General features: G+C 41.2%; 3 protein-coding genes and 1 long non-coding RNA gene across 8 annotated transcripts in view; 1 reads left to right on the top strand and 3 right to left on the bottom strand.

The window, feature by feature from the left end:
- Positions 1 to 43,928, bottom strand: part of LOC123017171 (nebulin-like) — a gene marked incomplete at its 3' end in the record, with an annotated part of 76,603 nt that extends 32,675 nt beyond the window's left edge. The window contains exons 1-37 of the mRNA XM_044418326.1: positions 43,846 to 43,928; positions 43,005 to 43,112; positions 40,798 to 40,860; positions 36,815 to 36,859; positions 33,792 to 34,046; positions 31,535 to 31,642; positions 30,273 to 30,377; positions 29,340 to 29,444; positions 29,135 to 29,239; positions 26,167 to 26,271; positions 23,347 to 23,448; positions 23,077 to 23,184; positions 21,842 to 21,958; positions 20,764 to 20,865; positions 20,564 to 20,668; positions 20,375 to 20,479; positions 18,669 to 18,767; positions 17,994 to 18,098; positions 17,577 to 17,684; positions 17,362 to 17,475; positions 16,471 to 16,572; positions 16,271 to 16,375; positions 16,085 to 16,189; positions 14,903 to 15,001; positions 12,973 to 13,077; positions 12,556 to 12,663; positions 12,341 to 12,454; positions 11,329 to 11,430; positions 11,129 to 11,233; positions 10,940 to 11,044; positions 8,524 to 8,622; positions 7,995 to 8,099; positions 6,620 to 6,727; positions 6,407 to 6,520; positions 5,502 to 5,699; positions 4,510 to 4,617; positions 1,288 to 1,386 (exon numbers count right to left, since the gene is read on the bottom strand). Coding sequence (XP_044274261.1) covers positions 1,288 to 1,386; positions 4,510 to 4,617; positions 5,502 to 5,699; positions 6,407 to 6,520; positions 6,620 to 6,727; positions 7,995 to 8,099; positions 8,524 to 8,622; positions 10,940 to 11,044; positions 11,129 to 11,233; positions 11,329 to 11,430; positions 12,341 to 12,454; positions 12,556 to 12,663; positions 12,973 to 13,077; positions 14,903 to 15,001; positions 16,085 to 16,189; positions 16,271 to 16,375; positions 16,471 to 16,572; positions 17,362 to 17,475; positions 17,577 to 17,684; positions 17,994 to 18,098; positions 18,669 to 18,767; positions 20,375 to 20,479; positions 20,564 to 20,668; positions 20,764 to 20,865; positions 21,842 to 21,958; positions 23,077 to 23,184; positions 23,347 to 23,448; positions 26,167 to 26,271; positions 29,135 to 29,239; positions 29,340 to 29,444; positions 30,273 to 30,377; positions 31,535 to 31,642; positions 33,792 to 34,046; positions 36,815 to 36,859; positions 40,798 to 40,833 — 3,810 coding nt within the window. The remainder of the gene's footprint in view (positions 1 to 1,287; positions 1,387 to 4,509; positions 4,618 to 5,501; positions 5,700 to 6,406; positions 6,521 to 6,619; positions 6,728 to 7,994; positions 8,100 to 8,523; positions 8,623 to 10,939; positions 11,045 to 11,128; positions 11,234 to 11,328; positions 11,431 to 12,340; positions 12,455 to 12,555; positions 12,664 to 12,972; positions 13,078 to 14,902; positions 15,002 to 16,084; positions 16,190 to 16,270; positions 16,376 to 16,470; positions 16,573 to 17,361; positions 17,476 to 17,576; positions 17,685 to 17,993; positions 18,099 to 18,668; positions 18,768 to 20,374; positions 20,480 to 20,563; positions 20,669 to 20,763; positions 20,866 to 21,841; positions 21,959 to 23,076; positions 23,185 to 23,346; positions 23,449 to 26,166; positions 26,272 to 29,134; positions 29,240 to 29,339; positions 29,445 to 30,272; positions 30,378 to 31,534; positions 31,643 to 33,791; positions 34,047 to 36,814; positions 36,860 to 40,797; positions 40,861 to 43,004; positions 43,113 to 43,845) is intronic.
- Positions 43,929 to 55,726: 11,798 nt separating this feature from the next.
- Positions 55,727 to 78,420, bottom strand: ARL5A (ADP ribosylation factor like GTPase 5A). 4 transcript variants are annotated; one of them, XM_044417992.1, is made up of 6 exons: positions 77,926 to 78,420; positions 69,232 to 69,292; positions 67,069 to 67,216; positions 64,095 to 64,178; positions 61,967 to 62,118; positions 55,727 to 56,855 (listed from the first exon to the last, which is right to left on the bottom strand). In XM_044417992.1, exons 1-6 carry the CDS (start codon positions 77,969 to 77,971, stop codon positions 56,801 to 56,803), a joined length of 546 nt encoding a protein of 181 aa, XP_044273927.1. In that variant the 5' UTR covers positions 77,972 to 78,420; the 3' UTR covers positions 55,727 to 56,800. The 4 variants fall into 4 exon arrangements, with proteins under 4 accessions (XP_044273927.1, XP_044273928.1, XP_044273925.1 ...); XM_044417993.1 differs by having other exon boundaries at positions 55,727 to 59,704; positions 77,926 to 78,418; XM_044417990.1 differs by lacking the exon at positions 77,926 to 78,420 and adding an exon at positions 75,960 to 77,893.
- A 10,497-nt stretch (positions 78,421 to 88,917) lies between these two features.
- CACNB4 (calcium voltage-gated channel auxiliary subunit beta 4) lies at positions 88,918 to 209,327 on the bottom strand. Of its 2 annotated transcripts, XR_006413566.1 has the most exons (14): positions 208,988 to 209,327; positions 151,204 to 151,323; positions 146,633 to 146,755; positions 136,487 to 136,617; positions 134,130 to 134,206; positions 130,145 to 130,164; positions 129,972 to 130,052; positions 124,486 to 124,544; positions 112,904 to 113,013; positions 111,966 to 112,117; positions 108,375 to 108,470; positions 102,818 to 103,003; positions 101,796 to 101,861; positions 99,663 to 99,795 (listed from the first exon to the last, which is right to left on the bottom strand). XR_006413566.1 is itself a non-coding variant. In XM_044418522.1 (13 exons), exons 1-13 carry the CDS (start codon positions 209,030 to 209,032, stop codon positions 99,535 to 99,537), a joined length of 1,461 nt encoding a protein of 486 aa, XP_044274457.1. In that variant the 5' UTR covers positions 209,033 to 209,327; the 3' UTR covers positions 88,918 to 99,534. The 2 variants fall into 2 exon arrangements, 1 of the variants encoding a protein (XP_044274457.1); XM_044418522.1 differs by lacking the exon at positions 101,796 to 101,861 and having other exon boundaries at positions 88,918 to 99,795.
- Positions 158,521 to 167,418, top strand: LOC123017267. The gene is made up of 2 exons (XR_006413567.1): positions 158,521 to 164,799; positions 167,233 to 167,418. It is a non-coding gene; the product is annotated as an uncharacterized LOC123017267 (long non-coding RNA).
- Positions 209,328 to 272,204: the final 62,877 nt, after the last annotated feature.

Here is a 272,204-nt window from a genome sequence, read left to right as displayed (position 1 = left end):
AAATAGCGCTGCATCCAGCAATTCACATTAAATTACAATAAAAACCAATTAAACATTAAAATAACAGGAAAATGAAAAGGTTTATCATCTATTGACTCTGACAGACAAATCATAAGGATTAGGAGAGGTGGCTTCTAGGCAGTGGGGCAGTACATACAGTTTTAGTGTAAGCTTTTAAGAAGCTATCATGGGTAAGTTTCTTTACATTTTCAACTGAAGCCCAGAATGGATACACTGTCCCACTGGCACTGAAGCCACTAGTCACTGCTGATTGTGGGACATTTATTGCAACCTATGGCTTAGTGAAGGAAATCCAAGGCCAGAGCATTTCCAACAGATGACAGTCCAGCTGAAGACCTCCAGGAAGGGAAAGTCCACCACCTTATAGTTGCTTCCATTGGCAAACTGCTCAGGGTAAGACAAGCCTGGACTGGACTAGAAAGTTGATTTGGGAAAGGAAAAATTAGAACTGAATTGAGAGAATTCCACTTTGGGAACTGGATTGGACCTTTTAGCAGAAAAGATACATTGAGAATAAAATATTTTTATTGCCCCCGTTTTCCCCACCATCTGGTACCTGATCTGTTAAACAGGTGATACTGGGGGTTAAACCTCGGACCGTTCACATATTGAAACTTGCCCTATAAACTATGGACCCTCTTCTGCCTGATAACATAAGTGATGATCATATTCAGTAGCTCCAGTTTGATAAGGAAACAACGTGGAGATAATGGTGCAGGTTATAGAAAGGGAGGTAGCCACATTCACTTGAATAAAGCACAGAGAGCCATTCCAGACTCCTGTGAAAACCCCAGACAGCTTTTCTATGAAACACTTCCAGGTACAGCACTTACTGTCACTGGAGAAACTGATATCTGTGAGCTGAGAGTATAGAAAATATACCTCTGTGGAAATATACCTCTCACTGCTGTGTCTATAACTGTGGAAATATACCTCTCACTGTTGTGTCTATAACTTAGATCATCAAAAGTAACACAGCCAGGTATATTTTATCTATTATTCTTAATGGATGTTAGGTTGCCCAAAACTATGTATTTAGCTTTATATAGGCTGTGGGCCACATTGGCTACACTTTGAATAAAGATGCATATATCTATTCAAGTTGCAAGTCTGCCAGTAGAAGCGCAAAATTACATATATCCCAGTTCAAGGGAAACATATTTTGATACTGAGTGGTAGAAATAGCATTTATTTGAGAATCAACGGGTTCTTAATGGTAACATGGCTCTATGGTGACTCAGAACAACATGCTAAACAAATACTCACATCGCTCCTCTGTGCTTGGTTGATTTTAGCCTGCACTACAAGAGGATCATCTTCAATCTGTGTAAATTTAAGAGTGTCTGGATGCTGACGATATTTTCTCTGTTTAAAAAAATAAAAGAAAAAATATTCTTGTTCCATTGAAAAGATGCAGCAAGCAAAGATTTTAAAAATAACTACACTCAAAAATATTAATTTGGTAATCACTAAAAATTATCACTCAAATTTACTCAAAAGAAAATATTTTGGGGATGGGGATAAAGAATTAATAATTTTTCACAAAGTGGACCAAAATGGTTTTCTCCCTAAAAGACAATCTGAGGACTATTTTGGATATCCTAGAATACTACAAGACATACACGGAATAATCAATGGCTCTACTGTTTTTAGATGCCCAGAAAGTCTTTGATAATGTTAATTGGCAATTCATGATGCAACAGACGGACCAAATGGAGTTTGGGGGAAAATTTATGAATGCGATATCAAGCACCTATCAAAGACAATCGGCCAGGATTTTAATTAATGGAGAACATACAAGGGCTATAGAGATACAAAAGGGTACAAGGCAGGGATGCCCGCTGTCACCCCTGCTGTTCATCCTGACTTTAGAGGTCTTGAATAGAAATATTAGGGATGATGAGGACATTAAAGGTACTAAAATTAGGGATGAAAAATATAAATTGCAAGCATTCACAGATGATTTGGTCTTTATAATAGAGGAACCTTTTGTAACAATCCCTAAACTTTTACAACAGATTGAAGAATATGGTGAAGTAACGCGGATGAAAATAAATAAGGAAAAAATGAAACTTTTAGTTAAAAATCTTACGCAAGATCAGAAAAAAAGACTCCAAGATCAAGTGGACTTGCAGATTGTCAAAAAGGTTAAATTCTTGGGAATCTATCTTACAGCTAAATGCACAACTTGGAAAGAAGACGATTACGATAAATTATTGAAAGATATTAAAGGTGATCTGGAAAAATGGGCCAATTCGCAACTGTCTTTGGTGGGAAGAGTTGCACTGGTTACAATGAACACACTGCCAAAACTTTTGTTTTTGTTCCAAACGATCCCCGTAAAAATTGATAAAAAACATTTTGAGGATTTGAATTTGCAAATTTCGAGATTTATTTGGAGAAAAAAGAAAGCAAGGATTAAACTGAAAATGCTTCAGGAAACCAAAAAGAATGGGGGTTTTGGTTTACCAGATTGGATGTTGTACTATCAAGCGTCTATTTTAACTTTGCTAAAAGAAGGGACAACCTTGCAAAATAAGAGAATTTTGTATCTTGAAGGACATGATTTGCAAGTGGGTTGGCAGGCTTATATGCGGTACGAGAAGGTTAAGTCTCATGGGACTTTTTTAAGTCACTTTATTAGAAGATCATTAATGTCAGTGTGGGAAAAGTTAAAGTTGTATAACAAGTTACTAAGATGGCTTTCACCTATGGAAGCTTTTGTGTATCCAAATGTATTGAATTTTGAAGGGATCATAAGATATGATATTTTGGATAAGGATGGAGGCCTGAACCTAGATCAAGAAATACAAGAACAGGGACTCAATATCTCATGGTGGTATAAGGTGCAGATGCAATCAAGATATGCTAAAGATTGTAAAATATGGGGGTTTTATAAAGACCTAGCAGCCTTTGATCAAGTGATGTTAAAAACAGATGAGAAAATGATTAAAAGAATTTATGAGTTCCTACTTGACAGGAAAATGGAAGGGGAACAGGTTAAGGAAACTACGACCACATGGGCACAACATTTTGGATATAATATTGAATTAGAAAAGTGGCAAAAGTTATGGGAGAGAAATATTAAGGTAACTTTAGCAACTTCGTATAAAGAAAATTTATATAAAATGTTTTATAGATGGTATTTGTCGCCAAATCAGTTAACTAAAATGTTGCCAAATATGTCAAACAGATGTTGGAAATGTAAACATGATGTGGGTACTTTTTACCATATGTGGTGGACTTGTGAATATGTGAAAAAGTATTGGATTAAAATACATAAATGGCTTGAGGAAATGCTACAAGAACCCTTAGTTTTTAAATCTGAAATTTTCTTGTTAGGTATTGTACCAGAAAATATTAGCAAACAAGAAATGTATTTGATACTACATTTAATCACAGCAGCTCAATACTGGGCTGTGCAGAAATGGCCAGATTGACTCTATTATTGAAGGAGAAAGAAGATACTGACTTATATCAAAATTGGGACCTTTTTTACAAGTGGCTGGAGAAACGGGACTTGGCTTAGATTTAAAGATGTCTTTAAATTTTTATAAATTGATTTGAATATGATTATAGAATGTTTAAAAGATATGCTATAGGGGGCTGACCCAGTACGTCCGATGTATTTGATGATTATTTTTTTAGTTTTTAGTTTAAAATCTTTATAAAAAATGTGCAAAAAAATTTTTTTCACAAAGTGCATAGTGATATGATGCACCATTAAAATATGTTTCAACAACACAGAGAAAAGTCATCTTAAAAATGATGTAGTCATTTTTTACATTGGAGAGTTACTGTGCCAATCTTTTCTTTCCTTTCTTTCTCGCTCCACCACTTGCCCCTCTCTCTATAGGCACCAGTAATATATGACTACAGCTTAGGAATGTTAAGTTATTAAACAGTATGATAGTATCAAAAATTAATATGTGCATTAGGCCTGCACATATATTGATTTGCCTGTTTATGTTCTTGAGTGCTGCTCCTGTTGCACGTCTGTCTGCTTGAGCTGCAAGATGCTGGAACTGCACACGCATAGCTCTTCTTTAGAAACTCACATGATTTGGGTATGGGACACAATCCATATAGGTATTTGGCACAGAAAGGGGACAGATGAGTGGGTAGGCCCTACTCAATTTATGCAAAAGGACCTGTGTATAATTGCCAATATTCCCAGGTAGGAGTGGAAAGACAGCTGTCTAAGACCTGGAGAATCACTGGCAACCGCATGGAGTAGATGGACCAGTGATCTGACTTTGTGTAAAGAACATTCTATGCTGCAGAGTGAACTGGATTCAGCCCCCCTTTCTCTTCCAAAGAGCCACTGATCAGGATTTTAGTTTTTCAGAAGAATTATACAGATGCAACCTGAGTGTAGGAGAGGCGTTGGGAATCAATTGTGTAGGCTTTCTTTATCTAGAAATGCTGTGGTATAGCCCCTGGTTAGACTGGGGTGAGTAATCATGCTTCTATTTCAGCTTTATGTACCTCACTGATAATATCTGAAGCTCTTTTAACTTTTTCTGCGTCCAAGGACCCATATGGCACCCAGCCACAGCCTTTCATCCAGCTGTTGTAGTCAGCTTTATATTCATTCTGGAAAAGACACCAAAAATGAGAAATGAATCACTTTTAAAAACGAAATTTCTAGCTTGCATGCTCATGCGACATTTATTTCACCTGTCCACTATGTATACAAACCAGTTGCATGCATGCCTGGAATAAATATAAGATTGTAGCACAGGGCAGAAGCTAACAGGGTTCTCATGCCCCTGCTGGTTGGTTCCTTTCTTAGGTACATAACTGCCCTACTGAGTTCTGTCCAAGACTACAGCAGCTGATAAAAATCAAATTTTGTAATTCTGAAGTAGGTACCCTTAAAATGGGCAAATTTACCTTCTTCAAATTCAAAGAATTTTAGATGTTCAGGTTTTTTTCCAGAAAAAGAATAAGCAAAACATATGAACATAAACCATATATTCTCAAAAGCTAAAGGTCAAGCTTCCTGAGTTCCAGTCTATGCACTACCATTAATCAGGAATGTAGTACAGGACTGCGACAAAATGGATGAGCATAAGCCTTTATTTCAAAGGCAAGCTCTCCGTTTTCAAACCTGGAAAACTGTCTGCTTTTCAAACCACAGAGGGTTTCTTTAACACTTCTCCTATACTAATCAACTGTCTCAGAAAGTTAAGAATGTTACTGAAAACTGAAATGTTAGTCACTATCTATTATTCTTTAAAGACTGTTTTTTGTGTGTGTTGGTCTGCTACATTTCCAGATGGCCTTTGGAATTCCTCATCATTTTCTCTATGAATGCTTTAGCTTTTAGAATAAATACTGTAGTGTAGATAGACCATGTTCAAATGTGGTGTTTCCATGATGTATGGTGCCTGGCAAAAAGTATTTGCATCTCTCTTTGTCAGTAGAAAATCTTCTTTATTGAGCAATCCTAGCCATGCAAGACCATAGCTACTTACATCACTTTGTAGAAGATTTGCCTTCTTGGCAAGCTCCACATTAATGCTGTCAGGAGGATAGGAGTAATTGTGAATGATATGCTTGTAGTCTGCATTGCTGATAATCTCCTGCGCCTTCTTTGCTTGGACAATTGGAACCATGTCCAGAGGTGCTGTGTATCTGGCCTTTGATGCTTCATAGCCCTTTTTGTATTCAAGCTATAAGAGAATTAATGCGTACCTTTAAGAGTGAATGCTTTTTATGTTAAAAAAGCAACAGACTTCACAAAATGCAGGTCAATCTATGCCACAAGATATTACTGTAGGAATAATTTGCATTAGTAAATTCCGGGAATGTGAGATGTGGACAAAAAAAAAAAAATCTACTTATCTTAGAATACACAGTCTGCATATGTCAAGTGAAATTTACTTCTGTATCTGAAACTTTTATCAAAAATATTTTGATCATTTAAGACAATTCATATTACCCATTCTAACATCTAATACGAAGACTGACCCTGCTGTGTTCAAAGGGTCTAGCTCCCTAGAAAGAGTGCTAAGGATTGGTAATTCTATCTTCTGATAAGAGAAAATCTGAAAAGTCAATGGATGTAATGTAGGAAAAAACATGTTCCAATAGTTTCACTCTTCCTGCATGCTACATGCACCTAAAGAGTCAACCTGAATATTTTATGGAACTGCTCTAAGACCTTTTATTCTCCTTTGGTGTTAACGGCAGTATTGAATATGACACTATTATACTTTAAAACACTTCAATAAAAATTATTCTGACAATTATTCTTGCTTGTTGTAACATTCCCAGGATGCAGAGAGATGTTTCTCAATAACTGACCTTCACAAAGAATTTAGCACCCTGCCAGTAAACGAGGAATACTAACCACAAGGCATACTTCAGGAGTACTTACATCACTCTGTTGTTTGGCCACTTTCCGAGAAAGCAGCATTTTGGGATCGTCCTCAATACTCAATGCTCCAATTAGCTTCCCTTTGCTCTGCTCATATCCTTTCTTATACTCCACCTAGACAGGGATAGGTTATTAATGTTTACCTGCATTATGTAGCCATTGTGTGCAAAACCAAGGCAATCCCAAAATGCCCTTCATTTCTGTGCAACTTACATCACTTGCAATTTTTTGTTTGGCTTTGGCAGCAAGAATCGGAATGGCATCTACCTTGATGTCGAATTTCTTAGCTTTTGATTGCTCCCAGTCATATTTATACCAATTCTGACAGATAGAAAAGAAAGAGGTATCATGAAGAAGATATCAAATCCATACATTCATTATATAGAACATACAGAGGACTATCATAATTTATATGTTTGAATATTTATGTTTTATAGACCAGAGTTTAACTACTCATATGTTTGAATGACATCAGTGCTCCTGAATTCAGCATTTTCTAAGCATCCAATCAAGGGAGATAGGATGGTAGCGGTACCTTTCATCTCTCCATGATCTTACTCCACATTTGTTGCTAAATGGGCTATTTCGCTCATTTAGCAACAGCACTTTCAGAGGAAGAGGAGAGGATGCTAGAGAGGCCTCATGTATTCTGGGTTGCCTGGTCTTTTCCCCTCCCTAGCCTTGTAATGCCCTCTTTTCTATCTCTCTGAGGCTGGTTTTCTAACTTCGATGAGTAGTCCATGCAGTTTTCTCTATGCCAGCTATAAGGGGGTGGGGGAAGGGGCAGATGTTTGACGTTGGAAGGGGGAATGGCCCCATCAGACTCTGTCTAGGGGCCGTAGGATGGTGGCTTCAGAAATACAAAGGGTGCTTTGACTAGAGAAAGAATTGGAAGTGTCTTTTTCTATTGTACTTAGCCTGTACAATTAGACTATATTTTGCAAAATGTCAACAGCCTACCTTAAAACTCATTCAACAAATATATATCTCCATATAGTTTTATGCAACTTTCTTCAGGCTAAAAAGCCATGGCCTTTAAATGCATGGCAAAGGGGCTTTCTTAGCCTGAGAGTCAAATTCCTATCTTCATTCTTCACATGGTCATACACAACTCCAGCCCCAGGATCTTCTACCAATTTCTCCTATCCCTCCTATACCATGTCTAGGGCCCACTTAGTTGTCCAGGAATGTTCCCATCACTCTAGCCTCAAATATCCTCCCTGCCATACCCAGACAGCCGCTCCCAAATGTTTGTGATTATGAGGTTTCTCTCTACTCCCTGCCTCCAATCCTTTCTGGAATCCCACTGCTCAATCCAGCATCAGCTCTGCATTTTTTCTTGCCTTGCCCACCTCAAGGCACTCTCTTCTTTAATTCTCCTTTCTCCTAAGCTTTCTGCTTAAGAGGAGAGACTTGCAGCTCCTTAAAGAGTCGTGCATTTATTATGTGTTCATAGTTAAGCTTTCTGCTGACATCCTGCTTTAGTCCATGGAAACTTTTCTTGTCCTATGTACCCTCATAGGCAGTTTACAGCCCAGCTGTCAAGCTGTATCTTCTGGCCATTAAAGAGTCACACATGGCTACTTACATCACTGATGTTGTACGCATTGACTCTGGACTGGAGAAACAACGGGGCATCAGGAGGTATGGAACACTGGGATTTTTCAGCCTCATGTTTGGCTTTGTAGTTCAACTGGAATACAGGATAAACAAAACAACACAAAAAGGGACATCATGAAGGACTTTGGTTAAAATAGTAGTATACCCTGAAAAACAGAGTGGTAAAATCACCCAAAATACAGGTCAATGAAGTATTCCTTCCAGAGACATTTCAGCTCAGGCATCTCTCTTACTGAAGCTTGCTATCACTCATCTCTGCTCCTACAGGCAGAAATCTTTTAACCATTTTTTTCCAAACAGAACTTAATAAGTTAACACTTAATTTAGTACATGCTAAGTAAGTCCATTCTCAGTTGCTCATAACCCTGTTCTGCATCATACTCAACATCATCACAAGGTAAAGCTACAATAGCATGACTGGAAACTATTTGTCAGACAAGGTGCCATGAAACATAAGACCCGGCAGAATTTGTTGTGAGAGTTGCTGGGCTACTTACATCACTCAGCTGCTTGGAATTAGTCTGTGCTTGGACCAAAACAGGTGAGTCTGCCACTTGTGTAAATTTGATCTTATCAGGATGCTTTTTGTAGGTATACTAGAAGGAGGAGGAGGAGAGTGGGAGGTTATTAAATTTCTATTAGCATCAGTACTATGATAGTCCTATATTTCAGTTTTAACTTAAGGTATACTACAGGGAGAAGAAAACAAAAATGTACGCACAATTGCAATTAATTTCCAGGAGCGTCAGTTTTATGGCTCTGTATTTCAGTGCCAGACTTAATAAAAGGTTTATTAAAGCAAGTTCAAATATAGCAGAATGACTTATCAACTGATTTGCCAAAGATTAACTGATTAAGCTAACACTGCCATTTACAGGTTTTAAAAGCCTACATACTCTCAAAAGTATGAAATGTCCAAGAGGTCCCAGATCTATAGCTAGGGGGACAGCAACTGTCCTGGTCAATTATAATGAGAAGCGTGGATGCGACTGCAATTATACCACCCTTGTTATCCATAGGTAGAGTGGTGTCAGGCATTACTTGCACTGCTAAGGATGCAAGAGTGACTGAAACATATAGGTCTTCTTGAGATACTAAGCATGCAGGCAAAACACATTCTGGCTATTGCATGACACAAGAAAGTACATACATTGACACTTTCAGGGATGGGAAAGAAATTATTTCAGGTCATATTTTCATGCAAACATACCTAAGTTTGCCCTTTCAAACCACTATGCAAACTGAAACATGGTTACGCTTCAAAATTTTCTTAATTTTGAAATGGAGTTCTCTCATCAAAAACTTCATAAAAATGTGTACATATATTTAAGAAAGTATGCATTATATTAGGACAATTTGCAAAAATGTGTATATCAGGAAAACTGCATATAATAATATGTCTATTAAAAGAGCTGGGTACCAAATGCTTATTAATTTTAATGAAAAGTTTTAAAAAATAATGTTTGGGTGAACAGAACATAAAATATGTAAAACTGAAAAGTAAGGTAAACCAAAGTGATTCATCCACCCCTACATTCAGCTTTGGGTGAATGATACCAGAGACAGCAAACTACACCTGATATGAAAATGAGAGGGAAGAAGGCTCAGCTGCCTTTTTATAAATGGCAGATTTGAAGGGCTGCATGGGCTGTGGGGTAATGAGGGAAATGGAAAGTTCCATTCACATGTTGGATGGAGCTTGCAGTTTATACTTGGTGAAGCATGTACAGTGGTACCTTGGCTCATGAACTTAATCTGTTCCAGGACTCTGGTCGTGACCCAAAATGGTTGTGAGCAAAGTTAAATTTCCCCATAAAGTCCAATGTAAATAAGGTTAATTCGTTCTGTAACTATTTTTTTTACTCAGAAAAATGTGAAGTAAAGTGACAAAGAGCAACAAAGATTGCGGCCATCTCCCCACCCCCCAGCACAACCGCGATCGCGCCCATCATCCCTGCATGAGCCCATCATCCTGATGTGCTGAGGGAGGAGAGAGGAGCATGAACACGGGTGTGCTGGGGGGGAGAGACAGGCGTGAATGTGGGCACACGGGGGGGGGGGGGAGACAGGCACGATCGTGCTGGGGGGGAGATGGCCAAGATTGCGATTGCGCTCCTGCAGGAAAAAGGCGAGCAATCATGGGTGCACTCATGCAGGAAGGACAGGCATGATCTCGGCCATCTCCTCCCCCCCTCCGTCCCCAGCACGATCGCGGCCATCTCCCCACTTGCGGGGGAGGTGGGGAGACTGCTGCGATCATGGTCGCCATCCAATGTGGAGTTCGCAACCTGAGTTAAAATGTTTCTCAATTTTTGGTTTGCAACTTGATTTGGTCATGAACTGAAGCGTTCGTGAGCCGAGGTACCACTGTACTAACATCCATCCATATCTGCTAATATTTGCATTACCTGCTTCTTGCAGGCTTAGCTTTACAAAATGTTGTTATGGTTTTTGTTGTATTTAAAAGCTTAGTATCTGCATTCTTCATTGCACCATAATTATAAATTGTAAAATATAATCTATATATATATATATGAAAATTTTTAACATAATCAACTGTAGCATAAAAACAAAACAGGAGCAATATGTACAAAGAAACAATCAGAGAATACAAAAGGAGCTTCAGGTATTAACCAGCCAAAGACCTGCAAAAATTTAAAAAAGGTGCTCAGCCAGAACAAAAAGTCATCCAGGCAGATTAGGGGAGGTTGTTTCAGAGCTTAGGCCCAAAAATAGAAAAGAGGTGGTCATGTATGTCACAGGTCACACAAAAGGGCCTTTATATCTACTATTCTTGGGAAAAGATGTGACAATTGTTTTAGAAAGCCCTTGGACACTTTCTGATAACTCCTATGAAGTCATCAACCACAAAGCATAAGATAGAAAGAAAATCACACAGCAGTGACGACTTACATCTTTGCACTGGTCTAGTTTCTTTATGGCTTCATACTCCTGAGTAATGGTCTGTGGGAAGTAGCATCTTGCCTTTTCATCTTCATAGTCTGCTTTGTAGTTTTTCTAGGAAAACAACAAGGGACCAATCATAACCAGGAGCATATCTGAAGAAGGGAGGCTAGAAGAGGAAATGCAGTGCACACTCACATCGCTCTTCAGGGCTTCAATTTTCATGCAGTGTTCTCGATATGGGTCCTCATAACTGCCTATGTACCGGCCCAGGACATTCTGATATCCCTCTTTGTATTTAACCTATGGAAGAACACCGCCATACATTAGAACAAACGCCGCAGGGTGGCAAACGCTTTGCTGGCCCTTAATAACGGAACCACAGCTACAGCACTTACTTCACTGAAGTTCTTCAGAAGGTTGTCCAGCTGATATTTCGGAGTCTCGCAGTAGTTGATGCTTTTTCCTTTGGACTTTTCATATGCTTCCTTATATAACAGCTGCCAAGGGGAAAAAATGGTCAAAGCCATAATACAAAAGGGTCATGGCAAATAGCCTCAGTCCCTGCAGGTATTATTCTGCCATTCGGTTAGCAAACTTATGCTGCCTACAAGTGCTAAAAAGAAAACATTAAACTCTACTGAAAAGTCTGGATTCAAATGTAATGTTTTTCTTCAGTTCAAATGGAAACATAAGAAGAGCGCTACTGGGTCAGCCCAAAACGCTATAGAACTGGAGGTTCACCAAAGGCCAACATGGATCTGTAGAGTAGCTGCAAAGTGTCTCTCATTTTTAACGGAAAGGAGGGTTAAACCAGTACTGCATATGATGAACAGACGATGTTCAATATAATTAGTTAGCTCAATATAATTTATACTGGCAATTATTCTTGCTCTAGTTTAAGAATTCTGGGATGCAGTGTGATAAGTGATATCCAAGGGCACAATCCATTGTGCCTTGTCTTTGATGCATCCAATGCATGAAGCCAGGTTTAGCAGCAGTGAACTTTGCTGTTGGCCTGCACAACACATTTCATCTCGGATGAAGTGGTGCAAAAGGGGAGAAAGAAGGCTAGTGTGCTGTTGAATACAGTGTGCACAAGTTGTACCCTGCTTCTGCCCATTCCTATTGCATGCCCCCTTTCCTTCTCAGGAACAATACGTATGTAAATCTAGAGTGTGCTGGTGTGCTTTCCTCCATGCTAGCCATCAGGCAGGTGGGGCTGGGTCTTGGCCTTAAAAGTCTCAGCACTATCAGTTGGATGTTGGATTGCAAAACAGTCTGTGCCCTCCTCAGATGAAGTGGGGAGGCCACATGATTTTTCCCTTAATAACTGAACCATCACAAAGAATTTAGCACCTTGCCAGTAGAGTAGGAACACTGGCCACTGATGACTTCGGGAGTACTTACATCGCTCTGCTGACGGGTCGCTTTCCGAGAAAGCATCATTTTGGGATCGTCCTCAATACTCAAAGCTCCAATTAGCTTCCCTTTGCTCTGCTCATATCCTTTCTTATACTCCACCTAGATGCAGACAGATCATTAGTGTCCAGCTGCATTTTGTTACCTCTGTGGCAAAACCTAAAACCATCAGAGAGCTGCCTTCATGTTTGTGCAGCACTTACATCGCTTGCAATTTTCTGCTTTGCTTTGGCAGCAATAATCGGAATGGCATCCACCTTGATGTCAAATTTCTTAGCTTTCGATTGCTCCCAGTCATACTTATACCAGTTCTGAGAGAGAGGAAAGAAACAGCTATCATGAGAAAAGGGCAACATAAAAAAGCAGTCCGGTTCCGTACGACAGGGGATATCTGACAGTACAACAACCAGCGCATAGGCTGTCGTAAGGAACTCATACTTGTTGGGATTATTGGGGTGGATCCAGACCTGCAGTGGAGTGCAGGGCAGAAATGGAAGACAACTCCGCCTGGATCCCCCACAGAATTCTGTGCAACGGTTGCACCACAACAGGGTTTGCTGGAAGCAGTTGTGATTTGCTAGCCCAGAAAGCGCGAGAGATAATATAAAGCTCCTACTTACATCACTGGCATTGTAGGCATTGACCCTGGACTGGAGGAATAAGGGGGCATCCGGAGGTATGGAACACCTGAATTTCTCAGCCTCGTGTTTGGCTTTGTAGTTCAGCTGAAACGCAGATGGAAAAGGAAGAAGGCTGACATCAAACGTGATTGTTTGAATGACTTCTGTTAATGAACCACAGGCTGCTAATATCGGGACTGAATAAGAGGAAAGATGTAAGAACAAGCCTTTCAGAGCAAATTCTGTATGTATGTTTTTTCAGGCAGGGTCAAGAACCATGCGCCCACTGATACCTGCAGAATGGATCATGTCATCAGGGGCCTCCAGCACATTGCCTAACTGCTCTGCCATACCCACAAGGCCAGGCTGTGGCATCTGTCAGGCTACTGCAGCCTCTGCAACCAAGTGGAGAGATTCCCCCAAGAAGTGATTCACTTGTATAGGAGGGATGAATGTCCCCCTTGCCAAAAAATGGCTGGACCTGGCAGGAAAGTGTATCCTTCTGCAAGAGCCCTTCTATGAACAGAAGGCTTATCTGAGGTGGCTTCATCCCCACCTCCAGGTGCTATTTAGGAAGGGGGCTTTTCCTCTTTATAGATAAACCAGTGGAACAGTTCTCCATTAACTTTACATTTCTGGTTAAGAGCCCCTCCCTGCTGGAAATTGCTTCAGCCCTCTTCTGGTTCACCATTCCTCATTTAAAATAATAAATTAATGGTCCCATTCAGTTGTATTGGTATGGGGGAAGAGAGTGAGAAGGACAGGCGAGAGACAGAAGGGGAAGGCAGGAAGGAAGGCAGGAAGGGGGAGAAAAGCAGAGCCATGGAAAGAGAGAGAAGGCAAGTGTGAAGAGAGAGAGAGAGAGAAACCGAAGAGGTGCACCACCAGAGTACATGGCCATGCATGCACACGCACCAACACGGTGGACAGTATCAACTCCTTTGCAGCCGCAAAATACTGCTGCTGAATATCAGCCATGGCAAAATACTGAATGTGCCTACATGCCCAAAAATGTCCCATTCCCCTGCTTGCTACATATGAGGATGGAAGGCTTTTTACTTCCAGTGTACAAAAATGAGATGACCATTCGCTAGCTTTCCTGTCATACAACCTCTCCAGTAATGAAACACAAGAGCTTCCAAAAAGCTTTTCATTTGCAAATAGGCACTACAGATTATTTTAATGCCAATTATCTGCACTTTCCAACTGACAGAGTCTACAAAGACATGCATGCATATGTCCCTTGGAAGGCTCTTGCCAGGTTGCACTAGGTGTAATAATCCACATTTTCTCAGTAAGGTGCATTTTTCCAAAGCTCATTAAATGTATGATATGGAATTAATATTGTTGACAAATGGATTTTTAAAATATTTATGGCATTCATGCTTTGTTACTGTTTCTATTGGAACTGTTGTATATTACCTTCCTGACATTTATGAAAAGGTGACATGTAAATGAGATAAATTTATAACACATGTAAAGATATTGTATTATAAAAACATAAATTTATATAAACATATTTTAAATATGATCTATGGTAAAAAATGCAGAAAGTAGAATTTCCTCTTCAGTTAATCACATCATTCTCCACCATAATTGCATGGTCACATAAAGGGACTTCAGATTAGAAAAATAAACCTCCCAGGGAATTCGGAAACTTGAAGCATCTCTTATTAGAAACTAACTAAACAGTTTATTCTTCTTTCTATGTGCATCAATGTACTGAAAAGTGTGTTTGTGTTGTTTTGTTTTTGTTTTTTTTCCCTTTCCCAGTCAAACAACTCTTGAGCATGCACCGAGTTGTTCTTTGCCCCGTTAGGAGTCATACTCAGCATGGTCACAGGGCAAAGACTAGAAACTGTTTGTCAGACTTGGAAGCACAAAACAGAAGAGTAAGACTAGGTGGGATTTTGTTGTCTGAGTTACTTACATCACTCAGCTGCTTGGAATTAATCTGTGCTTGGACCAAAACAGGCGAATCTGGCACTTGTGTAAATTTGATTTTATCGGGATGCTTTTTGTAGGCATGCTAGGAATAGAAGAACACAAAAACACACTGAATGACATTTCATTTCCAGTGGCACCAGTGTTATGGTCCCAGATATCAATACAGGCCTAAGTAAAAAGTTTAATAAACTGAATTCCAATATAGCAGTATGATTAATTGACTGATACAGCAAAAGGTTAACTGGTTAAGTTGACATTGCATTTAGACAAATCCGGAAAGCTCATGCACTATCAAAGGTATGAAACTTCAAAGAGGTTCCTGATGTTCATCTTGGTAAATTTTATCTGAAAACATGATAATGTAGCCATACCACATTTATCACACACCCGTACTAAGAATAAAGGCAGTGACTTGCACTGATATTTATAGATTTGTGACATTCCATACGTTGGCAAAACAAATTCTGGCCACTAGGTGTCAGAAGAATCCTGGCAAAAACATGTGAAGAGATCACCTTTCAGAATGCTGCTATCTGTTAGTGTAAACACCACCTGCCATGAAAATGAGAGGAGGAAGGCCCAAAAGTTTTCTTTTAACGAAGCACTGCCTCTGGAGCTTGCAAAGAGGGTCAGGATGCAAAAAGAAAAGTTTCAGCAGTTCTACCTGCTTAGTGCTTTCCATCTCTTTATAAAAACAAATGGCCAAGGCTTCATTGCAAACATTGGTGATTAAGCTGTGATTTGCCCCTCGTTCAAAATTCAACTGATAGCATTTCAAGAGAGTGAGTGGGTATAATCAACTATATCTATAACTATATTTAAATCCTTGTTCATCTCTATATCCTACAAATGGTGATGATAGAGTGATACACAAAAGGAATCAATAAAAAGCACAAAAGAAACCTCAGGCAGTGACCAGTACAAGGGCTTGAAAAACTTCCCTTTAAAGGATTCAGTGAGCTCAAAAAGCCACTCGGGCAGGAGGAAGATGGGCACTGTTATGGCGGGCTGTTTCTGGGTTTGGGCCTAAGAACAGAAAAGAGGTGCTCATGTATGCCAACAGCAATCCACGCATCCTTGGAGCCCTTGGACTCTTTCCAATAACTCCTATGAAGTTATCGATGAAGCATAAGACATACAAAACGGCACAGCAGTGACGACTTACATCTTTGCACTGGTCTAGTTTCTTCATGACTTCATACTCCTGAGTTATGGTCTGTGGGAAGTAGCATCTTGCCTTTTCATCTTCATAGTCTGCTTTGTAGTTTTTCTAGAAAAACAAGGGACCAGTCACAATCACGAGCATATCTGAAGAAGGGAGGCTAGAAGAGGAAATGCAGTGCACACTTACATCACTCTTTATAGATTCCACTTTCATGCAGTGTTCGAGATATGGGTCTTCAGGGCAGCCTATGTACCGGCCCATGATATTCTGAGATCCCTCTTTATATTTAATCTATGGAAGAACACCAACATATGTTAGAACAAACACAGCAGGGTAGCAAACTCTTTGCTGGCCCTTAATAACAGAATCACGGCTACGGCACTTACATCGCTGAAGTTCTTCAGAACGTTGTCGATCTGGTATTTTGGAGTCTCGCAGTAGTTGATGCTTTTTCCTTTGGACTTTTCATATGCTTCCTTATATAACAGCTGCCAAGGGGGAAAGAATGGTCAAAGCCATAATATAAAAGGGTCATGGCAAATAGCCTCAGTCCCTGCAGGTATTATTTTGCCAGCCACTTAGCAAGTTTGTGCTGCCTACGAGTGCTAAAAAGAAAACATTAAACTCTACTGAAAAGTCTGGATTCAAATGTAATTTTTTTTCTCCACTTCAGATGGAAACATAAGAGCAGCCCTCCTGGGTCACAATCAGTGATGTAGTGGCCCAGCAACCTTTTCGTAACAGTGACTATCTAGATCTTTGAGAGATGCATGATCAGATCACAAAGTATTCCCCTTCTATACTACCGAGCAGCTAACATTGAGACAGATACAACCTGTGATCACTGATGTTCCATACAGCTAATTATGGAATTATGATGTAACAGATGTCCATCAACTTGTCCCTTTTCAGTCCCATCAAAACCAGTCCTACAAACACAGGATCTGGGACTGATACATTGTGTGATATGCCTGTATTGTATCACATTTACTACATATTAATTTAAGATACAGAACTGGAGGTTCAACAAAGTGTGACTTGTATCTCTTTTGGAACCGTTGTTAACATGTTTTATTGGCAAGGAGAGTTGAAGCAGTATTGCTTGCAATAGACAGATATTTTAAGGTAGTTCAACAGATTTCATTCTATTTATATTTTTAAGGTTTCTGGGATGCAGGAAGGTAAAAGGTCTCTGAATCTGTGAACCGTCACAAAAAAATTAGCACCCTGCCAGTAGAGCAGGAACACTGGCCACTGACGACTTCGGGAGTACTTACATCGCTCTGCTGTTGGGTCACTTTCCGAGAAAGCAGCATTTTGGGATCGTCCTCAATACTCAAAGCTCCAATTAGCTTCCCTTTGCTCTGCTCATATCCTTTCTTATACTCCACCTAGATGCAGACAGATCATTAGCGTCCAGCTGCATTTTGTTACTTCTGTGGCAAAACCTAAAACCATCAGAGAGCTGCCTTCATGTTTGTGCAACACTTACATCGCTTGCAATTTTCTGCTTTGCTTTGGCAGCAATAATCGGAATGGCATCCAACTTGATGTCAAATTTCTTAGCTTTCGATTGCTCCCAGTCATACTTATACCAGTTCTGAGAGAGAGGAAAGAAACAGCTATCATGAGAAAAGGGCAACATAAAAAAGCAGTCCGGTTCCGTACGACAGGGGATATCTGACAGTACAACAACCAGCGCATAGGCTGTCGTAAGGAACTCATACTTGTTGGGATTATTGGGGTGGATCCAGACCTGCAGTGGAGTGCAGGGCAGAAATGGAAGACAACTCCGCCTGGATCCCCCACAGAATTCTGTGCAACGGTTGCACCACAACAGGGTTTGCTGGAAGCAGTTGTGATTTGCCAGCCCAGAAAGCGCGAGAGATAATATAAAGCTCCTACTTACATCACTGGCATTGTAGGCATTGACCCTGGACTGGAGGAATAAGGGGGCATCCGGAGGTATGGAACACCTGAATTTCTCAGCCTCGTGTTTGGCTTTGTAGTTCAGCTGAAACGCAGATGGAAAAGGAAGAAGGCTGACATCAAACGTGATTGTTTGAATGACTTCTGTTAATGAACGACAGGCTGCTAATATCGGGACTGAATAAGAGGAAAGATGTAAGAACAAGGCTCTTAGACATTCTCTGTGAATGTTTTTTCAGTGGGAACCATGACCCACTGATATCCACAAAATGGATCACTTTACACTAGGTGTTTGGAACTTTTTTCACCCCAATCCCTGAACTCCATTTTGGAGACGCTCTCAATAGATGCATTCCAGCAGTAGCTTGGGTTAGAAGCAAAAGGGTTGGTTTCAAAAAAAGCGAACTAAATACGTTCATACTTTTGCTGAAGAGCACATTTCTATTTGTTTAGATGTTTAGAAAATGTAGAGTTCTCAGCTTTCCCCTACCAGTTGTTCTCATGCCCATGTGTGAGCTGTTCTTTGCCCTGTTCTGTATCATACTCAACATCATCACAAATAGAAGCTACAACATCATGACTGGAAACATTGTCAGACATGGTGCCATGAACAAGACCTGGCAGAGTTTGTTGAGGGAGTTGCTGGGCTACTTACATCACTCAGCTGCTTGGAATTAATCTGAGCTTGGACCAAAACAGGCGAGTCTGGCACTTGTGTAAATTTGATCTTATCAGGATGCTTTTTGTAGGCATGCTAGAAGGACGATAAAAGACAGGAGAAATGGAATTTGATTTCTGGTAGCATCCTATAATGGTGGTCCTATATTTCAGCTTTAGATTATGCAAACAGTTCATTGTACTATATTTAAATATAGCACTATGGTTGACCAAGCAAATGTTTAGCAGGTTAACCTAAAATGCAGCATTGTCTTCTGCAGATCTTAAAGCCCAAAGCCTATAAAGATACAAGCAGCATTTGATGTTCAGGAGAGATGTCAAATATCCTGATGAATTATTGCTGAAAAGCATGGATAGTTATGCCACCATGCAGCACTTTCATACAGTTGCAATAATGTGGCCCAAGCCAATTACTGGAGTCTCTAGACCATAAAGAATAACTACCAAAGTTATTCATTTAAAAAAAAAATGATTCTATTAGCGGTAGGTTTCTAGGTTTGCAACCATTCATAAAAACAAGAAGCACAAACACAATACAAACATCATATTTATCCAATATGCTCAGTTTAAAGCATATTTAATAACTCAAATCAACTTTAGTATGAATGGGATGGTGTTAAAAACACCTGATCCAAATGCCTGATCATGCCACAGTCTTAACCTGGTGAAGAAATGATGACAGCATTAGTGCCAGGCAGGCCTTGGTGGGGAGAGCATTCTACAAAGGGTAGGGCACCCAGATAAGACCCTCATTGCCATCCTCTGAGCCTCCCTTGGAGGTAGAACTCAGGGGATGTATGACGCATCTGCAGCTCTCAGAAAGCTATAATCCCAGCTTAACTTAATTATCTGACACCATATTCTAAGTTTTCACTTACTACATATAGTTGGCATGCACCATATGTGGTCTAGGCTATTGTTTCCACAGATATGGCAAAAGAGGTTGAATTGCACTGGTATGTAAGGTTTTATTTGAGAAATTCTGCATATAGGCCGAGTACTTTCTGACCACTAGAGGTCCCAAGAATCCTGTAAAATTTACATGAAGATGTTAACACTCTTCATGATGAGACCCGACAGGGGAAAACTACATATTACATGTAAGCCAGTAGAGGAAACTTCGGCAGCTTTATTTTTATGAAAACCACTTCTGCAAGTGGTTGTGGGCAGAGGAGTAGCAGCAGGCAGGCCGGTGGAACAACAGATTTTCTCCACTGGGAAACCCTTCACTTTCTTCACTTGCAAAATCAGCCCCCTCCTCATGCCATTTGTCCACTCAAAACTGCAGCCTCCTAAGGCTGCTTTTCATTAAAAAAAGATCATCAGGGTTCTACTACATGCATTTGTAAGTAATGTGTAACGTGTGCCTGACTCAAAACAGATACTCAGACACGTTATTAGATAGCAGAATAAATATTTCAACAGAAGGTAGATTGGAGAACATTTATTTTCTGTTCTGTGAATTATTAAAGTCCATGATCGATGTAGTTAATTAGGATTTGGTCTTAGATGGCTTTTTGCTTTCATGCGTGATAGCATGATATTCTTACTATTTGACTATGTGCATTTTACTGTTTGAGCATGGCATTGCTTTATGGGTTTCTTTCCTTTAACTCTTTGAAGTTCTGCACCACAGAGCTTCATATAAGATAAGGATGAGTTTCCACTGCAACAGCTACTTACATCTTTGCACTGGTCTAGTTTCTTCATGACTTCATACTCCTGAGTTATGGTCTGTGGGAAGTAGCAATTTGCCTTTTCATCTTCATAGTCTGCTTTGTAGTTTTTCTAGAAAAACAACAAGGGACCAGTCACAATCACGAGCATATCTGAAGAAGGGAGGCTAGAAGAGGAAATGCAGTCCTTGCTTACGTCGCTCTTTATAGATTCCACTTTCATGCAGTGTTCGAGATATGGGTCCTCAGGGCTGCCTATGTACCGGCCCAGGACATTCTGATATCCCTCTTTATATTTAACCTATGGAAGAACACCAACATATGTTAGAACAAACGCAGCAGGGTGGCAAACGCTTTGCTGGCCCTTAATAATGGAACCACAGCTACAGCACTTACATCACTGAAGTTTTTCAGAACGTTGTCGATCTGATATTTTGGAGTCTCGCAGTAGTTGATGCTTTTTCCTTTGGCCTTTTCATACGCTTCCTTATATAATCTCTGTAAAAGAGAAATGTAAAAGCCCATAATATAAAAGGACCATGGCAAATTTTCTCAGTTCTTCCACTCTTCGTGAGGCCACCAGATTAACAAGCTTGTGCTGCCTGCAAATGTGGACAGCAGATATTTGGATGCAAATCGATATTTTTGTTATACCAAGCAAGATGAAAATATAAGTAAAACACTGCTGGCTCATACCACTGGACCCTCTGGACTGGCATCCTGTTTCCAGCAGTGCCTTGCCAGATGTCTCTCTAAAGGCCCACGTCAGGCAGTGAAGGCAAATGGTTCTCCACATGGTTTGCTAAGGAGCATTTAGAGGAATGCTGATATTTAATCGGCATTCCGGGCTGCTCCTCCCACCCTGAAGGGTCTTTTTCTCTATCAAAGCTAAATAGATTTATTTCCTGGGCTTTTTAAAACCCGCCAGTGCCGCTAAAGGGTTGCTGGGAGGAACACACCCAAGTCACTGGTCAGTAACACATATTTTGGTTACGAGTTTCATAATTGTGCACAATTTCCCTGTCGCCAATGTCTAAGTGTGCTCAGAACCCATTCCAGTTTTTTTGCGGACTTGGACAAGTTTTATAAGGATATTTATAATATTTAGCTCCATGTAGGGTGGAAAAGCGTAAATTATTTAATAATTTTCATGCCTTTTTATCCCACTTTACAACCATAGATTCTCAATTAAAAACAAGAGCCCATTTATCAAGTGCAGTTCTCTCATAAAATCAAAGTTAACACAGTGCAGATTAGAAACAGGTATTAAGAGCAACTAACCAAAGCAGTAGGGGGTGGGAAATGGCCTGTATTACAACCTGCTATTATTAGAGTATCATAGGCCTTCTTGAATAGGAATGCCTTGCAACCAGGGACCCCTGGCAGGGCCCAATAGCCTGGCAGGACCCACTGACAGTGATGTGCCCCTGGAAACAGCACCCAACCTGTCCCTGGAGAAATGCAGCATACATACATCATTCACAAGATTTCCAGCAGCTTTTAAGTGCCTCAGCAGAGGGTTCTCTGTAGCTGGAAGCACATTGTAGTCTGCAGCAGCTTTGGATTTTTCATAATCTTCTTTGTATTTCACCTTGAAAAATTAAGAAAAAAACAGGATCATTTCCCCAAGCTTGTTAGTTATTTGAGTGTCTGCTGTTATACTGTCCTTGGCTTGTGTTTGGACATCAGTACTACTGATCCCTGGACTGCTGCCTGACTTGGAATTTGGGCTCTGCTTCTCCTTGATGGATCTCTTGAAGTACAATCTTGATTGTACCTCAGACCTCTCTCTGGAAAAGTCTGATACATTTTGCTTGACCATTTGTTTGTTAAATTAATTTCCTCGCCCCCTCCTTTTGTTTGCCCAGCAAAGGGCCATAGCCAGTTAAAGCAGTACAAAGGCAGGCGTGTCTTCATAAAAGTGTGTCTTCTCCTGTCTGCTGACCTGTCCTAGTTTTGTAATGTGTCTGTCTAGTTTCAGGAAGCACTGGTTTTTGTTGCTCCAGCAGCTGATATCTTGGGCACACAGACTGACTGGAGACACTGCAGCAGTACTGGATATTGCCCAATGTCTCTTTCCTCATAGTCCCTCCTATGCACCCTGAAAAGCTGTTCTGGATCCTTGGAGATCCCTCCAGAAGACATGGGAGATGGAGAGGGGGATGCAGAGGGCACCAGCAAAAGAAAACCTTCTCCCACTTCTTCCAGCCAGAGCCTTTGCTGGGTCAAAGTGACTTCCCACAACAGAAGGTGCCATTCTGTTTCTAGAAGTGCATGCTTCGATTCAATCCAAGCACACTGGCATTGCTGTAAGCCTCCCAGTGTATCAAAGCCTCCCTTAATGGAGCTCAGCATCCGCACCACCTCAACCATAGGGACAGGTTAAGCAACCACCTGGACTGGCATCCTGGAGCCGGCTGTAGCAAAGGGAGATCATTAACCTGGTCTCATGCCTCTCTCCCCATGCTAACAGTGAAAGTATTCCAGAATATCCTGGGATACAGTCTTACTTTATGTAAGAATCCCTTCAACCCTCTTTATGTAGGCCTGTAAAAGATCTCAGACCAGCCCTATGAAAAATGGATGGAATGTTTATTTACTTATGGGATGGAAGTAACAGAAGAGATTTCGTACAACACAGATCAGGCAGTTGCTCCTGTTTCCCAAAGTGTGCCCAGTCCAAATAAACAACCAGAATTTGCAACATACCTTACTGGCAGCAACTCCAGCTCGCTTATTAACAGCATATTCTGGTGTTTCTGTTTGCATAAAGTAGATTTGGTCTTTCTGATTCTCCCATTCTTCCTGGTATTTTCTCTGTGAGCGGCCAAAAAATATAGATTTAGTCAGCTAAGTAAAACATGCATCTAAATAGAGACTGAAGTAGAGAAGAAAGTGGCCTATAGAAAGCAAGAAAAAAAATAAAACTCAAAGGGCAAAACTGGTATTAATCTGCTGAGGTCTGAAATAATTTATTACCGTGTTCAAGTTGTCAGAATTCATCCTGGCAATTGCAACATCATAGCATGGGGTTTGACTCCATTGGCCCTTCTTCTTGTTATAGTCTTCGTGATAGTTATGCTGTAAGAGAAACAAGTATTAAACTCCTCAATAACCACATGCAACTTTCTTCAACTTGATTCCCAATAGATGTTTTGGCAATCAACTCCCATAATCCCCATAACTATCACGCTGGCTGATGAGGGGAGTAGTCCAGAGGACACCAAATAGAAAAGGCTCAACTAGACGTAATTTCCTATTCCTGGATTTCAGTTTTCAGTCTCTCACCTTTAATTTCTTTGAATGTGGAAAGCTTGTATGGGAGAGGAAAGCAACTTTAAAACAGTTCTTACAGTCTATAAACTCCGCATGGTAGATCCCCCATTTTTGGTCTTGGAAAGCAAGCACAATAAATATTTATTATTTTCCCTTATAGGTAAAAAAAAGTATTCCAGAACAAACGTAATTTGAGACAAGGTAATTTGAATGAAGGTCACTAATTCTATCTGTAGACATGTTGATGGATAGGGTTACTCAATTATCTTTTTCCTTCCATCCCACCACAAAAGGCCTTGGCTCCGAAACAGCACTATTAATTTGTCTGTGTCTGTCTTTATCTGTCATCCTTTTCTTCTTTGTTCAGCAGCTGCCTGTCCCTAAACTAAATGGTAAATTGGAGAATCTAGAAAAGCCAGTAGAGAACACCACTTAAGATATCCCAGTAATGAAAGGAACACTGATAAATGAGCAATTGATTACTACTGTAAATGGGAAGGTCAGATTTCATTCCTGTTTTGTTCTGTTTTAATCGGTATCAGCTTTTTTTCCAAGTAAATTTACTGGCTATTGACAACAAATTGCACTGCCACATTAATTCCATTCCTCTTCTTCCCAGCTTTGCTACTAGATTACTCTAATTATATCTAAATATTAACTTTATTGGTCATGCTTCATGGTTGTAGAAGTCATCAGTTGTGCCATTAATTCAATGCATGAAATCAGATACAGACATTCTCTCCCTTGTTACTTACACTGGGCCTGTGAAGCATGGTTTTATATGACTATGGAAAAGAAAATCTAAATATAGAAAGGAGGATTTATCCCATGTTTAGCTCAACTACTTTTCAGGTTTCCTCAGAAAAGTTTCTATAAATGAATTACCATTGCTCACCAAATGAAAAACATATCAATAGGAAGTGAAGGAAACATTTACTATGACCAGTTTATGACGCACAAAGCAGAGCTTTCTCCCAAATAAATAAATCTTAGCTTATGAACTCTCAGATACAACTGAGTAATAAATTGATTGATTAAACCTGTGTAAGTCTACAGACTTTGAAGAAAACTTATATTTTGCTTTCCAAAGTATTTACATACATTTTGCAGTAGGTATCCAGCTTGGAAAAGGTTTTTCCCTCTGTGTGTGAGAAGTAGGGGACTACCTCTTCAAAGTTTGGTAATTTATTGTAGGAAAAACAATGATGAAATTATTTAAAATATGCTCAACTCAGTTAATTCTGGGCACCTTTTAAATGAATCAGTTGTTCACTTTTCATTTAATCTAACTAATAATACACTAAATATGGAAGCCCTAATGGCAAATGTCAGGAAAAATTATGGATGAGAATCAACCCTAAAGAAAATAACTGAAAAGTATGTGCACCTCTTAGGAATTCTAATCAATAACTCGGGGTAAGTCAGGACGGGGCCTTTCCAAAAGTCAAGGTGAGCTTCTTGGCTCAGACAGAGCACTGGGAGAGACAGCAAAGTGCATCACTCATCCAAACTCCCTCACCACTGCCTTCCAAACTGGGGCTTGTGGTCCACGGGTCCAGCCACCACTATCTCACCTCACCACTGGCAGCCAGCTACCTGTCCAAGAGTAAAAAACGGGATCCGTCTTTCTGCTTGCTATGAGCAGCCACTTAGGAGGACCACCATTTCACTGCCACAGCACCAAAACCTGTTGACCTTGAAAACACTGCACAACACGTGCCACTGTAGCAAAGCAGCCAGCAGCACTGCTGCAGGGTTCCCTGGGGCCACCTTGCCCTGTGGCCAAATGCCCACTCCAAGGAAGAGCCCTGTGGAAATGCACAGTCCTTTCTTAGAGCGCAGTGTTGTGGGGCAGGATGTCACCCTGTAGCCTGGACGCACTCTGGGAGGCTTCCAATAGAGGGAGTATTGCACAACAGGCATGCACTTGGATCAGCCACAAGGCCAGCACGATGCCTTTTGCTTCCTTCCACCTGGGACAAGATGGTGCTCCTTCCCATTCTGAATACAAAAGTGGACTGGCCAGCAGCTGAACCTTCCTACAGTGCTGGCGATGGCAACAGGCTGGCTCAGAGGGCACAGAGAAGACCACTGTGGCAAACGCTGCTGTCTCCTCCAACAGCTCACTGCTGCCTCCACGATCTGCTGCCTGAAGCGGCTGCCTCGCTTTACCTGACGGTAGGGCTGGCTCTGGTCAGCCAGCTAGCCTAATCTGATCAAAAGAGTTGGAGAGCCCAGAGGTTTTAAGTGACTGCTATGAAACTGTAATAGCAAACAAACTGTGCTTTGAAGCTTCAAAGGATGAAAGGAAAGGTGGGTGCAGAGCAATGTGCCAGAAGAGACCCAGCAGGGAGCAAGATCATCACCATGGTCGAAGTCTGTTTGATGAGCAGAGGTTCTCCTTGGAGGGCTCTCTCTATTTTCCCCAGCTTCTACATATTAGAAAGACACTTGGCGCACTCAGCTGCTCCCACTAGCTTAGCAGGGATGTTTACCCAAGAAGGGACACGGCGGCATACTCACAGCACTGAGCTGTCTGGTTACTTTCTTGGCGAGCTCCACATCAGGGGGGTCTGGCAGAGGAGTGTATTTAGCTTTGCGTTCATCATGCCCTTTTTTGTAGACAATCTGAAATAAAGGGAAGAGAGAGCAACTGACTGTTTAAAGAAGGAGCACATTTGCTCTTGCTTTCCATTAACACTGCCATTCAGAGGAGCGAGCTTGCACTGAAACAAAATAAATGGAAATAAATTATCATAGCTATTCTAGAATTTGGCACCATTAACCGAACAAGGATCATGAGGAGGCGATCATTTTATTTGCACACTTCAATGGAAAATTCTGAAAGGGGAGGAATTCTTGCCGTGCTCAAGGGTAGCAAACCTTTGCAACAGATAAAAAAGTTTCTACTCTGGAGTTTCTTAGCACACCAGCACATTCATTTCAATGGTTTTGGGTTTAGCGAATGACACTTTCAACAAAATAAAATAAAATGAAGAGTTGTTCAAAGGAGGAACCAGCCTCCTCAACATCCACCCTTCCCAAAAAAACCCTAATCCACACTGCTAGTTTCATGTCTCATATGTACGGCTGGGCATACACTGACATGTGATGGCATTTTCATCCTCCCTGACCTCCAAGGCATTCAGGGTGGCATACCTGGCTCGCCTGTGCTTTTTCCTCCTTGGAGCAGCCCTTTGAGATGGGCCAGACTGGAAGAGAATCACTAGTCCAAGCAAAGATCTAAATGTGGATCTCCCCAGTCCTAGCTCAACAATCCTAGTTCAAAAGTCCAACGACTAGGTTGCCTTATTTGAATACTGTGATATTTTGTGTGCAGAATAATTCAGTGTTTTGGGAGTTTCTGTTTTCACTAACAATGATATTCTAACACTTACTAATGCCAAGATGGGTTTGACATAGTGCTGGTGACAACAGGGGAAATCTCACGTACTTTGCATAGGGAGGGGGCAGAAAATGTGGGTCAGAAGGTACTGGGTATATTCACACATCATGCTAAGCCACCCTGTAAATTATCTACAGTGGGTCGGTTGTTTACTAACAGCCCACAGCATGCGCAACAGACAATCAGCCTTGCCATGGATTGTTCTCCCGCTTCTTCCCCCCGAGTCCTCCTGCTGGCTCCAGCATGTATCTCAGTGTCCGTTGCAGTGCCCATTTTGTCTTCCCTTTCCTGCTCCAACTGCTGCTTCTTTTCAGATGCAGCAAAGAAGGGGGTTTCTGGAGACCCAAAAAAGTGCCATCGAGATCGGTCTTTTTCTTTTCATTATCTTTATTACTGTCAACTTTTCACAAGTGCGAGAGTGAACTCTTGCGGCTTCCCAACACATGCAATCTTGCCAGGTTAATCTTGTCAACTTTCAGATTCCAAAGGGAAGTGCAGTAGGTGACAGACAAGGACACTGACAATGTTTTTGGTGCATTTACTGCTTTGGCTTTTCCTGTTCCATTGTCAGTGCTTTTGCCTTGTGCTACCAGTTCCCTCCTTTTCTACTCTTATTTCTTTCTTGGCTCTTCATTACTGTGGACAAATTAGCCAATAGGCAACTCTATCTTGCTGATATTCATACTGGAATGCTATAAATGTAGATTTGTGAAAGATCTATGAAAAGGTAATTTAAAGAGTACACAAACTGCAGATTTTTGAGGCACCAAAAATTAAAAAAAGAAAGAAAGAAATCCAGGGAACAAGTCAAAGTGATATTGCAGCAACAAGCAAAACAGTATTCCCTGGCAATGTAGCAAAAGTGAGATTCAGGGGTTTTGTTTGCTTTCTTGCTTGTTTGGCACCCATGCTAAGTGAGTCTGTGACCAATTATGGCAATCTGCAATAAATTCAGACTCATGAGTTAGGATGACAACAAGCCATAGGTTCTCTTCATGGCTTGTTCCCCAAAAATGGCCCACCCCATGGAAAATGTGCTGAGTACAGATCATACAACAGCCCATTGTTGCTGGCGGCCCATGGTAGCTTGTGGTCCCACGACACAACAAGCAAAGGTGCAAGTTGGTCTGTATTGTTGTGCTTTTTCAGTGTGGTACATTTGGTTGTCAGAAACCACGAACAGAATCAACTCTCTGTTCTATGGCTTCTTGGTACTACAATAGCTTGTGGCGGCATGCGGACCCAGAAAACACAGTGCGGGAGGAGTGAGAATCAGCTAGGCAGCGTGGCTGACTGGAAGCCGTGTGCCTCAGCAGATTTCTCCTCTGCCACCCAATGCCAATCTTGTCCCACTAGCCAGGTTGGAGCACCTCTCTGGCAAGAGTGGACAAGAAAGAGAAAGCACCGCCCCCCAATTGTCACAGCACCACCTCGCCCTTCATCTGCTTCCCCCTTCGTCCCCCTTCAGCACTCAGGATGGTATCCAGTGCTTCCCATGGGCCAGCAGGAGCCACCACCCATAGAATGGAGAACTAGCAGATGCTACAGCCAAAATGCAAGGGACAGGTCGGCAAAGTTTGCAGGAAAAGCTCAATTGACCTGTCCTGCTCAGGTCAGGAACGTTTCTGCTCATTTCCTGGATTGCTGTCAGAAGTTCTGCCTCCTGTTGCATTTGCACTGGGCCCCACTAGTGCAAGAGACAGAGCAGGAATACAGGAGCATTATCAGATGGTGCCCTGACAGAGATTGGCTTAAGATGGGAGGACATCTCATGAGGGAAGCCCCTGGTACTAGTGAAGGGCCTGATGGGCACACCTAAGCGTGGGTACTCAGATGCAAGCATCGCCGGCTTCTGTGGGCCTTCCTGCCTAGCACGTCCGCTTAGGAGTGCAGCCTGCGAGTGCCTGAGGAAAGGAGAATCATTATGAAGATGTCCACCTCAAGGGAAACAACGTACATCCTGCCGCCCACCAACAGAATCTGGTGCTCCCAAGTTCCCTTTGTCATGAAGACCTCAGGTCAAACATGGCACCTCTTTCCCAATGGCATGGGGAACAGCAGGCAACCAGTTGCCTCGCTACTTACATCGCTGAGGGACTTCTGGGCTTTTGCCACTCTCCGTAGCTCTGGGCTGTCGTCATAAGGATAGTACATCGCTTTGTCAGCTTCCCAGTCTTCAGTGTAGAGTTTCTTAGGGGAAAAGTAACACATTTCAGTGGTGGGACATGATGAAACTGATAGTGAACAAATGAGAGATGATCTGGGCCCTTTGAGCCATGGCCTGGCCTACCTTACTGAACAAGGCTGTATTTTTTATTGCCTGCACAAACTCTGGTGCATCAGGGGGAAGCAGGTATTTTTCCTTATTGTCTTCCCAGTTCTGTTTATATAAAACCTAAGGAAGGACAAAACAACATATAGGTTATATAAACCTTAAGAAAAGTATCTTGTTGTTCACTCAAAGCCTGTGATTAGCCTCTTTTACAGCGAAATAGCCTCTGCAAAAAAATTTAAAACTCCAAAGCTTACTTCCTGGGTAAAGATCTACCAAACCTTCTCTTTCATTCCCTTTAAAAGCATCTGGGGAAGTACTCTTCTGAGATACTTTCTTAAATAATTACTGTGTATTTACCAAACTCTTCCATGTTCAGATCAGTGCAGTTTTTATATTATTATTATTATTATTGCATTGCATTCATATCCTCTTGTGGGGAGCCAAGGCAGCTGGCATTGCTCTATTTTATCCTCACAAAAACCCTGTGAGGTAGGTTGGGCTCAGAGTCTGTTACTAGTCCAAAGTCACCAGTGAGTTTCATGCCCGAGTAAGAACTAGAACCCAGATCTCCCAGGTCCCCAGTGCAATACTCACCACACCATGCTGGCTCTTACTGGTTTGTTTGTTTGTTTCAACTTTAAAATATATTCATGACATTTTAGCTACATTTTAAGCCTCAAGAACCAAGGTGCATTCTTACCTAAGTAAATGAAGGAGCAGTGGCTGGAGTGGCACCTTGTCCCTCGCCATTTCAAACTCTGCAGCTGATTTGATTTACAGAAACCCTTTGCTATTGCTAACTGTGGTAACCAAGCAAATCATGTCCCCAGCCTCCAGACAGATTGAATTTGCCCCAAACTGCAACAGGAATACATGTGAAATGTCTGTGTATTCATGTGGATCATGCCAACTCCCATTAGCTTTGTACCATTCCACAGAATGACTTACTTTGCTAACTTGCTGTGAAACCTTCTTTGCATGTTCAATGTCTCTTGCCTTCTCATCAACATGACAATCAGTTTTAGTCTGATCCCCAGCCATGCGATACTTAACCTACAATAACATATGTACAAAAGTGTTTATTAATTTATTTATAACTGATGAGAACCTTTAGTATACCACAGAAAGAGAGAGAAACAGACAGACTGACAGGTCATGCAACTACTATTTTATGTGGCTACCCTATTTCAACTGATCACAACACTGGTTTGGACCAAAAGAAGCACAAGTGCAGTATGTTCATGCACTGGTGCTGTTCTGTGGATGTTTATACAGCTACATGATGAAGAACCCAGTCTTTGAACATGCAGTGTCTTGTGTGGATATATCATCAAGGATGTGACTATGTAGAATTGCTAATTAGTTGCAATAACTTATTTTATTTCCTGCTGAAATGGTTTACCCATCATAAAGCTGCATTTGTAAGCAACCCACAAGAAATTTCATTGGTGGGTCTTACAAATATACAATGTTTAGTACTAGGCTGTTTATTTAAACTTCCAGTTGCTTTCTTCTGAAATTTGATCTATGTCTCATCTGGGTACACAATAATAACCTGGAATTAGACTAAATCAGATGAAGAGAACTCCTTTTGCTGAGTGAGCAGTCCCAAGGAAACAAAAGAACCAAAGTAGTGAACAAATACAGGATTGGTTGAGACTCATACTTTATCCTGCATTTCCCTATTAGTTTACCACCGATTTTAAACTGAGAATTTAACATTTGGGGGGTTTTTTTTGCCCCAGACTATAATACACTATAACCCAAATACACTATAATCCAAACCTGATATATTGGTGTGCAAAAGCATGTGAGGTATGTGCAAAGAAACATCTTGAGGGATGCATTCAAATCTCTATCACCCTTGCCCAAGCTGTGCTGTAAAGCAGCAAGGGTAAAAGCTGCTTTGATGCCCACATTTCCTCTGACCAATAGGAGCATACACACATACATGCTCAGCTAGTCAAGAATTATTATCCCTCTCCCCTTCACTCACAGGTATCTCGGATTCCAGTCTAAACCCTAGAATTTCTAGCTTGCTGCTGAGTCTGCAGTTTCTTGTGCCAAGAGCCATGATAGCATTTCTCAAGAGGCTCCAGATTAGCTTACTGGTAACATTATCTGTGTGGTTCCTGCCATTCTGACTAAAATTAAAATAGCATCAGAGAGACAGGGCTTCCTGCAGAACACCTAGCAGGCCCGGCACTTACTTCACTCAGCTGGTCTTGCACTTTCTTGATTCTTCGATGTTCCGGAGTGTCAGTTGTGATGGCAACTGGCTTTCCTTTCTGCTTTTCAAACTTCTCTTTGTACTTTTTCTGAGGGGGAAATGCAGCAAAAAGAACAGATATAACATTCAAATCCTGAGCATTTTTATCCTTTTCTTAAAATAAAACGTTTTCTGGAAATCCTAGTACTGTACAAACGCTTTCACTTAAAGTTTTATCATGTTACTTATATAAACATTATCCCCCCCCCTGCTCACACAGACACACACAATTTCCACAATTGTGAAGAAGGAGGCAACCTCTCTTGGACTGGCACTCTATTCTCCAAACAGTAGTTTCAGAGCAGGAAGAGAATGTTGCCTATCAAACCAACTCCTTCACAGCTGGTCAGCAATTGACTGGACATGGTGTCTCAATGCAGAACACCATGCCTTCTATGATTTGTCCTTCTAGCCTGGTTTTGCCCATCGAGTCCCGCAGCAAGCTGCCCGGGGTCTCATGCAGAAGTCCTTCCCAGGTGCCATTTAATTGGATCCTCCTGCATGCGAAACAGGTACTATACCATTTCCGATCCAAAGAAAGATCTGGAAAATCCCTTTTTGCTACAATGCAACTGTGGATAACAATGTTACTACTCTGTGATTAAAGTTTAGTAGGGACATCACATGTGCAATCGAAATTACTTTGGGGCATGCAAGCTGCCAGTCATCCCTTCTGAAATAGAAGATGTCTTTTTTTAAATGATGTAATGATTACATGTCTTCTTTTTATTCATATATACTAATATACGTTATTCATCTATACTAATTTATTCATATATAATAACTAATTTTCCAAGTGCCAATATTTACGCAGTCTTAAATCCAAACAGAATGATCTAGATGCAAGAGGAAATTATCAGCAGATCTGGGAGAAGCCAAAGGCTGGCAGAAGTCCACCCCCACCCTGCCAAAAATCCCCACTTCACAAACCTTTTAAAAAGAAACACAATAAATAGGGGGCATAAGGATAGTCTGATGAGGACTGAGCAGGCACAGTGGTCACAGAATGCTGTGCTGTTGTGTGGGGATTAAAAATCTGGGTAAGGGTGGAATGGACTATTCTGGAAGACTAGCCTGAAGACTGGAGAGCCTAAACAGGAGCACTCCAGAAGGTGTAGCTCACTCTTGTATTGAGCTGGGGCTGGTCTATTATCCAAAGGAGACTTGTTGCAAGGTTCAGAGATATTTAAGCATTAGGTATTCTTCAGCTGGGGCCAACAATAAGCAGAAGCAGGGCTTTTTTTGTCATAGAACGCACCGGAACAGCGTTCCGGCACCTTTTTCTGACGGATTTTTCCAAGTGATTGTGAATCACCCTGTTAGGCGTAATAGATCCATGGCAAAAATTATTAACACAGTGCCTGCGGGCTGCATGTGTGTCAGCACTGATTGTCGGCCTGATTGTGAGGGCGCTGCTCGGCTTATGACGCTGCTCTGCTTGGGATCTGTCGTGCCAGCGGCGGCCATTGTGTAAAAGTGTGACCCCACGACATGAGTTCCAGCACTTTTTTTTTTTTTTTTACAAAAAAAGCACTGAGTGGAAACATTGTTGAGCACCTGACAAAGGTCTACAGATCAGTAGGGACACACTGACAATAGCCCCCAGGACTTGCTTCTTCCCTTCATCATTGCAGCCTACTTATTCACCTGCTTGATCTTCTGCTAATAAGATGGTGAACCAGTAGTGATCAACACCAACCTGGCCTTTTGCCTGCCAGGTAAGCAAGGGGTAGCAATGATTAAGGAAGATAATGAGAAGCAATAGCAACTGAGGGAGGGAGCCCACTGAACATGTCTTGTCCAAAATCCCTCAAAAGCCAGTGCTATCCTGGGACATTCAGTAGGCCACCTAGAAAACCTCCAACTAGAAAATTCCCTGCTTTGTGTTACTATTGAGTAATACAAATAGTAATACAATTGAGTTTAATAGTCATGGAGATAGCTGTGTTATATTTTTGCTACACATATATGCAAATCTACATCAGTTGCTCGATACAGACTTTTGGCTTCCAAATTTCATACAACTACTTGATTTCTCTGACTATGGGGAGCCTACCTTTGTTCTGCTGCATAATCTTTGACTATATAAATAAATCTCTTTTCTAAAGTAATTCTAAAAGTACTAACTTAGCTTTAACTCACTCAAATTGGATTAAATTACTTTGAATTTGAGAGACAACAAACAATGTGCAACTTACATCGCTGAAGAGCTTTTGCATTTTTGAACTGTGGTCCAGGTAAGGTGTCAGAAACTTAGATGTGTCCACTTTTTTCCGAACAACCTTTTTCCTGACAGGAGGGGAAGCTTTTGGTTCAGAAGGAGTGTGCCTAGTTTCCGGAACATGTGTTACACTTTCAGTGCCATGCCTTGACGTTTCTGTAGTACGCTTTGTAGTTACAGTATAGGGAGAGGATCCAGTGGTGTATGTCGTTTCAGTTATCTCAGTAATCACCTAGGAGTGTGGAAATATTGTAGGTTTTAATTATCATCTTAATATTAGAACTTTCTGTCTCCTCTTCACTTTTAGGTTGCTATTGTATAAGCAGATCTGTGTGCATACATCCTTTAAAATCAATCCAATCATGGTTTTATTCAGAGTTAGTCTTGAAGAAGTTATGGACAACTTGGAAAACTAAATTTAGCAATCCCAGGACCCCAGCAACTGACAACTATTTGTACACTTTGTCTGTAACCCATAATTTCATATTTCTGCAGCAGAAAAGAATTATGAAATGTAACATTTGAAATGAGCCTTATAAACAGCTTTCTCCAGCATTTGTGTATTTATTTATAAACAGCTGTTCCTAACATATGCAGTGCTGAGCAGAAAACCCATATAATTGGACCATCTTTTCTGGTTTGTTTGAGAGGTATGCATGTTTGGGATCTGCTGACGAAAAAAGGAATAAAGTGATTTTTTTTGTCTACATGCAGTACTATTTGAGAACCTATTAGCCTATGGAATGACTAATGGCATTCCAATGGCAGCAGTTAGACCTACTACATTTGTAGGGTGAAGCCTTTTCTTGCAAAAGCTGCAAAATGTATCTCTATGATCACAGGCATTGCTAGAAGTGTCAGAGGCATGATCCATTGTACAGGGACAAAACTGCATCAGCCCTGGTGCAGGACAGGCAGGAGAAAGATGACATTAACTTGCCCCCCACCAAAATACACTGCCCTTTGCAAGAGTGCCCTGTGTGCTTTTTATATTAAAATGACACACATCATCCAAGTTGTTTCTATGAGATGAAGATGGCTGACAGTTTTCTAAATAAAGGTATCTGATTATCCACCACTGGGGTTGGATTTCACAAGAGTCTGTCGCACGATCATTCCACACAAAGACCTCCCAATGACATCAGGAGAAGGAAGTCCGAATGTAGCTCAGTGATGGAATAGACCTGAAGGGTAGAAACACTCCCACTGCTGCTTTAGGCTTTATTAAGCATAAATTTGCTTAATTCAGTGAGATAAGACTAGAATCTATGATGAGAGAAGTACTCCACAAGAATGAGTGTCCCAGGAAGAATATGATTCACCAGGCCATCTTTTGAATGAATGTTCAACTGCTTACTTGGCTTCATGATGTAGTACCCGTATATAAACAACTCACTTAAAAGTGGAGCATGTTGATAAACAAAGCTCTGCTTCTTTAATTAATACTGATGCAGATGTCATAAAAATGTTTAACCTCCTAACATTCTAAATAAACTCATTATTAAAAGACATGTTAGAAATACAGTTATTTTAAGGCACAATCCTAGCTCAGGAGTGCTGGGAGTTGGAGAATGCGGGGAATCTTAGGCTAGACAGGGAATGCTAAGGAGTTGTAGGATTTTTCCTGTCTAAACCAGCATAGGATTTCCCCTTACATATGCATTATCTTTTTAATTACTAGAAAACTTAAGCCCACCATGATACACACATATGCTCTATACTGCTAATGTATTTTAAAAAAAACACCACACATCTATATCAGGAAATGTTTTGTCTTCATTTCAAACAGGTGAGGATGAGGATTTTTTTAAAAAAGTGAATAAAGCTTTTGTGCTTAACTATTAGGTATGGATTAAGGATTAGAAGTCATGTATATTGGCTTATTTTGATGTTGTTGCTGTTATTTTGTAGGTTCTATTTCACAGGACAAAACTTTGAGCCCTTAAACCAGAAGGAACATTTCACCTTTAAAACTTGCAAGAGAAGCATATATAAAACCCAATACATCAGAATTTCAGGTTTCTTTAGTAATGTTATGAAGCTGTTATATTTCATAAACCAACAAACAAAAATATAGAAGAATAACATTAGAGCAATCACACTGGAAATGAATGACATCAGACAAACAAATGGACAGAGAGTGAATGTATATGGACATAAAGGATTCCAGGAGGAAAACACAGGCATGTATCTTCATTCTGGTTGTATTTGGTTCTATTCAGCAAATGTTCCCTTCATTTAATAGTCCCTTACTTGCTGTCAACAGAAGCTCAGCTATCAAGATATCAGTATCAGAGGTATGGCCTTATGCACAAATACACAGTGGTGCCTACAACAATCACTCAAGTCACTGCAAGATTAGTCCTTGATGTCATTGGGATGCAGATGACACATTCCATCTGCATCAAGCCATAGGAAAGCAAACCTTGAAAAAACCGAATAGCTTTCAAAGTGCTAAGCAAATAAGCAAGTATAGAAACACTAATGCAATTAGAACCCTTCGTAAATGAATGCCATCAACAAAGCACTGAGAGAAAATAAATCTGGATACTAAGATTTGATCCAGACTTCCTGTGAGTGGAACCCCATTTGTGGGATGCTTCCACTGGAGGAAGGGGTGGGAGATGGGTTTTCACCTCTTCAACCTCCCTCCTGCAATCCCTTAAAACACTGCTCTGGAGGGTTGGGGGACCTTCTGGAAGAGTGTGGAAGGTGCTGAGGGGTTCTGCAGGGAGAATGTAGAATCAGCAAAAACTCAACTCCACCTCTCCTTCCAGTCCCACGGGTCTAGATCTAAACCTATGTCATTGTTGCAATTTTCTGGGATTTTGAGTGATATTAAAGCCCTATTAAATAAGACAGCATATCAAAATTGTTTGATAGCCTATTAGACTATTATAGAAATCCTGTGAGCATATGTGGTAAGCACACATACAATGCTAAAAAAAAGCATTAAAATTCACAAAATAAGAGGCTTGTGCACAAAACAGAGGCTTTTACCTCGCCTGGTTCACCATCTTCAATGACCTCCTCTTCAATATAGTACTATAAACGAAGAAGATACCCATTATTTTTCACAAGATCATTGATATCAAGACACATTTCCCCTTTGACTGAAAGAGCAAGAGGTGAGGCCTTTTGCAGAAATCCTTTGTTGGTGTAGGCCTTTCAAGGTATGGCTGAAAAATATTTGAAGATTCCCAATGGTCCAGAAAAAGATTAAGATTTGCAGACATTTGTTCCATTGCAGCAAAGAGTAATTCATAAACACTAATAGGATTTTGAGTGCTAATTTCCTTCACCACATGCACATCCCGCTGCTACACAGGGAAAATTCTTGCATCCAACGGTTTAGGTTTCTAAACCCTAACCCACTGGATCCTGGGAACTGAAGACTGACTCATAGCCCTATCTTTGATTGTTTTGTTGTGGAAGTTAAATACCATAACATAAAAGAACTAGAAATCTGTTTAATTTACAGACAGATACCTTTTGCCAACTATGCTGTTTTTACAGCAAAGTCCATCCTGCTAGGAATGTACTACATGGGCCTTAGTTCGTGTAAATTGGTATTAGATTTTAGCATCTACTACTATGACATGAAACAAAGAATTTGTGTAGAATACCTGTTTCAATAACATTGGTTGCTTGTGCATCATTAAGCCATATTTTATGTACAGGTCAGTATCAAGACATACTCCTTAGCTTTGCAAGTTCCCTTCCCAGGTGGTTTAGAAAAGCTTGAGTATCTTGTCGAGGCTGGCATTTTTTGACACTGTTGCTGACAATAAGCAGTTTGCATTTCTCAGTGATTGCTATCAGGCCAGGAATTAACTTCAAGAGCTTTATCATCAATTAACTACAGGTGAACTTAACAGTGATTATACTTGGAACAACACAAGCCAAAACTCTGATCTAGCCAGTGATGCTACAAAATTTGTCTAGAACCTACAAACTAGGCCATTTGTATTTGAAGCTCTGGGTATAAATATGATCTTGCAGATATGCAGCCACCACCTACAGAAGGTGTTCAACCAAGCACTTGCTAAGCCCTTTTTTGCTGCTTGCCAGTTTTAGGTGCATGCTAAATATGCTTTGTTTTGCTTTTACTCAGGCTTCTTCCTACCTGTTACTATTAATTAAATATATTGCTAGTTACTGTTTTGGTTATGTGTATGTTAAAATGGATATTTTGTTAAAATTATATCTATTTGTATATGTAACTTTTATTATATACTCCTTTGGTATATCTCTTTTTAAGTTGTATGTAAACTTTTAAATAAATACACCTATCCTCCGGCATACAATTTGGACAGGTGTCACCACCTGCCATTGTCTTAGCTTACTTTAATCTTTGAGATTGTTCAAACTAATGTATTTAACACAGATTGCAAATTATTATTACTACCTGTAGTGACCACCCCCATCTTATGCTGATTTCCACAGATATTTGCATTACCAACATCCCCAAAGTGTGTTCCAATTTTAGACTACACTCATTGTCACAAGAGTGAGAGATCATCAAGGATTATGGAGATACTCACGTCATTAACTACATCATCTACTCTGGAGGCATATATGATGTTACCATAGTTGACACATGAGTGAGTATACTTTATTTTCACATCCCCCTTGTACACTATGATATTATTATCCCCATTTTGCTGATGCAGAGCTGAAGTCAACAGACAGAACCTGCCTAAACCCATTAATTTGTAAATAAGGATTTCATAGGTGAGCCCAGAACCGTATCTGTTGGACTATATATGTTGTCCCTTTTACAGAGTAAAGTATGCCCAATTTAGTAGGACATACAGTAGAGAAGGAAACATCTCGAGCACATGGCCTGATGTTTACTCATTTCCATATCAATGGGGCACATCAAACAAAAGTAAACCCTCAGGAAAAGTTGGCAATCTTCAGGCAGAGTTCTCTATTGTCAACATAAACTGCCATTTTCACAAAGAATTTTGTTGAAGAAGACACTCTTGCTTCCAAGGCTTTACTTGCCATTTCTTGCCTGGATGGGAAGAACACGGGGAGGTATCTTTTCTCACTGGCTGCCAGTGGGGTGTAGGCACGTGCAACGGTGAGAGCACACATGTCTACAAGTGTGCCAGCACAAAAGAGAGCAAAAGAGAAAGTAAGAGGAGGTGTGGAAGAGAGCTTGACTGAGCACGCATGTGTGAAGTGTGCTGTTCATAAATGACCACAGGTACTGTGTGTGTGTGCGCGCGCGCATACACGTGTATCAGAAAGACAGTGAGAAAGAACTCATGTGGCAACAAGAGGGCATGTCACAACAAGTCACTCCTAGCAACAAATGTGATTCCTTGTGGCCTACTGACCAAATTAAAATTGGCACTGCCGCCATGCTCCCTGCAAAACTGGTTGCCTAGCTCTGATCTGCAATGCCCTCACCTACAGGGCAGTGCAAGCAGATGTCCCAAGGTTAAATGTCCAGGCTATTTTTGGGAGTCCTCTATTGAATGTCCCTTAAAGTCCCATTTTGATGCCTTATGAGAAAATAGTTCTTTGCTCAGCAAAACTTTAAATTTGTTTCTGAGCATAAATCTCTCTCATATAGTTAAAACATGAGTGTAATGTATAATTGGCAAGCACTGATCAAAATTAAAGCTATTTTAATGTTTCTGAGCTAAATAGATTTAAACTAATACCAGACGCAACTGTGGCCATTGTGATTATAAATGCAATGACTATCCAATAAAGAAAGAAAAAGAAGACAGACATCTGGAGAAACAACTACACACAGCATTATTCAAAGTCAAACGAAAATGACACTGTGAAATATAAAACAATTATGAATCTAATGAAAAACAGACTGTGATGAGAGAATGGGCATGAATAGTAGACATGGTGGGTATTAATGTATAAAATAGTATGACAGCTCTTGCCACCATGATAAAACAAAAATTTTTGGGTTAGACATTGCAACATTTGTTATCAATACTTTAGACTCCAGTAAAATTGAGCTCTGCTGTCCAAGATTGTCGAATCCTTATGCAACACGCAATCCTGAAGACAATGTGCAGAACTAGGTGTTGCCTTGCACACTGGGCTTGTACACCAGTGATAATCAATCATGGGGGCACAATCCATGATTGGATCCTGCTCATGTGCAAGGCCAGTACAAACTGCACAGGCTGCACAAGTGGCTTTCTGTGGTAGAAGGTTGCCCTGTAAGAAGAAGTACCCATGCTGTGGGCAGTTCATATGTCAAATGTCATTGAGTCAAAGCCACATGGAAGCTTTCTTCTGCTGAGTCAGAACATTGCTCCTTCTAGTGTGAACCGGCAAACTCTAGGGGCAATGGTACTCCAGGGTGTCAAGCAAGGGTCTTTCCCACCTTTACCTGGAAATGCGAGGCATGGAATTGGCAAGCTTTTATACACAAAGCATGGCCTCTACCACTGATGTACATCCTTTTCTCCAAATCCATCCACTGGAGTAGCACCACTGTTTACAGTGGGCTTGCACAAGGACTTTTGAGAACTTCCTGGATGCCATGTTTGAATAGGAATTGGAAAAAACAAACAAAAACCTTCTACCACTACTACAGGCCTTGTTTAAGAGCCAAGACCATAAAGACTGCATTGCTCTTAAGGTCCCCTTTTGTAATAATAATGCAGTTGCATTCTTCATGTTATTTACAGAGCATGTTTAACTGAAGGATGAGGGCAAGTGAGGGAAGAAAGATGAATGTAAGTGCTGCATTGCTTTCATACATTTTGACTACTCAGTGTACTGGGACTTGGCCAAGAATACTCAGCAGCTGCAGGAGGTCAACCATAGAGATGATATCTGTTTCTATAACTAGCCAGTCAGGACATCAAATCTGAGGACACTCACATTTCAGAAGCTCCTGGCTTGCTGTTAGTTGCTGCTATTTCTTCTCAGTCATGAGTAAATCCGTATTGCTCAAGACAAAGGAAGAAGTCAGTGGAATATTTGGGGGGTCTTACCTCCACAACTTCATCATATTCCTCCTCGTCCGCCATCTTTGCAGAGTGCCTGTCACCTACTCACTGGCCACAAAACAGGTGAAAAAAGAACATCAGTCTGATGGACTAACTCTGTACACTATACACAATCAAAGCTGGCCTAAGCATGCATCAGGGCACAGTTTTAATGTATGTGTGAGAGAGTTTTTAAACTGCATGTTCACTTATAGAATCATGTTCACTGGAAATACAGAGAGGGCAGAAATGAAACAATTCACATCATTATAACTATTTACAATATTGCAAAATATTTTACCAGCTCCAATAGTTCCATTTGCCAAACCATAAAACTACCCACAGTCTTTCAAAAAATAAATAGAAGAATATGACCTGTTTTAAAATGTAACTGTCTGTGATTAATCCCTGAGGTGATATAACTTGCCATTTTTCCATTATCAATATATGGCATAGCCTGGACAACCAGTTTAACTGAAGTAATACTACCCTCCTTACATTCTTCAGTCATGCATATTTTTTGCCACTAAGATAAGTTGGATCATGGCATACTGCTTTCACACTGTCTGGATTATAACCCAGCCGCCGCCACCACCACCACCATCATCCTGATATGTTCTTTATGTGTAACATGACAATCTTGCTGTAGTGGTGCTTGGCTCACGTCCCAGTGTTTTAAAACTTTTTGGTTACATTTGGAAATTGGAAAAGGTGCTGCAGCTTCTACCACAAAAAACCCTAATTAGGGACCACTGCTTTGGCATCTACCCATTGCATCTATGGATCTTGGACTTTTTTTCATCAATGTTCATTCAAAACAAGAATGTCTAATTCATACAAAACTGCCAAATCTGGGAAGTTGCTGTCAGCACAATACAGCCATTGCTTCATTCAAGCACATTTTGGTGATTTCCATAGTTTTTTGTTTTTGTTTTTGGAAATGAGGTAATTGCATTGATACATTTGGTTTTAGAACAGTTTTTAACATTCACTGTTATACACAGTCCTTTATTTACCTGCAATGGATTCTCTGTGCCCTTTAACAGCTAACGGGCTGATATTACAATTTTGGAAGGATCAACACTCACTTCCTAGCATGTGGAGAACTGAGGATCATAAAATACCTTCAGTATTTGAACAGGTGGCATACAGATGCTGCCTTCAAATAAATACTTATTTGGGTAGCTGGCCTGGTTTGGTGGAAGTCCATACACAATTGCTACGCATATTCACATGAGTACAAATCATTTACATGTCTGAACAAATGAAAGATAATTATGTTTGGATGCTCACACACATGCTGTTGGGTATGCCCTTGGGGATACAATTGGAGGTGCCAACAGGCACCATGGCACCACAATCAATGTGATAGGGATCTTGCTCTTATCTATTAGGATGCCAGGAAAATGCATATATAAACCAAAAATATCTAAATTATTATATGCACCTATTATCTTTTCCTTAAGATAGCTGCAATGTGCAAAATCAGGAAGATTCTGCTATGAAATAGATTTCTGGAGTGGTCAAACAGGGCATCCCCAGTAACACATATGATTGCACTATGAAAATACACATGAGCTACAACCCAGAAGCATGCATCTTGTGTATTATGCATTGAGCCTTCATGCAAGACCTTCTTAAGAGGAGGGAGAGAACTGAAACCTCTTTCCTGGCAGTGGCTTCCACCACAAGGCCAAACATTTGCAATGCTTAAGCCCTATTAATCTTTCTTGGGTGGAAATATCATATGAAGTTCTGTTCCCAGGAACTGCTGCCAGAATGCTTTGAGCATTCTCACTGGCAACGTGCATGTAAGTGCTTAGGATGTGTTGTGCCAACTGTTGTGCCAATACAATGTCAGACGATGTAATGTTAGAATGGTACCGCAGTCAGAGATTCTTGGTAAATATTTAAAATATGGGCATTAAAAAGTGATGAATTATCTTTTCCAGTTATGCTCCAAAACTGCTTTAAAAAACTTGCCTAGCCACCTCTTGTGAGCAGATTCACCTTTAGGAGACTGACTAGGGAAGCTTTTCTAAATAAGAATTGTTGGTTCTCTCCCTCATCTTTTGGACAATCTACAGAAATTGCTTAAACAAGTTTAATTAGCAGCCAGTAGACTATGAATGTTTGAGGTCTTTGCAAATGTCTTATAACATCATTTGGATACACAGAGAAACACTAAATCACAACAATGCATTTCAAATGACCTTAAGTCAATGAAGTTAACTTCTCTCTTCCCACCATAGGCATGTATGGATGCTCCCTCTGTCTGCGTCAGTAATTCTTTTCTTTGTATATTTGTTTTCAGGTCAGACCTAGAAAATATCAAAACACTTGTATCCGGGGGTGCATAGACAAAATGAATGAACTGGACCAAATTTTGTCCAGGGGCTTCTGCAATGCTCTGGACTTGCTGTGAGAAGTGGCAGCCCATTTCTAATGCAGGCAAAGAGATGAAGGTTTGCGACAGCTGCTTCCTAGTTCAAAGATATTTGCCTTGAAAGCTAATACCTCAGACTGATTGGCTCGATTTGTTTAGCTAGCTAAACTGCAATTCCTTCTGAGGCAAGTGGCAGTCCAGTACTGTGGGTTAAATATAGGCTCTTTAGACTCAGTCTCTTCCTAGAGCCAATTTTGTTCAGACAAGTTGAAATGAAATGAGATTTGAAATGAAAGTGCCCGTTTTATGAACAAAACTGGCCAAAGCTCGAAGGGCAGAGGAGGCCAGAGCCATTTAGACTGGATCACCCAGATTCCACTGATCTTCCTAGTTTCTGCACTAGACATCCTGAAACCACAGATCATTATCTCATTTCCCCTTTGGTAAAAACTTATCGAACTCAGTACAGACACATCTCACTGAGTAGCATAAGCAAGCACTGAAAAACAAAAACAAAAACAAAAGAAATATTCATTAGCTCTTATGCAGCTAGGGGCCCAACAGGTCACAAAGCCCTTGAAGAAACAAACAACTAGTTTGGCCAATATCAGCAACACAGAAAACAAAATATAAAAGTTTTCTTTTAAAAAATGAGTGGGGGGGCTTACCAGCAATATTTAAATAAATTTCTTAGCAGCAAAGCCTCTCCAACTGTCTTCCCTCCTGAGAAACGCTGGGCAAAAGCAGTATTAGTCTGGTGCATCAGCTCCTAGATTATCATGTGGTTGGGGCAGCCAATCAGATTCAGCCTCGATCAAGTTTCAGATACTAAATATACATAGTGACCCTCTGGAAGACCACCTGTTCATACCCCACAAAGGAAAGGAAAGTAGCACATACTCGTCATTAGTTTGGTTTCTAACCAAAACCAAAACTGAGCGCATCAACTCATCTAAAGTTATGATTTGCAGAATGATGTTGTTACTGCAGCTTGTCATGTAGAAAAATAATTTGGGCTGACCTATTGAGCAGTGGGGAAGGGAGGCACTCCACATATTTTCCTAGAGAGAAATCTAGCCTCTCTGCTCTGGCTGGTTTACAGAAGCCTTCTGCCAATGGCTGGGAAGATTCACTGGGCTGGCCCATCAGAATGGGGTTCCCCATTTGGCCTTCCAAATTGGTCCACATCTTGGAGGCAGATGAAACATGGAAATAAAGTGCAGATGCAGAGGGCACAGAACTGTTGCTCTGGTCTACAGCATTCCAGGAGAATTGCCCACTTCTGAAGCATTTTTAAAAATCAAAACTGCATCAGGTGGGTTCTTGGCTCCCTGCCCACCAAGCTGACTTTTTTAAAAATGTAGTTTTTTACTTCTAGACATTTACTTCTAGACTCAGGAAGGAACTGATGCTAGCTGCTGCTTAATAGTGCCAGAAAGAAATTTTATGCACACCTGAGTTAGGTATCTCAGTTTCATACTCACAGAGGTCTTCCAGGATGTCCCAGTCTTACGGTTATTCCAGCATATACAGACCTTCTGCTGCAGCTCCACTGTCACTTGCAGACAGAGATCTGGACACAGATTACAGGAGGCATGACAAAATTACCCTTCATAAAGCAACAGACCCATTCAAGATGAATCCCAGGTTGGCTTCATAAGGGTGGCCAAAGGTTGCCACTATAGTCTGATGATGTAGATCAGTGGTGTAGTTGTGGCATTTTCATTTGGGTTGCACCAGTGAAGCTGTGTGAGTTTATTTCCCATACAGGCCTGTGCATTTTTTTCATGAGAACTGTTGTAATGCAGTGGTAAGGAATGGTGGCAGAACAAAAGCAGAATGTAAACAAAATATTCAGCATAATAGATTCACTCTCATTTCATGGAAAAAAAACTCTAACACTTTATTTCATTTTACCTTTTCATTTTTGCTTTTTTAACTTTTTGAACTTGACAATAAAAATGAATTAAAAAAGAATGCATGCAGAAAGCCAGTAAATCCCCAGCTGAAATCTAATCTGAACATGATTTGCCAAGGCAGACTTCGGCAAGCCTTTTAATGTCAAATAACAGGATCATAGAATACTTCAGTGCAGGTGATTTTTGCCTGGTATAGAGAACAGTCCACCTGAGCACAGCTGATCAGGAAGCTGATGTACATGCACAGAAACCACACAAACAGCAACCATTGCTCAGCATACTGTCCCTTATTTGTTTTAAATCATTCCTGATCATCAATGACTATACCTTTTCTCTGTTGACCTTGCCTTTAAAAATAGCACTTACCTACAGCCTAGAAGCTTGGGGTTAATTGCAGAGATGAGACACACATTTGAGTGACACCACAGTATTTCTACGACACTTTAAGACAGATGCAGAATGGTTCATCCATAGTTTAAGACGGAGTACAAGCATGTGGTGACTTCATAAACATTTGAATGATGAATTCAGTTTCCAAATTTAAGGTGTGGACAGGAGCATTTTAAATTATGCGATATGTTTGGGTCCAAAGTACCTCCCCCCCCCCCTCCACCGAGTATTGACAAAGTGAGGTTGAGCGAGATCAGGAGGATTAAACAAATAAAATGTGCTGGACATGTTTGCAGGCTCTTACTAGGCTGAATCCAGTTTCACCCTCTGTACATAACTAGCAGAGAGCACCATATAAACAAAGGTGTAGGTGGGTGCCCTTCCAACCACACCCTCCAAGGAATAAAGTCTTAACACCTGCACCATGTCATGAAGATCACATGAGTGTGATCTCTGGTGGAATCAAGTATGTGTGTAATGCTGCAAGGGGACAAATTGGGGGGATCTCTGCAGGATTTGATCCCAGCTCAAAACATCAGATGCAATTTGATGTTTATTACAAGTCTAAGAACTGAACTAATGGATGGAATGGCTTGTGAAGTTATGTACCATTTACAAACAAAGCAGGGTATGAAGGCTATCTTTAAAAAAACAAATCCCAGGGCTATTAGAAGATGGGTTCATTTGGGGTATGCAAATTTTGCCCACTGGCATCTAATACCTGCTGCATGAACAGAACCCTTGACCAAGATAGGGTCTGATCCAGCAGGGCTCTTCTTACCACTTTCCATACAGGCACTTTACCTTTCAAATGGTCACCTCCTCATAATTTGTCCTCAACCAGCTTCAGTAGTGGAGTGCATGTGTGTTTGCAGGGAGGACAACATGCCCCATTTGCTCTCCCTGCTCCCATTTAGCTGGACCATGCCCTGGCTTAGGAGGCTGTCACAAAGGTGGCCACCCCCCCACCCCCAGTCTCTTCCCACTCCTGGAATTCAGGCTGGAGCTCAGCCCATTATTGGGAATGCACTTTCCCAGCTGCTGGTGAGCACTGAAAGATACATGGCTCCAATGTGTCATAAAATGCCAGCCCATGGGACTGTGTAGGCTGACTAAAGCTCTGACAATTTTGCTCAGTCATAATTAAAGTTTACAGCCAAAACTTCTTGTTGTTTGCTTTTTAAATTATTTATGTTAAGATAACATCAGTACAACAGTGAAACCATGTGTTACATTCACCAGAGATGCTTTCCAGTGAAAAGAATACAAGATCATATATTGCATTCAGGCACAAGGAACCGACAGTATACTGTGCCCCTAAGAATATCTTGGCCTCCAAAGGTGAGCCTCCCTTCCTTCACTGGGAGTAACCATGCTGCAGGCCTGGCCTGGAGACCCCTGCTAGGAGAATGGATACGTATGTCCCTAACTAATAAACCAGTTAATTACCAATATTTCTGTGGAGTGTGAAACAATCGTTAAGGGAGACTCCATGCTCCTCTTTGCTGATGCTCTTCCCAAACATTGAGGTCTTTAGGTGTTTTTCACAGTGTAAATACAAATGGCAAGGTCATTTGAAAGCCACTATTGATAAAGTGGAGTTCTGTGATGCGCTGCTCTTAGTACAGAATGCAGGGATTATAAGCCACATCACACACCAATTCCTGAACAAAACAGCCAGTATTAGTGTAGGGGTCAGAGTGCTGGGCTGGGACTCAGAACTGAGTTCTAGTCCCCACTTGACCATGAACCTCACTGAGTGACTTTGGGCCAGTCACAGACTCTCAGCCTCGCCTACCTCACAGGGTTGTTGTTGTGCGAATAAAATGCCGAGAAGAAAGATCATGTAGCCAGCTGGATTCCTTGAAAAAGGAAAAGGTGGAATGCAACAGCAACTGATTTGCATTACCTTCACTCACATGCCTGCATGAGTAGAATCTGAACAGAAATGCAAGATAAATTCAACAATGTAGGTGTTGCATTTGTCAAGATCACCTGATCTCACTGGAGTGCTAGAGTCAGATGAATCATCTCTCCATTTTAAGACTAAAGCAGATTATCTTAACGTACTCATGCTGCCTGTATACTAGCAGCCCTACCAGCTCAGCCCAGAAACCAAAAGTCAGAGGCCCAGGGCACTGAATTTCAAAATTCCGTATCACAGAACTATTCATCCTTCTTCAGTTGTGGGCACATTTGGCAATATGAACATTTTTCTTGGGCACCACCACAAAATGGCTTTCAGGGAGAGCACACTTGCCTAAAAGACTGCATACAAGGGATAAGTAGGGACTGATAATTCCTTAAATCCAAACTGTTCAGCACCAACCGAAACTTATTTCACAGCAATGCCAGCCATCAGTAAGCGAATCCATTCTTTATGCAGCAAAAACAGCACCATACATTCACAACAGAAAGATTTCAGAAGGCTTGTGGGTACACTGACGTTTGCAAGACATACCAAACAAACAAACAAACAAACAAACAAATAAAATGGGAACAGAGACCTACCTAAGCGATGGTGGAAATCAGTAAGAGCCCCATGAGCCTGTCCAGTGGCCACAGAAAGCTAGGTTTCTGCTGGATTGGGGCAGGGGGGCAAATGAAATGGAGTATGCTGGATAAGGTCATAGCAGATTGGTGGGAGGCCTGAAGAGAAGTCCTCTGCATTGCAGTTCCAGTTCCAACCCAACTACACAAACAATGAGTTGTAGCAAAGGCCTGAGAAGGGTTAACTCTAAATACAAGTGGTCAACCTGAAACTTCTACTTTCAGGGATGGTGTGTGTGTGTGGCGGGGGGGGGGGTGGGATCTGTAAATTGTTGCTCAGGGCGAGCTTTATTATTTTCCCTCTGTATTATGTGATCAGGATCTGGCTATTGTAATATGCTGACATTTGATACTTTTGCTGCCATGCACTTACTTTTTCCCTTTTCTTTCAGTACCCCAATCCCCTCTCCCCTTCTCGATGCTTTAATGAACTCTCTTCCACCCTAATGTGCTGCTTGGGTGTTAAATCCAGTGCCTTGGCCACAGTGGCCCTTGGACTGGTGCGGCCCAACAATGGTGGGACAGAAAATCGGATTGCTGTTACACCATTATTACTTTTGGGGGCAGTGGGAAAGCCCAAAGTGTTCTCTGTGTTCAGCTGAACATGCTCAGAAGTCTCCCTGCAATAATGTGGGCTCACCGCCAGCTCCATATCACCATTTTTAGACACCAGGCCTGCTTCTTTCAGGCATGCCAGGTGAGGGCAGGAGTCCATCTGGTGGTCTTCACTGAGGCAGAAAAGACAAAATCAATGTCCATCTCAGAACACATTCTCAGAATGCTGCTTTGAGAGCCATCAAGAAGAAAGAGGAGAAGAAAGCTGAGGAAAGAAGGCGATAGAAGGAGTTTGTTGATTTGTTTGTTGTGGGGGGAAAGAGGCATAGAGATATGAGAAAAACTGAGAGGGAAGTTGAGGTAATATGAAGAATAAGGAATCTAGGAATGTAGATATGAGTTAGAAAGCTAGAGGAGTTCTAGAAAGCATCAGTTTTGAGGTGAGAGATGAAGCTAGGAAAGCCAAGGCATGCAAAATGGCAGTCAACGACGACCTGGGGAAAATGGCAGCAGCCCCACCTATTTATACCAGGGCGGGGAGAGGGTGTACCTCCCACCAAAGATACTGAGCTTAGCTAGGAATTTTTTCCTGACTTCAGGCACTGTATAGGCACAGAGCCTCTATATGTGATGCATACAGACCATGAAAAAGAAAATAGGGTTCCTGGCCAAAGGGAAGTTTATAAGCACATCCAGCAGAGAAGCACCCTTCAGACCTACCAGTTCAACACTGGAAGGCCCAAGTGGAGCAGGAAGGGATGGAGACACTGCAGGTAGGGAGTGTGTGTGCTTTCCTGTGTCCTGCATAGGTTGAAATGCCCTTTCTGTGTCTGAATAAGGTTAGGGTCGGTGGCTCTCTGGAAACAGTACTCCAGAGTCATGGCACTACGGCTGAAAAAGCCCTTTCCTCAGTAGCTGCCCTCCCCCTCCCCTGCTGGGAACACATGGACAAGGCTCCTGATATTGACCTGGTAATCTGAGTAGGCACCTTGTGGAGACAGGTAGTCTGCAGTTCCCAAGCTGTGAAGGGATTTAAAAGTCAAAACTACGAGTTTTAATGGAGTCAGAATTGGACCAGGAAGAAACACGTGGCCCAGTGGCCACTTGCGATAACAGTATCTTAGACTTGTCAATGAATTGTGTGTGATTTCAGGCATGCCTCAGAATTTCTTCCAACATCAAAGAGAACGAGCTCAACTGACTGGCAAATCATGTAGGAAAGTTGCACCCAGCCATCTTTGGTGACCTTGGAGTACAGCTCTTGAATTGTGCACTGCAACCCTTTGGGAGGCAAATGTAATGCCCTGAACTTCTGTCCTTTCTTGCACAGAGGTCATATTTTTACTCTATGCTTCATTCAGACCAGTTGTGAGAACTCATGTAATTTTAACAAGTGGTGATACTGGAAGCAAAATAGTAAGAACCAAGTAATCAGCTGGCCTGGAATTAGCTATCGATCTAGTGAAATATGGTAAATCTCTTAAGTAAAAACTGAGCTCCAGCTTATCTAAATCTTCATATTCGAATTTGCATTGTGCATCTACACACTTCTATTCCATTTTCATGTGGTTACCTTATATGCATTACTCCATTTAAGCCAAAATGCTTGGTGATTGGAAGTGCCTCTCATTTTCCTTAGGCAATGTAGTTAAGTGAAGCATACTACAAACCATCAGCTGAAGTTCTGGTCCTCTGGGATATATTCTATAACCTTCATGCAGCCATAATTCCTGTTCCTCATATAATATTGATGTAACCAGGAGTAAACAGCTGAATAAGGCGGTATGGTTTATTGCTGAAATAACTGATAGAGTAACATGATAGATCACAGCTTTGCTCTAATCCACTCATTTGTAAATTATGTGCTTTGTTTTGTTCTTTTGCAGGCTGAAAAGTAAAATTTAACTTTTGTTGTCATGGCTGTTGTTGCACTGCTGTTTCCCATGTCAGTTGTAAACAGGACTGGCAATTTGGGTTCTCCTTCTGTGGAAAAAGGTGTGGCTGTTTTTGTTTTTCATTTCCCCTTGTTCCTTTAGTAATTCCTTCCTCTGACAGCCTTAGGATGACACTGCAAGTTGTAATAACTTTGCATGGTATTAACAGATGTCACGATTGCTCTTGATCTTTCTTTTGTTCCTCTATTACAAATGCATTTGGCTATCAGACATAGAAAACTGATACCACTGTGTGCCCTATTGCAGCATTCTATAGCTTATTCCAGTTTGCTTGAAAGAACCATGAACTGTTACTGTTCAGTTTCTTCACAATTCTTGCACAGACACTGGGGTAGACCACAGATAATACTCTACTCTTTTAATATATATATAATAGTGAATGGACAGGGCCAGGTGCAGAATTTCCCTGTCTGTGGAAAAGATAGCATCAGCACTATACGAGTGAATAGTCCAGCCAGCTTTGTGTTGGGCTGCCTGCCATCTTATGCATAGCAGCAAATTCATGTTTGCTTAGTGCTGTGGCATGCGGAAAATGACCCTCATCCACACGTAGCAAGCATTTGCTTTTAATTAAAAAGGAAGCTTACCTTGAAACCCATTAAATAAATTAGCAGGCCTTTTAAAATTATTATTTTGTATATGCATTTTGAACCTCTCTATTGATTGATGCATTCAATGTTACTGGCTATTTAAGGAGCTACAATTAGATGGTACTATTAAGGAATAAGATTTAATGGTTTAAAATATTTTTAAATCATTGGTAAAACAGCTGCATCATGCTCATTAATGGTTTTTTTAGTGGCTGAATCAAAATTCTGTATTATTTAATAAACACAAATGTCAGCTAGTTTACATTTATGTTCAGAAACATGCTGCAGAATCAAAAATACTTTTGTTGTTGTTGTGATGGTTGCATGAATAAATATCCCTGATCCAGTTCTACCCATATCAAAACACACAGCCATTCACTTCATACATCCTAGATTAGCACTGCAATAGGGATGTGGATGCATATCTCCACCATTTTCCACCAATCTCCCTTGCTAAATTGGGATGACTTGTAAAATCTTTGCCAAAGTCTGATCGATTGCTAGGTCAGATGCAGCAGCAGTTGACTATCTTTCCTGGGACTATAGGAGACTTCTTAAAATAGTACTAGCTGGGCAAAGAAAAGGCCTGGTAAATTCACTATTTTGCATGGCCTTGTTACCATTACAATCTTATCGGTTTTGGATTTCCAGCTCTCATGGATCAAACTGGCAACTTGCAATTATTTTTCTCTATTGAGCCAATGTTTTCCTACTTCCATCCTTCAGCTGTCCCTGGGTCTACAAGGACAAGCAGGTTGGCCTACTGCAGCAAAACAATGACTCTTGAGGCCCCATGACAAACACACTTATTCTGGTTGAAGTTGTTATGGACTATATTCCACTCCATCAGATGCAGGAAGCATTGTCAAATCATTGTTAAGTGTTTCAAGTATATATACTGCTTCTGTATTCCTCCTACAAACACTGCGTGTTTTGCCTAAAGAATAGAGACTGTTCCAAGTAACAGGTGAACATTTTCAAATATATAGAATTAGCATTTGTTTCTTCAACCCAGCACTGCCAGAGATAGTCTGAGATGGAATTTAAAACCATAACTTCACTTGAGAGAGCCTAATTAGAATGCTCCATCCTCCTCCCACACTCCGTCTTAACATTGCGGCTAAATGTAGACTCCAAGGCTTTAGAACATCAGCCACTATCTTCTCTTTCCCCACCCTGTTTCTTTGCTTGTTAACCACCTAGTCTGATGAAGAGTTCAGAGAAAAGAAAACTTGAACTCTTTTTTATAATCTTCAGGTTGGGGGGAAAAAAGACTACCCAAATACAGGTATTGGCATTTTTCTTACGGCTGTCTTCTCCTTTTAATATGCACAATGATGAAGTGCAATGCATATCTCCAGACTAACTTTCTAGGTGAATTAGTTGTTCCATGTTTCCCATGAACCAAAGAGTTTAAAATCAGTGCAAAATGTTCTCAGTGTAGCTTTCAATATTTAAGGAATAAATGAGCAAAGAACATGCAATGCTGTCATTATCTCTTCTCAACCAAGATAAGAGAGCCAGTGTGGTATAGTGTTTAAGAGTACTGGACTGGAATTCAGGAGAGCTGGGTTCTAGTCCCCATTCAGCTGTGAAGCCCAGTGGGTGACTTTGGACCAGTCACTGCCTCTCAGGCTAGCCTACCTCACAGGGTTGTTGTGAGGATAATGGAAAAGAGAACTTTGGAAGCCTCATGGGGTTCCTTGCAAGAGGAAGAAAGGTGGAATAGAAATGAAATGTAATAATAAAAAGTAACTTGTTATTTTACAGCGTATCTTCATTACCCCCTTCTGAACACCAGTATGAATTTAATTATTTTTAACCAGTGTACACATTACCTTGTACAATTAGCCACACAGGCTTATTATTTGCAATGTGTAAATGACAAGTGATGACTTTCTACCTTTATTAGAGTTAGTGAAGTTCTGAATTTTTAAAATGGCAAACACCAATAAAACACACTGGTTTGTCAGCTTTTGGTGATGGTGGTAGCAGTTCTGTACTCTGTCATGTGTTGGAGGCGGTATAATTTCTTTGCCCTGAACTGTTGACACACACATGGGGTACCTACTTGTCAATTACCAAAAAAGAGGATATGTGTCTGCATAAAAATGCACATGCAAATGTATATGTATAGATACAAATTTAGATATTTTTAGAATTTAAATAGAAATCTCACCACAGTGGGGAAGACTTAGACACGGTGAGCCATGAGCTTTGGGCAGACTGCTACCCAGGTTCTTTTGGCGGGATTCCAGAATCCAGCTTTTCCTGCTGAGTCCTTCATCTTTCTATGGGCCTTGGACTGGACAGCCCTTTAGAGAATGCCTTCAAAATAGAGGACTGTCCTCTGGCAGCTCCTCAAATGGAGGATTATCCTCTGAAAAAGGGGGGTGTGGTTGCCCAATGACACACATCTGGCCAAGAGTTTAAAGGTAGCATATGCATGTGCAAATCAAAGGCTGATTTTTAAAAAGTCAGGAAGAAAAAGAGAACACAGGAGACTTCAGGAAATGCATTCATTACATGAAATGCGACAACCGACATTTCAGTCCTAAGTAGATTCATGCTACTGCAACTTCCCCTCTTTCCCTCCATTTATGTATGCTACAAGGTCTCTTGAGAACCATACTTGAAGCTGGGGAAGAGGGATCTACCATAGAAATCCCAATACAACTATTTATAAGTATGTAACTACAATATAACTGCACAGTGTAAAACTACTTCCATCTCCTATTGTTAAACTATAATTCTAATCTTCTCCAATCTATATGTGGACTGAATTACCATGGAAAAGTAGTGCATCAACACTGTATAACTATATGAAGCAGTCACTCCACGTTTTCCCAAAGACAAGTTATTTTTCAACAATGCAAGAAATGTGTGACTCTCCAAATGTTACCAGGCTCCATCTAGCCAGCCCTGAATGATGACAGAAGTGTTTCCACAGGATGTAACACCATGTTTTGGTCATTTTGAATAATCTGACATTTTATGAAATCTTACAGCCAGTGAAATGTCACTGTAACTTCACCTTCCCCCTTACTTTGCTCGTTATACAATCCAAACATTATTATTTATAGCAAAAGTGTCACTGACCATGCAAGCTAAGACAGCTGGTGCAGCTCGTAACACAAAAGGTTTCCATACTCAAAAGCGTTCAGCAGCATCAACAGCTACCAAGCAGCTGCTGTAGAGCCCATTACACAGCATATCATTTTATCTCGTGAGCTCATCCTGCATTTACTAGGAAGTGTGACCTCTTTAATCTTTTGGTTGTAATCCCTGGTGTTTTAAAGTGTTGTTATAACTAGTAAACTATGTGTTATGCCATAACTTCTGTCAAAGCCACATATGAACACATGTGCCACAATCTAGCTATAATTGGTGCACCTAGAATTCCCACTGGAAGCAAATTAACTTGCATTCAACAGGATGGTCATAACTTGCTGGACTGAAGATACTATTTGCACACCAATGTTCAGGTTATGTAACATCTTGCTCATCAGCTTTGAATAAAGTGTGAGCAATTCACAAGGAAATTGTTAGAAGGATCAGCTTACCAAAATTCACCAAAACAAAAACAGTCACACTATATATTTAGGTCTGTTGGCTAGTTCAGTATGGTTTGTATGACCAAGGACTAAGAGGGCTAGAGGAAAGGAATCACTAGAACATTAGATGGGCTAGTTGAGTGAGATTGGGAGCTGCATCATACGGGGTTAAACCTAACATGCTAGTGAACACTGGCAAGCAGGATGGGCTTTTTCTCCTCTCTCTTCTCCCCTACAGCTTTCCATGCCACTCTAAAAACTGCTCCAGAAGGTTTTTCAGCTATCCAAAGCAGATTTTGAGAATGTCAGAGGAAAGGAAATTGGCTTCCACCTGTTTCCTGCTTCCACCAGAAAAACAGCAATGTTATAGTCAAACCATTGGTTCAAACAATTGCCCCACGAAGTCCAAGTCTAGCCATGCTGACAGACAGTGAGATGCCAGAGATCTTCTCGTTCTATCTAACATGCCAAAGCACAATCCTGGAATCTTATACTTGAAAAGTCTTTGTTGTACCACAGGACCATGCTTATTCCTCCCCAAATTATCTCTTAATTTATCATTACAAAGAACGTGATTGTATGAGAGAGTTCTTCAAATATTACAAATAAAGCAAAAACATCTTCTGTCAATTATGTCTGGTCAGATGGCTCTTTACTCTGAAGGTCACCACTGCAGAGGTAACATTTATTAGTTCAACAAGAGTCAGTATTAATTGTATGATTTTTGTTCAGGATATCTGCACAGCTAGTTCCCTTGTGATTCATAATTCACAAACAGATTTTATCAATTTAAATGTGGCAGGGAGAAGTAAAATTTAATGTTTTACTATTTCGTCTATGTATTTTTATATTGCTTTCCCAACAATAAGGCATTCTATAATGTCTATAGAGTAGGCGTGCACTATATTATGTCCTGAAAACCCAAACACATTATGCCCCATTGACTGCTTGTCATTTTTTCCTAGTCTCATTTGACTTGAGCCACAAATTCTGCAGACTCTTCTTGCAGGATAAAGAGAACAGACATGTTTTCCAGTATCTTTGTAATAATCTTTTTATTTACAAATATACACATGGAATAAGAGTTACATACACAGAGAAGCAAGCGTGCAAGTAGGGCTAGTAAAAAAAAACAAATGGAACTTAATGCCAGTCAGTTCTTCCACTAGCCAAACTGTAGAAACCACCCTATTTAAGGTTTCTTTTGGTATATTCTCCAGGCCAGTTTTATGTTCCTACTGTTCTTCAGATTGACATGAACCAAGGTACATTCCAAGGTGGCCTTAGATAAAGAACACATAACTTGTATATTAAATAAAATACCTATGGTCCACTTCAAGCCCATATCCTACAAAAGCATACAGCGGCCTTCATCAGCCTGGTTTTTTCCTAGGTATTTTGTATTTCAACTTTCATGAGCCCCAGCTGGCATAGCCCATGTTCAGGGATGCTGGGAGTTCTAGTCCTGGAGGGCAGCAGGCTGAGGAAGGCTAGAATAGAGCATGCTATCTCTTCACTCCGCAAAACAGAGTGGCATATAGCACTGCATGACATTTATATGAGATAGTAGCATATTCACAGATACATATACCACACAATGGTGTATGTGTTTGCCCCCCCCCCCCACCCGGTACTCAGGTATAAAGTGTTTCTGTGTCAAGCAGCCCTTAATCCATTGTTGTTAGTGCTTTGGATAACTTTGCCTGTCAAGTTAGAACACCCAGAATCCTTCAGCTAAATTTCAAAGGGATGGTGGTAAAACAGCCAGTTATAAATGACTGTACATACCAAGTTTTTCTTGAGCAAAGCTTGCTTCAGACAAATATATATATAAAAATGAAGATGGGTCTTTGCTTCAAACATAACTCAAAATAATTAATTGGTTAACTTCATATGCTTACCCTCAAGTAAAAGTGACTCACTGAAGGATCTATATTAAGCTTTTTCAAGGGTATCTTAACTGGCAAGTGGCAGTGTATATATCCTCTGCTGTCTCATTCCAGTCTGAAATACATGAAGTTGTGCGAGATACCTCTCCTGTTGTCAACATGAGGTCAGCCAGCCAAACCCAGGCACTGCTTGTCTGCAACACATGATGCTTTCCTGAAGTTCATGAAGCACAGTCTTTCTTTGAAAGTTGCAGATGCTTTCCTCCCTCCTTTTGCCTTTGTTTCCCAAGGTTGAAAAGGAGAAGAATCAATTTGCACACTTTTCTTTTAAACTACAGAGACATATTATCAGGAGGCAAAAAAGCTGGCGTACGTCAGGTTCTCTTCCACATTACTCTCATATAGACGTGGAGGTATAGGTTACTTAATTAATTTTATTTGGTAACAGGGATATATTCCAAAGATCTATACAATTTACTTATAGTTTTATTTGGTATGGCTAGAAAACAGATTTTTCAGGTTTTCTCCAAGAATGCACTTGTTTGATTACAACTGCAACTAAAAGGGGAAAAATGCCTATTTAAGATACGAAGAACCATGCAGCTAGCCTGAAAAGGCTTTAGACTTTTCCAGTCTCAAATGGCAATTCCCTTCACCTCAAAGGAAACCACATTTGAATTTAAGGGAGAGATTCAAAAGGCTTAACATAAAAAGTTCAAAGGAAAGTTTTTAAAAAGACATTATCTGGACTAGCACCACTGTCCTGCACCAGCCTATAAATAAAATTCCTTCCCCTTCTTCCCGAAACATTGATATTCCAGTTTAATGGCACCACTGAATATGGACATGCATTTGATAAAACATTGTAAACATACTTAAGTGATTAACTGGTAATCAATAATTATACATGCCCAGTTTGATCTTCCATCAGATTCTAAGAGTCAAACCTGCTATAAGTGGGTCAAAATGTCTTGAAATTAAAACACCACTACATTTTTACAGGATTGGTTTTAATATAAGAGCAAATTGTACTTAATGACCTATATTTTTCAAGAAAAACCTGAATAAGGAAGGCCTTCCTGTTTGCCAGAAGTTAATTATATATTTGTTCCAACATTAAGAGGTGCTAGATATATATTTGTTTCTAAATTACCCTAAAGCCTGGTAAGAATGGTAGGCACAGTGTTCAGAGCACTTTAATACTATTTTCATAAGACTCAAATCCTTTTAACACATGCAGTAATTTTTCTAAGCAATGGCACCTCTTCAAATTACTGCTTTCCACCAACCTTATCATGTTTGTTGCACAAAGTTAAAAATGTATTCACACTGTTTAATACCCTGGAGATTTTACAAACAGGGATGGTTAAAGTTGCAAATTGTATTTCATGTGGATTACAGCAGCGTTTCTACAATCCAGTGAACTACTTCCATGCACTGAGTTTAGATTTCTGTTTAAGAGAAAGTCTACATCAAGTCCGATAGCAAACAACTGAACCACTATAGAGTTTCAAAAGCAGTTTGTTATGTAGCTAATCTAGTTAACATAGCTAGCTATCTAGATTTTAGGTTCTGTCCCCTGTAAAGAAATAATCAATTTGATTCAGACTAAATTAGATGGACTTAGATTCCACTGCAATCAACAGACAACATTAGTCATGAAACATTCTACTGATTTTAATGGGATTTAAGTACAAATTAGTTTAGGTCTGCTCATTTTGGATTATAAATATCTTTAAAGGATACTCTGAGATATAACAACCAATTCCCCTAAAGAGTACTCCAGTCTATAAGAACCAATTTTGTAAAGTTTCTCATTAGTCTACTACTTTATGATAAAGGAGGGAAAAAGGAATTTATTCTCTTTAACACCCTAGTCCAAAATAAATATTAAAAATGGGAATGTCCTACTATAAACCTAGGTGTAACTTTTTAAAAACAGTATTGCATATTTCAGATTTTCCCATCCAACACAATAAAATTATGAATTTTTAAAAGATATATAAGTTCTCCTCCTTTCACCCTCCTAAATGCCGTGCACATTTATTTTGTTTGGTATAGATACATGCCAATATTAAGCAGCATAAAAGGGAAACATAAATTTTCAAGAATTTTTCCATCACCACTAGCATGAAAATAGCAAGCAGGATAGTACAAAATATAAATGACGTGATACTTGTTAGTGCTATTTTTCACAGTCCAATTTAAAAAAACAAGATAGAAGTACTTTTGACCCAATGCTTAACTTTCATGGGGCAACATCTAATGCTGTGCAAGCAGAGTTCAACTCATGCAACTGGACTTTTCTCCCTTCTCTTCCCAGCCATAGGCCCCCACATGCCCCAAAACCTGCTCCAGAGATTTGGGTATGAGGATAGAGAGGGAGCTGGGAAAGGCAGGATTTGTTCCACTAGCTGAATCCATTCTGTTGGCAGACTGACAAAGCTGGATACAAACTAAGCAGTTCAGCTGAACTAAAGTGCTTTAATTCATACACTTCAGTTAGCCATTCTGTGGAACTCAGAATCAGGAATACTGACAGAGTAAATGACATTTACCATTTCTCTGTACAGAACTGAATCAACTTTAACATGAGGTATAAGTATACAAAATGTACAGTACACATACATAGAAAACTGTTGCACTTCTAAAGCACATCTGAATTGCCCTCAATACTAATGTCAATGCCTGTGCCACTTATTTTCTTTTCTGATTTTTCTGGAATAACAAAGTCAACATTTTCAACTGAGTGAGTTAAGACTGGAATAATAAAATGTAAAAGTTAAAATGTTTCTTTCAATCTCATCTCACACATTATTCATTGAACAGTCTCAAATGATCTCTCTTAAAATTAAGATCAGTCACAGTATTTAAACTCCACCCCAGAGAAAGCATCTGGGAAAACAAATTTGTTTTCTTTCCGTTGCAGTTGGCCTTAGTGTGTTAAGTAGCAAGAAAAAACCCCCTAAAATTCAGTTTTGGTTTTATAAATACAGATAAGCCATTAATGCATAGCTGTCAAGGTAACCAAACATCCAGCACTTTTGTTTTGTACAATGTCTGTGCAGAGTAAAAATCATCTGATCTTAAGCCTTGACATCATCCATTCAAGTCCTTGGCACAATCTAGAAATGAAATAGCAAAATTAAGAAAACATTATGGAAATATAACAGCTTCTGCCCACCTAAATATCATTTCATTATATAGTTTTAGATAAGAGACTGTTCCTCAGCATCAGAACCTTCAGAAAATATGGAGATAATATTTAGGTACCTTGCAGAAGTGTGGCAAAGACTGAAATACTTTGAACACTTAAAATGGGGTACAAAATTGCGATGTATTATATAGCAGTAAATTACAATTCATCTGGTTTTTCTGCAAGATAAGATTCAAGATACATAGGAAAGCTTTGGGTAATTTGAAATTGAGAAGTTTTAAAAAAACAGAACAGTTTAAAAATGTTTAGCCTATGAATGTCCAAATGATTAACACATGTGTGGGAGATCAACTCAGCTATTAAACTGTTTTGAGGGCTAATAGTTTTGTGGCTCTTTCTGCAAGGCTTTATTACTACTACAATTAAAAGATGTTTATCAAAATGTCAGCAGCAGCAGCAATTACTGCTTATTTATTTGTAAAGCTAATTAGTTTTTGTTAGCCAGTGCTTGATCACTCCTATGGCTGAAATCCAGAAAACCAGCTGGCACACCATCCAATGTGGCTGTCCATACGCCACCAAATTCAGAGGATAACAGTCATTCAATGAGAGGCCGGAAGACCAAGGAAGCAAGTCACATCCACGGGCTGGTGACACACCCAATGGGATTTGGCACCTTGATACCCCAGGCCATCAGACCATGTGATGTTTTTTAAATCCCCCAGTTTTAGAAGTACTGTATTATGAACTGTCAACAAGAGCAAACCAGAAAAACTACACTTAGGTAATCTCTGTTTTTAGTACAGTTTTGCTTACTTGAAAACATACCGTGTTTTCAGTTAACAGGAATTCACAGAATAAGGAATACAAATATTCCAAATAAACTTTAGAATAACAGCAGGGAACCTCCTCCTCATCCAGCCAGCCCTTTCCTCCTAGTGGTGGCTCACCCCATGGAAAAAGTGTCCCTTTAAAGAAAGTTAGAGGCTTTTTTTCAAGTCTAACTGCACGGAAGAACAAGTTACAGGTGATGATTACAGCTGGAGGGAAAATTTAACCTGCCACCACCCTATGAATGCCCCCAAATTGCCCTTCATCTTTTTATCCCATCTGCCCCCTTCTCCAAAACATGTGGCTGACAGCAAGGAGGTTTGAAAAACAAACTTTAAGTGGCTCCAATGGGAGGCTTTTTTCTAGTCCTTTTGCTACGGAGGGGAAGAGAGAGACTATGGATGCCGATGGAAGGATCCAAGGAGGAGGAGTGGTCTTGCTTGCTGCTTTCCTGTCACCCTCAAAAGGTTAGCCATGAGAGAACAGAGCCCTTGGGTTGAAAAGGTTTCTCCACCCCAGCTTTAAAACTTACTTATTTATATCCTGCCTTTTTCCTACAAAGGGCTCAAGGCAGCTTACATCATTCTCCTCCTCCATCTTATCCCCACAACAACAACCCTGTGAGGTAGGTTGGGCTGAGAGCATGTGACTGGTCCAAAGTCACCCAGTTGGCTCCATGGCTGAGCCCCAGTCCCATGCTCTTAAACACACCACCACACTGGGTCTCTCATCATGCTAATACTGTAATTACAAAATGAACTAGTAATACAATTGTATAAGACGATGGCATTTAACACATTTCTCTATTTAATGTCAGGACTGTTTATTCTTTGGTATAAATAAGTACATAAGCAGGGATATTCTGCTTGAACTCCTGTGTCTCTTCCATTTTCATCTCATTTTTGCCACTGCTGTGCTTGAACAAATTAGGGAAGTGCCTTTTCATTCTCCAATAACAACTATTAAAATTTGTCTGCTGTGTATTCAGGTTTACAATTAGATGAATAGAAGAATTTTAGTAGGCACCTTCAGGATAAGAAGCTTCACTTGTTAGGAGTTCCTTATCTACACAACAATTGAAAATGTAAGTGCTGTAATGTTGGAGGCTGGATCTTTCTTGCTTAATATTCTCCACTTAATATTTCAAGAATGCATTTCTCATCTATCCAAACATACTTTACAAATTACAAATATTAGATCCATGCAAAGTTCTGAATTTTCCTTTTCAATTTTAAGAGGCTGACAAAGGGGGGCTTTTTATATAAAAGGAAAAAATTTAGTGGTTTATACCGATGTAGTCATGTAGGAATAAATAATAAGGAATCAGTATAAGAGGCATACAAAGTATCTCCTTGATTTGTTGCATATGCCAGCCATGAAAAGAATCCATGAACCTTACCCTTCTCCAGTAAGGGCGCAGCATGCCTGAATGTGCCACTGGTGATCTTTAATTGAAGTTAGCTTCAAGAACTGAGAAATTTCAGCTACCGTCATGCAGTCTTTAACATCTTGTTTGTTAGCAAAGATGAGCAAACCTGCTTTCCTTAAGTCCTAGAGAGTGGAGAAAAGCAGCAGATGTTTCTCTCAACTGGGCTTGTATTCTTGTTCTAGGAGTCATCTAGATTTGTTTTTTCTTTCAGTTTCTAACTCTGAGGATCAGCGAGCCATTTAAAATGTAAATATAGAACACAGGAAACCAAAAATAGAATGAATGTATTCAGTGTTCTGTGTAAAGCCATACTACCTAATGAATCAAGGTCAGCTGAAACAAATGGAGACCTTCTAGAAGTTGTAAGAAGTGTTCAGCTCCAGACTTGAATGAGTTTCTAGGGAAAGGAAACAGCACGGCTGTGGCACAGTTCCAATAGTTTTTGCATGCTTTCGCTTTGTACACTGTGCATGGTTGGAGCTGGCAGGAGGATGCTCTGTAAAGAACTCAGGAGACCGCGATGGAATTTAAGGCAGTAACTGACATTTCTATAATGCAAAACCTCAACTCACTAAGGTAATTTTACATTAAAAACAGAATCTTCCATTTTGCCTGGAAGGTAATGGCTATTAAGTTCACCTAGTTCTGGGGACATACATCTGAAACTTGGGCAAGACTGAGAGGAAGAAGGCTGAATTGTCTGGTTTCAGTGAGTGCCTACCATAGTGACAGCTTGTTTATATTTTTAGCCACTTTTTCATGCTGCTGCCTTTGAGGATGATGGAGGCAGGCTTCTTCTCCCCAACTCCTACATTTAAAACCAAAGACATGATGGCCAGAAAAGGTTTGTGGCTGCTACTCCTAGCGTGTGTCTCTAGGAGCATGCTGAGGATGAGGAAACCAGTAGCAACCAAAGCTTTTATTTCAGCTGCTGCTGCTTTCCTTCACAAATGGTGAGTTTTAGAAGTTTAAAGATAAAAAACTAAGGAAGGTCCCACTGTAGCAACAGTAAGCAACCACTCACAAACCAGCTGAATCTGTTCTACCCACCTTATATTTGAAAAATAATTAAAATGGCAGCCCAAAATTATCATCTGTGCTTGCGGGAACAGATTGGGGTGTATTTCATTACAGCCCTGTAAACTGAATTTCTAAATTTTTTTAAAATATATACAGAGACTTAAAAGTGTCAATCACTTCATCAACAGTGTTTATGAATCACACTTCACTTTCAGAAGGAACTTTCTAACATTTTTACAAAACATTTCTCCCTTCCAGCACAGCATAGAGAAAACACTGAGTGGAAGAAATCAAATTAGTGCAATCTAGGGTACAATCCTATGCGTGCTCAGAAAGAAAAAGTTCTCCAGCTGCCAACATCAGAGCTATATGAATTTTTTATCTAAATATGCATAGTACTGGTTTGTTAGGCTACAATCCTACACCAATTTACTTGAGAATAAGCCTCAATGAACTTAATGGGTCTTACTTCTGACTAGACGTGTGTATGTCACTCAATGGTCCTCAATGCCAACTACCTACATTTGACTTTTTCAACTGGAAGTCTAGTTAAATTGGTGTATTTTCACATGCATGGCATTTCAGTTAACATGACCCAGTAGACAGAGGTCTTTTGCACAGGCTGTTCCAGATAAGCTGGAGCAGGAAGTTTCTTTAAAACCATAAATGCACTTTAAAAAGTATTTGCTTAGAAGTTAGCCTTCCAAACTGTAGAGTGGGACTGTGAACAGGCTATGCTCGTACTGTTCTGGCTGAGTAAGAATGAATTTTCTAAGAGATCTGAAGCTGCTGCTCTGGAAACTACAGGAACAGCTTTCTACAATTACGAGAGTTTCACACAAACAGCAGCGAGTAGGCTATAATCAGCCCCATGTGAGACTCTTTTGGGGGACTCTGCTAAAACATAAAGGAGGAGATTAGAACTGGAAAGATTTTGAGCTCTCAGAAAGACAACACAAGCAAGATATTTTAATCAAAATGGAAACATAAATAGGAGGGAGAAACAAAACTTTTAACTTTATAAGGCATAAAGTATAGCCTTTTCAAAACTTAGCTAAAAATTCCAGCAAATACTCACCTCATGTGCTAACATTTTATAAAGTTCTTCTTTAGTTACAGAAATTCTTTCTCTGTCTGTGCTATCCACAACAACTATTACAAACTAAAAGAATAAGAAAAATAAAATATGTATCATATTGTAGAATGTAAAAACATGAAACTCCTCCAATAATCACTTGAGTATTAGTATCAGTACATACAGTTAAAATTATTGAAGCAAAATCAGTTGGTTTCCAATTCCAAAAAAAAAAAAAAATAGCATTAATGAAAATGGTCAAAGTTTGCAAATTAAGACAGCTGACTACTTTCCCATGAACTGCGGCAGTCTCTTACAGTATAACCCTAAGCAAATTTACTAATTCCCACTAATTCAATGGAATTTATTATTTATTAAGTTTGTTTTGAATTGCAGCCTTTTTGCCATACTGTCCTGATGCTACAGGCAGTGATAGTGACTTGGCTATTCCTTGGTGCTCTCCAGATGTTTTGGGCTGTAACTCCCCATCAGTCCAGGCAGCATGGACCAACAGTGAGGGGGTTGTGGTTCAAAGCATCTGGAAGGCAGAAGGGTAAGGAAGTTTGTGTTAGGTCAAAAATTATTTCAGGACCTTTGCTGGCTATATCAAACTTTTGTGCAATTTTGTTCTTCTTAGCCTGAAAAGACTCTATAAGCTCAGGCAATATTCTGCACTGAATAACTTTTTATTGCAGGCTGAGATTCATGCTCCCATACAGAGACCATGTTTTAGCCAAGCCTTTCTTCTCAAACCCTAGTTTTCTACTGGCAGAGATGTTTCAGGTATAGATTTGCATTAAATCATGGGAGCTTCACCTACAGTCTGAAATGGTACGGCACCCAGCTATGAGAAAAGGCAGCCTTGAGCAAAAAGGGCTCTCTCTGTAGAACTCTCTGAAAAATTAGGGTTAAGGTTGAGAACAAGCAGCTTTTAAGGGACTAATGATTTGTAGGAGTCTGCTACTTTTTAATCTGGATTCCATTCATTTTTTTAATCTATTGTTTCGTTCATATCAACCCTTAATGACTTTGTTCCTGAAAGTAGCTAGCCTCTGTGAAATAACTCTTATGTCAGATGTGACAGCAAGGTACCCTTGTATGGCAGGAAGCAGTACCTGGATAGACCTGATGCACAGGAAGTCGAAGCAGGTACACACTGTATCTTATTTTCAAAATCAGTTGCCCCCAGTAAAATTTGTGTGATGTGACAGAGGAGGAGGGAGAAGGGGATGCAAGGTCAGACAGACCTCAAATGAGGTAACTCCTAGCTTCAGCACAGAAAATGCTTTGCTTGCCCTGTGGGATGACCTTTGCCAGGAACAGGGCAGGGGAGTGTGTCCCTGCTCATTTTCCTGGACCTCTCAGTGGTTTTTGATATCAGTGATCACGGTATCCTTCTGGAGAGGCTGGCTGAGTTGGGAGTTGGAGGCACTGCGCTCCAGTGGTTCAGCTCCTACTTAGCCGGTCATTTCCAGAAGGTGGTGCTGGGGAATATGGCTCTGTGCCATAGCTTTTACGCCATAGGATACCACAGAGTTCCATACTTCCACCTCTATCTGCATAGGGAAAGCCTGGCTTCAGTAATCTATGCTCTGATAATCTCCAATTTTGAGTACTACCATGTGCTTATGTGAGGCTCCCCTTGAAAACTGTTCAGAAGCTGCAGTTTCTGTGAAATGGGGCAGCCAGACTTTTAACTTGGAATAGAAAGTCTGAACATGTAAGACTAGCTTTGGTTGCTTACACTAGCTGCATATGTACTTCTGAGCATGATTCAAGCTACTGGTTTTAACCTATACGGTCTTGCATGCACTGCAATAGTTAATAAAGGCCTCTACCAACCACAATGTGAGACACAATTGTCAACGTCTAGTGTCTTCTTCCAAGTACCACCTCTGAAGGAGGCTCAGAAGGTGGCTACAAAGGGGATGGCCTTCTCAGTGGTAATCCAATTACAGAATGGTTTTCCCACTGGATGTCAATTGTGCCATCCTTTCAAGGCCAGGTTAAGACAGCCCTCTTTGCCAGCCTGATGGGGACACTAAAGTGTGGTGTTTTAAATAGGTCTTAACCTATTTAACTGCTATGCCTTTTTCCCTCTACAATGCATCATGATATGTGTATAATTGATTTCTCTTGCAGACTGGTTGACAGCATGTCTCACATCTCGGAATGCCAGATATCATGTTTACATTGGGCCTGTTCACATTACATGCAGCCTGAATCTCTCCCTAGTTGGATCCACACATACAAGTTCCGTGTTTGGACATGTAACATGCCCAAAGAAGAGGTGAATACCATACCAGTAGCCCATTGTGCATATGCTCCATCAGCTGGTGCTGTATCTGAACTGGTCACAAAAGGTGTTTATTTTATCAGGAAGTATTCAATCATAAAGCACAAAATGATTTTATATTTGATTATTGTCCTATGTAGGGAAACTCATCACACAAACATTACTGGCAGTGTGTCAGGGTTACTTATTTTAACACAATACAATTTCTGTCAGTGCTAGTGTCAATTTAAAGATGGTCCATGGTAAGTATTTGTGTTTACATTTTTCTAAGTGGAATATTTCCTAGGTTTATTATGTTGTTGTTCTTGTTGTTGTTAGTTGTGACCTCATGCGACAACATTCCTCCAGGCCTTCCTGTCCTCCACCATCCCCCGGAGTCCACTTAAGCTCATGTCTATAACCATAAAACTATATATGCAGTAACAACATGCAACACAAAAAGGAAGTACCTACCATGGCTACCAAAGTTCCAGTAGTAACCTTATAACTCAGAAACAAATAAGAGTGATATTGCTAAGCAAATTCCTCTGATTTTAATGAAAGAGAATTTTCTCTCCTGCATTTTTTCAAACAGACAAACTGCTAAATTTGGCTGGGTCACACCTTAAACTCCCTATGAAATCATTTACAGCAATATTATGGTGTTTTGTTTTAGAAAAACAATGTAAGACAAAATCTTACTTCCGTGTTTGTATAGTATGTATTCCATGAAGAGCGAAGAGATTCTTGGCCTCCAATATCCCACATAAGAAAACGTGTATTATTGACAACAATCTCTTCTACGTTGCTTCCTATGGTTGGGGAAGTATGAACTACTTCGTTCATGGAACTGGAAAAAGATAGGCAATAAGAGTGATACATTTTTGTTTCTCTCTCCATGTTCTGTGCAAATTAATGGCAAATAATCCATTCATCGCTTGCACCTAAGGTGTGGCTTTAAAAGTGATAATACAAAATCGTCACAGTGCAACCCTATGCCAGTTAATTTGGAAGTCAAATCCACTATACTCAATGGGACCTTCTTCCAGGTAACTGAGCATAGGATCACAACTTCAATGAAATGAAAATCAATCTTTGATTTTTTTGAAACCTTACCTCTCTGGTCAGCAAACACCAATTGTATAAAAAAGACAGTTTTAAAAATAGATACATGTCAAAATGGGAAAAATAGAGTAAGATCTAAATTTCCTTCTCAAAATGGTTGGAGCTGCGTGAGGCCAGTTATTTTTGCAGTTGCTTTGAGTTATAGCCCTAGATGCAGACATACCACTGCAGCAGTACTTCTGCAAAGCTGGCACTACAGCACTACCAAAACAGAAGTTGCCTGATCACGTGTTAAGACCCCATGTGGAGATATCTTTGGGAACAGCTGAACCAATTTTACATTCAGTAGCTTTGAACTATGCAAACCACAGACACAATGGCTGTGTTGACACATTATAGCAAGCCATGGCTTGTTGTTAAGTGTGAATTCAGCAACCATGGTAAAGCATGGCATGTTTGGTTACCTTGAATCTATGCAGAGAATCACTGGTTTGTTGTAAGGTTTCCACGATCCCACACAGTGCTTGTTGTTATGCCTGAATCCAGTTACCATGTTTTTCTATACAGCTATGTTCTGACTGACCTCCTTGCACTCCTTTTTCCCTCTGTCCCTGTGCTACTTTTCCAATGCCCCGCTGCAGCTCTGGAACGCTGGCAACAGCAGGGCATCGCACCATGCCGTTTCAAGCAGTAATCATGGTGGCAGCCATGCTTGATGCACTAGTCTGGTCACTACCCTTTCCTGGAGCCGCACTTTGGAATGGCTGAATGCTTGTTCTGCTTGTGCAGCCAGTGTTCTCCTCTTGTGAACACAGATTTACACAAGAGGAACACACACTGCTTGTGGCCAGCCAGAAAACTTTCCCAGGCAGATGCTCCCTGTCCCTGGCACGGCTTGCTCAAGCAGAAGCCCTCCGTGTGCCTGGTTGCAGTGGGAGACAGCCCCTGGCAGCATTTGTGAGTCTGTGCATGGGTAATGTGTGAAGCAGACATGTGCAGTAAAGGAAGGGGTAGAGGTGGATGTGCAGGAGGGTGTGTGCTCGCACACTGGTGCAGAGCAAGGGAGCATTCCTGCAGTGCTTCTCTACCACAACAGTGCTACTCTAGTGACTAGGCAGCTGCTTCACCGAGTTGCAAGGAAAAATAAAAAAGTAATGGAAAGGCAATATTAATAAGGAAGAGTATTTTTCAGAGAAAATTTTATAAAATAGCACGATTCATAATGCTATTATATAGATGTTGCACAGCCACATTTGGAATGTTATGAATGTGTATAGTTTTGGTTGCTTCGTCTCAAACAGGGTATCACAAATATGGGTGTGGGGAGGCAAGGAAGAAACTTTCCAATTAAGAAAAACTAAGGAATGTGAGCCTTTTGTTAAAGGTTTAGCAAGATCTGAGGGATATGACAAAGGTATATAAAATTATAACTAACTTAGAGAAAGTAAGTAAGGAGAAATGTGTTTCTTTAAACATGAGAAATGTGGTGATGGCTATTAGCTTTGACAGGCTTTTGAAAGAGGTTAGGAACAGTTTTAGATGAAGAGTCTACCAATAGTTGTTATTATTAGCCATGATGATAATAAGTCTTATGCAGAAAGGAGCATACCACTGACTACCAGATGCTGAGGACTACTGTTCCAGGCCAACAGGAATTGGCCATCACCTTCACACCCTCCACTGTGCATGCCAAGCAGGATGTGGCCCACTGGTGCCAAAAACAGATCAGAATTCACTTAGTTCCCTATTCTGCTACAGCAAAACAAGACTAGTCACCTGTTTATGGGACTTCATACTTACAACTGATAAAGAATGGTTGTTTTTCCTGCATTATCAAGGCCAACAATGATCACTTTGTGCTCTGGAGAGAAAAAGCAAACAAGAAACTAGTTAAGCACATGGTCATGTCACACATCCATGCATTACCACCTTAATTGTTTTGCTTCTATATAGATGCTAAGACACATTGAGACTCCTGAAAAGTGGAAAGCCAGACTATCAATAAATTCATTCTGTGTCCTTGACCTTTTCAGTACAGTTGTTGTTCTGACCATACAATATATCCACCCACTCAACTTACTCATTTAAGAATACATTCTGCATCAAATGAAATTTGCAATTCCTTTATTCCTGATCTCAAATGATGATACCATAAGGTTTCCTTTAATATGGATTAGAGGCACAGCCATCAAATAGAACTGAGTGCCTCAAAACAATAGCACACAAGCAGGACAGGTAACTTTCAAAAAGGAATAATGTGTGGTGTTTCAGAGCATTTTTAACCATGGAATGCATTGAAATTTTAGCTACTTGCCAAAGAGCGTAACTGTAAAAATGGCAGGTAAAATGACTTCCCTATAACAGCAGAATCTACTACAATGTTTTCCAGATTATAATATTCCAGGTTATAATGTTGCCAATAGAGTGGATAATGGAAAAACAAGGCAGGGTAGTGGTGGATGCACTTTGATTAACAACAATAATGACTAATGAGCATATTATCTAAGTTTTCTAATAAGGCTACAGATTTACCCAGCCAATGAATAAACAATCAAATAAATAAAAGCTTTCTATTAGAATATGCCACCCAATTCAGCAATTAACAACAGCTAAACTTGAAGGTATGTTAGTTTACTTCTCTAAGCTATCGCTATAGAAATTTCAAACTTTTTGCCTTCAGAAAACCCTTTCCACACTGACTTGGCCCCTAAGGAGCATCATGAGTCTACCACAGAATATTTAGGCATATTTGAAGATCCTGGAATAAGTTTTAGGGTACATGTCCAACATCATGACATTGGCCAAGCCTGTGGAGGTTCAACTCTCACCCCATGATGCCAATTCAAAATGTAATCTAGAAAAAACACACAAAGGACTATGAACTGCTGTAAATAGGATTGGTCATAGCAGCATATATTTCAGAGAACATTCTCTGCCACTATTCAGACATTATGGGGATGAAAATCATATTTTTCTGTGAGAAGAATGAGTCACGGTGAGTATCAGGTTAGAGAAAGCCAGAAGTTTATACCATGGTTTGATCATAGCTTGTTCTTACTAATCAAAGTTTAAACAACCCACAGTTCTCCAAGTTATCTCAAAATCACAGAGAACCCGTAACTCATTTTACAACTCCCACTTTCCATTTTAACCACCTCTTCATGCATGCAAAAGGCAAGGAGAGGTGAGGCAAAGTACTAATCCAAGGCTTGTTGCAGCCTGTCTTTTAGTGAGATGATTTCCCGTAACACATAAGCCAAAAGTTACAAGGACAAGACAGCCACCCAGCCGTTGTGCTATTTTAAATAGAGCAACTATACAGTGCAGTTCCAAAATCTTTTAAAAGGTATGTTGTACCATAACCGTTGGGATAAATCAATGGATGGATGAATAGAAAGAAGCATCCTATTACCTGGGCATTCTTATATCTAATACAGGAGTTCTCATGCTTTGTTAGAGCAATCCTCATTGTGGATCATCAAATACCTTTCTGCACAGATTATTTAGGAAACTCATTTAGCATACCCATTCCTTCCAGGCAATGAGTCACCCATGCAGCCTATTAAGACTATTCATACTACAGATGAAATGACTCAGTGGCAATGCAATCCACTGAAGAAAAATGTGGATCCCCAAAATCCCATGGCAAATCATAACTTCTTCCTGGAGGTACTACTTTCTGCATTTCCAGTTATAGAATAAAATCATGAAATTTGGTGTAGCACTCCAAAACACACATCTGAGAAGAGGCAATAACTTTCTGTGGAGACCACTCTTTTCTTGTGGCATTACATATTGTTGTATAGGTTAATGGATGATTCTGTGTCAAACAAGGAAGGTGGCCTTCTGAGTGCTTCCAATTCGTTTTGCTTACAAATGCCTGACAAACTCTGTGGTAGTGAAAGAAGGAAGTGAGAAGAGCCAAACTGTTTCACCAGCACTGGAACCAACCAGCAATATAAGTGATTAGGCACAAACCTGACTCTGTTAAACTGGCTCACATAGTGAGATGACTGGAGGGTAGGACCACAATCATAACAATGAAGCATCAAGGATTGGTCGAGAAGTAACATGCCCTTACTGGCAGTTTCACAGGCTGTTGTAGTGAGGCTTGAGTCAATCTAAGAGTCATGCCTTTCTGACTTAAGACAACACATTATACCACTGGTTAAAATCAAACCAAAACAAAAAGTGTTGAATCACAGTTGATATTTTTTCCAGTAAAAAAAAAACTTCTGTAGGAGACTAGATCTTATCTTAAGACTACTACATGTTTTGCAGCAAGCTCAGGCTTTCCTTTACCCACCTGAAACAATTTGTGATAAGAGATCTGAAAATACAAGTTCTATGAATGTGAAACAGAAAGCTGTCGAATGAAAGATTACCTCCTTGCTAGATACTACCTCCTCACTAGCAACAACAGTATCAACAGGTGGATAATCTGGCTCCAGTGATCCCTGTCCCAATGACCTCCTCCTTGGATTATTTAATGTGATGCCTTTGAAGGTAGTCTAGAAACATCAGCTAGTAGAAAACATGACTGCAGGAATTATAACTGGGACAAGGCATTATGATTATAGTAGACCCATCCTTTCTTGCTGGCACTGGCTTCCAGTACATTTCCATGTCTAATTCAAAGGCTGGGTTTGACCTGTAAAGTTCTACATGGTACTATGTTGCTACTTGCCACTCAAGATTCTTTATGGAAGTTCTCTGAGTGCCCCCACAGAAGTGTGAAAACTAGCAAAAGAGGACATTTTCAGTGGCATCCTCCCAGCTTGAGAGCACTTCCCCTAGGAAAGCTTTCCTGGGGTCCTCATTATTACCATTTGGGTGTCAGGCTAAGCCCTTTCTATTTCCTCAGACATTTTAAGCATCCCATAGCTACTAATTTAGTCCCTATGGTATATTTTCTTTAGCTTGGTACTTTCAGTTCTGGTACTGTATCAGATTTTACTATGCTGTGATGCTATATGTCTGCTGATTTTAAATTGTGATGGATTTTATTCTATCAAAATTTTGTGATTATTTTATTATGTTATATTCTAATTCCACTATATGATGCCTGTATAATTCATAAAGCATTTAATGAATAAAGAAATAGGGTGCTATTTTAATTCACATTTTAGTCTATCAAAAGAACAGTAACAATGATGCAAAGAGTACACATCTATTCTATGATGCTCATAAGCAACCATAATATTTATTGTGTGACCTATAAGAAATACACAACTACCACTGGGAACAGTAGCTACATTTGTCTCATATAACCAGTGATCTCCTAAGGGGAAGGAAGAATGGCTCATTTGGTGACATTGTTTCATTAATCATTCAACTCTTCATAAATCTCTGAACATTCCTTCTTAAGCTTGAGGATATCTCAGGGACTGCAAAAGGAAGTCACTGATCTAAATAAAATAAAATAACTTAACATAAGCAGTAATGCAGCAAAGCCAACATGATTCCAAACAAGACACAAACAAGCCAGTGGCTTGTAACAACCAAGAGCAGACCAGCAAGTAATATCTGATCTAACATTAAGAGATAATGCAATTCAATACTATTTAAAAGTAGCTCACTGGTACAACACACCCATACAAATTTAACTGCCAGAAAATAACTGGTGAGCAAAATGTGCTCACCATGTGCATAAATTGCAACAGCTTAAATGGAACCCTTATTGCTTCAGTACAAGGTATTGTGCTGTCTATGCACTGGAACACAGAAAAAAGTTGAACTCTTACCTGTCAAATGCCTCAACAAAACCATTGTCAGCTCAGCTCTAATTACAGATGATTTATTATTGATGAAGCCAGTACAACAGAGCTCACGCTTCAGCTATGACAGTTGGTTTCAGGTGACACCTACTCAGAGGGCAGTGCCCAAAACACAGAAGTAGAAAGCAAGATATGCCTCCTTCTGAGATATGGCAGATGAAAACACAGAGCAAAGACACACCAAGTCTAAATTCCACAGCTCTTGCAGGTAAAAGAGATCACAACTTCCAGCTTTCTAACAGACCCTCCTTTTGTGGGGAAGCCTTCCAACATCTGCACTGAAGCTCTCAAAAGAGGTCCCCCATCTGGCAAGCACAATATGCTTATAAACTGGAATCATGTGGAATAACATTTTTAAAAGAATAACAGAGTGTGGAGCAATTCTTATTATCCCAGCTTAAGGAACCATGACTTTACACTTAGATATACCACCAGACTGCATGCCTAACCTATCTCTCCAATTTATTACCAGTTGGGACACCAACTGTAATACCAAAGAAACCAACCAACCAAACAACAAAACAGATTACACGTTACACACTGATGTCCTTCCTCTGACTTCCATTCCATCACACATTCAGACATACTCCCAGTTATTTGTATTTCATAAAACATAGCTTCATTGCTGCTGAATCAGACCAAAGTCTACCTAGCCCAGCATTGTTCTTAGACTGACCAACATGGGAGTTAATATTAGGGCATGAACACTGTCTCAAATTCTGGAGGTAATATATAGTCAACATAACTAGTAGTTATTGATAACCTTATTTTCACGAATTTGTCCAATCTAACTTTAACACCATCTTACAGAAGTAAGATTTATAGGCTAATTCTGTATATATGAAGTATTTTGTCTATTCTGAATCTACCACCAATTAGTTTAATTGCTCGAGCCTAGATTCTAGCACTGCAAGAGGAAAAAAATGTCTCCCTATCCACTTTCTCTACATCATACATAATTTAAGATGAAAGTTTCTGATTGCCCAAATGTAGAAGGGCGGGAAATAGGCCATGTCCATACAGTGAAACATGAGAGTCAGAGAGGCTTAAGTGCTAAAACAGAAGTTGCACATGTCAGAGATGTCTGGTGAGGGATAGCATGTATGGGTGTATGTTGCCTCAGCAATGCAGGTTTGCCTGACAGCTGTGGTTCACCTCCTGCATTTTGCCTGGTCCTTTCCATGTACCTCATCTTGCCTCAAGGTACCTGCACCTCTGTTAAGTCTTCCTGTTCTTGACCCTTAGCTTGTTCATGATCCTGTCCTGCTTTGATACAGATTTTTCGGTCTGACTCTGGCTGTGTCATGACTACAACTTAGACTTGCCATTAAACCTTGCAATTGTACTTTGGACTCACCTCAAGTTCTGTTGCCCAGGTCACAGTGCCTCTGCCTTATCTCTCAATGTCCACATCCCAGCCCTGGATCCTGACATTTAGTATTAGGAACATACTATCATCCTGCAGACCAGAATACTTAGAGTAATTTTGAAATGAAAAACAAAAACTTCCTTATTTTGAAAACAAGTGCTAAGTTTCAAAAAATTCAATGAATAGAAGAAGTGCTGCAAGTGGAACAGATCTGCAAAAGAAGCTATGTGTGAGGAGGGAGGCAAAAGTGGTAAAAATCAAAGTGGAATCTTTAGAGGAAAATACTCTACAAGTTTTCAGATCTTTTTGTGCATAGTCTGAAGTTTATAATGGCAGCAGGCTGTAAGAGAGATCCAGTTTGAAAATAGTTTTGATGAAGTTCCTCTACTGATGGGTAGGACAGACACATGTGCAAAACCAGGATTTAAATCTAGTCTTACCAACTAGTTATTTAAACCAATTTGATTTAAATCAAAGCCACTCTATAGGGAACTAGTAAAAAGAAAGCTGAAAGTGTGAGTCAAGAGGCTTAAATCCTTTCTGAATTCTTGAAATCAGCTCAACGCCGCAACAATAGCAGCTCAGATAGCACGCATACTGCAATTTAGGAAAATCAATCAGCATCAAGTCCAGGTGGACACTGGTATGGGTACAGTGTCAAGGAAACTGTTGGAGAGAAGGTGGCTTCTTTCAGATAGTAGAAGTCTTGCCAAAGGGAGGAAAACAAGAGGGAGCTTGTATATGGGAGATGCAGACAGACAGTAAGAGATGCAAAAACAGCATTTCGGCAGCATATCGCTAATGACATTAAGGCCAACAATAAACAATTATTTCAGTGTATCAGTGGCAAGAAACCAGCTAGGGAGGCATGCAGACCACTGGATCATAATGCAGTTAATGGAGTATTAAAGCAGAATAAGGAAATTGCAGAAAGGCTGTTTGAGTTATTTTCATCTGTCTTCAGTGCAGGGGATACAGGACAGATATTGTACCTGAAGTGCTTTTAGGATCAGTATTTGATGATCTAATCCTAATACTGGTGACAAAAGATGAGGTTCTCAACCTTACTGACAAAGTGAAAATTAATAAATCATTAAGTCCAGATAGTATCCATCCTAGATTTATAAAAGAACTCAAGTATGAAATTGCTGACTTTTTAAACAAAAATATGTAATATGTTGCTAAGATAAGAGGAATACCGAATGGCTAATGAAACACTAATTTTTTAAAGAGATCTGGGGGGAATACAGGAAATTGCAGGCAAGGTAGTTTAACATATGCTCAAAGTTAGTAACAATAAAATCAGTAAGGATATTTAAGGGTAACCCCTGCTGAGTAAGAATCAGCATGACTTCTGCAACACTAAGTTTTGTCTCACTAACCCTTCAGAGTTCTCCAAGTGTGCCAATAAACATGTGGACCGGGATGATGGTATAGGTTTCCTTGGATTTCCAAAAACGTTTTGACAAAGTTCTTCACCTGAGCAAACCTAATAGTCATGGAATAAGAGTAGAGGGCCTCTTCTGGATCAGTAACTGGTGAAGGAATGGAAAGCAAAGAGTAGGAATAAATGCTAAATTCTCACAACGTAGGAATATAAACAGGGTGATCTCACAGAGATTTGTATTGGAACCAGGGCTTTCCAACTTATCCATAATGACATGAAATTAAGAATGAACAGTGAAGTGGACAAGCTTGCTGACACTAAATTAAAACAAGAAGAGACTTTGAGGAACTCTGAAACAATCTCTCTAAACTGGGATAATGGGCATCAAAATGGCAAATGTGGTTCAATGTAAGCTAAAATAATGCATGTTGGAGCAAGAATATCTGACTTCAAGTATGAACTGTTGAGACTCACCAAGAAAGAGATGGTGGACAGCATTACAAACATTTTGACTCAGTTGCCAAGAAAACAACCAATTCCATCTCAGGCATAATATAAATTAAATAAATGCGACTGTTAAACATTAAAATTTAAATTTGTTTTTAAAATAACAATTAAATTAAAAGGTTTTAGTCTGGCGCCTCTCCATATTGAGGGTGTTGGGAAAATTTAGATAAATCCTGGCAGAAAAAGGTTGCTTATGTGCCTTTGTGTTATAAAATGCCTGAACCCCTTTCTCAGGGTGTACCCAAAAATTCCAAGCCAGGTAGCTGTTTAACATTTGCTGTTACTTTAAGAAGTGGGACCTGATGGCTTCCCCAAGAAGCTGCGAGAGCTATCGTTTTTGCTGATCAGTAAGAACAGATATTTAGGAAAGGGATCTTTTGGAGCTCACTATAATCCATTCGTATTTTTAGGGAGGGAGGGATAGAGCACCCTACTGTTTACTTTTATCTGTTGTGAAACCTGGCTATTTCTGCTCTCTGTTCTTTAACCTCTTACTAACAGATAATTGGTTAATTACCAATAGATACTAATAGATTCCTCTCATTCCATGACAATCGAGGTTGCTTTGAACAAAGTTTAAAGGATCATTCCATCTCAATGCTTGGTGATACTACCAAATAATTCACTGGCCTGGACTATATTAAAATTGACCCATTACTACCCCAAGACCATAATAGTAACCATCATCTTAGTGATAAAAAAACAACATTAAAAGCATTTCATAAGCATTCTCAGCATTCGTTACAAGAGTCTTATAAGTTTGGACCAGTATTAAATCTTCTTCTTCCCCAACCATCATATTCACCTAATAGGCTTCAAGCATAACACAAGTGTGCTTAAACACATAAATAGCTATGCAAAGAGAAACAGAAATTACTTCCACATAGGGCTACCTACGTCTTTTTACAACCAGAGTCAACAGAAATGCACAATGACAGTCCTTTTTATCCGCTATGTAGCTTTCATTTAAGTATATGTTCCATCATAGTGTTCCAGACTGCGACTTCCTCCCAACCAGAGTCCAACCACCAGACTCAGTCCTCCTGAGCTTCGGCAAGGTTGTCACATAAACCTGTCTCAAGATGTAACCCAGGAAGCCTCACTGGCCTGGAAGAAAGTCCTAGCGACTTCACTGGCATTTACTTCCAAGATAGTTAGCTTAGGGTTAGGGATCTAGGAAGCTGCCTTATAACTAGCCAGATTGCTGGCCCATCTGGCAGCAGCTAGGCAGCATTTGGGTCGGGGGATTTTTTACAGCCCTACCTAAAAATGCCAAGAACCGAAGGAGGACCCTTTGGCATACAATGCACATACTCTACCACCGAGGGCCGGGATGGAGACTGCCGCTGGCTCCGCGCCACAGAACGTGCGCCCAGCTGGGCCATGCCAGCCGAAATGCCAGCTTCCCCCACCCGAATCAGCCCGCGCGCCTGCCTGCCTGCCTGCCGTCTCACCCTGGTGGTTAAACAGCCTCCATATTCGAGTGAAGAGGATTCCCATGCTCAGACAGCTGGCGCTCCGGCTGCCCCCGGGGAGCGGCACACGCCTCCCGGCCTCAGTCTCGGTGCTCTTCCGCCAGGGCTCAGCCCAGGGTGGCTCAGTCTCGGGCCCACCCCCCCGGCAGAGCCCAGTTGCAAGGAGGAAGAAGAAACCACAGGCGGAGAGGTACGGACGAAGGGAAGTGGTACAGGCCCCGCGCCCCCGAGGCTGTTGTGGTCGTCGTCGTCGTCGCCCGCAGCAACGCCACCGCGCGCCCCTCGCCGCTCCGTACGGACATCGCCGCCGGCCTTGCCGCAACTTTTTTTTTTTAAGGGCCCCTTCTTATGCTTCGCTTTTCCGGGCCTCAAGCGCTCGCAGGAGAGAGGTTGAAAGGACTGGGATGAGTCCTGCCGGACACCGTCCGAAAGAGCAGTCGAGAGCGCGCGTGCGCACTCATTCCTTAGCGCGCCTATGCCCGCACTCTCGCTTTTCCAGTTGAGCGGCTCCGCTCATAGGCGAGTGAGGAAGGAGCAGTGGGCGGGCCCGCCGTGCAAAGATGGGGTCGCTTATTAGCAGGCTAACGCATCGAGCTTATCTAAGTTTTGATTGGCTAAGAGGCTCTGCGTGTCTCTCCATTCCCGCTTTATGATTGGATGGAAAGTGTTCCCGGGTAGAACTTTGCATGAGGTGTTGGCAAGCTGTTCTTCACGTGTTGCTTAGCTAGATCTGAGAGAGGTGCTTGAGCTGCGTCAGGCTTTATGAGTGGCGTCCCTCTTACTGACCAGTGGTGGCGGTTGCCGGTTGTGTTTGGGAATGGGAATTCCAATATAGGAATTCCAGAAATGTGATACATTGACTGTGTGTATGCATGCAGAAATTGTGAAATATTTAATCTTTCTTTACTCTCTCTTAAGTATCACATACAGTATTTAACATGGAATGAACTCTCTCTCTCTCTCTCTCTCTCTCTCTCTCTCTCTCTATATATATATATATATATATATAAATGCAAAGCAGAATCATACTGAAATTTGGAGAATCTGACACTGGAAGACCCCTCCAATTTACATTAAAAAGTAAATGAAATAAATAATAAAGATACAATGTAACGTTCAAACATATGAGCCACATTTCCAGGCAGCAGTTTCTGAAACTGCAGCAATACATCTCACTGTGCAGTCTTGCTTTTCTTTTGTTAGGCTAAAACTTCAAGTTATGTACCATTCAGTTTTGTTTTCTTTAATACAGGAAGAACAAGTACCATTTGAAGGGAGAGTAAGTTTTCCTAACCCTTTTTCATTGCAGCGATATCTTTCTGCCCCACTGCCCCCCGAATACAGGTGTTTATGTATTCTGCTTGCATGGTGTAAAGCAACTGGAAGTGGGGAGAGCAGCACGAGGAAACACATGATTCTCCCCCCTCGTACTTCAAGTGACAGCTTAGAAACAGAAACAAAGTGAGACAGAAGGAACTCTCAGGCTATCTAGTCTGACCCCTGGCTCCAGCCGCTCCACTCATATAAACCCTAATATCAAATCTTTCTGTGAACTCCTTCACTGAGGGGGCCTCAACCCCCTTCCTTGGAAGCCCATTCCATATCCTAGGGGTCCTAACTGTCAGCCAACCTGAAGCCTGTTTCCCTGAGCTTTGCCTGATTGGAACGTGTCCTGCCCTCCACTGCAGGAGGTCACGGCCTTCTTCCACATGATATCCCCTCACATACCTATAAGTGTTAAATGATCCCTTTGAAGTATCCTCTTCTCCAGGGTGAAAAGACCCAGTTCCCTCAATCTCTCCTCATACGTCATCCCTCTCAATCCAGCTACCATTCTTGTGACCTTGTGCTGAACCAATTCTAACCTAGCTATGTCTCTCCTATAATGTGGAGCCCAGAACTGGACGCAGTACTCCAGTTGTGGGTACACCAGATTTGTGTGAGCGGTATCAATACTTCCCTAGATCTGGAAGCCATGCTTCTGGCTATACATCCAAGGGTGGCATTTGCCTTCTTAACTGCCACATCATGCTGCTGGCTCATGTTCAGCCTACTGTCAGCAAGTACCCCGAGATCCTTTTCACAAGTGTTGCTCTCTAGCCACTTGTCCCCCATCCAGCCCCTGTGACCCCTGTGTATTCCTGTGCCCCAGGTGTAACACCTTGCAGTTATCCACCTTGAAAGCCATCCTGTTGTCCCCCACCCATTTCTACAGCCTGTCCAGAACCTTTGGGATCTGGATCACCTGCTCCTCAGTTGCGGCCACTGCCCGCACTTTGGTATCATCCGTGAATTTAGTCAGCAGACTGGTTACCCCATCCTCCAGGTCATTGATAAAAAGGTTGAACAAAATTGGTCTCAGAATTGGGCCCTAGGAGACTGCTCATCACTGGCTGCCATCCTGATGATTCCCCACTGATAGTCACTTTCTACTTGTGGTCCGTCAACCTTGCCCTAATCCATCGGCAGGTGCATTGATTTATCCCAAAACTCAACAATTTCTCAACTAGGATATCAAGTGGCACTTTGTCAAAGGCTTTGCTGAAAACTAGCTCAGTGGTTTTCAACCTTTCCACAGCTGGAGACCAGCAAAAACAGGAAAACTACCTCAGGGACTGCTGAGGAAGAAAGGAAAAGCACCATACACATAATACAGTATTCTGTTTATTAATTTCCAAACACTATATCAAAAAAAAAAAAAAACAACAACAACAACAACAACTCCAAAGCAACCAGAAACTGAACAACAAAAAATGCCAACAAGAGAACAAAATATCAAAATCAGCATGGCATGGCTCCCTACCAGCTCCCACCAAGCCATCTCTCCCCTCCCTGGCACCCCAGGTGGCACCAACGCACCCCCACAAATGCAATGCCAATGATGTGTTGTGAATGCCATAGTGAAAGTGCAGCCATTAGACCTTTCTGGAGCAGCCTCCCACACTTTGTTTTCCTCTGAGCAAGAAACAGAAGGCAGCTGTGCCGGTTGTCTGGAAAGGCACACTGGAATCACTCCAGCCAGTTCCTTTATCCTCCCAGCTTTCCAGACAGCCAGGGCAGTGGTGAAAGTGAGGAAGTGCAGCAATACAGTGTGTAAAACTGTAGACCTTTTTGGGAGGTCTGGGGTTCATTTTTGCTCTCAGGCCTCTACGGGCCACACCCCCACCACATTTGCAGAAAATGGAGGAAAATAAGAATAACATAACTTCCAAATTTTTCCTTTTTCCTTTTCCACCAATCCAGGTGAGGCAGTGTCTGTGCTGAACCGGGGCCTGGCCGAGGTAATGGGCTGGATGAGGGCCAATAAACTGAATCTCAATCCAGACAAGACGGAGGTCCTGTTGGTTGGCGGATCGGGCTTCGGAGAGGGTGAATTGAACCTTGTCCTGAACGGGGTTGCACTCCCTCTTAGGGACAAGGTCTGCAGCTTGGGAGTGCTCCTCGACCGGGAGCTTTCACTGGAAGCTCAGGTAACAGCAGTGGCGAGGAGCGCTTTCCTCCAGCTTCGGCTGATTCATCAGCTGCGCCCCTATCTGGAGAATGACTGCCTTGCGACAGTGACACATGCGTTGGTGACTTCCCGTCTGGACTTCTGTAACGCGCTCTACGTGGGGCTACCCTTGAAGACGGTCCGGATACTTCAGTTGGTCCAAAATAGAGCTGCCAGGCTGCTGACGGGGACTGGGCGTTATGTTCACATGACTCCAGTTCTCTGTCAGCTTCACTGGCTTCCCATTGAAGTCCGGGCCCAATTCAAGGTGTTGGTAATGACCTATAAAGCCCTAAACGGCTTGGGTCCTGGTTACCTGAAGGAGCGCTTACATCCTTATATGCCCAGCCGCCCCCTGAGATCGGCGGGAGAGGCCCTTCTCCGGGAGCCCTCCATGGAAGAAGTTAGGAGGGTGGTTACTCGGAGGAGGGCTTTCTCTGCGGTGGCGCCTAAGTTATGGAATGCGCTCCCCAGAGAGGTCCGCCTGGCGCTGTCGTTATTTGTTTTTCGGCGCCAGGCGAAGACCTTTTTATTTAAGCAGTATTTTAAATGTTAGTATTATTGAATTTTATTTGGCCAGGGCGGCTTGTTTTATATTGTATGTTTTATATTATATATTTGTATTTTATTGTATATATTTTAAAATGTTATTTTAATTTTTTGTTGTAAGCCGCCCCGAGGCTTCGGCGAATGGGGCGGCATAAAAATGTTTTAATAAATAAAATAAATAAATAAATAAATAAATATGCTGCCGAGCCCCCAAAGGATCACAAGTAATTTGCTATTAGCCAGCTTGACCCTCTTGGTATTTCATAGTTGCTCACAATCCCATTTGCACTGTGAGCCACCCAGAGAGCCTTTGGCTATGGGAGGGCATACACATGTGATAAATAAATTTGTTTAGTAAAATGATAAGATTTTTTTTGCCTCTTCCCAGATTTGAAGGGTGCAGGAACCACTTGCATTCAGGATGGTGACAGCTGGACCCCTCCTAAAGTTTGATGAATGAGGCAGATACACCAAAAGCCTCTTCTGGCAGCATCTCTAATATTGGATTGATGGGTTCCCAATTTGAGCCTGGCAGCACTTCATAGGTCTTGAGGGACCAAAGATCACATGTATTCCACCACGGATAACTCCAAAAACATCCCAGTGGAAAGCAGGGATTACAGAGGCATCTGGAGTACTTTCAGACAGAGGGCTTCAAGTGCTAATGCTCACATGACATTGTGCAGTCATTCTGTTGCTTCCATCTATTCTTTTGTAACATATTTTTCCCCTGATAAGAAGGGGAAAATACTGAAGTGGTGGGGAAACATGGAAGTTAACCATTAGAAATGACAGCCTCTGGATCTTTGAACATGCTGAGGTGAACAGGACTCTTCCAGCTTAAATGTAATGGATCCCATTTGTAGTGTGAGGTTTTCTCTGGTTCCTGTGAAGAAACCTGTCATGAGTACAGCAACTCGGATGGAGTTTCTATTCTTTGGCAGACAGAGATCTAATGTCTGCAGCAATTTAATGGAAGAGCTGCACACTGTATTACAAGCAACAGTTTGGAGTAAGGCATGTTATGTGGTATTTTTAACATTTCCTTTTAACTTTGGAAAGTGATTCTGCTTGTTAAGATTAAAGACAGGCATGTAAACATCAGGTCTACATATTTTGTTTAATTTATTGTAGAAAAAACATTATTAATGCAGTTTAACACATCTAAATTCCATAAAACAAACCCATAGAAATTAGGATACTGTAAGCATGCAGTCTGCATTTCTTTCCATTAGAAGTTTTGGCCTCACAAAAATATCAACACTTTTGTTTTCCTTGAAAGCCACTAAAAGCAAATAGATAGCAAAACATGCAACACTGTATACATTTGCATAGTATATTTTATCCAGCATGCCTGCAGAATGCTACACATATGGTATCTACACAAGTAAAATTAGGAAGGGGGAGAACAGCAAAATGAAAACAACTAAATAGAAAGTGATCATTTTGGGAGTTTTGCAAAGCAATCTTTCCTACGTCTTCAAGTGGCTCCCACTAAAAGCCATCATAGATTGTGCAAAGAATTAAGTGGAAAATAAACTGGGATCAATGGTGATACATCTAGTAACAGACTGAGCGGTGAAATTTCTTCAAGGTCAAGTACTATTCTATTCACATCCCATTATTTTTCAGGAACAGATTCTCTTTTCAGATTGCTTGTGTACATGTGAAGCAGCTCAGGCACAGTTTCAGTTCTAAAACATATTGTACTCTGGTGATACATTCCTTGCATTGGCAGCCTCAGTCTATATACCACCCGGTCATGAATTGCAATATCCCACTCCCCCAGTGGGACTACGCTTGGCACAAGGAATATCCAGTGGTTTACTTGCAACTTTGTGCATGTTTGAGTTTTGCGGCCATTGTTATCTTGCAAAGGCAACACTGTTTTTGAATCAGTGTGATGTTCCAATGAGATACATTAATGAATGTGCCGAACATCGAGATATAGATGTGTCACTGTTCTTAGTCCTTGCAAACTGCATTAATATAAGTGCACCCAAGTTCAGAGCTCACTTAGAATTGTATAAAATATGGGGAGCAAAAATAAGTTTCTATCAGCTTACAAGCTACACTTTCCCAGTAAATCAAATTATATATGGAAATCGTATGATTTTGAAATAAAGTCTTGAAGGAATCTTATGAGCAAGTTAAGGTGATAGAAAATGCAATATAACCATTTCTGAAAGTAGAAGCTATCTTTCCAACTCTTGCAGGAATACAATACCAAGTCTAAACAAGTGAATTGTAAATTTGTGCTATTACAAATGTGCTTTTTTTCTTGCTTGTTTTCATATGATTGGTTAAACTATATTTTCTATACTTTGGTACCACGTAGTCTATCTTGCTATTTGACTGAATCTTCCAGTGCCAATATAGAATACAATACATAAAAGGGGGCTATTTTGGCAATTAGATTGTTGTTCTGTAAACAACTTTCAGAAAATGTTAAATAAGGCATGTGATAATATTTGTGAACTCTGTAGGGGCAGACCCTGAGACAACATACTGCTGAACATATCATTTGCTATCAGAAATAGTGCCTTTAATGCAATCATGTTTAGCTGTGTATCTTCAGCAGGCAATAGAGGTTTTCAGGATCAAGCCCCCAAAACAATGCAGATAACTGATAATAAATTCTATGGTTCTTGTGCTAAACAAGGCAGATCTACTGAATAGTATTAATTTAGTGCAAATGTTTTCAACAGTAACATTCTTAATTCCTATTATAATTTCAAAGACAACAGCTACTAAATGCATCTCAAAAAGAAGTATATTTTTCTTTATACATTTTTTTTTCCTAAAAGCATTCCTTTGGTTAAAAGGAACTGAAGTAAAGAGGACATTTTTCAGTGCTAATTATCTGAAAAAATATTCCACAAATTGGAAAAATAGTACCTCTATTATCTATTAACTACATTAATTTCCATCCTAGAATTTACAGCCCCTTGCCCAAATCCACTGATTTACAGAGCAAACCTATGCTTTCCCAAGCAGTTCTCCCAATATCTACTGCTTTGTTGACAGACACCTGGCAAAGCAAAAGAAGAGACAGAGGCACCCTTTACCTTTCTTTTCTGTTGCTTTTCTCATTAGATACACTTTCATCTTGTGGAGTTGTGGTGCTAGGAGCTGGAAGGCACCAGGATAGTACAGATCCTGTGTATCCCCTCTCCCTGGCCCCCTACCTGCCCCTTATTTGCATCATCACCTGAGGTCTGAGCTCCATGATGCTTACGGTAGCGGCTGAAAGAGTGGGGAAAATAACCCCTGTTGAGATTTCCCCTTCTGAGATTGAAGCACTACCTGTGGCTTCAGATGGGGAACCCTAAGACATGTGGGATGCTCTCCAAAACATTACAGGACTGCTCCATTGGGCATTTTCTTGGACAACCTATATTTTGGACCTAAAGACTGAAACAAGCTAGTAGGTGTTTATTGTTGTTTTAAAAATATATACTCTACTACAGTAATAAACTAAGCGATGTTGCATTCATAAAATTTGACCCTAACTTAATATTCCTTTTCCAGTCATTACAGAGCAGAACCTTGGGTCAGTAGTTTGATCGTTTTATGTTGTATTCCTGCTGACATCTTATTTTTCTTTAAGGTAATGAAGGATACCTGACTGTGGGGGTGAGAAAATGAATTCTAGCTGAACAACATTTAGCCAAACTAATTATGCAAATTATACTAAATTAAAATCTGCATTGATGGCATTTTAGTCTTTTCAAATAGGCTCCCAATTCAATGGTCAATATAATGAATACAGTATCAATGTAAATAATTCAACTGTACTATGCCCTGATGGCCATATTTTATGAATGTTGAAAAAGAAAAAAAAAAGAAACCCACACACAAACACACCCAACACCCAGTCACATTCAAGCAAGAGGCATGTTTCATTTAGTTAAAAATGGATCAAATGGACTGAGTCGTTAGTCTGTATTTCACTCATTGCGAACCAAGAGTGCAACAAATAATGGGGGCTGGATGCTTTTACTAGCCCAATCTAAACAACTGTAAGGTGGAGTATATGGATTTAATGCAAAGTTTATGCTTCTTTAGGGTACGATCCTACACATATTTAAATAATGGAGGGGGGAGTCCTAGCATGCCTCTTTCCTATCTAAACATGCATAGGATGGCACTCTAATAAACTGAGGCTGTAAGCATACATACTCTGCTCAGTGGGATTACTTCTGAATAGACATGTAGAGGATTACATTGCAAGCATCTGAGATGCTAAATCTATGGGATTCTCGTTTGGTCTCTGCAACCAACAACTCTAAGAAAGCCTAAGGTTCCTGTTGGTATGTAGGGTAAGCCCAATTTCATTACATGGAATGTTTAATCGGATTTAAAACTGAGGAGCAAGCTGCCTTGGACCTTCTCTGGACTAAGGAGTTTATGGACCATTCAGCAGGACTGTTGCAAAGCAACATTACTAAGGACTTCCAATATATATCAGAAATATATTGACTTTGCTAAGTTTTAGAGTTTGCAGGGCTGTTTTCAAATGTTATGCTTTTCTCACACAGAAATCAAGTAATTGTAGGAAAATACCATGAGCTCTATTGTACATTGCATGTACCTGTGCTGTGCCTGAGAGCAGCTTTATCAACAAAATACTGGTTTTCATATGCCTTTCCAATATGAAAATATTTTGCATATTTTAGAATAACCTATGGAGCCTTAACGAGGGTTTGAGCTGCAACTGTAGGATATAATGAACACCCTAAAGGTATATATTTCACTTTGCATAACTGTCTACTCTTAATTCAGCCGCAGCTGGTTCCAAATACAGCCACTAGACTATTGATTAGACTACCTGTCAACGAGGTATCTTACCAGTACTTAAAGACCTTATGGGGCTTCTGGTCAATTTTTCCATCACAATTCAAAATGCTGGTGCTTTCTTCTTTAAAGATCTATATGGCTTGGAACAGGTTGCTGAGGGAAAGCCTGTTCTGTTAGCTGATGTGCACTGAGGTCATCTTTGGCTTTCTATCAGGTGCCTCCATGTTTGGAAGTAATTTGTAGTGACCAGAGAATGCCCTTTGGGTTTGCTTCCTTTCCCAGAGATGTGCTGTTGGTACCAGCAAGCTCTTGGTTTAAAGCAAAATGATAAATTTATTTAGTCAGGCTTTCAAAAGGTTAAGATAAATTGTTTTTATATGCTACTCTGGTTTTTTAAATTGTATTTATACAAAATACAAAATTTGGGGCATTTTATTCTATTTTCTTTTGGTGAAAACTGACAGAGTTCCTTCTGTATGACAATGCTGTCAGGATTTGGACTGGATTGTTGATTGTAGCAGTCGTAGTCCTCTGCTAATGGAATGGATGCCACAGGCAGAACCATTTCCCACCCTCTCAGGAGTCTCCCAAGGCAGAGAGCATCTGCTATCTGGGAAGCATGTGGGGGTTGCAGGGTAGAAAATAATAAAGGGATGTCTCATTATATGAGCAGATGTCAACTGATATGATATAGGAGAGAGGCTGGTGCATGTATATATTAAAGCAATAGCAGTATGCTTCCCCCTGCAAAAGACCCCCCAACTATTTAGTCATATGTAAATGAATGCAGACTATTAATTTGTACAGATCAAAACTAATCTGATTAAATTATTAAATAATAGGAAAGGGTTATTTAAGTGTGTGACAAGATCCCATTTTACTAATTTATTTTCCTGTAAAAACTGTGTTTTTGCACAGTTATGGTTTTTTTGTTCCAAAAGTCCCAGTTTGCATGATATGGCTTAATTTAACCCATGATGAACCGTAGTGTGTGAGGCTTCTGTTTTCAATATGCGGCTCCTGATTGGGGATTGAGTCACATGATGTGAACTTAACCTAGCCTTCATTCCAGACCTAAACAATCTTCACGTGAATCTTGGTTAGTAATAGGGTTGTGTGAGGATTGTTTTATCCCACTATGGCTGGGTTCACATGATATGGCATAATCCCTGAATGCTTTGTCTCTTAAAAATGACATCAGCTCATCCCATGTCTTATTGTGCTCATTTATCATGAGCACCAGCTCAAAAAACCATAACCCTCTATTATTTCTAAGCAAGAAGGAACAAAATGATGGAGACATTATAGAGTCAGTTCTGAAAGAAACTTTCAAACGAAGGAGGTGCAGGGATAGAAAAGCAACATAACATGAAGCAAAGGTAGTTAATGTAGTTAATTAATTAACTACATTAATTTAGCCATAGTTTAGTGGAAGAGGCCTTAAATCAATATGCTGCACCTGTTCAAGAATCTCACTTGTCCAAATACCTCTGCTTTAAAGGAGTTTTACTGGTGTAAACTAGGGGTGTGGAACCTCTTTCTGCCTAAGAGCCAATTTCTATTTGGAGACTCTCTGGGGAGTGCATTCTAGTGATGGGCAGAATCAAGGTCAGATATGGAAGAATGTTCCAAAAAAAGGTCCAAATGCAAGCATGTTTAGCTAAAAGCCTTGGGAGAAACATTTTAACCTTTCAGAATATGGAGGAGGGATGTGTAAAAGCCAGGAAAGCCACCAATCAATTGCTGGTTGGCAGATAAAGGGGTAGGTCCAGGGTAGATGGTGTGGCCATCTTAGGAAGACCTAAGAGCTAGGTTGTGACCTCAGGAGGACTGAATTTGTCCCCCAGGCTTGAGCTTCTGCATCCCCTGGTGCAAACCCAAAACTGGGAATCAGAATCAGGCCAATTAAAATCTGTGTTGAGGTAGGTAGCACAAATAGCTAGAGATGGGGCACTCACTGCAGAATTTAAAATAGTCATACTGAGTAGATGATGAAATGATTCTAGGTGAAACTCCCTGATGGGTTTCCTGGAGTGGCTAGATCCAGGAGTCATATTGTATTATGTTTTTAACACAGACAACAATTAAGGTGGAGTTTTACTGAGAAGGTTGTATAGGTCCAGTTATCCATATACGTTCTTTTTCTGCAGAGTTTATTTTAATAAACGGTATGGATCCAAAACATTATCCAGTTCTTAAGTGTACATGCCATGAGAAAAACCTTTAACTACACAAGTTGCAAAAGAATCTAACAATCAGTTCTTTAAAATACAATTTGGCAAAGCGATCAAGGCAGAGGGAAACAATCCATGTAACAAAGAAGAGAACTTTTAAATACTCGTTCAGTTATTAGAGTGGCGAGGGTTCTGTTGGATCAAGAGTGCAGCCAATGCACTTCCGACCACTTTAAAAATGTGTGTAGATGTACGCTAAGGCAATAATAACAAGACAGTTTTTATCAAATAATTGATAGCCAACCCCCAAATGTCTTACAAAGGAAACAAAGAGACGCATTCTTAAACATTCTGCAATACTTGTATATAGGCTATACGTAACATTTTAGGAACCCGATCAATATAAGAAGCATAGTAATACTATGGTAATGACTTATATTTATAAGACTAGAAAATCAGTCATGCAGTCCCAATCCTATGCAAGTTTACATGGAAGTAAGCCCTACATTCAATTGGGCTGATTCCCAAGTTAAGTGTGCATAGAATTGCAGTCATAGCCTTATTTATTCAGGGCTACACTAACTTTACAGAAAACCAGTGCCTAACAAAGGATGAGATGGCTGGGCAATGTTGTACAACTAATGTAGGTTTCTAAAGTTTAAATAGGCTGACTCAGTCATAGTTTTATTTTTTTAATATAGTGCATTTTAAAAAGAGGAGGGGGGAAGGCATTCTCTTAATCCAAAACTGTGCTATTACGTACTGTGGACTCACTCTGGTCTACCATGTAGAAGCAGCACACACGGCCAACGCAAGAAATGAGGGGTCTGTGTGTATCTTCTTCATCTCTGACCAGCCATCTCACCTGTGCTCACTCAGGGAACATTGTCTCAGAACTCCTTGACCAAATGAAAAGACTGAGCAAAGATAGAATAAGTGTGGGGTCTTCTGGACCCACAATATACTAAATCAAGCCCAGTGTAAACTTTTTTCTTTTTGGTGTTTTTCCCTGCTATGTATAAAGGAAACTATGAGTTTTATCACTTATTTCTTGTATAGGCATTCGCAGAATATGGACCAGTTGCAGGCACTAGCAAATAAAACTGAAATTGGCACTGTTCAAATCGCGCCTGCCCAGAAGAGGACAAGAGGACTCCATTAAAAGATAATTATCTTAAGACCAGTATGTAAGAATACATTTGCCACTTGAAACAATAATGACGTTATGAGGATTCTTAGTGTGGATCTTTCCCTTTTATTGATTGTCAAGGAAGACTTAAAAAAAATAATGTTCCAAAAGGCTTTAGAACTAATTATTTTCCTTATGAAATGCTAAAAGCATAGTCTTATTTGCAAAGGCAATATGTGGAGGGCTATTGTTGCTATCCACCATAAAATGCAAATACCTTCAAGCAGATAAATGATCTGGTCAATAGTGCTACCAGAGAATAAAGATAAAGAACTTTCTAGTCTAGATTTATAGATTTTAGTGCATTCACGGTAATTAATACGCTAATGAGGATAGAAAAGGAACTTGTAAAACTCGTAAGAAATGTTTTTCCTAATGCCTTCTCTTTCATGCAGATGAATATGTAGCACACAGAATCAAGACATAAAGAGTATCATAAAATGCTTTCTTGGGATATAGCATAAAATATATGTAGAAATGGCAGGTCATGCTGCCATTCTAGTGCCCAGTCCTGCAGCAGCCACTCAGGCAAAACTCACTGAAGCTGCAATGATGTCCACACTTATTTGGTGTGCTCCAGTTACAGTGTGTAACTAACTTATGGAGTTCATGGCCACCGGTTCTGTGGGTGGTAGCAGCCACTAGGCTAGATGGCTTCTTAAAGAGAATGAGACAAATTCACAGAGTACATGTTTATGAATGGCTATTGACCGTGACAAAGAAAAAGAACCTCTGTGATCAGGGGCAGTGTACCTCCGAATACATAGGTGCTTCTGAGTGCCTCCGAGCTCTGCTGGAAACAGATTGCTGGATTAGTGGGACTTTGGTCTGATCCAGCCAGGCGGTGCCTTGACAGCATCTAGTGCAGCCTATGTGGCGAAATGAGCCAACATAATCATTGCTGGAATAAAACAGGCCACCAGGATTAGAAGGAGGGAGCACCTCTGACATGCCCCACTCTGGAAACAAATAGATCAGCATGTTTTTCAGGTTGCTCCAGGAAACATTAGTTTCCTAATGGTGTTAATGCGTGTTAATGGTGGATTCAGCTGTATACCCCACCATCTTTTTTCCTATAGTGTTCTGCACTTTAAATATCTGAGTATCTGCTATATGCTGATTTCTGAGCATGTTTTAGACTGCATTCTGGAAAGTGACAACTTCACTGCAGCTTTAAAGTTATATTCTTTAGATACAGGGTTCTCAGACTTGTATACGCCAGAAATACTAAAATTTGGGTTCTACAGAAAACTGGATGATTTCTATTTCTAGTCTCTCTCACCAAGAAATTACTCAAGGGGGACAAACATCAAAAATGTGTTTGTTAATTGGTTCCAAACTCTGAGGACAAGTTAATCATTTTTTGTAAAACCTATCTACCAGAAATTCATAGGAATTAAATAGAAAGAAAATTAGTACTTTGAGTTTCAGAAGTTAGTTCTAAAGATCAGTCCTGCAAGATTTTTCTTTTAAAGAAATAATTATTTATCAAACCAGTTTGCAATGATAGACCAAGTTTATTCAATGGTGTAGTGGTAAATGCCAGAGTGCAAGTTTCATTGCAACTGGCATAGACACATATCTTCTAATATTACAACAATGAACTTGAGATTAGTGCATACTTTATGGCTGCAATACCAATAAAGCCTTTTTCCTAAACCCTTTACCATCTGTTTTGCTTAGCATTCAGCTTAATGAATAATTTTGGAGAACTCAAAATCTTGCTCATTGTTTTGTAACTTTTTGGTTGTTACCCATAAAAATATGCAAGAAAAATCAGGGTTGGTAATGGGAGTGGCTCAGAATCAAAATTTACAAAACACTCTCTACTTCAATTTTACAAATATTACACAGGAATCCTATGTGCTGATACTATTCGAATTTGAATAAATATAACACAAATAATACTTTTCCCTGGCTTGAAATTCTTTCTCTGGTTTAAAAACTGATGAACAAAATATTGAAATTCAGAAGTTGATCAGTTTCATGTTCATATTTAGCATAAGCATGACCATAATTTGACAGAATAACTACACTGTGGCCTAGTTCAGATTAGTCATAATCATGACTTCAAAAATTAACATACGCACAAGTCTTTTGTTTGGTTTAAGTTCTTAGCTTGTTCTCAACTTAGTAACCATAATTGCCCTGCTTGGATGAAACGGGGAACTATAGTTAATTGGAGGCTTGTGGATTTAATTGCTGTATACCACAAAAGGACGAAAGAATAAGCTATATTTGTGATCAAAAGGATCATGCATATACCAGTGTATTAAGATAAAACATGATAATCTTAAATGGGCCATTCGTAAGAGTGCTGTTTTCTAATGAGTAAGGTGGGGTAGGGAGATTTGAAAGTGCTACTGTAAGAAATCCTTTTTAAAAGTTCTAGCATGTAGTCTATAATAATAAATAAATTGTTACAGCCACAACCTTAATTTAGTCATCCTGGATAAAAGGCATGCTAATGTAATACTTAAGTTTGATTGCAAACATGTGCCGTTTAAAATAAATAAATAAATAAATAAATAAAGCAGGTTTCTAATTTTCAGAAAATGGAAAAGGCAGTCATTAGACATAAGGCAGCAATATATCCTAAGTACTGAAATCACCAGTTTTATCCTTTTAAATCCTATAGGCACAACTACTAGATTCATATCAGGACTGCTGTGCGTTGTTGTTTTCTACTAGCGTTTTCTCCTAGCAGTTAAGGGTGTTATCACCAGTAAGCACGTATTTCACAAAGGGCCATTCCAGAAAATATTTTTTGTACAGTAAATGCAGAGTTGCTCAATTGCTACAAGGGATCCAGATATCTTGCATAACAAAAGCACCTTCGTTGAGCACATCTCTCATTTGCCCAACATTCAAACAACAGTATTTTTTGAAGGCGAAAATAAGATTCTTTGCCCAGCTAGCCCATCAAATACAGTAATGAGTGCATTATAGAATGTGGTAACATAAGGTTAAAAGATCTGTATTTGACAGCAACTGTAATACGAAGTAGCAACTGCCCATCTTCCAAGTCCACATCAATTTATAGATTTTTTTTAAATGCATATCTTGCTTGCTTTCTCTTTTTAGATACTTTGAACTTTGCAATCCTATATGCTGTTAACTCCACACATGACCTACTATTGGGATTTCTACCTAGTAAATGTGTTTAGGACTGTTGCATCAACAGTACTTTAAAAAGCAAACTACACAAAACCTATCTCAAAGAGGAACAAGGAGTTAAAACTAAGTCAGTTCTAAGTCAAGCTTCTTGGACTAAACAGTACATCCCCAACCTGAGATTTTTTCCTCTTAGAACCAGGTTTTTAAAAATACCTTTTATTGGTGCATAAAATTGCAGGCTTGAGGCCCATGGATAGCGCAAGAAAAACCTCACCCGGAAGGACCATGTAGATTACAGAGCATCCTATAGTCATAACTGCCTTTGGACTATTGAGTGGTATAAAAATGAAATAAACTGCCTAAATTAAAAATACCCTCTGAATGTGCTCACTGTGAATAATGCTTTCATAATATAATTTCACAGTTCAAACTTTAGAATCTCCAGTGGTTCCAGGGTAATGCAGCCTATATGTCTTGGGAAGCCCCTCTTTTCAGTTGGCAAACAGGGTTCTAGCATGAAACACTAGAGGGGCTTCTCCTCACAGCTCTTGCCTGGCCAGCAGGTAACAAGAGCTTTTGTAACACTATTTGAAATGCATTTCAGCAACTTACTAACCTGTAGAAAAAATCCCCCCTTTTAGGTAGGGGCTTGGCTGTGCTTGGATCCCCAAAGTCTGAGCAGAGAGTCCCATTGAGGAAAGCACATTGCCGAACAGAGAGGGCCTTCTGTTCCTGGCACACTCCTTGGTTTCTCCTCCTCTCAAGCAGAGCAGGAAAGCCGCCAGTGCCCAACCAAGGGAAGCTGCATATTTCTTTCACCTCCCCACCACCTGATCTGGCTGGGAATGGGGCAAAGCGGTTGCTCGGCCACCATGACCTACCACCATGTGCATCCCATGGCGTTCCACGGTGCCTCACAGCAGTGGGGCACCAATGTGAAGGTGGTGGAAGAGCCCAGTCCCCATGATCACTCTCCTCAATCGTAACTTGGGGGCCACCACTCCACTCCATGTTCGTCAGCTTGCGACAGCCATAAAATGGCACCTAGCAGCAGCTACAGCCCATGGAAACCAAGATAGCAGTGAAGGAGCTGTGAGTAATATCCAAAAAGTCACTTCCTAGAGCCTATCCTAGTTTTCTTACTGTTCTCCCTCTTGGCAATGTTACTAGGAGTTGCTCCAGCCTTCTGTTTCCCCACTCAGAGAGCCAGTCAGGCATGCAGTTGTCAGTTCTTCCTCCCGAAGTGGCAACAGCCTTCCCTCCTCTTACAAATGTGGGAAGAGCACTGAGGCTCTGTAAGTTTGGTAAACTGGGGCTGGTGATTTGAGGGTTCATACTTCAAGGAGGGACTTCCTGCGTCCCAGCAGAGAGGGGAGTCAGAGGCAGCAGCAGCCTGTTCTGGTAGTACTTAAGATGGATGTTACTCATAAGTGGAGGCAACGGGCCTTGGTTGCATTCACCTCTAGAATAAGGAGCCGTTTTCCTTCCTAAGAGGCTGATGTCTCTTCTTTCGTGGCAAGAAGCTACAGAACACCTCCAAAACCCTACTGCAGTGTTACATGGAGTATAGGCAGCTCTCTCTCCATTTTTTCCTGAGAGAAAGCGACTCTTTGTCTGTCTTCATGGAGTGAAACCATGAAGTGTGGCAAAAGACAAATGACAGCACACTATTGCCCAGCAGTTCAAGTACAACAGAATGAAAAAGGACAACCCTGTCTCTATCCGATCCTTAAAAAACAAAACAAAAACAAGCAAGAGGAAAGCTGCAACTACTACTTCCCTTCCTGTCAAGAGGTGCTGGATTCGCAAGCAGCAAGGAGCAACCGGCAGCGCTGAAGCCTGGCCTTTGAGGTAGTCAAAATGGAGATGGTTGGTGGCTCCCCTCCCTTCAGCTACCCATCCCTCTCCCTCTAGTGTTCAGCACTAGACTGCCACCCAGGAGCTGAAACCCATGCTGGAAACAGATGCTTAGTTTTCTCAGGGAGCCAGAAAGTTTAAATCTTGTTCTTATCTGCTGGAAATCTTAGCTGAATTCTGGGGTTTCTGTGACTATATGGATAGGAAACTTTAGACTGATTGATCTGTCCCAGAATCATTTCCTACTGAAAGGCATTACACTTAATTCCTTGAAAATTTCTGCACCTTCCAGATGCAAGAACTTGCCTTGAGTTGGTTGGTAAATAGGAAAGCCATTGCAGGCCATGAAGTAGGCACTATTGTATCAATACATTTACCTTCTTTAATGCAGCAGTTAATTGATGTATCTTCCCAATGGTTGTGTTTAGTATATCAGAGAATATAATCCCACCACAAGGCTGTACTGTTTCTCTGAAACTAATAGACTGTTCTACCCTGGGACCACTGGGGAAAGGGGGAAAAAAGAACTTAACAGTGAATATATATATTCTCAGGAGTTCCCACCCCTTAAAAATAAAGTAAGAATGAGATTGAAAGGAAGTAAAAATCTGAATGTGAACATCAGAGACAGATGCTTGAGTCAGGAGCCTCTGCTTTGCTTTTGCTGGACATCTCAGCATCCAATGCTGAGGTTGAGTCCAGTAGGATTTCCCAGCATTTCCCCTTTAATGTGTGTCAGTTAGGGCACTTATACCTCATGGCTTTTTTGTGATTTTTGTATGTGCTTTTCACATGAGGGCTAAAGCTGCATCTTCTATGCCTCTCCCACTTTGTGTTGCTTATATCTGGAGCCCTGCCTGCCAATCAGGAGGCTGCTCCCAAACTTACAGACAGCCCCACCTTAGAACCCGAGAATGGAAATTCACAGCAAGTTCAAATGTTCCTTTATAGTTCATATTCTATGGGATGAATTTGCTCTACTTCACAGATTCAGTTCATACATAAAAGTGCCACAACTATCCACGCAGAAGCAGGTCAGCAAACGCTCATATAAATATAGCATCTCCAGACATTCCAGCCAGGTTACAAGCCATATGCAATACCATAGGTAAACTCAATTGCAGTAGCTACAACAATCATTTTTTAGAAAGAGTTCTTGGCTGCTACTAAAATCCACTCCATTCTCCCAAGACTGATGCGAGACAATGCATTTCCACCAGTTATACTGTGCCCATATGTGAGTTTGTGTTGGAGCGCTGGTCTCCACTCTGAAGTAAGCATCATGTCCTCAGCCTTGATGGACATATATAAGAACGTCCTTTTCAGACTTTTCTAGTAACCAGGGTACCTAGGGTAACATGCAGCTCATTGGATTCTGCCCATCTGTAACAGCTTTTAATGTTCTGTGAGTGAACATGTCAGGGCAGTATATATTTCTTTTATATCGCACAGACTAGCAAATGAAACTGGTATATGCATGTACATGTGGATGTTCCTTGTTGATATTGGAAACTCTTCCTCTCCCAAATCAAAATCTAATAGAGCTTCCACAACTCAGCCTGCACCACAATGTGCAGTGGGGCACTTTGTTAAAACAAAACAGGAATCTTCTTCGAAGTCTCTGTTATGAGACAGATGTTGTGCCCTACATTTCAATAATTAAATATGAAAATGTCAATTATTAGTCATCTGAATGGCTTGGATTATGTATCAGTTTTCTCATGCCTCAATGTGACTTTATAATTGGAGGTATACTTGTAGTCCTTTCCCCATCCCATTTGTAGGGATAAATGTATAAATGTCTTCTTCATGGTCTCTGTATCTAGTAATCAGCACGCCTCACCATATGTATGTGCCAAATGTCAGTGGTATTGAAATATCTTGATCATGGTGGCACCTCCCATTTTTAGAGATATGTTTAAATTTTTTACATTCAGACTTTTCCCCGCTACCAATCAGGGAAATTTGAACTACATGTGTACCACATTTTAGGACTGTATCTCACTGGGAAGTACTCCAAACTTCTTGATACACTCATGAGTGCCTGAGAGATGGAAGGTGGGGTTTGTTTTTAAGAAATTGAATAATCCTCTCTAGCAATTTATGTTATTTTATTATTAGGTGTCCTGAAGAACTATTCCCAATGGTAAAGTATGATCTTGGAAATTATTTCAGCTTAATCCATCAAATAAACTAAACTACACATCAACAAATATGCCCAGTCTTTCCCAAGATAGTGGTTCTTTTTGATATAGCTTGTTTTCTAGTTGTTTTCTATATCAAGGTATATATAGTGATTTCTATAAGGAATTTTTACATTTCTTCTAGATGCAGGTGTGTTGCACCTTTCCTTGTAACAATGCCCCTTTGCTTCAATAAATTTTGCATATTTATTTTAGAATCTGCATGTTTCTGCTTTTCGTTTTCTAGCACTGCAGTAGACATTTCTCCTACATCTTTAAAAACAAGGGTGGTGGGTGAGCATCCATCTCCTCAAGCAGCTTCCCTCACATGGAAGAGGGATTTCTGGTACTGAACTGAAGCTACTACAAGTACTGCACTTCAGGAGGAAGAGGAGACCTGTCCATGCAAAGGGCAGTGTGTACTGAGCTATGCTTAACACTGATGTGCACGAGGACACCAACATAAGCAGGAATTTTGTATATGTAACATAGTACAAAGGGATTTGAATCAGGAAGAAAAAACAAAAGACATGACTTCCATGTATACAATTTTGAAGTATTTTTGCTGTACGTGAGAGGTGATGCATTCAGACTAGAAGAACAGTACATTGTATTTTGTAACACAATAAAGAAAATCATTTGCCATGTGTAGGCACTGCATGGGAAGGCAAGCACTCACAACCAAGAGGCATCCTCACCAAAACATCTCACCTCATGTACATCTTCTTGCAGTGCTTCAACTGGCTGGAATAGCTCTGCTGCCAAGTCCATAGAGTCCATTTCCCTTTTAATATGGAACAGGCTACCATGACTTTTTGATAAATCTTTTTGATAAATTACCATGTGATAAGCTCTTTGGTAGGAACAATGATACAATACTACTTCTGGAGATATTAGTGCACAGGATTAAATTCTAGCATGAATGCATCTTAAAAATAGTACAAGGCCAATCTTTCTTTGACAAAATAGAACATTAAGAAAAGTATGAGCCTTGTGGCTGATAGAGGATAGTACTGCTAGTGAAAGAAAAGATAATGTTATTTGCAAACTTTTGCAAATCCAGTTGAACTGGAATCTCTGGAATCTTCCTGCTGCTAAAGTGAAGACAAAAGTTCTGTTTACACCTTCAAAATCCATTCAGGAGTACAGGGTGGAGCTGAGGAAATAGCCAGGGAAAGGGATGAACAGAGTTCTACCGTGCGTGCCATTCAGGCTTTCTAACTGTGCAGAAGAGCCTTCCTGCATGAAATTGCATGCACCTACAGCACAGTTTGCACCTTCCACAGAACATGTGAAAGGTGGGGAGTAAGGCACCAGGCAGAATCCTGCGCAACCACCCCCATGAATTCTGAAGGCGCAAATTGTGACGACAAGCATCTTTTCAAGGCAGGGAGTGTGGGCCACTTCAGCCTTTTAAAAAATGCTGTGTTTGTCTTCATTCCGACTTTATTTCAAGTTGATAAAATAATTTTATATCGTCATTAAATTAGCAAATGAAAGAAGTATCAACACAATACAGTTTTTCCATGACATATATGCTGGGAGAAAAAAAAACACTGATATTTAAACTGGAAAGTGTTCTGACTGCTCCATTCATTTGTTTTTTGTTTTATTTTTTGGCACTATTAACTGTTTTGTGTTTGGTTAGTCTGAAATAAATACATTAAAATTACTTATTCTAACCATATCTATATATAAATTCACCTTCCAGTAGACAAGAACTAGCTTTTATTTTTATTTTTGCTTATAATGATTTTGTAATTTTCTTCTTCATTTTAAATTATTTTTTAACTGACTGCAACATGCTCAGCTTGACTTTCCAGTCAATTTCTCCCAAATTCCAACAGGAATTGGTTTATAAATTGGTTCCAACTGGAACTGGTCATTTGGAATTTCCAGTGCAGGAAATTATTTTATATGCGCCTCAACAGGTATCCTAAGTTACAAATTGATGTGTCTAATAATACCTAATGAAAAGCAAAGATACTGTTTGAAATCAAATGCTACACTGGAAAGAAAACACACCTAAGTGACTGAGCAAACGCATTTCTTCCTAAGCATAAAGGGCATGATCTCTATGTTTTGCCCCATTTATAGCATTAAATGGCAGCAGCCTGTAAGCACAGTAAAACCATGCCCCATCTGCCAAATCAAGGTGATTGGTTTGGCCTAACTATGTTATGGCAAGTTGGCAAATAATGAATACCATTTCCCCCTAGGTCCTTGTACTCAAAGCCTATGTCGGGAATCATGGCTATATCCTCCAGGGGATCCTCGGTTTCTATGGGGTTTGTATGAGTCCTGGTATGAGTCGGAGTACTCTTCTTCGACAAGCGGATAATGATCTCGGCTGTGTTGGGAACTGGAAGACAATCGGTTCCTGCTCTTCCGAGCCCTTTCATTGTGGTAGTTTTCATCAGAGGTCATTAGACTTCGCCGTTCAATTGGAGAATTCTCCGAAGAATGGTTGCTATGCCTCATACGTTGGCTCTAAAAATAGCAAACAATTGAAGCATTAAAATGGGGGGGGGGCAAATAAATTAATTTTGATCCTTTTGAATAAGTCGTGATCTTGTGAGGGCCTTCAGAATCCATATGCTGCCATCATTCATTTAAAAGGCATTTGACTTCTATTTAGACTTAGGATCACTGTCTTGTTTCAAGCTGATGTGAGAAAATGATGGAATGTGGTATCTTTCTATATTATATTATTTTAAAATATTTGGCAGCAAGAAGGACTTTTCAACACAAAGTTCAGGATTAAGGTTATGGATCTATTTTAGTCCAAAGTTCAGAATAAGAACTTCCCTAAAGGCGGGTCTTGAAATATTCTTGTGTTTCTGAGAATTCTAAATTAATCTGCTTTCTCCCCATCACCTTAACCATTATTTTAAATGTTCTTTGTGTGTCCCTTCCCTGAAGCTGCTAAATAAAATTGAACATGCCCTTCCTCCTCTTGAAATTTTTGTCTTATTCTTTACTGGATGTATCAGCAGTTTTCCGTCACTGAGGTAAATTTATTATGTAGTTGTTTCACTATCTCTGAACTCATCAAATGAAAATCAAGCTAAACAAATGGAGATCAGAATATAGAATGAGCTGCTGCTTCACCCCCTATTTTGCTCTCTCACTGAATCTATATGGTTAAAACAGCTAAAAAGAAGAAGAAAAGCCCCCTTTATTTTTGTACTCATTGCATCTGCTTGTAGCAGCTCATAGACATACGTCAGGCAAATCCAGAAGAATATAGTCAGATTCAGGAACTACAGGTATAAAACCAAGGGGATAAACTCAAATAACAGGGTAAAAATCAGGGATATTTGAGAGGTATGTATATGATTACATCCATTCAACAGAATGGTTTTTACTTTTGCTATGTGGGTAACATTATGGTTGATTTATGATATGAGGTAAGAACAAATATCCGTGGCAAGTTCCATGTACTTTAAGGAATCTGACAAACATGAACTATATGACACTGAGACTTCTTTCTTTGTAAAAATCATTACTCTCCTCAGAACTCTTAGTTGAGAGTTCCCAAGGCCCTGTGACAGAGAATTCTATCAGTTAAATGTATAGAAACTTATTTAAATATGTAGGGCACACCTACAGTTATACTGGGCTGCTCAGACTTCAGCCTTAGCCTCATATATTAATACTGTGGCAACTTACCCTGTTAGCCACTCAGAAGACATTCACTTGGTCTATGCTAGCATATCATTTACAGTGCCTGTAGCTGGCCCAAAACAAGGTGGGCCACCAACTGGGACCCTTACAAGTAACTGTGTCTCAACGAGATTCTATCAGTGGTCCCTAGAAGAGGTCTCAGCCTGAGACATATTTAGTTAATGCTACATGAAAACAGACTTTCTAAGCTGGTCAGAACCTGGCATTCTTCACTTGTGACAACACATCAGCAATGGATGGAAACATTGGGGTACAGGGAATTCCGTGTGTGTATATACAGAGTTGTCTAAATGAATTTGCTCCACCAACACGCTTTTCACTTTGCATAGAGTCAAAGTTCAAGAAAAAGGATATGCCAACACAAACAAGCTGAAAAATGAACATTGTCACATAAAAACAAGCATGTATCCACAGAACTCAAATTGTTGCTTGCACAGTTAACCAGTCACTAAGCAGAAACAATACCATGTGATGAAGCTGGCCTAACAAAATCAAACATATATTGGAAATTTAAATACTGGCTTCTGCATACATGCAGTGAAGAAAAAGCAACAGTGAACTTTTATCGTGAATGAGTATATTAAGGAATAGGATCTCCTGCATTTTTTGTTATCAGTAGACAGAGTTACGAATTTGCTCAGCTCTCTAGATGACATACAGTGGAAAGTGTACACATATCAAAAGCCACACAGACATGCGGAGCTCTTTGGTGAAATTGGTCTGTGTACTCTTGATGTTACACTTACAAACATACAGAACTTGTACTGAAAAGACATTTTTCCCAAACTTAGTAAAACACGTACTTCTCATTAAGGACTATTTACATGCCACGTTTGAAGTTTCAAAGGCCAGCCGTTTTTGAGCTATCCCTGTGGAAAAAAATGGTCAGAATCTTTTTATAATGGGAATAATAGTCTATTCAGCATTTTAAAAAAATCAGAACAGATGAATGGGTTTTTGCCAAAGTATTACCTCTGGGAAGAAACAAAGTAAATTAGAAAGGAGAGGGACTAGCATGATATTATAACTTTTGTGAACTGGTCAACATGTGAAAAAGGAAGAAGGAAAATTACTTTGCAAGTCTACCTACAGCAGTACTTAGCAGCATATATTAGTCACCCACTTATCTTCTAACGGCATCCTGGACAGCATATTTTTCTTTGCAAAAAGGTAAGAGGTGTTATTCTTCAGTCTTGGCACAACAGTATTAATGTGTATCAAAGCACAGCAAAACCTATATGAATTGGCTCTTGTGGGGAGGGTGTTGCTTTTTCAGCTAAGGCCAGTTCTCACATCCCTGCTTATTACTTGTTGGTTGTAACATTTCAGTGATTTGTATTTGGGAACAAACTATCCCAAATTAATAATTAAACAAAAATCCATATTACATGAACATTGTTTTGTACATACAAGTGGAAGTTCTCAAGTGTTGAAACATGAAAGATACAGCACTTATAGGCTGACTTGGGAGTAAATCACACTGAACCCAAAACTGCACATAGGAATTCAGATGATGCACGTGCATTCATGGGCCAGCCCAAATGGGCCTTTGCTAGTGAAATGAATATTTTCTAGTACATAGACTGAACATTTTCATTGATTACACCCCGAAACACTACGGGGTTAAATGTACACATGTGCATGAAAGGAATTCCACATTATGATTTTTATTATTTATGCCAACATTTTTTTTGGCATGAATTAGTGTAAATTTTCTATGAGAAAATGGGTCAACAGCTGTACAGAGGAATTTATACAAGTGCCATTAGCTCTGATCTAAATCATGGAGCGGTTGCATATCAGTGATGAAAGCATGGACTCATACCTGTAATCCAGAGATTGCAGTAGGGTAAGGGGATAGTGCAGTGGAGCCTAGGTTTCTTCCAAGCAAAGGTGTCATGGGTGTGCTACTGGTAGTGTGTGTGGCACGCCAGTAGGCCTCAAGATATTCTGCCAAGTGTTCACACGCATCTTCAAGCTGATTTTCATCCAGAATGACATCAAACATTTCCTGTTCAGAAGAGAGTTGAGAGCAGCTGGGAAACAGAAGTCTTTGTGTAACCCTGGATCAACCCTTGACAATTTTCTCTTATTCATCCTGGCTCGCTTTCTCTCTCCTCTGCCACTACAAGTATCTTCCGCACAACCATTTTCAATAGCCTCAGACACTTTGCCATTAGCTTGCCACATTGCCGAGCTTTAGCATTCTTTCAACACCTTTCTTTTCCCAACTATTATGTGTAAATAGTTGAAGATAACTATTCACAACAGAAGTTATGAAAGCGTAGCTAGATTTTTGAAAAAAGGAGGCTGAGAAAAGATTTCAGCTGGAAAGAATGGCATATAATACTAAAGCACAAATTACTGTTATATGCATGACCAGAAAGGCCCCTGTCTGAATTGCCAGGCTTCAACCTCCCCTCTCCTACATGGCTAGAGAAAGGAATAAATGAAGTTTCTGTTTCACTTTAGTAGATTCACATTTTACTGTTACATGCAAACTAGAAATTAAAGTCTAATAGAAGCAGTAGTTTGTTTAACAAGGCAGAAAGACAATCCACAGTTTGTTATTTGTTGATTCAGCAAATGACTAGAATTTCTTTCAAATCACAATGTCTGGTTCCTGTGTAACAAGTCAAAAATTGCTCCAGTGAAAGTGAAGCCTGGTTCACCCTCCAGCCAGTCTGTCAATGATCTCCTTCCTGCTTGAGCCCATAACACTAAATCCTGGCTGAGCAAGTAATGCAAACTCTCCCAGAACGCCTGAGGGGGGCGGGACCAGCCTTATTTGGGTTACAGAGTGCTGGCATGAAGGGTATACATACAGGTGACAATAACAAAAGCAAACTCGTGATCAAAAGAGCGCTTGTGCAGTTAAAAAATTCTGGAACTCTTTCCCTAGAACAGAGAAGTTGTCATATTTTACTTGGGTGTGTGTTGTGTGGGGGAAGGACAGGAAGAAGGAACATGCTCAGCAAGCTTTAAAATAGCATGGAAGAGGAGAGTAATATTAATAGCAGTGTAAAAGAAAGCATTGCACCTTTTTTAAAGGCTCATCGCATGCTTAATGTCTGACAGATTTCATGTCTGCAATGGGTCCAGATTAATTCAGAATCTGAAATTCTTGGTGAGGTCTTCGGGAGCAACATGATACTTGTTCCTATACACACTAGCAGCAAACAAGGATTTAGAATAGAACGTCATGATTCCATTGAATACAGAGAGTATTTCTGGTCAGCTGCCTGAGATAAGGACCACACGCTGCTGGTCAGAGGCAGTTCGGACTGGGCCTTCAGCTGCTGCCTCCTGGGCAGCCCCTACCTGTTCCTGGCAATGCGCTTCTTTTCAGGGTCAGCAAGGCTTTCCTAAACATGTTCCTTTTGGACTGACAACAGCCCACATAGCAGCACTTCAAACTTACTGACATCTGCATGCCACACAAATAACAGTTCTCTTGTCAAACACCAGAGGAATGCCAGACATCCAGTTCCTGTGACTCAATGGCTTCCAAACAGGGTAGCATGTCCTGCAGCCAGCACTTTCACAGGATGTTCCAGTAGTCATTTGGTGCTATACCAACAACTCCACAATTGCAAGGCTGCAACAAGCATTCAAAGCCCAGTTTTCTCTTTGAAAATAGAGATTGCCTGAAAGATCTGCACACATGGCTTTCTGGTGAATTTCTAGTATTTAATGGTCATTGCCAGGTCCCCTTAGGGTGGGGTGGATGGTGGAAACACCTGCATATGCATTTACTGGCTTTTTGGTTCATCTTACAAAGAAAACATCCGAGAAAGGCTAGCATTATGGTGCAATCTAGAAATGTAAACATTTCTTCATACCAAAGTAATACAATTGTACAACTTGCTTCCATGATCTGTAAGACATACAGGAGAGGTATCTATTGGTAGGGAAGGCATGATAGAAAGTAATCTTCCAACAATGAGAGTGGGATCTTTATTCCAATGTCATGGACAGGGTCAATAGCAACAAAAAAGTTGCCACACACACAGCTGACCGGGTGCTTAAAAGCTAGTTGGTGGAGCAACACTATTGCGCCATCACATAAAAGCATAACTATAGGGAATCACTTTTGAAGACATAGGCCTCATCTTTCAGTCTCCACCTAAAATTTCAATGTTCTTGATTTTATTTATTTTAAACATTTTATACCATTTCTATTGGCCTAATGGCTCTCTAGATGGTTTACAAGATTAAAATATAACAAGTCAACATATCAGCAATAAACAAAAACAAATGACAGTAATAAACGGCTTGGGTCCTGGTTACCTGAAGGAGCGCTTACATCCATATACGCCTGCCCGCCCCTTGAGATCTGCGGGAGAGGCCCTTCTCCAGGAACCCTCCGTGAAAGAAATCAGGAGGGTGGGGACTCGGAGGAGGGCTTTCTCTGCGGTGGCGCCTAATCTATGGAATGCGCTCCCCAGAGAGGTCTGCCTGGCACCGTCGTTATTTGTTTTTCGGTGCCAGGCGAAGACCTTTTTATTTAAGCATCATTTTAATTGTTAATATTATTGGATTTTAGCTGGCCAGGGCGACTTATTTTATATTGTTATGTTCTGTAGTTTAACTTAATGTTTGCATTTTACAAACATTTTAACTTAATGTTATAACTTAATGTTTGTATTTTAACTTAATGTTGTGAGCTGCCCCGAGGCTTCGGCGAATGGGGCGGCATAGAAATGCTTTAATAAATAAATAAATAAATAAATAAATCATTAAAGATATTCAAGAATAATGAAAAAATAAGAAATAAAAACAATAAGACTAGATAAATAGTAATTAAATAATCAAATAATTCACATTTATAATAAAATATAAATTAACAATAAAAATTTCAACAGATAAAATATTGGGAAAATCAAAAGGTTTTATTTACCCTGGTGCCTAAAAGTATAAAAGGGCACCAGGCACACCTATCTGGGGAGCTGGTTCCACAAATAGGACATCACAGGTGAAAAGGCCTTCTCCTAGTGGCTATCATCCTTACATCTTTTAGCAGTGACTCCCAGAGAAGGGCCTCTGATGATTATCTTAAGGTCCGGAGAGGTGTATATAGCAGAAGACATTCCATCAGATATTCAGGTTCTAAACCAATTAGGGTTTTATATGGAAGCACCTTAAAGTGGGCCTGGACTTCAATTAGCAACCAGTGCAGATGGTGTAACACTGGGGTTATATGTTCGTGCCTTGGAGTTCTTGTTAAGAGGTGGGGTGCAAATATTTTGATTCAATTGACATTTCCAGACCATTTTAAAGGTTTAAGCCAGCCCCACATAAAGCACATTACAGTAGTCCAAATGAGAGGTTACCAGGGCTTCGTCACTGTTGCCAGGTTCCACCTGTCCAGATAGGGAAGGAGCTGATAAATCAACTGAAGGTGATAAAAGGTGCTCTTGGCCACCAAGCTCATCCGATGGACAGGAAGCAGAGAGAGGTAACATGCTCCTATAGACTACACCCATTCTCTCTCCTTGATTCCCAAGGTGAGGTTGGTGTTGCACTAAGTACCCAGGCAGAGCATAAATGGGCATTTCCCCCACCCAGGTCTCAGTGATCTTGATGCAACATTTTGATGAAAATAGACCAAGGCACCAAGGGGATGGGGAGTATGGTAAAGAAATCTAAAGATTAATGGAAATTGAACTTGTCTTCCAAACTGGGCTTCACTGGATGTTACAGCCTCATTTTATGCAGAGGAAGAAATGCCTACATCCACCGATTTTAACAGATGAAGGCACACCTAACTCCTTGTAGGATCAGACTACTAGTTTCAGGCTAATTCAGCAGATGGTAAGCAGGCTAACTGTGTTCCAATATAACCACATAAGATGCATGGTGGGAAATAGGAGGGGTTGGGGGTGTCAGTACTGATCAGCCATGAAGGGATGCCTTGGACATACACTCTGGATATGTCCAGTTATTTGAAGCTTCTAGGAGGAGGTGACAATGGACATTAATTCAGTTTTGCTAATATGTTGCTCTTCTAAATTTCATTTTCCCATCCTGGCTTCTACAACACAAAGCTGTGTTCCTCTCCAACCATATGAAAACTATATTGGGCAGCACTTATAGCTAGGTAATGAGTCTTGCAGTGATAGGTGTGTCATTAATATGATCATTAATAGGATATTAGGCAGCAGATCTTTCTGATCAGGAAGTGTGAAAGCATACATCAGTTCTCCACAATATGTACCCTCCAAATATCTTGCACCAACTCCTATCAGCTCCACCTAGCCCATACAAGTATCTGCAATACTGGGAGTTGTAGTCTAAAACATCTGGAAAGATGGCATACACCATCTGCAGGTGTTTTGTTTTCTTACCAGGGGACAAAGTATATCCACTTTCTTGTTTGCCCTACTGTAAGAAAGGAAAAGGGGCAAAATAAAGGGATAGGTTAACAAACTCCCCTTTCTCATTATTCCAAGGCAAGTTCTAGAGTACAATCCATATAAATGCCATTTCCACAAGAAGCTGGAAAGGGTTCTAAGAGCATAGACAGTATTTTAGACATCTAAAAATGAAATGAGAATAATGTGTGGGCTTACAGACCCTTCTCAAACACAGTTAATTCACTTTGCTTCAGCTTCTCAACTGGAAGATAAGTTCACAGTCTGCATAGATTGCAGAATGGAGTCAAGGATGCACAGCAATTTCATTTACTTTGCCTGTGTTTGCCTATCACTCTGCCTTCACTGGTACTAACCAGAGTGGGAGAAGAATATACTGGAAGCAGCTTTCAAATGAAAAGCTTTCATTTATATGAAATCAATGGGGAACAATTCCATTAATTCAAATGTTTTGATTGCAACTGGATTGTTTCAAGAATGTTCACTGAATTGCACAGCATTATATTGAAGTGTATGGAACATAACACTTTATATCTTCATTTTACTTTCTGCTGAGTATTATCTGAGCAGCAGGCACTGTGTTTTCCTTTCCCTTCACTATCACAAGTACAAATCAGTGGAAAATTACTGAGTGACAGAAAGGCAATACACTGGACCTTGCAATTTGAGAGGGCTTTCACTTTCTCTGGTGCTGTGGGTGGAAAAGAACTGAGATGACAAAGAAAGGAACACTAGATTTCATTGCTACTGTAACCTTTGAGATCTCAGCACAACACTACCATGAACATTGGGAGGAGGTGGAAAGATGAGTGTTTCCCTTTGTGAGACTTGTGGCCCATTTTCCAACACATTGGAGGACTGATCGGCTGATATTTATAGCCCAGCCAGTAAGGGGGGACCCTGACATTAAAATGGGTGTTACATCTGCATGAGACCTTCTGTTAATGTGTGAATCTGCATGACCCCTCCAAAGATGCACAGAATGAAAATCTGTCCCAGTCTACTTACTGGTGGACATTGTGCAAGTTTATCTGCTGCAACCAACTGAACATTCAAGTGTTTGCTTTGTGACTTTCCTCTTGATTTGATCAGTCTCTGCAAGACCTGCACGAAGAGAAGATGGACATGATGGTAAGATTATTTCCAGAATGCATAACAAATCAGTACATTGTTGATGCAGCTCAAGCCTCACAAATCTAAATTCAGTTCCTGGATATCAACAAGACGGACAGGTTTTCTCTCCATTATTTATACCAGCCTTCCACAACCTAGTCTCCTCCAGATGTTTTTTCAGATTCCATCAGGCTCAGTCAACATGGCCAATGGTTTAGGATGATCAAGAATTCTACTTACATAAATTTGGTTCAGCGCTTCTCAGAAGTAAAGCACTCTTTTGCCAGAACTTTCTCATCTCCCTTCCAGAACAACCTAAATGACTCGTGTTGCATCCATCTGGGTACTAGGAGTAATTCAAGGACTAAGCAGCACAGCAGCCTGCTTACTATAGCCACTCTTCCTGTGCTTAGTCTTTTAAAATCATAATCACAACTGCTCCTGGTGTAGTGACACTAGTAAGATATAGTATGTGGTATACTGTACAACAGTTCAATACAGAGATTTTAGTTTGGGTTAGGGGTGTAATTAAATACATATGGATCTTAATTAACTCATTATATGCTTATTACCCAAAGTTCATAATTAGAAGTGTTGCAGTACCTCTCTATGTACTATAATTTAATTTCATTGTTTAAAGTGTTTTGTTCTAGGTCCTTTGGGCAGAAAGAACAGCTTCCCCCTCCTGCTTGCCTCGCCTCCACCTTGCATACCATTTCCTGTGTTACAAAAGAACAGGTTACACAGTACAATAATTAACACCACAGGGATGTTTGATAACATATCAGCAGGTAAGTACTAATAAATAAGCCGCTGGTATAGTAACAGTAGATTATACACTTTAAACTTCAGTCTGGGAGTAAAAATCTGATTCAATCATAAGTCAAACCACATATACAGTGGAAGTTCACCTATGAGAGTTGGTCCTGAGAGTCTGATGAAAGCTGGAATTCCTGATACCTGTTTATTTTATAAAAAGCAGTTGTGATGTCAGTGCGAGTGAACAACATTTGGATCAGGGACTGTGCTGAAGTCCATATCTAAACTGCTTCCTTCTTCAAAATTGTTGCAGAAGGCAAAAATGATGGGCTGACAGTGCAATTCTATGCAGGTCAATTCAATTCAGAATTGTCTCATTGGCGACCAGTGGGATTTACTCCCAGGTAAATATATACAAGATTAGAGCATCGTTCCTCAACCTGGTTACCTTGAAATGTATTAGACTAAAACGCTAGTCATTCTCAGATAGTGTGGCCTTTCAGAGTGATAGGAATTATAGTCTGGAGGGAACCAAATTAGAACTTTAAATTGAAAGCTGTACATTTCCAGTCTGAGCCTAATCACAGCTTTATTTGGTGTGTATATGTAAGTGTGTAGCAGGGGAGTTCAGGGAACTGGTATGGGACAATTGGTCAATCACCCTGTGCCATGGTTCTAATCCAAATAACCATCCCTCACAGCTGCTTTTAGTTTAAAAAAAAAAAAAAAGACTTCAGAACACCCACTTCTCTGCATCTGCTTGACACCTTGGATGTAGTTTTCTTCTCCAATATGAAGGAATGTTTAGCTTTTAATATTATTTAAAATCTTAAGAATAGTATCATAGTTGTTCATTACAAAGTGTTTTTCCAGATTAGAGTTCTACCCAGGAAGGTTGCTGTTGTACAACAAGCACAGACAAGTCAGGGACCAACTCCTAATCTTTAGAAGTATTTGTTAGCTACTACCTATCTATTTGTTCTACATGTGCACACAAACACACTGGGACTGCATGACACACTAAGTCCAGTGGTGAGTTAACATCCTGTGTGGTCATGGGTTGACTTAAAATTACATCTGAGAAATAATGACTTATCTAAGGAAAACTCAGATTTTCTACACTAAGAGAAATGGGATCTATGAACTGATAGTATATATCCTCAACCAACATGGCTATACCAGCAGCTATAGTAAGTTTACATGCTAACCTTACAGAGAACTTTACAAAGTGTATCTTTGAAAAGCTGATACCTCCACACAAAGAAAAGTGGGAAGACAGAAGTTAGACAAAGATGTAGAGGGGAAGAAACAGAGGGTTTACCAGGGAAAGGAAAACACCCACACCAGCAAAGATGAGAAGACTGTTTCCTGCCTTGGTAAGTATCAGAGAGTGTCTGGGGATTCTTGAACGTTACGTGGGTTCTGCTCTATCAAGCAAACTTAAGAGGAATGTCTTCTTCCACTTTTGAACAAACATCTGCAAAGTGTCCATTTATCGATCTTAATCACTGGCAGATGTACACACGCAGTATGTAATACATGAATTGACTTGGTTTACTAAATAAAATGTATATGCACACATACAAATTCTGGCATAATATATATCATATATACCAGCCTTCCCCAACCTGGTGGCCTTCAGAGGTATTTAGACCACAACTCCCAGAATTTCCATCCAGCAGGGCCATTCACGGTGTTGCAGTCCAAACATGTCTGGAAGGCACACAGTTGGGGAAGGTTGATATACACTATACTGAATGAAGCCCGGAAATAGGTGGTTCTGCTGGAAGGCTAAACTTAAGTTCAAGTGTAATGGGGGACATGCTATCTTGTGTGGGGTAAAAGAACACTTCCATAAGACAACAGTGCCAAATAGTGGTACAAGTGTCATGTTACTTTTTGGATCACCTGAATTGCATGGGTAGCTGCCTTGCCTGCAGCCTTTCAGGATCAAAACAGAGATTACTTTAAATCTGTGTCTAGCAGCTACAGTTTTTGTTCATTTTTACTCTAATGTCAGTGCAGGGCCCTCCTATATGCTATGGTCTGGATCTTAATTGGGCTTAAGCCTATTCTAGAGTACAAAAAGGAAAAAGGGAAGAGACAGATTTAAACACAGACCTGCTAGACACAGATTTAAAATAATTTCTATTTTGGCCCTAAGGATAGACTACACAGGCAAGTATCTTACAAATATTCTGATTTGAGTGTACAGTCAGATGTATTTTTCAGTGCTCTCTATATTAGGAACTATAGCACTGAATGGATCAAAGTTTTTGTCCTAAAAAAACAGAATGAGGACGCATGGGAGAGAAAAAGCACTGTCCCAACAACCAAAGCCAAAGCACAACATGCTCAATTCATTGCTTTAGGCTGGTTAGAAGGAATCACTGTGAAGCTCACACCTCCCTGTGTATCTCGCAAGGCCACTTCACATATTGATCATCATGGCTCTGCCACGGCTGTGCAAATTTGAGCAGAACACTGGTGCAACTGAGGCATTTTGGTAGGACCTGAGGAGAGATGAATTGCCAAAGATACTCACTGCTACACATGATCAACAGCAATGTTCTGACTCTGGACATGTCTATTCAGAAGGAAAATAACATCAAAAAGAAGGGTTGTCCCACCGCCCCCGCCGCTGCTGTTTGGTGGGAATCGGAAGCTTACAAAGGTGGCCTATGTACTGTTCCCAAAGCAAATTACAAACACACAGGCTAATCTTACCTTTGGAGATGACACTTTAACATGGACAATAATCGGAGCTAAGGATGTCTTAATAAGTTGTGCTGGGTGATTGATTGTATCTGCATCTAAAACAACCAGTTGTAAGGACCGTGCCAATTCAAAAATTCGCTCAATCTCACTCTGTACTTCCGCTGAAAAGGAAGAAATAATAAGAAATAACGATTTCTATATTCCAATAAGCCAAAATAATTACACTGCCATTTCAAAACCTGCAGTCTCTCACCATTATATGTAAAGGCACTATTCCATTTTAGCTTATCTTGCAACTGCTCATGTTGATGCTTATTATACATTAACATTTACATAGTGCATGTAGAATTTTGTTCGCTAGCACTAGAAATTGAATAATATGCTCTTAACCGCACATGCATAGCTTCAGATAACTTTTTTTAAATAGCACTCAACCTGCAGCAGCAGCAAACAAGATCTGTGGCACGTGATGGAAGTAGCAAGAGGTCCACAGCCTGTGTGTCCAATCATCAACTTCTTTGTTCACTTCCAGTAAAGAGATGATTCATACATCATAGATAAAAGCCCCTTTCATCATCCCACTGTTTGATCTGTGGCAACACAAAGTTGCACCGAACAGGAGGAGAAATGGGAAGACAGTATCTGTAATGTGCTTATATATACTGTACATAATATACGCCAAGCCGTCTTGTGGAACTTCTTGCTGGAGGCCTATGAAGAAATTGTTTCATTGGACAAAAGGAGAAGATCGGCTGTGATAAGTTCACTGATGGGTTTGGGAAGGAATGGATGAGAAATATCTGGAGGAAAAAACTGATGTAGAGTGAAGACTGAGAAGGAACTAAGCAACCCAATCTCATGTGTTGGTCCCACAAATTTATTCTTACCAACAAATGTCAACCATCAGCACACAAAAATGTCACTATATGCTTCTATTAACACCTTACCTAAACTGGACCTTGTGTTTGACCGCTCAATTATTGCCCTCTTGCTTGGATTATTTAGAACAGACCTCTTAGCAAGAGAAATGTCAGCTGTCACTCTAGTTATTGATATCCTACAAAGAGAAACATAGGACAGAACAAAAGAACTTCAGTCAAGATTTTTGTGTAACAGGAATTGTATACTGCCATTTACAACACTGCATTCATAAGGAAGCATGTGACTTATCGATGAGATAAAGCATACTGAAAACAAATGAACCTGGCCGATTGATGAGTTATATTATAGGACATATTTATGGAAGAGCAAGCAGAATGCCACACAGAATCAGTCAACAACAATGATCGCTAACCTTTGCAGCAAGCAAACAAGATTTGTGGCACACCAAAAAACACAGCTGTTCATGGTTTCTGTTCCGTAGCACTTCTGTTTTATTCTGCACACATTACTTGGATGTATATTCCATTAAAATCATTTGGATTAAGATGCATCTAAAATGTCTAGCCTTCAGATGCCAGTCCTAAGTGTCTCTATTCTACAGGTTTATACTAAAAGATCCCATACCACCCTCGACAGCCTGCTGTGACAACTTTGCCCAGCACTTCAAGGAGAAAGTCGCTCAGATTCGTCATGAGCTGGACTCCACTAGTGACTCAGATTCCGTAGGGGAGGTGCCAATGTTACCGTCTGGTCACACATTGTTGGATGAGTTTCAGTTATTGCAGCCTGATGACGTGGACAAGGTGCTTGGACAAGTACGTACCACCACCTGTGTACTGGACCCCTGCCCATCGTGGCTACTATCCAAAGCCAAACATGGGATTGGTTCCTGGATCCAGGAGGTCATCAGCGCCTCTTTGAAGGACGGCCGGGTGCCTGCCCCTCTAAAGGAGGCGGTGGTCAGGCTGGTCCTAAAGAAGGCGTCCCTGGATCCAGAGATGGCTGCCAATTATAGACCGGTGGCCAACATCCCGTTTTTGGGCAAGGTGCTGGAGTGGGTGGTGGTGGGACAACTCCAAGCTCTCTTGGATGAGACTGATTATCTGGATCCATTTCAGTCCGGCTTCAGACCTGGGTATGGTACTGAATCTGCCTTGGTCGCCCTGTAGGATGACCTGTGCAGGGAGAGAGACGGGGGAGTGCGTCCCTGTTGGTCCTCCTGGACCTCTCAGTGACTTTCGATACCATCGACCATGGTATCCTTCTGGATAGGCTAAGGGGGCTGGGAGTAGGAGGCACTGCTTGGCAGTGGTTCCGCTCCTACCTCGACGGCCGATTCCAGAAGGTGGTGCTGGGGAACTTTACCTCAGCGCCATGGCAGTTATGCCATGGAGTTCTGCAGGGGTCTATTCTGTCCCCCTTGCTCTTCAACATCTACATGAAACCGCTGGGAGAGGTCATCCGGAGGTGTGGGCTGTGGAATCACCAGTACGCGGATTTTACCCAGCTCTACCTCTCTTTTTCAACCGATCCAGGTGAGGCAGTGGCTGTACTGAACTGGTGCCTGCCTGAGGTAATGGGCTGGATGAGGGCCAATAAACTGAAGCTCAATCCGGACAAGACGGAGGTCCTGCTGGTGGGTGTTCGAACTCCTGGGTAGGTGACTTGGATCTTGTCCTGAATGGGGTTGCACTCCCTCTAAAGGACAGGGTTCACAGCTTGGGAGTGCTCCTCGACCCGGAGCTGACTTTGGAAGCTCAAGTGTTGGCGGTGGTGAGAAGCGCTTTCCATCAGCTTCAGCTAATCCATCAGCTGCGTCCCTACCTGGAGGACGACTGCCTAGCGACAGTGACACATGCATTGGTTACTTCCTGGTTGGACTCCTGCAACGCACTCTACGTGGGGTGCCCTTGAAGACATTCTGGATACTTCAGATGGTGCAAAATAGAGCAGCCAGGTTGCTGACAAGGACTGGGCATTATTCTCATATAACCCCAGTCCTCTACCAGCTTCACTGGCTACCCATCGAAGTCCGGGTGCAATTCAAGGTGTTGGTAATGACTTATAAAGCCCTTAACGGATTGGGACCTGGATACCTAAAGGAATGCCTGTGGCCATATTTGCCCTCCTGCCCCTTGAGATCGGAGGCAGAGGCTCTCCTCCGGGAGCCTTCTGTGAGACATATCAAGAAGCAAAGTACCCGGAGGAGGGCTTTCTCTGCGGTGGCGCCCCATCTGTGGAATTCGCTCCCCAGAGAGGTCCACCTGGTGCCGTCGTTATTTGATTTTCAGCACCAGGCCAAACCTTTTTATTCAAACAGTATTTTAAAGTTTAATATTTATAGAGTTTAATCGTGCAGCCAGTGTGTCTCCGGGTTTTAATTGTAATTGTTATTATGCTGTATTTATTTATTTCTGTAAGCCGTCCCGAGGCTGTGTAGCAGGGGACGGCATATACAAACTTTAAATAAATAAATAAATAAATAAATAAATAAATAAATAAATAAATAAATAAATGGTGTGTTACTGGTTCCTTCTATTCAATCAAAGGAGGAAGAGTGATGCTTGCAACTGCTGACCTAGCACTGCTGACTACTTTCTGACTCTTTTCATCATGCAAATCCATGTACCTCACTAAAGAGGTAGTCATAATGCTGTGACGTGAATTTATAATGCTAAGCCAGCAGTTCCATTCTGTTGAAAAATTGGAAAGGTTCCATAGTAGAGCGCGCGCACTCTCTCTCTCTCTTGCAGCATCAAAATTGCTTCACAGAATAAGAACTCTGCTGTGTCATTATCTCCTCCATCCTTTTGCTGGCACACCAGGTTTACAGTTCCTCTGTTGGCTGTGCAGTGGGATCTATAAACTGTTCTCCATAAAGCCTGCATGCCAATGCTCTCCTGCCCTGTGATAAGGGAACTGTCATTGTGTTCTGAGTTACAGGAAAAGTCCACTGCTTTTCACACCGGAGAATGTTCCACCACACTGTATGAAAATCTTCAATTGGGCAGAAGTGCTACTCGGGCAAGCCAAAAGGCAAACTCAGTTCCACTTAGGATGACCTCTTGTTTCTTCTGTCATGCCAAACAGCGATGGCTGATACTTGCTGGTTATGAATCTGCTCAGTAGTTCCCATGCATGATACAAAAATATACTCCACAAAACGTTTATTCATAGCAACCCTTGACTTGCCATTGACAGTTGCCATGGTTTCCTATAGGAAAACAATGACGTCCAGTTCCCATAGTCATATGCTGTACTGAAAGACATCTGACAGCAGCAGTCATGGAACACCTGTTCTGTGCTCCACATTTAATATAACTGTTTGTTTTGAAAGCCTTAAAACAAGCTGCAGGGAAATAAAATTATTCACAACGTTGGGAGAGGGGAGAGTGAGGGTGCTGAGGGGAAACAACACCTCGACCCATAACTCAGCTCAAAGGAATGACGCATTTCACTACAGAGATGTTTCATCCAACCAATTTCTGCACAATAATGATTACCTCTGAAGGGCTTGCTCATGCCCCCTTAGCTGTGCATACAGAGAAACTGAAGCACTTCTCATCTTGCATGCAAGAGTATTCTGTTACATATCTATTTGCTCTGCTTTGCCACTAAGCACGGGGCAGCAGCGGCCTTCCCAAGAGCCTCTCTGTTCCAGCCACTCGTCACAAATTTATTTGCTATTCCAGTCACCCTCTAATCTGGTGCCTGGCTACCACTCCCAGCAGCAGCACAGCTGGCTGGGGGATGCCTTGAGTTGCAGTCCAGCATATGTGGAGGCAGCAGGCTGGGAGTGGCCAGTCTAATCTAATTTCACACACCCTGTTAAATATGATGCTTTGGCCTGAAGAAGGCAGCACACAGGCCTGGTTCACATCTAATGCTAAGGCAAGGTTTAATATGATGTGCATAAGTTGGACTGAGCCTGAGCCTGAACAAAACCTGTGGCTCATGTGCTCCCCTGTCCTCCTCCTGGACATCTATAAGAAGTTTAGTTTCACTTTTCAGGAAAGCTGGCTTGTCATTAGGCTCAAAGTACAGATTATGGTTAAAAACAAATTATAACCAGTTCTAAAGAAGCCATTTATAAACCTGGGGTTATTTTGATGGTTTGATTAACTAGACTTTGTTTTAAACAACCATCTCTGGTTCAGATATAACAACCAACCAGCTTTTCTTTGTTCTTTGTAAGTCGCCCAGAGGCTTTTGGTAATAAAATAAATAAATAAAGTGAAAGTAAAACTCAGCTGAGGTCCTCTGCCCAGCCATATGGCAGATTGAGAGAAGAGGCAGTGTGCAAACCTGCGGTTTTGCACAGGCTCATTCCAGTTTGTGAATGCAACATTACATCCTGGCTTAGTGTTACATGCAAACTCTCCTACTGAGTCTGCTATGCATGGACATACACAAATTACATAACAGAAAAGGAGGGTTGAACTCAGTAGGGCTTGGCCAATACTAATATTCTTTAAAAGAAATCAAGAGCCAACAATTCTTAGATGCTTCTTTGACCACAGGCCACCAGCTTTTGACTTTATTGTTTATTTCTATCCTTTTATAAACTGTTCCTTAGTAACAAGAGGGTAGAAATTTTAACATATAAACAAAATCACTTAAGAACATGCTACTGTAAAACCTTTCCACTTAAAGATAGCTTCTAGCTCCAAATTAAAAATGGTAATAAAATAGCAAAGGAATTAACAAAATCCTGAGAATAAAATAAGGAATATATACAAAAGCAGGATATATGCAACAAACCTAGTTAATTGTTCTTTTTTAAAAAGCCTGGCAAACAGGACATGACAGCAATTGATGGCTTCCAAGGGGATAACCCAGGGAAGGGAATCAAGGCCAGGGTGCCACTAAACAGAAAGCCATTTCTCCAGGACCACCGAAGGTGGGGGCACCAGATGAGCACCTCAGATGATCATCTTGAACTGACAGGCAGATTCATGTCGGCAAGACCATCTTCCCAACAGCCAAGTCTTGGATCACTGGAGATTTTAAGTTACAATGGGCACTCTGGATTGTGTCTAGAAACAAACTAGGTAGCAACAAAGATCTTTAAGAATTGATGAAACAGCATCACCATGGTGAGTCCCAATTAATAGCATGGCCACCAAAAGCCTTTGGTCTTGAAGCTTTCAAACACGTAATCAAGGGCTACATCATGTATTGTTGTTGTTGTTAGTCGCGAAGTCGTGTCCGACCCATTGCGACCCCATGGACAACATTCCTCCAGGCCTTCCTGTCCTCCACCATCCCCTGGAGTCCACTCAAGCTCACACCAACTCCTTCAGCGACTCCATCCAGCCACCTCATCCTCTGCCGTCCCCTCCTTCTTTTGCCATCTATTGGTCCCAGCATTAGGCTCTTCTCCAGGGAGTCCTTCCTTCTCATTAGGTGGCCACAGTATTTGAGTTTCATCTTCAGGATCTGGCCTTCTAAAGAGCAGTCAGGGTTGATCTCCTCTAGGACTGACCGGTTTGATCACCTTGCAGTCCAAGGGACTTGCAGGAGTCTCCTCCAGCACCACAATTCAAAGGCCTCAATCCTTTTGCGCTCAGCCTTCCTTATAGTCCAGCTTTCACAGCCATACCTTGCAACTGGGAAAAACATAGCCTTGACTATACGCACTTTTGTTGGCAGGGTGATGTCTCTGCTTTTTAGTATGCTGTCTAGATTTGCCAAAGCTTTCCTCCCCAGGAGCAAGTGTCTTTTAATTTCTTGGCTGCAGTCCCCATCTGCGGTGATCTTGGAGCCCAGGAAAATAAAATCTGTCACTACCTCCATTTCTTCCCCATCTATTTGCCAGGAAGTGAGAGGACCGGATGCCATGATCTTACTTTTCTTAATGTTGAGTTTCAAGCCAACTTTTGCACTCTCCTCCTTTACCCGCATCAAGAGGCTCTTTAGTTCCTCTTCACTTTCTGCCATGAGAGTGGTATCATCTGCATATCTGAGGTTGTTGATATTTCTCCCAGCAATCTTAATTCCAACTGGTGATTCATCTAGTCCCGCCTTTCTCATGATGTGCTCTGCATATAAGTTAAATAGGCAGGGCGACAGTATACAGCCTTGCCAAACTCCTTTCTCAATTTTGAACCAATCAGCGGTTCCGTGCCCAGTTCTCACTGTTGCTGCTTGACCCATATATAGGTTTCTCAAGAGACAAATAAGATGGTCTGGTACTCCCATCTCTTTAAGAACTTGCCACAATTTGTTGTGATCCACATAATCAAAGGCTTTAGCATAGTCAATGAAGCAGAAGTAGATGTTTTTCTGGAACTCCCTAGCTTTCTCCATGATCCAGCGTATGTTGGCAATTTGATCTCTAGTTCCTCTCCCTCTTCGAAATCCTGCCTGTACTTCTGGTAGTTCTCGGTCCACATACAGCTGGAACCTAGCTTGTAGGATTTTGAGCGTAACTTTGCTAGCATGTGAAATGAGTGCAATGACATGGTAGTTTGAACAATCTTTGGCATTGCCCTTCTTTGGGATCGGAATGTAAACTGACCTTTTCCAATCCTGTGGCCACTGTTGAGTTTTCCAAATTTGCTGGCCTATTGAGTGTAGCACTTTTACTGCATCGTCTTTTAGGATTTTGAATAGCTCAACTGGAATACTGTCGCCACCATGGCAATTATCCAGCCTTGATGTTACCAAGCCATGAATAATCATGTCTAGATTCTGTCTTTCCAGAATGAGACAGAGCTTGTGTCAACTAACCTACCTTTTTTTTATTATGGCATTTATATCCTTTATTTTTTTCTTCCAAAGAATTAAAAGGGGCTTACATGATCCTCTTCCCATTTTATCTTCACAACAACCCTGTGAGGTAGTCTAGGCTGAGTGTCAGTGACTGACCCAAAGTCATCAAGTGAGTTAGATATCTGAATGGAAACCAGAACCTAGACTTCACAAATTCCAGTACAACACTCAAACCATGACAGCCATACTGGCTTCCATATATATCTCCTCGATACTTGAAGTCTTCTCTAGTATTCATCTCGTAACTATGCAATTGGTGTATTTTCTGTAGGTGCAGAATTTGGCATCTGTCCCTATTAAAGTTCATTCTTTTGATTACAGCCCAGCATTCCAATTTATTAAGATCACTTTGAATTCTGTATCTGTCTTCTAGGATATTCGCTCTCCTACCCACTTTTGTATCGTCTGCAAATATGAGAAGCATTCCCTGAACCTCCTCATCCAAATCATTAATCAGAATGTGGAAGAGCACTGGGCCCAGGACTGAAGCTTTCAGTACCCCACCCATTACCTCTCCTCAGTTTGAGAAAATACCACTGATAAGCACTGTTTGAATCCAGTTCAGTAGCTAGCTAAAGATCCACCTTCTTGTTCCATCTAGTCTATTTTCAACTAATTTGCTAATCAGGGGAAACTTTGTCAAAAGATTTGTTGAAGAAAAGATATACAGTATTACGTGCCCAGCATTCCTGCAGTCCACAAGAGAGATTTGTTGTTGTTGCTAGTTGCAAAGTCGTGTCCGACCCATCATGACCCCATGAACAACATTCCTCCAGGCCTTCCTGTCCTCCACCATCTCCCGGAGTCCACCCAAGCTCGCACCAACTGCTTCAGTGACTCCATCTAGCCAGCTCATTCTCTGTTGTCCCCTTCTTCTTTTGCCCTCTATTGTTCCCAGCATTAGACTCTTCTCCAGGGACTCCTTCCTTCTCATTAGGTGGCCAAAGTATTTGAGTTTCATGATAAAAAAAAAAAATGAGATCAGCCTCAGTAACTCTGAAGGAGCTGGAGAGATCCACAGCTGAGAGGGAGAAACCATCCATGGGACAACAGCCACCCTGATTTTCCACAGAGCTGGGCTTTATAGAGTCGTGAGAAGAAACCCACTGCTGAAACAAACTCATATCAGAGCCCATTTGGTGTTTGCAAAAAGGTGTGTGGGAGACACAGCAAACATGTGGAAATAGATTCTCTAGCCTGATGAGCCCCAAACCTGAACTTTAGGAATTGCTGCAAAGCACTTTGTGCGCCACAGTCAACAGTGCATACTGCCCTGACAACACCATCCCCACAGTGAAGCATGGTAGCAGCAGGACACCTTGCCTCATCAGGGACTGGGAAACTGGTCTGGTTTGAGGATGAATTAGATGGAGCCAAATATAGGGCAATTCTAGAGGAAAACCCAACTCAGTCTGCAAGGGGCCTAGGGCAGAGGTTCAGATGTCAGCAGGATATGGACCCCAAACACACAAAGTAACACTGGAGCAGTTTAAGAATGAGATGATTCATATCTTGGAAAGGCCCAGTCAAAGCACAGAGACTTTATTTAAGAGCATCTGCTGCTCTCATGGCAGAGATGAAATTCAGAACCATCCCGCCGGAGTGGCCCAGTTAAAGGGCACACTAAAGTTTATTCCAAAAATACTCATTTTGGAAGCAAACATTTTTCATTCTTTTCTTAAATCCAAAGCCATCTAAGTGTCACTCCTCCAGTATTAAGAAAAATGGCTCTCAATCACTTAAACACACATATGGGACTGCTAGAAAAAGTTACAATGTGTCTAGGGAGCCAGTGGTGCCCTCCTTCAGAATATTTTATTTCATCCCCTGACCCAGTATTCCTTCAGAATCAGTCAGCATTTCATGTCCACTCTGTATGTTCTTTTTGAGCCCCCATGCTTGAATCTATTTTACAGGGTTTTGTTTGTCTTTGTTTTGCTTTGCTTTGTTTCCAAAACCTTGGGGTTACTTTGAGCCTGCTGTTATGTCAGTCTCGTGTACTGGTAGTGCTATTACGGTTACATAAGGATCCCCAAAGAATGAGCTCTTTATTAGAATATAGGAAAAGACTACCCTTCTAAAATGGTTTCAACTGAGTACACATCAATTAAAATGCATCTAGCTTTGGGGGAAATATAAATTTTCTGTTTGCTTGGATGGTTGTCTATTCAGTGCTTGGATGCATACCATTTTGAAGCAAACTGAGGTCAAATTTAATTTTCTGGGCATTATCTTCTCCAAACTGCAGTTTCACTTCTCACTACTGAAAACATACTGATTCCTTCAGCACTATATTTTGCATACTGTTTCTATTCTCTCTATTCTGAACAGATATACAAGTGCTAGATTACAATTAGCTCATTTTGAATGTCATATTCAGTTTTGGAAGTGCATTAAACATAACAAGAATGCCTTGACTGAAATTAATCTAACAAATGGCAGCTTGGGAATGAAATAAACAGGTGTCTCCATCTGAAGACTTATGGTTTCCAAAGTTTGCCTTTAATATTTTTTCAATTAAACACAAGCATTAACTTGCTTCTAACACTGAAAAATACGCACACACACATCTGCAAAGCATGCAGGAGTGTATATTGTAGCTGCTACTTGCTAGCTTTTTCTCTTCTGTGATAGCTGCAGAGGGCTCTGTGCATGAGGGGTGGGGAGGAGGGGGCAATCAGGTACTGGTAAAGCCACTTGCATGCTTTCTTTCCCTGGCTATGCTGAGACACATGCCTGAATCCCATTCCTTGAAGCACAGCTTTTTACATCTATAGGTTAAAACTAGAGAAATGCATTCAGGAACTCATGTTCTTGAGTTCCCACTGAAGCGCTGTGGGTATCGCCTATACTCAGCTGACTTCAACAGAACTGGCAGATATCCCATTGAGGAAAGAGGAGGCATGGGCACATTAGTGTCTCTTTCCTTGGGAATTGCCTCCACCCGAGTTTTTAACTGGAAGATAGGTAAGGATGAACGGAAGGTGTTGCTTCTCCACTTCACATATTGAAGGCCTCCTCAAGACTCAGGCCTTCTTTGTAGCTACTTGGTCCTGCAGTATACCTTCCTCAAAGCTGCTTCTTGTTTCCTTCCTAGTGCATCTTTACTGTGTGAAAAAGGAGCTGCATCACTACCCCCCTCACAGGTCCTAATAACGCATGCCATCTCTGTTGTGAACTCTTATACTGTACAATTTTAAATGCCACCAAACAATAGTGTGATTAAAGGGCAGCTTCAAAAGCTAATGATGGATTACCACATAGATGGCAAAACATACACATCAGCCTCCCATAGGTACACAAAAAGCTGTCTTTTGACAGGTTAGACTATCGGTCCATCTAGTCCAGAAATGCCTACTTTGACTGGAAACAACTCTGCAGGACAGCAGTCTTTTCCATAATTTGTGAACATTGCATCATGCTATATTGTGCATACTGGTATATTGTAAAAACTGCTAAATATTATGATTATATTTGGATCAGCTGTGATTTTCAGGAAACATTTTATCCCATATTTCAAACATTAACCTGAAGTTCTGGGGAATTGTGGTCAATGCATAGAAAATTTACAAGCACAGAAAATAGCACATTTCAGACCAGTGATTCTGTATTGCACAACACTGATTCATCTCAGCCAAGCTTCGTATTTTTCTTGGAGGAAAAATAACTATATTCAACCAATCCCCACTTTCAGCTTCGATTTATGAAGGCTGAAGATTCATTTCTGTTGTTAAATCCCTACACCATACAAAGTAATGGAACATTGTTACATTGTTCTAAAATAATGGAAATGGCTATATTTTAAAATTAAGTGAAAGAATATACCAAGAGCTAGAGAACTGTACTGAAACCAGTGGTGGAGTGGAGGGGCAAGCACAGGGAAGCAAGCACAGCTCTAGGAAATTTTCAGCGTAGGAATATTGGTATCCCTTCCCAGAGTTCTTGGGTAATTAATAAACTCTCCTTGCTCTGTGATAACAAGACTTTCAGGTTTACTGTTTGTGAGAGAACAGAGAACTGGGAAAATCATCAAGCCACTCTGGATAATCTTTTCACTTCTTTGAGAAGTGTCCTCCATCACAGGAGCAGTTTAAATGGTAACACTTCTTTGCAAGATTGTTTGCTTTTGTAATTCAAAGCTAAAGTGGGCTGAAGATCTTTTGTTAAAGATCAGTGTCTATAACAAGTTGAACTCAAACTGTCACAAATATGCCTTGACTGGGTTTGTGTGGCAGTGGCTTATTTTCCCTACCTGTGTGAGCCAGTTGTGAGCTGCCTAATAGCTCTTGCTACACACACACACACACACACACACACACACGGCTATTGGGGGCGGGGGGGCGTGTTGTGATGAGTACCTGCACTGTAAAATTAACCAAGGGTGTGTAGGCTTCAGGTTTGTGAAATCTAGTATCTATATAAAGATATAGCTAAATCCATAAATATATGCACACTTACACATACTGAATCCATGAGGTCCATCAGCTGGGGTTGATTTCAAATTAGTGGTTCAGGCAGGTCGACATGCAGAAGAATTAAGGAACAGGGTGCCTCTGAGCATGTGCTCATCACATAAATCTGATCAGTACCAGAACCAAACTCACAAATTCTTTCACACAAAACCCACTCGAGTTTACCACCCTCCACAAGTGCTCCTTTTCAATAAGCTAATTTGACGGAGGGGTGGTGGTGGTTAGTTATTTCTGCTGAGAGTCAGAAATACCTGCTGAGTTATTGCAGTAAATCCCAGTATGCCTTCTGCCCACGCATATACTACATCACCGAAACATACATTAGAAGCCATCTAGACAGAAGTACCAGATAGAATAATTAATATGGGGGCAGAGACAAGAAAAAGAACCTTTTTCCTCACCTCCCATCAAACCTGTGCTTCAGGAAGTCAAACAGGGCTTTCTGCATCATGTCTGTCACCTTGGAGGGATGAGGAAGATTGTGGAAAGAAGAATAACAACAGAAAGAAAGAAGCCCAAGGTAAGAAAAGAGGTGGAAAGTGAGGGCATTGCAAACAGTCAATTCCCTTTACATTTCAACAGTGCTGTATCTTATCAGATCTCCTTTAACTGATAAATCCAGTGTTAATTATGCAGATGGAATTAAATACATAATGTCAAATGCTCAAAAGTTTTCTGACTCATTCCAAGAACTTGCACATGGGAGACCACAAGATGTTACTTGTTCTTCTTCTCTCATTAAACAAGAATATCCTTAAAACTCTCCAAATGATGTTAGCCATACTCTGTTTCATTCCTATCCAACACCTATCAAAAACTAACAGAAGCAGGGGTTCCACTCTCCATTTCTGAGCAATGCATGATTCTGTCTGGCTGGGATATAAATTCTCATCCTCCCTCCCTCCCTCCCTCCCTCCGTTTGTGTGTGTGTGTGTGTGTGTGTGTGTGTGTGCGCGCACCCGTGTGGATGTGGAGAAGACTTAACAAAAGGAAAACCCTTAAAGAGAACTTGAGCAGCCTAGTCTTACAAAATGTGCTCTCACTTTGCCCAAGATTTTTAGAAGAAAGAATATCTGCTGTTCCCAGATTTCTGCAGGCACTTAGTTGGGTTGTACTTGAATATTGCGACTTTCCATTTTCTGGCATTGAAGCATTACAAAATTTATGTATTAATTGATTAGATGCTTTCCCCTGTGTTCTGTATGAAGGGTGCCTTAAATATTATCCAAATAAATGAAATGCTTGTATCCTATGTGTACACTCTGTCTGTTGTTGTGTGTCTATGAATCATTGTGGCATACATGAGGCAAAACACTTAATTCTCACAACAACCTTGTAAGCAAGATTAAGCCATGAGCAAAGTGAGCTTAAACTGTTGTTTTATCCTGTTTTTAAGAACTTAATCATTGAATTTTATTTTGAGAAACTATTCTGCAAATGTCAATGTGGCGTGAGGATGCAAGTTCTAAAAAGCAACATTCTATCCACTACAAAGTTGTCAGCAGGCCTTTTATCTTGCTAAAAGCAGTTCTTTCGCTGTTCACATACAGGTTTCCTTGGAAATATTATTATTCTGTTTTTTAAAAAAATGTGTATGTAATATTCTTCTTCTCCTGGTAGAAGACAGAGCATGTCATTCTCTTGCTCTCTTTTGCTTACACACCCATACAACTATTATTTATTTTTGCATTTATATGCCACCCTCCTACTCCTAATGAAGTCTTCTAAAGCAACCAATCTATGCTTTGTTGTCAAATTATCTGGACAAAATTAAGCATCTCAGACTTGCTTCGTTCCCAATACCATTTTAATACTGTCTTTAAAAAAAATGAGATCATCTTTTAACTAAAAAGCTACATGTTTGTAAAACAGTGCCCCTGGGCTCAGCAAGTGTTCATAGCATATATTTTATCTCTAAACAAAAGCATCATGTAAGTTTTTTAAAAATAGATACTAGCCCAGATCATATCATAATCCAGAACTGTGCTGGCACACACCATCCATACGCTCTTGCTACAATACTGCTGGCTACACAAACTATAGGTTCTGTGCCCATGCTTTGGTTAACTTCAAATGCAAACCAGGATCTCTAACAAGCCAGGGTCAAGAGCATGTTGTTTTGAGGTTTTTTGAAGGAGAGACAAGCCACATTATCTGGTTTGCACATAAGGCTAATTAAATACCGGGCCTATGCATGATCAACACAGTCCACTGTGGCCTAGTCAAGCCATGGCAGTCATTTTGAATATTCAGCTACCTAGTGCAGGATTGTCATAGTCAGCTGTGTTATCTGAACACAAACCCTCAAGTGACCCATGGTCTGTTGCACAACTTAATTAATTAAGCCATGGTGGGCTGTGGTGATTATGCAATTCAGGTTGCTGCATGGGTGATCCATGGTTTGTCCAGCTTCTTCCAGATGGCATGAGGCTACACGCTGCCTCAGTCACAATAACAAAGAATTGAAGGGGGGGGGGAAGAGGAGTTACTGTGCCATGTGAAATGACCACTGCAAACTTTGGTAATTTTCATTTTGCAGAACTGCAAATACCATACTTTTCAGTCATATATTTCATTATTTTCTCTGCGTCTTATTGGTCTATTCTGATTATGAGCCATGTGGATAGGAAATACCTCTATAGTAGATAGTTCTCCAGATTTTTTGGACTCACCTTCCAGCATTCCTGACCACTGGCTATGCTGGCAGGTGGGCTTCTGTGATTTGAAGTCTAAAATGCCCAGATATCTACCTTCTGCCCACTCCTGCTCTATACTGTAATATCTACAATATAGATCAAAGTTGAGAGATTCAAAAAGTAACACTGGGATGGAGAGAGATTCCTCAGGGCTTTTCCAAATGAACAACATGTGCATACACACATACATCAACATCACATCAGTATCTCATCCCTAGATAATTTTGTAGTATGTTTTTATTTAAATAAAAAATTTCAACCTAAAAAGAAAAAAATCAACCTAGATAATGGATGTGAGGGGAAAGAATAAGCCCTGCTGTTAGGGGAACAGCTATGTTGCTATAAATTTGAAAAAACAGGGTTGTAAGAGTGTTTGCCAAGTGAGGGAATATAAACTTGTAAGGAAAATAAAGAGAGAGAGAGAGAGAGAGAGAGAGAGAGAGAGAGAGAGAGAGAGAGATTGAGATTTTATCCCCCTGCTTAAACCCTTCCCAACATTTTTTTTCCAGAAAAGTATATGAGAATGATGTATTTGTACTCCGATCCTATGAATTTCCCTTAGGAAGTTCTGATCCCTTATGTTTCCTGTAATGCTAATGTGCAGGGGGACAGTTGCAGGGGGAAATTGCTAACTGAGCTGGGAAAGACATAACAATTCTTTGCCTTTTAGTTCTCTCTTCCACATGCTAACTCTGGAGTTTTAACTGCTTATTCCCAAACAGGAGCCTCTGAAATAGAAAAAGATAGGCCCAGCCTGGCAAGAGCAGCAGTATATCATAGAATCATAATAGACTAATAGAGCTGGAAGGGGCCTATAAGGCCATTGAGTTGAATCCCCTGCTCAATCCAGGACAATATTTTCGATTTGGAATCCTGCACATATTAAAATGTTTAGTACTTGTCTTACATTAAAAATTACATTTTCACAATGCATAGGTAATGGTCTATCCCTTTCTCCCCAGCTCCCTACTCTCTTTTTAATTTGCTCTAGTGTTTGGGTATGCATGCAATTCATCCTGTGTAAATATAATCTGTGGTGTAACAGATCAGATTATTAAATAACTTTTTTAAGGCAATGAGGATGTACTTGCTGTATGGAAGAGAGAAAGAGAGTTAGCTCTGGGTCATGGTCCCCCAGTGTGTGAACAAGCAATGAAAGCACAAATAAGCCCATATGGTGGCTCTTGGGCCAAAGCATCTGTTCCCACTGAGCATGACGGCCAGCTTAGAGATTCTGAGTCATTGAGGGGCAAGCAACCCAGGCTTGTAATCCAAGAATTAACAATATAATGCTTTCAAAAAGCCAGAACACACTAGGGCTTGATAACATTAAGTTATGAAAATGCTGAGTTTATGTGAGTAAGAGATGTTTTACTTAACACTGGATGGTCACAAGCAACATGTAACAGATTCAGTTATTTCTCATTTAGAGGTTGCAATGAAAATTGGATGGTCTGATAGGAAATGAATGACATTTTTGCAGTGACAGAATAATCCTGCTGCTCACGTGTGATAAACATGCAAGATCACCACAATGTTAGTGTATCCTGGGAAAGAGCAGTTTGGTCTTATGTAACAAATAAGTAAAATACCAGAAACTGGTCATCTAGAAAGGAGAGAAATTGGTCTGGAGAGGCAGAGAAATGCATTTCGATGTTACACTTGTAATATTTTATTCTATCCATCCACCCATCCATCCAATTTTTATCTCACCCCATTAGCCATAAGGCTCCCTGAGCAGGTTTTTGCATTATGTGAATGAGCCTTGAGCTCATGGGAAAAGTGATATGGTGAGAGGGGAAACCTTTGTTCTATCTTTAAAAATTGGGGTCTGATAGTGTTAAGTAAGACTGGAAAGCAAGCGTAATATGACTCAATGCTTTGCAATCCTGGCTTGTTTCCCTGAAGCAGGAGTAGTCAATCTTTTGGAAATTTCCCTTGGATGAAAATGGGTGAGGGTTGACATAAACACCATAGATCGAGCCAAACCCAAAAGTAGGTGGGGCAAAACCCAAATGTGGATGGGACCAAAATCCAAAACCCACCCTTTGCTCCCTCCAGCATCATCATCTTTCTTCCTCTCTTTCTTTCTCAAAGCACCCATCTGTTCACACAGACACACTCAAACATCCACCGCACACTCTGTCCCTCATAGGTACTTTCTTACACACAAATCAGTTTTTTCCTAAACCACAGGAAACAGGGGAGGGGAGCAGGGCATGAATCTAAGGCTTGTGCACACGAACAAAGTTTAATTTGCATCCAGACCAGATGGTTGTGTGTGAAGGAAATGTACATTAAGTTAAAACAGAAGCTTTAATCTGATGATTGGAACTTCTGCAGAGACCGTCTCCATTTTCTGTGTTTGTAGCACATACTGACAGCATGTTTTTGGTCTTTAGGTCGCAATCCAAAGTGATTCATGTATTGTTTGGATAAATCAGTTTATGCTGTATACTGCCCTGTTAATTGGGAACTTGGCAAATCATTACAATAATCTAAAGTTATTATCAATTTATTTGTAGGGAATCCAGAGGATTCCCCATGCCAAAAAATAAATAAATAAATAAATAAAAATGCTGCATGTCTCTTGCAGGGCTATTAAGTTTTTGCAGCACTTGAAACTGTTCTATTGCATTGCTTGAAAAATGCCATTCTTCCTGTACATGTACTTCCCTTGTCATTACCATGTGAACATCATAAGCAACAACTGGGAATTCTCCTCCATGCTGGGTTAGTTTGTGACGCGACTAGTCACTTTTGTGTGTGTGTTTTTAAGTAACAAAAATATGAAAAGGTACTCCCTTCTCCCAGAAGCAATGCACTGAATTTCTTACTTTAAAAGAAAAAAAAAGTTGTTAAAGGATAACTGCTCCCCTGTGCAGTGTGAAAGTACAAACCTGTCTTTATTTTTAAAAAGCAAAATGAAAAAAATCATCCTGACCACAACGAGGCCACTATTTCTGCAGCGAGGGTCTCTGTTCCCCCACATCCATTATACAGCTTCTGGACATTAAAAGGTCCAATGGCCAGGACCATTCCACAAAGCCTGGCACACTGTCTTGAAGAAGCCTATGGGGCAGCTTCCATTGTTCTACTCAAATCTCAGAAATTATTACATTTGCCCCAGGTGTTTTGGAAGTGGGTCAGAAGTGTCTGTTATTACTACTAAACAGAATGAGAATCCTTACCTCGTAACCTTTTAGGGAGGGGCCAACTAGCACGACAGGCCTCATGGATGGTACTACGTCATAGGGAGGCACGTGCTCTGTCTGGAAGAGAAACAATATGCCTCGTAAATGTGCACTATCGATACCATACTCTCAACAGGCAATTGCTAGTGGATTTAAGAGGGTACACTTACCACTTTCTGTTTCTGTTTTGCTGGAAGACAAAAAGCAAACATTACTTTGCTTAACCATGGAACAATCACATGGTGTGCAAACTAAACGTGCACAATATTATTTAATCTGATGATAGCCCAAATAACCTGGAAACAGAAAGTACTGACATTTGAATTTGCAATTGGACTCTATTCCAAATGAGCAGTGTTGTTTCGATTACTGCTGAATGAGTGTCTTCATTCTTTTGACAGGAATGTGATCAACATTCCAAGATTTCTTCCCTAAACTTCAAGCACTTCTTCAAAAATGACATCAGTTTAGAACCAAATGATCCTTTTTCTGATGACAGTGTTACTGTCTAAACCTTCTCGTAGCCATGCAGGAGCTGGTCCTATGCTGCAAGATTGGCAACTGTAGGTCCAACTTGGCTGGGAAGGGAGTGATCACATGGGTCTTCCCCCAAAGAACCAGACTTCTGTGGGAAATGCAATCAAGCAATTCAGCTGCAGCAACTTAGCCACATGGTACCCACTTACATTGGTTGCTGTGTGGCTGGCAAAAGGTCTAAAGCAGAGATGAGGAATACGTGGCCTTCCAAATGTTGGTGTACTGCAGCTCCCATCAGCCCAAGCTAGCATACCCAATAGTGAGGCATGATGAAACTGCAGTTGAACAATATGTCCTCACTCCATTTTCAAAGGGAACCAGCATATTTATGTATTTTGAAGCAAACTTAACTGCATTATTACTTGTGGCTTTTTAAGAGTTAGTAAAAGCATATTCATTGGTCCCAAATTCACAAGGACAGTTTCTTCAATCCCCATCTATTCTAATAGAGCTTGTACACAAACCCAAAAATATGAGTTCAAAAACTGCTGCATCCAACACAGAAAGTTTGAACAGTTGCATAAAGTTGCTAAATGCCTTTGTGCACATATACATCCAAACTTGCATGTTTATGCATGTGTCTGATGAACCCAGAACTACTGGGAACTTGTGCAGAGGTGGGAGATGCACAGTCTACTTTCACAGAAGAACAGAGATGTTATTTTAATGTAAGTTTTTACTGAAAGAAGATTGACTGGTACACTACCTCTTGATACTGAGATGGCAGTGCATTCCTAATGGAAGTGATAGAGGGAAAAGCAGGGAATTGGGGGATTAAGATCTGCCAAATAAGAAGAAAGTGTGCTTTGGAAAGGATGACTAAGTATTTAGAGGCTTGCGCCTTGAGTTTCAATGGCGTGGAGTTGGCTATGTACAGGAGTGAAAGGGAGAAATAACATCAAAGCAAGTACATTTAACTTTTTTCAGAAGATTTCAGTTTCAGGTTACTTGGAAACTCACTGTGGATACAAGAGACCCTGGCATGGGTTGGCCTTTGGATCACAGAGTGTGATAAATCACATCATGCCACAAAATGCCATGCTCTTTAGTCCCATTCAGTTGAAATTGATATAGGAGATGATGGGGAGACTCAATCATTGTGCATAAAGTCAACAACTGACATAATGCTTTCTTCCACTAAGAATGCTTTGTGGGATCCTGAGAATGCCACAGAAAGTCAACAGCTCTAGTAATGTACCCAACGGAGAAGGGCCCTGAAGTATCCCAGGCAGACCCATACCATAGAGCCATGTGCAGGGGAGCTAGGCCCACAGATAGCTATACACTGCAGGTTGGGAGCACAAAGGGCCATTGATGGTGGGCATGAACAAAGGTATAATAGCTTTGTGGCTCTGGAAAATTAGTAGAAGTTTTCCAGATCATTGCAGTGACTTGATTGCATCTGGCTGGTGTTACAAAAGCAACCCTTCCGAGGTGTTGCTGTTTTGTTTTTATTATGTATAATGCCCTGACACTTCCAGCTCCAGTATATCTCAGTGAATAAATGAATGAATGAAACAAAAAGCTAGAGGGGTTAGAACAAAAGGGCATCAACAGCAAGTGTCAGGTGGTGCTTTACCTACTAGACTACCTTGAGGTGAGAAAGATTCAAGATCGGCTGATATTTCCTGCCAAAGCTTTAGACAAGCCAAATGAAGTTAGGTCCCTTGACTTAAAGGTCACATTCATCCAGAGTTTCCACACTACAGAAGAGCTATGCATATTTATTTGTTATGTTTATTTATTTGTATTATTTTATTAGCTAAAAATCCCTAAGCAGTTCCATGTAATATTAAAAGCACAATTAAAATCACAAGTGAAATATAATTTTAAAAACACAACAAAGCAACAACACACTAAAATGGAACAGCACAGGTTATTTAATTATGAGCAGGAAAAGCCAGGGGGTCAGGTACATTTTCAGGAAGCATTTGAAACATGCCAAATTTTGTATCTCCTGAACTGCATGAGGGCATTTTTTCTGATGCAGGGCTTCTGCTGTGTGCCCTTACTGAAAAGGCCCACCATCAAGGTATTACATGGCAACATTCTGATAATTTTAGAATGACCAGCAGGGCCTCCTCCAACAATCTTCAGCCAGCTGGGATGACTGTTAAGAGAAGGAGAACTGTGAGATGCCCTGGTCCTAACCTGTTTAGCATAACCTCAAACATGGCTAGGTCATGAATAGTCAGCCAGTTTAATTCTTTCAGCACTGTTCTTATTTGAGCATGGTTGTGTGTGAGTGTAGTGCAAGGTGCGTGCACCCTAGCAGCTGCATCCTGAACTATGGATTCTCAACCAAGCCCTGCAGCAGCCCCACAAAGAGTGCATTACAATAGTCTGATAATGGCATTACCAGTTCATAGGTCACCATGGTTAGCTTATCTCAATCCAGGAATGGGCATAGTTGTTTTACCAGCCAAAGCTGATAGTGGGTACTCCTGGGACCACCTGGGCCTCCAGTGACAAAGATCTAAGATCACTCCAAACTACCTATTCTCCTTCAGAGCAAATGCAACTGCAGCCTAACACACAGACATTCCAACTCCCAGATGGGAGAAATGCCAGACAATACCGTCTCTGTCCTATTGGGATTCAGTTGCCATTAATCAGCCTGCATCCAGGCCCTGGTTCAGAGTGTGCATGGTCTTTCCTAACTGAGAAGTCACCGAGAGATAGAGCTGGGTACCATCCGCATATCGGTGACACCTTGACTGAAATCTCCTGAGGACCATGCTCAGCAACTTCATAGATAAGAAAGAACATCAGAGACAAGATGGTACCCTGTGGCACTCCACCATTCAACTGCCATGGGGCTACAGTGCAGTCACCCAATGCTGTTCTCTGGAACTGAGCCACAAGTACTAGTCAGACCACTACAGAACAGTGCTTTCAACTACCAACTCATGGAGGAAGTCCAGGAGGATACCGTGGTCAACAGTACCAAAAGATGCTGAGAGAGCCAGAAAAAGTAATGGGGTTGAGCTCCTGCTTTCTCAAGAAAGGCCATTCATCAGGGTGACCAAGCCAATTCCATCTCAAAACTGTGCCTGAATCCAGAGTGGAACTGAGTTGAAGAAAAGGCACCTAGAACACTGTAGGTGCTATTTAGTAAGTGTTACCCTTGTCTCAGTCAGGGCCGTGGACATGGAAATAGTGATCTTCCATACAGGAAAGACAGATACCCTAGCCCAGCATCAGGATCCTTTTGCTTCTAGCAGCTGTGGGTACCTTGCTCATGCAGCCTTTCCCAGAACAAGAAACATATTAGACAAGGTGCTAATCTGGCAACTGATGGCAACAAAACGACAAACTACATGTGCACAGGCCACCATGGCTGAGCCTTTCCATAACCATGGACTGATCTTTATTCCCAATCATTTCAGTATTTTGCTAGAAGAACACTCGTAAAAAAGAAGTAAAACCTGTTCAAAATTCCTCTATAGCTGCTGCTAAACTCAGCAACGAATCTATGCAGCTTTCCCCCCATTTTTGGCTTTCTACAAGAATTCCAAACCATGAATGCAGGTTTCTACTATAACCATCTAGTAAATTGCCCTACCTCACAATTCAAAATTATTTTTAAAGGTGACATTAAGAGACATGAAAACTCACCAGTGGTGGTGGGTGTAGCTCGAAATGTGCCAGACACCATTTCTCCCAGGCTTGAAGAAGAATTTCCACTTGATTTCCTATGATGAAAAGAATTCCCATTTCACACTTAGAGCAAGCAGAAGATGAAAGTCAACAGGTCTTCAATACTATTTAAATTTAATCAAAGGGCAAAGCATTATTGATCAGATGGGATAAAAAATGCTTATTGGACAAGCTAAGAGGAAGATCATGAAGACATCCTATACCTGAAGGATAACTATACAGGCAGAAAATGAAACATGCCAATGCTAGATCTGGAAATGCTACATCACAGTTCCAAAGCTGCCAAGTAGTTGGTGGCTTTTACATGCACGTTATCATTATTTCGTTGCTTTCGGTTATTCAACAGCAAACACCACCTTTCCAGTCCAATTTATTTTGTCCTACTATGGAGTGACCTAGCAACTGGCTTTGCTAATTTTCCTCATTGCTCTTAAAAGACTGTCCTTTTTTTTGCTGCATGGTTTGTATGGAGGAGAGGCTTACCATGGTTTTCTCCTCCTTCAGTGCCTAAAACATTCTAGGTATAACCCAGCAAGTGCTCTGGAAAAGAGTTGAGAATGCTACTAGTGCTGATTGATAGACTTCGCCCTACAACTATAAACATCTCACTATTATTGCCGCCTGTGGTATCTGAAGACGCATAAGATTTGTTTCCTCCTCTGTACTGATTTTCTTTCTCCATCCAAGAACTATATAGGCCTTTCCTTCCAGCAACTCCAACACAATTCAGTAAGCAAGAAAATAGTTTTTAAAGCCCTTAGTATCCTAAATGGCAACTGGAAGACCAACATGCTTCTTTAAGGTTGTAATCCTGTAGCCTCAGATGAGAATAAGCCCTGCTGAACTTGGTGGGACTTACAACTAAACAGACATCAATAATACAATAAGTCCCAACATATGAACCTTCAAGTTGTGAACTTTCAAAGATGCAAATATGCTTTTGTGTACTTTACTGTAATAATTGAGAGAGTGAGCCCAGCAAAGCATAACACCAGTAGCACCAACCTAATGGTAACGCCATATGAGGAAGAACCTATCAGACAAACAACACGAGTGCATTTCTGCACTGCCACGTACCCAGAAGTATAACTTCCAGAAGTCCTCCAGTAGTGTTCTGAACCTATTACAGTACAATACTATATAGTGAATTGTGTTAATTGGGTATATAGGTAACTTGGTTGGACTTACAAACAGACTGGACTTATGAATGCGCTCTTGGACTGGAACTCATTCATATGTAGGGGACAGGACAGTATGACTACACACCCTAATGTTGTATGTCCACTGGAACAAATTAAATGCAACCATAGATTTCTAGATTATTTATAGATAACGGATTCAGATTTTTAAATGTTATTCTATTCATAGCCAATCCTGTAAAAGAATTCTCAGGTTGGCCATTAAAGACATCTATTTCCTGCATTACACATAATACTTAGGAAAATATTCACAAGTTGTTCTGTTGCATTTTTAAAGGACGCACACATGATACAAAAACAGTATCAGCTGCATGAGCTACAAAGACAACTTTTACAACCAGTTACATGGCCAAAAAAGGGGAAATGTATCACCAGCAAAAGCAAAAAAGGATATGAATTTGCAAAAAGGAAAAAGCCACATGCTAATGCATATGTATAGAAGCATCTTTAAAAATAATTCCTATTAATTAAAGAGAAATAGCATGTATCTCACCATGGTTGGGATCAAGTGACCTGTTCAGGTGCCAACTCTTGATGCAGAGCTTCGAGGACCCTGCTTTCCCTTCCTAGGATTCCTTACCTTTAAACTGGATTGGGACTGGCCAGCCTTTCAAACAGAGGACCGGCCTCTGTAAAATAATGGGACATGCAGCCATCCTAATTCTTTGTTAAAAGATGAACTTGTCAGCATCTGGCTAATACTGACCACTCAGACTCCTCAAAGCCAGAGCTTAAGAAAATTTTGAAATGAAAAGCCTTGAGATTCCAGAAGGAAGGAGTCTATTCATATGAATGCAACAATCACACTTGTGTATGCCAAAGAAAAGCAGAGAGGGTCCATCAGTACAAAATGAAGCTTCAGGATCCATGGGCGATTCATTTCTAAGATCTATGGACAATTACTGGATTGATCTAATCCTACATGAAGACCAGGCAAAAAACATTGATTTATTAACTTACCAGACTCTCTTTCATTATTTTCTTAATTTTTCGATGTGTCAGAAAAGAAACACCACATTTAAAGGCATAAATGAGTTAAACTAATGAGTAAAATAAGCCAACGACACAAAATCAGCACCAAAACATGGTTATGATAAAACAAGTGCTCTCCCTTACCCTCCGTGAAAACGCCCTCTCTTCTGCTCCTGCTGGATCCGAATATTCTCCAGCCTTAGTGGGCTTGGGATGAAGCCAATCTCACAGCCTTCTTTCACTAATCTTCCTATCCACCAGTCATTGTTATATTTCTGTAATAAAGAAGTTATTTATTTGAATATGTCATCCTCACTTACTCCCACTTCATATGCACTTGGCTTCTCCTGCTAACTCCCTGCACTATCACCCTATACCCATCAAGGCACTTGCCTACTCCTTGTACAGACCCTTATGAACTATCTGTCAAGCATGACACACGATATCAAGAAGTGACCAGGGAGCAAGTTGGGGCAGTTTCTGCTAAGGTGGATGGGGGGAACAGGTTGAAATGTGATGTCACAGACACCCCCCCCCACACACACACACATTTCTCCCTTCAATATAAATCATATAGCCTAAGTGCAAAAAATTGTTAGTGTTAATTTTCCATATATAGTAAGAGTTTTATGTGAGGGCAGGCTAAATGTTTCTTTTTCATATCCATTTTGAGGTGGTACAGTGCTATTAGGATTGTTTGAACAAACAACTAATATATATTTAACAAAAGCAAATAAAGATGCATATGGATGAATATACATTTTACTAGTGAGTCACACTTGCTACATTTTCAGCACCTAGACCATCTTCTCCCAGAGATTGAGCTTGGAAGAAACCTCTTCTCCTGGCAAAGTTAGATTTGTGCAGTTTTGATTGGCTCGTGGCTGTCACAAAACCCCCATCCCACACTTCCTGGATAGGTGTTTAAAAAGTAAATAGCCCGTACAGGCAGTTAAACAGCATGGTGCTTGAAAAGAAACAAATAAAACCATAGCAGACAGCCCTTCAGAACAGATGGTGGGGAAGGAGAGGAAATTGGTTCTAGAAAAGCAGGTTGCTTACCTGTAACTGATGTTCTTCGAGTGGCCATCTGTGCATTTACACATATGGGTTGCTGCGCCTGCGCAGTTCCTAGGCCGGAAGATTAGAAAGCTAATGGTTTTTGGCGGGAAAACTCCGCTCCCCTCCCACTTCATGGTATAAATAGAGCGGAGTGTCCGCCATTTTACTCAGTCTTGAAGACCGCACGTTTGCCCTCTAGAGGTTAAGAATAAAAGTAATGAGAAAACACAATTATATCCGAACAGTACTGATGTGAATTATAGCACAGTACCGAGAACAATATCTAGTCAGCGATATAACCCAACGGTACCGATGCTATTTATAGTATGGTACCGAGAAAAACAAGATCCACTCACCGACACCGAGTAGGGCTGGCGGGTGGTTTGTGTGAATGCACAGATGACCACTCGAAGAACATCAGTTACAGGTAAGCAACCTGCTTTTCTTCATCGTGGCCTCTGTGCATCACACATATGGGTGATATGCAAGCTTACCACAGTCGGAGGAGGGAGGTGACGTCAGCAAAGAACAGATCAGAGAACAGCTCTACCAAAAGAGCAGTCTTGTCTGGCATGTATATCAAGCCGATAGTGCTTGGCAAAAGTACATGGACCAGCCCAGATTGCAGCTCTGCAGATGTCTTGCACCGAAACCCCTGCGGCAAAAGCGGACGAGGTCGCTACTGCTTGTGTAGGGTGGCCACTTGGAAAGACAGAAAAGTCTATTTTCGATAGCTGATAAGCCAGGACAATAGTCTGGACGATCCAATTAGAGAGTCTCTGAGATGATATCGGTGATCCCTTTTTATGCTCGGAGTATTTAACAAAAAGTCTATTAGTAGTACGAAAAGATTCAGTGCGGGATCTGTAAAAGGCCAAGCAACGGTGAACATCAAGCGTGTGTAGAGCACGTATTTATCGGGGTCAACGGCGATGGAAAGAATGCCAGCAGAATGATGTCCTGATTCAGGTGGAACGGTGTGGCCACCTTGGGTAAAAAGGAGAAATCCATCCGAAGGACGACTTTTTCCTTATGGAAGTTCAGAAATGGTGGGTCTATGCAGAGAGCACAAATTTCGCTAGCTCTCCGTGCTGATATAGATGCTACGAGAAAGGCAGTTATCCATGACACCAGGCGTAAGTCCACAGTTGCTAAAGGCTCGAACGGTGGTTTGGTAAGTGCTTGGAGCACTACGGAAAGACTCCACGTTGGCATGGCAGGGCGAATAGATGGATGTAAATTTTGTAGTCCCTTACTGAAACGCCGAACCAGCGGTTGAGAGAAGACTGATAATCCGTGGATCGTGCCACAATAGTAGGATATAGCGGCTGCATAAACTTTGATGGATGATGGTTTAAGTCCCTCATGATGCAAATGCAAGAGAAATTGTAAAATATTGGTGACTGAAGCCGTTCCAGGGGAAAAGGAATGGCACTCTGCAAAAGAAGAGAATCTTCTCCATTTAGCCGTATAGGAACGATGAGTGGACGGTCTCAATGCAGATTTGAGAATCGCCTGAATTTCTCTGTCCGTAGGCATCGGTACCGTGGCAGTTGCTGTCGAATCCGAAGTTGGGGCCGCATACACCATCTATTGAGTAAGGTCACCCGTAGGGTGAGGTGCCCCCAGTACCGACTCAGTGGCATGAATCAGGTGATCCGCCATGCCGTCAGCTTCAGAGAGAGTATATCCGGGTGATGGATTGCTCCTCCTTGTGTTAACACATGCGGAAGAGTTGGTAGATGAAGGAACGTTCTTCTGGACAGCAGCAAAAGAGTGGCAAACCATGGTTGTCTCGGCCACCATGGAGTCACTAGTATCCCCGTGGCTTTGTCCTGGGCTATTTTCGCAACCACTCTTGTCAGGAGTGGGATTGGGGGAAACGCATAAAAAGTCATGTTGCTCCAAGGGACCATAAGAGCGTCCCCCATCGATCCCGGCCCGACGCCCGCTCTGGAACAGTAAAGGGCACACAGGCTGTTCTGTCGCGTGGCGAACAGGTCCACGTCCGGATAACCCCACAAGTGGAAGAGTTTCTCGCAAATTTGTTTGTCCAACTCCCATTTGTGGATTGTTGACATCTGTCTGCTTAATGTATCTGCTTTGATGTCGTTGGTTCCAGCCAGATGAACTGCCATAAGCACGATGCTCCTCAGTATGCACCAGTTCCAAATGTCCATCGATAGGCGTGCTAAGGCTGGGGATTTTGTGCCCCCCTGCTTGTTGATGTAGAAAACTGCCGCTATGTTGTCTGATGCAATTTGGACAACTTGACAGCATAACACAGTCTCGAAAGCCTTGAAGGCGTTGAAAATCGCCAGAAGTTCCAGAAAGTTGATGTTTCCTCACCTCTCGTCGGTTCCAACTACCTTGGACCCGAAGTCCCGAACATGCCGCACCCCATCCAAGGAGGGATGCGTCGGTATACAGAGTTGTCGTTGGCCAAGGTGGTCGAAACGGAGCGCTGATCGACAGGTTGTCTGTGATTGTCCACCACGTTAAAGTGTGAAGGATTGCAGATGGAATCCGAATCGGCTTGGTGGCAGGATCTTGTTGCGGTTGAAAAGCAGCGTTGAAAAACAGTTGTATGGGTCGCATACGTAGTCTGGCATATGGGACAATGGCAATTGCAGCAGCCATATGCCCCAGTAGTCTCTGAACGGATAAGGCTGGGACCGTTCCGTGTAGCCGAATCCGATGAATATGGCTGCATAAGGCACTCTGACGTTCCGGTGGGAGGAAGGCTTTTTCCTGCGTCGAATCGAGTTGTGCCCCGATGAAATCGATGACCTGCATTGGAATAAGGGACGATTTGTCACGGTTAATGCAGAGACCGAGAGCATCGAGTAGAGCGCAGGTCATTTGTATATCAGACAGGAGAGCTTGCTTGGATTGCGAGACGATTAGCCAGTCGTCTAAGTATGGGTATATCTGTATTCCCCATGTCCTCAAGTGTGCGCATACCGGCGCCATACACTTCGTAAAGACTCGAGGCGCTGTGGCCAAGCCAAAAGGTAGGACGTTAAACTCGAACAGGTCGGATCTGACAGTAAAACGTAGAAAGCGTCTGTGTGAAGGATGTATGGAAATATGAAAATAAGCATCCTTCAAATCCAGTGAGGCGAACCAATCCTCTCTTTTCAATAACGGAAGGATATTTTGCAAAGTGGTCATCCGGAACGTCCTCGGTTTAATGTACTTATTAAGAGTTCGTAAATCCAGGATCGGACGAAGATCACCGTCCCTTTTTGGGACCGTAAAATATCTGGAATAGAATCCATGCAATCCTTCCGAGCAGGACAATTGTCAAATCGCTCCCTTGAGAAGTAGCCGGGAGACCTCATCGCGTAGCACAAATGAAGAAGTGTAAAGCGGATCGGGCTCGAAGGAGGGATAACATCAAATTCTATCCTATATCCGAACTGGATGATAGATAACACCCACCTATCAGATGTAATGGACACCCAAATGGGGAGTTGGCCCTGGAGCCGGTTCCCAAAAGGGAGAAGGGAAGGTGGTGTTGGGAAAGAGAGGATGGTTCGCCCAAGCCATCAACGTGGGCATTTATCGGTATCGAATTGCCGACGGCCTTGGGAAAAACGCTGTTGTGTTTGCTGTCTCCGATGCTGCTGTTGTTGATATTGCTGGCGAGGGTAGTTTTGCTGGTGCGGATAGTATGGTTGGTTCTGATAGGAAGACCAAGGTCACTGCCACTTACGTTTTTGCAGGAGCTCCATGCAGCGTGCAGTTAGGTGTGATTCGTGAATCGCCTTTAATTTGCGGTTGGTCTTCTGGTGGAACAGACCGGTACCGTCAAATGGCATTTCCTCAATTCTGCGCTTCATCTCATTGGGGAAATTACAATTGCGCAGCCACGCATATTGGTGTAACGAGATGGCATTGATGAGGGCCCTTGAATCGGTGTCTACATGATGACGAGCAGTAGACAACTGTTGCACCACCACCTGCATCACCTCCTTAATGAAAACCCTGGCAAGGTCCGCTTGGTGGTCTGGAAGGGAGGAAGCAACATTATCCAGCTTCTGCATGGTAAAGTACTGGTAACGTGCCAGTGTCGCTTCGTAGTTTGATATGCGCACGCTGAGTCCAGAGGCCGCATAGACTCGGCACGCAAGCATATCGATTTTCCTCCCTTCCTTGTCCCGAGGAGCGGTATGTCCCCTGGACTCCCTGCCCTGGGAGGATTCAACCACAAGAGAGTTCAGTTTCGGGTGACGGAGCAGGAAGGGAATGGCATCGTCACGAACTCTATACATAGCCTCATATCTGCGGGAGATAGCTTGTGGTTGGGCCGGTTGGTCCCAGGGCTGGACCATAGCCTGGCGCAGTGTAGTTATAAGCGGCAGAGCTATGGATGAGGACTGCTCTCCCCGAACGACATCATAAAACCGATCTGTGGAGGGGCCTGGCTGTTGATGAGCTTCGATTTCAAGCGAACAAACTAAGCGGGACATGAGCTCTGTGAAAGAGACATGCAGTTTGTCGGGTGAAGCAAGCCCTTGGTATGCGACAGCCACATCAGGGGATGTGGAGTCGACCTCCGAATCCTCGGAGTCTTCCACGTAACGCAGCCGGTTTTTGCTTGAGGAGGAGGTTTCAGAGGAGGTTGGGCGCCTCGTCTCCGTACGCCTGGAGGTGGATGGTACGTCCCTTGGGACCGATGGTGATCTATGATCCTGAGGAAAATAGGGATATGGTTGGTAACCACCCCAGCCGGGGGGAGCACCATATCCTGGGATCAACCAACTCTCATCTCGATGTTCGGATGAAAGGCTGCGACATCTGGGAGGTAATGGTGAGGCCACATGAGGTTCAGTCGGTGGCATAGGTGTTAGCAAGCGGTCCCTCAACAGGGAGTCTCTTCGGGAGTCTCTCACCATCAGAGATGGACTCCCGAAGTGGTTCCTCCTGTTGCTGGGGATGCACGCTCTCAGGCCGAGTGGTTGGCCTGGGGGATCCCGGTGGAATCACCTGCATAACAAGTTGCAGGGCGGTCCCAAGGGGGGTCGGTACCATGGTGGCCGTCGGTACCGAAAAGCCCGATGAACCTGAGCCCCGGTGTTTTGGGCAGTCAGGTTTCTCGCTCTTGCGAGTGGGCTTATCCACCTTCTCCTTCCTCAACTTCTTATGGGTGGAAGGTTTATCCAGACCGGTATGCTTGTGCTTCTCCTGTTTCTTAGCTGGGGGAGAAGGCAGTGACTGAGCCTCCATAGAAGCGGCGCCTTCATCCGAAGGACGCTGTGGAGGATAGGCAGAAGTCGAGGAAGGACGCTTCTCCGGAGCACTCATGGTGGAGGAAGAGCACTGAGGAGGTGCGAACGAAGAGGAACCAGGCCGTAGGAGCAGTTGGTCAGACTGCATTAATGCCTGATCCCATAGGAGCTTCCTGAGATGATTCTCCGTTTTTCCATGCCTGCTTGGTAAACGCCAAGCAATGACCACATTTGTCGGTCCTATGCCCCTCGCCGAGGCAGAGGAGGCATAGATCATGTGGATCAACTGGCGACATTTTAGATCCACATTCAATACATTTGCGGAATGCCGCCCGATGTGCCTTCGCGGAAAAATGAAGAAAAGAGGACAGTATAGAGGGTAAGATAATATTTTTGTTTGTTTGTTTGTTTGCTTTTTTATATATAGAGAGAAGAGAATTTAAGAAGAAAATGGACGGAATTGGGAAGAAGAACAAACTTGGAGCAAGAGGAGTTTAAGGTTTTTGAGAAAAAAACAACGAAGAGGCACAGATCTATAGCGAGAGACAAATAGGCATGAGGCACAGCGAACAGCAGTCGCAAAGACTGAGGAAAATGGCGGACACTCCGCTCTATTTATACCACGAAGGGGGAGGGGAGCAGAGTTTTCCCGCCAAAAACCGTTAGCTTTCTAATCTTCCAGCCTAGGCACTGCGCAGGCGCAGCAACCCATATGTGTGATGCACAGAGGCCACGAAGAAGAAGCTATATGTAGCAGAGTATGTGTGTGTATGTGGGGTGGAAGGGGGCTGGAAGCACAGCTGATCCTACAGCAGAAAATCCTGCATCTGTGGGTATTGCACGCAGGTGTAGACATTTATTTATGTACTGTACTTTTAAATTGCCCAGTAACCAACGTTCTTTGGGAAATGTATCACACATTTAAAATATAAAAGTCAGACATTAAAAGGAACAAAACAAAAAACCCTAACACAGAATAAAACTAAGGGAAAGATGACAGTAAAGAATATAAAATGTTTAAAGTTGTAAAGGCAGTCCTTAAGATGCCTGGGAGAATAAACGGTTCTTCACTCAGCGCTGGAAAGACACCAATGCTGGTATCAGAAGAGCCTCTGTGGGGAAAGGGTTTCACAAATGGGGCACCAGACCCCCACAGAAAAGGCCCCTCACTGGTAGCCATCAACTCACTTCTTTTGGTAGGAGCAAAGGGTCTCCTGAGGGCCTCCAAGGATGCTTTAAGGTAGATATTTGTGAAATGCTTTCCCCACTGCCACAAAACATTTCTGGTTTGCCCAAAATATATAAGCATGTGCTTCAGGAGAGATCGAAATATAAGCCCACCAGGACTTTTTCTCTTGCTCCACATCTAGGCTTCTCCAAGCTCCAGCTCCACCTAACAATGCAGCATACTGCCCTGACAGTATTTTTCCTCCTTTCTTTCCCCCACCCACGGAAAACAAATTTACATTATGAGTAATGCATAATGCAAACAAACAAAGGGCCAGTTTTTCATGTTACTCATTTCCTAACAAAAATAAAAAAATATGAAGAAGATATATGGGTAAAGACGGGGCAAATTAGAGCTGTGACATCAACAGCTTTGTCTTCTGACAAAGAATGGGTGAAGACTATCAGCACCAAAAACAGAGACATAAGAGACTTTTGCAAGGTTCAATAGGTAAGTGGGATTGGGTTGGAGCTGTTGTCAAGAGAACAATTCATATATTCATTAGTCAATAGGGTGGGTGTTTATGAAGGTGTTTCATAGCATCTGGAAAGTGGGCTACTAGACTGCTTTAGAAAGACAGTAAAAATGCCTATCCTATTTCCAGAGTTAAGTTGCAAAGATGCAGCACACGTAGCAAGGTTACTCTCATTACAAAGCACCTTCCATATGCTCTTCAAAGCATATTTGAATCTTCAATGTAGGTGGAAGAAGCACATTTCCCCCCTATCGGTTGCCAAGCTTGAGATGTTAATACATTGCTGATAATTGTTGTCACTTAATCTGTTTTAAAAGTGCACAATATATAGTCGGACGGGTGACAGATGAGACGTCTTGAATACAGAGTCATCTATTCTTGCTGACATTTCGGCTTGTCACCAAAGTGACCTTGCCTGAGGCTCAGACTAGATCTGAAATACAGTTGAGTGCATCTTCCCCCTAAGGGATTGTGTTAGTTTTGTTTAATCAAAAGCAGTCCTGGAGGCTGTGAATTTAAGCAGTGGGAAAAGATGGGGAGGGACAGCTAACCATTTTTCCATCTCCCTCACTCGGACCTTATTTCACCCATGAGAAGAAAAATATGGGCACATACTACTCTGCACAAAAGAAATTTGCAGCTCAATGTCAGACATCAAATTGTTCTGGTATAACTGATACCCCATTAAAAGCAGTCATGCATACTTCTATCGAACTTGGGATTCTTTCTATAACTGGCTGGAGAAACGGGACTTGGCGTAAACTTAGAGATGTTTTCAAATTATTATAAATTGATTTGAATTTGACTTTAGAATGTTAAAAAATATGTAGTAGGGGGTTGACCCAGTAAATCTGATGTATGTGATGTTTGATGTTTTTAGTGTTAGTTTAACATTTTAATAATTTTTTTTAAAAGCAGTCATGCATATAGACCCTCTACTGCAGGTTTCTGAGCTGAATACACAAGATAAATCCTTTGTTTAAGTGAACCCATGACTGTCACAGGAAACTCAAGTGAGCAGGACAGGGGCAGATGGGGCGAGATAAAGGGACAAGAGTCATCCTAAGCATGGTAAGTTTCCCCCTACCTACCTCAACTGCTGGATCCTTTTGGTTATTTGAAGAAAAGGCTCTTCTCACATGCAAAGCAATCATAAACTAATATATATATAATTCTGCAATCCTAAGCATGTTTACTTGAAACCCAATTCCATCAAAAAACAGCATGATACATTTCAAAGAAAGTGTTTAGGATGGGAGTGTTAATGAGGAATGTATCATTATTTCTTTTTCTGAAATCTAAACCCAGGGACAAAACTTGGTTCCCTGGTTCTGAAACAGACATTGCCCCATTCCACCCTGTACTTCTCCTGAATGATGGCAATGAATACAAATGTCCTGCTTCATTCCAAGATTATAAATTGGTAATAGGTCGTGACTCTACATGCACTTCTGGGGAATAAATCTCATTGGTATCAAGTCAACATGCATTTATTCATGGTATGAATGATATAGATTTGTATTCTGGGAAACGCATGTAATACTTGTCAGGGGAAATAGGGAAGAGATAGAGTCAGACATCTTAGCTAGTAAAGGATGGGCAAGGAAATGGTCTTCAGTCACACAGATAAGGCCAATTCTACCCTATAATGAGTGATAATTAAATAGAAGAAATGATACATGATGCTGGCAAAATACACTCAACAGCAATATATGTGGAGATCAGTACAACCAAAGTGTGGCTTGCACATTGCAAGTAGCAGACAATTAAACTACCTTAGAAGAAAATTCTCAGGTACCACTTGAGTACCAAGAAAAACATGGCACCAAAGCCCAACTCCTAGGTTAACCTTTGTGGCATGATAGCAGCCAGAAGTGAAAGACCATGGATGCTATTCTGTAAAGGAAGCTGTTTCTGTTATTTGATTTCCTATGAAATTCTACCTGTCATAACCAGGCTACGGGGTCTGTTCTGTTCATTTAACTGCTGTTTAAGGTATGAACACACACACACACATCTAACAAGTATGAATGAGTTTCAGCCGCACTGGATTCTCTAGCATTGCTTCACTGGTTTGGAATCTCAAGTTGTCCAGTATTAAGCCTAAGTGCTGTTTAAAACAGTGATCAGGATGAATCATCCTGGATATCATTTTCCAATCAAATGCTATGCTTTGTGCAACACTGATTGCTTTTCAGCTTCAGTTGTGTATCTTGCAGGCTTCAGAGCTAACTGCTCAGGCTCAAGCTATTGGGAGATATGAAGAAGAATTATACTGTGTAGTTACTTACCTCTTTAATGTGTAGAAAATCCTTAGCATCAAAAGAGATGGCAGTGCTTGGTACAGGAACATCTTCATCCAGTGCCCCACAGTAACTGACGTTCGTCTTCACAGCAAATGCGACTGGTTTTGACTGGGAGCAGAAATACATCTCTGTTATACAGGAGCAGGCATGGGTCGTAACCAGTCATATAAAGCAGAAGGAAACAAGGGAAAGGGGACAACTTGATGGCAAGTAATCACAATGCAGAGGTCCCCATCCTTCTTGTGTGTCAGAAGTGGCACTCTTTTTCAGCCCAAGGTCTGAATTGTATGTCAGAGGACGACTCCAGGGCCACATTCCAATGGTGTGCAGAGCCAATGATACAAGGGGTGGTGTCAACATTACCAGCAACTTTTAGCCTCAAGCTTCTACTGCCCATGATTAAGCCTTAGGAGAGGCATTTCAACCTTTTAGAATGGACCCCTCCACCAACACAAAAGATGAGGAACTACCAAATGATTGATGGTCAGGGGTAGGGGTTGTGACTTTCTCAGCAGCCCAAGAAGAGCTGGATTGAGACCCAGGGCCTGACAGTGTGCATTCCAGTTCTGGGTGATGCTAGTTCAGCACCCAAAGTCCACATTCGGAAAATACCAACACCACATTCTTACATCAAATTAGCAAAGTTTTATCCTAATCATTGAGTAAGTGGTTAGTATACCACAGTCCTTATATAAAATTAGCACAATATTAGCCTAACTCAAAGAAGCTAAGTTGGCCATTGTACCCCACAATACACAATACTTCAGAGAAACACTAGAAAGCTAGCACATGGGCTTAGTAAAGACAGGATACTTTTGAAGGCTCCTGCCGCTTCCCTACATTTTCTCTTAGGACTTGCCCAGAGTTCTGTCACCTAAATGCTCAACACACAACCACATGTGTGAACCAACTCAACAGAAATGCAGTGTGTTCTGATGGTCTTACAGAAACCTGTGAGAACCACCACTGCTCCCAAATTCTAATTTGTCAGAGCTACTTTAGTGTTACTTAAGTGAGTAGAAGGCATTTGCCTCTTACCCTGAACCTAGTGAAATATATGCCACTGTTTTTAAAACAAGTCATTAAATTCCAGGGAACACACTGGATACCAAGATCCATGACAAGAGTTCTACTCACAGAATGCAGTGTTCTTGCAAACTGAATGTGCTGGAGGTGACTCCCCATCCCTCTGTCAAAAATCTCAACAAGACGGAAAGGCCTTCTACACACAGGAGGAAACCTTCTCTTCATGGAAGGGATGTGGCAGGAAATGAAATTTATGAATATCACTTCCCACTCCTTCCTTTGTGCAACACTTCACTTGTTCTAAGCTCCCTCAATCAATGGAAGGGCTCCTTCCATACACATAAGGGCTCTTCTAGATCCAACCAAATATGTTTAAGGGTCAGGTGTAAGCCTTATCAATGACTTACCTAACACAGTTTTCTCTAGTATATGAACCACAACAAGTGGCATCACTCACTTTGGTATGCTCCTCCATCTAACGTTTAGCAGCCCAGAAGGAAGAATCTTTGGGAGCTTTTTGTCCCAAAAGCTACAATTATAACTATTTTCTATCAATTTACGGGGGTGTTTTCTTGAACGGATTTGTGTTAATGACCATGCCTCAATGAGGGACCCAGACTCTGACAAACCCACCTACCATGTGCCATAGGCACGGCCTAAAAAGGGCTGGGGAACTTGTGGCCCAGCAGCTGTCATGGACTCACTACCACTCTGAGGTTGTCTCTGTGCTGTTTTTAGAAGTAATAATGTAAGTTTCTGTTTTAGGACCACTACAGCAAGCAATCTCCCTCAGCAATCCTTATTGCAGCAGCAGGCAATGGATGACTCTCCAGACTTTTGTTCTGCAATTCCCATCATCCCTGACCATTGGCCATGATGGCTAGGCTGACATGACCTGGAGTCCAATAGCAACTGGAAGGTGGCTGGCTCACCACCTCTGCTTTCAAACCTGGCACTAGGAAGATCTTTCAAGTTCTCTATTCCCAGGATCCACACCTTACACAGCTGATTGGAAAGAACAGTTCTTAGAAAATTCAACAGGTAAAGCATGTACTTTTCCACATATATACCCTATCATTCAGCCTGCTGTGCATGTACAGGATTTCCCTATTGCATGCACATGACTATTTCATGTAGGGTATTATAGATCGTTGACTGAAAAGGGGTGGCTGTATTCCCCACAGAGTGGGGAACCAGCCCATCTGGGTTGCCTGGCACTACATAGTGCTAGTCTCCAACAAAGCACAAAGCTGTATCATTTTTTCTAATCTCTGAAGTCCTTCTTAAAACAAGCTGATGGCAGTGATTTATATAATATGCCACATAGCAACGAGGTTACTCTTAAATGTATTTTACATTCTAGTACTGACATCCTACTGGTAGAAAATGTCACATTCAAAACATTCCACAAATGTTCTTGCCACTCAATATCATATCTCTCAAAATCCCTACAAAGTGGTGTTTTTTCCTCCATGTCCCAATGCTGAAAATGAAAATATTTTCCATGAATTGCTGTGTTTCCTAAGGGCACACAAAGATGTACTTACGTTACTGAGCTCCTCTGTGGGACCACAGTCACCCACAATGGTCAGCTGCAAACTTTGAAACTTAATCAGGAAGTGCAGCCAGTAGATCCCATTTCCAGGAGAATCTGGCTGTGCACAGATTGGCTGGCCTATGTTTTAAGTTACAAAGCCATCTTCCTGCTGGCTGTGCAGAGTGCTGATTGAAGAGTCCTTATGAGAACAAAAAACCCACTGTCCCCTCTTCTCTACCAAAAGCAATATTTCAAGTGGCTTTTGTTTCTGTTCTTTTAAACAGCTTGTTTCAGTTTGTTTGTTTGCATATATTTTTATCATTTAACTTTATAAAATTGTTAGATACCAGAAGACAAAAGGATGAAAAAATGCAAAATATGAGGACTAGCAGGGGAAAAATCTGTGCAAGACTTCAAGCCTTACACATGTTTGCCTGGCAGCAGATTAATCCAGAGAAGGGCATATTTCAGACTCACGGGATCTACTTTATACTATAACCCTGAAACTCAGCCATTGGCGCCTATGGCAAAATAAAATAAAATCAAAATCAATTTTAAAAAATCAGAATTAATGAATTCTGAGCCACAGAATTTGCTTACTCCAATAGGACTTTATGCAGCCCACAATCCTTGTGCACAAAATTTCACTCCTAGTTATTCCAAACTTTCATTATTTCAGCAGTTATAATTTAGGATGGCAGAGAGCGGGGAGTTGATTTGTTGCTGCTTTGGGAAGTCAGAAATCCTTGCTGATCTACAAATCAGTCAAGATATCCACCATTATGATACAGCTATGTTCTGTCGACTTCTGGGTTAAGCATTACTGGCCCCTAGAGATACTTTTTCAGTCCTGAATCCAAGTGCCTGTCAAAATGACCAAGAAACTGACATTGGTCTGGAACACAGAATGAGTTAAGAGTGAGCCCACCATTCACTGAAGACATTTCTGAACCTAGCTGTTACCCTCCTGTGTTTGCTGCACTTGCTAACTTTCATCACCAAGGAAGCAAACTCTTAAATCACGCAAAAATTAATTTTTAGTCATTAGAGCCACCATACCAATAACATATTGGTTTCGCCTGATGTTCTTTTTTTAGTTTCATTTACAGTCTAAATGGAGAAAAAGGCAAGTGTATAGGTGTGAGGTATGTTTTGACAAATTGTTTTTTTTCCCTTTAAAAATTCTTAACACATTTTGGCATCTGGCATCTTCCTTAGGGGGAGAGCACAGATGTTAGCAATGTGAATTTGAAAAACAGCTTGTCAAAAATAAAAATCTTGAATCACTGCATTTTTTTCATTTCCCCCCTACTGTCCTCTGGTTGCAGTTAATTTAAAATAGGCTCTATCATTGAGGGGAGGGGAAAACTGATATGCAAATTGCAAACATATATTTCAGTTTTCTTTTGTTTGTAAAATAATGCTTCAACTTCCCCCACATTTCTACGTGCCAGAAACTCTCTGTAAAAGAGTAACTACTTGTGCTAGGCTATTGCAAATTAGAAGGTAGAGGCAGAGCAAAATTAACCCCTCATCACGAAAACAAAACAAAACAAAACAAAACAACCCTGGAGTAATCTTTGGAAGGTAGATGAATTCTACTAATTTTTGCAGGAATATATGTCTTACTTTTGATTATACAGTAACTATGAGGGTTTGCCTTTCTTTTTTATGTTAAAAAGTTTCTTGTCACTATTTCCTACAGTCCATTCATATTAATGGGACAGAATGCCCCATGTCATGATGTTGCTTTCTGGGACAGTCACTCCCAGGAGCAGAAAAAATGGCTAGCCCCTTCTGGAACAAGTATGTATGCACACGTATATAAATACATGTTTGGTAAATACAAGGAAACTTCTGACTAAAAGGGGTAATGATTAGTTCAGTGTTCCAAATCACAGTTTTCCCCAAGAAATGGACAAACCTGCAATTGGCTACCCCACCCCATTAGCATCTCCTTTCTAAGAGGGAGGAAGAAAGGTGAGGAAAAGACCTTTGCTCTTTCAAGCTGAATAGCTGCTTGCTGTTCTCTTTCCTGGCGGATTGCTTCCCTGTCCTCTTCCAGAGAGACATCAGAATCCGATGGTCTACTTGTGTATGAATCTGCTGATCCCTAGAAAGAAAAGGGCATTATTAACAAAAAGGATGCATAGAGCACTGAAAGAAGCCAAATACGCAGAAAAATTACCCAAGGTCATGGATTTATTTTTAACCACATTTCATCATTATGTTTTATTTATTATTTCAACCAAGATGCATGTGTGCGGGTTCCTCCCTCCATGCCTCCCTACTTTTAGGGCTTTTAAAGATTGTTTTAGAGAAACATGGATTTTTTCCCAGATAATGATTATCTTGTTGTGTTGTGCCTTTTATGCATGCATCACAAAATTAGCAGCATTAAATATAGCCTGGCAACCTATTACAAGATTAAAATCTTGTTAGAATAAAGTTCATTCGGCTATCAAAATGTTACATAATGTCAGATTTAACCAAAGCATAACCTAGCTGAGTAAAAATCACTTGTCTCAAGAAATTACATTGTTTGTATACACATTGTTTCACATGTTGTACAATCCTAGCCATGCTTATTCCTCCTAGTAGGTGCACTTAGAATTGTATTCTCCCAGCAAGAACAGGAAAGGCACCCAATATCTAGCCTGCATTCACATTTGTGTATATTAGTTTAAAAAGGAAGAATTTATATATTTGCTTTCCTTTCCCCACAATCCCTGGCAAACCAGACCACCGCTTCCACCAATCCCAAGCTGGGTTGCTGAGGCGAGGTGTTTAAATGAATAGCTTAATTCTCCAAAATTAAGGTTTAAGAATAAGATCCCTCTCTCTGACCAAAGCGAGTGTTGCTAAGGAGCCGCACCAGGACTTGATCTATTTGCAAGGAATCCCATGGAAAGCCAATGTGTCTACGGAAGAGGTCTCTGTTGGGTGGCAAACAGAAGATGAATACAGCCAGCGAGATGCTGAGTCTTTGCTGCCCTCCAGTGTGCTTGACTGTAGGGACGCACCAGCCATTCATATCATTCATTTGCATCAACCAGGACGTTTTGTTCAGCTATACTCAAGCTGTTCCTTGTTTGTTTTGTCACCCGCAGCTCCATGGAGCCGTACAAGCTTTGTCGCAAAAGAGGGCACTCAAGCAATTATGTCGACTTGCTTGGGTCATCTCTGTGTTTTACAGCTCAACCAGGACATTGACAGGAGCATCAGCCAGCAAACCTCATATTATCCTCTGGGGTCGCATTGCCTTAATAGGTTCTTTGCAGAGAAGGAAAACCCCTGTTGGTGATCCAAACTTGACTACATTGAAGTCTCCCACCCAGATCGCTATCCTCACATCTGCGCAAAGCATCCAAGCCTAGGCTGTGTCCTGCTAGAGTCCCATGGTTGCTGCAGAGGACATGAAATCTTGAGCTGCCCAGACCAGGTGCCCTCGGCATGAATACTGACATCCCCCCAAACCAATGGCCTGGATAACTCCAAGATCACACATAGGACCACCTTGGTCAGCTCAAGTCGGAAAACTGATGGTTCACAGTGTGGGTGGAGTAACAGCAGAATCTCCTATGTGTCCCCTGGCACAATACAGGCTAGTGATCAGGTGGGCAGAAAGCCCGGAGAGAAAAAGAAAGGCTCACAGCAAGCCTCCTCCCCAGCTCTCTGCCCTGATACTGCCCTAGCTGGGAGAGACGGACTCCTTGTTTGCCCAGCCAGGTCCTGGTTGTGCATGTCAGAGCAGCTGCCCCATCTACCATTAAATTATAATGAATCCTGCTTTAGAAAAACACATATGCATTACACAAAATATCAAAGGTAAAAGTCAGAGCTACATAGACCAGCAGCAGGACATCTGTGGTGCCAGACCCTATTTCCTATTTTAGATGGCAAGTTCTCTAGATCTGAGACTTGCTCTCTTGTCCTCTTTACACAGGCAGCCATCAAGGCAGCCATAAGTCCACCTAGCTTAGTTCTGTCTGCAGGCACTGGCAGTGGGTATCAGTGGTTTCAGACAGGATTCTTCCCCAGTCCTACCTAGAGATGCCAGGGATTCAAGGCATCTAGAATCCAAGCAACATCTGCACTGGCAAAAACTGCACTGGAGATGGTTGGGAGGGAACGGGTGAGAGAACTTCCATACGATGGTACTTTAGTTCTTTCTGTGAGGCCTCAGAATTGAGCTGCTCATCCTAATCAAGTGTTGCTACTCACCAAGGATAGTGCATATTGAGGATGACAGAAGTGTTATCATCCATAAAGCCTCCACAGTGTTCCTGCCAAGACAGTTCTACTGGTAAGGTGGGCTTTCTTACCTTCAATCACCAGTTTAGCCTTTTACTTGAAATCAGTGCAGCTAATACCTTGGCAGCATATTAGTTCTCTTATAATACAGCAGGTGTTGCAGTGCGATCACATTACCTGGTAACTGTTAATGTCAAAGATGCATTGCATTCTATAGCAAAAAGTTTAATGAGAATTAGAATCCAAAATGGTGTTTGGAAAAGAACTTGGGAAAATGGCAGGAGCCCCTCCTTAAGATACAAGGGGGAGAGGAGGGTAGGCTCCCACCAAAATTAATTTAGCTAGGAAAATCTTCCAGACAACAGCTCCCACCACCACAGCTGCAGTACCCATGTGTGTGATGCACAGAGACCATGAAGAAGAATATTAATTCTTTTATAATACAGTAGGTGTTGCAATGCAATCACATTATCTAGCATCTGCTAATGCCAAAAAGCATTACAATTTTGAGCAAATTTGAGAAGCAAAGTTGGACAGAAAAGAAAGGGGAAATGCCAAGTAACAAAGAAAAAAGAAAATCACTCAGCAAAATCTATTTTAAAGAAGCCCATTTAGAACACTTCTCACTGTGGTGATAAGCAGTGGTCAGAGGTTTATCTGTCGGTGAAACAACCAAAGTGCTTTTTAAAGCATGAAGCTGGGTTCTGTGAAGGTACACAAATCAGAGAAGCTAGAAAAGAATCAATTGCAGTAAACAGAATGTTCCATAGTCAAATCCAAACCCCATTTAAGCAGGGTTGAAAAGGAACTTTGTTGCATCCTAAGAATCCTGAACACAGCAATGTAGAATTCAGAGTCACTCTTTCATCTACCCTTGGAGTTGCTGGCATACGATGGTGCTTCTAGAGCATGGCTTGGAGCCCTACATCTAGCTCACATTTGATTTCTTTTCTAATCAGTTTTATTATACTCAACTCCAGGCACATTGGAAGTGCTACAGAATGAGGCATGTCAACAGCAATTTCGACAATCAAAACTGATAGGGGTGGGATGTATGTAGGGTTTGAGTTCAACATATTACATGGTTGGATGCACTGGGAACTGTTGTGTTATGGATGATCCTTGCTCGGGGTATGTTCCAGTGTCATTCTCAAAAGGTCTGGAGGGAATCTGATTTAAAAATGCACATCAGTGGGTTTAACCACCAACAGATTAAAATAATTTACTTACCTCTGATAAGATGTGAGATCAATATTGGTTGAATGTTACATGAACTTCAAAGGGTTCCCACCCCTCTGTGAAACTGCTGAATTGCAGCTTAGCAGGCAGTTCAATTCTATCACCTCTAGCTTTAATCAATGGCTTCTTTTTCAGATATGGGTGTTAAATGATTTAACAACACTAGGATGGTTGTTTGCTAATCAGTTACTCCTGTTGTGAATGGCTACTGTGCTTATTTTGTACAGACGATTAGCTGTACTTCATTTTGCATACCACCGTTTTACTTATTTTCTTCACTCTCCTACACCAATTATTTTTCTTAAACGTGCCCATTTAACACCAGAGTTAAGGCAATGACATGTTGGCTCAAGCTCCATCAAGTCACCAAGCCATAAGGCTTAGGGTGATGCTTTAACAGACGGGCCCTGTGATGATACTGCATAATGCTAAAAACTGTGCTCACGTATAACTTGTCTTCTGCACACGCACACTTTCAGGTCTATGTCCAAAGGGGGAAGATGGAGCACCTGGGACCAGCAAAGATACCCTACATTGTCCTGGCCATATATTATGAAGCAGACGAGCCTCCTTGTTTTGCTAGAGGAATCCTCAGCACAAGTTGCAACATTGCATAATATCATTATGTCTGTTAAGTTCATCAGCCTGAGTGTCCAGCTTTATGGAACTCATGCCAACATGGGGGAGTCTTAATTCTGGTCTTAAGGTAGCAGTTTTTTGACAATGTATTTCCCTGTTTTTGAAAATAAAAAAACAGGGAAAAGATATGTGTTAGTGTAACACTCTCCTAAAAGCCTCACAGAGAGCCCAGATATGGGCTAGTGTAGCGGCGTACAAATTGAAAGAATAAATATTAATAAATAAAATAAATAAAAGTACATGCATGAAAACACACACAGACATACAACACAAGCAGCAACAAGCCATTAATTGAGGATGTTCCTACATGGTCAAAAAGGCTTACTTGAGTAAGTCTGCATGGGATTCTAAGATACTTTGTCCCTTTCCCTCTCTAGCTCCTCATCACCAGTGATCAGCGATAGTGATTTCCTCAGCCTTCAAAATCAGCTAGTTCTTATCTCAGCTGATGATTCCCTGCTACCTTCCCTCATCATTTGACACTAATAGGAATAAAAGAATTCAAAACTGTACTGGACTGGTTTAAAAATTTGCACATTTGTTGAACTCATTGGGTAAATTACGAATGGCCAAGTTCCAATTTATGGGCACTACAGACACAATTTTCATAAGCAGTTAGAATTCAGAGCTTATAATTGTGGATCTGCTTTTTTGTTTTATTCTCTTTCTTCCATTTTGTTCTTGTGGCTCACCATAACTTAAAGGGCAAGCCCTTGTCCCTTTAATACCAGTCAGTGGAGGGCAACACTTCATGCATTTGATGAAGTCTTGTATATGAAAACATATGCCATTGTTAATCTTTGAGTCTTCAAAATAAGGGGAAGTATAGAAGAGAGCTACTAAACCAAGAAGGTGCTCTCCTATGAGGAAAGGTGGCTATGTGCAAAGACAGCAATGTCTGTAATTATATAGTTTGGGGAAAAGGTTAGGGTTAAGGAGAGACATGGGAGCAGTGTGCAAAAATTATGCATGGTGAAAGGAAACTGAATAGGGAAGCATTTTATCCCCATCCTACAATACTAAAATATGGGGTTATCCCATGTCAGTTGATTGGCAGGAGATTAAGTACAAGTAAAAGGAAGTGCCTCTTCCCTCAGTGTACAGTTAAACTAAAGAATTCACTTCCACAAAATTTAATGATGACCATCAAACTGAGTGCCTTTAAAAGTAGATTGGAAAATTAAGGGAGGAGAAAGTTATGAATGGTTACTAGTCCCGATGGCTATATACTGCCTCTAATATTAGAGGCAATATGTGGGGGCTGCCTATGGGCAGCAAGTTGACCAACATGTGACAAGAACACTAGAAGAAGTTTGCTCCAGCATGGCTCTTCTTAGAGCATTAAAGTGCTATAAGATCCTTCGTTGTTTTTACTGTAAGAAACCTGTCCCTCTCAAAATTGTTGGAACTGTTAGGTACTTCCATAAAAACAAAACATTGTCTATCGTTTGTACCTATTATTCTGGAAATTATTGTACCATGGGTAACAAAGCTGTGGCCCAAGAAAGTTGAAGTACTCCCATTTTTCACCTCCAGAAGTTGCATTCATGAAGATTCCAAAGACAACCAACTTCATGTGGAATTACAAGTTTTCTGTCATTTGAAAATTATGTGAACCTGTCATGCCCCCAGGCTCAGAGCCACTGGTTGCTGCCCTTCAGGGAGAACTGTGGACACCATACACCATTCAGAGTTCAGGATGCAGCCCTCTGCTCAAGCTTTCCCATAGACTGTGGATATGACCCTCAACCGCACTTCAGCAAGAACCTAAAAATAACCGCAGGCCCTCTGTGGGCTACTGCTCACATCCTGCAGGGTTAGGAGTCACTGGACGTTCTGGACCTGCCCTTTTAAAAAAAGGCTCTGTTATTTATAGTCCCTTGCTGGGACAACAGCTCTGCTTGTAAGGAGACAGTCCAGCCAGTATCTGGGCAGTACGCTGGGTGGAATCAGACGTCACACATGGGAACACTGAAGGGACCACATAACATGCAGCACTGTGCAACAGTAAATGCAACAGTCTGTGTTCCAACAATGCTTGAAAAAGCTGCCTGTCTCGTTAAACCACACTAAAAAGGTATAGATGCTTTTATAAGCCACACAACTGCAATTCATTAAGTACGTCCTACCAACCATCTAAACTAAAGCAAGAGCATCATGCTAGAAAATACACATGCTCCTGACAAGGGCTTCCGAGGGATAGAGCAGAAGTCTGTGCGTAACTAGCTGAGCTCTGGAATTTTGAAGATGGGTCTGAATGGGCTCCAAAGATAACAGCTGATTAATTAATGTCCATAAAGTACTTGGAAGATGTAAAGGCCTATAAAAATGCCAGAGATTATTGCTACTCTTTTACTGGCTAATGGCAGGTGAAAGAAATATTATGACCCAAAGATAATAAATCAAAGGCATACTAAACACTACAATATAGAGTGTAAGAATGCTGGCTTTCTTCCTAGCTATTGCTCCGCCATGTACACAATAATGCATCTAGAGCATACAGGAAGATCCCCAAGCCCACTGTTGCCCCCAGGCCTCACCACTCCTAAATGCAGAGATTCTAGCTCACAAGAGAAGGGTATGGAGCTGCATGTCCAGTTATGGGTCAAGTGATTTTGTCTTTTTGATTCACCCTTTTTCATAGAGAAAGAGAACCTACTAGACAATATGACATCTTGCTTGCTTGCCTGCTTGCTTTCTTATTCTCCCAGACATTACAAAATTGCTAAAGGCACTTCATTTCCCTTTCTAGGAAGAGTCAGGCCACCCCAATCAGAGCATTAAAAAATATCTGCAAGCTGCTAAAATGTAAGTCTGGGGCTTTACTTTAAAAAACAAAACCAGATCTAGGGAGATAAAACCGCTGCTTCCATAAATAACTGGCTTCTGTGATCCTTGAGATTTTTCTAAAGGAGTAATTCCATCTTTGAAAAGCCACATGCCAACATTTCCTCATAAATAGAATTTATTATTAAGGCAACATATGGGTCTATATTTTTTGAGATGCACTTGGCATCCAGCAATTCCCTTTGTGGCACTTATTGTACAACATACTTTACTTCTCTGAAGCTGAGCTGCCTGCCTCCGGGTAGCAAATTACTGCATAGAAATTATTTGGAGTCTCTGCCTGATCAGATTCTTGATGCAAGAAGAATCTGGGACACTTTTAAAGGCACTCATTGCTGCCTGCATCAACCCTTGTGAGCTGCGGTTGCAAGTTTGATTTTGTCAGGCATTTCACACTTATTTCCCATAATATCATCAACTCTCAAGACAGACAATCTGGTTTTCCTCTTGCTGTGTTTAATCTCACCATCTGTGAGGAACAAGTTTGAAAGTATGGCACCATCGTTAAACAAAATGTGCAGAACTCTGTATCAACAATATATAAGGATATGGCAGTAACACAAAGCTCTCACTGTTGCATGGACTGAGAAAGGGAAAAATGTGTTTTCTATTTTCCTGACAATGAAAAAAAACCCGACATGGTTTAGGAGTGTGGAACCTCCATCTCTTAAGTGAACTGTTTGTAATCCCTGTTTTAATAAAATAATGACATGTATACTTATAAGTATCATAACTATACCAATATAGTAGTATTGTAGGGGCTGGTGATATGTTTCTTCAATCTATAGTGTGTAAGTTTCAATTTAATTATAGTAAGTAATGTATATATTTGTAAGCCGTCCCGAGGCTTTTTGCGAAGGGGGCGGCACAAAAACGCTTTAAATAAATAAATAAATAAATAAAATATTTCCATTTTTCTCCAAACTTCCTGTTTTGCTCAGAAAAAGAATTTTGAAAAGATTTTTGTTAGCCCCTTTCAATAGCTACAAAATTTTAGGATGTTTCCCAATAAATGGATTCACTGCATTAAATTATACAAGAACATATTTTCCATCACAAAATCTTAAAATAGCAGAATTGGAAAGGGCCAAAGTGGCCACTGGATCCAACCCCCTGCTGTTGCAGGTCACCGATTTACACCATCCCACTCAGATGACTGATCAGTTTCATCACTGCTATGCTGCAGAGATTGGGTATACAGTAAGACTCTTGGTGAAGCTGTGTCAAATCCTTCTCTAGAAAACAGTGACAGCTATGAGTACATTACATATTCCAGGTGGCTGCCACCAGGGGTGGGGAAAGCCAGAGGCTTCTAGCTCAGTCAATCTGAAGTGCAGTAGTTTTGATTTCTAAATTTCTATGCAGTCTTGTTTATTTCTATTACATGTCATGTGCTTGGATATCTATGAAGCATGAAATTCAAGAAGACTCATATGTGGGCATCAAACCAGGCAAGCATTATTTTGTTTGGTTCTTCCTTTAAAGTTATACAAAGACCTCTGGGTGTTTGCAGCTCAGCCTTGCTTTTGTTCAGGAAGGTTCATCAACCAAGCTCAACTGGAAGCAATAAACGCTGAATAACTCATTATGTTCATCATGAATTTATGGCAGTGTTTAGTAACAACAGCAAAGCATCATTTCTCCTCTTGCAATCTGATTCAGAGTGGAAGACAAAGGGGCAAACAAATTGTTCCAAAAGCTATCCGTGTTGCAAAGCAATGAAAATATAGTTCCAAATGTGTTGTCTTTTGTACAACAGCCAGCAAGCAGTTACTGCTTAGAAATCCTGTTATCAGCTAGGTTCAGATCAGGTGGAAACCAAAGTGCGGAGGGAGAGGAGGGAATGAGGTCAAAGAGAAAAGGACCTCAAAGTAAAGAGAGAAAGTGGTCATAGAAATGGAATTGGCCCATGTAAGGATCTTTCCTCCTAAAGTCCAGATCATTTGCATAGACTGCTGCAGAGACAATATTAGAGCAGCCAAGCATCTCTCTGTAAACAAATCTTATCATGTGGAGTAACAATGAACACATGTAGAGGGAAGTAGCACTGTGGCAGCAGAATCAACCCCTGACATCTTGCCAGGCCTAGTTCCAGTGCTGCTGTGAGCACTACAGTTTCGGAATCAGAATCTGATGCAGAAAGGTCTGGCGCCCAGGGCAGTCATGAGATGCTTGGAAACTGAGAGCTGGAGTATGCCTGACTTCCCATCTGATTGCAGGTGGAAGAAGGGTGCTACTCCCTATCAGCCACAGCTACAAGATTGAACCATGAGTCAGAGATCCGATTTACAGTCTGAGAAATCTTGTGTGGGAATGGAGAATTAGGAAAAATCTGCAGGGGAAAAGGCCAGCAATGTGTGTGTGTGGGGGGGGGGGGCACCTAGTTGAGGCATCAAATGAACAGGGCATAATGTTATGCATCCTGCTAATAGGGTGGCTTTTATACAAATCTAATAACTAAATCAATGGGCAGCGCAGAGATGCTTTAAATACAGTGCTTGCTTATGCACCTGATTCCTGTTATGATAGACTACCAGAAGGGAGTTTTTAGTAGCCCCTCCCCTGCAGTCAAACTGATGCAGAAATATGGAGTTGTTGCTGAAATCAACTTCTTAAGTGCCAAAAATTTTTTTTTGCCTGACTTACTGTGCATCTCACAATTCTGTCTGCTTCAAACCATGTACCATTAAGACTCTATGCACTGCTGGACATTGGACTCTGTGAGCTTCCTCGCCTAGGGACCTTCCTTTGAAGGAAGCAACACACCTTTTACTTATGCCACCTGATTTATCAGGACAGTAACAGGAAATCATTGCCATGAACCCTGCAAGGCTGGTCTCTGCTACCTCATCTGCTGTAATAGAGTTTCACTGTTCTTAGTAAGCCGTGCCAACACGCCAGAAAGCTGGAACTAATACAGATTCATTAGAACAATTCAGCAGAGCCGTCACACATAGCTGCATGCTGAAAGGCTGTCTACATGTAACTGGGAATACTGGGGTTGGGGGTCCCTTGAGATAATAAATGTATCTGTATGTGTGTGTGTATGTGTGTGTGTATATATATAAATATATATTGGGGACCTACTGCCACAAGACCACTTACCTACTCTGTGAGAGTTTTTATCCCAATGTGAATATATGAAAAAGACTTGTTATCTGAACCCAGATGGGAAGTTAAACATGATCACTGGTTTTCTTATATGAATGATGTTAAAAATTCAGAGATAGAATATTCTCTCAGTCCTCTCAGTTGTGGGGTAGAAATAACCTCTGTCACTAGGTCTGAGGCAAAAGATGATCTTTTATTTTATACTAATAATTAGATAAACTATAATAGAGTTCATAAATTTTGTGAAAATTATAATTTTACCCTGATCCATAACACAGACAAACATGGGGTCACATCTGCATTTGCCTGGCAGCACAACACTTTGCCTTATCTGAAGGGGGAATCGTTCCAAGCAGCTCCCTCCATCGAACCTCAATAGCCTTTCATGAGAGACCAGCTGGAGTTGGCTCCCCCAACTCTCAGGAGCATCAGGATTGCCACAACAAAAGGCAGGGTTGTAGATTTGTGCCCCGGTGAAATTTCCATGGAATGACACCAGGAATGTTTTCTCACAACATCTGCAGCTTAAAAGTGATTCTATTGACGTGTGCTTGTTACAATTCATTTCTGAGTAATGGGGACTTTTCTTCCAATTGGAATTGCATGTGGAGGTTTTATTTATTAGATTTGAATCAAGCACATGGGGATCTTAAATTTTTTTAAATCAAGCTAAGAATCCTCCCACTACACTAAACCTCTCTAACATACACACACCCCTCTTAACAGGCCCTATCTTGTCTTTGGCCCATACTTCCTTAATCCATCTCCCACATAAACAATGTCTCTTTCATCAGAAATATATTCAACACTTGATATAAAACCACTAGCCCCAACAGATCCACTAACATTGCCCAGTAAAACAATGTAAACTCATCGACCAGTGGCTCAGTACCAGGACAGATGCTTCAGTGATTACTAGTGAAGACACCAAAGAGTATCAGAATTTAATCATCTAAACGTGTTATGAAAGGCTTTCCTAGCAGGATAATGAAAATAGACTGTTTATGCTGAAATACTCAAAAGCCAACATTCTCATTAGCACAAGAGTTTAAAAAAATCATTTTAGGAATAATACACAATCATGAAAAGATCGCTATTATTAGCATTCACTGTCAACACAAAGTGGGTTTATTTCATGGGAGTGTCCTTTGAGGGGGAAGAGAATTCAGGCAAAAAAAGTGCTTCCTGTTGAAATGTTTTCATTCGTGATTAAATTGGGCAACTTAAATGAATGCTGGGCGGTGAATTGGGCAGTCAATGTTCCCACTGTCAGCTGACAAGTCTTAAATGTTACGTAACCAGGGAAGCGACTCAGGAATGAAACATGACTTGTAGAATCCACAGGGGCTCTGTGGTCAGGGCCAGATTTGCCATGCAACAGGATGCAGTCAACTGCTTCAGGTGGCACCATGAGGGGGTATAGATGAAATCAGATGAACTGACATATGACTGGTAATGCAAGATTTTTTAAAGTGTTGATTCTAGCAGGGTGTTACCATGAGTTCTGCTGTAATTTTTAATTCATTGTTTAATGAAGGATGTCTTCTTAGAAATTTTGCCTTTCACGGGTTTGTTCTGTATATCTGTTCAATATTGTTAAAAATGTACAGTTTCTAACAACAATAACCACCTGATTCACACAACACAAAACCTGCTGTGCATAACCAGCCTTGGTGGGTTATTGTGTTGTCCAAACCCAGCACAGGTTCTGCCAGGTGGCTACTTTTTCATCGATCAGGTCACTTTGAGAGTCCACACCTTGTTTATGGTTGTTCTTGCACACATTAGGTTGTTGGGAACAGATGCAGAGCCATTTGGCAGGAGCAGCAGACCCTCCTGCCACTCCCTTTTGTGATCTTGCCAGCGACCGGCCTTCCACAGACGCTGAAATGGCATTTTGGAAAGACAGTCATTTGTTCCTTGGCTTCTTTTTCATTTCTCAGTGCCTCAAAAATACACAAGAGTGCATAGTAAAATTCTTATAACTGTGTGTGTGATAGATTGTTTTTGCAAGTGCACACTTACAGCTATTCCATATGTACAGTTGTTGCTGGTCATCTTTCTTGTCTGGTTCAGCTGTCAAAGAGAGGAGACTGCTTATGTGCAAATTTCTGCACAGGAGGAAGGTGGAGGAGAACAAGTCATATTACTGTGGGCTGTTCAGTGACTTACTGGTTTCTTCACTGTGGCTTGTTCATATGGTGGCTTAGCATGAAGTGCAAAGTCATGCAACCTCTGAAGCTACAGGTTAAGATGTTGCTTTTTATTTTACTGCAAACAATTGGAAATTCTTTTAATACTATGCAGCAAGAGAATATATTGCAATTGTTTGTGTTCAAGTGCATTTTTATTTTTCTATTCTGTATTCAGTGATGTTAATTAGTGCCCATGAGGGAGGACATGTTGAGCCTATAAATCTTCTGGATGTGGAGTTCCTCTTGCCTTTTCCTAAAAGTCTTGTGTTCGCACTATTATGTGTTGTAGGCATGCACAAACTGGCCCTCAGGTGTCTTGGCATGCAGCTCCCCATCTGCCATAGTCAGCATAGTCAATTATGAGGATTTCTGGGGGTCTAGAACAAAACATCTGGAGGGGTACAAGTTGCCCATCTGTGATCCACAGCTATAGAAGAACTGACACATTTTGGCTTACCTAACCATTATAGCTAGTTATCGGAGCTTCCCTTGTCTTTCTTCTCCACCAGTGATCCATAATATTCAGGAAAAAGGTATAAGCTTTTCACCCCATACAGCCTGGGATGTGGCTTCAAAGACACTTGTCTCCCAGCCTTATTCTATCTTATCTTATCTTATCTTATCTCCAAGTCCTTTGGAAGGAGAGAGACATTCACTCACCTCAGGCTGTGCTGAGATACTTTCAGAAGTGATGAGGATGAAGATCTCTTGTCACCTCTAGCTGCCTGACAGCCCAACATGAGTGAACTGCCAGTCCTTTGGGAGGATGTAGGAGGAAAACCATCACCTCCTCACCCTGGAAGCACCCAGCATCTCTTGCCACTCCCAAGTCCAGAGCAATTGCTTCTCTATAAGAAGCCATTACAAAGCTACCCAATAATATATTTGGTATTACATTTCATTCCAATTACAGGCCAAGGTGATTTCTGTAGCCCCTTCACCCCAAGCTGGACAATATCACCAGACACACTCTCTGAGCGTGTTGCTGCTGCTCAAGTTCGCACAGAGAGAGACAGACACAAGCACAGTCACTCTTTAATCTCTCAGTGTTTTCACCATCACATGGTTGAGCTTACATAAACCACGTTCTAGTCATTTCAGATAAAGTCGTTCTCTTCTCGACCAGCACTGTTTCAAAGTACTTATTCTTTTGCCCCTGTTGTTCCAGCGATCTGAACTTTTATCTCTACAAACAAAATGAAAGAACTTCGAAAATAGTAACTCTGATAGCCCAACTTGTCTAAGATTCCCTGCACTAAATATGCTTACTTGGCTGGCAGTTTCTTCACTGGAATTCGTTTCCCGTGAGTATGAATGCAAGGTTTGTTTTTAAAATCTAATATTGATATATAGCTGCTATACAATATACCAAAATTTAGCTTTTTAAGTTATTGTAATTTGTATATGTGTTTTAAATTTGGTTTTAAATTTTGTATGGCAACCTCTTTGATGTTTTATAATGTGGTGTATTTTATACAGTTTTTTTAATGTGTTGGTGTAAACTGCCAGAGAGCTTTGGCTATTGGGAAGTATGGAAATGAAATAAATAAATTTGCCACAATATCAGTGAATGGTAAATACTCTGAGCAACAGTGATGTTGTGATACATAAGGCAGGCACAATCTGAGAAGTATTATTCCATAGAGCAGTCATGCCCAAAACAGATCATAAAAGTCTATTTAATATGTCTCATTCAGTTTCAAGTGAAATGCTCTCAAGTCCTAACATAATGCAGTATCTAGCACCTCAGATCTTTATAGTATACAACATTGTGAGCCACAACAGACCTTACTTGACATGTATGTCAAGCAGTCTTCTTTTTTAGAGTAGGCACAGGAGGCCCAATTCAGACCTTAAAAGTCCCCATGCCCCAATATGCTAAGGTTCTAATCCAGATCAGAGGCTCTGCACCTCCCATACTGTAAAAAAAAGAAGGCATTTTTATTTTATTGCATTAATTTGTTGTAAAACATTCCGAGATGTCTGTGATGGGACGGTATAGAAAAGTTTTAAATAAATAAAATAAATAAATAGCTGCTGCCAGGCTATAATAACTGGCCCTGAGATAAGGAGAGGTAATTTGGCCCCTTGCCCATGCTGGCAGTTGAAATTAAGCATGCTTGGTGTGTGAGAGGATGGGAGAGAGACAACAAAGGCATGTGAGGGGCAGGAGGGCAGCCTCATCTTTAAAGGGGAATGAACCGGATATGGAGAAAGGAGGAGAGAAGATGAAGGAATGGCAGGATAGAGAAAGACTACAATGAGAAGCCCTAGAGAAGGAGGTGAGGAAATTTGAAGGATGCTGGAATGGATGGTCCCCCATCTTACCCGATGATGTGCAAGGGCTCTAGGTCAAAGAATGAAGCCTGTCTGAGCCCTTGCCTCAGTGAGAGTGTAGCATACTCCGAGGGGTCTGGACCTTGTGGAAAGGCCCAGATATACCCTATACTTGGTGACAAAACCTCTAGAGGTCCTGTAACTCACCATTTGGGAATGTCTGTATCAGGAAACAGAACTGCTTCACAGAGCTGCCTGTTACCCAATCCACAAAAGAGTTGAGTGATCTCATGGCTTTCCCTTATCTTTTATAAGTCTTATACTTCAGGTTCTGTATCGCCTGAAGTGCCTGATCCTATCTAATCTTGGAAGCTAAGCAGGGTTGGGCTTGATTGAAATCTGGATGGTGATTTAAAATGTTGTGAACCACCCAGACAGCTTCCCGTATAGAAATGTAACATGACAATAGTGGTGGTGGTGGTGGTGATGGTGGTACTAGTAATGTCATACATCTTTCCTTCCAGCACATTCCCACATATCTTAAACTTTGGAGGGAAAAATTATCATTCAGTTCTGAAGGTCTATTTTCCCCTTCCGCAAATTAAAATCCTTTTAAAAAATCTGGCATTCAAAACATAATTAAACATTATAAGAACACAGAAAGGAAAGCATACCTGATCACAGAAAAAAAATCATTTTCACCAAGAAAGTAAATGTCTGTTTTGGACAATATTCACTTTCTGTGAAGTGGGAAATCATCTCATTTATTCAGTTATTCCCTGGTGCCACATAACTGAGGAGGTTCATATAATTACTTTCTTTTGTGTTGTTAATTATTTACAGCTTCTGTATCAGAAGTGCAGAACCTCAGGCATGGGGGCTAAATCTGGGTCTCCCAAAATCTTTGTCCAACCCAACCTCTTTTCCCAAACCCCTTTTCACCAGACTGATTGTTTGGTGGTTTCCTGAACTTTCTGCATTCTGAAAGGTGGGAATGCCTCTTTTCAGGCTTAATTATTGGCAGCAAGAGCTTTCAACAAAAAGATGCTGGCATTAAAAAATGCCACTGCCCCTTTTGCTTTCAACTCTGGAACAAAGCCTCTCAAGAGCATATCCAAAATGGAATTTAGTCCTCAGGCTAAAAGAGGTTCAGCACGCCAGTTCCCCATAATCTAAGACTCAATGTTGTCAGGTTGTGTTGTCAGACTTGAGTAGCTGCTTGAGTAGAAATGCATCCATTTTACCATTCAGCCTTGGCTCTGTGGTTTAAAGTAAACACCAATCTCTCGCTTTCTTTATGCCCATTCATTTATCTGACCAATCACCCAGGAAGCAGAAAGGAAGAGACAAGGTAATTAAGGGTATGCATGCTAAGCTGAAAGTTAGCAAGACTTCCTTCAGAGTAAACATGCACAGAATTGCACGGTAAGGATTATATCTAATTTGGTCTGTTTCATCAGGGAATGGAAACTGCTGAAAGAATGAATCTCCACATCACCCCATTACAGTCTGTAAATCAAGGATCTGGAGTTACACAGGTGGAATGAGAGCAAGATCTCCTGTTGTTTGAGTGGACGTCTACTTGCACGATGTTAGATTCGTCTGTCTACAAATGCATAAACTACAGTAGTAAAGTACTGACTGCCCTTTTGTGGTCAGGGATTCTATAAATTCAAGCAGCATACTGTCAGCAGCAAGCAATAAATTGAACTCTTGACCAAATAACAACAGAGACCAGGCCCAGCATCAGCTGTTGGCATGTCTCAACAGCTGCTGAGGGCCCCAGGTTCAGAAGGATCCCTTCTGCTCCAGCTGTCACTGTCATCCTCCTTTCATTCCTGGCCAACTCTGCTGATGAAATGAAGCACCATGGCCAAGTCCGCAGGCTCTGCAGTGCCCCATTTTAAAAGAAAAAAATGTTTATCATTCGAGTGGCATTGCTCTAACCAATAAGACACGGCTGGGGTGTGTGTGGGGGTGTTAAACAGCCAATGAGGACACAAAGTGGTCTTTACATCATTGCTGTGCTCTCATTCATCTTCCATGAATGCAGTATCTTACTGGTTCAGAAGTTTGCCACTCAAAAGAGAAATAAAAGAAATACGCTTTTAAAAGTACATGCAACACGGACCTGAAGGCTTGACGGGAGGAAAAACTAGAGCCACCACTGCCAACCCCTTGGCTTAAAAAAAAGGTGGAGTAATGGATGGAAGAAGGGAGGGAAGGAGGGAAGACAGGTCGGCAGCTGGGGATTTTGGTGATGCCTTTGTCCAGGCAGTTTGCCAGCAGTCCTTTCATGAGCGGGGGAATGGTGAGCAGGGGACAGATGGGAAGCTTTAGCAATGAGGGACAGAGTGGGAGTAGAGGCCCATCAGCAGCACTATGCCAAAGGCCCAGTGGAGTCTGGCACTAGCCCTGCCGGAGTTGGCCAACTTATGATAGTTAAGGTGCAGCTGGGACACAGGGCAGGAGTGGTGGTCAGGCAAAAGCAAGTGGCCTGCTGCGTGCAAAAAGGAGGAAGCCCAGCAAGCAGACTGGGTGGCGGCGGCTGGTGATGCCCCTAGCAGGCTGCTTTAAAAAGCAGGCCAGTTGCTCTCTTGCTGCAGAAAGTGCCTCAGGGTAGGGCACCTGGTAGAGCGCTCCAGAACACCTCTTGGAAGAGGAAGGTAAACAGCAGCAGGCCCTCCTGGCAGAGGTGAGAGTGGGGAAACAGGGGCAGATCCCTGATTTTCCTACTCCACTCCCTGTTGAGGATGCATCACCTTAGAATCATAAAATCATGGAATAGTGGAAGGGGCCAAGAAGACCATCAGGTCCAACCACCACCACCCTGCCACATGCAGGATTGCAAGTTAAACCATTTCTCTCAGATGGCTGTCCAGCTGTTTGTAACTGCCCATTCAAGAGCAATTCACCTCCAAATACTTTGTATTACCACAGGGATAGGTCACAGTAATATAACATTGCTTTAAAAAAAGCTATTCACCACCCCCACAAGCTAGGGTGAAGCTTGCAGCCAAGCTCAGAGGGAAGAAGAAAATCTGTGGGATTGACAGATGATGTCATCATTCCTACTAATAAAAAAAAGTCCTGGTTCTTTGACCCTGTGAGTCCTGGCTCCATTACAGCATTACTTGCACCCCAAGATTTTGCTAATTAATTATGCTGCAGATTTCCTGTAAGAGATTTGATATTTAGAAACACGAAGCAAGAAAACATGACACTTCATCTTGGAACAGTGAGTAAGAAGTCCTCAGATGGCCTTTAAAATATTATTGTACGTGTTTTTTGAGGTAAGCAAGTGAATCTACAGGAACACTGCATATACCTAGGGGGGGAAGCATTAAGAACCATGAAGGGAAAAAAATCCAAGAGCTGCTTAGTATGGAAAAAAATGCAGGAGTTGGAAGAGCAAAAGAGATATTTTTAATTCCGTCACTCAGACAACAGATACTGGTATGGTAGGTAGGGAAAGAAATGTGAAAAAAAAAATCTCAAAACCATGAGGGTATGACAAAAGGGAGTAAGGATCTTATTTGTTAAAAGATTTAAGATTGTACAATGTTCTTCTGTGTTTAAAAAAGTCCAGAGATAGCGACTATTTAAATACATAAAAGAAGTCCATACAGTTGCTCACACACCCCTGCTTTTGTTATGTTCATTTAACTTTTCATCAGTTCAAGTTTCAAATGAACAGAAATTTGTATGCCACTTTTTAAAGCTTTCCCAAGGTAGTTCACAGAAAGTAGTTGACAGAAAGTTTTCCAAGGTCATTTTTAATAACCAAAAATACAATATTAATAACTAAAATACTAAATATTAATGAAAATTTAAAAAACAAAAAGCAGCACAAAATACATGGGTTTCAGCCATAATTTATTCAGCAATAAAGCCAATGTAGAATCAATAACAGCACAATTTCAAACAGATGAAAAAGAGCAGTATGAAATTAAAAGCAGCCCAACTTCTGTATCCAAAGTCAGATTAAAATTATTAAAATGTCTTTATGGGACTGCCTTCATTTCTCCTGACCTTCTCAAGCACAGAATGACCCACTGAGCTGGTGCTCTTTCTTTTCTGCTATTATTATACTGATTATCATTATTACTGTTATTAGTATCATCACTTATGTACTAACACCAACTTCTTTTGTGTCTGGAAGAGACATTTTTCCAGGAAGCATGTTGTTCTCAGCAATAACACAGGTATACCTACTATAGCAGAAAGCTGCTCAGATCAGACTCGCTTCCCAATACTTATGCCTCCACAAACCACAGCCAATGCATTGTATATTCTAGCCTGCCAGGTGCGAAGAAGCTTTTTGCGGGTGGGAACTGTCAGATTCCCTAGCTTCAGCTCCCCAGACTAGCACTCCCACAGCATTCATGGGGGACTTGTCAGGAATCAAGCCCCAAGTGCTATGCAAACAGTGCAAGCCTGGAGTTGCACCAGGCAGGGAAAAAGGTTTGTCACTGGGAAATGCTGCCTGGCACAACCACTTGCAGTGCCCCTCTTCTGCATACTGCGGCTCTTCTTTGGGCAGCTGTACCTGATGGGAAGGCTGAGCAACTGGGGGTCTACAAGCCTTTGTGTACTTTCTCTTGGCTCAGCTCACTTTACAGGACTGGGCCCAAGCAGGACAGGAAGTCCACGGATGCTAGGGGGACAGATTCTGAATGGGTTTGTCTGAACCCTGCTTCCAGGTGCCTAGCAATGACCTCCTGCCTTATTACATACATATTTGGCAGCTCTCAGTTTGGTGGTTTGCTCTGAATAATACTATATATTACAGAAGCTAGCAAAATGTTGTTAGGTAATTATTATATACTGGAGGAGGATAAGATGGAGGAGGAGACGTAAGCTGCCTTCAGCCCTTTATAGGAAAAAGGCAGGATATAAATCAATCAATCAATAAATAAAATATACTTGTGTTTTTTAAAAAGCAAGGGATTAGATGATGTAAAATTAAAATTCAAGGATGGCAACATTCTTGTATTATTGTTTACTTCAAGAGGGATGTGTGCATGTTTTGTTTTTATAAACGTGCTCTGCAGCCATTAAGACTCCCAGAGAAGCTTGCAAATGATTGGTTAAAAAAGGCAGTCCCAGCCTAGATGCTTACAATCTAAAAGACCCAACCTACAAGGAAAGAAAGAGCAGGAGGGGAAAGAACTAGGTTTTTCAAGCAGGGCCTGTAGAATGGGCCTGCGTCCTTCTCTCATCTCTATGTTACAGCCAACTGGAATGGCTACCTCTTCGAGGATGTTTATTGTGCCTCAAATACAGAAAGCAGCTTCATTCTGCTTTGCTGTCCATCACTGCACAACAAGCAACATTTAAGAGAACACAAGCTCCACTTTCTGATTTCAGGTTAAGCATCTCTGTTAACAAGAAATGTCTTTAAAATCGACTGCTTTTTAATAGGACCATCACTGAAAAACAATAAACATGGGACCACATGATGCCATCTTTATAGAGCCACTCTTCAGAGAGACAGGCATTTTAATGAGTCACTAAATTTCTAGGTAAGACAAATACTTAATGAAACAGATATATTTAGAAGGAACTTTGTCTTTTTCCCATTAAGATGAAATGAGTTTCCAAACCATTTTCTGAAACATAGCATTAACAGTTGGAAGCAAATGCGACAAAAGACTAAAGGCCCCTGCGTCTTCGGTCCTTATTGTGGTAGGAGTGGAAAACTCTCTGCAATATGATGGGATCGGTCTCTTGCCACCCACAGTCTCTTTGCAGGTAGCCTGTAAGAGTGCCAAGAACCCAGGTGTGGTAGGAAGCTCCTGGATGCTGAGGTTTCTCTTTGTTCCTATGATGTGACTTGATACGGCTGACCAAGGAACGAGGCTGATGCCAGCCAATAAGAGAGCTTTACAAAAGCAAGTGCAGAATGGCTGATGTTCTCCTGCTGCTCTGGCAGGAGCCAGCTTCCTGCTGTGGATGAGGGTGTGAACAAACATCTGCATGAGAAACTGAGACAAGCCCTAGCAGGGGGACAAACCCACCACCAGAGTGAGGTTGCCCACAAAGTCTTTTTAGAAGCAAGTTTCTGCCTTGGCTCCTAACAGAGCACAAGCAGCTCGAGCGCTACTGCTGTGGTGGATGACTAGAGGCCCTTCTGAAGTTTTACCCTACAGTTCCCATTATCTCTTACCATTGGTTATGCTAGCTAGGGCTATAGTGTGGTGTAGTGGTTAAAAGTGCAGGACTGGGGCTCAGGCAATCTGAGTTCTAGTCTCCAACTCAGCCATGTAGCTCACTGGGTGACTCTGGGCACTCACGGACTCTCAGCCCAACCTACCTCACAAGGTTGTTGTTGAGAGGATAAGATTGAGAGGAAGAGAATTATGTAAGCTGCCTTGAGTTCCTTGAAAGGAAAAAAGGCAGGATATAAATATAATACACACATAGATACCTGGGCAGTTAGAGGTTGCCTACCGCTGCCTAACTGAAGTTATCACTGGAATGGCAGCATCACCGTTATGAAAAGGGGCATAGAAGACACCAGTGTTTAGTGATCTGAGCTGATATTTTCATTAACTGAAGACACAAATATGCATGAATCATTCTCCAGAGGCAATACATTAGAGCCAGCAACTGTAACATGACGCTAAATGAAAAAAGGAAGGCGAAGCAAAACTACTTTGGGGGCCTCAGCAGGATCCTTTTCCTATCATGAATCCCAAGTATTGAAATGCTCCCTCCCAGCATATCCCAGCACACCCCTGAAAGGACACGCTTTGTCCTCTACCAAGTTTGATTCCCTAGTCAAAAAACCTAGGCAGACTGTCACCTAAACAACACACATTATACACAAGGCCAGCTGCCTAACCAGTTTGCACTGAGCTGTGCTTTCAGAATTAAATGCTTGTTAATTAGTTCCTTCTATATGCTTGGTAATCTTATTAAGGCAGTTCATTAGGTATCTCAGCAATTTGAAAATTACTAGGTGACAGCATGTTTTCCTTTTGTGAATGCTAATTATTAGAAAATAGGGCAATTATTCAAGGATTGCTTTTCATCATCCCATGCCCCCCTCCCCCCACTGACTTTATATATTTTGTAGCTGCATTTTATTTTTTGAAAATGGTCTATCTTCATAACTTTGGGAAGAAGTTTCTAAAAATATCCATCAGCAAATCACAACTACTACCTGTAATAATTAGCTGTAGACACTGTAATATTCCTTTTGCTTTAGCCATATATGTGGGGTTACCCACAGACTTCAGATACACAGAGGGGAGATGGCAAGAGTAAAAAGAAAACAGCAGAAGACTTTGGCAAGGGAAGTAACAACCCTCATTGCTCAATGATGAAAAATTGCTAAAGCCCACTCATCTTTGACAGGCAGCATCTGCTTGGCAAACAACAGTTTTGGATCAAACAGCTCAGCTCAAGACTGGGCTTATAGATCCCTCAAGAAATTCACAGGCTACCTGAGCCATCTCTGTGCAGGAAAATAGAAACATACTCATGTATGCTGGGCCAGCATGATAGCAAATAAGGACTGAAGGTTTCCCTTGACATACACACAGTGATGAAAAAATGCGTACAACAAGACACAAGGAAATTTGCAAACATGCATGTGTGTTGCTTTCCCCTTGACAATGAACAAGAACGCTGACTGAAAAATCATCAGGCATTTGCTCACACGTGCTTTGAAGGGACACCTAGGAACAGACAGCAAATCCAATTTTTTACAATGATAGAAGAGAAAGAAAAGCTCTCTCTGCTCAAACTGACAGTTGCCCTGGGACAGCAGTGCAGAAGGGAAGCACACTCTGGCTTCTCTCATCATGCCAGGGGTCTCAAGCCACAGGAAAGATGCATGCCTTGCTTCCCAGGAATAACATCAAGCCAAAGGTCATGGGCAGGTCTTTCCCCTGCTTTTCCCTCTCCAGAAGATGCTGAAGAAACTTTAAAAACACAGGCCTTTATCTGAGGTCTCCGGGTTACAAAACAACATGAATCAAACTAATGATCTCTTTGAGAGGCGGGAGTAGCATCTGCCCATGTAGAGAGTTGAATCCACACTGAAAGATCCCCTTCTTCCTTTCAAGAAAGATTCTGACTCTCCCTCAGGGTGGCTCCCACTGCTGGAAGGAAGAACACCAGACTCATCTTAACTGGCACACTTGCTTCACCTGTATCCTCCTCACATAGTCAAGGAACTCGCCCTCAAACTCCATCCACCCCTGCCAAAGTCATCTCCTCGCTTCTGCCCCTCTGCTTCCTCCTCTGAATATCTGAGGATCTGAAACATATCTGAAGAATCCATCTGAGAAGACCGTAAATGGAGAGAGCCAGGGCCCGTCTCTACACCAAGAGTGAGACCAATCCTGCCTCCACTCACTGGCCAAAGAAACAGCAGTTGCAGAGAGCACACGTCCCCTTCCTGTCAGAGTGAACACTCAGTCCCCTGCACTACCCATATCCCAGAGACTACAGAAGAAAGTGGAAAGCGTATTCTGACCCCATCAACCCATGAAACAAAAGTCATTGGGCCAGTTCACATAATTGACATAGCCCACAGTGGCTTATATAAGCCACAGCGGATTGTGGTACATGATCTGTTGTAGGATTATTATTTCCCCTTCCAACTTCCCCTGCCTCCTGGGTTTGGCTAACATGGCAAACCATGGTAACCCCCTTATTCAAACCAGCTGAATATTCAAAAAGGTCACCAACATATTCTGCACAACCTACTGTAAGACAGAGGGGGCTGCAGTGCTCATACAAATCTGGCCACTCATTGCTAGTCAAGCAAGAACACCAGCAAGGAAGATTATCCTGGTCTGAACAAGCAATAAATGTCTATGTATAGTTCACCACTTTGCTCTAGCCTTGCAGAATTGATCTCTCTGTGCCTCGTCCCTGCACCCCCTTCTCTCATCTTTTTCTCCTTAGTTTCTAAGCCTGTATCTCTTTTTAATTTATGTGGACCACTATGCATGACACCCATTATCTGAAAAGTGGGATAAAAACACAGTAAATAAACGAACAAGTGAATTGATTTTTTGTTTATTTATTTATTTTTGTTTGTTTCCTGCATCATGCCTAAATAGCTCATTTGAAGCAGCATGGGCTGTGCTTTCTTATGTGAAAACATAGGCAGGCAGTCAATATGGTTAACAGTGCACCATGACATAATTAAAAGGGCAACCCCTGCACCACAGCAATAGTGCACACCAGTGCTGTTTATCTCACCACCTCCAAGGAGTCAAAGCAGCCAGACTAAATACAGTTGAGAGGAGATGGGAGCATCATACTGGGACTGATATTGCAGAGCTGGCTTTCTCATCTCACCTCTCGGAAGCAGAAAAACAGACGCCTGAGAGCAGCAGTAGCAGAAAGTCTGCTAGTGCTAGTCTATGTCCATGTCTCCCCATGGGTTCTTTTGCCCCTGTGGTTCCTCTACATCTATGCTTTTCTCCTGCATTATTTTCATTTTTGTTTTGTGTTAATATTTTGAATGTATTATATACCACCCAGATAAATTTAGCTTTTCAGTACAGCGCATAAGCAAGAAAGTCCATCAATAAATCAATTAGATCCAAGTTACCCTTCTCAAGGCTAGGGCCAAATCTATGCCATCACAACTCGACCTATACCTTGGAAGAGGCTGACCTATGACTTATAGAATTACCATCAAAGTATATGAAATCTCTGGTACACCAAGTAAAACCTTTGGTCTGGGTAGGCCAATGCAAAGGCCCACCATCACAAGCCAGCATGGTTGGACAACGGCTGGGGCGCAGGAACTCTAGAAGGCATAGTGAAACTGACACCATTGCTGGCACCCCCCCACCACCATTTCTTTAAGGTGGGACAGACTCCAAGTTCTAAAAGAGGCTGCCTACTGTCTCCATTTTCCCATAATAACTCTGGGCCAAGATGGTGGATGGTAACCAGCCTTGTTTGTTGCTTCACCAACCCACCACTAGGTAAAAAGAAGAGGGAAGGAAAGTGATGCCAGACCCTGCGGTTGCTGCTTTCTGGCATTCCTCCCTCAGGGAAACCTGCCCAAGGTCTCCACAAATGTAGTCCCAACTTTGCAAGTGCACTTTTTTATGACTTGACAGCAACTCTCCAAATCTTGCAGCAGAGGCCTTCCCCCGATATGTGTTCATTTTAGTCAAATGCCAGGGATTGTACCTGGTACCCTCATGAACACAAACCTCTCCAAAGGAACACTGTTTGCATACAGTTATTCATTTGGCATCTCTTTAAAACAAGTTAGTGCAGAAAATGCTCGGAAATCAGGTTTGATCTTCATATAACACAAAATTCCCAGAAGAGATCAGGCAGCAAAGCTAGAAAGTCATTCAGGTTAACAGGTGCTGGTTTTTATTGGCCAATGAATTATTTTCTACCATGATAAAATCTGGTGTAAGCGGTTTCCCAGGAGGGCTAGGAAATAAAATTGCACCAAGCTTTTAAAGAGCAAAACAATGAAAAGTATCAAGTAGGGGTTTTTTTTGTTTTTTGTTTTGACCTCTACTGGATTCTAGCTACTTTATCTGGAAGAAGATTCCAACACATTTCCATAGCAGTAACTTACAAATATGGGTGCTACATTAAGTTTGCCCTCATTGCTTTTTCATGTATAAATATTGTGCATGTCCTGTAGAATGTGGACAGGGAAATATCCACATAATTCTATGTGGATCACCCAGTTATGATAAGATTCAGGGCAAATAAAAGGAAATGGGATGGCATGGTGTAACTCAGAGTCCTCCAACAGCAGGGGATTGGACCGGACGGCCTTCAGGCCCTTTCCAACTTTACTATTCTTTGATTCTAATATTTCTTTCCACAGCAAATAGTCAAACTACTACAAATTGTGGTGACGATCACCAATTTGGATGCATTTAAAAGGAAATGGGCTAAAACAATGGGAGATAAGGCTGACAATGACTCCTTGGCTATATGCTACCTATAGTCTCAGAGGCAGGATGATTCTCAATGACAGTTTCTGGGTAACATGAGTGTGAGGATGTTTTTGTGCCCGTGTCATGTTATGGGTCGGCCAGTGTGGGAGGAGGAAGTTGGACAAGAGGAGACTTTGGTCTGATCAGGCACAACAATTCTGATATTCTTATATACAGTGAAAATCTTTGAGGCTGGCTATGCAAAGTGAGGTACTGAGCTGGGTGGGTTTCGTTTAAATCATGATTTAAATCGCTAGTCAGTAAGACTAGATTTAAAACATAGTTTTCTACATAAATTGCACACATGCCTGTCTTATCCATAGGTAGAGGAACATGATTAAAATACATCCAAACCGGGTCTCTTTTACAACCTGCTGCCATTATAGTTTTTCTCCAAGGAAAGAATAACATGATAAACCTCAGGCTATATACACAAAAAGATCCAAAACATCTGTTCAGAAGGTTTCATTGTAAAACCAAGCATCTGTGATAATATATTCTAGATAGAAAATTGCCCAATAATCATACAGAAATTTCTTTAAAAAGCATGACACTGTGAGTGGAGTAATGGAATTGATTTACCAAAACTTTTAAACATTACATGAATATACAGCCTCATGCTACATAATTGAAAACTAATCCTTATTTCATGAATGAATTGCCTTTGGACTATAATGCATCTTGAACAGAAAACTATCTTTACATTTTTTTCCTCAAAAAGCATTTTATATTAAAAATCATATTTAAATAAACATCTGATTTTGATTTTTTTTTAAATCATTGATTTTTATTCACTCTGGTACTGAGTATCTAATAAACATCTAGACTTGCCCGCAAACAGTAATCTGGAAAAAGAGCTTCATTAGGATAAGTAACAAACCTGACTTTCCAAGTAAGCCATGGATTTCCAAAATTTGCAGACTCTTGAATTAATTTACTTTTCTATGTAACATTCCTATTGTGAGGACAATAGAGAAGCAGCAGCAATGTAATCTAATTAAACAAGCTAAAACAATGTGCTTTTAGTTCAGTTCTCAGTTACTACTAGCTCAAACTAACACTAGCGCTATATCACGTTTGCAGAGTATGCCTATGGAGTTGAAAATGTGACTGGGGAGGTGTAAATCAGGTGAATCCAAGGCATAAGGCTCATGCTCACAGGGTGAAAGGGAGAGAGCAGTGTAATGGGTCTTCTCCCCATATTTCAGGATATCCTTGGTTTCTTTTACAATATGCCTCCAACTGGTTGCAAGGGAAAGGAAGTTATGTATGGCAGCTCCAAGGCATACAGTTTTCTCCACTATGGCTGTGGATCAGGAATATAAGAAGAAGGTGTTTGGACTGGTAGGATCTACCTTTCACATTTCACCAATGTGCCTTTATCAGGCTCAGTGTCCCAAGGCTTGTGTGGTGATGCCTATATGATGAAGACACGTTGCTCTTCCCTCAGAGAGGGAGTTTTTAACACACCCTACAGCCTGTGGGGTGCTCCTCCAGGAATCACGGGATTTCAGCCTTGTTACTTATTGAGACTGTTCCATACAACTACATTGATCAGAATAAGCAGCACAAAGACAGGGTGTGCTTTCCTAATTGCCAAGCCTGCCAAAAATACTCAGAATGATTGAACTACTAATCCATCTTCAGACATGGAGATGGGGAAGAATGAAATGTGCATGGGCTAACCCTTCACACTTTAAAATTTCTTTAATGAACTCAACCATGGTAATAAAAGCAAGGCAGTATTTTAATGGAAATCCCTTTTCTTCATTTCTACTTTAATGCAACCCCTCATAATTTCTATGAAATAGATGGAGTGACAAGTAAATTGATTTTATTCTGTATCAATCACAGCAGCACACTGTCAACATAACCAACACATCAAAAATACCCCTTTAAAGAACATTGGAAAAGGCAAATAGTTCTCTTGTCCCATGCCTCTTCTACAGCTATATAAACCAAAGCAAAGGTGAATATGTTAGGTGAAGGGTCCCCAGTGTGGTATCCATGAGTCCTCCAATGACAACCTTTTTGAAGTGTCTTTTTAATATACATAGATCTAGTTGCATACATCCATAGCAACAAATATATATGAAATACATACAACTTCCAAGCAAATGTCAGCAACACAAGGCCAAATATTGAAATAAGTATCCATTTGAGGTTGGGGTCTATTTTCCATGTATTCAAATATTACAAGTGTTACAAGGTCCTCAAAATGTCAAGATGGTACAGACAATCCATTTCCCCTTCCATGTGTTAATTCCCATGAAGCTGGTAAATAATTTAAAAAGAGTATGTATATCAGTGAATTTTAAAGACTGTTCCAGTACAAAATTTATCTATGCAGTAATTTCCTTGCAAAAAGGAGCAATGACTGCACATTGCCAAAACATATATTTAGAAGAGGCATTAGCTGTACTGCACCACCAGCAGTTAGCAAAATTAGGTAATCCCTTATTAAAGAAATGTTGTGGCAGCCAACGAACATGAAACAAATGGTTTTGCAGAATTAGACACGATCTAAGATCCACAGGCATTACAGCCAGTCGCTAGAGCATGGACCCACTGATTAGGCATTTTGTGTTAGTGCGCCAAAGCAGTTTCTCAAATTCTTAAATATGCCCACAGGTACAAAAAGTTATTGGTTTAATGTGTCAAGTAGAAAATCTGAGCTAAATTACCTTCCAAGGATTCCCTTTCTGAGACACATTCCAGAAATCATTCTAGCATAGAGATCATAAAATCTTTGTTGCCCAGTGAGAAAACTTGGCTGTTAGTTCTGAACTATCACAATTTAGTCATTAGGAAAATGGAAGCATTTTAAAGTAAGTCTTATGAAGGATTTGAAGTATGTACACCTCATAAGCAATATAACCATCCTTTATCTACTCTTTCCCATGTTCTAATCAGCTCTTTTGCCTTTGAAGAAAGCTCTTGCTTCTCATTGGCAGTTTCTGCTACAAACTTGGGCTGAACGAAACATGACTAAACTTGTCAAATGAAGCAGCATTTTTTAAATTGTTATTAGATGGGGAGGGGATTTTTGTCATGGCAATGTGGAACAACTCTTGTCTTCTCGTCACTGTCTTAGCAAAGCACTCTTAATGCAAAAGGATAAACTCTACATAGTATTTCTAAACTGCATGAACAATTTGATTTTCAATAGAATTTAGACAAAAAACCTTCTCTCCTATGGTTTTGGACAATGTTCTCATACTAGTAAATTCTATCTATTTTTTTCTGTGTCCTGAAAAAAGGGCACTCTTGCCAAATGAAGCATGAATCAATCTCCACCCCATCTCAGGAGTACCTGTCAACCCAAGAAGAGGCAAGGATGCCAGTGTCGCAGTATCACTGGGTAGTTCACTGACAGTGAAGTCCAGTGCATATTTGCACTTCATTTCCTTACACTTCTTTACAATGCATCAGCCAAAGCTCTTTAGTATACCAAAATTAAATGACAAATACATTTGACAAATACAAAATAAAATTGATATAAACTATTTGCATATGAAAATATGAAACAACTTTGCACAATCAACAATAGAAATCTTGCTCAGAAATAGGTCAAACTGTGTGGATTACAGTCTAAAATATATTTCATGTCATATCTGGAGTGGAAAAAGTTCTGTTTCTAATTTCTGTATGAGGGTATCTCCTATGAGTGTTTGTGAAATCAACTTTGCACATATATACTTTTCTCAGTCCTTGCCAAATAAGATAACTGGGGTGGGGGCTATTACATTCAGAGGTCTTATCCCAGTGTGAGTACATTTCGTACAGCCAGAAGAAGACATCCTATGGGATATCTCAATGCCAGGACTTTTTTTGAGTTAGGATCTCTAGGGCAAAACCTTAGCATCCACTACACTTAACAATTTGAGGTCTATATTTTTACTGCTAAGATCCAACCTTAAAATTCACAGCATCTCTCTCTCTCACACACAGAATACCATATGGCTGACTTCCAGACAAAGCAGAGCCCTGATTTACACCATTCTAGTTAGCAGCTAAAATGCTGCAATTTGAGTTTGCAATATTGGTTTGCACAATTAAAAAAGCCAAGATCACTTGTCTTGGTCCAAAGTGCACAGTGGTACCTTTTGCATAAATGACTATCCATCTACAACTTATTGTGTTGTGTGAACTACGTGACATGGCTTGCTGGATGGTTAAAAGATCCCTAAATAACCCTGCAACAGCTCATGGGGGTTATTTGAAGATTGCTAAACCTCCACACACCACAGCAAGCTATGAACACTGAGTTTGGATGACAAGATAAGCTGCAGCTGGGCAGTTATTATGCAAATCATGTTTCATCATGCCCTGTAGCTCATGGCACACCACCACAGCTTGTGTAAGCCACAATAGCTTGCTTTGATTGTGTAAACTGGGTCAATATGTACAGGTACTCTTTCCACCATGGCCAGAATGCCCTTGCACAGATGCTAGATCAATCAATAGTTACAAGCACACAGAAACTAATTGATCTAGCTGGTAAAGCTAAACTAACTAAATTAGCAGGCAACTGTACAGATCCTTTTGAAGCCAAAGACCACTGCATTTCCTAGAAGAATATACTGTTTTATGGAAAATATTTTAGCTGTTTTATATTATAATTTAATATTCTTCTTCTTGGTTGCACTGAATCTTTTCAAACAGACGCCTGACTAAGAAATTCAACTAGTAATAGCAATAACAATAGGACTGATAGCTCTGATTATCATCCTCATGCTGCTTTCATCTGAACAGCTCAAGATGGCATATATACCATCCTGGCTTATAACAGAACAACACTGTGCAATACGTTGGGCTGAAAGAAAGTGGCTGGTCCAAGGTCATGTGATGGAACTCCACAGCTGAGCAGAAACTTTAACCTCGTCAAAGCACAAAAACAAAATGTGAAAGCAGGCTGCTTCTTTAAAAATGGAATAAAAATACAAAAAGCTACTTTACAACATGACAAGAGCTTCCTAACAGCTTGGTATACATCTAATTTAACAACAGTCACTAAATGTGTCCAAATAAACTGAATAGCTTGAAGAGTTATCCAGCCATTAGCAAAATATTATCCCAGGCTTTGGCATGCCATTTTGAAATAGAAATACAAACAGTACCCAAAATCTTGGAGCACTGATAGATATCACAGCACTGAAACAGCCCGCCTACTTTCACAGCAGGAATGGCTTGAATAGCACACACTTTGTAATCCTTCACTAAAGGAACCTGGTGGGCAGCCAAGTTCTGTTTGTTACACAGAGGCCTGTTACTTTCCAGAGTGCAGGGTTATATTTAGGAAGGAATGACTTGAATGAGGGTTTTTTGTTTCTGGTCTACTTTGCTGTTGCCCATTGCAAACAAGCTCTTGCTAAAGACCTCACCAAACTGCAGTAGCCAAAACTCGAATAAAGATTTATTTTGCAGGTTGCGTTACACGTTCACAGTAACTATCAGACACACCTTACAAGAAAATAGGGGTCAGCTGTAGCCCACAGAGATCTCTCTGTTTGGATGTTGTAGCCACAGTGGATGAGGATCGAGTCAAAATGCTGGTTTATTATGTTTTGAAGCTGTTTATAAATGTTTGGCTATCTTAAAGAGGAGGGTGCCACAACTGTTGGCTTTTCTTATTATCCAGACTCTACCTGGATGCAACACCAACTGCCTCCCCTCCCCAGAGTCCTCTGGCCCAAAGAAAGGCACTAATTTGCCTCAAGTTACAGAAAGAAAATGGTGCAAGGAACCTCAGAAACCATGACAGAAATGCTGCCTATCTAGAAAGCAAGAGAAAAAAGGGGTGGTGCAGTGGTATGGAGATAGGAAAAAACAGCAGGAACTCCTCCCACCAATTTTCTCCAAAACTATAGCACAAATGAGACAAATTCTTGCATCTCCCTTCAGCCATCTTCAAGTGTCAGAAGGCTCAAGGAAGCAGCAGGGTTGCAGTTTGCAAATTTGCAAAATTGTCATTATGTTGACCCTATGAATGAAAACCTCCAGAATGTCCTATCCTTTGCAGCTCTACTCAGCTCTTGTAAACTCAAAGCTATGGCTTCTTTTATGGAATTGATCCATCTCGTATTTGGTTGTCTCCTTCTTCTTCTGCCATAGACTTTCCTTAGTCTTGTCTTCTCATGATGTGCCTGAAGTACAACAGCCTCAATTTTGTCATCACTGCTTCCAGGGCAAGTTCCAGTTTGAATTGATCTAGATTTATTCATTGGTCTAGAGTGTGCACAAAGCTCTCCTCCAGCACCATGTTTGATTGTATCGATTTTCTTTCTGCCAGCTTTCCTTTCCCCTCTTGGATGCACACCTGTATGGAGTGAGAAGGTTTCAGAGTGCCCGAGAAACCAAGAACAATGATGCCACTTTCACTTGCAGAATGGTCAAAACTGAGACCCCAGACTAAGATATGGGAGTGACAGTCACATCAGCAGAAGAGAATGGATATCTCTAATGGTGGTGGATGTGGAGAAATTTCTGAAGGGAAGCTACTGGGCAGTAGCAATAGTTGAAGATAATACTCAAGGAGGATCTTTCACAGACAATGGCAGTGAAGTTCACATTAACCCTGGTTAGTACTGAGGAGAAGAAACGAATAGTAAATCACTTTTGAATATTCTTACTTTGTAAACCTTTTTATGAAACAATCAAAAAATGAAACAAGAGATACAGTCAGAAGATGAGACTGCCAGATCAGATGGCATTCAACCAGCTACTGGGGAAGAGCAAAGGACAAGTCCAAATAACAATATCACTAACGATGCAACCAGATCAATGCCAACAGGAACGCTAGTGGCGGACATGCACAGAGGCAAAAGGAAAGTCCAGTGTTGCATACAACTGGAAAATGGAACATGAGATGCATGAATCAAGGCAAACTGGAAACTGTTAAGCAAAATATGGAACATTTGAATATCAGAGTTCTTGGTGTGACTGAACTCTAGTGGACTGGAATTTGGCATTTTCAGTCAAACTGAAAAAGGAAAAGGTGGAAGAAATAGGGACAGAATCCTGAATATAACTTTTCAGCAACTCTCATGTAGAGATAAAATTAATTATTGCAATAGTCAGTGCAAAAAATAGGAAACAACCTAAGAGAGAAAAACAAAAGAACTCTTCCAGAAGAACCAAGGAATCAAAGGAAAATTCAGACATAGACCAGGAATGCTGAAAAACCAGCAGGGAAACTTACTGTCTGACCAGGATCAAATAAAAAGAAGGTGGACAAAGTATATGGAAGAACTATACAGAAAAAATGAAAGGACGACAGATTCCTTCCTATGAGGAAGAACCTACAAAATTAATTGCAGCCTGAACAGACAAGGGGATAAAATACACCTTTGTCTGATGCCTTTGCCTATAGGAAACAATTCTGTTTCTGTTTCTCCATATTCTGGCCTAAAAGTAGCTTCTTGTCCATGGCCATCACAACAATCAATTGGTGAGAAATATCCTTCTCATGGCTAGCACAAAGGCTTTACTATAGCCTATAAAGCTCAGAATGATCTTCTGAAATTCTTTGGTGCACTCTAATAACCAACTCACATTTGCAATATGATTTCAAGTGCCTCTCCTTTTTCAGAATCCAGTTTTAACTTCAAACATTTTCCATTCCATATAGGGTACAATACTTTGTTGCAACTCTTTGAGCATCAGTTGCCTGCATGGGAAGTTAGTGCAATGGCCCTATAGATGCTGCACTCCTTAGATTCTCCTTTCTTGCAGACTAGATTGTGTCAGAATCCGGGCTGTAGGTAGCAGGACACTAGACTGAGACAACAGGCACAATGGTGCAGGTCCAGAGTCCAAGCACCACTTCAATAACAACTCCGAGCCACAATTTCAAACAGGCCAAGGTCAAACCAGAGCTAGATCATGGAGCAAGGTACAGTTCAACTGACAAAACACAGTCAGAACAGGTCAGAGATCAGGAACCAGGAAGATAACATAACCAGGAACTGGTACCCAGGAGCAAATAAGGAAGGGTCCAGGAACAGCAAGGCATAGCAGGCAAGGTCAGGAAGCAAGGCAACTTGAAGCTGGTACAGGAGGAGGTGAAGGTCTAAGAGGCAGGAATGCAAGGTCCATGAGGTCAGGGATTTAGGCAGCAAGACTCCAAGTAACAACCAGGACCCACAAAGCACCACAGCAAGCCAGGAGGACCATTGTGGCAAGGCAAAGGCTGGAGAGAAGAACCTGTTCTTATCTGGCTGTTCCCCCAGGTCTCCCAGCTGGTACTCATGCAGTCTGAGAGTTTCAGCAGAGCTGGGGCCCTAGTCATTCATTGCTATGACTGTCTTGGTTCTGGCCAGCAGAGGGAGACACAAAGTGGTTCAGATCCTGACAGACTGTAGTCATTGTTTGTTCTTTCCATATTTGTTGGCACATTCTGGTAAGGATTTGGTGGGAAGCATGTCAGGAAAAGAGCCAGAGAGACTTCCTGCTGCTTCTCTTTTCCAAACACAACACAAGTAAAGGAAGATTCGGCCTCTCCCTCTAGACTTCTAGCAAGTGGAGACCTGGGAAAGTCAGGGGTCTTCCTTCACTGGTCCTGAAGAAACCGCAAAATTAGATTCCTCCTGTCATTTCCTACCTTCTCCACAGAACAGCACTGCAACAGCTTGTGGGGTATCCTTTCTACTAGTGCTGGTTGCTCTGGTGAGTGGATTTGTTCCTATCACAAAGGGATGGAGAAGTTGCATTTTCAATTTGAATTTTCCTTGTCTTAAGTGTCAAGGGCTTGCTATACTTATTTAAGCATGACTGAAGAAAAATGGTGCCTGAAATGTTTATATATTGGATTTTTGTGTTCTTTTGAGCTGTGTTCTTTTAAAGTTAATATTAATATTTAATTAATAATGGAGGCAATCCCACCTGAGCCAGCATGGTCAGTGATCAAAGATTATGTGAGTTGTAGTCCAGGAAATCTGGAGAGTACTTGGTACTCTATTCCAATCTGGCTGTTCTGTAAATTCAAAAAGGTAAAATCAGCACCTTTATGGTTACATTCTCAAAGAAAATGCTTAAGCAGTGGATTGTCTATCCTTGTTTTTGTTATAGAAACAATGTGAGTCAGAAGGGGTCTCCTGGGCCATCTAGTCTGACCCCCGGCTCCAGCCAGCTCCACTCACGACATGCTTACCATGTGCATGTCCAGCCTATCCTTGAACAATTGCTCTTCACAAGACTATTCATTTTTCCTACATATAATTCGCCATAGGAGCCATGGATGATATAAGCATCTAGTATTTTCTCTAAAGCTGGATGAGACTGAGATTATTCCAGATTGGTGTTCCCTCTGTTTCATTCATGGACCCTGCTTGATTTTTTAATTGTTTGCATTTATCAACACAAGATAAGAACTCTGTCTCCACCCCTTTTGCCTTTGGTCTCTCCCCGTAATGGAATGTTGCCCTCAAGAGCTTCTCAAAATGGAGTTTAACCTTCATGTTCGAATGAGTTCAATAGCCCGGCTTAGAATTAAAGAGGAGGAAGAATAAATATAAAACATTTGAACTGATGGGTCATGCTAACTACCAATTTTAAAAAGCCAACAGAATTTCCTGCCTCTTGTCCCTTTGTTAAGTGGATATGGAGGAAGAGGGATGTCAAGCCCATTTTGCTTCATTACTTCCATCAGCTGGACCACAGGCGAAAGGGGCTGGAATTATTATTCCATAACAATAAATTATTTATTTATCAAACTGCTTTTGATGCATTTTTATTTCCAGAAGCTTTATTTCCATTGCCTTTTGACAATGAATTTTATTTTCCTAGTTATATGCATAGAAAGTCTATTCAAACTTGAACCAAAAAGGGGCATTATTGCTTCTAAACAGTAACATGCTGAACTGTATACATCACACAAAGGATCTTCTCCTCCCCAGGAAATAACTGGTGCCTCCAAGAACTCCTGGAAGTATAGCTTGTGATAAACCCAGGGCTTCTGCTTACTTCCACAACAGGGAGGGAGGGAGGAACAAACAAGTATAATTTCTCTATATCCTGCACTGAAGCTTAGCTAAAGCCCTGTGAGTTGTTTGTCTAAAATTAACTACAAATAATTGAAGATGTAGCAGAGCCTTAATTCAATGGGGGGAACATGATTTTAAATTAAAAATTAAAATATTTTAAATATTTTTCCATAATAATTGAATTAGGCATTACAAAACTCTCTACTTCCTTAGCATGTTTTATTCTAAAGGAACTTATGTGAGAGTGTGTATCTATGAGTGAGAAAGAGCACAACAATATTAAGAACTACTCATTTAGAGCACAATCTTAAGGAGTAGCTGCTATTTTGTAAATAGGTTAAAATTCAAATTTATTCTTGATTTAGAAAACTTTAAAATTATGTTTGCAGGACAACCATAGAATTACTGTTGAAATATTTAAACACAACTTACTTAACTTTTGGCACACTTACAATATATTACATAAAACCCGTTAAAGAAAATTCAAATATCGGCTTCATTAATAACAGAACAAATTAGAAACTACTTAACACAACAGAATAAAATGATTGAGAGTCTGAATTCCACTCACAAATGCTTTTTAGGCAGATCAAGATGGGGTTGCCATTTACACAAGATATGATATAGATCTACTAATTACATACTTAATTGCCAGTGTATGCACATTTTAAATAAAATGGCTTATTTCCAAAGGATTGGGAGTGGAGTTCCAGTCTCAGAATGGGCCTTTCCTAGTTCTCTTTTCCATAGTATAATACCATTTCTTAGAGGCAAGGGGAGCTCAAGAAATGTAATCCACATAAACTGGGCAATGATGCCTTTTCTGCTTTCCACAGATGACAAACAGATTGGTCTATGGAAAAGAGTAAATGGACACTAACCTGACATCAGAAATAGCAAAGTTCAGAAATCAGTGGGAGAACATTTCAGTTTTTCAGACACTTCACTGATGACTTGAAAGTGGCAATTCAGCTACAATGGATTTCAAGAGGAGACTCTAGTGTGAATTTGCCAAGCTAGAGCTTAAAAGTTTAATTCTTTTCACTTAGGCTTTGATGGAGACAATGGTTTGCTGTCCCATTAGGGGCATTAACCATAAACTACCAATGTTAGAATGATTGTGGAATCATCAGTTCCTGTCATGGTGAAAAGTTTACCACAACAACAAGGATGATCCAGGGACTGGAAACAAAGTCCTGTGAAGAGACTGAAAGCACTGGGCATATTTAGGGTAAAGGCCAAGGGCAGATATAGCACCCTACAAGTACTTAAATGTCATCATAAAAGGGAAGACCAGGATCTCTTCTTGATCATCGCAGAGTGCAGGACATGGAATTACAGGCTCACAATACAAGCAGCCAGATTCTGCCTGAACATTAGGAAGAACTTCCTGACTTTTAGAGCAGTATGACAATGGACCCAATTACCTGGGGAGGTTGTGGACTCTCCCACACTGGAGGCATTCAAGAGCCAACTGCACAGCCATCTGAGAGGGATGGTTGTGTAAGTTGTCCTGAGTGCTTGTCGGAAGGATGGGATATAATGGTTGACATAAATAAATAAATAGGTTTAACTTGGGAGTCCTGCAAAGAGCAGGTAGTTGGTGCCAATGGCTTTCTGGCCCCTTCCAACTCTACTATTCTATGCTTCTATCATATTTCATGTCTGTTTGGCCCGAGTTCTTCCAATTTCCCTCTATGTACACAAATATACGTGTCAACACAGGAGAACATCTCTTAAACCTTATGAAATAGTTCCTAGTCACCCTATAAACATCCCCTAGGAATGAGATCTGAGATCTCAGTTCCTTATTACTGCAGAGTGTTCATGAAATGGCACAAGAACAAAGGAGTTCCCTGGGATATGTACTGTTCGTACCATTTTTGGCTTTACTGTTTCACTGAATAATTGTCCCCAGCAGGTAAGGGAAGCTACCTGACCTCAAAGTATTGGTATACTATGCTTCTAGAAATATACTCTAGGCTACTGAAGATATAGAACATAAAACAAGCCATACTGGATCTACTACAGCATTGTTCCCACAGTGGCCAACTAGCTCCATGTGGGAAGCCCATAAGCAGGCTCTGAATGCAAAAGCACCTTCCAGGAGCACCAATGGCTGCTATATCATCTAACAACCTAAGTCTTCTGTAGTGTTGCATAAGCCTTTTGATTGTGAACACTGGAATTTTCTCTGTGTTGAAAAAGTGACTGGGTCTGTCCAGCTACAGCTTAGCACAGCAGGCATACAGAAATAGCAGAAATAGAGGAAATGTTTTCGGGCTATGCTTCTGAATGCCAATGAGGGAGGAATATTCAATTTCTATGAAAAGATACTGGGGCTCAAGCCAGTATGGGAGACTTGCCATGTGGCCTGGCAGGAAGCTCTAGTTCTTAAATCTACACTTGGGTGGACAGGCTGAAGTTGATGAAAATTCTATATTCAAGAGGATAAAGTCATACATTTCAAAAGAGACAGGAAGCAGTAAAATAAAGGCATGGTTAAAGAAAAAAGTGGTGGAGTCATGAGGACAAAACCAACCACACCTGCAAATGATTTCCTTTCAATTTGCAAATCTCTAAGCATCAAAAATCCAGTTTAGAATCCATTGGTTAATGAACGAAGTACCAAAAACAATTTTAATGGGTTGGATCCCCCACAGTTGCCAGCTGGGTGGAGGGGTGGAACTGAGGAGGAAGCTTGAGAACCATATGTGACCTACCCATGACCCGATCTGTTAGCTAGAGGTTCCCTGTGTGAAAGATTTCAATTTTGTATCATTTATCCACTTCAGTGTAATGTCAATTTAAGGAGACATTTTCTCTGTCCTTAGTTCATTTAACTATTCTAGATTCTAGCAGGAGCAGAGCTTGGTGCTTAACACCAATGCATTGTAACTATAAATACACTGATGCACAATAAACACAACTGATTGACCTAAAGCAAGAGTTCCTAGTGAGGTTTCATAAAGCATAACATTTGTAAATACAAAGCTATTAATTAAGCAAGTGCTGGGTGGATGGGTACAGATCATTCATTTTGCCCTGTTTGGTATTATGATATACAATTGTATGTATGAACCAGGGCTGATACAAGAAAGAGTCTCACGCATATCCAGCCACAGTTTTGGGACCGCTGCCATTCAACTGTTAGCATCATTTGTAAAACGTAGTTCCTGCACTGGGATGCTTGTAAGAAATAGAAAAAGGCTTGTCAAATGCTCAAACATTTAGCAGGCATTTTTCTCAATCAGTATCCCACAGTATCCTGATATTACAAGTAATCAAGATTAGCCTTGGGGACCAGTTTCCTATCATCAATCAAGATGGGTCTGAGGAAGAAGTCAAGTATGGCTCTCACACTGCTAGCTGTCCAGTTGAAGCCATTGTTAGAAATTCAGTATAATGTATTACCATTTTCAATATAATGTTTCACCATTTTCAAGTCAACACATTACTTAAGCGGGAGGATGCAACATGGGGATAGTAAACTATCTAGTTCACATAACCACAAGATTATGCAGTATGAACAATACCAAGCAAATACAACTGGATTCTCCCAACAGTGTGTCTTACTAGTACATAGAAATTTCATAGGAAAATGCAGGAGAAATAGAGAGGCATTCAAGCAGCTACTACAGATGAGCATCAAATTTCTGGAACAAACTCAATGATATGAAATCCATTTGTTAAGATGGGCTTACACAATGACATTCTTTCCCAACCACTGAAAGTCTCTCCCATGTACTGCTTAAGCACTTTTATGGGACTATCCGGGGCTGTCAAATCAGGAAATACAAAAGTCAGCCTGTCAAGTCAGCTTTTGCAATAAATAAATAAGATATCAAGAAGCCATGGCAAGCCAAAAATGCATCGTGATGGGCAGGGGGAGGAGGTGGTCCTGCAGCAGTGTCCTGTGGATTCCCTTGAAAGGACAAAGGGGGAAGGACTGAACAACCTTTGTCTGTCTTGGCACACTGCTGATTATTCACAGAACCAACCCCCCATGCCTTATTGATATGTGAACACCCAGTTTGCCCATGAGTTCATGGTTCCTTGCAGGTAGTAGGTGCACTGGGAAACAAGTTGTGTTGCAGGAAACAGCACTGTCATTTCCTTGAAATCTGGCTATAACTTTACTGATTTCACAGCCAGTACAATTTTGACAGCTGTCAAAATTGTGGACAGGGTCCCTGGTGACCTTCTAGCATTCTGGTTTCAACACCATACACAGCAACTTGTGGCCCTCTAGATATTTTAGCTTACAGTTCCCCCAACCTTCACCATTGGCTATGTTGGCTACAGCTGACCAAAACATCTAGAAGACCACAAGTTACCTACTCCAGCATGTATATTTTAAGTCAGGGGTTTGCAATGCAGCATCCATAAAGCGTTTTAACTCTTTTTAAAATTCTTCTCTCTCTCTTTCTCTCCCCTCCACCCCCCACTCCTTCAATGTATATGAGTTATAAGTATATTCGTAGCAATGAACACATATGGTAAGCATATAGATGTTTTGCAAATATACATGCACATCAGCAAAAGCATATCAAATATCCAAGTAAGTATCCATATGGCACCCCTACATCTATATGCCACCCCTCCAAATATTGTAACTTTTATTAGGTTCTCAGTCTATTGCATTATAGGCAATGAGTGCTTCTCCTTTCCATTTTTAATATAGGTTTAGTTGTCAAGAGGGTGTAGACACTCCATTTCCCTCTCCATTTATTAATTTTCAGGAAGCAGATAAATAATTTAAAAGGGCATGTACATCAGTGAAATTAAAGACTGCCCCTGTACAGAATTTATCTCCTTCCCAAAAGAAGCAATTACAGAACACCACCAGAACACACGTTTGAAACATATGTTAATCAAATTAGACAATCCTCAAAGCGTTGTTTGGTATCTAATTGACATATAACAAAAGTGTTGCTGCATAAGAAGCCTGAGATCCAAAAATGTAAGAGGCAGGGACTAAAATGGCAACCAACTGATTAAACGTTTTGTGATGATACCCACAGCAGCCTTTCAAATTTCCAAATATATCCTCAGGTCTAAAAAGGTTGTGGATCCCTATTTTAGGCAGTTGTTTCTGTTTGCCCTAGTGTAACATCTTTACACCAGTCAGCAATTCTTTCTAGTCAATAATTCACCCAAAGGAAGAACATTTGTTGCCTGCTCTGTACTCTTTTCAGTTCCAGGTGAAAACTTTTTTATCTTCCCAACATTTAACAGATAAAATATTACAATGTATTTTAATATTACATTGTATCCTGTGCCACTGCTATACCTCTGTGCAGATTCAGTTGCAATTCCTGTGGTTTTATTGTCTTATGTTATTTTGTTGTTGTTCCTGTGTTTTTACCTTTTGTTAACTTCATAGAAGATCAGCTATTGGGGGATGTTAAGAAAAAATAATTATTTAAATATTTTAAAAGATAGAAATAACCCACTTTTTAAATGTTGAAGTAGAGCACAAATATAGAAACAAAATCAAGTTCATACATTACAGATCAACTGATGACTTTGCAGAGTTTAGCAAACATTTAAGCCACGTGGGTATTTGAGCAACACACATGGTGAAGTCTGAGACAAGGTGAAGGGTCAGTATACCAACTTACCAAGCCATTGGAAATTAAGTGCTGTCTTCTTTTCTTTTGCAAATGCAAATCTATTCATACATAAACACAGAAGACAGATTCACAATGCATACAATCCCTTAATTAATTGAATTAATTTATACATTCTTCACTGTGGGTTTTTCTCCTTGCTGCCATTTTGCATGTGGTTCCTCCTCCTCTTTTTTCACAGTAAAGTCACAAATGTTCTTCATAGCTTTTTAGTGTGATGAACCAATCTGGCAAGAAGCCAGTTCTCATTATGGCCCTGTAGTTGCAGAATAAAGTAGTTGTTTTTCATATTGTGCCATCACTGTTTGTAAAACATACCATTTTAAATTAAATACCCTTATTAACTTAGACCTTCTGTGGAGGAGGGGTTCTCCATATTTACTTATCAGCATTGGCTTGTTTCATTTATAGCTAATCTGAAATAATTGGTTATGGCTATCCTTGCTGCATTCTGTTGCTTTAATTAAATTGTACTACGAACAAGTCAGGATTGGTCTATACATTAAGAATAATAAAAGATGTACACATCGCAACAGCAAAAACAACTTGTATAAATTTTTGCCCTGAAATTATGGGAACAAATCTCTTTAAACCTGAATTTTTTTCAGTGGTCTGATGAAAGTGTCTCACTACTGAAAACCTTGTTTTCCTGAATGGCTTGATAGGTTATTCTGAATATTAGCCACTCTGGAACCTGGTTTGTGCCTGCCTGTCAGACTTCTTCTGGTGCTTGTCCCTCTTTAGGGAGTAAGCTGAGCATGGAGGAAGTCCATGAGCTTCCACAGAACCCCAGTCGCAAAGCTGGCAAACTTTCCCAGCCACCATTCCAGGCAACCAACCTTCCCTGATCACTGCTGCTGGAGGCAGTGGCTATCACAAAAGAATGGTGCTACGCTCACAGCACATGGGGTCATATGGGTGCACTTGCCAGGGACTCAGACCTGGACTGCTGCAAAGAAGCATATAAGTTTGCTAAATAAATAAATAAATAAATAAGCCTGGAGACTGGGAAGCTGAACTCAGGGAATCCAGCAAAATTTCTGCCCAAAGCAGATCGGTACAACAGAGGCATTGTCCAAGTGTACTGGTCCCCTTCTGAAAAGAAGCTTTTGATTATAGTACTAGCTGAGAATACAACCACCTCTGCCACTGTCATGAGCTAGGTGTTCCCTCCCCAGCAAAATGAGATGTTGAACCCTCTCTGCCCCCCTTTACCCAAAGCTTTGCTTATGAACTCTTCTGGGTCTGTTTCAGGAACAAGGAGTGTTGTGGAACCAGGGGCGCCTGAGTTCTGCACTCTGAGCCTCTAACTGGGCCAGGCTGCCACTGTGACAGCAGGCCTTTGGGTCCACCTCCTCAGGAGGTTGGAGTTCTCCATCCGAGAGAGTTCACATCTCGAAATCCCCTCCCTCTGGATATTGTTGTTGTTCTTCATTCCCACAGGCAATGGACCCAATAGACTGGGTCCCATGGCTGTCCTTGAACTAATCTCACCTCAAGCACGCACAGATGGACGGGCTGCAAGTGGAGGCCTGCCTGTTACAACAATTTCGTTATCAGAGTTCGAGCTCTCAGACCTGTGTGGGTCAGCCAACTTGCTATCATCCTCAGACTCAGAGCTATCAGTCCCACCAAAACGGTCAGCTTCTCGTGCACACCTGGGAATCTCACCAGAACGCCTGTGCACAATATCCTGTGTGTCTTATGGGGCTCAATAGAATGCAGTAAGCAAGGATCTGAAATGAACAAATCCTTAGTTCACTGTTATTCATAAGACAATTCAGCAATAGCCCTCATATAAAGGTAGTCCTTGGGTTACAAACATTTGGATTACAACCCATACTTACAAATGCAGGGACTGCCATAAAACTTAAATGAATATTTCTCATGAAAAGCTGTGAATATCTCTAGGGAACTATGCAATGTGTTTGGTGATGGGTCATTAGTAAGCATGTATTTGTATAATATGAGATACAGTATTCATGGCTTTTTGTCATGTTGAAGCAGGAGTGTCAAAGTTTGAGGAGCAAGATACTAACATGGAGAGGTTCACAAAGGTTTACTGTATAGGTACCAAAGCTGTCAGCTGCTACAAGGCCATTTATGATGAGAAAAAGGAAATGGCTGTCCAAATGATCCAATATATACATATTTAAGAAAGCAACTCCAGCGGTAACCTGCCCCTGCCTCTCGAGCAGCACAATCAGCCCCTGCCTCTCCAGCACCACACCAGGCCCATCTCCATCATCACCATCATCATCAGTTAATGTTAGGTTTAATGTTACCTCAATAATGTTCTAAACTGTTTTAAGAACTATTTCTTTTATTTGTTTTACAATATTGTGCACACACGCACGCACGCACATGTAGAGTCTTTCGCTCTCTCTTCAGTACCTGTAGTTACTTTATTATCACTGTATTATCATGATTACAATGCTGAATTGTGTTTAAGATGCTTTCGTGAATATAGAAATGTTTCTTAAGAGTTTTAGATGTCTCAAAAGGTAAAATATATACATATACTGAGACAAACATTTGGCTTACTCATGTGATCCATCTTACAAATTCAACTTAAGAACATGTAATAGAACTCATCTGTAGCCTGGAGACTACCTGTAGAGCTAAATGTATAAATTAGCAACTTAAGAACAAGGTGGACAATAGCCCCCCTAGACCAAAGAGAAATTTGTAATTCTTGCTTTCAGAACTTTGTAGTCAGCCATTCCAATGTTCCCCTAGTGCAGCAAGTTACTCTTCTGTGGACTCCATTAGTCCAAAAGCAACAACATAATAGCAGCAGATGGCAAACTTATACATGGCTGCCAGAAGGTTATAGACCTGCCATAACAATGTAAATATAAGACTTACCAGCGATGCAAAAATAATCAACCACATATTGAAATCAGTAATGGGGAACATATGGCACTTCACCTGTTATTGGACTGTGACTCCATTACCCCAGCATTGGCTATGCTGATGCGAGTTGCAGGCCAACAACATTGGAAGGACCACACATTCCCCAACTCTGACATATTTCAATTCGATTCAGAGTCAGTGTAGCGTAGTGCTTAGACTGTTGATCTGGGAACTCCAGGTTCTAGTCCCTGCTCAGCCAGGAGGTCACTAAATGACTTCGGGCCAGTCACAGACTCTCAGTCGAACCTACCTCACAGGGTTGTTGCTGAAATTGAGAAGAGGACAAGAATTATGTAAGCCGTCTCGAGTTCCTTGAAAGAAAAAAGGCCCATTATAGCTATAATAAATATATAGAATAAAATTAAATTATACAATGTGATGACCTCACAATTATTGCTCAGCTCCCCAGCAAAACAGACTGACTCTTGTTCCTCCTACTCTGCCTCTGCAGAATTAGAGCAACTAGTTCAGGTTAGAGGTACAGGACATGGTTAAAAGAAGGATAGCAGTTGTGGGTGCTAATCCAAAGTAAATGTTCCACAACACACCAAAGTTATTTTGGCTACACAGAACAGCGTGGGCAAGTCAAAAGATCTTGGTATGGTGTGATATTGTTTGTTCATGTTCACCAGTTCTGATAAATGAGTCTACATCTGAAGTCATCTCCAGAATCAGCTGAATTCAACCCTGTATACAAAATCCATACTTATCAGAGACAGCAAAAGGTACCAAAATGATGAGGTTGCTACAGATTTCTGACAGACCCACTCCTACAGAAATATTTCATCACATAGCAGAACTCTTGACTTGACATCAGGAAATTAGAACTCCCAATCCAGGAAGTAATGGACAAGTCGGCAAGGGTTATTGGAACAAAGAAAAAAAGGTACGTTTAGGGGTGGAAGAAAGCTATACGAAGCAGCTTTAGACTTGGAGGAACAGTCCCCAGAAGGATTGTCTGGAGTCAAAATTGCCATCTATGGGCATTCAGTATTTCATATCATTCATTTATGATGTAAACTTCCTTCACTTCAATAGCAACCACTAGTTAAATATAGAGTGATCATGAACTGCGAGTCTATTTTGCTTTAAGTGCAAAATGCCTGCACCCACACAGGACAAGTTAAAACAACACTTTGTCTTTTCTGTAAATCTAGTATTTGGGGTGGAGAGGGGGGACATCCAGCAGCATATTATCTTGCAAACAAAATGTGCTTTCTGGAGCTAGGGAAGGGAGTGAGACCATCAGCAGAATTCTAGATGACTTCACTCTTTATGTGGTACTTCTATCATTACAGTGCTTCTTATGAAGGCACATTCCTCCCACAAGTGTACTTGCTTTTAGCAAGAATTGTCCTTCTACTCAAATTTTTCCTGGAGTATCTTTATTTATGGGTTATAACAAGCCAATAGAAGATAATTTTGTTTACACAAAATTAACACACTGTTTATCATTATAATGGGGAAGGTTGTGCATATACAAACTAATGAAGAGAGGAGTTGAATACTGCAAACGTGCAGAGAGCCAGCTGTGGTGTAGTGGTTAAGAGTGAGGGTCTGCAACTCAGGTCTGGGTTTTAGTCCCCACTCAGCCATGGAGCTACCTGGGAGACTTTGGGCCAGTCACAAACTCTCTGTCCAACCTCCCTCACAGGGAGGGTAAGATTAAGAGAAAAATAATTGTGTAAGCTGCTTTGAGCAGGGTGTAAATGTAATTTGAAAAGGTACACTTGCGCAAAGGCATGCCATGAGCAGAACTGGCTGGAGCTGGGGGTCATATTAGATGGATTTGGAGGCCCCTTCTGAATTGCTCTATTTCTATGTTTCTAAAGCTTATCATAATTCCTGTGGGATTCATGTTGGCAAGGGCTAGGAAACTCAGGGTAAAGACAGTGAGCATTTTTGCCCCATCACATTTTCCCTAAATCTTTAATTTACCTTTTTATTTATTATTATTCCATCAAACAATTCAACATGAAAACAAAACACATCAAGCATGAAATGACCTATGGATGGTAACCTGTGTAAGATCCAGATATGAGTATATAAAATTGTAGGTTAAACTTAGTTTTGAAGGACTACCAACCTAGAGTTAGCCAGGGAGATTTTTACAAGGTCTCTCCAGATGGTTACATGTGATCGTGGAGGGTTCAACCCACATTGCTCTGGCTGGTTGCCAGCATATGTAAAGATCATTGTCAAGTGCGTTATTGCCCATGGCTCTTAGCTCTTTGGTTAAGTTTTCTAGTAAATTCTTCCAAAGGAATTTTCCAAAGGAATGAATGGTATCCATTACTTTCTTAAAAGAAAAAAGAAAGAAAAGAAAAAATAAAGGGCCAAAACCAGGGACACTGTAAGAGTGAAGGCTAAACCTTCACTCTGCCTCTTTTGACTTAGCCATTAAGAATCAAGCCCTCTCCTATCTGTGTAGCTCTACCCCAGATTCGGTCCTTCTTTGGGCTTATGATGCTCCATATGCAGCCCAGTCCTTACTCATAATTACATGCCACTGAGTTCAGAGGGAATTGCTATCAAGTAAATGTGCACAGGAACACAGCTTCAAACTCTTAGGCTGATTTTAAGCAGGATGATTCAGAAATCCTATGGAGTTAAATTGGATGTATTCCCCAGTTGAATGAATTTTAGGACTGTAACCTCAGCTTAATTTCAGTAAATTATACAAAAACTCACTAAAGGGTTTAAATAGCTGAGCTCATTTGGGTTTTATGCCATTTTGCTTCCTAGTTCACACCTCTGAGAACTCTTTCGTGACCAGTCAAACACACACCACTGAGGTTGCTTCCAGATGAGGTGTCTATTCTGCAATTACCCTGCCCTGGTCATGCAATGTTATTGGGGGGGGGGGGTCTAGATGACATCATCTGGCCCTTGCAGCCTTCCCATGTTTTCCCACCACTTCTTCCATCTTGTTTCCACAAACAAATCCACTGACAAAGAAAAGGCAAAATAACTACACAATATCCTTTGATAGATACCACTGGGAGCCTTCCATCTAGAAATTCCCCAAGCCAAAATTTTGGTCCATTAAAAGGCCATTCAGCTCTGATCTCACTCACTTGTATAGGTAAATTCTTTAATATATGCCAGTCATAAATAAAGTTCTCAAAGATATTGAATGATGGAAGATGACAATGGTACAAGGACCCACAGATTTCCATGAGTTAGGGATCATTAGCATGCAATAAATGTCTTGAATTGAGAAGCCCAACACTTGCCAGCTTGAATCCATTCCCTGAATGGTTGACAGAAGTCATTCTCTTTTGCATTCATCCAAATTTACTAGAAGCAGTAGTGTAGGGCACTGCATAACAATAACTGCAAAACAAAAATCTTAGGAAATACAGTAACCAAATTAAGCTTTATAGCACTCTTTGAAATGGAAAGAATGATAGTAATTCCTATCAGAGCTGAGACCAGCCTATTCCCAAGATTCAAATCCACACTCAGAAAAATTCGGACATCTCAGAGTTTGTATCTCACACAACTTGTCTAGGATCCACCCTGTTCCACAGATCTAGCTCGACTCAAGGAAACAGACCTAGACAGCAGACCAGCATGATCATAGAAACTTAACACCGACTGTCCTACCACAGAATTTATTCTGCATCCTTCTTCCCCTGCCTCCAGTCATGTTGCAGGACCAACGTAGTTTAAGGACAGGGCTCCAGGATGAAGCTAGGGTGATAAATGTCTAGTGCTTATGCAAGTCATCTCTGCCAACCTATCACCACTTGAGTACACACTAGGTGAATATCTTTCCACAGCTACTTCTTGTCTCTTAGATCCATATACCACCCCATGTCATGTCAAGAGAAGGACTCTGATACCAGCAGCCTGCTGCTGTTGGCTTGTACTGTTTGAAAAGGCAGCATCTTCTTAGCCCAGAACACTGACTCAGAAGTTAAGGTACTTCTGAGAGCTGACAAGAGCATTTCACCTCGTGAGAATAAGTGATGAATCTAATTTCACAACGGTGCTGCTTTAAAATTAGTGCTTCTGGAGGTTAAAAAAAGAATGAGTGTGATAGTACACAAATATGCTAGTGCTTGCTGGTAAACCATATACCACTCTTGAACAAAGAAAACTTGAGCTTTAGAAAATGCATTGGTCTGATTTGCACATAAGGCTAACCTGTGGTATGAGTTGTTGAATTAATTGGTTGTTGTGATGTTTGAATATGGTCATGCTAACAAAGCATGGTTTGTTAACCATAAACAAACAAACAAAAAAGTACCCATGGTTTGTTGTCAGGTTGTAAACTCTGAATTGTTCAAACCATGGATGGCCATTACATGCAACTCCAGAACCACGGGTTATTTATGGGCTGTTTTCCCATGCTATAAAAGTAACAGGCAAGAACTGCAATACACATGCACACATATTCATCAGCCACTCTGCAGAGAGTAGCTACAGAGCGCTACAGAGATATTTGGAATATGGAGCAGGAGAAGAGTAGGCAAAGGGAGAAAGGAGAAAAACAGGGACTGAGAAAACCAACTTTGTTTGATCAACAATCCCTAAGTTAAAACAACAAACCATAGGTTTATTATTTAATTAGTCAATTTTATATACCACTTTCCACAGAGGTATCAAAGTGATGAAAATATGATGGCATTAAAATGACAATAAAAATAACAACAAAAGAATACAATACAAAATAAATCAGCGATAAAACTTCATACCCTGCAATGTATTACAAGACACAGCAGGCCATGTCACACTTTGGGGAAAACCTGTGTAATGAGATGGGTTTTATGAAAACATATTAAACATCAGAACTGTAAATAACTGTATAATATCCATTTGTAAAGCACTTCAGAGGATACAACTTTGAGTGCTCTATTGCAAATGTTCCTGACATTAATTTGAAAAAATCCTCTAAATATGCATATACTTGAAAATACATAGAAAAGTATATACAAACTTTGTGCACTTTTTTCCTAAGACACTTGTAAATAAAAGTAGAAATGAGAGGGAACAATGTTAACTGCAGAAATCTCATAGGCTTCCTAAAAACAAGTCTGATATCCCATATTACCTAGGATGAACATAAGATTGCTCAAGCATATATATATATAGCCCAACATGGTATCCATAGGGAGTCTCCAATGGTGCCTGCAAAGAGTTTTCCATGGGCCAGAAAAAGGAACTTTTTAACATGCATATATTATTTGTATGAAATGCTTAAATTTTTTATACATAGGCTTCAAGAAAAGTGGAGCAAAAATCCAAATAAGTATCCCTTTGAAGTTGGAGTGTATATGTGTTCTGTTCCTCTGTCAAAAGCATTGTTAGGTCCTCAGTCCATTGCACTATAGGAAGTGAGTGTTTATCCGTCCAGTTTTGTAATAATCAGTCTTTTAGGTCTCAAAAGAATACAGACAAGTTATTTTCCCTTCATTTCCATGAAGCAGTTAAATAATTTAAAACAGTATGTACTTCAGTGATATTAAAGACAGATATATTAAAGACTCCTCCAGTACAAAATTTATTTCTGTAATAGCCTCCTCCCCAAAAGAACCAACTACTGAATGTTATGAAATGGTATGAATGTTATGTTTATGTGTTTAAAAGAAGCATTCACTGTCTTTGTACTGTTTGCAGTTGTCTGAATTAGACAATCATAATTAAAGGGCACTGTGATGTCCAACAGACAGAAAACAATAGCTATTGCTAAGTAAGACATACTATAATATCCATCAGTAGAACCAGAACAGCAACCCACTGATTAGGGATTTTGTGGTGATGCTCAGAGCAATTCCTCAAATTTCCAAATGTGCCTACAGGTCCAAAAAAGTTGTGGATCTCTGGTCTAACCTGGAGCACAAAAGATATTCTGGAAATAAATTGATGAATATCTCATATTAGATGATATTTTACCATAAAAAGCAGCTAGGCAAACTTATTCACAACTAGTTCCATTGACCTCTGTAAATCATATCTGCTCTACTGGGACTATGAAAAAGAACACCTCAGTGCGTGATTTGCAGGCTGCCATATGCATCCAGTAGCAAGAAATGCATGATTTTCATAGTAGCACCCCACAGTAATGCTGTGTTCTCATGCCTCTCTCAATACACAGATGATTAGGATACAGAAAAGGTCAGAACTGAAAGTTGTCTCTTAAGGATTTTGTAGCAAAACACCCGTTAAGATATACAAGTACCTAAGAATAATCAAACTGTCAAGATTCTCTGTTCCCACTTCCTTTTCATTTTTTTTTCATTTTATATCTGTCACTATTGAAAGAACTTGGCCACCAAGGTTACCAGAAGCTCTTCCTTATGGATCTACTGAAGAATGCAAGTCATGTACAAGAAGGAGAAGATGACATGTGGGAACAGGATCTGTCCCTTCTGCATCCTAATCAGAAATCTGCACAAGAGCTCTGTCATCTGAAAGCTGCATTGTTTGATGAATAAGGGCATTACAGCATTTGCATGCAATGAAACTCTAACATGATGGAAACTCTGGGGTGGAGGGGAATAAGAAACAGATTTGAGAAGGGACAAGGATAAGAAAGTAGCAACCTTGAATAAGAAAGAAATGGTTATGGAAAGGATTAAGTATCAAGAACACTGCCTCCTACTTTTCCATGCTAAATTGCCTTGTTCCCGAAAAGAGTTTTCTTGGTTGAGGTTTCATTAGATGAATATATGCTTAGTTCTGTCTATGAATAGAGTCCCTAATGTGACTGTTGGATTACCGTTCCCATCAACCCCAGTATAATAGTTTGCAGGCACCAGCTTTGGGAGGTCAACTCTATGCATAATAACGAGAATACCTCTTTTCCAAGCAGTCATTAGCAGAACTAAGATCTTAGGTTAAACTAGTACACATCTTGCAATATTTAGAATGAAACATGATACACTCATTTAGTGCAATTCTACACTTCAACTTGGAATACCAAGTGAATACACTCAGCTGTTTCATTCAGGAGAGGAAAAAACAAAATATATTAATATCGATGAGTTCTTGACATCCAGGTTTAGGGTACCATCTTGCTTTTCTAGTTTGAACTGTACCTGCCCCCCCCACACACAAATACAAACACACCCAAGGGGATAAGGAAATATGGACCTGCCCAAATGTAACACTAAACTATGAACTCAGTCTCTCTGAAGTTTACGTCAAAGAAGAGAAGTTTAGAAGCATCTGGAAGTTAAACTAAACTGAGTTCTCCATTATTTCCTCAGAGTAAAGTTAGTTTAAACCATATTTAATGAACGAGCTAGAATAATTATACTAACTTAAATGTTAAAGTAACTAGTGTTCTCCCAAGCATGGCTATAACTCTGGCTAGTTTAAAAGTAGAAGTGAATGCTTCTGATCTCCTTCTTGTAATCCATAACAACTTACCAGAAGGGCAGCAGCTTAGAACCCTAATTTAACACTTGGCAAAACTGACACCTATTGAATTATTTCCATTATGGAAAAGCTCTTGCGCCTATACTGGTAAGATCTCACCTTGAATATTATCTTTACTTCTAGGATCACAGTTTAAAAAGGTTTCTGGTCAATTGGAACAAATTCAGGGAAAGACACCAAAGATGACCAGAGAATTAGAAACTAAGACTTGCCAGGAAAGACTGAGCAAGCCTTGAGAAAAAAGGACAGAGGAGGGATATGACAACACTTTTCAAGTACCTAAAATGTTGTCACACAAAAGAAGGCCACAACCTATTCTCTGTCATCTAAATTTTAGGACATGAAATAATGCGCTTATGTTTCAGGAAGGCAGATTTCAGGAACATCAGGAAAAATGTCTTAAGGATCACAGCAGCCAGGCAATGGAAGCAACTGCTTGGGATGGTAGTGGGCTCTCTGGAGGTATTCAACCACAGACAGGATAGTTTTAAACTGGATTTCTTCATTGAGCAATTTACTGGATTCAATTACCTAAATGCCCACTTCCAGTTCTATAATCTATGATCCTGAATACTACTGGATCCACCTGCCTCAACCTGGTCCCCCCACAGATGTGTTTGGACTGCAGTTTCCAGAATCTCCTGGACAGACATGTTGCCTGGGGATTCTGGGAGTTGCCAACCAAAATATCTGAAAGACTCCACATGGGGAAGGAAGATCTAGATTATTTGCTGGATCCATTCATGATGATGTTGTACCAGTGACGAACTTCAAAAGTGCAAATTCCACTGCAAATGTCACATCAAGTAATGGTCTGCAGTTGTGAAAATGCCTTACACGATCACAATTACATATCATACTTATCAATGAAAGAAACCTACATATTCAAGGCAAAGTCATAAAGTACTGTGCAAGCATATGAGAAACAACCCTTACTCAATTTGGATTTATAGTGGAATTGCTGGAACATTTCTTCTTCAGGAATAAGCGCTACCCTGGCTAGGGTGATCAAGAGAAACATTACTTCAGGTACAGCAGGTACTTGATTAGCATGGATAAGGGATAAGAGCCTAACTCCAAAAAAAAAAAAAAAAAAGTAGGCCACACCACCAGATTATATGAGGCCACTATTATCGACCTACCATAATCTAAATCAATATGGTGTGCCAGAAGAACAAAACAAACAAGAAACATCACATCAGGAAGAAAGTTATCCACTATTAGCAAGATGAGACCTCACAGTACCTCTGAATGTTTATCTTTCAGGATTTATCATTCTAATGGCACACACACTAATGAAAAAGAATCTGTATTGAACTGATTATGCACACAGAACATACACCACAAAAGATATGCCCAGCAAGCTGTACAAACATGAGGAATCCATCTTTCCCAGTGTGGGAAGCACAGATTATCCAGCATTGCATAGAAATTATGTAAAAGATCTTTGGAAATGGCACAGTCTATGCGGCTGCTGAGATTTTACATAAAGTGTAGCTACCTTTGCAGGACTTTAAAGTCTTTCTGCATTCTTTTCTTGTGGGCCTACTGAATAGTCTGGAAACAACAGACAGTATAGCATTGCTGAAGTTAGGCAAGTGTGAAATTGCTCAGCAATCTCAATGGGAAACCACTGAGAGCACAAAATAAAATCAATGTATACATAGCATGAATACATTTAAAAACAAGCAAACATTATGAACTTGCTAGCAAGTGTGAGGATTTTAACTCAATAAAAAGGTAAATTATGTCACCACAAATGAAAGGAGGCCTCCATTGTCAGCCTACCACACTTCAGTTAAGGACAGTGTGCCACAAGAACAAAATAAGAACTATAAACTTTCCAGTGCCAATAACTTAAGTACTTGATCTCATAAGCAGACTAGACATAAAATCACAAAACATACAACATGCATTTTTGCAACATGTTATCAAGAAATTCAACATCTGTAGAATGAGTACATTTTTCTTGCCTGTCTTCAGGAGACAGGCTAGAAAAAACATACCCATTTTACAAATGGAGTACACTCGTTAAAAATCTTATGCTCTAAATGTTTCTATTGCTTTCTGTTACAACTAGGAAGGCTGGCCCACCTGCTTAAAATAACTTGGTAGTAGTTGGTGTCTACCTGGCCCTGTCACTGAATTCCCTACCTGTCATTTGTTATACTAGCCAACTCTTAAAGGAAAAAAACTTTGTCTCTTATAGAATTCTGTCTTTGTTTGGCTAACAAGGAGTATGATATCCCCATGAGATCCTTGTAATGGAGTCTGCATTTCCCCAAATGTCAGCAACCCAGCTGAGATCTGCACATAAAATTGCTCATTTAAAAAGCTGAGACTTCTGAAAATGTATGGCAGCAATAAACTGCTGACACCCACTTCAGGCTTTCTTTTATCCAAGAAGAACATTTGGATTGCTCTGGAAAGAATGGACAAGACAAAGCCAGGCACAGGCAACCATTTCATCTTCTTAAAAATCACCATTCTATATATGAATTGGCAGCACAACACACAACTGGCACTGAACTTGATGATAAAGGCCTACTGCAGGACAATATGACTGTTACAGTTCCAATGCATTCTGATACACTCCTTTCACAATGTGCTAGTTGCATCAACAGGATAGAGCCTTTAACTACAGAATTGCCTATTACAGACAAGAGAGCAAGTACAGTACGCCTCCTTATGCTTTTCATATGTTCATTGCCAGCTGAGCACTTGGGTTGAGCAGCTTGTATTCCTATCAACCAGAATTGTTCACAGACTCTTTCTTAACTCATGCATATTCTGAGTGAGACATATGACTATATTTGTACATAAAAAAGCTTTCTTCCCCACAATTACTTCCTTTAGTGAAACCCCGATAGTTTGCTGGCGCACTGGCAGAAGTTTCAACTTTTACTGAACTGAAGACTCTGTATTCACTTAAATTTGGATATAACACATCTTTAAGTTATACTAAATGCATTATTAAGAACGAGTTTGATGATGTTTTTCTAATCCCACCTTAAAGTCAATATTAACACTTAATCTTGGCCCAACACCATCCTATTAAAAAAAAGAGGGTCAGGGAGACAGATCTATGTCGTTTCAATCACTTGATTCCAATTAATATTCCATTGAACAGGCCTCTGCGATTGTTTCATACTTCTTGAGAGACTGTAACACAACAGCCTATATCTATTGCCACCAGCATACTGGAGAGTAGTGGCAGGAGGATAAGTTATGCTTGTGGAGCAGGACAAGATGAATGAGAATATAGCAGGACGCTTGCATTCACAGGGGTAGGTTGCAAGCCCCCAGCAGATGCCTGAAACCACAGATAGTAGCAAAAACTATATATTCTACATATATATTTCTTTTTTTTACAATTTCACAGATAGAAGAATTGTTCTTATCATACATCCTAGCAACAACATACATTTTTCCCTATTATATCAAGAATTTTCACTTAAAGGAAGCACTTTACTATTTCTCTTTGACATTTTACAGCACTTTACACTCTCTTTGGCACGTTATGACTTCTCTTGCAAACTGAGGTCAAGCGAAGTGAAACTGGTAACTGAACCAGTGGATATGGAGCTCCTGCTGTATTTGCCATTTATCAGGGTCAAACATCCTGCTTGGAATACCCCATGTCTTGATGTAAAAGTGTTTGCTAGCTGCACATCTACATCTATCTCTAGCTAGACAGATAATCAAAAAGACATGCTCCATAGTGATAGTGAAGGAGCTCATACAACTTTCTCCAGCCTTTTTTGAACACCTGCCAGGCTGCCAACCAAGCATTACTATTAAGATGAGTATTCCTGCAGTGGCTGACTGTAGACGGAGAACTCGTTGATTGCACATAAAGAAAAAAATGAATCAACTGTTTAAACATTAATAATGCATTTCACTCTATAAATGGGCAACAAAGAAAGGGGGAGAGAACTGTGGTATATCATAACTCACTTTACTCACAATATCCAGTAGTGGCCTAAGACACTTGTAAGCTATTCTCCAAATGGCAGATACAATAGCCATGAAAGACCTATCTAGAGGAAAAATGTGCTCCAGGCTACAAAATACAACTCAGCAAGTGCATGGGAAAAATAGGATACCCTGTCAGGAGACGGTGCTGTTGTTAGGAAATATGCTGAGTTTGTGCCTGACCAATGGGCAACACCTGCGCATTTAAAACCCATTACAAAGACCTCCATATATGGTAAACCGTTTATTTCAGGCATTTTGCTTTTAAGCACTTTACAATCCACTGATACACACAATGACCATGAACAGTGATGGGTTATGTTTCCACTATCTCAGGCAGTGTGCCTATGCACACCAGTTGAGGGAGAACTTGGGCAAGAGGGTGCTTTTGTACTCATATCCTGCTTGTGGATGCCATAGGCAGCTGGTTTGTCAATATGTGAACCAAACGCCAGACCAGAGGGATTCTTGACCTGTTCCAGCTGGCTCCTCTTATGTTCTTATGTTCCCTCTGGATTAGATCCAGACCTAGTCAAACTTAGGGTTGAGCCACTGAAATCTGTGGGAATTAACTAAGTCATGACTGTTTTCATTGGGTCCACTCTAAGTATGACTAAGTCGGGATCCAACCATCTACACTTCCAGCTCAAGAATATGAGATAGAAAAGAAGGTAAGTCTCAGGCCACACTCAGGGCAAGTTCTGAGAACTATGTGGATCCCAAGTGTCCTCAACTCATGCACCAGGCTGCACTTCCAAACCAGCTTGGCTGTCTGCACTTATCAATAGTTTAGTATTGTTAAAGCCTTTAAAGCCACATGCTGAGGTAATCCAATGTGAGCTTCCTTCCCAAATCAACTTACTAAAAATTTGCTGTAGTTTTTAAAGAAAGCTTGAACACACTTATAAAATCTTTTTTTAAAGGAACCATGATATTGACATGGCAGTCAAAGAAAATATAAAATATACCTCCAGAATGCAGAAAGATCAGCTAAACACACATACAGACAAGTTTCCAAAACTAATCACAGGAGACATTATAGGAAATTTGTCATTCAGCTTCCCTGTCATCCACCATCCACCATGTCTTTCTTCAGAATTAGTTTGCCCTAACATTTCTAATTATTTGTGTGCCAAATTATACTGACCATAGTAATAAATTATTAATATTTGATTCAGTATCTAGACATGCTGTTTGTTGCAGCTACAGCCCAAAGAGAATCACATTGACAGACAGGAAGCAAGACTAATCTGAAGACATATATATGATCTTATCCATTTTCATGTGGATAGCGCATCACTGGTCACATACGTCTGCATTGACGCATACACTATTTTATGTTATAATCTGTGTATCTTATGCTTTGGCTATAAAACCTTATGTAACACATCCCTGTTTAATATGGAACAGCATGTACATAGTTGTGTCAATCTAAGCAGTTTTCTTTTCACCCAAGGATAATGTTGTCCCTTGAGGACTCTTTTAAGTCACTGAAGGGAAAAAATTAAAATGAAGGGACACCCACGATAGTACGACTACATGGTTGCTGATCTGGAATGACGACTTTTTTCCAATCTGTATTCAAATGGTTTTGGACTGGCATGGGCATTAAGGTTCCCAGTGATGAATACAAGCAAATATAAACGTATTCTGCGAACAGGATTGGTCTCCTGACTTGTGGAGGTACAGGTCTATTAAAGGAAAACATCTCTGATGATTTATTTTAAAGGACAAGATCAGCAATCATTACACCTCGGTCTCTATAACCAGCATGTTACAAGCATACACACTGCCATTGTGATGCTGTGGGTTGTGCTACGGCAACCACTTGTACTGCTTCTTTGTTCAAGAAAATAAAATGTATCTGCACTGATCATTTACTGAGGCAGTATCTTAAGTACAAACACACACACCACAGGCTGAGGACTTGCACTGCTCCCAAATGACATGAAACATCAAGTCCAGCATTCGGAGCACTCCCCCCTCCCTTAGATGAAGAACAGAAAATGCATGATAGCGACAGCCACTCTCCCTGTTTATAATCCACAAAGCTTTCACACCCTGCCATGAGGAAAGAAGTACAGCATGCCATTAGCAAATTACAGCACACAAAATGCATTCCAGCTTTGCCAGAAACACCAGAATCTTTCTTCTTCTTCTCTCTTTTACTGCTGGACAAGGAATTATATAACTGAGATTAGTTAAGGTGTCCCCAGACTATATGCATCACATCACCAGACAGTCAACAAAACAAACCTTTTTGCATCCCTGTCTTCTGCATACTTTGCTATTCTGAGGAAGGAAGAAAGGAACCAACAAAAGGACAGTTCCTTAAACAAGCCAACAAAAACAACACAACACAAAACTGCTTACCGCTTCAGAGTCTTCAAATCCATGCAGGTACAAATTGTCATACATGGAGATCTGATAATCCAAAGAACCCCTTCTCAAGGCAAAAGTGAAATCCCTACAAAAGCCACAGCTAGGATTTAAAATGCAGGGAAAGGCCTAGACAGAGCCACTCAGCCTGCCTTTTCAATTTTTTCCTGTGGATTTCCCCCCAGCCAAGATGCTATCCATTCACATCATAGGAGGGAAGGTTATCCCTAGAGGCAACCCAGACCTGGCATTTTATCTGCCTCCCAAACACAGAGCATGAAAGCAAAACCGTTTTCCCCAACCAAGGACTGATGACAGAGCCAGCAAGAGACCCGTGATTGGCTGGGCTGCTGTGCCTCAGTCAACTGGCAGAGCTTTCTCTTTGATAGTGGATGACGAAGAGGAGGGGTTGTGCGTTTGTAACAAGCATGCCCCTGGTTATAATTTATTCCCTACAGCTAATAATAAAATAATAATAATAGTAATAATAAATAAATAAATAATAATAATAATAATAATAATAATAATAATAATAATAATAATAGCAGCAGCAGCTCAATACCATTTTAAATCATCTGAGGTGAGAGTGGATTTTCGGACTGGTTTAACTATCAAATGCACCTTATGGAGTAGGGGAAGAAAGCAGGGCTTTTCCTAAAGTCCAATTGCCACAGCATTTCTAGTAAACCCTTAAGGTAAACAGCAATTTAAATCAAAGGAGGAAAAACAATAGCTTTATTGAAGGGGATAAGAGCAAGAAGGCAAGATAGAAACAAAGAGGGAGCTCACCTAACTTCCTGTGTTTCCACTAGCCTTTTCTGAATCAGATCTTTTGCTCAGAAAATATTTAAAGAAGGAATGCAGGGTGAGACTTCACCACTTCCAAAAGCTTAAAAGAAAATGGTTCACTTCTTTTTTCCATCTAGTTTCACTGCCTAATTTGAATAGTGGGAGCAGCATTTCACTAAAAAGGTCTTTTATAGGAGGCAAACTGCACTTTAAAATATGATATTGTTTATCCCATAATAGAATTATGTATTGATTTCTGAATGAGTCCACATTCACTCATCCTTCAGGAAAAAAAATCCAATCCATACAGATCGACCCAGTTCATAAATCACACTTTAAATTCACAATTGTAGTTTACTAAGCCGGGATACGCACATGCAGCATGCACCTTCACAGAGCCCATGTTTCTTCCTTTGCAGCAAGTAGAAATACAAGTCACAATACAATAAATAAAAGTTACATGCAATGGGGAATTACAGTTCTGCTTCCAAATAAGCTAAGGTTCATAAATCAGCTTAAAAGACTTGTTTAAAGCTGGCTCCTGATCCTGGCTTGCATGTATGCTAAACCTAGTTTCCAGTTGATATATAAGCAGAAACTGGTTTATTTCCTGCTCACATAAAAGGAACATGCCACCCAACACAAGGTAAAGGTACTGGTAACCATGACACTCACAAGCATTTTTAGTTAATGCAAGAAAAATTCCTTGGCAGGAAGTTTAGTATTAGACATTAAAAATAGGTCTCAGGATCTCTTCACAAAGGAGGGATTAACTTGAGCTGGAAAATGTAGGCTTTTTCATTCAAAACACTTAAAAGACAAATTAGAAGACTCCACAGAGGCAGCAAGAGGGATAGAACTTCTAACCCCAAACAAATAAAACCTGCAACAGCACTTCTGAAAACAGAGTTATTGCTGCAAAATAAAAAAAATTAAAGAATTGATTCATCATAGCAGAAATCAAAATACAACCTTTTTTATAATCTAAAGCCTGTGTGGTATGGTGCGGTGTGGTGGTTGGAGAATTAGGCTGGGACTAGAGAAACCCTGGTTCAAATCACCACACTGCCACAAAACTCACTAGGCAACTTTGGTTAGTCACTGACTCTTAACTCAACCTACCTTACAGGACTGTTGTGATGATAAAATGAAGAGATTACTTTGGGTTCCTTGAAAGAAAGGTGGGATACAAATGTAACAAATAAAATAGCATGGGGGTTGCCTGTAAAAAGGTTATAAGTATATTTATTACCTTAATGATAATTTTGGACTATAAGACTAATTCAGCTTCCCCATCATTGTGTTTTCCAGATATCTGGGGCTATAACTCCCAGTCCTCATGGCTAATGGTCAGGGATGATAGTAGTTGTAGCTTAAAACAACTGGAGCTAATATACTAGGGAATACTGGATTAATTATACAAAGGGAGCAAGCTGAAACACATATTTCAAGATATTAACAGATTTTATTCATTTTATCAATATAATTTTAGTTAATTAAATTATAGTGAAAAATATAAGTTCTGAGGAACACTGCTGAGGTAAATACTATGTAGCTTTTAGATTTTTAAGTAAATCCAACAGCCTCTGAAGGCTTTGCTGCCTGAGGAAAAAGTTAAATGGACTTGTATGTTTTGTTTTGGAACAAGAACTGAAAGATGGTTAATTGTAAAGGGGAAAAACTCTATCCTTTATGGGTGGCTTGGACTACAGAAAATTACAGTGACCTGGTAACCCAGACAATAGACTCAGTATAGGTAATTATGGGTTGTCCTGGACTCCTGGCTTATTGTGGGTTGTCACTATGTGTAGACCTTGTACTATAGTTTAACAATCCACAGTTTACAAGTGAAGAATGAAGCATGAATTCTCTTCCTGGGTTGTTTATGGTTATCCCATACTTCAACCACAGTACACAGTTTGCATGTAGCAAAGTAATAACCCATACTCTGGCGAGTATTGAAGTGGCAAACTGGCAGACTGCCATTCTGTAGCTATGGTAAACACAGAGCTGGCTATATGTGAACAGCTATATGTTCTGCCTTCTGAGGGATAGAATCAAAAGGTGGTAAGTGTCGATGAATCAACCTGAGAACACCCCAAAGACATCTTACAAATCATAAACACCACAGCACAATTAAAATACAAATACAATATAAAAATATGCAGTAAAATAATCCCAATTATTTGATAAAACAACCAACCTTTAAAATACTGGGTGAATAAAAAGGTCTTGGCCTGATGCCTAATAGAATAAAGCATCAGCACCAAGCATACATTTCCAGGTTCCAAAGCAGGTTCCAAAGCTGGGGCGCTACTACAGAAAAGGCTCTTCCCTGGGTAGGCACTCTTCTAACCTTTAGACAGGACTCCCAAAGAAGGACCTCAGTGAAAGATCTTAAGAGTTCAGGCAGGTGTATATGGAAGGAGACATTCCTTCCAATTTAATACTTTATCTAGTTATACATGTATAATTTTAAATAAATATGTCATCCCTTTTTTTAATTATTGGAACCTCACTACTGTTCTGCCCCCATGAATGCAGCTACTGGTTCAGATAAAACAGTGCTCAGAAAACTAAAGAATTCATATTGTGACAGCAGAAAGGGGATAAGAAGGGGGGCATAAAGTGTAACTGGTGCTGAGGATTCACAGTATTTTGGTTATTAGCAGAGGGCTCACCATCACCAATTGGGGTCTAGCACTGGCATTCCCCACATCATCATTGTGATTCCTCTCCACAAGCATTACTAAATAACGCAATGTAACTGAAATGTAACTGTAACTGGGGATAACAGAAGTGTTCTTGTGAATCTTCACAAGCAGGAAAAATTAATCATGCAGAGTGGAGAATTCTGTATGTTGTTTCCACCAGAACCAAAAGGAAACCCACATTCCAGAAACGTACAAGATTGTCTGTAACTGCAATCCTACACCTGTTTGAAGACCAGCTCTGGGGCTATGAGAAGTGGCTTAAGACATACTCCACTAGCAGAGAGGGAGGTCTGCAAGTTTTACAATGCCTATGCCATCAGAGGCCTTTTGATATTTTAATTATTTATTATTAATAAAAGACATAATAAAACAATGCTGATCCCAGGGCTGGTAAATTATTTATTTATTTATTTTTTATTTATTAAAACATTTCTATTTGAGTCAATAAAATCTGTTCCCTTCTTTCTACTTTGTCTATAGTGAGCTGGTATCCCAGAATCACCCCTCACTCCAGAAGAATGGGAGAGCTGTACCTGTCAAAACTATCTTGTCATTTTAATACCCGTTCCTTGAAAGTACATGATACTGTGCAATTACAAAAAAAATATTAGTGTAGTATCTTTTATTAGCCAGCTCAGAGGTCACAAGATGCTGTGCAAATTTCTGACTTTTCAGAATACTTTATCAAGGAAGATGTTAAAGTGAAAAGGGAGGTGGAAGGGAAGAAAAAGGTAGGTGGTGTTCAGGCTATCGAATCTGCATCCTGTTACAGTCTTAAAATGGAAAGTGGGAAGAGGCTGCAGACATTCCAATTAGACTCTAACAGGTACTGTGACAATGTCAGGTTTTACCTCAAAGTGGAACTGTTGAATTGATAACCACTGAGTTTTCTGAGATGATCTTGGCTATAACCATTTGGGTACCCTGGACTAGAATATAACTTTCTAGGCCTTATGTTTTCAGAAAACTATACAGCTGTGAGGATGCTGCAGATAATGCAGTTATATTTCTGGTAGGATATTCAACATTTGCAAAAGACTTTGTATCTCAACTAATTTTTGAAAAAGGAAGTAAATTTCCAGACTCCAAATGGATAAAAATGTTCAAAGAAGATATAGCTACAAAGGTTCCCATCTCTTTCCACTGTGTCCTGCAAAACTGGCAGCAAACACTGTGGTACGTGGAATATATACCTTTCCCATGCTTTTTCCCATGGCCAGAATATGGTTTGAAGGCACATAAGGCATCCACCATAAGCAGGTCTGGCCTGAGCTTGGTTGGAGGGGAGACCACCTGGGAACTGCATGTTGACATCTTGAGTTCCACAACTAGAAAAGGGTGGGATATAAATATAATAAATAAATATTCTGCAATGACTTAGCAGTAATTATTCTATTATTATGTGGCCACAAGTCAGCATTAGGATTAAGGCTCAAGTCTCTTGATTAAGTTTAGCACTCAGATAATTTCTTCACAGTTGCAGAAGGAATCCCTATGTTTTCTTGAGAGGATGGGGGATAAAAAATAATGGTCACTGAATTAATGCAAATTCTCTTTTACTCATTTATGCCATCATAATTTGCCTCAGGTTCAAATAACCATAAATTAATCAAGACCCTAAATGTGTATTTTAAAGGAAGCTTTAAAATCTTAAGATAGCTCTTAACTAAAATACTCAAGTTAAGTTGAGGGCAACAACACTAGAGGCAACATAATAAATCCCACCTAAGAGTTAGAAACAATGACAATTTGTTTTACTATCCAGTTAACTTTGCAGTACATAGTATGTCTTTTTCTGAGTTCTGCAGAAGCCATTATCCAATGGGTACATAGCTGAGTGGGAGTTGTAATGGGAACTCACAAAAGCAGGGAAGAGGGAAAAATAGGTAAAAGGAAATAAGCAAGAAAAACTTTCATTATTAATAATTAACAGTGGTATTTACTTCAACATGGATATTAAGAAGTATAGCAAGGACAATTTTCTTATTAAAAATACTCATAACACATTCCCATTTTTTTTCCTTTGGCTTATGAGATTTGAGCTAGCAGGAGCCAGCAGCCATTTCCTAGCAAATATGACAGAAAGCAGCATCCTAACTGACACTAATTGGCATTCTGATGGCACTTCCAATAAAGAGGCCGAATACTGAGCAGCCCTGGAAAGTGAACCAGGTAGTCATCACCCCTAAAAGTGATCCCTCCATCTAGGTCAGAGCCAGATCCTAGCAACAGCACAGTGACTGGAGGAGGCCACTTAATTTATTTATTTATTTATTTATTTATTTATATTTATATAGCAGCTCTGTAACATAGGTTCTCTGGTTGGTTCACAAATACAATATAACAAGACAGAATAAAACAATAAAAGCAACACTAAAAACACTGTGATTATTTGCTTGTTTCTGCTCGGGAACACAATGGCCTCCTCAAATGAAGTTTTAAAGCCTCCATTGAACAACCAAAGCAAGAGAGAGAGGACAGTTACTCTAAACATCACAGCTCTCTGTAGGCATGAAGTAGCTTTCTGTCCAGGGGTGTGTGTGTGTGTGTGTGTGTGTGTGTGTGTGTGAGAGAGAGAGAGAGAGAGAGAGAGAGAGAGAGAGAGAGAGAGAGAGACGGAGGTGCACAAACAGACACACAAGATGGCAGCCCATTTGCTGAAAGACAGAAAAGGAGTGTACAGGTCAACACCACATTCTACATTTGTTATGGTTCAGTTCCTGCCCCTCAAACCCTGCTGACTCCTGTTTCTTACACCCATCATCTAGATTATTCCATGAACCATACAAATAAAGGCACCACCCTTCCTCATCCCTTTCACCAGCCATTGGCAACTGATATTAAAGGTATACTGCTTCTGAAGTTGGCAGTTTAACTTAGATATATGGCTAATGGCTAACAGATCACTGCTTCATCAATTTTTAAAAGCTACTACAACAAGGTGCAAAACTATGTATTCTGTGCTTTGCAGCGAGCCTAGAATAAAGCAGTATGCTGTCTTTGGTATCTGATTTCAATGCCAGATACTGTGAAGATGCTCACTAATTTCTGATCATCCATAGCAGTAGCCATGCTCCCCCACCCCTGCCCCAGACCTAAGGTCTGATGTAGACTAAGTTGGTTGTGCCTTGGTTCCATTCAAATCAGTGAGATAAAAGCACAACTAATTTAGGCGAAATCCTACACAACATGTACAAACTGTTTTAACACCAGTTCAACTGTTAAAACAAATAAGGAACTCTTGACATGATTTGGGTAGCAAAATGCTGAGAAGATGAATCAACCAGAATATATAATCCCAGTGAGAACACATTTTGACCTATACAAATAGAGTGCAAATGCCCTCAAAGACTTAGTACTAAAAGCCTTGTTGAGAATGAATCAACACCGCTTCTGCAAAGAGAAGGCCTGAATCACCAAGCTTTTTGGGTGGAGAGTCGCTGGGTTCACACAACACAGTCAAACAGCAGTACACTGTTTCCACAGCACACAGATTTTTGCCTGAACTTACCAAGTAATCACATGATCAGGGCACACAGTTTTCCGCATGGCCTGCTCCGTCTTCACCAGGCAGCCTGGCAGCCTCTGCAAGCAAAATCCCTATCCTTTCCTATTATTGCCTTTGGACTGCAGCAGCCTCATCCACTGTATTCCTAAGGCAGGTTTCCCCCCTCCCAAAGTTAACCTGCATGCCTGTGGTACTTCCTAGCCACTCCAGCCCACACATACAATTTTATTAAAGTAAATGAACAGCTTTGCCACAATTCCCCCTTTCTTCCTCTGCATATTTTCACACTGTCTCCCTATCTCCAAACTAAACACAGGCAGACACATCATTTGACCAATGGGAATTGAGCAAGCAATGATGCATCTGTTGCTAAGGTCAGTAGAGAATGAAGGCCCGAGGCGGCCATTTCTGCCACTCTTGCCACTGTATTCTATAATAAAATGGTAGGTGGCAATCTGTGTTCCAGAAAGCTGGAGAAGCCACAGTGAAGCATGGAATCCTTAGAACAAGCCACTGATTCTCTCTGTGGTTTCCAAAAATTAATCCTACCATGCCAGAACTCTGGAAGTGTCCAGACAACACAACAAACTCACAACAGTAAGATTTCGCCATGGCTTCTTGTGCTACACAAACCCTCCCAGTGTCTGCATTGTACATTTGGTTTTTTACAATTTCCTCACTCAAGGCTTCTGGGATAAGTGAGTCTGGTTATGCACTGGTTAAAACAACAGGAAGCAGAGGGTAGTAGTGAAGTGACAGTTTTCACAGTAGGTTTTAAGACCGTTCTAGCATTTATACTGGGATAAGTACAATCTGTTAATAAATAATCTGGTCAGGTAAGCAGTGATGCAACTTTTGGAGTATGTGTAGGGAAAATGTTAACTCTGCAGGAAGCATGTTTAGATCAGCTGCTCAGTAAAGAGTTAAGGCAGACTTTGTATAGTCTGGTTGAAGGGCAGGGGGAGAAACCAAGCTACTCTGTGTATTTAAGGCATAGGGCTCAGTGGAACAAACCACTTCATTGCACTGGGGAGGGAATTCTCCAGGTTGCCCGGCAACAAGTTAGAATTCTGCTGTTATTCTGACAGGTCAGTTGAAGTGGATAATTTCAACTGATGCTTAGGTGGTCTAGCAAGGGACTTCTTCCTGTTGTTTTCCTTTCTTCACAGTATAAGCAACTGCACTTACAAATTCTGTAACCATCAAGTTTATAGTTTCTAAGAAATCATGTTACACTGTGTGTGTGTGTGTGTGTGTGTGTGTGTGTGTGTGTGTGTGTGTTTTAAAGCATCTACTTATAAACAAGCCCTATGTGTTTGTTGGATGAGCATTCCATTGCACTCTACCATCAGCAACAATATTTAGGACAGTGAAAACCTAAGTGCACTGTGTAGTGTTCAAAAGGATCTTGCCAAACTAGACTAATAGATAACAAAACAACTCAGGTTGAACTGTAGTTTCTTTTTAATTGCTAGAGACTTGCATTAGAAGACAACAGTAAGAAGCTTTGAAAGGACATGGTAGTGGGAGAGGAAAGATACCGTATTTTTCGCTCTATAAGACACACTCCCCCCCCCCAAAAGTAAGGGGAAATGTCTGTGCGTCTTATAGAGCAAATGTGTGTGTGCCCGACGCCTGGGATGCTGCCGGCCCGCCTGCACCACCTGGCACCACCTGGCCGGCAGGCACTTGGCACGCCCTGCTCCGCCCCCCCCCCCGGCACTGGTGAGAGCTGTGCCACTCAGAGGGAGCAGTGCGGAGGAGGAGGAGCCGCGGGCTTTAACCCGCTGGCCACACGGAGAGACAGACTGCTCACACCCACCACCCGGGAAAACCTGCCGCCACCACACCGCCTGGAAGACCACCGCCGGCACGCTGCCGGCCCAGCTGCCCCACACCTGGCCGGCACACGCTCGGCGTGCCCTGCTCTGCCCCCCCTCCTCCGGCGCAGGTGAGAGCTGTTAATCACAGGTCGGTGTGTGTTTTCAAATGGCAACCCGTCTTTTAATGAAGCCCATGGGGAAGTGATGGGGAATGTGCCTGTGATTATCAGGAAGCTTTCCATGGATCCCTCCGCTAAAAACTAGGTGCGTCTTATGGTCAGGTGCGTCTTATAGAGCGAAAAATACAGTATTTTGCTGGCATCACTAATATGATGAATACAAGGAACATCTGCCTATAACACTATCATGGTATCTGTCCTCAAAGCAACACTTACGATATGTATGGAATTCAGGATTAACAATTGCTACATCATCTTTCTTATGAAGTCTAATGTGTGGACAGACTACATATTTTGGATACACATCTGAATAAAAGTAACTACGCATGACATGTACATATGACGCACATTTAGAACAGTCTTCCCTGTTGGCTGTGTTACCTGGGAATATTGGGAGTTCTAGTCCAACACACCTGAAACACAGGAGGTTGCGAGAGGCTGATCAAGAACAATTAAGTGTCCTTTACTTTCTGGAGAATAACCAGAAGGTTCTTTTAGTTCCTTACCCTCTAATCTTGTAGGTAATGTGGGAAATTCCACTTTCAGACTAGAGCATTATCCCCACATTTTAGCACTGGGAAGACACACATAAGCTATGTGCATAACTGCTATCTTAGAGGAGCACTTCAGGCAATCCTGAGTTCAGTCATGCCCACCTTGACCTGCATGTAAGCTTACAATATTGATTGCTTCCACTGATGATGAAGAAACAGCTTTTTACTCTTTGGTGTACTTGTAGCATATTACTTCCAATGCAGAAATTCAGATATAAATTATAGGGCAGGCGAGCGGGCTTGCTTGCTTGCTTGTTTCTACACCACCCAAAAGCTCAAGCTCTCTGGGCAGTTTATAACAATCCATTAAAACACTGTCCAAAATGTTATCACTCTAAGACAGGGATGAATATATCTTTGGAATTTGTAGGCTCCAGAAGCAAATATTAGCCACAAGTCTTACAAGGAGCTGAAAAGTATGTCATATTCACATATAATTACGTTGCTTCCCTAGATTCTAGGTGTAACCTGATATTGGCATGATCTACCAGAGGTTGAGTCTCCCTGCAGACACCATCTTGAGCATGAGCCTGCATGTAGACTTATGCCTACAATACCTAACCTAGTCTTTGTATTTTTACCCCTCTTGCCCCTGCCAGAAACAACAAAAAAGGTATTACCTATCAAAGGTATTACCCAACTATGTAATCAAAAAAATTTAGAGACCTGGCAACCAGACAAATGAACACTGAGTTTACCATTAAACACAGTTCACAGGAATCTACAGCTGATCTGGGTTCCTATGCTTAACACTCCTTAGGCTAAGCATTGGCAACATTCTCAGATGCACAGGCACAATTGTCATTTTCCCCCTTGGGTCCAGGATGCATTAGTCATTAAATCTGAGGGGTACACATAAGGGAATATCAGAAATCCCCTGGGTAAGGTAAAGCAACCAAATCTTATCCACCATGCAGAAGTTGAAAACAAAAGGTGATACTCCAACAATGGTTCTTGTTCCCATATGCGTAAGTGCAAAGCTCCATTTAGTAGTAACAAATGTAATTCCTTAGACTAGAAAGTTCATTATTATCTACATAATGTTCATTAATTTGCAGCTACTAATTCTACGAAGTGAAAAGTGTCACTATGAATTAAATAATGAAGAAGAAGTGGAGATGTATAAACTACCCTCTCCATTATTATTTGAAACTGCTGTTATGAGCTAAATAAGGCCACTTTTTGACCAGATAGCAATCTGAATTTGTGGCATCCTGCTTCTAATTTTTAAAAAGCTATGAATGCAACACTGACTAGAAGCAGATACTTTGAATTGTAATAGCTGCCTTGTCATGGTTTTAACCAATCTGAAAGTACTTCATTTCATGGGGAAGATGGCTGGTTTATTAAGAACAGGAAATCCATTCAAGAAAAATGTTGAAAATGAGAGACTGTGGCTAACCAATGGTTATCATTTTTTTCTACCTAGAAAAAAGACATTCAAATGGCACAAGGAATAATTCATCTGGGGCAATATCACATCTGTCATGCATGTGCACTCAGAAGAGTCCCTTACGCACACACAAGAGCAGGAAACTTCCCATGAGAACCAGAGCATCTAGGAAGAGTTATTTCTGGTGTCAGTAGAACAAACTTTACTCCCCATTCTCACAGATGCTGAGAATAAGGATGGGCCAGATAAGGAGGTTCAGAAGATGAAACAAAGGCATGAGAACAGGTCAGTTTAGGAGTAGACAGGAAAACAGTCTCTCAATCTACTGACATGGAATGTGAGAACCAAGGAGATAAGGGGCAAGGGGGATTCAAAGATGCTCGTTCTCACAGGCGCACACACAGCTAGAATCTAGACTGACTGACTGACACAAAGAGAGTGGTCACAGCACTCCGCCCTGGGGGGGGGGGGACAGCCACAAAGGATTCATAAACCAAATGCGGGTTGAACTTACGAGTTAGAACTAGGCAACAACTTTCTAGCCTGTTTGACTGTACTTGCAATACTGTTTAGAATAAAGACATTTGTACGTAGTATCAACAGGAGTGATTGCTTTCATTGGGAAGGAGCACCAGCCTCACAACAGTATCTTCTAAAATAGTCAGTGGTCAGTAGGTAGATCTGGCTCGTCTAACAGAGAAGGGTGATTTGCTGTAGCTGAGCAACAATTTCTGATCTCTTATTTTTTTGTGTTTTATTTGATGCTGTGTTTAATGAACATTTCATTTTTAATATTTATTTTATTAACACTAGTCACCTTAGGTGCTGGGGGAAAGGAGGATATAAATTTATTAAATGAAGGAAAAGATAATGAGATTTACAGTAAAATCTCTTCTCCACCATGAATTACACTACTGAAATTAAGAAAATGTGGGATATCCAACCAAGAGTAGTTCTATGTGTGAAAGAATGAACTCTGTCCATGTTTGATATTCAGAAAAAAATCCTTGTGCTCAGTTTTCCTCATTTAAATTTGATACGTGTTCAGTCTGGCTCCAGCAGATGGATCTAAGTCTTGTGGTAAAGGCAGAGCCCAAAGTCTACTCACCATGCTCTAAAAATCACAGTAAGATCATAGTATCCAAGAAATACGTCAACCCCTAAAAAGCATGTGCATAAATATATGAGCATATTATATCTTTATCTACTCTTTTTTGAGGCTTGAATTATTTCCCTTTTGAATTATGGCAATAAAAGTTTTCCCAGGGATTTGCTTTTTTGTTGAGAACAACTCTGTTTGGCCTGTCTCTTTTATTGTCTTGTTATTGTCCCTGCAGCACTCGATTGCAGCTGTTCTTGATGCCCAGAAGTTTCATGCAGGACCCTGTGAACTGGGTCTTTAATGGATTTTCTGCAGCAGAGCTGCAGAGGGGTGTCACACCCTAATTGGCTGAGTTAACATGGTTCGGCAAGGCTGAAAAACAGGGCTTCAGGTATAAGTCAAAAAAGACATTAAGAAGGGACATGCACACCTAAATATTACACCTTCAAGGTTTCTCTCCTATCATTAATCTTTGATTTACTGTATCATACAAAACAGAGAACTTTATGTTTCTGCAGCTTGTATTACAGTTTCTACAGCCTATGTGGTCCTACTATGGAGGCAACTTGCATTTATAGTCACTTCAGGTATATAATTTGCCAGCTATTTACTGTGGAATCTAACTCATTATCCTCCCCTCCCCATCCTGTCCCTCAAAAAGTTTCACAGAGGTAAATATGAAGACAAAATAAAACTGTGCCCTCAGAAAGAAAAAGAGGGAACATCTCGGTACTAACCAGGAAGATGTAGTTAAATAACAGTGCAATCCAGTACATGTCTACATGGAAGTAAATTCCACTTGATTCAATGGGGCTTAAACCTGATAAATAGGTATAGGTTTGCAGCCTTAAACAGTAAAATAATTGCCATTCTACAACAGCAATTTGTCTGCCAACAACAACTTTGGCAGCTGCTGGATTAATGAAAGTGCTGTACAATCATGTTGTATCACATGCAGCTAACATACCTGTATTTGCATACCTCTGGCTCATGAAATGTTGTCAGTCAAATGCTACAGCACACCCATACTTCCCACCACAGACTCTAATTTTCAATAGAAAAAAATGTACAAATGGGCTCAACACTTAGTGGACAATCCAGCAGTGAGCTGGCATACAGCATTACCTGAATGCAAACTTCAAACATGCCTGCTCCCTGCGTTGTATAAAGCATGATTCACACGTTAATGACAGGAAACATATAAGTCTGTAACAAGAAACATGGTTATTCAGAAGAATGGTGCAGGTCAGTGCAAAATCTCAGGAAGGGAAGCAGTTCTTTAAGGCAATAATACAAATCAGTTACACTCAGTCATTCAATAGACCTTGATGTACACAACTGGATTGAGGCCTGGGCTTTGGGCAGTTCTAAGATATTAAAGTCTACGCGTTAAACCACTCCATTGTAACTTTGTCTATGTGTTTAGGGTCCTTGTCTTGCTGACAGGTGACCTCTGTCCCAGACCCAGATCCCTTGCAGACTGAAACAAGTTTTCCTCTGGAATTGCCCTTCATTTGGCTCTGTTGATCTTATACTCAAGCTGGACCAGTTTCCCAGTCTCTGATGAGGAGAAACTACCTCCATACCATGCTTTTGCTACCACCATGCTTCACTGTGGGGATGGTGATCTCAGGGTGATGAACACTGTTGGCTTTGTGCCACACATAGTAGTTTACAGCAAGGCCAAAAAGTTCAATTTTGGTCTTATCAGGTTAGAGAATTTCTCCACATTTGCTGTATCTACCACATGCCTTTTTGCAAACAGAAAATGGGCTTTGGTATGAGTTTGTTTCACAGCAAGGGCTTCCTTTTTAGCATTCTTCCACAAAGACCGGCTTTGAAGTGCATCCAGGTCATAGTTGACCCATAGATGGTCCCCCCACAACCATTGTGGATCTCTCCAGCTCCTTCAGAGTTACCATTGGCTTCTCTGATGAATGACTGCCTTACGTGGTCACTGAATTTCGATGGACGGCCTTCTCTAGGCAGACTTACAGTCAAGCCATATTCTTTCCCTTTTGAAATAACGGAGTTAATGGTGCTCTGAAATCCTTGTTTGGAATATTGTTTTATAACCAAATCCTGAGTGGGGATTGTGCACAACTTTATCCTCAAGTCGTTTTGATAGTTCCCTGCTCTTCATTATTCTGTTTGTTTAGATATGCTCTCTAACAAACTCTCGGGACTTCCAGAAACAGGTGTATTTAATCTGGCATCGTGTGGCACTGGAATTGCACACAGATGGATTCCATTCAACTGCTTACACTGACTTCTGGGGGAAATGGGTTGTACCAGAGCTTATTTCAGCATGTCATCATAAAGAAAGTGAATGCATGGCAAGCAGCAAGGGCCAATTAGTTTTGGTTTATTTACTTTTGGTGCTGCAATAAAAAATAGTTTGCACCTTCACAAGGTTGAGTAACTTGTGTACATCCAGTGACAACAATGCCAATTAAACCCATTTCAACTCCAGTGTGTAGCACAATAAAATGAAGAGAAGTCATAGCAGGGTGAATGCTTCTGAGAGGCACTGCAAGTCCATGTGAAAAGCATTTCTGTAAGCCTTAATATATGCTAAAGAAATGAGGTCTGTTGAATGGCCGAGTGAATGTGTACTCCAGCAAGGTACTGTAGGTGCTCCCCCTTCCCACCATATATAGATACATTTTTAGGGCAGGAAAGGCAACCTGGTGTTTTCTCAATGCTTTGAACTGAAATTCCAGGAATCCCTGACCATTGATCCTACTGATTGGGGCTTATGGATAGTGTAGCACAAAACAGCTAAAGAGCTTCCACAACTGGGTTGCCTCCCAACCTGTGACACATCATGTTAGCCCAGCATGTGTGTGTGTGTGCGCACACACATGCATGCACACATGCATTTTAAGAGAAAGAAAATGACAAAGGCAAACATATAAAAAAATTTAACAGTGGACTAAGATTGCTAATTGGCGGTAAAAGCTGGATATGAGGTTCTAAAAGCACTTCAGCTTTTGCACTGGTCCATGTGCCGCTAAAGGGTTCTGCTTTGTGTGAATAAACTCTGTGTTCAAGCAGCCTAACATCAGAGTGGGGTATTCCCAGAAACCACTACGATAGCCTTCTATAATGGGAATTTCTACTTTCAGCAATTCTAGTTCAGAGGATTACTACTATTACTACTACTACTACTACTACTATCATCATCATCATCATTATTATTCTGACATGGGTAGTGGGCCCCTTTTATGAGCAGTTAGCTCTCCTTGTGTGGAGTGGTGCTTCTCACCAGCCCATCTCTGTTTTCACTTACAAACACAGCTAAAACACTCTCAAAAAGATTTGAAATGCAATCTCTTAAACCTACCTAATCTGAGCTCTCTGTTTCAATTATTGCATTGTTAAATACCTGTGCAGCACTGATTCCCAAAAGCAAAAGAAAATAAAGACTTTTTTAAAGCTGCCTTGTACAGTTCAGAAACACATAGTTGCCAAATCCAGCAGATCAACTTCACAGCCCTATACTTATATTTTTAACAAGACTTTGCATAAAAAGCCCCATTATATTTTTATGGAAGTAGGAAGGGTATACTCAGAAGCTTTGATGGCTTTTGTTATTAAAGGAGCTATTCCACCCCCTCTCCATATATAAAGGCCTTCCCTGGCAGTCTGTGTCTTCCTCGGATGATTCAGGTTTCACCAGCCTTGTAAGAGTAACCTGAAAATTCCAGTGGGCTGTGGGTGGCAAAGGTGTAGGCAGCAAAAGGGTGGGAGAAGACTGGAGACAAGGTTCTGAATACCTGAATATTAGCATGAACAACAAACTCAACTGAATCTGCCTCTGTTCCTATTATCAGCAGCCCCATTTCAACCAGCCAGTTTCTCATACATAACAAAGGACTGGTTTCGGAGATTGCCAATTCATCATTGCTCTGAATCAATCACTCATCCTTGCATAGGCAGGAATGCCCCAAAACTAGCCATGGATTCAGAGACTTTAATAAGGGGTTCTCCATAGATGTAGAACTCCTCCAACAGAAATGCTGGTTATCACTACCACAACAACTTGCCTTATTATATCTGCCCCTGGAGTGGAACAGGGAACTCCCCCAGACCAGCAGTGGCTCCCAGAGGTCCAGGGCAATGGGGAGAAGCCCACACCTTAAGCAGCAGGGCAAGCAGAGACACAAATTGTATGTGTCCCACCAGAGCGACCTGCCACCACTTTCCTTCCTTTCCTGCCACTGCTGTGTCTTCCCCACATCCCTCGCATTGCCACTGACTATTCTGTGGACCTGTTCTCCAGGAACACAATGCCTAACTCTAAGGAAGAAGGCTCAAAGCCAGGCATTTGAGCACGGCCACCTCTCTGCAGATACTTTTCCAGCCAACATAGGGTCCGGAGTACAGGATGTCTGAGAAGCAGCTGACTGTCCAGGAAGTCAACTAAGCTCACTGCAGAACAGAAGCCAGGGAGAAAGGTGAGATGAGAAGTCAGCCTCGAAGCTCAGTTAGGGCCATTTATGGCAGAAAGGACAATAAACAGAATGCTACAGGGAGATTAATAATGATAATAATCCATTCAGCAGGGAAGGGCAAAGGCTAGTGAGAAGACAGAGAGCGTCACTAAAAACTGAGAGACAGAGAGAGAGCAAGAGAGAAGAGGAAGAAGCTATTTCAAGGCCAGCAGCAACTAAGAAATACAAAAGGGAACCCCAAAATTCCCGGAGAGGAAAAGAAGCCCCATCCCAGGGCTGCAGAGTGGCAGAAAGCCCCAAAAGTTATTTATCTTGGGAGGGAGACAATGAGACAGAGGACTCTGATGAGCAAAAGAAGGGTTGGGTGACAGAAAGGGCCAGCCCAAGACATCTAGAGGACTTGGTCCCCTTGCTGCAGAGGAAAACAGGAAAGGGAACTGAGGTACCTAGCTCTGCTTACCACACCCAGCCTTGCCACCAACTTGCATACATATCGCTCCCCCATCTCCATTAGCGGGGACACTGGCCAGCTCAGTGTAGGACTCCTTCCACTCATCAAATGCATGGTTAGTATGCATGCTGGTGACAGACAGTATGACCACTAAGCACATCAGAATATTGCTACCAAGTTGCTTAGCTTAGCTTTTAAATAACACTTTAAGTCCAGAAATAGCCATATTCTTCCTTTTCCAACAGTCTGAGCAGAGAAACTAGCATCAAGTCACTATAGCTCCCTTCAGAGATGTATCATGTGAAGGGGAATTTCATGCAGAATGAGGCTAGAGAACCATGGCTCTTGTCTTACAGCCCAACATCCACACATTAGGTATGGTTCTGTGGAACGGAAACTCCATATGCAGCTTTATGCTTTCCCCACATTCTGGAATTCTAATTAGAAAGAGTTCTAGAATGTGAAGAACCTGCGTGGTGGGGCAGTTAAGAGTGCAAGGCTCAGGCAGTCTGGGTTCTATTCCCCGCTCAGCCATGAGCCCACTTGGGTTCCTTGCTAGAAAAAGAAAGGTGGAATATGGATGCAACATATCAGCAAGAGCTTCCCCTTGCAGGCATACATGCCTAATGCACGCATGTTTAAGTTTTAACTAGTGACACCACACTAACTCATGGTAGGTCCAGAGGCAATCTCACTCTGCATGTGATTCCTCTTCACCTTATACCTTTGTGAAGAAACTTAATTCTTTGTTATTTTCCTATTCTTAGCCATTACAGGCTTAATATTAGAAGTTCAGTACTCTTTTACTTTTAAATAAGACAATATATAATAAAAAACTATATATTACAGAACGTCTTTAATGTTCTGGCAGCAAAGTTTGTATTATGTTAATCTGACGATGCAATAAAAACCAAACAATTTGAAAATAATAAGACCTTGGAAAAAACCACCTATACATATTTCAGTTTGTAACAGGAGTATTACATGGTTCAAATTTATCTACAAATTGTTTAATTAACCTGACTGCACTTTTTGTATTTTGGTGAAAAGGAATTTTAATTTGTGAAGAGCAATATTCAAACTTTAATTTTGTGTGTGCATGCAACCATTTTTGCAAGGCAAAACCATTCCCTTAGATCATGATTGTAAAAGTTTAAATTATAAAATCATATTTCTGTTCTAAACAACGTTTCCTTTAGCTAGACTTCCATACTCAGCCAGGTGGATCTTTGTAACAACAGCAACAGCCATTATGAGGGAAGTGTGAAGAGCTCGAAAACTGAATATAGAAATTGTGAGACAGTATTAAAAATGCACAAACATTTGTAGTAGGTAAAAATAAGATATGGCAAGCCAAAAGGGGCAACCTCTCACCAGAGTGGCAGCTGCTTTTCAAATAGCTGGAAAGCACACCAAGAAATGAAGCACAGGAGGGCCATGTAGGCGGCATTGGGCTCCTTGCAACAGGAAAAAAGGGAGGATATCAGTATGATGATGATGCACAAATATAAACAACATTTAAAATGCTGACTTGTTCACTTCCAGGAGCAACTAGTGGCTGCATTTGAATGTTGAATAGTGGTTTATGATTATGAGAATGAGCCAGAGTAAGTGCCTCGTTCATGTGCTTACCCCTTCCTTGATGTGGCTGCAAGGAGAAGACCAGAAGTTTCCACTTCCACCTTAGATTAACTGAAATGTAACACGTCATTTGAACTTTAAAGTGACTTTAATCCTGGGGTTGAAACAAGCCAGCTTTACAGGCTATGGTTTAAAGTTGGTGCAGATGACACAAGTTGCTGTTAGTCTAAAATGGAAGCACAAGTTACTTGACTTCTTGAACAGGAGGCAGAGAGGAGAGGATGTGAGCTTGAGGCTTTGTACAGTTTGCTCATATTTCAGGGCGGGGCTACAGGTCCACAGGCCCAGGGAACACATCCATTCTTCTGTGAGTCCAAGTCTGGCCTTCCAGGTTTCCTCAGAAGGCCATGCTCTCTTCGCCAGGCCATACTCACTTTCCCCCAGTGGTTTCTTGGCTTTTCTGCACGTTTTAATCTTTTCCAAAAGATTAAAATGTCTCTCCTAAGGCTTAGTTACTGGCAATAAGAGCTTTAGGTTAAAAATGCTGGTGATTTTGGTCTTTTGGTCCTCCCACATTTGCCTTCAACCCCAGCCACCCCTGGAATGCAGCCCCCAAAGGCTTCTTCAAAGTGGAATTCAGCCATCAGGCTGAGAGAGCATCCCTGCTCCTGGTTTGGCATTATGCTCAAATGAGGGTTCTGCTAGTAAAAGGAGCTAGCAGGTTAAAAATGGTTAAACATAAATTTGCACTTCATTTGCTTTTAGATGTAGTTTTAGCATTATGCTGATACTTTAGGAAATCCTATATATAATCCTTTATATAAAATTTTCCTAGAGAATTACCTAGCTATATCGCATTTACTGTTGATTGGATTGTTTTTCTTTTCATTGCACCACATTTAAGCTTCTCAACAACACTTTTAAAGGCTTATGTAATTCTGCAGCATCCTATGCAGCTTTAGTTGTTTTTTGTTCCCTTGCTTTGCTTGTCTTCATTTCTGTTCACGTGAGAAAGCCCATACTTCTGAACAGACACAGCTGCCGTTGCCTGCCACAGTGGTGCATTCTGTTCCATTTTCAATAGCAGCAACATTTAAAGCAACTTACCCATGTCCTGAGGAGTAGCCACGGTAGTCCAGTGCACCTAAAGCAATGAGTCTTGTGACACCTTAAAGTCTAACTAATTTATTATGGCAAAAACTTTCATAGACCATATATATTTACATATATATTTAAATATAAGGACAAAATGTTAGCAATAAGGTCAGAGGGAATGAAATGAAAAAAAAAAACCCCAGAGATAATTAAAGTCGGCTAGTAGTGACAGATGTATATTCAGTGTATTGTCTAGGTTTGGTCCTTAGACTAAAGGAAATTCACAGAATTGCTTTGCTGAAACAAAGGCTTGTGCTTCTCCACTTTTTAAAAAATACCTCTGCAGTGTGTATATCAACTAAGAATTCTGACCCTGCCTCTTCTTCCAGTTCAGGTTCAGAGTCCAAGATATTCACTTTGGGGCTTGGTATACTACAGCAAATGCCACTAAGCCTACCTTGCAAATAAAACAAGCAGCCCAATTATTAAATGAGTGGAAAGGGATTGCTTAAGTTTCCTTTTGAAGAAAGCTGAGGACAGGAACTAGTCATCTGTTTATATCCAATTGTCATATAATTCCTAGGGCTAAATATTCTGGCCTTTTTTCGGTATCAATTGCAGGCCTTAGCTGCTGTGCCCTAAACTTGAGACATAAACTCAGTCTACCACCAATTTGTCTTCTTGAAGCACACACTTCAGTAACTGACCAAAGCTTTAAAATAACTTAAGTAGAGCTGTGTAAAATGACCATGTGGGTATGCTAGAGATGAATAAGGCAAGAAAGAAGCCAAGGAATATGTACTGTGGAAGCTTATGGCAAAGAGCTTTGGCTCTTGAGCAGTATAGAAATTAAATTTAAATAAAAAAACAAATATAAACAGATAGTTGTCCTGACCATCTATGCCTCTGTTTTCCTGCCTCACTATGGGTATGTATGTCAATATGATCTTTTCTTTTCTTGGCTACTGTTTCCTCGTCAGTCATAACTGAAAAGTAGTTGGACTTTTCTCTTTGTACTGATTATTAAGGACTTCTTCCAGCCTCTGTCTACCATTTGTCTAGATTGCTATAACATAGCCTTTACCAGTGTATGTCTATGTTTGTCTTATCTCGCTGGTGCGTGTCCTTGATAAATCAAGCATTTACCTTGTTTGCTGGGTAGATTTTGGAACTTTTCAAAATGTTGTGGTGAGTAAAACTTCAATTTTTTCAGGTTTTTGTGCTCTTCTCAGGTCTCTAAAAGTTAAATGTCCAAGGGAGGTGAGGACAATGCCTCTTGATTCTGCCTGCAATTTCATGGGCATTCGTGCAAAATGCTTGTTGTATCGCTGAGATTCAGCTATTCAATTAACTACAGCAAGGACTGTTGTGAAGAATTGGGAGAGGGAGGGAGCCTGTTTCAGGTAGACTTACTGATCGCCCCTGTTTTGGAAGCCAGTGCAGGACAGGATGGATGAGTGAAGTGTGCATCAGGCAGAGGAGAGCTTGGCTTTAGCAAGGTGTAATAACTACATGTGGCAGTAAACCTTACGAGGCAACAGTACATGTGGCAGTAAACCTTACGAGGCAATTTTCATTTCTGAGTGGTGAGAATAGGCTATGAAATCCTCACCCCCTTGCTGGTCTTCCCACCAGTTTAACTAACTCCTCTCCAGAGAACATCTCTATTAAATATGACATCACAGAAATGCAATGAGAGATTCTCTGCTTAAATCTGTGCACTAGGACCAAAGCAGATATGAGATGATGTGGGTCTTTGCATTTTAGATGCACAAATATTGCAGGCATGAGGAAGGGAGCTGATAAGTATTAGGACTGCAGCAGGTAGGGAGACGAATTTAATATTTTTCCTTCCCTACTGCAGATGAACATGGCTCCTCCAGGTCTCATGGTAGCATTCAAGTGAAATACGATGACGACAGTGTTTTCTGTCCTTAACTATTAAAAGGGTTTGCTTTGCTCTCCTCCATCCCAGCTCACTACCTGCTGTTCTGACTGAGACTAAAACGTGTTTGTGAAGAGAGCATTAATAACTGTCCTGTATTTTTAGTGTACCATTTATATGGGTTTTCTCTTGGATGCAGAAGGCCTCAGAAGTTTACATGCCTTGGCAAATCCTGACACAGGCTCTAGCATGTCTCCTGAGACTCCCAGTTCATGCCCTTCTTCATCCAAACACTTGCGAGTCTTCAGGAAAGCTCCCTGCAGACAGGAAGGAAGATGGCAAGGGCAGCCTCCAGCAAGGACAGCTGGGCCTGGCCTGGACCCCAGAGCAAAGGTTTCAGGCCTGTCCATAGCAGGTCTCCTCCCCTAGCTTTTGAGGCTTCTGTGCCAGTGGTACAGGCAGGTCAGAATCCAGCCAAGAATATAAGGACATATGGAGGGATGTGGCCGACAAGTGTCAGGATCATCATTATCTACAACAGATCTCCTCCAACGCTTAGTGAAGAGGCCAAGGCTACATGCAGCACTCCAGAAAAAGCAGGACACCTTGCCTAAGAGCATTCATAAATGCAGACATTCAGTAGAGGAATGGCAGTAGAAGGCCAAGTACATCAAAACTACCCGTCTAAGCAGAGAGTTGGAGCCAGGCCACAAATCCCACATACCAGATGGGGCATCGGGGGTCAACGAGATCAGGCAGCTGCAAAGGGCCCACCAGCTTGGAAGGAGCCCTGTGACAGGCAATACTGCCCTGTTCAGGCAAAAAGAATGTCAATGGCTGGAGGTGGCATGGTGCCACAAGTGCAGCCCTCAGCCTCCAACTCCCCCACCCCACCCATCACATGCAGAGGGGGAGAACTGAAGAGGCATATGGCTGACAGCATACTGAATCCCCATTCAGAGTGCAAAAGTCAGCACAAGTGCCTGCCCTGCCACACACGTACACGCACACACACTTCCAGTCCAGCCAGGATGTCCTGACAGGGCTGTTGAACCAGCTGATCCAAAAGCCTTGAGGATTCTTGGGCCAAAGGGATCTTTCAGTTAAATAACACTTTGGCTTCTTACTGACACTCAGTTCCTCAGCTCTCTAGTTGATACAAGTTTTAAGAATACAACTTGCACTCCTTCCATTAAAGCAGTTTTGCACATTTCTATTTTGAATGTGGGTTACTATGGTGATCAGTAAAATCCAACAATGATTTTTGTTTCATTATAATTACTGCATAATTTTGGGCCAACAGCTGAAGGCACACTATTTCTATCAGAAACACCAGAAGCCAACATTTAGGGACTGGAGGCCTCCCAGAGTGCTGATAGGGCAAGGCAAAAGAAAGATAAAGTGTGCCACATAAATAGATACACTGCTGGAAGTTTGTTAAATCAGCTCTTTACCCTTTCCTTGAGACTGAACATGGGTATGGGGAGAGTATGGGAGAAAGGAAAAAGTTGCACAACATGTCTTGCTGTTGGCACCCTCTCATCAGAGAGAGCAGGTGACTTTATACTCTCAAGATGTTTGGATGACAACTGATGGGTTGTGTAGACCAAAACATCTGCACAATGCCCATGAGACTGAGACAGCATGGCCAATGGTCAGGATTTATAGCAGCTGCAGTTCAAAATTTCTGGAGGGTGCCAGGTTGCCAGCTTGACCCCTCCACATATAAAGTGAATATATATGGAAACGCAATGAGATGAAGGCTAGTGAAGACAACCCCTCTGCACAAAGTAATGGTGTTTGAAGTTGAATCTCTTGCCCCCTCCCCTGCCAAAAATTATTTATTAATTTGAGCTGGGAACTTGCTATTACCCTATGTAACTTGCAACTACCCTGTTTTTACTAGGCTGAAAGAAACCTCCCCTGCCTTTACAAGAAGTACAGGGCAAAACACATGATTACCCCACCTTTACTCTCACAACACCCTGTGAGATAGCTTAGGCTAAAAGTCTATGACAGGCTCAAGTTCTTGGCACAGCTATTAAGCCAGAACGTTTGTACATCTCAGTGCTACGGTTTTTTGCTCTTTAAAGACTTGCAGTACGTATAAAAGCAAAATATGCCATTCTGACTTAGTTTTGTCTTTGAAATTTTCACTCTCATGCCCTTGGGGGAAATGAGGAAGGAGAGTCAGATCCCCCTAAGAATAAACCCAGTTTAGATATTTGCAATCTGATAACATATTCTTTGCAAAAATGTCTTGTTATGTATTTGCTGATGCTGTTCTTTTCAAGGAAAAAGTATATTGTTCTGCCTGTTCTCTGGGCAACATTTGTAGAAATGTGTGTGTGTGCTGAAAAACCCATCCATTTGTGTGTTCTCAGCAACATACAAGCACACAATTGCTTGAACAGCCAGTCCTGCAACTCTCCTCAAATACACTACAAGGGCTAGAATGGGACAAGTAATTCCTGGAGGCAGGGTTATAATGGAAAAGTTGTGGAATAGTGCCAACTTTTTGGCTTGAAAAATTCATTCAGGATGTTTCAGAAAGAGGAGGGAGCTTCTTAATAGATGTATATATTCTATATACTGAAACAAAAATAAAAGCCCTTTTTCAGTTTTGGAAAAGAGCAGCAGTACTTACAACAATGGCAACAACAAACCCTTGAGCATCAAAAAGTATGGAATTTGTAAGGTAGCAATAGCAATAGCAATACCTTATAAGCAACAACCATATTCTATAGTTTTTTCAAGTTGTGCTTGCTTATGTCTTAGTACACCCATTCGCCCATGAACTTTCAGCCCCAACTGTGTTCCTTTGCAGGTTGCACAGAGCATCCGTGGGGGATCAGTGCTGATCAGTCTTAAGTTTGGGGTTCCAGTGGGGCATCACAATTTCAGTGAATAATCTCTTGGCACTAGCTAAGATTTCCTCTCCAATCCTGATTGGTATTGGTCTACACGGTGAGATGCTGCCCTTTCACACATTTTGTTTTTCTCTAGAATGGCTCTTGGACCTATGTGAGCCCAGAAATATTCCCAGAAAATAAAAAACAGAAGGCACCTGCAAGCCAGTGCTTCCCTCTGAAGTATGCCCAGCTGGCCGGCAAAAGGGAAGGAGAGAAAGTAAAATGTAAGCTGGCATGGAAAGCTATGCAGTGACCATTGTGGAGGGTCTGAGCTACCTGAGGATGAGAGAAGTGGTGTGAGGAACATACAAGTGTGTAGGATGGTCTCTGTAATCCAACACTTCTGGAGGGCATCAGACTGGGGATGAGTGATATACATAATACCAAACAGGTGGGCAGATACTCTCATTCAATATAAGTACACTGAAAAAAGAGGGTGCCTTAATTAAACAGCCACTCTTACAGGTACATATGCATTTGTGATATATAATTCATCAAAGACTAATGCTTTTCACTACCTCCTTTCTTTACAAAGTCATTACCAGTTTTGCAGATCTGTCTTTCCTGTAAAAGCTGTCAGTGGCAATACTTAATTTATGCCAAATTTGTTAGGGACCAAAGCATATAATCAACCACGATTATTTGTCAGTACTAGCTGTCATCCTTGTTGAAGGTGGAAAAGCATGAGCAGATGCATTACCACTGTATTCCATGAGCAGATATTATTACACAGCATTATCAAGAAGATGGGGAAAAGTACATCTAGGTTATGGTAGCAGATTAGCTGCCATAGTGGTTCCCCACTATAATAACTTAACTTCACTTTTTCATAGTTTATATATCACCTTATAAGCTAGTTCAGGCAGATTCCCAGCTTCTTCTTACTTAGGAAACTGGATTCTGACATCCAAGAATGCAAATTCTTAACTAGGTGGATTTTATCCACATTTGTGGCTGGTGGTGAACCAATCTCAGAACAAAAAGATCAAGCTTTTCTGCAGGGTAAACATAGTCAAGTACACAGAAAGGAATATATCTTGGGTATATTTGTGATGGGAAGACTGACTTGGGGCAAACTGTAATCCAAGAACATCACACCAAGATGCCTGTCTTTGTTAAAGTCTAATGCAACAGAAAAGAAGCCAAACAACCCATAATGGAACTGACTGTGAGAGCTTCTGTGCTGCACAGCACTGATGTCTGGGCTTCCCCACAACACCATGTCCAATCTCAGAAATGATGTTTGGATTCAGAGCTTTCAGTGTTCTGTGGGCAAATAATACTTTACTATACAACTCAGACAACCTTGCATTTAATTCACTGAACCAAATAAATATAATTCAGTGATATTGGCTAAGTCAGCTATCCTTGAAATGAAAATCAAATTAAAATGCAAGTACATGGCCTTCAAAGTGGTATAGATTAGAACATAGATGTAACTATGCTAAAGATCTTGTCTGGAGCAAGAAACTCCCTCAGCTTCACCATAATGCACATAAAAAACAAAAAGCCATACAGTGGCCGTGCATACCCTGAGGGATCTGATTTTCCTGCAGACACTCCCATACCGCCACCACTCAATACAAGCCCTGGCAGCAAGCAACAGAACCTGTTCGCATCGCTGCACCTATTTGCTTCAAAAGTCAGGAGATACAGTTGTGCCAACACAACCCCTGTAAAGCTCTGAGAAGTATCAACTCTTTCCTAATATGATTAATTCATTTGTGCATTTCTGCTGTCTTCTTAAGGCAACTTGGGCCACAATCCCACGCTTGTTTAGCTAGAAAAGCATGCATAGGATGCACCCTTCCAATATAAAACATACAATTCAATATCCAAGTGCTATAACAAGGTCATAAAATCAGAAATTCACTTTAAAGCCAGTTTAAAACAAGTGAATGGCAATTGCAGCAGATATAATACTAAATCTTTCAGCTGAAATCTAAAGAATTAGATATATTTTCAACCCTTTTACAAATAGAAGGAACCAGTTCTATATTTCTCAGAGAGAGGGGATGATCCATGGATATAAAGCTCTTCTTAGGATATCTGATACCACTGTGTCATGGCAGTACAATATCCAAAGTATTCTGGGAAGTGCACTTTGGCATACTGTTGACAGTTTTAGTGAAGATCTCTAGTGCCATCTTCCCATTTGCAGAATGTGAGTTCCCAAGACCTTTGAAAATCTAAGCTTACACCTATGGGAAGATATGACTTGAACAAGGATTTATCAAAGGAGCAAGGGAGTGTTCTCATTCCTAACATTATCTTTTATTAAAAATGCAATTAAAATATTTGCAGCAGAAATGAATAGTCAAGCTAGGAGCCAAAACAAGGATAGAATGCTGTATAAGCAGGAGTTATTCCTCACAACAAGCGCATGGTTGTACAACAATCAAAAGGGAAGGTTATGCAAAGTAGAAAGATATTTCAAAATTAGTTCCAGAGAAGGCATTGTCCAAGACACACAAAGAGCAAGATTTACGATGTTATTATACAGAATGGGCTTTGCACACAACTAGAATACATGTATCTAGGGACTTCACTTTTCTCAGAGGCAACCCTGCTCAGATGAATTGATTTTATCAAAAGATAAATTAAGACTTTGGGGGAGATTGAAAACTACAGCAATAACCATCAAAATGACACATTAAGCTTGTGGTTTGGCAGTTCCAGCTCTATGCTACAAATTGTAATTTGTGTCTGTGTTGATTGAATTGAAAATAAGGCTTTTGCTTGTTTCCGCATCACTGCTGTGCCCCTCCTGGAGGAATCCTCCTCAGGGGAGGAGTTAGAGCTTTCAGGGATCAAAGCATCCCAGGGCAGCCAGTGTCAAAAGAGCAGGATGAGACTGGTTCCTTTTAGGAGGTAACCCCTGCAGGGGAAGGGGACATGGCTTCTGAAGCAGAGACTGAGCAAGTGCCAGGCCCTGCGAGGCATTGGCTCCTCCAGGAACAGGCCAGTGCAGCTCACTTGAGATGGCATTCTTGATTACAAAGGATGGCTCCTCAAGACAAAACCACTCATGAACAGGACTCTTACCAGAGGGCTACAAAGAACTGCAGCTGAGCCCTGGGCAGAGCTCAAGAGAATCTAGCAACAGACCCAAGCCAGTGCTGGAAACCATGTTGTTTCTTCAGATCTGGCACCTTGTCTTTTGATTGATGTTCCATGTTGCTAACCCCGAACTCCTGCTCAAGTCTGTTTCTGGACTGCTGAATGCATCAGACCGCTTAACTCTGCTTTGTCCTTTTCCTGTTCCTTGACCACTGCTATCTTAGCCTGATCGCCTAAGCAGACTGAAATCTTTGTATTTGGCCAGTTGTCTGTTTCTTGCCTTGCCTTTTGAACTGCCCAGTAACTTGCTCTAATGCCAAATCTGATTCAGCCAAAGCAGGGCAATGGCATTAGCACACACAGTCAAAGCATTCCAGGCCCAGCCACAGCCACACACAACTTCATCTGCTGATTTAGATTATTTTCTTTAAGACTAGAGAGGACAAAAAGTTTGTCACTACTTTGGAAGACAGCACCGAGCAATAATCAATTTAACAAGGGAAAAACATTTGGACATAAAGCCAGGTGTCATAAGATGGACCGTGGTCATGGATAACTGATTGCTAAAAAGTATACATTTTTGTAGGCATAAATTGTGCTAAGACATTACTCTACCTACTAGCTTAAGGGGCCTGGAAAAGGTACTATGTGGATGAAGCATCAATTTCCAGATTCCAGATATCCCATATACTTCAGGTTACAGTTCCACATTTTTGCTGCACTTTGACCCTTGACAAGCTCGTTTTCTTCTTCAGGTGCTGAGGTGGGAGTGGATGAGCTTGGCAGCTGCATGACTCCATTCACACCATTTCCAATTCCAAAACGAAGACCCCATCACCCTTTCTGACCTTGGAGCAGGACAGATTGACTCCCCCCTCCCCAGAGGACTTCCCTTGCCACTATGTTACTGAAGCTCCTGGAAGGGCCCACACCACTCTTCCTAGCTCCAAACCTGGAACTGGGGAGCGGAACAGGGAATGGGCCCTGAGCTTGCACAGGCATGCGATATGGGGTTGATGACCTGAGGAGGGACAGGAATACCAAGCCTAGTCAAAATATTGTAGGCACACATTTCAGGGCTTTAGAAAGTGAGAACACAACCTACACATATGAAGAGAAAATATCAGCTTAAATCTGAGCTAGCTGTCAACCTGCTCAATCTTGAATCTTCTAGTGGTTAGTTCTTGCCCACTTTCCATCTGCCATGTGACTTTTCTAGATCCTGAGCTCTCGTGAAAGCTAGACAAGATGGGGCCATCGTTCATATGCCCTTCCCATTTGCAGTGCCAGCTGTAACTATGGGATAGGGAATAGTATTTTTTAACAGCATGAGGTATGTGTGGGAGAAGTGAAGTGATCATTCCCCTTTCTCAGCACTCCAGTCCATAGCTCCAAACAATTTTCTGCCTTTTTAATTCTAATACGCACGTGCACACACACACACCATTATGCCATGAATAGAGTAGACTCATCAAAGGAAATGCGGCCACATTGAGTCAGTGCTCAGCTGCTGGCAAACTAGCAACCTAAACTTATCCATTATCTATGTTTCAAGATTTAGTCTCTTTTCAGAAATCTTTTGCTTCTATGCAGCATAGTCAAATTGTAATTTCTTACCACAGGATGAAGGGATCGCTAACAACTCAGATGGCTTTAAAAAGTGGTGAACTTAACTTGTAACATGCAAGGCTATCAATGCATACTAGTTAAGAGGCATATATAGTATCATCTGCAATGCAGTAAGCTTCTCCATCGGAGTTGCCAGGGTACATGAACAGACGAGTGCTAAGTTGTGCTTGTGCCTGCGCTGGGCTTCCTGCAGGCATCTGGTTCACTGAAGCACCAAGAGAACACTGGACTTTGGTCTAATCCAGTGCAGCTGCTCTTACGTTTTGACTTTACCTTGAGTACAGATCAGTGTACACCAATGTGTACTCAAGGTGACTCACCAGGAAAAAGCACACAGCCATAATAACATACCAAATATTAAAAGCAGCAGCGGAAATATTAGAGGCCAAATTATAACGCATCCCGGAATAACAACTGCCTCAAGGAGCCCAGGTCAACCACAAAGAATGTTGCCAAACACAAATCCCTTCCTACGACACAAGATTATTGAAATCCTTTAAAAGCCATCTCTCAGCTACAGAACACAATGCATACTAGGGTAGACTGCCCAGATATAGGGTCTAAATGCCAGCACCAAGCAGCCTGATTTCAAAGGGCAGCGTTAAGAGACTAAGATTGTGATTCTGCACAAATGGAGAGCCTGAAGGGGACTAGATAGAGATTCCTGGTTTTATGGACTTTTGACTCCTGCAGCCATTGAGAGGATGACCTGCAGGAAAAGAAATGCAGAAAGGACTGAAGCTATTTGATGGGACTTCCTTGACTTCTTCAGGATTGAGAACACCTGGGAAGTTCCTCCTAGCCTGACAGAGACCCTCAGAACATACCCCCTTCCCTTCACCGATTTGTTCATCTAGTTATGTGTTAGCAGATTTGGCCATCCTGAGATTACAGCCCTGAGAAGGTTAAAAAAATATTTATTTTGTTTATTTGAAACGTTTCTATACTGTCCCATCACAGACATCTCGGGATGGTTGAAAACAGATTAATACAATAAAATAAAAATAGAAATAAGAGTAACAGTTGCACTGACACATTGAAAAGGGGCCCATAGTTTTCTAAAAACAGTTGGATTTTATGACAAAGCAAGGGAAATACTGGGTTTTTTTAAAGCAAAGTATGAGAATGGTGATGGACTAAAGATGACAACAAGTAAGACTTCCTCACCCCACAAAAAAAGAAAATCTCAGGCTTTAGAAAGAAAATGTTGCCATTGACTGTCGTTATCAACTGGAAACTTAGCACAAGGTTGTGTTATTGTAAGCAGTTATAGTCAGGAGAACTTTGATGCTGGCAAGTACGAAAGCAAAAGTATTTGAGGAGTAAGGAGGAGGAACAGAAATCACAAATTCACTAAATGGTTGCTTGACACTCCAAAGTAACAGCTCCACCATGTGGCCTTAAAGCAGAACTGCAATATATTCCCAGTAAATTCAATTTGCCATATTGTCCTCCGTACGAATGAGCATAAAACAGGCTTATTTGCCCAACTATGTTAAAGAATGCCATAGTCTGCATCCTGCTGGAATCTGTGGTGAATACCCAGTTTTTAAATAGGCACAGACTGCCCTCTGGAAAATCATTGCTTACAAGGTGTGAGAGGAAGAATCCTCTTGCAGAATCTGACATGTTTAAAACTGTGTGGCACAGAATAAATTACAAATAATTTGTAGGCCTCCTATTTATGAAGCAATTTGCAGTTCATCAAGTGGTGTTCCCTACAGCAATAAACTAGAAGAATAAAAATGGGACAGTACTGGAGTACTTGTAAATTCTGTATCTTGCATTTCACCAGTGCCCATCTGCTACCACACTGCACATGGAACAAATCTCTTTGGCCCCGTTTTTGCTCCCAAATCCACTCTGAAAGACTGGGGTATGCCCTGAGCAGATCTGAAAGGAAGGCAGACGGGAGGTGATCCCGGGGAAGCCTGGCTGCATGATTTAGATGGAATTCTTGCCTTTCTGTCATTGCAACCTCGCTTGAGGTGTCAGAAACTTTCCATTGTACAACTGGGAAAATGAGGCTGAAAACATTTAATTTACTCAGAGATTTGATGGCTGGTGTGAAAGTCTAGAAACAGCTCTCTTTAGTTGGAGGCAATTTATCCCACTGATCACAAGGACACTATTGCTTTAGATTACTAATGCTGCCCAGAAAGTTGCAAATTCTTTTAGCACTTTTCTTAGAAAGGCTTTTCTATAGTTGGCAAATGCCCAGATGGCAAAACTGAAAATATGGTGAAAGCATAGTTATCATCATTTCTGCAACCACAGTTCTTATCCATTTCTTGAAATAAGCATTCCCCCAGTAGTTGAATTGTGTTATTGTGAGGCTATTAAAAGTGGAAAGGAACAAAAGCTTGTCTTGACATTAAACTAATACACAATTGTTCCTATAAAGGCAAAAATAAGACTCCTTCCTTCTCAGATGCAATAATAGAAGCATTATATGAAATATTCTAATATAAATCATTCCTTTCATTACCAGGCAGCATTATTCGCATCTCTTGGATGACAGACACGTGCCAGAGTTTATGCTTTTCATAAATTCAGCACACTTGCTCCAGTTCAAACACTTCAAACCATTGTCCACATGGATGAAATAAGATGAGAAGTCCTATGTTAATTCAGTAACTAATTAAATAATAGAAAGCAAAAAAATAGGAATATATGGTCCGTCATTCCAAGGGACAGATATCAACAGTGATTTGTAAAGGATGCAATGCTTTTGAACTGGTTCACATGTTTTGGTGTTAGGAGTCAGTATCGAAATGGCCACATTTACTAACACTATCCAATTATTTAGTTTAGAACAGAAAAGGAGATTCAATGCTCAAAAAGGAGCCCTCTAAAATGGGGAGATAAAATGGCAAATGTGGTTCACTATAAAAATTCTGAGGGGACTCAGGCTGAAGATGAATGACCTGGAAAAACTCAGGGTTGTGGTGGACAGTGCAGTGGAAATATTGACCCTCTATGTGTCTGCTCTCTTTTTTAAAAATAGCAAATTCTATGCCGGGTCCTTCAGAAAAAGAATGGAAAACTTACAATTTTGTAATGTTTTTATACAAACCTGCAGTGCAACCACACTTGTCATACCACATGAAGCCCCAGGTGAGGTGTCTGGGTGAGAACCCTACACACACCTTTTTGTGTACAATGAGGCTTCAATGTGCTCATCATGCTAATTAGATGGAGCAATTAATACAAACAGAACATAAAGAAAGAGTCTTTTGTGCTTGCTGTAACAGACCAACTCAATCAGAGCACTCCCCCCATAATAAGGGGGCAACACACTATTTAGCAATATATGTTTATGCATCATTCTTGACATAGGAAAAGAGTAGAATTAGCCTGGGGTTTATATAATCATGTTGCTTTAGCTATATATATATATATATATATATATATATATATATAAAGTAAAATACAGTCATAACTATTCTTACAATAAAGACTACAATCAGTCAGGGTACCAAAACATTATTTTCATTTTCACTGTAGAGCATTAAGTTTAATAATGTGTTTTTCAGAACACTGCTTTAATAAGACTGGGGAAAGTTGCTGAAGGGCTTTCAGAATAAAAATAAAGCTTCTGGGATAGCTGTAGGCTTAGACATACTTAAGAGTGGGCCACTGAAATGCATTAGACTTAAATTAGTCATGTTAAGACACCTTCCCAGAGACCTCAGGACTGCAGTCTTAGAAACCATTTTTCCCAAGGATCAGAGCAGATTAAAAAAAAGTAAATCAGCAATACAGAAATAAAGCAACTCCATTAAAAGACAAGCTAACAATTGCATGAAGAAGCCACCAAATCAATAAAATAGCAACTGATTTTTTTTTTAACAGAAGTTTCACAACCTTTGCAGCAAACTCAGCCGCTCTAATCACTTCCGTACCTCCTCAGGCACAGCATTCTAGAGCTATGGATGCAAGAGAACACAAGCAGCCCTGCTGCTAGCGCAGGGGTTACTAACCTGGAGTGCTTGCACCCCCAGGGGTGAGACAAAGAGAAAGGCTGAGTTGCAATTCACCAAAATTGGCGAATCACAATGTTTTTTGCCAAAAATCACCCCAGTACAAAACTATTTATTTTGTTTGCATTTGAATTCAGTTTTCTTTCATCAATTAAGACAGAATCTAGGAATCGCCTGGGTCTGCAAGCAGACTTGCAGATCTGAATCAGCATGAAAGTTCCATGTTTTAACAAAATCATGAATGAGAAGCAGGAACAAAGAAGTCGTTGACTTTTATGTTAACCATTGCAATTGATTTTACTGTGTACATTTTTTCTAATATTCTCATATTTGTATTTTATGCACTGAGTTAAACGCTTATGTTTCCAAGTTCAATTTGTTTACCTACAATACTATATTTGGTTCAATTTGTGGTTCACAAATTAGAAATTTGACCTTCATCTTCAAATGGAATATTACTTTTGCAGGGGGTGGGAACATAAAACAAACATTTTGTAGGGGTCCAGGAAATAGAAAAGGTTGGGAACACGATTCTAGCTACCGCCCTTTTAATCGAGTAAACTGAGGCGCAGTCAGCAGGGCTGGATAACTACAAGGGGACTGCCAGTCTGATCCAGCAGGGCTTCTCTTCTGTTCTGTAGACCCTCCTGCACAGTTTATGGTAGCCATGGAACTCCGTTTTGCACTGGGAGCAACTAGTACACTGGGAACCTCCTGCAACAGCAGGGTTTTGGACCGAGCGGCCTTCATGGGCCCTTCCAACTCGACTATTCGAGGATTCTATAGTATGTCAATGCATGTGTTCATAAACAGACAATTGTTGCATCTAGCATGCACAAAATTTACTTGAAGCAACCCATAAGAAAAGGGAGCAACTGGCTTTTTCTTCTATTGTTTGGTGGGACCAAAAGTAGCTCTTAGCACATGGCTTAGCACTACTAAGATACAGCTGGATGCCTCTCTTCCAGGCTCAAAGAACCTGCAATGCACTTGTTACTACAACAAGATTCTCCAGAAGCACGTTCCACGGATCACCAGATACTATTTGGGCTACTCAGAGTGGTCCAAGCATGGCCTGCACTTGCAAAATGAACACAGTCCTTCTGCCACCCAGGGCTGAACTGGTGAGTGAGGGCAAGATTCTCTCATCAAGGTGAATTAAAAATTAATCATATGCATGCTTCTGGAGCCTTACATAGGATAAATTTTACACAGAAACATCCACTGGGAACAGCTTTCCTCCTGTCACTCAGAAGACAGATCTTAATTTTAAAAGACATCAGGCCATTGTAATATGTCCTTCCCTGATTTCCTGAATAAACAGTCCTAGGATCTGACTGCCAGCCTCTCTGCCATTCTGATTCCAAAGCAACATTTTCTAGGTGTTAAAAAACCGAGAACAAACTGTTCCAAGTGCATTGACCGAGCAGCATATGGAAGTACTAAAAATACAGGTGAAGCAAAAAAGAAAAGAAAAAAGAGGATCCATTTGAACAAATGCATGTGCCATTGAAATCTAGGACATGATTCATTAACAGAGAGAGAGAGAGAGAGAAAGAAAATGTTCATTAGCATTTTCCTGGGGATTCATGCATAATTTATATCGAACAAATTTCTCCAGGCTGGTGCTGCATAAATTACTGTGGTTTGCAATTCATCACACTCCTGTTTCCTCTGCATGTAAGCGGTACCCTCTCATTTCAGGAGCAGACAAGATCAGACAAGAATGGAATCAGATCAAGAGACACAGCTGGGGCATTTCTGTGTGAATCAGTGCCTTTATTCCAGGGGCCATGCGGTGCACTGCAACCCTCCACAGCAGGAGGAAAGAGTCCGCGGGTGGACAACATTCCACTGCAATTATTTTAAACCCCATGGGCATATGAGATGGGAAGAGAAGATGCTCAGTTTTAGATCCTCAGGAGAAAAACCAATTCTACTCTATTCTGAACATCTACTCAATTTGGCAAAAGTGCTGCAAAGTGTTTGCTGTACAAACTGCTTACCAAATCAGGCACACGGTGGGTTTGGGAATCCCTACAAGATTAAACCTGTGGCATGACGGGATTGGCTTTGAGCTGTGGCATGATGGGATTGGCTTTGAGCTGGTGGAGATATTTTGCACAATACACAGCTCCAAGCTAGCCTCACAGTAATGTCTTCTCTCTCTTGTCCCAAGAGACAATCCAGGCTACTGTCGTAAGAAGCACAGTATGAGACACTTTCTGGATAAAGGATTCTGGGGCTGAGAAAATAGGTGGACACCCTCCTTCGATATTCTTTCCCTGGAATGGTTTGCGATCCTAGTTTCTCAAGTGACATTAAACCAGAGTTCACTATTTGAAGGCCAAAGCAGACATTAAGTTAACGCCATAGCAGGAGTTTATTTCCACTCTAAATTCGGTGCAAAGAACCCAGTGCAGTTTGGGACCTTCACATGGGATGTAAGGGGGTTTTGACCTTTTCCCTCTGCCATGGAGCCCATCCGATGTGGGGCCCTGCAACTACTATACAAAGTCAGAAAATAATTTTTAAAAAAGACATAGCTGCTAGCTACATCATTAATGTCTGTTTTGGCAGACTTCACCTGTAAAGTAGGCAGTTGGGCTTAAATGGATTAAGGCAATGATGCTAAAGCCACGATACAATGGAAGAAAGGGGAAGTGCAAGACACCTACGCCTCTTCCCACCTCTCTAAGCAATCACTTAGAAAACTAATTGCTTAATCTGAAAAGGCCCTGACCAGCCTGAAGGGTCCTATTGCCCACGGAGCTTTTGAACCTCACCCTCCTCATAAGAACATAAGAAGAGTCTTGCTGGATCAGTCAAGAGGCCAGTCTAAGCCATACTCCTGTTTCTCACAGAGTAAAACTGGAAGCTGAAGGGAAGCCCATGATCAGGTCATGAAGGCAATGGGTGAAGCCCAGCAGCTGCTACTCAGAATCATACTGGTTTTGATCTTGCAGATAGCATATACCAAGCATGACTGGTATCCACTGCTTGCATTAATTTCCATGAATTTGTTCTGTTTTAAAGCTTTTGGAATTGGCAGCCATCACCGCACCGTACAGAAGTAAATTCTGTTCAACTATTTGCTAAGTGGAGGAGTACGAACTTCTTTTATCAGTTCTGAAGTTCTAGTATAGTAGAGGTCAAACAACACTTTCTTGATTGCATAGCATGTAGCTGACCCATTTTGTTTTCTTACTCAAAAGCAGCCATGTGCAGCCAAGACCTGAACTGGGACAAGTTCACATTAGAAGGACAGGACTAAATCTCTTCCTACTAAGTTCCCAACTCTTCTCCCCTCCACACTTTATTGAGATTACAAAAAGAAAGCCAGTCTCCATGGCTCCAGCTGAATCTTTTTCTTTTCACCAGCACACAGGGGTGCGAGGAGGCATTTACTGCATTTCAGAAAGAAAATAGCAGGCTGGTGAGTTTACTCTCCCCTCCCCGTGCACAATGGCCCCAGTCTGAACTGAAACTCTGGACATTTATTCTTGAGTAAGTAGGAGATGGGTCAGCTACTTAATCAATGTAATGTGACCCGAGAGCAGATGTAAACCAATTTCTTCACACTATGAATAATTTTACACACACATATCATTTCCCCAACCCAACATTTCCTTTTTTCCAAGCAACCCCCACCCCCCAAATGGTAACCTTTCATCACAGAGAGTCATCCCAGGTCTTAATAATTAAGATTGTACTTTTTTGCACCTTCTCTGCAGTATTTTTTGGAAGCTGTAGCAACCGTGGACATTAAAAAAAAAACTAGACAGGGGCAGGAGTGTTCTCAGCATTTCAGCCCATAGAGTCCCTTCTCGATAACTGAAACCTGAGATCCGGTGGCCACAAAATGGCAGTGAAGGGGCAGAGCCTAGCACGACATGCTGGAGTTTGATATAAGCAGCTGGTAATTACTGGTATCATTTTTCTATTCTCCAGCTATTTCTATTCTATCCTATTTCTGTGGGCTCCATCTTTGGACATCATCCCCTTTTCTTCCTTTCTGCTCTTCCTTCCAATTTTGCATGCTGCAGCCTCTCTCCCTAAGGAACTCTTCCCACCCTGTGTGCCTGTGCGTTGTGCATGCAACTATGGCTGATGTCAGTCCCACCAAAACCCTGGGGCAGGCTGCAGCACTGGGCCCCACTGGAGGCGCTTGACCCACTGGGATAGATTATGTGTATCTCCATCCCCCCACAACACACACACAACTCTGTTCGTCCTTAAATTATAGAAAGATTCAAACTGTTCTATTTTTCCAAATGTAGAGGAAGTAATCAGTGCAGAATCTCCCGTAGTGCTATGATAAAATCAGAAATACAATCCAAACACATAGGCAGGGCACTCTGCATTTCAAAGGATTAATGACTGGATAGAAGCTTAATGCCCCTCAGCCCATTACCCCCAGCAAGTCATAAATCTCCAGGAAATGCCCCCATGCCAAGGTTGTTCGCATCATTCTAGGATGAAAAGGGGAAATTATATATACATTTATCATGGGTGATCAGTTTCAATTGGTATGTACATGCCATTTGTGCAGAATTAATGCCCTGTGTGTTAGCCAGTCAAATTGATTGAATGATTTCTTAACAGCCCATTTGACCTACAACAAGAGCAGAAAAATAAAAAATTTCAAAACCAATTTTTGGTTTTATCTTTGTATCTCTGCATATTTCTGCCCCACCTCCCATTCCTCCCAGAGAGTCATTAGCTATGATTTTGTTCATGTAGTACTTTCCATCACAGGCAGTACCCTAGGTTTCTTTTGAGGGAAAAAATGATTGCATATTATTTAACCTCCAACCTGCATTCTCTCAGTAATGTCTACATGTTGTCATCCCGTTTCAAAGTTGTTTCAGGTATGTATAATGAACTTAAGGGATATTTTCAATTATTCAAAGGCACAAGTGCATCCACACAAAACCAAAATCTATTTATCTTAAAGAGCTGTGTTTCACCTAATAGGTACTGATCAAGTCAGAACCCAGGCCTCTGGATCTCTCTCTCTCTCTCTCTGAAAATAGAAGATGGGGAGATAGGAAAAGGAAGTGAAAAGAGTAGAAAGATTACTTATATTTTTATCATTTTGTTTTACAACTTTCTTCCACAAAAATTGGGAAAGCATACATGATTTCCACACTCCCATTTTCTCTTCAGAGTAACCCTATAAGGTAGATTAGTCTGAGAGTGAATAACAAATGCAGTATCACCCAATGAGCTGCTGACTGAGTGGGAATTTGAACCCAGTCCTAGTGCAATGTTCTACGCATTTTGCCACATCTGTTTCCAGTTTTATATATAGGGCCTTGCAGAAGGATTCACCACCTTTTGACTTTTCCACATTTTATTGACTTGCAACCTTGAACTGAAATGGATTTAAGTGGAATTGCTGCCACTTGATGGACACAAGTTATTCAACACTGTGAAGATGCAAAGTATTTTTGTTATTGTGGCATGAAAATTAAAGAAACAAAAAGTGGAAATAGAAAATAAGTATTTGTGCTGGTGTATGTATGCATCTCTGGAATAGGACCTTTCCCCCCTCTTCCAAACTCAGGGGCTGGAAAACTGGGGTAAGCCTAGAGTGTTATTTTATTAAAGTATCAGAAGTATAGACTTTTATTTTCATTGGGGCTTGTTACTAAACAACCTGTCTACCCTCATGCATATTAAAGACCAATTACCTACCATAGAAGTCCATGATAACAAAGTGATTTCTAAATTTATTTTAGAGTCGAGGCTTTCATTTATAAGCATAGCCGCAAAATTGACAAATGCATACAAAACATATTAGCACAATGTGAAGCCATCCAGAACCACATTAAGGCAAAGTTTTAATGAATTCCCCATGGAAGAAATGGCTTTTTATATGCAGTGCTACCTTTTACCCATCCCAAACACTTGGAAAACTGATATTACTACATAAAACACTTCAGTAATTGAATAGGACATGATATTACTCCACACTTAAAGACAGTGAAAGATAGAGAAGCAATAGCCATCATTAAAATGAAGAAGTTCAGTGCAAAAGTACAGCCTTCTCTCCAAAAATCCACATTCTGAAGCTGCTAGCACACTGCCTATAAATCATTGACACAAAATTCTGAAAATCAAGAAGAAAGCTCACTCATACTCCAACATAAAACTTATCTATCATTCCACTTTCTTTATTAACCTCTTTGACCTTCTTTGAAAAGTGAGATATTAATGTATAAAACAAAGAAATGTCTCACATCATCCACAGAAATCCCCTTACCAGCTATTTAAAACAACTAGATCATCACAAAAATATATTTTGCAGATTTATTTTTACACCATTAATTTTTTTTCTGGCAGATTGGCTGCCCTGGGATATTTGCAAAGTACAAAAATGGGAAGAGACAGAAATTTGCTGAAGAGCTTCTACCACATCCTGTGAATCAGCCGTTTAATTTCTGTGCTTCCCCCTACACTGCATCCCAGGGATTGCAGCTTCAAATCATGTTATCTGCACACACTTTGTACCCCCTTACAAAAACAGAAAAGCGAGCAAAATAGTCGGCAATACTCATTTTATTTATTAGATTTGCAAGGGTGCAGCTTGTGGGGCTGCTGGTAAGTCCCTAATCTTGGAAGCTAAGCAGGATCAGGCCTGGTCAGGATCTGGATGGAAGACTTGAGTCCTGCACTGAACATGGGGTTGGGCTGGATGGCCTTTCTAGGCCCCTTCCAACTCTATGATTCTATGACTTATGGGCATCCAGTGCACAGCCGAGAGGGAGATGATCTTTGCATTACTGTCTCTTCCCCATCTGCATTTTCGCTAATGGACTGTTCCCCTATCAAACCAGAGGGAAGGAAGAAGGATGGAGGGACCATCTTCTGGGTAGCTTGTTTCTTGGCCTCCCCCATCTCCTCTCTGTTCCCTGAAAGGCCTCCTGATTTCACAGGTCATTTTCTTGATTTCAGAGAGCAGCCAGTGCAACTTTTTCCATGCCGCCTGGAAGGGGTGTGGGAGGGGAACATTACTCCGATTCCCTGCTCCAAGTCCGCAGCACAGTCTCTGACCCTGGATCTGGGAATCTGACAAACCCCACACCTCCTCAGACAGTAACCAGGGCTCACAGAGTTGCTTCCTAAACTGCTTTTCAAAATATAGCATTTTTTTCCAGGCATGCTATATATTTTTAAAATGACAAACAAAAATACACTCTGTAAGGAGCAGAGGAAAGAATAAAAACTGTCCTAGCTGTATCACTCAGCCATTCTACCATAACTTGAAAAACACAGCCTCTAATACAAAATTATCCTTTCCTTCCAATTAAAAGCAGCCTGAAATAGAACTGTTTGTAGTGCCTGCCTAAAATATAACAGGGAGCTAGTCAAAACTCTCAGGGAGGGAGTCCCATGGGGATGGGGCCACTGACAAAAAGGCCCGGTTTCTCCCTCTATGGCCACTTTTGCATTGCCAAAAAGGAGGAAATATGCCCTGCCATAGAAGAAATGGTTGCATAAATGTGTTTGTTAATTAGATAAGTGGAGAGGCAAATTTTGAAATAATTACATATCGGGGGGGGGGGGGAGTCTCTGTCCCAGTGAGCTGTAGCCCAGTTTCTTGGCCTGATGTCCAAGTACAGACCAGATCTTTTAATCCAAGCCTAAGAATATGCTCATTCCAAGTTATTTCCATGAAATTGACGAGGGGCTACTTTACTCCTAAGAGTGCATGCATGAGATTACAGCCTTTCCAGTTGCTGCTGGATCGAGACTGATTGATCGATTTCATTTATTACATTTGTATGCTGCCCCATAGCCCACAGGGTGGCTTCCAACAAGACAAGATGCAAAATAAATGCAATAATATAATCAAAAATTTACAATAGCAAAAATACAAAATACAGTAATATACTCATAGCAAATACAATTTCAAATACAATATTAACAGCAAAGCAACACAAAATCAAACAAAATTACTTAATACAATAAGACAGGTTTTTAATGCTGATGTAGGGCTTGGAAGACACATTTACATAAGCATGTCATTTTTTTGCCCCAAAACATTTTTTAAAATTCACATTTATTCCCAAATACTTGCTGATATGATTGCTACCATAAGTCTGATCCTGTATGTATTTGCTTGGAAATAATCTATTGGGACATGCGGCTAAAGCAGGTGTGATATTCCATTACAAGAAAAGATCACTCTTTATGTATGCCAACATTTTGATCCCATCTATGAGCCATGATCTTCAAACTCCCAGCTACATTTGCAGAAAAACAAGTCTCTAGCATGAGAACCTGAGATATGAGGGAAAAGATGCAGTCTCTGTTCTGCCTATTCCTGTTGGGAGACACTAGCCTGCTCCCACCTTTCTGTGGTTTTGGCTGATGAACAAAGTCCTAGCCATGGGTGAGTTAAGCAATGGCTAAACCTACACTACCTTGGTGGGTTAACCTTCTGGACATATTCAGCCTTATGGACATCTTCCCTGCTCGGAAGGAATTGCAGCCTTGCAAAACCAGGAGTTTCCTAGAGCTGGATTTGGGCAGTCACATGTTTACCAAAAAAAGCAAAAGGTAGCAGCAAAGACAGCAGTACATCATGTTTCTGACTCAGTACTTGTTAATAATAGTTCTTTTTCTGAGCTTGTAAACAATTTTTAAAAATAGTTTTTGAGATGTGTAAAAAGAAACTTCAACAGTATTTTACCTGTACTTCAGGAAGCAGGGCTGTGACTCAGAAGGTGTGCATCACCCACATCCTGCAAAGTTGCCCAGAGCTGCTGTTCCCATTTTGTGGAGGGGTGTGTGGTATGTGACAACTCTGCTGGGTAGTCTAGTGTTGCTGGAGTTTGGCGGGGGATCCAGTGGGGCTGTGAAACTGGGAGCAGCAGGGGAATTGCTTAACTGTGCTGTGGAATGCAACACTAAGCAACAGGAAACGGCACAGGTGTGTTGTAGGGACACAAGCTGTGTGCAGAAGTGGCAACCAGGAGTGCTGTACCTGTTTGCCCCCACCTGGAAAAATGACTCTGAATGTCCACGGACTGCACAGTCATTGGATTTTTCTCCATCCATTGTATTGTTTTAAAGACTTACTTTAAATGATTTATTAATTTGAATGCTTTGTTCACTTCCTCCTCCAGCCCAATAAACAAATCCTAGTTCTTGCTTTATAAGTTGCTTGTTTGTTTTCCCACCCCTTTTCCAGGAGCAAGAGGTGCTGGCAGGCTGGAGGCATTTCACTCTAGCTTGCGGGCAGCATTTTTCCTCCTCTCCCAGATCACCACGATATGAGCCCAGGTCCCTTGAGTTCCACCACCCCAGAGTCACAGTGTCTTATATGCAGTTTGTAAGCACTTTTTAAATTATAGGCATTTTTGCAGCCCATTTCCCCTAAAATAAAGCATCCTTGCATATCTCTGTACTACATGCGTTTTATAAAGCTTTTTTTAAATATATGAACTTTGATTGCAAACTTCAAAAAGTGTTCCAGTTATGCACAGATCTGAATAGTGAGAATAGGTTTGATAGGTTCATATAAACATGTGAAATGATGAAATTTCTCCCCCAGCTTTGCTTGAAATAATGGTTGCCTTCTGGGACTGTATCTGGTGAGTTGCTCCCATGGATAGAATGGCTTCCATCAGCAGAACAAGAAGAGGGTGAGCCCCCCCCCCCCGCCTTCATCCCCGACTCCAAAGAGCAGCAAACCCTGCAGAACAGTTTGAGGAGCAGGAAGGACAGCAGGTGCGAAAGAGGAAAGTTCTGCTGGTGCAAGAATGGATCTTGCCTCTTTGTTTCACACTTATAAATCATTAAAATCCCCAGTGCCTGAACTGGTATGCATTAATTTTGCTACTATCAGATGAACTTGACTCTGGTCAACAGTGTAATTAAGGTGTACTGAGAAGAAGCCCAAACACAATCCTAGGTGGATACCCACAGTGTGGATTCGATGCCACCACCCTTTTGGCTGAGATACTCCTTCGTTAGCTGAGCAGGTGTGTCCCAAGTCTTCTGTCCAAATTCTGTTTATGCGCATCCACCTTGAAAGAAACGATATGTGAACTCACTTTTTCCAAGTTCCGCATTTCTTATTCCAGAAAAGTTGGGAGGAAACTGTCGAGGTCAATGAAATAAGAGAGTCATCGTGCATTTTGGGTGGGAGGCAAGTTGAATGTCAATATGAAAAAGCATGAGCTCAGCAAATTACTAAGTGAATGTAAAGAAGTTACTGGAAATTTAGAGAGGATGTGCAAGAAGCATGGGCTGTGGTCTGATAAGTATTTAGTTTAAACATAATTAATTTCAGTTGGATTAGATAGGAATACATGCAGATTAGGACTTGGGCTATGCTTTCCCAAGAGCATAATTAACCAAAGGTTCATTTGGAAACCACTGGAAAGATGTATTGTCTTCTCTTGGCTAGTATGCAATGTAGTGACCATCAGGAGTAAATAACTTAAGTGTGCATGCAATTATTTCAATACTGGTTATGAAACTTATAAAGCTTGCTTCTCCTGAGCCAGGCCACAGGTCCATCTTGCCTAAGATTGGTTCATCCTACCTGCAGTGGTTCTCTAAAGTGTTTTGCAGCCCTTGTACAGAGATATATTGTATGGTGATGCAAGGAAATGAAGTTGGGACTTTCCAAATGTAAAAACATGTGCTCTATTATTGAGCTATTGCCCCATTTCTCATGTGTATTTTGTTGTGAGAGAAGTATAAATGCAGTCAATTTTCATTTTCAAAAAGTCAAGATTCTAGATCTCATGCTTGTGAAGGAAGTCTGGGTGAAAAGTCTTCATAGTATGACTGCTTTCCCTCGAGTTTGTCTAAACAGTGCTATATCAGAGGAGGGGGCAATGACAGTGTATTTCCATTCAAGCTCGCCAGCTGCTTCATTCACAATTATTAACATATCACCCACATTTTGAAAAAGCTTAATTTCTCAACTAAGATCAAGACAAACTGATAAATATGTCTTATGTGCAAGTAGAATGTTACCATTGGATACTACCCTATTTGACTAAAAACTCCCCCTAAATTTATTATAAGGAGGAGAAGAAATAGAATATTATATGCCATTTTTGTTTAAGGGGGGAAACAATGTTGAATCACAGAAATCAAAATAACTAAATCTTGCACATTGTTCTTCATACATACGTTGCTTCTGCTATTAATATCTGAACTTCCCTCCTGCAATTGAGGCTATTTTAAAAAATGAAACCTTGTTTCCATGGAAACGGTAAGCTAGGCAGCACATCTGCTAAGAAAATATATATTGTGTGTGAATTGTCAACTCCTGTGGATCTTCAAAGATTCCCTCCTCAAAGGGTGGCTATTAAAACCTGCTCCAAAAAGCTCCTGGATTGCACCAAACCAAACGAAAATTCAAGTGTGGGGGAGTGTAGGACTGCTAGTAAGGGATCATGAGCCAAGGGAATCATTGGCATAGGGAAGCTGGTGAAAAACGGGCTGCGTAGTCCATGTAGACACGATCTCTGAACAGAAGAATTGCAGTGGTACTTGACGCGTGGTGTAGTCACACTTTACAGTTGCCACAACAAGCCCGTATTCTGTCTGGACAAACCAAGGAGCAGAGGTAGTTCATCCCTTCCTCTTGCCCCAGGACTGCAGCCGCACACCCATTTCAAAACCAAACACACCATTTCACCATGCAGGAATTCACTGGCTTCAAAAGCCCAAAAGCTTATTTGGTTGGGCATCCCGGGAAAGAGCTGCTTGAGGGACAGTGCTCAGCCCCACAGCCCATGCAGTTCCCCAGGCCAATATGTTGCATGTAATGTGCTAAACCTTATTTAATGTATGTCATGTGCTAAACTCCTCATAAAATACTCTCCTCTCTAGTAAAAATAAAACTCCTCTCTAGGCATTTTACAGCAACAAAATGCTTTTAAATATATGCATGAGGCTACTGGGATAAAGTTATTTGGAATTCTGGGCTGGGCTTTCTTAGCATGCTGATACTCGGCCCCAACTTACCTTTTCAATTGATACCAAGGAACCTGTGGAAATCCTACACTCAGATTTTGTTGGACTACCGTCAGCCTAAACCAGGAGAGCAATGCTAGGAGCTGAGGTTCAATTCTGGGGAGTCACAGTTTCCAAATACCTATCCCGTTGGCTGTGTGCAGTGGTGGGACTGGATTTCGTGAACAAACACAGCCCAGGTAAACTGAGATTCTAACAACTTAACTTGAGAATGGAACTGCAGCCTCTTCTGGATGGAGGAACACTCCCTCTGCAAGATTAGGTACACAGCTCAGGGGTCTCCTTGCATCTTGTGCCCCTTCTGGAAGATTAGTTAGCCATGGTGGCCAAGAGTGCCTGTGCTCAGTTTCATCTGGTGTTGCATTTCTTGTTATGGAAGATCTGACAAAAGTTATTTATGCCTTAATCACCTCTTGTTTAGATTGCTATGCAGGGGACTCTGCAGGGGGCACTCTGAAGGGGACTGTTGGAAGGTGCTGGGAATGCAGCTAGTGCAAAATGTGTCAACTAGTTTTTTTGTCAGGAGTGCATGTTACAGACCCCATTACATTGGTTTGGGAACAAAATCACTGACTTCATGTTTGTTTGAGGGTAGAATTCAAGATTCTGATTTCAACCTAGACAGCCTAAATTGTTTGGGGTCAGGCCTTCTAAACAACCTTGATTATGATGACGACGACGACGACAACAACAACAACCTCCTCCTCCTCCTCCCATGTGAATCTGTCAGTAATTTATGATCATCAACTCTTTATGTCCCAACACGTAGAGAAAGTAGGTTAGTGGGTACTTGAGACAGGGAGGTCTTGGTGGTGGTATCCAAATTGTGGAACTACCCCCAGAGAGAGGTAAAATTGTTTCTGTTCCTATTTTGTTTCAGATGGGAAGAGAAAACTGCTCTGTCTGCTTTTAGTTACGTCAAATATGTGATCACTCTTTAATTTTAATGCCACTTGTCAATATTATTGTATGTGGGGGGTGTTATTGCTCCTGTATTCCTTTGCATGTGTCAGATTTATGAGTTGTTTTCATCATATTTTGTTGTATATCATTCCAGGCACCTAGAACAATTTATAAATTTAGTAAGTGATGTTAAATAGGACTGCTTGTTACCTATTTACATGAATTTAAATTGTAGAAAATATCTTTGCTTTTGCTAGTCTTTTGCTTCTCTGGCTATGATTACAAAATAAATGCAAATAAATTAAGGAGTAGTCAACCCAGATTAGGTGATCTAGATATTTTTACCCAAATAGAAGACAATCTAGTGTGTAATGTGAGAAATGCAAGGTCAGTTGACTGTACTTCAAAAAAAAATCTCTGTTTTCATAATCATCTTGCATTAATCAAGTGAAGGAGCTACACATCTAGAAAGGGGGAGCAGAACCACACAATTTGTCCTGCCCCCCCCCCCCGCAAATTCATGCAAATCTTGATTCTGCCCATTTTTCCTACTCAACATGTGGACATTTGCATGGGTGACACCCAAATGAGTAGCTCTCTATGTATATATGCTTCCATGTGAACTAGAACCTTGTTTGATGAGTGTTCAAGCTTCCATAGAGGGCCATGCACATAGGGTTTGCTTACACACATGTCCACATTCAATTCTTGAATATTGGAAATGAAGACATCTCGAACTCTATCAATTACAGCAGGACAGGAATTGGTCCAGGGATGATGTACTATACGAAGAAGATTGGGATGGCAAAAAGGCAAACTTTTCTACCTTTGAAAATCTTTCCCTGCAATGTGTAGCCATGGGGGTTTGTTGGGAAAGACCCTGAATACAGTCTTAGTTTGATTGGGCAATAACTATGCCCAGCTTATCTACCTGCTGCCTGGTTGGCCTCTGGTGCTATATTTATTGATTTAATTTATTTAGCACTTTTATATACCATCTTGTAGCCACACATTTCTCTAGATGGTTTACATAATAAAACCAGCAACATAAACGTCATACATAAACAATTAAAACCACAGTATCAATAAATAATTAAAAATAAGGTAACATCACCCTCATAGCTGGAACACCAAGTAAGAATTAAATAACTGATTGGAAAAATCTTAAAACATTACAGTGACAAATGCTAAAATTTACTTTATAATACCAATTAAAATAATCAGCAATTAAAATGCTCCTTGAATAAAAATGCCATGGTCTGGCACTGGGATGTGTATAAGGCTGGCGCTTGGTGACTATCTCTGGGGTGCTGCAACTAAGAAGACCCTGCCCGGGGTTGCCAGCCTCCCAGCTTCCTTCAGAGTTGCTCCCACAGCAGGTCCTCTGATGATGATCTTGGGGTGTAGACAGGCTTATATGGATGGAGTTGTTCTTTCAGATATTCAGATCCTAAACCATTTAGGGCTTTATATGTTAAAATAAGCACCCTGAACTGGGCCCAGACTCCAGTGGGCAACCAGCGTATTCACAGAGGACTTGGTTATATGCTTGGTTTTACCAGTCCCCATCAGCAGCCTAGCTGCTCTATTTTGCACAGACTGAACTTCCAGGCTGTTTCCAAGGGGAACTCCATGCAGAGCACATTACAGTAATCCAACCAAGAGGTTACCAGGGCATGGATTACTGTTGTTAGGTCCTGCCTGTCCACGCACAGTTGAAGTTGATGGATTAACTGGAGCTGATAGAAAGCCCTTCAGGCCAGTAAGCCAACCTGGTGCTCCAGGGACTACTCAGGGTCCAGAAGTACCCCCAAGCTCCAGACCTGTCCTGCAGAGGGAGTGCAAATATCTCCTATCTGGACATGGCATCTTGTCTGGATTAAGTTTCAGTTTGTTGGCCCTCATTCATTCATTCATTCATTCATTCATTCTTTTAAAATATTTATACTCCACCCTATATGCAAAAGTATCTCAAGGCGGCTTACAAAAATCAAAAACAGATAATTTAACAAGTTAACAATAATTAGATATACACATGAAACCAATAACAATTCACAAAAGAATTATTCACAATTCATCCAGCCCATCACCCCAGCCAGACACTGGTTTACGACTGTCACTGCCTCACCTGAGTTAGATGAAAAAGATAGGTAGAGCTGGGTGTTACCAGCATACTGATGACACTTCCAGCCCAAACCCCCTGGTGACCTCTCCCAGCAGCTTCACATAAATGTTGAAAAGCATGGGGAATAAGAAGCAGCCCTGAAATGCTTGATGATTCTTTCTATTGTCCATCCCTCCATTGTGCCAGCTTTTACCGCACCATTAAAAGCATGTCTAGCAACATAATCAGTCTTCAGCCTTGTCCAACAATATTTTTTCCAGTTTCCACTGGTAGAAATATTCTTTCACTGTTTTCCAAAAAAAAAAAGCTATTCATTCTACCTTCCCCATTATTTCTTCACCCTAAATTATGCAACCGAGTGTGAGAGTAAAGATTCAATGTCCTTGCCTTCTGTATAAATAACTTTTTATGAAAGCATCACTGTCACATCTCCATGTTCTGTTCAGTTAAATTCTCCAGCATAAGCACTGGATGCCTTGTAGCTTTACTAAACGGTGTTTGTGGAACATTAATTTTACAGAATCAATTTGATTTAGCAGTTAGTTGTATTTTTAGCCACAGAGACACCATTAATAAACAAGCTGGTGAAACACATCAGGTTTCCCAAAATGTTGCACCCACTGGCTAAATGTGAGATAGGATGACAGCATTTGCCAAGTTCTATACATGCCTCCAGATGACCTACATACTCCTTTGCACTTGAATGTTGATAATTGTCTTTTGTCCCTCATGGGGATTGCTGGATCTAATTGAGCAGCACCTGTCAGATAGAAAGTATTTGGCTGCTCATACAGATTCTCCTGAGGGAGACTTCTAAAACCAGAGATTCAAAGGATTAGAGCTAGGACTTCAAGTGTGCGAACCACATACTGAAGCACTAATTATGCTTAGTGCACATCAGGCATGTTTGGTGTGCCAATAGAGTGCCTTAAATAATTCATCTGGTCACAACAGACTTGTTAAAAGTCAGGTTGTTGTCGGTTTTTTTTTTTTTTAGAAAAAATATCGTTTTATTTAAAACGAATCTCAGTTCAGTATAAACAAGTTAACATCTACCCTTACCTGTTAAATCTGAAACTGGGATTTCTATCACACACCTAGAGATAATGCCTGCTTTTCTATGTGAAGGAAGGTAACAAAGGCAAAAAGGATTTATTAAGGGGAACATTAAAATAAAACAATAGGATACTTCAGATGACCGACTTTTATATGGGAATGAGCACTCAGGTCCTGCACTCACCCTTTGCCTTCTCCCTGGAGTGACCATTCACATATCACCCCCCCCCCCCAAAAAAAAAAAAAAGACAAAGGAGGACAAAGATAAATGTTGCATATATTGCTACGCAGACCAATAGACTCAGAAACACCTGCTGTAGGGAAGACTGTGCCCAGATGCTTAGCCTGCTATCGAGGTGCTAACTGCTAATGCAACTTATCTTCTCCCTTTATGGTTCTCAATCTTGAAGGTGGACATGGCGCTAGCAGTCCTTCAACAGGGTGCTGTCCTGCATAAAGCTACCTTCATCTCCTCTTCTCAGGGGGCAGATCCCAGTTTCAGCGCAAACACACTTCCTCTTAGGTGCATCATTACATGTGTCATTGAATAGCAGTTTACTAAGTGGGCTCTTAACATATTTTAAGATCTTGGTTAGTGAATCATATTAAACTACATTTAGATGCAATGTGGAAATCTAATTTAGTTAAAGCAGGAAATGAAACTAGGGGACAGGTAAAGGCAAAACATGTTGGCCCAGTACCTGCTTCTATCTTGTTATAGTCTAGCAATAGTGCAATTATTATTCTGACTTTTCCATTCAACCCAGGGACTGGCAAATCATCACAGGAAGTCGACTCTAGGAAATGCCATCCCAACCATCATCAGGATTTTCCACTCCTCCTTTATCCTTCAACGATCCAAGCTCTCCCATGTGTTCATTGTGGAAATTATTAATGCTTGTGACTATCAGACCATATGGATGTCCTCTTTTCATCTGCCCTGCTCAATATATACTAACTACTTTCTTGCTTCTAGAAGGATATGGGCACTTAGTCTTTGAGTTTGTAATCTTGCTCAGTGCTCTACACACAGAGAGTCAAACAGAAAAGGATTCATTTCACAATTGCCTTTAAGCAGATTGAATTCCACAGAGCAAAGGACGTGAGGGCCATGTGGCAAGGGGGTCTGAATGATGCTCTAAGGTAGTATGAAATCTCTACTTACTTGCAAACCAGTGGCTGGGTCCAGAGACTGTGATAACCTTCACTCAAGAGTTGATCATGGATTGAATGTGTGCTGTTGTTAACCCCAAACAGGCTGGGGTTAACAACTATGGTTTACTAGTGCCGGGTGCAGACAACATGGGAACACGTGGTTCAACAACAAGCACACTCAACACTATACTCAGTCTCTGATTATAGGTTAATCATGTTGTCTAAAAATAGATAATATGTTTTAATTTATTATAGCAAATTAGAACATACACATGTTCTGGAAAGAAATGGTTTACAAAATGGGAAACTTGTTTTAATTATTAATCAAAAGTTTCCCCCAGTCTTTTTTTCCCACAGGCATATTTCTTTAAATGGAATGAACATCAAAACTATATCAAATTGGAGCATCTACCTATTGTGTTGCTCAAAAGTTCTATTTTTGCAGGCAGTGGGTAGGAATTAAACTAATTTCAAACTCAGAGAACCAGTCAGAATCCTTTCCAAGGAATTCCTTCTGTTTTCAAAGAAAGAATTAGCCAAATGACAAACATACATATTGTATTAACATAGAGGAACAATTCCCGAAAAGCCCCTTAATTTTAGGCTCTGAGAGAGGCATCTGTGGCACGACTATTGGCAAAACCAATGTAGGCAGCAGCAGGAGAGAGAAGCACAGCATAATTATAACTCAGGCAAGGAAAATGTGTACTACATCTTTGGCACAGAGCATCTGAGCCAACTGGGCATCACTTTTGGCAAACCCCGCAGCTCTGCACTAGTGCAGAAGCTGCTTCAAGGACTCCCTCCAAACCATTTTCAAGGGAGATCAATGCACCCCACCCACTGCAAGGACAGGCATGTCTCCACAACCATCCCACCCTGATCCTTGTGTTAAAACAGAAAAGCTGAACACCACCACTTCTTGTTAAAACACCATGAATTATTGCAGCAGCTTGGCCACAAATGCACAGAAAGGGCACTTCCCACCGCCACAAAGAATCCAACTGCTGTGCTCATTTTTTGTATTGTAAGTTCAGTGCACAACTGCTGGACCAAACTCTTGGGATTCTGCCCCATGGATGACTCCTAAGAATCAGCCTTTTCACACCGGGAGCATAGCAACCTAGAAGCTAGCCACTTCTCTTCTTAAAATGGAATTGTTCTGTTGCATACATTTTAATTGCCATTCCTGAATTACTAGATTCTCTAGCTTTCTTTAAACCCATTTTCTTATTTTAGATCTCTTACTTCCACTGGAAAGATAAAAATGTTGAATGTTTCTGCTTTTCTGGCAGGTTTTGAACAGTGCTAAAACTGTATTTGTTCAGGAACTTATAAACATCTAGCATCGATTGTGCCAATCTGATACTGGCGCAAGAGCATCAGCGGTGTCAGTGCAGTTCTGAGATTAACTTTAGTTTCTCTTATTTATCTAAAATATTTCTTGGCTGCCTTTCAGGGCAGGAGTTCCTGGTTGCTTGCCTCTGCTATTGGCAAAGTACAAGCCATTGTCTCAAACTGCAAAAATAGCAGTACCTTAAGAGGAACTATAAATCCTGGCGGACTGATTCAAGGTTAAAGCTATATGCAGAGGAATGCAGCTATTGTTCTCTGCCACATAGATACAGGGATGTGCTCATGTGGTGTCCCTTCATCAATTGCCAAGATATACAATGACAGAATGGTACTGAAGCTGCCTTGTGCGTGGCCAGTTACATGCATAACCAAAAGACTGACAGTTTGGGGGTGTAAATAGTGATTTCCCAGCTTGTTTCAGGGATGAACTGGGTTAGATTAGCCAACATCTATTTTCGAAACTTGCATCTGCCAGTTAACGTTAGAGTTAGAGATGGGGAAGTCATTCAGTGAAAAGGGTGTGCTTAAAGGTTTCCAAGATCTGCTGAATGCTGACAACTCTTAACAGCACAGCGAGGGCCCTCTTGATCTTGGAGCTCAGCTTAAAGAGAGACCATACGACTTTCCTTCAGTCCTGGGTATTTCATGGCATATGGAAGAGTTTTTTCATTTTTTTTATTGGGTCCTGATAGTTTCATTGCTACTCTTCACTTGTTTCCAAATCACTTTAACATTCTGAACATTAAAATGTTTTGCATTAGGTTTATCATGCTGTGAATGAGTGTGGTGTGGTGGTTAGAGGTTGGACGAAGTGCCAGATTTCTTTTTAAAATTACCATTAATTTTATTTGTAGCAATAAAAAACAGGGTCATACCTATTTATTTATTTAATTTTACCTAGTGGAAAGATCATTTTGTAGACTAAAAAAGATAAAGAATGATTTTTGTTCAACAATGTCCCAAAATTGGTTGTCAGATCAAGCACAGAAAATGATAAACTATGATGTACTGATTTAAAGATATCATTGATAAGTTTGCATCCGAAAGAGCTTGAAAGAAACTGTTTTGACATTGTATATAGCATCATGTTATCACATAGCTGATTCCCCTATGAATGTTCTGTGTGAACATCTTCATTAATTCCATGCTTTTGTACACTTATTAAAGATTATACATTTATAAACAATATTTTACCAATGCTAAAATTTAAGCACTTTTCTACTTCCATTGTGGAGATAAAGAAGAGAACACAGTTTTGTTTCTCATGATCAGATGCTGTTAAGTTTGAGCCTCCCAAGGTCTCCTAGCCCAGGGCCTCCAGTTGCTTTAATCTGGGATTGGGTGGACGGGAGCTCCAGGTTCCAGTCCCCACATGGCCATGAAGTGCAATGGATGACTATGGGCCAGTCACAGACTCAACCTACCTCACAGGGCTGTTGTTAGGGGGATAAAGCTGAGAGGGGGAGAATTATGTAAGCCACCTTTAGTTCCTCGAAAAGAAAAATGGTGGGATAGAAATATAATTAATAAAATTAATAAAACCACCAAGAAGACTTTGGCTATTTAGTGATATAGAGATGCAATTAATTAATTAAAACAGTTTTCAAATGGGGGGGGGTTACAAGCAGGATCGGCAGGTAGATGAAGGATAAAGTTCATCAACGTTTCCCTGCAAATATCTCAGTATCAGCATCATTGGGGCCAAACTAAATGCTATACATGATTGGCTACTTGAGTGTAAGCATGCATGGGCCCAATCTGGATTGGGGCTTTTACTATTTGGAAGGGCAGATTTAAGCTTCCCCACTGCTACTTTTATCCTGACATTCTACCCCTTAAAAAGGGGGGTTAAAAAAAAATCCACATCTTTTGAGAGGATGCCTGCCATCTTCAGTTTGTGCCAGTATGAAAAATCAATCAATCATTTTTAAAAATAAAGTTAATCTCTGTTTCTGGAAGAAGACAAAACTTAAATTGATTTTAAAGTAGTAATAGTAATAATAATACTATTGATATTAATGAAAATACTAAGCTTGCTCTGCATAAATAAAGTGAGGGAGTATTTTAAACAAAGCAGCAAAGTTTTAGCAAATAAACACTGGGGAAGGACACAGACCACAGCACACACACACACACACAGATTCTTTTAATCTATAAACAGAGCCACAAGGTCTCATGTGGCTAGTGTGATGAAGGGGATACATGTGTGAGTATTCATCTCTGCTCCAGGAAGGCTCACCAGGTTTTCCCTTGCAACAAACTGCTTGCACAGGCAATCAGAGATGCTCAGGTGAGAAGCTCACCAGGGACCTAAAACCATCAAACACAGAACCAGCTGCAACAAAGAGAGAGCACCTGGGCCGTGCATTGTGCCAAACATAATAGAATTCACGTGGGACAGGCACATACAGCAAATACTAGGTCACAAACTCTGAGCTGTAAGAGCCAAGCCACTGACCGGATGCCTTGGGCTTCGACCTCAGTGCGGAAGGGCAGCTGCAAGCGGCCTGCCTTACTGGCCATGCAGGCAGCCCGGCATCCAGGGCTCCGATTCTGTAGTGCTGAACCCCTGGCGGTCAAAAGCCTGTCCTGCAAAGCCTTTTAAGACACCCAGTGTCTGATCCTCGCTGCTGCATTTGCCCTGACTTCACAGTAAGAGAGCACCAAGCAGCCCTTCTTGGATTAACTGAATAGGCAGCATGGTCTAAACAGGGAAGGGCACGGCTCAAGACCCCTGGCTAAGGAGGCTTTCAAGGGCTGAATGATATGCTCCCAAACTGCTCTCCCAGGGTTGCCTCTGGGCTTCCGAGGGCCTTTGGGCATGATCCCCCGGCTGCCCTTGCTCCTCCACCTCGCGCGGCTTCTGTTTGCTTGCCAGGGAGCAGGTGGGCAGTGGCACCTGTCCCAGCCCCTTCTCACCTCCACCACAGTCTAGGCCAGAGCAAGGGGCAGCCGAACCAGGAAGCTGGAGAGGAAGAGGAGGGACTCCCATTAATAGAGCCCTGCTGAGGTGCAGGTCTTTGCCAGGCACCCAGCCTTGCCTACCCTAAAGGTCAGCCCTGGCATCAGCACATGTGGAACTCCTGTGAGAAAGCAGGAGAAACAACACTGAAACATCTGAAGGGCACCAGGTTTATTGGATGAATTTCAGTTACTGCGGCCCGATGACGTGGACAAGGTGCTTGGGCGAGTACGTCCAACCACTTGCCTTTTGGACCCTTGCCCGTCTTGGTTAATAAATGATTCCAAGCACGGGATTGGAACCTGGATCTTGGAAGTGGTTATGTTATTTATGATGTTTTAATTTATTGTTGTAAGCCGCCCCGAGGCTTCGGCAAATGGGGCGGCATAAAAATGTTTTAATTAATAAATAAATAAACAAACAACACAACAGCAGAAAAAGAATGAGAGCACACACATGCAAAGGACCCAGAGACTGCATAAGTAGGCTTGCTTACTGAATGGCCGTTTTATGACTCCTACTTGATTCTTCCTTGGCTGCAAAGTCTCCTTGCAACAGCCCATCTGTTCCCACTGAAATTGCCAAGCTGTATGCCAAAGACAGGCCTGCATGGCACTGGCATGAGTGGGCCGGGGACTCGCTCCTGGCTGCCTTTCCAAGTTGCCTGTGGGGTCAGATGCTGAAGGGGAAGACCCCGTGGAAGAGACAATGGGAGGGCAGGGGGATCGAAGGGAGGCTGGAGTCTTGGAAACTCCATTAGGTCATTGCCCACCATTTCCCAGGCAAGTTTTAGAAGCGACGGGAGGGGACTCGAGAGAGGAGGAAGAGCCGTTGCCTTGCCTGGTTCCTGATTCCATGATGAGGCATCGGGAAAGGTGAGCTTCCCAGCTGGAGGGCCTGCACAGGCCTTGACAGCTGGCCCTTCTCCAGCAGGACCCCGCTTGACGGTAGAACCCACAAAGTTCCTGAAAGGGAAGGATCCCGGGGAGAAGTCCCCAGTTTGGCTTCAATACTCCCTCTTTAGATGCTCAGAGCTTGTGAAGGGGCTTTTCAAGTTGCCAGGGATGATCTGCATTGTTAAGGACTGCGTGGTGGTTTGGAGCCTAGGACAGGAAAGGAAGCGTCCGGCTCTCAACAGACATTCATTACAACCATCAGTCCTCAAGGCTGCAAAGAAAGGGGCTGGGTCTTTTAGGAAGGGACTCAGCTGATGAGTCAGGTAGGGCAGAAAAAGGCACTCCCAGATATGGAGGCTCCATTCCCTAAGGACAAAGCAGGGCCAGACGCAACAGGCAGCCTGCGCACCTTGGCCTACTCATCAGCAACGGGCCACTTGGGTCCGCTCACTTAGAACCAAACAGAAAAGCAATCACAAAGCAAACTAGGCAGTGTGCGAGAGAACTTACATGAAATGGTCTTCCTATGTCATGATTTACTAGGATACTTTTGAGATATTTCAAGAGGTTGTGTTTATTCGCAAAACAAAATGCACCAAGTAAGTATCGACTGCAGCAATTGTAGCGTGATGACTTAGTTTAATTAAAACAGCTGTCCCCAACCTGATGTCTTCCAGATGCTTTGGACTAAAATTCCAAGCCTTTCTGATGATTTGACATTCTGGCTGAGACTGATGGGAGTTGAGGTCCAAAGTATCTGGTCACAGTCACGGAAAGGTGCATTAAGGCATTAGTCACATTATGACTCTATGCTGTACAAATTAGCTGCAGCCTGCTGATTTGCAGCTCTGCTGCAGAGCAGGCGCTAAACCAACTGTGAGCTCAACACATACCCAACATAGCTGGGAACTTTTCAACATCCTCCAGAAATGCTTTCCTCCAAAACCTCCCTCAGCAAGTTGTTTCAGTGACAAAGGCCTTCGTAAAAAGGATACTCTGCCTGATATTTCATCAAATTAACCTCTTTCACAGCTGGTGAGCATACATGGTCTCTTTATGCTTCCTGCAGTGACCCAGTATGCTTCCCAGTGCCTTAGTATCAGCGTCTTTGTCCTAAAGCATTCAATCTGTGCTCATACATGAGAATTTTTAGGGCACAGCCCAGTATCTTCCATCCTTGATGCACATATTCTGAACATAGAGACTTACAGGCTTCCCATGCAGGGTGTGATAGTGGTGATTCCAACACCCCATTTTCAACTATCTAGATGAAGCTCCATGGAGGTGGAGGAGGCTGGGGTACCGGTTCAATACAGGGTTAGCTGCGGACCCAGCCGTCCTCCAGCCCATTCTTTTTAGCCCTCCCTGAGGCTGATTCAGAGACAGCCAGCATGGTTCCTTCTGGCATCCAGGGTGAAAGAACAGGGCTCTGAATTTGGGGAGCAGCCTGGTTCCTATGTAACAAACATGGATTGTTTAACCCATAGTTACATGTTACGTGTGAACCACATCACCAGCTTTCAGGGACATAAGCCTTTAAAGTGGCTCTTCTCATGCAAGAGGATGGATGCCTTGCTATATAACAGTCTCCTCTAACCTGGTGCCCTCTAGTTGGGTTGAACCATCATTCCAATGCTGTTTGAAGATTATGGAAGTTGCAGTTTAATAATCCTGGGGGATGGCAGGTTGGAAAAGACTGATCTACCCTGCACCAGTGAAAAACAAACAGTATGTGCTACTAGTTCTATAACTTCCAAAATGTGATGTAAAGTCCTTTTGATGTAAGTGAACCACTTCCTGCACTTAATAACATAGGAGAGCATTTGATGCAAACTGTAGTAGAAAGCAATCACTCTGTAGCACTGGAAAAAGAGCATGCATCTTCTCTTAGCAGACTCTTCAGAAGAAGTCAAAGAGATATTATGCTGACAGATATGCTAATGTCTACAACCCATCTGAAAGACTATCCAATCTGGATTTATATATTTTTGATGCAACTATTTCAAGACTTTGACAGAAAGTTATATTAACTTGCATGATCTCCATTCTTCTATCTTCACTCTAGCCTGACAGTGACAATAACACTCTCTCTCTCTTCCCCCCACCACACACACAGAGCACCCATAAAAATGAGAACTGTTTTTCTGGAACTTGGTGCCACTCTATTTTGTGGATTGACAGTGGCTATAAAACAACTGAATTCCATTGCAAAGGAAAAGTTAACCGTTTCTCTATTTGTTGTGATCTGTCAGTTCCATTGCTGGAAGAGAGCTTTGTGAATACCCTGGACTAACAGAAAAACAAAGAAGCATGTCCTAGATCAAATCAAGCCAGAGCTTTCCCCAGAAGCAAAAATGAGGCTGTCATATTTTGGGAACATCATGAGAAAGCAGAACTCCTGATGGCCATCATTTTAGGGAAATTCAAAGGCAGAAAAGAAAAGGAAAACCACACTATGAGATGGATGTACTCCATAAAGGAAGCTAAAATTCTGAATTTACCAGAGCTGAGCAGGGCTGTCACAGACAGGACCTTTTGAAAGATTTCCATTTATTTATAGGGTTGCCGTAAGTTGGAAAAGACTTGAGGTCACATAAAGCGACAAGAGTCATCCCATGTGATTTACCAGCACAATAGACTTCCTGAGTTCACTAGGGTAAAGGCCCATATCTCACTAATATGAATCTAAAAGGTTCTGCAAAGATCAGACGTAGATATTTTGCATATATAAAATAGCCACCAAATAAAAATTCTGACTACTGACATGCAATAAAAGAGGACTCTGGCAGAAAAGTAAAATACAGGTTAAACAAAAAAATGAAATAATTCATGATGTTCCTTTTCAAATTGCTTTCAACAATAAATTACTTCTTATGACTCAATTATAGTATCAGCAGGAAAGTAGAATAGTATAAATGTAGATGTGATCATGGATGAGGAAAAACACACAGCATAAAACTATACTCAATGCTGCTAGGCTGGTGTGACAGCCAATATATTGTTACATGTTAGAGGTGGGCAACCTCAGTCCAAAGGCCTAATCTGGCCGCCCAGGATTCCCTAGAAGGCCATGCCCCTTTTCCTGGTCCTACCACCTTTCTACCATCCAGGTTGTTTGATGGTCTCTGGTTTTTGTACAGTCCACCCCCTGCCCCACTGCCTTTCTAAAAGGTTGAGTTACTAGAAGCAAGAACATGCACTGTTCTTTTTTCTAATTTTGCCCCACCTCTTTTGCCTTTGGTTCCACCCTCTCACCCCTTGGCTCCACCCATCACTGGAATTTGCCCCCTGAACATTTTCTGGAATAGAACTAGGTCCGTGGCCTACAAGAGATTCCCAGCCTCCAAGAAAATGCTCAGCCTCAGAGGGGAACCGCCCTTGAAAAATATCCAGAAGACCTGAAGGAGTCACAGCCACCTAGAGCAACCCTGGAAACATGCCCAGATCCCACAAGCAGGAACTGTGTCACCAGTGATGACCACATCCTCCTCTCATATGCAAAGGGAGCTTGCAGACATACTCCGATGGGAACATGCCCCTTGCACAATGCACAAAATGACGCCACAGCTGTTCCAGCAGCCCATGCAGCTCTGACTGCACCCACCATCCAAACCAGCAGGGCTTCAATCTCCATATACTCCCTACCTGCAGCTTTAGGAGAACAACAAAGACCAAGTGGGGAAGGGATGCACACAACCCAGAAGCCAGGCTGCTCCATGAGCCAGGAAACCATAATGCGTACGCAGAGTTCTCCTTGGGTCAAGGAAGGGTGGGGAGGAGAAGCACCTGAATGGAGCCACAGGGACACACAGGCCCCCCGTGGGCAGTGGGGACCTCCAGTGGCTCCTGCGTAGGTCAGTGGGCTGCGAGGCAGGAGCCAGGAGCCAGAGGACAGGGAGAGGACTCTCACCAGTCACCTTTGATGCGCTTGGCCAAAAGCAGACATGCCTGGGACCAGAGAGAGGAAGCTTCCAAGACTTGGACCTGCGCTGCAAACACCTCCAGGCAGTCTCTGTGCTACTCAGCCACAGGGGCGGGTTGTGGTCAGGCGCCAGGACATTGCAAACGGGCTCTGTTCCTGAGCCAGAGATCTCGGGAGCACTGCTGCAGCAGGAGAGAGCTTGCCAGGCAGAAGAGCTCATGCATCAGATCCCAGATGCGAATCCCAGACACAGCAAGAAAGGTGGGGAGACCCCCACACATTCAGGCAGAGCCAAGCCAATCTGCAGGAACAGCGTGTGGACAAAAACTTTTGTCCAGAGTGTGGACAAAAACTCTGGCTCTGCCAGGAACCAACTGGCCCTTGCAGCACCTACGACCAGCCTCCTTCCTCTGCCCAGTCTGCTTGCCAGGCAGCATTGCGGGAGGACTCTTGCGCCTCCCGTCAGCACTCCTCCTGCACAGCACAGCACTGCTCCAGCCAGCCTGGCTGCAGCGCCAGTGGCCTGGCCCCTCTGAGCCTCAGGAGCCTGTGTGGGCAGAGTGAGGAGAAGCACTGCCTCGGGGCCCGTCAAGCGCCCTGCCCGCCCCTTCAGGGCCCTTCTCCTGAGGCCAGTGGAAGGCCGACCGTGTTAGGGCATGGGAGGTCAAGGGATCCCTGCCCACTGCTCCCTAGCCATGTGCCAAAGTCACAGTCTGTACCACATAGCCCCTCAGAGGGCTCAGCTGCTGAAAGGGGAAGGCACGACGGTGGTTCTGCCAACTACCCCTTTGGCGGGGCTCCTGGGGTGCCACCAGGTCAGGTGTTTGTGTCTGGAGGCCTGAGGCAGAAGTAGTTGTGCCGGGATGCTAGCGCTTAAGTGCTTTCTGGAGACAGGTTCCTTTGTGTAATGTGCCATAATTGCCACAACCAAAGTTCTCCTTCTCAACTCAAGGTGTGCAGGACCTTTTGCCAAATTAAATTTCATCATAGATTGCAACAATAAAGAAGTATGAAAAGAAAAATGTGATTTTCTTGCATAAATTGAAGTACATGTGCAGAATGCAAGGCCAGAGAGAGCCTTATCATCAGGATTGTGGCTGCCCTGTATGGGGTTTATTTATTGACGGTGTGCTATTATTGGGTTCTGAGTGGTACCATATCCAACCTATACTCTTGTAGGTACTGGGCCCACTCCTCCTATTAAACAAGCCTTCAAAGGTTGTTGGATCAAAACTACATTCCAAAGAGGAGCAGCATCGAGTGTCCACATGTAGAATGGCAAGATCAGCTGGATCCAGAGATAAGCCAGGCAGTCACTAAGAAGCAGACGGTTTCAAATTCTCTGGGAAAGTTTAATGAGCATGCTAATGCAGATGGGGACAGAGCTAGCGTCATTAATCTGATTATACAGGGACAGGTGGGCCAGCTGAGAAGCCTCAGACCCTTCAAGTGATCGGCCCTTCAGCAGCATGATCGACTGTGAAGACGGGGTTAGCTGGAAGGGAGGAAGGTGTTCAGTTTGGAATCAACCTTGTATCATTACGTTGCATTTTCCAGACGCCAGTGTTCTAACTTTGCTTGTCGCTTTTGCTCTTGCTTTCTGTGGTACTCTTCTTCTATCCAATAAAGCCAGCCTAGCTGGTCAGCATTAACATAATGAAGACTTTAGTTAAAAACTGGGGGAGAGACCTGTGCTAACAGCAATATTGTTCTTCCTCCCAGGTGAAGCTGACAGAAGGGAAAATCCATAGCTGGAACTAATGCAAATTTCCACCCTGACCACTTTGCTCCAGGGGCGTGCATGGTGATGGATTGGGAGAGTATAGGATAATGCTGAAGTGTGCTCCTTCTCTGGTACTGCTTCAGTCCCACCCGTGCTGCACCTTCCTTCTGACTCTCCCACCAGCATGCCTTCATTTCTCAGGCACTCCATCAATATACGTCAAGTTCTACCAAACCCTTCAGCTGGAAAAACTGGAGCACTGCTTCTGCTGTAAACTGAAAATACACAAGTATAAAATGACAGCAAGATTAAAAAAAAAAAAATGAGGCACAGATGGACAGACAGGAAAGTCTCTATAGAGGAGATTTTGTGTTACGGCAGGATTTGTTAGTAAACAATCTAGACAAAACAATTCTCTACATTCTATAAACTACCACAGATTTATTAATTATTTATTAATGATTTTATTTATAGCATTTCTATGCCACACCCATCGCAGAAGCCTCGGGGCGGCTCACAAAGAGAATAAATAAACAAAGAATAGAATAACATTGAAAAATTTGGAGTATCTCGGCCATAATTTAAAACCACTAAATAAAACAACTGATTAACAATTAAAATATAATTTAAATAAAAAGGTCTTGGCCTGGTGCCAAAAAACAAATAATGACGGCACCAGGTGGACCTCTCTGGGGAGCGCATTCCATAGGTGGGGCGCCACCGCAGAGAAGGCCCTCCTCCAGGTACTCACCCTCCTAATATCCTTCACAGAGGCTCCTGGAGAAGGGCCTTCCCTGCCGATCTCAGGGGGCGGGAGGGCATATATGGACGCAAGCGCTCCTTTAGATAACCAGGTCCCAAGCCATTAAGGGCTTTATAGGTGATAACCAACACCTTGAATTGGACCCGGACTTCAATGGGGAGCCAGAGAAGCTGACGGAGAACTGGGGTTATATGAGAACAACGCCCAGTCCCTGTCAGCAACTTGGCAGCATTATTTTGCACCAATTGAAGTATCCAAACTGTCTCCAAGGGCACCCCATGTAGAGCGTGTTACAGAAATCTAATCGGGAAGTTACCAATGCATGTGTCACAGTCGCCAGGCAGTTGTTCTCCAGGTAGGGACGCAGCTGATGGATCAGCCGAAGCTGAAGGAAGGCGCTCCTCACCACCGCTGTTACTTGAGCTTCCAATGACAGCTCTGGGTCGAGGAGCACTCCCAAGCTGCAAACCCTGTCCCTAAGAGGGAGTGCAACCCCGTTCAGGACAAGGTCCAAATCCCCCATCCCGAAGCCCAACCCACCTACCAACAGGACCTCCGTCTTGTCTGGACTGAGCTTCAGTTTATTGGCCCTCATCCAGCCCATTACCTCAGCCAGGCACCGGTTCAATACAGTCACTGCCTCACCTGGATTAGTTGAGAATGAGAGGTAGAGCTGGGTATCATCAGCGTACTGATGATTCTGCAGCCCACACCTCCTAATGACCTCTCCCAGTGGTTTCATGTAGATGTTGAACAACAAGGGGGACAAAATGGACCCCTGCGGAACTCCATGGCATAACTGCCATGGTGCAGAGCCACAGTCCCCCAGCACCACCTTCTGGAATCGGCCATTGAGATGGGAGCGGAACCACTGCAAAGCAGTGCCTCCAACTCCCAATTCCACAAGCCTATCCAGAAGGATACCATGGTTGATGGTATCAAAAGCCGCTGAGAGGTCCAGGAGAACCAACAGGGACGCACTCCCCCATCTCTCTCCCTGCACAGGTCATCATACAGGGCGACCAAGGCAGATTCAGTACTGTACCCGGGTCTGAAGCCGGACTGAAATGGGTCCAGATAATCAGTTTCATCCAAGAGTGCTTGGATTTGTCCTGCCACCACCCGCTCCAACACCTTGCCCAAGAACAGGATGTTGGCCACCCGTCTATAATTGGCGGCCACCTCTGGATCCAGGGATGCCTTCTTTAGGACTGGCCGGACTACCT

The sequence above is a fragment of the Varanus komodoensis genome, unplaced genomic scaffold, assembly GCF_004798865.1.
Source record: "Varanus komodoensis strain SLA01 unplaced genomic scaffold, ASM479886v1 scaffold9, whole genome shotgun sequence".
Lineage (NCBI taxonomy): Eukaryota > Metazoa > Chordata > Lepidosauria > Squamata > Varanidae > Varanus > Varanus komodoensis.
The sequence above is the reverse complement of the archived record's forward strand: the minus strand, read 5'-3'. Positions and strand labels throughout refer to the sequence as shown.

Excerpts from the sequence above, each read along its gene's own strand:
- ARL5A (XM_044417990.1), bottom strand. The coding sequence starts at position 76,077 with ATGACTATTAGGTTTGCTCAGGTGAAGAACTTTGTCAAAACGTTTTTG. Across the intron at positions 62,119-64,094 it reads ATAAAATGTTAGCACATGAG|GACTTAAGGAAAGCAGGTTT; the intron begins GTGAGTATTTGC and ends TCCACTCTCTAG. Across the intron at positions 56,856-61,966 it reads TGCGCCCTTACTGGAGAAGG|GCAAAAGGAGGGAGGAAAGC; the intron begins GTAAGGTTCATG and ends TGGGAAACAAAG.
- CACNB4 (XM_044418522.1), bottom strand. The coding sequence starts at position 209,032 with ATGTATGACAATTTGTACCTGCATGGATTTGAAGACTCTGAAGCG. Across the intron at positions 124,545-129,971 it reads CCTCCCTAAAAGGTTACGAG|GTGACAGACATGATGCAGAA; the intron begins GTAAGGATTCTC and ends CATCCCTCCAAG. Across the intron at positions 113,014-124,485 it reads AAGCACAGGTTTGATGGGAG|GATATCAATAACTAGAGTGA; the intron begins GTGAGGAAAAAG and ends TTCTCTTTGTAG.